The sequence below is a fragment of the Pavona decussata genome, unplaced genomic scaffold, assembly GCF_977016875.1.
Source record: "Pavona decussata unplaced genomic scaffold, jaPavDecu1.1 SCAFFOLD_8, whole genome shotgun sequence".
In the NCBI taxonomy this organism is placed as follows: domain Eukaryota; kingdom Metazoa; phylum Cnidaria; class Anthozoa; order Scleractinia; family Agariciidae; genus Pavona; species Pavona decussata.
The window spans coordinates 2,709,268-2,958,589 of record NW_028145431.1 but is presented as its reverse complement, the minus strand read 5'-3'; the positions used below and the strand labels follow the sequence as shown (position 1 = coordinate 2,958,589).

Here is a 249,322-nt window from a genome sequence, read left to right as displayed (position 1 = left end):
TGTCCCTGGTCCCTTGGGAGGCCTAAAAAGTGTCTCAGGGGACGTTTTTGGACACACTGATTCGATTGGAAGCTTTTAAAAGAATATTTGTATTTGGTCCAAAAATGGACTTTTTTCTAAGGGGTTAGTCCAGGCTTTTTGGTCAAAAATGGCCAAATTTTGAAGTCTGCATTTTTCACTTGTTTATGTCCCTAGGGATCTCAGAGTGTCACAAAACGCCCTTGGGAATCATTTTTAGGTGCAAATAACGCCCTGACAAAGAATTTTCTGCTTAACTCTCACCCTGCATGACTTCATCTTTTGTGGGCTATTTCTTTGTCCTTGGTCCCTTAGCAGGCCTAAAATGTGTCTCAGGGGACGTTTTTGGACACACTGATTCGATTGGAAGCTTTTGAAAGAATATTTGTATTTGGTCCAAAAATGGACTTTTTTCTAAGGGGTTAGTCCAGGCTTTTTGGTCAAGAATGGCCAAATTTTGAAGTCTGCATTTTTCACTTGTTTATGTCCCTAGGGATCTCAGAGTGTCACAAAACGCCCTTGGGAATCATTTTTAGGTGCAAATAACGCCCTGACAAAGAATTTTCTGCTTAACTCTCACCCTGCATGACTTCATCTTTTGTGGGCTATTTCTTTGTCCTTGGTCCCTTGGGAGGCCTAAAAAGTGTCTCAAGGGACGTTTTTGGCCACACTGATTCGATTAGAAGCTTTTAAAAGAATATTTGTATTTGGTTCAAAAATCGACTTTTTTCTAAGGGGTTAGTCCAGGATTTTTGGTCAAAAATGGCCAAATTTTGAAGTCTGCATTTTTCACTTGTTTATGTCCCTAGGGATCTCAGAGTGTCACAAAACGCCCTTGGTAATCATTTTTAGGTGCAAATAACGCCCTGACAAAGAATTTTCTGCTTAACTCTCACCCTGCATGACTTCATCTTTTGTGGGCTATTTCTTTGTCCCTGGTCCCTTGGGAGGCCTAAAAAGTGTCTCAGGGGACGTTTTTGGACACACTCATTCGATTGGAAGCTTTTAAAAGAATATTTGTATTTGGTCCAAAAATGGACTTTTTTCTAAGGGGTTAGTCCAGGCTTTTTGGTCAAAAATGGCCAAATTTTGAAGTCTGCATTTTTCACTTGTTTATGTCCCTAGGGATCTCAGAGTGTCACAAAACGCCCTTGGGAATCATTTTTAGGTGCAAATAACGCCCTGACAAAGAATTTTCTGCTTAACTCTCACCCTGCATGACTTCATCTTTTGTGGGCTATTTCTTTGTCCTTGGTCCCTTAGCAGGCCTAAAATGTGTCTCAGGGGACGTTTTTGGACACACTGATTCGATTGGAAGCTTTTAAAAGAATATTTGTATTTGGTCCAAAAATGGACTTTTTTCTAAGGGGTTAGTCCAGGCTTTTTGGTCAAAAATGGCCAAATTTTGAAGTCTGCATTTTTCACTTGTTTATGTCCCTAGGGATCTCAGAGTGTCACAAAACGCCCTTGGGAATCATTTTTAGGTGCAAATAACGCCCTGACAAAGAATTTTCTGCTTAACTCTCACCCTGCATGACTTCATCTTTTGTGGACTATTTCTTTGTCCTTGGTTCCTTGGGAGGCCTAAAAAGTGTCTCAGGGGACGTTTTTGGACACACTGATGCGATTGGAAGCTTTTAAAAGAATATTTGTATTTGGTCCAAAAATGGACTTTTTTCTAAGTCCAGGCTTTTTGGTCAAAAATGGCCAAATTTTGAAGTCTGCATTTTTCACTTGTTTATGTCCCTAGGGATCTCAGAGTGTCACAAAACGCCCTTGGGAATCATTTTTAGGTGCAAATAACGCCCTGACAAAGAATTTTCTGCTTAACTCTCACCCTGCATGACTTCATCTTTTGTGGGCTATTTCTTTGTCCTTGGTCCCTTGGGAGGCCTAAAAAGTGTCTCAAGGGACGTTTTTGGCCACACTGATTCGATTAGAAGCTTTTAAAAGAATATTTGTATTTGGTCCAAAAATCGACTTTTTTCTAAGGGGTTAGTCCAGGCTTTTTGGTCAAGAATGGCCAAATTTTGAAGTCTGCATTTTTTACTTGTTTATGTCCCTAGGGAGCTCAGAGTGTCACAAAACGCCCTTGGGAATCATTTTTAGGTGCAAATAACGCCCTGACAAAGAATTTTCTGCTTAACTCTCACCCTGCATGACTTCATCTTTTGTGGGCTATTTCTTTGTCCTTGGTCCCTTGGGAGGCCTAAAAAGTGTCTCAGGGGACGTTTTTGGACACACTGATTCGATTGGAAGCTTTTAAAAGAATATTTGTATTTGGTCCAAAAATGGACTTTTTTCTAAGTCCAGGCTTTTTGGTCAAAAATGGCCAAATTTTGAAGTCTGCATTTTTCACTTGTTTATGTCCCTAGGGATCTCATAGTGTCACAAAACGCCCTTGGGAATCATTTTTAGGTGCAAATAACGCCCTGACAAAGAATTTTCTGCTTAACTCTCACCCTGCATGACTTCATCTTTTGTAGGCTATTTCTTTGTCCCTGGTCCCTTGGAAGGCCTAGAAAGTGTCTCAGGGGACGTTTTTGGACACAATGATTCGATTGGAAGCTTTTAAAAGAATATTTGTATTTGGTCCAAAACTGGACTTTTTTCTAAGGGGTTAGTCCAGGCTTTTTGGTCAAAAATGGCCAAATTTTGAAGTCTGCATTTTTCACTTGTTTATGTCCCTAGGGATCTCATAGTGTCACAAAACGCCCTTGGGAATCATTTTTAGGTGCAAATAACGCCCTGACAAAGAATTTTCTGCTTAACTCTCACCCTGCATGACTTCATCTTTTGTAGGCTATTTCTTTGTCCCTGGTCCCTTGGAAGGCCTTGAAAGTGTTTCAGGGGACGTTTTTGGACACAATGATTCGATTGGAAGCTTTTAAAAGAATATTTGTATTTGGTCCAAAAATGGACTTTTTTCTAAAGGGTTAGTCCAGGCTTTTCTCTCAAAAGTGGCCAAATTTTGAAGTCTCCATTTTTCACTTGTTTATGTCCCTAGGGATCTCAGAGTGTCACAAAACGCCCTTGGGAATCATTTTTAGGTGCAAATAACGCCCTGACAAAGAATTTTCTGCTTAACTCTCACCATGCATGACTTCATCTTTTGTGGGCTATTTCTTTGTCCTTGGTTCCTTGGGAGGCCTAAAAAGTGTCTCAGGGAACGTTTTTGGACACACTGATTCGATTGGAAGCTTTTAAAAGAATATTTGTATTTGGTTTAAAGATCGACTTTTTTCTAAGGGGTTAGTCCAGGCTTTTTGGTCAAAAATGGCCAAATTTTGAAGTCTGCATTTTTCACTTGTTTATGTCGCTAGGGATCTCAGAGTGTCACAAAACGCCCTTGGGAATCATTTTTAGGTGCAAATAACGCCCTGACAAAGAATTTTCTGCTTAACTCTCACCCTGCATGACTTCATCTTTTGTGGGCTATTTCTTTGTCCTTGGTCCCTTGGGAGGCCTAAAAAGTGTGTCAGGGGACGTTTTTGGAAACACTGATTCGATTGGAAGCTTTTAAAAGAATATTTGTATTTGGTCAAAAAATCCACTTTTTTTTTTAAGGGGTTAGTCCAGGTTTTTTGGTCAAAAATGGCCAAATATTGAAGTCTGCATTTTTCACTTGTTTATGTCCCTAGGGATCTCAGAGTGTCACAAAACGCCCTTGGGAATCATTTTTAAGTGCAAATAACGCCCTGACAAAGAATTTTCTGCTTAACTCTCACCCTGCATGACTTCATCTTTTGTGGGCTATTTCTTTGTCCTTGGTCCCTTGGAAGGCCTAAAAAGTGTCTCAGGGGATGTTTTGGGACACACGGATTCGATTGGAAGCTTTTAAAAGAATATTTGTATTTGGTCCAAAAATCGACTTTTTTCTAAGGGGTTAGACCAGGCTTTTTGTTCAAAAATGGCCAAGTTGTGATGTGTGCATTTTTCACTTGTTTATGTCCCTAGGGATCTCAGAGTGTCACAAAACGCCCTTAGGAATAATTTTTAGGTGCAAATAACGCCCTGACAAAGAATTTTCTGCTTAACTCTCACCCTTCATAACTTCATCTTTTGTGGGCTATTTCTTTGTCCTTGGTCCCTTGGGAGGCCTAAAATGTGTCTCAGGGGACGTTTTTGGACACACTGATTCGATTGGACGCTTTTAAAAGAATATTTGTATTTGGTCCAAAAATCGACTCTTTTCTAAGGGGTTCGTCCAGGCTTTTTGGTCAAAAATGGCCAAATTTTGAAGTCTGCATTTTTCACTTGTTTATGTCGCTAGGGATCTCAGAGTGTCACAAAACGCCCTTGGGAATCATTTTTAGGTGCAAATAACGCCCTGACAAAGAATTTTCTGCTTAACTCTCACCCTGCATGACTTCATCTTTTGTGGGCTATTTCTTTGCCCCTGGTCCCTTGGGAGGCCTAAAAAGTGTCTCAGGGAACGTTTTTGGACACACTGATTCGATTGGAAGCTTTTAAAAGAATATTTGTATTTGGTCCAAAAATGGACTTTTTTCTAAGGGGTTAGTCCAGGCTTTTTGGTCAAAAATGGCTAAATTTTGAAGTCTGCATTTTTCAGTTGTTTATGTCCCTAGTGATCTCAGAGTGTCACAAAATGCCCTTGGGAATCATTTTTAGGTTCAAATAACGCCCTGACAAAGAATTTTCTGCTTAACTCTCACCCTGCATGACTTCATCTTTTGTGGGCTATTTCTTTGTCCTTGGTCCCTTGGGAGGCCTAAAAAGTGTCTCAAGGGACGTTTTTGGCCACACTGATTCGATTAGAAGCTTTTAAAAGAATATTTGTATTTGGTTCAAAAATCGACTTTTTTCTAAGGGGTTAGTCCAGGATTTTTGGTCAAAAATGGCCAAATTTTGAAGTCTGCATTTTTCACTTGTTTATGTCCCTAGGGATCTCAGAGTGTCACAAAACGCCCTTGGTAATCATTTTTAGGTGCAAATAACGCCCTGACAAAGAATTTTCTGCTTAACTCTCACCCTGCATGACTTCATCTTTTGTGGGCTATTTCTTTGTCCCTGGTCCCTTGGGAGGCCTAAAAAGTGTCTCAGGGGACGTTTTTGGACACACTCATTCGATTGGAAGCTTTTAAAAGAATATTTGTATTTGGTCCAAAAATGGACTTTTTTCTAAGGGGTTAGTCCAGGCTTTTTGGTCAAAAATGGCCAAATTTTGAAGTCTGCATTTTTCACTTGTTTATGTCCCTAGGGATCTCAGAGTGTCACAAAACGCCCTTGGGAATCATTTTTAGGTGCAAATAACGCCCTGACAAAGAATTTTCTGCTTAACCCTCACCCTGCATGACTTCATCTTTTGTGGGCTATTTCTTTGTCCTTGGTTCCTTGGGAGGCCTAAAAAGTGTCTCAGGGGACGTTTTTGGACACACTGATGCGATTGGAAGCTTTTAAAAGAATATTTGTATTTGGTCCAAAAATGGACTTTTTTCTAAGTCCAGGCTTTTTGGTCAAAAATGGCCAAATTTTGAAGTCTGCATTTTTCACTTGTTTATGTCCCTAGGGATCTCAGAGTGTCACAAAACGCCCTTGGGAATCATTTTTAGGTGCAAATAACGCCCTGACAAAGAATTTTCTGCTTAACTCTCACCCTGCATGACTTCATCTTTTGTGGGCTATTTCTTTGTCCTTGGTCCCTTGGGAGGCCTAAAAAGTGTCTCAAGGGACGTTTTTGGCCACACTGATTCGATTAGAAGCTTTTAAAAGAATATTTGTATTTGGTCCAAAAATCGACTTTTTTCTAAGGGGTTAGTCCAGGCTTTTTGGTCAAGAATGGCCAAATTTTGAAGTCTGCATTTTTTACTTGTTTATGTCCCTAGGGAGCTCAGAGTGTCACAAAACGCCCTTGGGAATCATTTTTAGGTGCAAATAACGCCCTGACAAAGAATTTTCTGCTTAACTCTCACCCTGCATGACTTCATCTTTTGTGGGCTATTTCTTTGTCCTTGGTCCCTTGGGAGGCCTAAAAAGTGTCTCAGGGGACGTTTTTGGACACACTGATTCGATTGGAAGCTTTTAAAAGAATATTTGTATTTGGTCCAAAAATGGACTTTTTTCTAAGTCCAGGCTTTTTGGTCAAAAATGGCCAAATTTTGAAGTCTGCATTTTTCACTTGTTTATGTCCCTAGGGATCTCATAGTGTCACAAAACGCCCTTGGGAATCATTTTTAGGTGCAAATAACGCCCTGACAAAGAATTTTCTGCTTAACTCTCACCCTGCATGACTTCATCTTTTGTAGGCTATTTCTTTGTCCCTGGTCCCTTGGAAGGCCTAGAAAGTGTCTCAGGGGACGTTTTTGGACACAATGATTCGATTGGAAGCTTTTAAAAGAATATTTGTATTTGGTCCAAAACTGGACTTTTTTCTAAGGGGTTAGTCCAGGCTTTTTGGTCAAAAATGGCCAAATTTTGAAGTCTGCATTTTTCACTTGTTTATGTCCCTAGGGATCTCATAGTGTCACAAAACGCCCTTGGGAATCATTTTTAGGTGCAAATAACGCCCTGACAAAGAATTTTCTGCTTAACTCTCACCCTGCATGACTTCATCTTTTGTAGGCTATTTCTTTGTCCCTGGTCCCTTGGAAGGCCTTGAAAGTGTTTCAGGGGACGTTTTTGGACACAATGATTCGATTGGAAGCTTTTAAAAGAATATTTGTATTTGGTCCAAAAATGGACTTTTTTCTAAAGGGTTAGTCCAGGCTTTTCTCTCAAAAGTGGCCAAATTTTGAAGTCTCCATTTTTCACTTGTTTATGTCCCTAGGGATCTCAGAGTGTCACAAAACGCCCTTGGGAATCATTTTTAGGTGCAAATAACGCCCTGACAAAGAATTTTCTGCTTAACTCTCACCATGCATGACTTCATCTTTTGTGGGCTATTTCTTTGTCCTTGGTTCCTTGGGAGGCCTAAAAAGTGTCTCAGGGAACGTTTTTGGACACACTGATTCGATTGGAAGCTTTTAAAAGAATATTTGTATTTGGTTTAAAGATCGACTTTTTTCTAAGGGGTTAGTCCAGGCTTTTTGGTCAAAAATGGCCAAATTTTGAAGTCTGCATTTTTCACTTGTTTATGTCGCTAGGGATCTCAGAGTGTCACAAAACGCCCTTGGGAATCATTTTTAGGTGCAAATAACGCCCTGACAAAGAATTTTCTGCTTAACTCTCACCCTGCATGACTTCATCTTTTGTGGGCTATTTCTTTGTCCTTGGTCCCTTGGGAGGCCTAAAAAGTGTGTCAGGGGACGTTTTTGGAAACACTGATTCGATTGGAAGCTTTTAAAAGAATATTTGTATTTGGTCAAAAAATCCACTTTTTTTTTTAAGGGGTTAGTCCAGGTTTTTTGGTCAAAAATGGCCAAATATTGAAGTCTGCATTTTTCACTTGTTTATGTCCCTAGGGATCTCAGAGTGTCACAAAACGCCCTTGGGAATCATTTTTAAGTGCAAATAACGCCCTGACAAAGAATTTTCTGCTTAACTCTCACCCTGCATGACTTCATCTTTTGTGGGCTATTTCTTTGTCCTTGGTCCCTTGGAAGGCCTAAAAAGTGTCTCAGGGGATGTTTTGGGACACACGGATTCGATTGGAAGCTTTTAAAAGAATATTTGTATTTGGTCCAAAAATCGACTTTTTTCTAAGGGGTTAGACCAGGCTTTTTGTTCAAAAATGGCCAAGTTGTGATGTGTGCATTTTTCACTTGTTTATGTCCCTAGGGATCTCAGAGTGTCACAAAACGCCCTTAGGAATAATTTTTAGGTGCAAATAACGCCCTGACAAAGAATTTTCTGCTTAACTCTCACCCTTCATAACTTCATCTTTTGTGGGCTATTTCTTTGTCCTTGGTCCCTTGGGAGGCCTAAAATGTGTCTCAGGGGACGTTTTTGGACACACTGATTCGATTGGACGCTTTTAAAAGAATATTTGTATTTGGTCCAAAAATCGACTCTTTTCTAAGGGGTTCGTCCAGGCTTTTTGGTCAAAAATGGCCAAATTTTGAAGTCTGCATTTTTCACTTGTTTATGTCGCTAGGGATCTCAGAGTGTCACAAAACGCCCTTGGGAATCATTTTTAGGTGCAAATAACGCCCTGACAAAGAATTTTCTGCTTAACTCTCACCCTGCATGACTTCATCTTTTGTGGGCTATTTCTTTGCCCCTGGTCCCTTGGGAGGCCTAAAAAGTGTCTCAGGGAACGTTTTTGGACACACTGATTCGATTGGAAGCTTTTAAAAGAATATTTGTATTTGGTCCAAAAATGGACTTTTTTCTAAGGGGTTAGTCCAGGCTTTTTGGTCAAAAATGGCTAAATTTTGAAGTCTGCATTTTTCAGTTGTTTATGTCCCTAGTGATCTCAGAGTGTCACAAAATGCCCTTGGGAATCATTTTTAGGTTCAAATAACGCCCTGACAAAGAATTTTCTGCTTAACTCTCACCCTGCATGACTTCATCTTTTGTGGGGTATTTCTTTGTCCCTGGTCCCTTGGGAGGCCTAAGAAGTGTCTCAGGGGACGTTTTTGGACACACTGATTCGATTGGAAGCTTTTAAAAGAATATTTGTATTTGGTCCAAAAATCGACTTTTTTCTAAGGGGTTAGTCCAGGCTTTTTGGTCAAAAATGGCCAAATTTTGAAGTCTGCATTTTTCACTTGTTTATGTCCCTAGGGATCTCAGAGTGTCACAAAACGCCCTTGGGAATCATTTTTAGGTGCAAATAACGCCCTGACAAAGAATTTTCTGCTTAACTCTCACCCTGCATGACTTCATCTTTTGTGGGCTATTTCTTTGTCCTTGGTTCCTTGGGAGGCCTAAAAAGTGTCTCAAGGGACGTTTTTGGACACACTGATTCGATTGGAAGCTTTTAAAAGAATATTTGTATTTGGTCCAAAAATCGACTTTTTTCTAAGGGGTTAGTCCAGGCTTTTTCGTCAACGATGGCCAAATTTTGAAGTCTGCATTTTTCACTTGTTTATGTCCCTAGGGATCTCAGAGTGTCACAAAACGCCCTTGGGAATCATTTTTAGGTGCAAATAACGCCCTGAGAAAGAATTTTCTGCTTAACTCTCACCCTGCATGACTTCATCTTTTGTGGGCTATTTCTTTGTCCTTGGTCCCTTGGGAGGCCTAAAAAGTGTCTCAGGGGACGTTTTTGGACACACTGATTCGATTGGAAGCTTTTAAAAGAATATTTGTATTTGGTCCAAAAATCGACTTTTTTCTAAGGGGTTAGTCCAGGCTTTTTGGTCAAAAATGGCTAAATTTTGAAGTCTGCATTTTTCACTTGGTTATGTCCCTAGGGATCTCAGAGTGTCACAAAACGCCCTTGGGAATCATTTTTAGGTGCAAATAACGCCCTGACAAAGAATTTTCTGCTTAACTCTCACCCTGCATGACTTCATCTTTTGTGGGCTATTTCTTTGTCCCTGGTCCCTTGGGAGGCCTAAAAAGTGTCTCAGGGGACGTTTTTGGACACACTGATTCGATTGGAAGCTTTTAAAAGAATATTTGTATTTGGTCCAGAAATCGACTTTTTTCTAAGGGGTTAGTCCAGGCTTTTTGGTCAAAAATGGCTAAATTTTGAAGTCTGCATTTTTCACTTGTTTATGTCCCTAGAGATCTCAAAGTGTCACAAAACGCCCTTGGGAATCATTTTTAGGTGCAAATAACGCCCTGACAAAGAATTTTCTGCTTAACTCTCACCCTGCATGACTTCATCTTTGTGGGCTATTTCTTTGTCCTTGGTCCCTTGGGAGGCCTAAAAAGTGTCTCAGGGTACGTTTTTGGACACACTGATTCGATTGGAAGCTTTTAAAAGAATATTTGTATTTGGTCCAAAAATCGACTTTTTTCTAAGGGGTTAGTCTGAGTTTATTTTCTTTTTGCCGTTCCAGAGCAACATTTTTTTTTAAGGAAAACGAAAAATTCTCGTTTTTTTGGTATCGAGGAAAGCTTAAAAACACACAATTTTTGGTTGCAATTTTTGTAATTCAAGATCTCTTTTTCAAACCAAAATTCCTGCATGAGAGCAGACCTTAATCTCATGACTAAGCATTTATTTCCCTTTTTTGCCTTTCACGCGTACAGCTGTTCGAACATGAGCCATTTGATTGGAGCTACTTTTTAAAACTTGTGATTTCCCCTTTGCCGTCCGAGTTGCATTCTGGGTAATTACCATACAACGGCGAAATGGAAGTCCCGCCATCTTAATTCTGTAGGTTTTTTTAAGTGTCGAGCCACCCGGTCGTACCGGCAAAATATCGCACACATTGTTTTCTTTGGAAGTCAAATCTCGCTCAAATTGCCTTGGTAGGTCCGAGAATCCACCCACAGAACGGCCAGAGAGACAACGTCACTCGTGGGCCACCATGACTCGATACGAACCCTTTTGGCGTCCCAGTCGCTATGAAATCATCTCTCACCTCTGGATTCGTTCAGAGGATTGCCTCTACTCTCCATTCTAGCTTTATGATGCCAGCCTGGGAGCTTCTGCAGCGGAAAATGGCTCGAAAGTACACTTATAAACCGACTACTTACTGATTAGAATGTGTTTGTGCTCGCGAGCAAAACAACAACGGTTGAAATAGATGACGTCACAAAAAAGCTTGAGTCCTCGGTATTGCAGAGCAGGGAACATTTTAAAGGAGATCTTCATATAGGACAACTAAATCCGTTTTGGTCATCTACATCGAGATAATTGTCCAGAAGACAGGGAGTCCAAGAAATTTGGCACTGAAAGGGTTAAGTCGTCGTTTTGTTTCTCCTATGTATTGTTTGTGGCAGCGGTTGCAGTGTACCATGTAAATAGCGTTTTTAGAGTTACAGTCTATATGATGAGTAATATGTCTAATATGAAAATTCTTTTTCGGGGCATTTTCTTCACTTGAAAATGATTCTCAGGGGAGTTCTACGACACGCCGAGATCCCTAGGGACATAAACAAGTGAAAAATGCCAACTTGTAAATTTGGTCATTTTTGGCCAAACATACAAGCTCAAGATCTTCGAATGGGAAACACATGAAACAACATGGTGTCGAGAAATCAACCATCGCGGACAATTTTTCAGTCCTCAAAAGGTGCCGGAATAAATTTTGCTGCCTTATTTATGAAATGTTGTTTATACAAGAGCTCAAACCATCTTTAAACGTGCAATCGGATTCGATTCGTGCGTAGGTATTCTACGAACATAATTGCATAAAAATCAAGCGCGCAGGAATGCTATCGAATGAGATTTCATTTATTCAAACTCAACTCTTTTAGCAACCCTGACATCAAACATTTTCTTCATTCTTGATAATGATGTTTGAAACGTCGAACAGTGTTACTTTTAATTTTTGTTATAAAATTAATAATCTATAGTATTATGATGAAAATTTGGCCAAAATCCATAGTCTATAGTATTATGATGAAAAGTAGATCCAAATCCATAGCGTATAGTATTAGGATGATAATTTGGCCAAAATCCATAGTTTAAAGTATTAGTATGGAAATTAAGTCAAAATCCACAGTTTATAACATTAGGATTGGCGAAATCTATATTCTATAGTACTTGGATTAAAATTAAGCTAAAATCCATAGTCTATAGTATTAGGATGCACATTAGGCCAAAATCCATAGTCTATATTATTTATAATGGTAATTGAACTGAGTGGAGTGCAATTTGGTCTGAAGTCATACGCGTGATTTTAAAATCGAACAAGCGCGCAGCGCGAGTTTGATTTGAAATCACAAGTATGATTTCAGACCAAAATTGCACGACACAAAGTTCAATTACCACTTTATTACACCTATTTTGAAATCATATAGTATCATTGTCAATATTAATATTCTATTTTTGTTACTCCATTTCCATTTCGATGGGCTAAGAAAGGATGCGATTTAGAGCAAAAAATGGTGCAATTTGGGAATAAATCGCACTGCTGAGAACCAATCAGATTGCAAGGGTCACCAGTGATTTCAAAATTGGTGTAATAAGTATGGAAATAAGGTAAAAATCCACAGTTTATAGCATTAGGATTGGCGAAATCTATATTCTATAGTACTTGGATTAAAATTAAGCTATTATCCATAGTCTGTAGTATTAGGATGCACATTAGGCCAAAATCCATAGTCTATATTATTAATAATGGTAATTGAACTGAGTGGAGTGCAATTTGGTCTGAAATCATACGCGTGATTTCAAAATCGAGCGAGGGCGCAGCGCGAGTTTGATTTGACATCGCAAGTATGATTTCAGACCAAAATTGCACAACACAAGTTCAATTACCACTTTATTACACCTATTTTGAAATCACAGAGTTTTATTGTCAATATTAATATTCTATTTTTGTCACTTCATTTCCATTTTGATGGGCTAAACAAAGGATGCGATTTAGAGCAAAAAATGGTGCAATTTGGGAATAAATCGCACTGCTGAGAACCAATCATGCAGATTGCAAGGATCACCAGTGATTTCAAAATGGGTGTAATAAGTATGGAAATTAGGCCAAACTCCATAGTCTATAGTATTAGGATGCAAATTAGGCCAAAATCAATGGTCTTTAGTATTAGAATGGAAATAAGGAGAAAATCGATGGTTTGAAATGCGTATAAAACGCGTTTGGAACGCGTACAAAAACGCGTTTTATACACGTTCAAAATTGGTTTGAAACGCGTTTCATTCGCGTTTCAAACGCGTTGAAATTGAACGCGTTTTAAACTTGTCTGGAAAGCTTTTAACGTGTAAAACGCGTGCTAAAACGCATCTGGAGCTCGATCTTAAAAGCGTTTGAAACACTAATTACGAAATGTTTAAGACGCATTTCAAAAGCGCTTCAACACGTCCTAAAGGCGTTATATGCGTTTAAATCGAGTTTTTACTTCACCCTAAACGTGTTTGATACCCGACGAAAACGCTCCTTGAACTTGTTTAATGTCCAAAACGCGAATTAAATACATACGAAAAGCGCCTGGAACAAGTCTGAAGGGTGTCCAAGACGCATTTGAAACGCGCGTTGCACGTATTTTATCCGTATTTTCAGCTGAGGTTTAAAACTCGTTTCAGACGTGTTTTGATTCGCGCTTTAACGCGTCCAGTAAAAATAGAAACCAAAATGAGCGGAAAAGCTATACCATTTTGGTAGATTTTGAACTGAAGCAAAAGACAGCAGTGGAAAATAACGGTATTTATTGAAAAGGTTTGTGGTTGGTCGTTGGAAACTCGAGCGCTATTCGTGAAATGACAACGAATCACGGGTGGAAGATGAGATATGCAAACCCGTGATCCAAGTCTAAGTTCTACGAATTTTACATCTTTGACCTGTGTGAAACGCAAACTATACGTATTTAAATTCACGTTACACGCATTTATCACGTTAAATGCGTTTGAAACGCTTGTAAGCGGCTGCGACCACCTTTTGGCCATCGCGATGAGGGCTCTCCTATTGTTATTTTTCCGTTTTAAGCGACCACCAATAATTCAATGCACGTAGTTGGCCTTGCTTTAGAAACGTTGATGAGAGATAAAGAGTCCGAAATCGAAGGATACAGCTGACGAAAACATTCAAACACATGTTTTATTATCGTCTTGAATCCTGTTGCCGCTACGCTAAGTGATTATTTTTGTATTGTGGTAATAGACCCTGGAAACCATAATCAATATGCAGTCAGTGTGGAGCGGATAAAATTAAAACTCCAAAAACTACCTCTTGTTGTTGACTCTGTGGACATTGGTCCACTGTCCATTACAGTGAGCGCTAGGCCTAGGGAATGAAGAGAGAGTGAGAGAGAAGGCATATGGCAGGAGCTAAGGGACCAGTTGCGACACTTGCGCAGTTTGATGGGTACCAGGAACTTGATTGTCCTTCGCCAAATCAAATGATCTATTTTACTCGTTGAAGCTCCATGGTCCAAAGCAACAGACGCTGTTACGCCGGAAGAGTGCAATGCTTACGCATAATGAAATGACAGACGCAAAATGTAATAAAGTATTCAACGCAAAATGTAAATATTTTTCTTACGCATAATGCAATAACGCAAAATGTAATAACTCTCGAATGTCACGTATGGTATTTCGAAATCAGTATCATAACTCAGTAACGTTCACCGATACGTACCTTGTAAATTGAATAACATGTGTACAGGTTTTGTTCTCAACTCTTAAAAGTTTCAGATCGGGGGACTGGTGCTCTACATGTACTACCGTATTTACTTACCGTGGCGCTTAAAAATAATTGTGCTTATGCTTGCGTTGTCCCGGTTTACAAGTATGACGCAACGACGCAAGCATAAGCACAAGCGCAAGAGCATGGAACGATTTCCATTCCCTTGTGTTTGTGCTTGAGTCGGTGTGTCGCACGTGTCAACCAGGGTGACGCAAGCACAAGGAAAGAAAACTCAAAAACTCGAAAAAACGGTGGCAAATTGTCAGCGTACATTCTAGTTATTTATTTATTTATTTATTCACCACGACATACAAACATAAAAAAGTTACAATGAATAACAGACTAGGATTGTACATAAGTTTAGAGTAAATAATAATAGCAAAAGAAGAAGTAAGAAGTGGCGAGGAGACCTCAAGAAACCCCCGGGCTTATACTGAGAGGTCTCCTCGGAGTTATGTTAGGACTTTAAGACCAGTAAAGACGTTGTATTGAGATTTTTTAACATACGGTGGTAAGACTATAAAGACATAACAGAGTCGGACGTTTCATGCAATTAACAGAAAAATTCGGGTTGTAATGCTCAGTAGAGACTTTAGCATTAATTTCATCTTCGACAAAATAGTTACTAGAAGTAGAACAGAATGAAAAGTTTCCGTCTGGGTCAAGTTGACTAGTATAAAAGTCGGAAGACTTCGATTGATCAGTTGGGTTAAATAAAAGACTATTTAAGCGTTCGGTGTCATAGTTTAAAGGTCCATGAGATAATTCGTATAAAACTGTGTTGAAAGAAGCATTGTCTAAGTGATTGAAAGGAAGAGATGACAGATCAGCATCGTTGTCATGCGTTGCCATTTGCAAAATGGCGGCAGCAAATTTTTATGCTTCTGCGCTTGCGTATGTAACCTTATGCTTATGCTTATCGCACGTGTAAACATCCTTGTACCTATGCTTGCATCGTCCCTGTAAACCGTTGTTTAACAATGTTGAGATCACGAGGCGAGGAAGGTTTTTAAAAACTGAAACATACAAACAAACTTAACTTACAAAATGTACAAACTGGAAAAACCAAACGGAAAAACAGAACACTTACATTGTTGTGCCGCATTTTGAGGAGATTTCGTAGTAGATATATCCTGCAGACTGCAGCAGTAAAACTGAAATGATCAACTGTGACTGCGCGAAGAGCGTCTCGTTGAAACTTCAACGCATAATGAACAGAAATATCGTTTTGAAAAACGTGACTTTCAAAATGCAAATTATTAAACTAAATTCCCGCGCAAAAGACCTTAGGGAATACTAATGAGAGCTGTATTATAACAAGGTGTTAAAACCCAACATTAAATGTGTGGACTTTTTGGTGCGGTGCTTATTCTACGGCGGCGCTTCGTAAAAAAAAAAGTGAAAACAATCATTTTTGTATAAAAGTAGCCTCCCACGCAGACGTCCTTTGGGGTTCGTCACACGTTTTCTGATAACTGATAAAACTACAGTTGAGATTTTATTATATGATTTTCTTGAGAGGAATTGTGCGATTTTAAAAAGGATAAAGCGTTTTCACGACAATTATCAGTGAAACTTCCAGTTTTTTTAAACGACAGGCTGTATTATGTGCAACACTTGTCACAAGCCTCAAACCTGCCTTGTATTCAAATAAACTTACGTTTCTGTCATACTGTTTGCTGATTTCTGACGGTTAAGGGGCCACTAAAGGACGGTGCCTACTATTGTTACTGCGCATACGTTCTGCGCATCGCAAGATACTCAGGTTTCCTATGGGTGGTGCCTACTAATACAGGAATATTTTTGCGCGGTTTAAAACTATACGGAGAAAGCAGAACTTGGCAAATGCTTTTGGTATCTCAAAAGAAAATTGGGGGTAACCATGCATTTTTCAGAGATAATTAAGCGTCAATTTAGGAAAAAATCCCATACATTGCTTTATATTTTGGCGCTTTTTAGAGATATTATTGCTTTATTATCTCTGAAAAATGCGTGGTTACCCCCAATTTTCTTTTTGGATTCCAATAGCCCTTGCTAAGATTTACTTTCCCCGCATTCTCACAAACCGAACAAAAATAGTTCGGTATTAGTAGGCACCGTCCTTAACAGTTCTCCGAGGGTGGCCGCTTAATAGGGGTTCAATTGTAGTATCACGCTGAAAATTAGGCAAAAAATCAGAGTTTATAGTATTAGGATAAAAATTAGGGCTAAAAACAGAGTGTATAGACCTTTGTCGCGTGGTGCCATGTTGAGTCTCAGAAGAATAGAAAGTTTTGTTTTTGCACCCAGACGCGAATTCAGTGCGAGGCTTGCCATTGAAAAAAAAAAAAGAAAGCTTTTTGTTCTTCTGAGACTCAACATGGCCCCGCTTAATAAGGGTCTATAGTATTATAATGAAAATTGGTCCAAAAACTATAGTGTATAGTATCAGGATGAACATTAGTCCAAAATCCATAGCGTGCAGTATTACAACAAAATTTAGGGCAAAAATCAGCATCATATCCAATGCATGCTCGTGGAATAATACGTAATTATGCTGCCCTGTTATCCTGTTATGCTATGTTGTGTTGTCATACTACGTTACACTGTTATGCTATGCTATGCTATGCTTCGCTATGTTGTGTTTTGTCTCGCTTCTCGCTGTGTGTGTTGGGGAGGGGAGGGGTTGAATAAAACCAGAGTGGGATGGTGACAATGCAAAAAAAGCGACAAAAAATCCACAAATCATGGAGAAAACCGATTTATTACTACTTTAGTTAAACTATAGATTAACAAGACATTTCTTACAGTGAACAGCAGCGCGACGAGTACCACAACCATCATTGTTTATACACCTCCAATTCTGAAGGTGGTGAATGACCCTTCATAAAATATCCCATCTCCCAAAATGGAAGGCCAATTTCATTGGTCTTACAGTATCAATTATTCTTTGCAAAGCAATCTCAAAGTCTCATTTTACTTGCAAGTCCGTGAAAGTCTACCCAGGTCCCAAACATGCTCTTTCTTCTTTCTCCTCAAACAAAATTAAACCCCGAAGTGGTGACACGGTTCCGCAGTAGTTGCCGCTGCTATGCAGCTCAATTCTGTTTGAGACGAAAGAAAATCTCTGGATACAGCATAGTAAAAGTTTTGGGTTCACAGAAAAGAATCTTAGTCTTGAATTTACCATCCACCACCCCCAAGTTTTGTCCCTTGGTATATAAACAACAGCAGAACACACAAACACCACAGACAACGATAGTCAAATTTCAGTTCCTTAACGGACGACAGGAAAGCCTAAGGCAAACATCATCCTACTGCCACATTACAGCTAGCCTAGTTCACGTTTTTAGGTTGAAAAGAACACTCTAGAACAGTAAATTCCCTATCATACAAATATATGCCTCTGAGCAGATGGACAAATGCCTTCTCAAAACAGCATCTGCCCAAAACACACACTGAGACTTGAGACAGACACTCCTTCAAGACTGACACCTCTCTAAGATGGACACCTACATGTAAGAAGGTACCTCCCCAAAATGGACAGTTTGAAGACAGATGCCTCTCTCAGACAGACACCTGCCAAGGAGATGGTCACTGACTAAGCTCAGTGGAACCTCAATTTAACGAACCTCTATGTAACAAAGTCCTTTGTATAATGAAGGATATTCTTCAGCACTGCCTTTTAAAATGTATGGAACAGAACCCTCAATATAAGGAACCAGTTTCCCTAGTCCTATGGCACTTCATTAAATCAAGGTTCCACTGTTCTTTGTTGCTACATCTCTTTCATGGACAGCAGTCTAAGCCCTGTAAGGTGACTCCATGCAGATCCATTTTTAGAGGGCGGGTCTAGAACTACTATATTAAACTGAACTAGCTCTAACATGGCAGAAGTATGATGTTATGGCTGTACGTCCTTGCTGGGAGAGTTTATTTCTTGCTGACCATGTACTTGATAAGGTCCACAACACGATGGCTGTAACCATACTCATTGTCATACCTACAAAACAATGCAAAGAAAGTAGTTTTATCTATTTATTTTTATTTTAGTTTTTCAGCTTTATTGGACCCACCCAAAAAATTTAATAACTAAAAAATAAATACAAGAACAAAACAGAAATAAGAGAAACAAAATAGGTGGTCCAAAGGGTATTGTACAAAACGGGACAACGAGACTGATGCAAGGCGCAACCCCTTAAACACCATTAAAACATATAAGATACATAAAAACATTAAAAAAAAATTTCTCAAGTTTAAGAACAGTGGCAAGGGTGGTCTCCTGCAGGAGACTATGTACAAGGCATGTCAATATCATACGTGGAGTCCAACAAAGTGGCATACATGACATGCAGAAAAGGCTGGAAAAATGTTCAGGGGAGGCTATGTTACACACAGTGTTCCAGAGTTTAACAATTCTTTGAAAATGTGAAGCCTGAAGAGTGGAGGTTCTGCAGCAAGCTGATTTCAGAATTGGAGATGGATTCAGGGAGCGAGACCGTCCATGTTACATAAGAGCAGAACATTGACCCTGAATTCTGCATCATCAACATATCATTTCTCCCAAAAACATCAATATCTTCTTACCCCAAGTACAAAAGCAGTCCAAAACTATGAAGTCTAACTTCACTTTTCAAACATTTTCATCACATTTTGTTTAATCACGCTGGTGCCACCTCTAGCTATTTTATCATTTTATCTGTAAAACCATCAGCGGTATATAGATGCTGTACAATTGAAAATGATCAAAGAGCATTGCATAGAGGGTCAGACAGTACGAATACAAACACTTTCATGACACAAGCCAGTGTGTCCTTCAAGGTTTTGACGGGATGTCAGTATCTTCATTCCCTCCATTAGCTTTTAACAGAAGTGACAAAAGAGTGGAATAGCCAAATGTTTTCACTTTCTATTAATGCAAAAAGATAGCTTTCCTTTAAAAGAACACTTTTCAGGTTCTGTAGAATTTTTGTGAGCTGACAAGTGATCAGCTTTTTAGTAAAGGACTTATCTTTGATAACCAGTCTTCACAGATCTTAGCAACCTCAAAATGTTTGTTTTGTTTTGTCTTGCACAGTTTGTCACTCAGCAAATAGCAGTTAACTCTACACATCTCCTTTCAATTTCTTCACAACATTAACTACTATGCATGTGGCATAACTAAAAAAGTTAAGAAGGAAATTAAACTCATCACGTCTTACCAAGAAACAACTTTAACAAAAGTTGGATTCAGTTGAATTCCAGCTTTAGCATCAAAGATTGTGGAATGAGTATCTCCAATGAAGTCAGTGGACACAACCTCATCTTCAGTGTACCCTAGGTATTTTCCCAACTCGGCAGACTCAGATGCCGCTTTCATAATAGCTTTGATTTCATCATATGTGGCCTGCAACAAAATGATAAATGCCATTTTAAAACACTTTCCACAGTTTGTTGAATACACATGTCAGGTTTGTTTTTAAGATTTGATAGTTAAGCCAGACTATGACAATTCATCATGACAAGACAAAAAACAATCACTGAAATAAAAAATAAATAAATAAAAGATAAAAAATAAACAAATTCAAAGGAGTGGTAAATCATAACCTCTTTTGTGATGCCACAGAAGAAAATTTTACAATTTTAAGAGTTGTTGAAATTTATTATCTAATGGGGAAATGACGAAGCTGATGGGCCAACCACCCAATTCCCACTAATTTTTGGTGATGGAAACACCTAAAAAAAGGTGTCCTATGCCCCCCTGGGATGAAGCGCATTACACAACAGCAAGGTAATTATCCCTTCAATTGCCTCCATGCCACATGACACATGGAAGAAACCATCAAATCCATGGACACACCTCTTTTTTCAGTCGGCAAGTGAGATCCACCACAGACACATCAGGAACAGGCACACGGAATGCCATGCCAGTTAGCTTGCCATTAAGTTCTGGGATGACCTTACCAACAGCTTTAGCAGCTCCAGTTGAAGCAGGGATTACATTCTGATGAGCTCCACGTCCATCGCGCCATTTCTGCACATACAGAAGAGACACGTAAAATTAAAAGCAGTGACAAGGCTATGAAAAAAAATATAAAAATTTGATTTTGTTTTCTCTACAGTGGCTGCAGGAGTTTACAATTTTCCAACAGGTGATTGCACAATTCCTCGATAATGCCAATTTTGGCCTAAAACATGAAAGAAATATGAGCAATATTACCAGCCCTGTACATTTTCTCATTTATTGTAATGGAGTTCTTTTCTTTGGTGATATTAAAAATTGACAGCAACTTAAAGCTTTTATTTCTATCTTTGAAGTTTCTTCAACAAATGAGTTTGTAACACGGCTTGTCTGCCACACGATTGCTTGATCAACAACTTTATTCACTAAAACAATTTACATTTATAAATTGAAAACAAAATTGAGGACTCACAGGCCGGCTCGAAGAAGAAGGGGGTGTTAAAATAACAGAACAAAAAAAAAATCAGGTAACTCAAGAAGCGATCACATGACGAACGATGATTGAAGACAGCTGGAAGATAGTAGCCACCATGCCTGTTCAGATCTACTTGTTCAGATCTACTTGTCATCCTCTAATGAACTATCATGGCCCCTTTACCTTTTGGCTATAATCTTCCAGTGCCCTTCAAACATAATTTGTCACTATGCCACATAGTCTGTCATTGGTTGTTTCCAATCAGGTAGCAAAATTAATTAAACAAGCTGTGAGGCTTCCATCAGTTGTTGAAGAAGCCTCTGAGATAGAATCAAAAGCATCAAATTGCGGTCAATTTAATTGTCAAAGAAAAGAATTCCATTACAATATGTTTATTCAGAGAAAGCAATCAACTTTGCTGCTAATATCTCATTAGTTTGTCACCAGGTACCATACAATGTACCTTGCCACTTGGTCCATCAACAGTCTTCTGCGTAGCAGTGTAGGCATGAATGGTCGTCATCAGAGCCTCCTCTATTCCAAATTTGTCATGCAGGACTTTGGCCACTGGCGCAAGGCAGTTGGTTGTGCAAGATGCATTGCTGTCAGTAATAAGATAAGGATACATTGTGTAAGAAACACAAACCTCAAGGAATTGGCACATCATGACATGCAGAATGTAATGGCTATGCATTAGCTGCACTTTTCCTCTTCAAACCACAGGCCAAGTAAACCCGAGTCTACCTTTCGAGTCAAGTCACCATACCTCCAAGCATCAAGAATGCTCCATCTCCGTAGTGCTTTAGAAAGAAACTCAGCCCATCTGCTTACCATCTGAAGTCTAAAAACGACTTCCTACTTAGATCCGTTTCTTTGCCCTCTTTCATCTATTCACATATTTCATTAAAGTAAAGGTTATTCTCTCCAGGTGCTCAGGTATTCCTCTCTCCTCAAAAACCAACATTCCCAAATTCCAATTCCATTCATCCATTAATCCATCAAAAGTAGTGACTTGACTTATTCCCTGCTACTACCAGTGGAGCATAGGTCCATGATCCACTAAATATATTGACATTTCAATGAAGTGATTTACATTGGAGTCTAGAAAAAAAAAAAGGATTAATTTGTCCTAAGTGGAAGCAATCCCAATTCCCCCTTAACTCAATATTATGATCTAAAGCATCATTTGACTGTACACTTACAAACGTACCTCACAACATGCATAGTAGCTGGATCATACTTGCTCTCATTCACTCCCATCACAAACATAGGAGCATCAGCTGAGGGAGCTGAAATGATTACTTTCTTGGCGCCGCCTGTCATGTGTGCACTGGCCTTTTCTGTTGTAGTAAATATACCTGTCGACTCAACAACATATTCAGCACCTGTGTCCTTCCATGGGATCTCAGCTGGGTTTTTTTTATCATAAACACTGATTGTCTTGCCATTAATGACCAGTTTTCCGTCCTTTGCCTCTACACTTCCTTTGAATCTACCGTGGGTGGAGTCATACTTGAACAGGTAAACCTGATTGAAAAGAATAGGAGAATACATATAAATAAAATGGGTTTATAGTGCCGCACCCAAGATAAAGTTCCCTGACCTCAAAAGAATCATGATTATTCCAATAAACTTGCGTAGATATGAAACCCCTGTAAAACACTGTAAAAACATAATATTTGTTACACTAGCTACCTGCCTGGATTAGTTTCTGCTGTATGCAGGCATATGCTCATGTAGTTTTCCAGGCACCTTAATTCATCAACAAATGAATGAAATAAATATAAGCTGTATCCACACTAAAATTATCGAGGGGATTCAATCATTACCCTGCATCATTATCACTGTCGCTCATTGTCATTATCATTGTGCAGCCTGGGCTACACAGAAATAATTATTAGAGCTGGCAACCAGCAAAACCTGCTGCATATGTCGAGTAAATTTGTCTAAATTTGTCACCTACCACATAGCATTCTAGTAAGACCCAGTTCAAACGTCGAACTTTACATGTGCCACACCAATTGCAAATGGGCAAGAGCTATTGTTTTTGCTAAATTTTTACATTAGGTTTGGGGCAAGTGACGTTTGATGTTTGAACCGGACATGGGAACTGAACGGCCTTTAGCCAATTACTTTGCAGTTTTTGCCATCTGTTCTGAATTTTTTTGAAACCTCTGGTTGCAGCATGACCATCTTCAAGAAATATTACTTGCATACATGTGGCTATCAAGCCATGATCTCAGCTAAAACGGTGCTCTGTACAGTCACCCCAGGGCAGTTTAGATTTAAACTATGCAAGTTATAATTTCACTTCACAATGATGCAAGCAATTCTTAATGATCCACCTGCAATTTTTGCTTTTAGTTTTTATTACAATTTAATGGCACAAATCGGTATATAACCAAATTAATTACTAGAAAAATTATACAACTACTGTTCCAATGATCTGAAAAATTAATCGTCCTTTTTCTTGAGATATACCAATAAAGTTGCTTCTTTCATTCTCCTTTTAACTTAGCTGATCTTACATTAATTCGCTCAAAGTGAAAGTCGGCAATAATTTAAAGCTTTATGACTTGGCAAAAATTGAACAAAGACCACTGGTGCAGAACAATATAATACGAGATGTTTAAAAAAGCAACGAATCGAACGCCAACTGAAAAATGATCTATCGATGAAAATATATGTTAATTTGCTGAATTTACTTTTATAGGAGAAAAAGTTTTAAAAACGAACAAAAAGCAGTAAAATATCCCTGAGCTTTTCTTACCATGTACTCGACATCGAGAAATGGATCGTTCACAGCGACCACTTCTACCTCTGGGTGTTCCTGCGCTGCACGCATAACAAGTCGTCCAATGCGACCAAATCTACGAGAAATAACACACTTCGACTGTTAAGAACAAACTTAAAGCGCTGGACAATCGAAAAAATCAAAACAGAACAGTAGACCTAATATCCCACCTAGCTTACCCGTTGATTCCGACTTTCGCCATCTTGAGTCAAGGTTTTGGGTGTTTTCCTTTTAAAAAATAAACAATTGAGCTTCAGATGGAAAATAAATTAAATTCAGGGAGAAAAGGACATATGATGAACGAAGTTTACCTAAATAGAGGTAGCAGAAACGACAATTTACCTACAACAGACGATGGAATGAGATTGCCACGTTCACTGTCAGAATGCAAGAAGCCCCGACCTGCTTGCAGCACGAGCATCAAGTACTGCTGGTACTGGAATCTGATTGGCTCAGCTGGAGTTCGTGCAACACGTGATCAAGAATCGTGAAGCGCAGCACGCCGTACGGAGCAGAAAAAAAATTGTACTGTCTTGTGTTCAAACAAATGTGACATGTCACGAACAACAAAATAGGTAGTGGACAAAGAAAGCATATGTTATTCCTCAGTTACGTTGGATGCTGTAAAACAGTTGCACCAATTTTCAGACATTTTGACCGAATGACTAGAAATCGGACAGATTCAAGGTCAGTCGAGGGCCACGTGGAAAGTTAGGAATGGACCTGGACTATGGACTGGAGTATGGACTAGCTCTCATATCCAAGTTAAAATTCCTCAAAATACTTTGAAAAATAGTTTTAATCCTTGTTCGGCCTGCATATCGAATTGCACACTCCGTTGTTAATTTGTTGCAGTTGGTTTACAGTGTAATTTTTGTTCCTTCCGATCTGCTGTTTGAAGTAAACAGAACATTTTACATTCACAGACAAAATGGGGTTAATCAGTCCAAAGAAGTCGTCAAGAAAGTTTTCGAGAGGACCGAGAGCCGCGTACAGTTTAACAACACGTTTGCCAACTGTTGTTACCACGTTCACACGCACCAACTTGTATTTTCCAAAACAAGTTTGCAAATTGCGTTCAGGTCGTGTGAACACGCCTATACCAGGAGCATCCTGCCTATACACAATAGCCTAACGTTTGCGCCATTCTCCAGCGACACAAGCAATTCATATTTACCGACTGATCAGTTTTAAACGATGAGTTTTTATTGGGTGGATACTTCTAAAAGTGAGTGCTGTTCAAGTGCCACCATAGGTTTTGTTGTTCAATTGTATCCAAAAATAACATCACTCTCTTTCTGTCCTTTACTGTTGCTTTCCCTGTCGTAATAGACCAATTTCGATATATTAAAATTCGTACTTGGTTACGAGGCTTACTAGGGGAATAAATCAAACAAATTCTTTGAGGTTTAGAGATGAATATATTTAATTTCTTTTGTTTTATTCCCCCAAGCCTCGTAGCCAAGCTAGAATTTTGATATATCGGAAATGGTCTATTTTTCATTCTCTTGTCTATTTTTCATTCTATGAACAATGAACGGGGAAATCGTTGGTTTGTTAGTCGCTGTGAGAGTTTGGGCCCGGTGCGAGTCTGACCATTGGTGAATTCAAAGTCAAGTGGTGTATCTTCGGCCACGGCGGCGTGATTAAGTGATTTTTTTATTATATTATTACCGCAGTGAACATGATTTAAGTGCATGTTAACAATCAGCCGTTAGAGAAGTTTCACTGAAGCAAGAGCTCACATGACGTCAGAGTACTTGCGCGCGAGCTTGAGTCAGTAACCGTTTTTGTTATGTCACAAGACATCTCTATGGCAACTGGAATGTTTATTCACATCACCCGCTTTGCGTGAAGACAGGACGATTGTTTGTGCGCAGAAAATCTTGTTTTATTTCGACAATTTGTGGCGAAATTTGATGTCCGTACTTAAAGGTAAAGCAATTTGTTTGTTGATACTATGATAGCCTGTGAACAGGCTCCCAAGTGGGGTCTAGGGCGAAGACAAAAATCGATACCGCGCTCCGCTCGCCCGGCTCGCCGATTTTTCTTTTCGCCCTATACCCCACTTGGGAGCCTGTTCACAGGCTAACACTATGATCTTTAAAAAACGGTGCTATGAATGAGAAATATGCGATTGACCGTTCATCTATCTTCTGTATAGTTTTTACTTACGTACAGGTGATACTGTGAACACTGAGGTGAATTTCGGTTCTACTTGACAGACGTTTAGGTTAATTTTAATCCTCTCTGTAATCTCAGTACAGTTTTTTCTTTACTTTTATATAGATTTAGTAGAAAAACAGCCGCACATTAATCGACAACTGCGCGCGTTTCTAAATTTTGTTGGTTTTTCTAAACGTCTTTGTTTGTTGCATCTCCAAGCTGTAAGTGAAGCTTCCGTTATGTTAAAACATGATTTTTCTCTCATAATATGTTTCAATGCAAAGGCCATGTTTCCTGGCCACCAAGGTTTAGGCAAGTTGCTATAAATTTTTTTTCATTTCGTTAGTCATGTTTGTTCTCCAATATTTTCCAATCATCACCATCGCTTTTTATGATCAATAGCTTATTTAAGAACTTCAGGAAGCATGTACTGCTCCATGGGTAGGGAGGGCGGGGGGAGAGAGTAACCTCTCGTAACGGATGGCACTACTACTTCCTATCAGAGTATTTCCCTCTGAGTTTTTCCTATTGAGTATGCATTATGGAGGAAAATGGCATTATGACAAAGAAGTTGTCTGACTTATAAGTAGCATCCCCTTGGCTAGAGCTATCTTCTTATTGGTCAGCCTCTCGTAAGGGGACACTTCCAACAAGAGTATTCTCTCTCTGAGTGTCCTCTAATGAGTATCCACTATGAAGGGAAATGAAGAAGGTGTCCACTTACGGAAGCATCCTCTTACGAGAGATGTCTCCTTATTAGAATACCTCTTTGCAGGGGACCGTTGTCATAAGAGTATTCACGGCGTCTGAGTGTCTGATAATGAGTATCCATTGTGGGCAACGTAAAGGTAATTTTGAGGAGGAAGGTGTCTACTTAAAGGGAACATCCTCTTACGAGAGGTATCTCCTTATTGGAATACCTCTTCGAAGGGAATCCTTCCTTTAAGAGTATTCACGTCTCAGTGACCTCTAATGAGTATGCATTGTGGAGGTATTTTGATGGTGTCCACTTCTAGGAAGCATTCTCTTACGACAGGAATTCCATTTTGGAAGTACCTCTCATAAGAGGACACTCCCTATAATAGTATTCCTCTCTGGGTTCCTTCCAATGAGTACGCATGCATTATGGAGGTAAATAGAATTTTGATGAAGGTGCCCACTTACATGAAACATCACCCTTTTGAGAGGTAAATGTTAATTCTTGGAACACCTCTATGCAGGGGACCCTTTGTATAAGAGTATTCCCCTCATGATGTCTCGTAATAGGTATCCACTACGGAGTTAAATGTCATTTTGATGAAGAAGGTGCCCACTTCTAGAAAGCATCCCCTTAGGACAGAAGTTCCGTTATTGGTACACCTCTCCTTAGAGGACCCTTGCTATAACAGTATTCCACTCTGGGTGTCGCCTATGAGTATGTATCATGGAGGAACTGAAATAACTAAATACTTTACTAATGACTCCTAAAAAAAATTTTTGAGTAATTTAAATTATAATAAAATTGATTCAACAAAAATTGCAACTTTTTATAAATTTGTATATGCCAGTATAATGAAGGTGTCCACTTACAGAAAATATCCTCTTAAAGCGCGTGTCCCTTCACTGGAGCACCCTCGAGAGGGGATCGGAGAGTATTCCGTCGTGAGTTCCTCCTAATGAGTCTGCGGTGCTCGCGGACCTTCATATACGTGTCATGAACATCTTGGCCATGTCTCGGATAGATTTCTTTGCGGTTACTTCGTTCATGATGTACACGAGACGTTCGATATCCCTTCCATATGGCCAGCACTCTAAACAAAAAGTCTGCTACAGAACTCCACTAAATTTTTTTTGGCGATCTGACTGGAAGTAGTGCAAATCAACAAACTATCTCACCGGCTGTATTTGTGGAAGCATGAAATTTGACGAACTATTTATTTCACAAAGCAAACCTCTGCAAATTCGGAACAGTTTGATTTCTCTAACGATGAAAAGAAAGAACGCTTTCAATATAAATATAAGTGTTACGTGTGTTGAACTTTTAAACTTGACGGCTTCATTTCGATGTACCGATAGTACACACGTCAACCTTAAGGCATGTTCACACGGGACCTGTTTCAAAATGAATCTATTCCAATAATTGGGCCAGATGAGCCTTTTGTTCACACGGCGCCCGCTACCCGTTCCCAATGCTGTCCGATTTTTGAGCCGTTACGATCGCAAATGGAACACACACGTTGTGAAACCCTAGGCCGGTTGGATTTGGAGGTTTGACAAACTTAACCCCAGTACGAGAATTAAGAAAAACAAAACAAAACACCGAACGGCATAAAAAAGTGAATGCCCATTCCTTTACTTATCACGATTCTTCCCTCAAATGGTGGAAGTATCAAAACGGAAAACAAGGTCATATAGAGAGCTGCTTTTTGAAAGCCACTCCTTAATTGCTTTCTGTGCTTGATTTACTGGCAGAAACAACCAACTTGCTCGGGCCGATTCAGTACCGGACGGATCTCGCGTGAGCAGAACAGAAGCTTATAAAAGCGTACACAGCCCCAGCCCGCACGGGATCCATTTGGAACTGGCCTGGTGTGAGCATATCCCACTCAACACCACCCATGCACGGGACAAGCTTTCACATAGACACAAACTCTTTATTTTGCTTCAACAAAGAGAGCTATTTACATTGGATATACTGTTTTTTAACCAGTTTTCTTCACTGCGACGCAGCAAATTCAGCGTTTAAAATTTCAGAGTGAATCCTACAACTGCCGCAGACCCCTTCTTTGAAGGCGGCATCCTGAACCCTTCACTTCCATTCCCACTGTCACCTTCATCAGCCTTGAAAACAAAGAAAACGTTGCTGTTAGACACGAAGCAAACGTCGAAATTCACGTGAGACGAACTAAATTGCAATTTGTGTCGACCCAAATGGGTAAAGCTCGACCATTGCGCCAAACGTCGAATATAATTTGTCGAAACAAACTCCGTCACAAATGTTTTGATATAGAGGCTAACATATGCATCATCATACACATTTTTAATTAAGTTCGATTCATGAAAAGATCGCCGTTTATCCCATAGTAGATCTTCACACGTTGTTCTGTCGCACTTTGTAATAATCATCGCACTTTGTAATACCTGTCGCACTTTGTAATAAAACTGTCACACTTTGTAATACCTGTCGCACTTTGTAATAACACTTGTCACACTTTGTAATAAAATAGCTATCGCACTTTGTAATAACAAGTTGTCGCATTTTGTAATAAATGAAGCTGTCGCACTTTGTAATAAGCTTTTAAATTACTTTTGAATACGACGTTCGGTGGAAAATAAGTGAATTAACTAGTCACCCAGGGCACAAATAAGTTCTTCTTTTATATTTTACTTTGCACACTAAACTGAGGGGATGAAAAAGAAACGCGTTGTCCTCCACGCTTCTCGCAATTGTTATTTGTCTTGATGTATCGTGACAGGAACACTTCCTCATCACGAGTAATGACTTTTAAAAAGCGGTTTTGCTAAGCCGCTCAATTGACTCGGTACTAGTCTAATTTACCGTGCAAATGACCCTATTGCATGTTCAATTTGTAAATGATAGCTTAATTCAGGTGTTAGAGAGGAAGAAACTGGAAAGTAACCTGTGATGATGCTCAGGACAGAAGGAGAGATTTGGTGTTCTCTTGCAAATCCTGGGCAAGATGTTTTCCTCTGCTCCCAACCAAGTGGTTACAGACATGCTAGTCTACTATGCGTGACCCACGCCTCAAAATGACCTCATCGATCCAGGGCAGGAGGCACTTGTACATCTCACACAATGGTCTCGACCAATGCTCGAAGGGAAAGGCTGTCACATTGCATCCATTCCACCCAAGTGGATCTTTTTGAAGGTTCTGGTCAGTGTTCAGTTCAAGAGGTAAGCATAGCTTGATCTATGGACCACCATTCTAACAAAGAAACCCGACAAAGGTGATCTCAAAGATGGACTCCACTCGCTTGAAATCGTATTGATTCTTCCTATCTCCGCTGCTCAGCAGGGAAAGGGCATAATCAGCCCAAAATAGAATAAAAAATGATTCACATTCCTCCCTTGGTGGAGAAACCCTTGAAGATCTCAAGGGAATTTCACTGGAGGGTCCATCAGTTCTGGATTTTGATCCAGAGGCAGCAGTGGAAAAATGAGTTTCTTCATACAAAAAGGCCACGAGGACCATTCCTCCAATCTTGAGGATATAATGCAGCAGATATTCAGAATATAGATAGAATCTATCCAGTATTTTATTTCTTGGCCCACACCTCACTGCAACTCCCATCTACTAATACCTCAGCACACACCAAGCGAAGAACAATCCAACTATAAATTCGATTATTTACCGTGCAGACCTATCGACCATTTACACTGCGTAGCGTGTATATTTCGAAGAACTGTGGTATTTGTCTTGTAATGGTGTCCAAGCTATCTCGACTTTTAGCCACGATTGTAGCACCTATTTAAAATCTTGTGACTACCCCCCCCCCTCCAAAAAAAAAAAACTCCTCATATAGAACAAGTAGCGAGTCACTTGAAGCCTCCGTCCCCCTTACTTACACTTGGACTCAACCCTCTCGGGCATCTTTTTATTTTTACCTGGAGTTATTTCCCCTCTGTTTAGTTACTACACTCCATCGTTGCTAAACAAGCTATGTGATCTCCAAAATAACAATTGCAAGAAGCGTGGAGTAAAACGCGTTAGTCCCCTCAGTTAAGTATGTAGAGTAAAATATCAAGGAAGAACGTATTTGTGCCCTGGGGGATTAGTTAAGTCATATTTTCTACCAAATATCCTATTCAAAGGAAATATGAAAGCTTATTACAAAGTGCGACAACTTGTTATTACAAAGTGCGACAGCTTCATTTATTACAAAGTGCGACAACTTGTTATTACAAAGTGCGACAGCCATTTTATTACAAAGTGTGACAAGTGTTATTACAAAGTGCGACAGGTATTACAAAGTGTGACAGTTTTATTACAAAGTGCGACAGGTATTACAAAGTGCGATGATTATTACAAAGTGCGACAACACACGTTCTATCCGTCTGAACGTGTTGGTCGATACAAATTGTGTCAAAGTTTAGTTCGTCTCATGTGAAATTCGACGTCTGAAGGTGGATTTCCAATGTCGCGTAAATTTTACGTGCGTACAGGCGTGAATTTAGCTGGCTTTACGCACGTAAATAAAATAAGAAGCGATGTATGAGCCGCGTGCGTAAACGTAAAAAGTTAAATGCTGTTCAATGCTGTTCAACATCGCTTCTTATTTTATTTACGTACGTAAAGCCAGCTAAATTCACGTCTGTACGCACGTAAAATTTACGCGACAGTGGAAATCCACCTTTAGCCGGGCGTTAGCTTTCACCGCAAAGTGCAAAACACCCCGCAGGTCCACAAAGCAACGGACACGTTTTTAAACGTTCGCATTTCCGCCGTCTCCCGGATGTGTTTTCAAAAGTTTGCGGTTTCGGGAGATATTCCTTTGGAGAGCGTATCATTTCAGGACATGTTACACTAGGTAACGATTCATGCCACTTGTGTCGCACCAAAATTGCGAGGCAAGTTGCAAGAAAAACTCCCTAGTGTAACAGCGCCTAAACGAGTTTATAGGCTTGTCTCGTCTCGTTTATTGATACCCGGAACCTACTTCTGTAACTCACCAGCTTGGCAAACATAGCTCCTCCCTGCGGGGCTTGAGGGCTGTGTTCCGCATCCTTTTTCTTGGGTCTCTTCATCATTTCGCTCTTGGCAGGCCATGTGGGAAACATTGACGGGTCCACTGGTAGGGGTGACTCCTATGGAACAACAAAACAAATGAATTAACGTGTGTAAATTCTTTATTTCTTTGAAAAAAAGGTTTTTAATGCGGAGCTTTCGCTTCTATTGCAGAAGCTCCATCAGCAGAAAGGGGAAGCAAAAACCATACCAACAAATTAACAAAGAACAGAAGCAAAAAACGTCTCACAATACAATTTGGTAATTTGGCCTCTTTAGTTTTCCTGGCCAGATCTCACAATATTTCCTTTCTTGACTAAGTAAATAGGAGTTCTAACCCCCCCCCCCCCCTTAACCCAAATCTTGAAGCCTGAAAATACATGAAAATAAGCCCTCCTCCGCCCTTTACCCTGGGCCCAGTTGTTCAAACTCCGATAAAGCTAATCCTGGATTAACCTGTACTTTGATTTGAGTTTATTTACTAATCAATAAAGATTTTTCGAAAAGATTTTTGTCCCTCAGTTTTGACCTAGACTTTTTCTTTGCCTTTAGCTTAAAATTTTCTTTCTATGATATTTTTAACAAGCAAAATGAAAACGTCGGTAAACTTTTAATCGGGGGTTAGCGTTAATCGGCTTTCTAACAACCTGGTCCAAGGGCTTAGTAGAGCTTTTATAGTGTGTCAAAATTGCAACCAAGAAAGAAGAAGAAAAGGAAATGAAAGAGAGGATACTTACAGAGAAATATTCATGCTTCAGTGCTTCTTCAGCTGTAATTCTCCGGCCAGGGTCAAATGTCAAAAACCTGAGAAAACGACCAAATATCAAAAGCTTGCTGAGTTTATAACTGTAATAAGAATAAGCTGTGCTATTTCGTCCGCTTCAATTGTGAGTTTGTCTGTAGCGTAGCGTTTTTTTTTTTTTGCGTCTGCGGTATTTTCACACTGTACGTTATATCTTACTTTGACAGTCTAATAACTGGAAGTTGGAACATTGGCTTTTGTAAACTGAGAAAAACTAAAAAGCCTTTGATATAAATCCTTGAATCCCACAAAGCAAATCCACATACATTGTGCGGCACTGTGTATTTTGATGCCTTGGCACACTTGTTGACAGTAGGTGACCTTACCACCGTGCCATCCTTGCACGCCAGAGGACAGTGACCAAACGCCGGATAAGGGACTTACCTGTTTAACAAATCAAAGCCCTTGTCTGTTAAATGAGCCCCAAACTTGTTTCTCAAGTTGTTGTATGGATATTCTGTGAACGTCATCTGAAAGAAAAGTGGTTAAATTTTTTTCAACAGCAGGTAGAGCACAAGGTTTAATGAAATAATTTGAAAAGCTGTGGCATTGTGGCTTCAGAGTCTGTCTTAGAACCAAGAGAAGGGGGACAGAGTAGGAGACCCCCAGTATAACCCTTGGGATATGTGAATTTCACTTAAGTTATTTTTAGACGTCGTGAAAACGGAAGTCTGTTTCCCGAGACGTCCGCAAACGTATCTAGACGCCTATAAATGCCACTTAGGAAAGCCACACTGAATATTCAACAGCCGCCATTACACAATGCGACGTTGGCACCCTCCGATGACTTCCCGTGACATCATACTAGAGACCTTTAGATTCTAATACGAGTACGAGTACGACTACGAGTTTCTCCAAAAAACAAAGAGTGCGCGCGCGTGAACCAGTGTCATTTTGGCGGGAAAACGAGTTAGCTGTCGTCATTTTACTACGAGTTTTTGTAGGAATCTCGTAGTGGCGAAAACGGGTCCTCAAAACGTAGGTGATCTCGTCTTTTTGGAAACACGAAAGGGCTTAACTATTATCATTCAAACCAACTGCGTTAAGTTCGTCGTTCGTAAAGAGTGAAATGAAACTTTCTGTGATATATCTGTTCTTAGTACTTCGCTAAAAACTCGAAGTCAGATCTCGTAGTCGTACTTGCACTCGTTCTAGAATGTAAAGGTCTCTACTGACCGTTTGTAGACGTCTCGCGAAACCGACTTCCGTTTAGACGATGTCTAAAAATAAATCAAGTGAAATTCACACATCCCAGCCAACGCCCCTGGTTTCCCTCTCTGTCCCCTTATTTTCTCTTGTTAGAACCCACTAGCATGCCCTCCTGGAGGAGTTACAATATCGCTACAATGCAGTTGCTTCAAGCTACCGAAACTAGGCTAGGCTGTAGTAATAGCTCATTGACTAAAAAAAGTCCTTCTTTCGGTATGGTTGCCAAATTAGGAGATGATCACACTGTCTTAATTTAGAAGAAGATTTAATTCAATAATTGCCAAGTTAAAAAAGTGCCTTGTTTTGGGTACAACAGATACAACTTTGCGCTGACAGAAATGTACATTGTGGCAGAGATGACTAACTTGTGGCGTAATGTGGGATTATCTAAGTGCTGGACAGGTATAAATGAGCTGGCTTCCTCAATCTGTTGGACTCGTCACAGAATTAAATAGTCATACCTTTTTGACTGCTGGAAGCTCAGAGTAAGATGGAGGTCCAGGCCAAATTTTATCACTCGGAGTGCCAAGTTCCTGAACAAAATAAAGAGATAAACATTTCCTTTTTCATCTATAAAATAATAAACATTTACAAGTACATGTACCATCTTGATTGAAAGACTGCTTCACAAAAACACCACAAGAATACAAATAAAATTATTTTCATGTATATGCACAATATTAAAATGTTACCTTAAATATTCTGTTGATTTGATCAATCTCTGATTTTCCAGGGAAAAGAGGCTTCATTGTCAACAATTCGGCAAATATGCATCCTACTGACCAGAGATCAATTGGAGTGGAGTATTCCTATAGACAAAATACCTTACTGTTAATCACACAACTATAATACGTGTAATCTAAAAGTTGTTTCTTTCAATTTGGAAAAAGCTTGGACTATCTAATGTGGCTCCATCTTTTCAATCAAAGCTACACGTACCGAGCAGTACTTTCCTGTGGTGCTGTTCATTATGCTGCACAGGGTGGTTCTAACTTTAGAGTTTGAAGATGAAATCCCAAAGTATGATCATTCAAGTGAAAGCTATTGAACAGTAGTTTCCTGTGGTGCTGTTTATTATGCTGTACAAAGTGATTCTAACTTTTGAATCTGCGGAGGAAATCCTAAAGTGTGACCATTGAAATGAAAGCTACTGAGCAATACTTTTCTGTGGTGTTGTTTATTATACTCTACAAGATGTTTCCAACATTTGAATTTGTGAGCCATGAAATTCTAAAGTGTGACCATTCAAATGAAAGCTACTGGGCACTACTTTCCTGTGGTGCTGTTTATTATGATGTGCATGGTGATTCTAACTTTTTGAGTCTGAGAATGACAGAGTGAATGTTCACATGAAAGCTACTGAGCAGTGCTTTCCTTTGTTACTGTTCATTACAATATGTTGTACATGGTGGCTCTACATTTTACATCGGTGAATGAAATCCTTAAGTGCAACCAAACAAATTGAAAGTTTTGAAGAAGTACTTTCCTGTTGTACTATTTATTATGCCCTAAAAGGAAGTGCTAACGTTTGAGTTGGTGGATCAAATCCTAAAGTGTCACAATTCAGATGTAAGTTACTGATTAGTACTTTCTTGTAGACAACATTGAGTCCGAGTGAAACTTAACAGCACACAATACCTTAGTGCCTAGTAACAGTTCAGGTGCTCTGTACCACAGGGTAACCACAATAGGGGTGTAGTTCTTTAGCGGCGAACCATACTCCCTTGCAAGTCCAAAATCACCAACCTAGATAAAAGATTATAAAAAAAATACCAAAATAATTTCCCATACTCAGAGCACAATAATTTAAAAGTTTAAAGTGGACTATTTCATTCGGCTCAACCGAACTTCATCAGCCATAATAAATAATGTGAATGTTAAGAAGGTGTCATGTTCATTTGGGTCTCAAGGAGGCTACACTAGTGTCACGGATGTTGGTTACAGTGTAATTCAAAGCCATTGTCTCTATTCAAAGAGGGTTTTTGTAACTGTAACTCAATTGCCTCCCTTTTGCGACCTTCGAACAAGTCGCTTTCCGTACTAAGAACGTTCGTTCTGCCGGAATCCACTGACTGTCCTGTGAATAGCTGAAGAATTCCTTGATATATGTTCCTTAACTCTAGTTTATAATAAAAGAGAAGTTTTGCCAACATAATTCTGACTTTGTCACATTGTTCGCAATGGATGTGGTACACTGTTCAGCACTTTTTTAGATTTTCTATTTTTTGTTTGGGTAAAAGATAGTCACAAGGAAGGTAAAGTTAAAACAATTGAGCCTTTGCAATTTAATTTTTACAGAATCTAACCTTAAGAATTCCCTTGTTGCTGAGGAGCAAGTTGGAGGCCTTCAAATCACGGTGAAGTATCCAGTTATCATGAAGATGAGACACAGCTCGTAGAAGTTGAATCATCAATGTTTTAATCTCACCTAGAAAAACAACAAAGTGCAACCCTTACTAAAAAATTAAAGGAACTTTGGAAATAATGGTCATCAAATTTAACTTATTATTAATAATGATGAAATTTGTATTTTTTTCCTCTTTCCAACCAACACAGTTACTCACAATCTTTCCCCACGACAGTGCTATCCGATCAACAAATTCTTCACACTATCCATGTCATAAATTTCAGTACACGCAATACTCATACACTGAGCTAAATTGTAGTGAGTAAGTCTGCAATTTCATGTGTTGACTTACCAATTCTAAATCCCTGAGTCATGTGCTCCATCAGAACTTTTAGATCATGTTCAACATAGTCCATAACAATGTAGATTTTATCCATGTTGCTGCCTACAACTATCTCCTGTAGAAGCAAATAGGTCAGTAATAAGAAGCACACAAAAGACTTTGATACAAACCGTGTCACATGGTACATGTACAAGATATGAAAAGAATCAAATTCAAATTTAGACCGACCCAAATTAATTAATACTGGCTGAATTGATTCAAATGCCAAACTTAATTCAGCCAAAATTAATTCACAGAAGCATATTATGTCTGAAGAAAACTGTGGATTTGGGTCAATTTATGTATTTGATTTGGCTCATGTGAGATAGGGAGTTGGAATCAAAGCCGGCCCTCAGTTGTTATTCCCGACTGAGCCAGGAGTGAACAACGGCTGAGCCAATCCAAATTAGATGGGCTGTTGCGAATTAATCCAGACCCTGTTCACATGAAATTAATAGCCCAATTTCGATATATTAAAATTCAGCCTGAAACAATAATATCACTTTGAGGCTCCAGGGAATAAATTGTAGAGTTTATACTGGTTTATTCCCCGAAGCCTTGCAGTGATGTTTATTGTTTCAGGCTAAATTTTAATATATGGAAGTTGGGTTATTCATTGAATTTGATTCAGCTTATGTGAAGTCAGCAAATAAATGTCAATGTCAACAGTGTCTGAACCTGTGGGGTTAAATAAGATATGTTAGCATACCTCAGTGACCGACTTTCGAGTAACGCGTAATCTGATTGGCTACACAGGTGCTGTCTATCGATCGATAGACAGCAGTTTATCTGAGCGCGTGCGATTTAGCATGCATCATTGCACAAATATATCAAAATTAATGAAATAAAAAGATTTTTTTGCTTGATAGATCGATCACTGAGGTATGCTAAAACAATTAGACGGCTCGCTCTTGGTTTCTATCGCCTTTGATAGTTGGGTGAACAGCCGATAGAAACCTCCAGCTCGCCGTCTAATTGTTAAATGTTACAAGGCTAAATTTGATGCTGAAGACAGTTAGGGCTTAAAGTGTTAGAGGGTATGGGGGATGAAGCTCCAGGCAGAGCCTCCCTGTATAAAACCCCTGGGTGCGTCCCAGTAGGATAGAAGGCAATAATAGCGAGTGACCTTACACCATCTGAGAACAAGGTTACTTGTAGGATACACTGTACACAGTAAACTTAACCTGGGAAGCACAATGCATGTGCACAGTTCACAGGACACCTACCCTTACTGTCACAATGTTTGGATGTTGTGCTTTAAGAAGCGTGTTTATTTCACGTAAAGATGTGATTGGAAAACCCTCTTTTTCCCTCTCCATCTTTAATTTCTTTAAAGCCACTATGTCACCTGAAAAATAAACAAAATTAATGGTATAAATTATCTTGTTGATTTTATTACAAGCCAGCCATGTGATATACATGCTCAGCAAATTTTAATAATTATAATTGAAGGGCTTGGTGGAAAAGAGGGGCCAGTGTAGGAGAAGATTTGATTTTTAATAAAAAAAAAAGAGTCCTTTAAGTAATGTTTAAAAAACGAGGAATGTTTTATCGGGTTTAAAACCACGAGGTGCAGCCAAGTGGTTTTAGACCCGATAAAACACGTGCTACTAGTTTTTTGAACAGTTTCAAAAACATTCCTGGAAAAGCGTGTGTCAATAGAGTTCATAACAATATGCTTTTGTGGACGTTGGAAATTAGCATACGAGAAAAACACTGCATACTAGTGAGGAGTGTTTTATCAGCTGATAAAACACCACATACTAATAAGGAGGAGGTTTATTGATACAAAGTCACTGCACGTGATGTATTATCGACCATTTGATAGGTCAATGGGCTTATGAATTATTAATTAGTTTTTGAAATAATTTATTGGCTTCTGACCCAGCTGCCTTGATTAGCATTGCAATTTGTGGGTCAGTACAATACAATATGTACATTGTTTTCTGTAAATAAATATATTGTTGTTGTTGATGTTGTTGTCACTTTGGTCATAAAAAACAAACAAACAGAAAGATGAGGGCATTCTAGTGGACAGGTACAGTTTCATTTCAAACAAACAGATGTCCAAGTCAACACATCCGTAAAGCTCAGTTCCAATATAAAGCAATATAATTCAAATTTCAACATCAAGTTGTGCACTTACAGTACATGAATGCCTCTCTGGCACTAAGTCCTTCAATGATTGTTCATAATCAAGTGCAATACAAACCTGTTCTCTTATCCTTGGCTCTGTAAACCACTCCATAGGTTCCCTCTTCAATCCTGTTCAGCCACTGGAACTCTTCAACATTCCTGCAGCCTCGGACCGCAGGATAATATGGTGGAAGCTTGGCCTCTTTTTCTTTCTCCTCTTCCTTTTCATCATCAGAATGTTGATCTTGTCTCATTTCAGAATCCAAATGTGCTGCTCCTTGTTCTTCCTCCACACTGCTTCCCTCACTATCAATATCAACAATTTCATTGGAGAACTGCCGCCTCTCCCGCTCAGTTAGGATCAAAGATGGTCCTTCATCTTTCTTTGGTTTACTGGCCAGTACATCTTCTTCACCAGCTCTGCTATCCTTGCTTGCTTTCTCCAACGCAGACGCCTTTTTCCTGCTCCCATGGCGGTCTTTTCGATCTTTGACTTTAATTTCTGTCCTCTTGGCTTCTTCAGGAGATTTTCGCTTAAAAGAATCCTTCCTGGAAGTCTTCCTTTGTCTGTCAACTTCCACTTCAGAATATTTGTCTCTTGAGCCAACCCTGTCTGATTTACTTTTAGCACTTTCCTTAGGGTTCGAAATTAACTTCTGCCTATTACGACCTTCCTTTTGTTGACCATCAACCTTATCATCAGACCGTCTTTTCTCTTGTGTTCTACCCTTGTTATCACTTCGGGAATAACTTCTTTCCATGTGACTTTGATATTTCACACTAATTTTCTCCTTGTCAGAAACCTTCCTTTCTCTTTCACCCCTGGCATCTGATGATTCCTGCTCCCTTCTTCTATGCGATCTTTCATCACGATGATGCCGCTCTGTTTTAGATCTCTGTTTGTATTTCTCATCCACTGGTTTCTGCTGTTTAAGCTGCTTTAACTCTGAATGCAAATCCTCAGATTCAAACTCGTCCTCTCTGCTTCCTTCAGCAGCTTGTACAGTCTTTTGCACCACTTTCTCTTTCACCTCATCCTGTTCACTTTCCTCTGAAGTTTCACTGTCGCTCTCCTCATCCCTTTCTTCTTCGCTGCTGTCTTCTTCTTCACTGGAACTTTCTTCATCATCTACCTTGCCCTTTACAATCACTTTTTCTTTTTCACTACGTTTAACCTCTGCTTCACTCGGCTGCTTGTTTTTAGTACTACTTTCCTTCCTCACTTCCTTGTCTTTGTTGCCATCATCATCATCACCATCATCATCATCATCGCTATCATCACTACTGCTTTCCTCACTGTCAGACTCTGAATCACTGCTCTCCTCTTTGTCGTCTCCTGTTTTGTTGACCTCTTTTTTTGCCCTCTTCGTAGCAGATGCTGTCTCGACATCATCGTCACTCTCTTCCTCATTACTCTCATCATCATCATCAATGCTGGATTCCTCTGTTTTTCCTTTTGCTAGATCAAGAAAAAAATACAAGGCAATGTTAATGCAGGTCACATGCAAGATTCTGGCAAATCCAAGCAAAATAGAAAATCTAAAATTTGAAATAGGTCAGTTATATTCTCAGCCTTTCACTTAAAACAATAACAAGGCACAACACTTAACTCGCTACTGTTTGAAGCATTTCATCAAAGACTATGCTAAGGAGAAATTTGATAATTACTGGGGATTTTCCAATATTTCAGTCAAAAACTTGTTGAGCCTACAGTACTTACATTGCACTAGAAATAACAATGAATTGGTCAATGGGCATTGTCTAACCACAAGGAGATGTCATTAAATAACATATTAGACAATTTTCTTGGTCCTAAAATTTTTGTTAAGGTTTGCCAGATGGAGCTGTTTATACGGATACTCATTCTTGTTCTAATGGTGTCTTGACTGTATTAAGCAGAAAAAAAAATTCAATGTCATTTCATATTGGTTTCATAGTTAGAATTTTCTTTACCCTCTTCTATTGGCTCTGTGTATTTAGCTTTCTTGTCACTATCACGATCCACAGGAGATGAATATTTTCCCTGCTTTCTGTCTTCAGAGTCAGTCAGATCACTGCCAATTTCTTCTCCTTTGGGTTTTTCACTAGTATCAGCAACTCTTGAAGATGAATATTTTCTTTGCTTGTCGCTCTTCCTACTTTCAGAATCTGACTGATCACTGCCAAAATCTCTTTCCATGTCACCTTTCTTGTTAGAAGATGAATACCTCGGTCGCTTGTCAGCCCTCTTGCTCTCGTTATCTGATGGATCACTCACAATCTCCCCTTCCTCCTCCTCTGTGGTCTTTCGGCCTCGTCTGACTCTCCCGGCAGGTTCATTGTCCTGTGATGGCTGACTTTTCACCTTATTTGGGGTGCCACTTGTGGAAGACACTAAGTAGTAAGTAGGCAAAAAACAGTCATGGAGTTCAGTTATATAAAAGGTTGATAGTTACTGCTACATGATTGCATCATCAAAAACATGTTAGATTAAATGGTAATTCAGTTCAAACCACCTCAAACTACAAAATGTCTTAGCACAATGCTCCAAACAAGTTTCAAATTTTGTAACTTGTCCACCCCAAAATTGGAGTTTCGCTAAAATGTGGCCCACGGCCCACGGCCCACCTCAAGGCCTACTGCCCAGCGGCCTGTGGCACACTTTACAGTTCACAGCCCCACAGCTCGCGGCCCACCTCAAAACCCATGGCCCAGCATTGTTGTTTACGTCCACTTCAAGGTGGTGGATACTACAAATCATACATTAATTTGAGCTACTTTTTTCCAACTTTTTTAACTTAGAAAAAGAAATGACCGAAAGAAGAGTCGAACAAAGAGTCCAAGCCGGAACCTTACCATGTGACTACCGATGACTGGCTGGCACAATCAACAATTCTTTGACTAGATATCCTAACCCCAAATATATACACTGACTGCAAGCTAAGCTAAATTAAACTAATCAGAGTGTTATTTTGCAAGTTACCAGTCTATCGTGGTAAGTATCTGCCATCTTGAAGTGAGCTTAAAAAAGGCCATGAATATTTGTGAAGTGGGCCACTGGGCCATGAGCTTTGAGGTGGGCTGCGGGCCGCTGGACCACGGGCCACCTTTTAGCAAAACCTCCCACAAATTGGTTGCGCACAGCAGTGATGAACACAGCACTTCCAAATAAGATTAGAATGATGAAGCAATAATTATAGCAGCAAATTCAGCAATGATAACAATAATAATAATAATAATAATAATAATAATAATAATAACAACAACAACAACACACATGATGGCAAATTGTATGATCACGATCCAGAGGACGGCAATGAATATAAAGTCTGGTGGGATTTTAAAGTACAAATGGACAGACAGCTAAATCATAACCACTTCGATATTGTAGTAGACAAGAAAAGCAGAGTACATTAAGTAATAGATGTGGCTTGCCCTGGTAATCACAGAGTTGCAGAGAAGGAGGATGAGAAAGTTGAGACTGAGATATACTGATCTGGCTATTGAAATCAAAACATTGTGTAAGATAAAATCAGTGAAGATAACCCCAGTGGTAATAGACCATTTCCGAGTTGCTTTTAACTTCAAGTGCAAAGTTTTTGTTATAAAAATTAGTTTTCATTCATATGCAATCAAAACTAATTTTCATATGAAAAGTTTTGCAATTAGCCACGCTTTCATAGTGAGGTTCACAGCAACTCGAAAATGGCCTATTGGAGCAGTAGGAACAGTGTTAACAATCTAAACAAGCACCTCAAACAAATTTGTTCCACCATTACAACGAAAACATTTCAGAAATCTGTGCTTCTTGGAAAAGCCTGAACTCTCAGGCATGTCGTCAGGATCTGAGGGTAACTTGTTTGTAGCCTGACCCAGTGGACAGAAGCTACAGGAACAATGCTGTGTAACAAGTGATGATGATGATGATGATGATGATGATGATGATGATGATGATGATGATGATGATGATTATCATTATGATTAATCATATTAATGATGACTTTCTTGCAATAGGCATATTTTCTTATATAAAAAAAAGTTTAAATACACATTACATCACTTACATGTACACGATTTTCGATTGATAGGATTTAAAATTAAAACTGTTATTTAAAATATACTATGCCGCATAACTAAAACTTGACATAGAAATAAGTATAATATTTCTCTTACTTGGGGACAAGCTTAATTCTTCGGGGCTGAGCTGGTAAATTATTTCGCTGCTACCTTCATGTGGAGATCCTTGTTTCGAGGAAGTTCTCGATTCACGTTTTCCCGAAGCAGCTGGGCTAGCTATCATTGAATTACCCTCCGATGTTTCATTTCTTTCTTCGTCGACTGCATCGTCCTTTTCAACACGTCTTCGCTTCTCCTGTAGAATTTCATCGAGAGTTTTTATTTTGAAATCGTCCGATTCATCAGGAGAACCCGATTCGATGCCAGGATCAATGCTTTCCGAGTCTGCGGGTCTTTTTCCATACCATTTGTGTGGATTTGCAGACATAGTAGGTAAAAGTTTTCAGAAAGATAAGATATCTTCAAAAATCTCTCTTCTTTGGTTTTATGCCAAGAAGGTTTTCGACGTTACATTCACTTTTCGAAAGTTCCGAGCTAAGAGCTAAAACGCCGCCATGATGTCTTCGATATCCCGTGTTTCCTTTCGGTTTCTACCGGGAGGACGCTGAGCCATCGAATATAGGTATGCAATGCGTCCAAACAGCCTGTAAAATTCCCTAACAAGATGCCTGCTATACTGGCATTACGCGAGATGCTGGGGCTGATTCATTTATTCCAACTGTATGCTTCGCCGATTGATAAAACTATCCTTGCTAATGGAATAGTTTGAGTCGCGACGATCGCGTTACGTTGTTTTCCGTGTGTTACGTGACTCAGACTATCAGCGGAAATTTGTCAAATTCCATTACGATAACGTAAGCTTCTCAATGACCTCTTTTCAGTCTCGCGTCGTGGTCTAAGACTGTCACACAAAGCACGATTCCTTCACTAAGAACTCACCAATTTCCACCGTTTTACGTGTCGGGTGCTTCTTAGAAGTTATTCTTTCGATTTGCCGCTCCAAAATGGTGAAATTTCCCTTTGAAAACGGCACACTTGAGTCCAGAACATGTTAAAACAATATGGCGCGACTTAATCCGTCTTTAATAAATATATCAAATGATGCATTGACGTCACACAGGTAGGGGTGAGTGGGTCCCCTCCCTCGCGATATAAGCGACAAGAATGGATTTTGATTGGCCTGCTTCTGTTGAAGACAATCAGAACAATACACCCCGAGTAGGAGAGGGGTGAGTTTAATGAATAAATTAATGTACCGATTTGTAGCTACGAGGAAGAAAAAAAAAAAAAAGAAAAAAAAAAAAAAAAAGAAATCGACCCGTTTTTAGACACGGTATGCCCCTTCAGGGCATCCCGCGTAAATAGCACGCTCAACCACAGGAGAGTTTAGTTCCTGGGACAAGTCCCTTGTAATATTTGCACAAGTTGAATGGTCGCAGGGGCTTGTTCCTTGAACAGTTCACACGAACGGGCAAGCATTGGGGGAAAAAGTTACATTCAAACCAATTTACATTTTTGGGACAAGTCATAGTGACCAACTTTTGGCCCCTTGTAACTACATTTATTTTTTGACGAAATTGGGTAGTTCACGACGAGAAAGTCCCCTGGAGTTAGTATGGTGGATAAAAGTGGGTGCGAAACACGCACGCGTGGAATCGCCTCTCGTGAGCAGGATTGCGTTCCCCAAACTCCCAAAAAGATATCGAACCCCCTCCGAAAAACTTTTTTACATGCACAAAATTAATTACCAAAGAAATCACTTTTGACTCTTTTGAAAGACAATTTTTAAGTTTCCCACGATTAAGAAGCACGTTGGGTTAGTTTGTACGAAAAACAACCGACAATCTGTAGAAAAGGGATTAGAAAATTACTTTGCGGTCCCGATAGCTCTTCGGAAGATTTGAGAAACGCACGCCAGGCGACACTCGACTCCTGCCGTCAAGTCTCCTAGTGGGTGGAGATGCTAGCGCGCAACACACGCGTGTTTCACACGCTTTATTACTCATGATCAACCAAAAGTGTGCGCGAACTGGTTGTACTTCTTAGCATCTGTGCCCAGTTTCATTTTCCATTTTCTTGCTTACTGCAAACTTTGCCTTCAAAGACCACTCGTGTTCGTACAACGAACAAACACGAAAAATACGGACTGTTTTGAAAGGCGAGCGATGAGCATATGTTTCTGAAAACTACCATGTACTCAGTACTCAGCAAAATGCTCTTTATTTCTTCCTAAAATAAATCCATGACGTTCGCCAGTTGTTAAATATACCAAGTAAATAAAATTACAATACTGGGAAACATTACTCAGTAGTGGCCCCAGCCTCATAAATGTACACTGTTAAAGGTTCCCATAGGGTTGTTATTAGTTTTAGTTTCATTCTTCATTGCCTGATGATTTTTTGCCGTGGATAAACAAAGTTATTGTTGTTGTATCAATACTTTTGAATGCCGTTCGACGGTTTTTATACTTTAATTTATTAACTACTATAATTATTTAGTGGTGTTAATTATTACTTTAAACGTACGACGTATGGCAGACTTTGAAGCGAACGTAGTTAAAGGGCCAGCGTCACCTATTTGCAGTGTTACTTTGAATGTGACGAAAACGTATTCGAATCGATGGAATTGTAAAATAATGGTTTAGTTTTGTTAGCAATAACCTTACTAGTGCATAGAAACCAGTATTAATTACGTTTTGTTGCGAACGGCTAGGATGGAAATGGATTACAACTTGAAAAAAATAGCCAATTTTTTCAAGTTCTTCCTTTATATTTCAGAGAAATCAGTAAAAACTGATTACAACTTGTTGTTCCTCGGACAAATCACTAAATTATTTTCCTCCCGGTGCTGTAAGAGCAATTTTATGTTAGAAAAAAGGTTTTTTGTCAAATGTTTGAGTAGTTTTAACCAAAATACCATAAAATTGCCGTGACAGTGACCCTTTAACAATACTATAGAGAGATTTAGAATTTCGTTTGAGGAAAACGGCAGAAATCACCACGTGACCGTATTTATCCGACATTTGCCACTATCTGTTTTCAGTTTCCAAGTAAAATTGAGTTGTTTTACGTTAGCATCAAAGGTCAGAATTATTTTGCACTATTCTCATCCATGTACTTTATTTTTTCAAGGAAACAAACGCGAATCTCATGTTCGCCGTTTGCAGTAAACGCGATTCTAAATCTAACTGGAAGATCGAATGGATCTTTGCTCGCTGGGTACGCAATCCAACGATAGTACGTACGTAGATTATTTATGGTTTTATTAAATTTTTAAATTATTTTTTAAATCTAATTTATACTTAAGATTTAACCGACTAAAATAGAATGTGGATGTAGAATAATTTGACGCCGTGTAGTTTATCAGACAATTTTTTTTTAAATATCTAAGTTTGCTTTATAAATATCTCAGTGCTTCTACAGACAAATACAACGAATTTTAAAAATGACTAAATTACAACGAGAAATTGTTTAACACTGTACCATTTATGTACGGTAATCGCTCTTTAAAAGCACGTCGTGGATCCAACAATACTACTGAACAAAACATGACGAAACATCTGACAGCTGTCACAGAGACAACGAAGCGTTGCTTGGAAACAGTTCACAGTTCAGTGTGTGCAGACTCCGCAGTTGCCATAGCAGCAATGTCTTCAGCTGATTCCGCAGTTGCCATAACAGCAATGTCTTCAGGCGATTGCATGGTTTCTTTCATTATCTCTTTATCCTCGGCCCAGGCTTTTTCATAATATATTCCTTAAGAGATAAAAAAAAAATAAATCAATAACTAAAAAAAACAAATCAATTTATTTAGCGCAGAGCACTAATTGGGGACACTTTCCAGGTCGAATTGGAATTTAGAAATGTATGTTTTTGAAGAGAGGGGAAAACCGGATTAGCCGTAGAAAATCCTCTTAGAGCAAGGATGAGAACCGACAACAAACTTGACCCACATATGACGCCGAGTCCGGGAATCAAACCTGCGGCGCATTGGTGGGAGGCGAGTCCTCTCACCACTACGCCATTCCTGCATGGCCCCAATTAAACAATCCAAAAAGTGACGCCAACAAAGTGATGAAGAAGTTTGAACGAACGAGAAACAAGCCAAAACAAACTACAGCCGAGCTTTTCTGCTGCTATCGCTAGTTCTCTCAAACTTCTAACTGTCAAACTGTCAAAATGTTTTCGATTTTCTTCAGAAACTGTTACCAAAGAAAATTTAATGTTCTACACCAATCAGAATGCTCTTAAAAAGCTATGCAACACATTCAACCAAGGAGAACACACTAACGAAGATAATGGATACGAAAGTTATTCGACAAAACTAATAAAAGCCCAAAAAGCAAGCAAGTTGGTGTATGACAAATTAGTTACAAAGAAAAGTGCCGCCCCTACTACAAGCCAGCAAAAATGGATCCAAGACTGCAACTTAGGTCAAAACGAAATAAAGTGGGGCGCGTCCTACCAACTAGCTCATAAAATCACAAAAAGCACAAAACTCGGGGAATTTCAATTTAAACTGTTGCACAGAAGAATGCCAACAAATGCTTTCTTAACTAAGATAAGAATAAAAGAAAACTCCAACTGCTCCTTTTGTAAAAAAGAATCAGAAAAACTCATACACCTTTTCTGGTCCTGCCCCAAAACGGCGCTCTTCTGGGAGAGCATAATAACGCGATTAAAACTTTGTCAAATTATTCCCGATAGCTACTCTACAGACATGACTGTTTCACTAGGCCTGAGATCAGACTCTTCTAAATTTCAACGCCAGATCAACTTCTGTTTTCTTATTGCCAGGCACTATATCTGGCTCTGCAAAACAAAAGAATCTATTCCTCTATTGCAAGGATTTCTCAAATACCTGAAGACAATTTACAACATACAAGTACAAGCAGAAGCAAACAATTTTCTACCCAAACAATGGTCATTCCTACACGATATCACGTAGAAACTATCGCTTCAACTATAGCGTTATTCCCAACGCCCCTGATATTCTCTATGTCCTTCATCCGTTAGCTTATCCTGCCTCATTAACGCCAAATATCTTGCAAACAAGTTTCTTCTGATGCGAAGGTGTGCTTAAATCATAAGAAGCTTAAAATGTTTGTAAATAGTAATTATTGTTAACAATGTAAGAAATAAGTATTGTCAGTATTGTAAGTATTGTATTTATTGTTAATAGTGTAAGCAGTGTTCAATATTGTAATTATGGTGTTATGTGAAGCAAATTTAAAAAAAGAAAAAAAAAAAATCAGAATGACGGTTATTTTAACGGGTCTTTTCAGCCAATTGGAATGGGGGTTATTAGTTGACATTGTTTCATCAGTAAGCCTCAGTCACCACATTTATAATTCAGTTTGGAGGGGAAAAAAATAAATACATAAGCCAAACTTGAAGCTTTAGAGTGCTATATCTTGTCTAGTACATACTTGCCTTTCTAGTACATACTTGATTTGTATCATCAAGACGTGTCTCCTGGGGCTACGATGGCATTCTAGAGGTCCCCTGATTCTTCATGCAGCTGACAGCTTACTAGCTTATGTAGTAAGCCTTTCCGTCGGGGTTTAACGCGTTTTTAACAGCGCAGATATTGAGACGTTTTTCTTTTTTCGCTCTCGTCCTAATTTCCGCGCGTTCAAACAGCAAAAACACACAAAACCAAACGGAAACGTTTCCTGTGCAGGCTAACAGCTTACCATCTTGATCCTTCTAAACTAATGCACAAAGACAATCTGAAACTACCCATCTCAAGAGGCCTCATCACGTATTGGTTCCCAAAACTGTCGCACAGTAGTTATGTACAGGGAAACAAAATTGGAGGAATGCATGCGTACACAAACCTGATTTATCGTCCTCTTTCGTTTTCAAGTACAGCTTCAGCACACCATCAAGGTGTTCTTTCATTTCTTCTTCTGTCACAAAGTCGGCATTTTTAGGTTGAAGCATGTTGAAAAGCTCTCTGGCTACCTTGGCTGAGCCACCAAAATCCTACAGAAGAAAGTTTGCACTGATTATCATGACTCCAAACCAAAGTTTCCATAACAGACAAAAATCAAGGGACAAAATGGTAAACCACTCAGAAAGTCTCAAAGCACAAAAGTCTTCAAACCAATATGTCAATGCTATAGCGTTTCAGTGGAGAGCTCTTATGCAACGTTCATAGTTTAATACTGTATACCGTTATCAATGGTTATATGTAAATAGTGCAAAACAATAAAAAATGTAATAAAAAATGTTATGAACTTTGATATTATTTTGATCTACAAACTGCTCTAATATTCAAGAAGACTTGGTACACATTCGAAAAAGCTATTATCCAAAGTTTTTAAGACCACCTTACCTCATAACGTGCTATCAAGTTTGGCAGGGTTAGTTTGCCATTTCCATCCACCAGCGCATCTTGGAAAACAGACCTGAAACATTCATTTTAAAGAAAGATTTCATTTACTGTAAGAAACCTGGTTTAACATTACACTTTTAGGTCAATGTAATGAAACTTGTTATCATGCCAGGTAGCCATCACTTTTTTTTTGCTGACATTACCTCACAGCATTCAAGTCAAATAAGGCAAACTCATATTCCTCAGTGTTAGCAGGATCTGCATCAATCACATTCGCCATTTGTTTAAGCTGTTCAAGAGTCAATGCTTGGATGTCCTCTTTGGATGCATAACCTTTGTTGTCCACATCTATTATTTTCAAGATCTACAAGAAAACAAACCAAATGAATACAAATTCATATAGCCTCCTACACAGACAGTCTTTGGGCCTGTCATGCATTCCTTCCCGCTAAACTGAATGCGTGACAAGCCCAGAGAATGTCTGCGTGGGAGTCTAAAATTCATACTGATTATTGCAATAACCTATTAATTGGAAACTCTTGTTTTGTTACTGGCTGCTGTTAATATAACACAAATAATTAATTTCAATTTTATTTTAAAGCATTTCACACAAATATCAAGATTTAAGATTTGTGTGCCATTTTGGACAGAAATGAATCGAGTGGCTTGACATAGCTTATTGTGAAACAACGTTTTGCGAACAAATTTTCCTTTGATAATGATGTATTATTCAGTAAGTGACACAGGCATACTTGGAAAAAAAATCTGAGTGCTCCTATCAGGAGTCAAAACTAAGACCTTCTGATTACTAGCTCGGATGCTCTACCACTGAGCTACAGGAGCCTCGTGGAAACTAAGGCCATTAAACTAGGTTCATGGGACAAACATCCTGCATACTGCTAGGATTGGAATCTCATGTGTGGCATATTCCATCACATTTATTCCAAATTTTCTCTTGTCCATCAAGCCCCTCATATTTTTTCTTTAGGAATTTCCAAATCCTCCCAGACGCTCCTTGCCTACTTCCCCAGCCTGAAAAGGTTAATAATGGAGGTGAAACAAGCTTAAGGATTCAACTGTCTTTGATGTAGTTAACTTACATTTTCTGCCATGTTTTTTCTTACATCTTCATGTTCCTCCATAGCTCCAGCCTGCAATAAATTAAACAGTGAAAATAGATGTTCCACCAAAATATCTTAGTTCATTCAAAAAACACAGGCCCATAATATTAACCCTGGGACCAGTTGTATAAAAGTTGATTAATGCTCTTCAGTCCTCTTTTAAAAAAATTAACTGAGCTTCTCATCTCGCTCAATAAAAAATGTATTTAAAAACCAATTTTAAGCTAGTAGAAAAGAAAAGTCTACCAGTAAGTGAAAACTGAGGGTCAAAAATCTTGGCTTTGAACAACTTTAACTCAGAGCCCTGGGGTGCACTTTTTTTGGGAGAATCCAAAAACAGATTTGTGATCTCAGATCATTTGGATCATGCCGCATCAAAGGAACCGACGAATCCACTCTGGACAAGGATTCATCGGTTCCTTTGATGCGGCATGATCCGAATGATCTGAGATCACAAATCCGTTTTCGGATTCTCCCAAAAAAAATGCACCCCGGTCATTTGGTCAAGTTTTTTTTATAAACACCAAAACTCAACCTAAAAGCTCAACATACGTCCTTTACACCCCCAGTCCTTCAATATTTGTTGTTATATATCTCCTTACTTCAGTGAGCACCATAAAAATTAGATCAGCATCCACACGCCCATCACGTGTGTGTTCCACCAAAGAAAGATACTCATCCCTGAAAGAAAAAAAATGTTGACAAATATGTTAAGCCTAAATCAGGAAAACTGTTAACACTAGAATTAGTTTTGGAATGTTAATTAATTTGTAGTAGGAAAAAGACCAATCGGTCATCAGATCAACAAATTGGAAACTGAAACATAAATAAAATATTATTGCTATGGTTTGTAGTTTTTTCTTGCTGTTGGTCACTTACAAAAAAAATAAATATCTTTATGGTACAGAGTTCATAGCTTTAATACCGTATGTTGATAATGATGATGATGCTGATGATGGTCTGGACAAATGGGAAACAGACAAGTCCGTTTTACATTATTTTGCTGGGAAATAGGATTGGATGTCACAGGTGATAACTTTAAGTGGGTCAAAGGATCTGCACCAACATGTCAATAGTACATACTTCATTTCAAAAGGATCCACGTTTCCCATAGTTTGGGGCCCATGCCCTGGGTAGGTCCACACCATGTTCACATCGGACAAGGGCGTGTACTCTAACTTGGCATTTTCACATCCTGCTGGGTCAAACTCTGTCAGTCGTGAAAACAGAACAGACACCGCCATATTCTTTGACCCAAAAGATCGCACTTGATGCCAGTAACCTGTCAACAGTGACACACAAGACATACGCACAGCTGTATGGTGAAGGAAACTGAAGTGATCTAAACTTATAATCTGAATGACTGTGGATTTCCTTAATACTTCCCTGTATGGGTCTTATTAAAGTGGTACTGTCATGGAGATTTCCCTTAAGTTTTGTAAAAACTATTCAAATATTTCACAAAGAACCATTTCTCTAACATGAAATTGCTCTTAAAGTACCAGGAGGAAAATATTAGTGATTTCTCTACAGAGGAAGAATGTTTAGTTATTTCTCTAAAACACACAGGAAAAACTTGAAAACTTAGCCATTTTTTTCAAGTTATAACTCATTTCCATCCTTGCTATCGACAGCCAAAGATTTACAATAATATTATTATTAATACTGGTTTTTGTCCACTAGTAGCCAGGGTAATATTTGAAGGGGTGCTTGGAAAAAGGCCCCAAGTGTCTTCTGGTAAATTGCTAGATTCTCCTTCCAAATTGCCTTGTATTCCCTAGTGAAACAAGGAGAATTTGACCATACATCAAAAGTCGCTTAGGGCCTTATTCCGTGCACCCCTTCAATCGTTAATAATAACAAAAGTGAAACATTATTTTAACATTTCCATTGATACATAATTACATGTTTTTTGGTCATTCAAAGTGATGCTTGAAAAAGGTGACACAGTGCCCCTTTAAGCAACACACAACAAGCTTACTGTAAGGTAAGAAGAGGCAATCCCCTGGAGTCATGTTCGCATACTGCCATCTCACTTCCTTGAACTTTGGGTACTTAATAAGATTCACACTTTGAACATCCAGCGTAGCAAATCCACCATAACCTTTGTCACCATCGGCAACTGGTATCTTAAAAAAATTAATCAGCAAAACAATGAAAAGATTGTTACATAAAGAGCTTTAGCTTGTCTTTCCCAGACACACATTTAAAATTCTATGTACCAAATTTTTAAGCAGGTTTCAGGGCAAGTTGAATAACTGAAGTCCATGTAGGAAGCAACCCTGGTGGTGGGGGGGAGGGGAGGGACGGGGTACTGCCCTATATTAGCTATAATTATTTATGGTAAGTGCAGTGCCAAAAGATATGATATTTGGACTGTTTTGGTCTGAAATAGAATATAGATTTTAACCATTTTGGTCTACAGCAATGGGTAGCTATGGATTCTAGAAACCAGGCCAGGTCTGAAAAAGAGTACAAGAAAATTACATGTTTTGGTCTGAAACTGGGCTAGACATGGATTTGACATTAGCATGATATCAACTGATATTTCGCATTTTTATATTGACATCGATATTGATATCATCATACTAGATTTAAATTGTAACATCGTGTTCATAGTGCCCAGGTTTTGAAAAAGTTGAGAAATTAATTGCATATTAGGTTATAAATGCTGTGATACACTTTTACAGTGAAGTATCAACAGCAGATGCAAACAGGAAAAACATTGATTTTATACAAGACAACACCAAAATACTTGAGATTACAAAAATTTTATAATAACTTTATTGAAAAAAATTTCCAACAACAACAACAAACAAAAAAACACCAGTATTTCTCACAAGCATTGATATTTTTCTGGGAAACTCCCGTATCGCTACATCTCGAAGAGGAGCTCGTCTCTGGGAAAGAAGAACCTAACGGTATTGATGCTCTCATGTCAACTACCGGTGTTTCTGGTAATGGTATTGACATTAGCTCAACATTAGTTTTGACATCACCTGTTCAGTAGTTTTTATTGGCAGTATGTTCGATGAGCTTACATGGCAATGGTTGGTGTGATCAAAAATCTGAATTCATTCCCATCGAAATGAACAAGTGGCAAATATTTGAATAGAGGTAATTACAATTAACGCCTTCTTTGAAATAGAGTTATTGGAACACAAAATCGAACAAAAGACCTGAGCCTTTCAAGTTGAAACAGGTTATAGAGAGATTAAATATTTATTTTTCTTGGTAAAACATTTGATTTTAAAGTTCTAGTTGAGTAGACAAAACAATAAAATAAAACAAAAACAACTAGCTAAGCTACTCACATTTTTCTCGTTGTCTGGGTGAATTAAAATCCAATCTTTCGTCCCATTTAACAAGCAATTGATAGCATTATCAGCGTCTTTATGTAACATGCTGCGGGTACCTCCGGAGCTTAGCCACAGATTCGCTTCTAAAATCCTCTCGCTGAATGTACCACACATCAAAAATGGCAAGACACTGACTTCTTTTGACAGCGGATCTGGCAGCTGGGAGACGGTGTAGGAATCTTTCTTTTGATAAGTTTCGAGAAAACTTCGAATCGTGTCGCGTCCAAGACCTCTTTCACCTACGGGGACATGGTCCTTTTCTCGCTTTGCTTCCAGTTTAACTTCCAATTCTCCGTACTTTTCTGTCAGATATTTATCCGTCCATAATTGAAAAGCAGGGAAATGCTTTGCTGCGCCTCGAAATACAACTGGTTTTCGAATGCTAGCATACTGATCCCAGAATTGTTCCGGAGAAGGAAGTTTATCTGAATCAATGATGTTCACATGGCCTTCGGAATCTCTGTGCTTACCCAGTTCCTCACCATGACCTCGAGGGAGGTCTTTGTGGTTCACAGAAGTACTTAGGCAGGGAGCTAATCGAACGACGAACAAAATAAACAGGTAGAACTTCGCGCCACGTACCATCATAACAAATCTGCAAAATTTTATGTTGTTGAATAATCATCGTTGTTAATTTGAACGCGAAGAACCTGGGTTTGAGCATAGAAACGAGGCAAGACAAGGAAATTAAAAAGTTCTTTGAGCTGTTTTGACTTTAATTCAGTAAATGCACAGACTGCGCACGTTTATGGGTTTTTTTATCCATCGTTTATCGGATTAGCTGCGAAGAGGACCCTGCTAGGGGGATTAACTTAACGGAGGGCGCAAAAAAGATCGAGGCGTGCGAGAGTGAAACAGGCCGATGCGAGAGAAAACTTTCCACTGCCCCGCTTTTTTTCCCATCGATCATTCTTATTGCCATTATCCCTCAACAGAGAGCCTGTAACAGGCTAGGCTAGGCATCTCATCGCTGAATAATAGGTGGTGTCAGTCAAGTTAGAGTCTGGCGGCATCGGAATGTAAACTGACTATCACAAAAGCTGGTCTTTCAGCGCATGTTAAACCACAAAGACCCCTTATCAGCATAAATAAATTATGTCTCTTTATTGCATTCCTTTGTATAGATATGGCGTTTAGAAATTTACCACGTTTGGGGTGAGCACCCATCGCGCTGGGAAGCAGTGGACGTTAAGATGTATTCACAACAAGCCTTTTTACTAATGATTTTTCGAGAAGTTTGTCATTTTGATGTAGTGTTGGCCTTTGCAGCAGTATCTTACACAGGCTATTACAGGCTCTCAAAAACGCGTTTTACTTTAAGGCGGGGGTACATCCGAATTTGAGTGAAATTTGAAGAGGTTTTAAGAATGAATAGAAGAAAGAAAATGATTTTTGGAACACTAACAGACAGTTGATACCCACGCAAGAGCACCCCGGGTTTCTAGTGGACTAACTTGGCATCCGTCTATTAATTATTTACTACAAATTCTAATTTTAAAACTTCACTAAATTTTCAATATTTCTTATTTCTCTTAATTTTACTACTCTTTTGAGAAAAACTATCTCCTCCCAAATATACCTAAAAATCACCCAAAAATTTACAAAACACCCCAAAACATTGATTTGTGTAATGAGCCTAGGGTTTTTGTATTGCTTGAAACGCGAACGAGATATTTCCGTTGAACTGATTTCAAGCGGCGTGAAAACGGCTTTCAGGTGTACCCCCGCCTTAAATTTCGCGCCGTCTTCTGAATTTAGTCGTTCGCCGGCGCGGCTCCACTATCTGGATTCCCTCTGACGAAGGGCTAACGCTCGAAACGTCAGCGCTTGAATCTTTCAACGGTGGTCAATTTACCTTATCTCTGTCGACTACCAAACATTCGTTTCCACTCTCCCACGGATACAGCCGCACTATCCGAAGCCTGGAGTTCTTCCCACGAAACTACTGAGAAATGTCTTTGTGTAGCTCAGTAGATACACAAAGAAAACAGTTTGAAACCATGAGCCCACCCGGATCAAATATTTGTTCAATTCCATTTACGAGAACTTTAAATTGGTCATTTCGCGGTTTTTGTGTTTGCTTTGCGAATGACATGAAATGGCTGAATAAATGTTTCACGAGTTACAGTACAATAGGCCATGAAGAACAAGAAAAAACATTGCGTCATACTTCGCTTTTTTAACAAACAGATTTGAACAAAGCGATTTGTTTAGTGGCCGGCGTTCTCTAAGAATTTCATGAAGTGATCACATGTCGAGCAAGATCACAGCAATCTGTACTTAATTATTTTTTCTTTCAAGGTCTATTAAGGTCTCGATCAACCCATTATATGTATTGTCTGCAGGAAGTTTAAAGTAATCTTATTGAAAACGCATACCAATAAACAAATTTTATTCATATCAGTCAGCCATACAATCACGTAAAAGATCTGTAACAAGATTGAAAGAGACCTTAAGATCATTGAACCTGATAAAATAGATTCAGCAAAACAAAAGTTGTGTTGCTGTTCGTTGTTTTTCCAACTCGGCCTCAAATTAAGGGAGAAATAAGAGGAAATCTATATGTTTGCTGTGATTTAAAATGTGATGAAAACTATCTGCAGCTGTTTTAGCTTAGTTTGTTACCACAAAAAGGAAACAGATTGATCTAGTCGACCTTGACAACCGGAACGACAGCTCTTGTCTAGCTGATCATAAATTGCCCCGAGAGGTTAAACTGAGATATGACGCACGGAGTGCGCGTATTTCAGCGCGTATCTTAATTGAGTATGTCTAAACTCGACGAAAACTGATTCAGACAGCGTATTCTGTACGTTCAAATCATGCTTCAATATCACGGAAAACCCGGAGATTTAAACTCGAATAAATACGTACGCTCATCAACCAGCTATCACAGAGGAACAGTCGCTTTGATTCCCCCGGAGAGGGAAAGACGAGCGCGGTCTTCTACTGAATCAGCATGTCAGCTAATGAGATCTAAAACACTGGTGCGCAGTGGAGAAAAGATACAGATTAACGTCAGTGGGAAAAGGTATCAGTTGACTTCCACACAGTTGCAGAAATTTCCTAAAAGTTTACTGAGCGATCCGAATAGACGACAGCATTACTACGATGCAGAGAACAAGGAAATATTCTTCGACAGGAATCGAACGGCGTTTGAATGCGTCTTCAACTTCTATATCACTCAAGGAAGGCTGGTTTTTCCCAAGAGAGCTTTATATGAGAGGCTTATAGCAGAGGAGTTGCATTTTTTCGGTGTCTATGACTACTTGAGTTCATACGACAAAAAATACAACTTGCCAGTTCCAAGAAGATTGCAGGGAAAGAAACATGCTATTCCAGGGAGGATTTATCAGAGGGTGATCTGGGAAATGTGCGAAATACCCGATTCAAGCAACTTGGCACGCATTTTAAATTTGTTTTCACTTCTCGTAACGATGTTTGTTGTCATACTGGCGTGCGTTGAAACTTTGCCAAGCATGAAAAGTTTCTGGAATTCTGCGGGACGGGACGTCTTTAACAATGCAACAAACTACAGCGTTTTTCAACCAAAACAGAACAACACGATCTCTTACAAGAGTGCAAATATCACAACTCATTTTATCATTAAAGCTGAACAATTTTGTATTCTCTGGTTCACAGTAGAGCTTGTAGTACGCTTCATGGTTGCTCCTGAAAAACGCAAGTTTTTACTGCGAGTTTTAAACATTATAGACATCGCAGCGATAATTCCTTTCTACGTCTCACTACTTGCATCAGGAAGTTACAGACTGCCTGTTTATATCCTCAAAATTCTACGCTTTTCGAGGATTTTCCAAATCTTGAAAATCTCACGTTTTTATTCAAAGATAAAAATTGTCGGTAAAACTGCCAAAGCTTGCATTCACGATCTCTGGACCATGATGTTTCTAACTTTGATCGGCACAGTGTTATTTGGCAGTACAGTGTATTACTGTGAACAGTGGGATAAAGATACTGTATTTCACAGCATCCCTGACGCGTGTTGGTGGGCTGTGGTAACGATAAGTACCTTGGGTTATGGCGATATGGTCCCTAAAACATTAGGTAAGTTGGCTTAGTCTTCCAGCCGTTTGCTTTCGGAGTTAATTTAGAATTTCCTCTACATAAATATTTGTCTTCGAACTCAAACTACTTCACAAACTTTCTGTTTTTAAATTTGTATTAATGACAAAAAGTGATTTTGCTGGAGTCCAACAGACCCTGTCAAGGCCTTCCTTATTCTTACTAATTTTCGCGCGTGCTTAATTTCGCGAAAATTCGGGAGCTGAATTTCGCGAGTATTAATTTTTGCGATTGTAAGAAAAATTAGAGCAAAGGCGTACTAAATTTCGCGATTTTTTGTTTTATGAGCTGCGGGTACTTGTCACAAAGAAATTAAGGAGTTACTTGAAGGGTACAAAGGTCTGGTTCAACTTGATCTAATTAACTACAAGGAGCCTGCAGAGGTTTTGGCCGAGTTACAAGCTGAAGTTAGCAGGGAATCGCAGGATGGTTGCTAGTTGAAAACAACAACGGAAAGATGTTTTCAAGGACAGAAAGTTACAGTTTTAGTTAAGAACAATTCACCACAAGGCCCGGTTAACTCACAGAAGATTTAAAATTCTTATCGTTTTGTTCATGAGATGGTATTAAAGTTCGCGTGTTTAAATTTCGCGCAATCTTTCTTTTCGCGCGAAAATTATAGAATAAGGGGGCTTTGCGTCACTTCGCGCTTGGCGCCGGTCCCACGTTTGCCCGGGATGTTTCCCGCGTTTGGCACAGGTTTCATGTTTTCCCGCGCTTGATGGTTGTACAGTTGTTTCATGAGGCCTGTAATGTACTCGGGAATGGTTTGACTTCAAGGCTTTGTATGAGAGAGAGAGGCTCCGGCTTTTAATTTATCCTTCCTTTCTTTCTTCGCAGCTGGCAAGATCGTGGGTGGAGTCTGCTCGATTTCAGGTGTAGTACTTATCACGCCACTGCTGCCAATCATTTACAACAAGTTTGACCGGTTCCAAAAACTGGAAGAAAACAAGACAGAAGCGCGATACCGGTATCGACCGAGTATCAAGCTGAAATGACTTCGTTTATCAGAAGAGGATAGGTTTCGGGAATTGTCTGGCAAAACCCGTTCTTCACTGCCAGGTATACCAGTGATGGTTTTCTACCTTTGATTTTCAAACCGGGCGCCCACTAAAAACGCATCGAGACGAAGCCCTTTCAGGAGACCGTTAGATTACTGATAAAACACTTTATTCATGACCCAACAATTTGCTGATTTTCTATTAGTCATTTCTTTTAAAACTATTTTACAAATGTGTTAGAGCAATTAAATAAGTTACAAAATCATCTCGATATTCTGGGTATTTCTACTTACTCAATCAGTTAAATAAAACTCTAACCAATGAATACAGGTGCCTCTTTCCCTTCCTGCCAAACGCTCGCAGCGGTATTTAGCAAAGGATGCGGCTGTATTCACACTATAAAAAACCAAGCTCCTCAAACTTCAATTTTTCAATTTTCTTGGTGTGATATCAAAAATTAATCGGTAGTAAGAATTGCTTTTGAAAGAAATCTAATGTGCAGGAGGAATTTCAGATTCTCGATGGCCATGCACTCAGAAAAAGTCTAAGAACACTGAAATTGGGAGGCTATTTCCATTTAGCCAAAATTTTCGGTTAGAAAGTTCTGGAAATTTCCGTGTCAAATGGAAAGGTTTTTTTTCCTTCGTTCCAAACTTGCGATCTCATTGGTAGAATAAAAAAAATAAGATGCGCCAAAAAGTTCAGGATTTCCACCGTTGAAATATCCTGTGACAAGAAGGTATTTTTTTCTCTATAATTGAAGTCATTAAAGAATGTTCAAGAAATTAAAAGATCTACAAAATAAATAGTCAAAACTATATTATTTAAATATCTAACATCTGAAAAAATCAACTCTTAAAATACAAACAATCTTAGCAAATAGAAATACGGTGAAAATAAATATCAAAATAAAACGAATCATTTCTTCAAAAGTTTTAAGGCCTCCATAGGAGGCAATTTGCGTTTTAGTACATTTCTTTCTGAGAGCAAATATTGGGAAGGGCAATCTTGGAGAACGAAGTTTTTTGGTCAGGAAAAGTGACAGCTGAATTACAACCAACCTCAATGTTAGCATAGCTGTACGTATGAAAGCTTTTTGATAAAAACTATGACAAAAGAAGCCGTGTAAAATTTCCTTGTCCTTAAGGAAACTAGAAGATAATGACATCTTTTCCTCATTTGACGATGTTGTAGTCGGTTTTGCAGAGAACAGCCAAGCAATGCGCCAAAACTAACAGCGCACGTGCAGAGCATGACACGCCCTCGTGTCCTCGTGTATGGTTTACTGATGTTACACGGGACAATTTATCACGACGACATTTAACGCAACATAGCGCGCGGACAACTTTTAACGCAACACGACACCATTACAGACTACTTCGTTAAAAGTTGTCGCACTGCGTTATACGATAACAATTTTTAATGCACCAAGTTTGCGCTAAAAATCGCCCCGTTTAATATCAGCTTGTGATTTTGATTATGAAGCTTTAGAAAACAAGATTTTACTCCAAGGACTAAGATTCGTTGTATTTCTGCATCCATAACCTGAAAATCTTCTTGGTTTTATATATCTGCCATTCTTTAAGCAAACGACGGTTGACCAGTGTCAACTGATACCAAGCCATAAAAACCTGTGGACACAATAAATTTAGGTTATCGGGGTACTCAGGTTTATAAGTGACCGGATATGCGTATGAGGTCAAATTTTTTGAGCCAAACAAGTTCTATTTGGCTGAAACTAGACCCCAAACGACCGTTTTTCCTCCGCACCTGTCACAACTTTGGGAAGACTCCAATCATTCCTTCACCGCGGGGAGTAAACTTTTTTTTTCTCAAAAGACGGGAACGCACAAAATGAAAGCCACATTGCTTCATAACGAAGAAAACGAAATATCGCAAGTTAAATTATCATGCGTGATTTAATAGCGCTGTAGCAGAAATCTCCTTGTCATTTGCATCTAATGCAATTGTTTGACATAAATTCGACACCTCTAGGGCACGCTTCAGTTTATCACCCGGAAAAAAAGTCCGTGCCAAAATTATTTTCCAACAAAACCGCCAGAAATTCCTCAGTTAAAAACGTGCCCATAGCGCCAGTTCCAATCCTTCCCCACCCCTCCCCCCCAAAAAAATGGCCCTCACACCTTCCTTTCACTAATATACCTGAGTACCCATCCTGGGTTAGACTGCAAGCAGTCGTACTTTTTCCCTCAGCTCATGCGCGCAAAGTGTGGGAAAATTATGCAAATTAGAAAAGTTAACGAGGGGGGATTGGGGAGAGGAAGGAAAAACTACGACTCTTTCTTCTTCCCTCCCTCTGCGCCCGCGAGCCGCTCGCTAGATCCATCGCGCGCTACAGAAATTAGGAAAAGAAATAGACTGCTATAGCGGTTTAATCCTGAGTTTAAACTAACAACTAATGTTAACATATTTTAGGAGATTTATCTCACCTCAGACAGCTGCTTCTTCTCCTCGTGTTTCATCATCATTTGAGAAACTCTCTTCCTTATCAACTGGTGACGCCACTTCGTCCAGAACTTCTCGTAGACACGACGATCAACCTAAACAAGAAAAAAGAAAAAAAATTCTTGTTCGAAAGGAAATACTACGTTTGGTTTGTACCTAATAATACATTGACATGAAGTGTTTTAAGTGGACATAGCTTTCAGCCGGTCAAGAAATTCGCGAGCTCGGCCAATAAACCATTTTAATAGTTATGAAAATTATACGCATTGCGGATGAAAGATTAGATAGAAGAAGATTCTCACAGTTATTTACACAACCAGACTGTTGCGAAAAAAAAAAAAAAAACCCTGAAAAAAATTCAGGCTTGAACGAGATTTGAACCCAAGATCTCTAACATGCCAGTGCAGTGCAGTGTTTGCAATGGAGGTTCTGACGGGAGAAGAAATTAATAAGTATTTGCATGTGAAAAAATTCTTCCTCTTAAGCCTAGCATATAATTTAGGTCCAGTTCAATAAGGAAGATACGAAAGCGATCTGTTTTTCGCAATCATACTTTCAACCAAAGCGGTTGTTACGTCCGCACCGACAATTTTAAAAGAAACGTGAAATACAAAGCACGGGATTCTCACCATTTCTGAGGCGATGGTGTTGAGCGAGATTCTCTTTTTCCACATAATGAAGTGCTTTTTCACAATCCTCTTCTCCTTTTCCTTGCTGTGTAACTCCAGTTTGACGTCATGTAGCCAGGCACGGAAGCATATTTTGCTGAAAAGGAAAAAAAAATCAAGCAAACAGTGATTTAAGGGAACTCCTTTGAATTTCCAACATTTTAACATATCTATTCACGAAGGAAGGTCTTGCCATGCAGTAATAGGCAAATGTTAAAGGAGTTTGAGAAAACAAGGAAATAGTACCTTGCGAATCACTTCCTTGAAATGCCCGATAAAGGCACAATTATTCTTGTCGCCACTGATAAATTGCAATATATACCATCGCCTAGGTCAATAATTGCTTATTTTTACTACGTCATTAAATAGTCCTAATCAAAAGGAGAACTGTAGTTCATATTTACCTCAGAGTTTTCTGGTAATGATCGTCGGCAATTTCTTCATGTTGCTGTAAGATAAAGCACAAACAAAAATCAACATCAAGACCGAGAGAAAATTAACCGTTTCAGCACGTGTCAAATAAGAAGAATATAAACGAAATAACGCTAGCGAGGTCTGAAATTGTACAGTTTAAGACATGGTTTTCCAAAAGTACTTGCTGTGCTCAGTTATTTTGTTACCAACAAGGAAATATACCCCGACCATTAAACCAATGACGGCACCATTCTCATAGCCAATCTGACCCAAGTGATTTTCCCGCAGTTTTCATAGGTTGCATGAGAAGCGGCAATTTCTATGTGAGTTCATTTCCACGGAGCAGAAACAACGACAATTTTCGTGGCAAGAAACTTTACCTTTTCCTTTTCTTTATCAGCCAGCTTTTGCTCTGTCTTTGCCTTCCACTCTGCGAAAAACTGCGGAAAAAAAAATTCAGTCTTAGGATTTATTCATCTCCAGTTTTACTTTTATGTTAAATTAATAGAAATCGAAATGTTAGATCGGTTTTCAGCTGCGTGTCGTAACACCAAAACCAAAGTAATTATTCTGGCCAATCACAGCAGACGTAAACAATGCAATGAACCAATCAGAATTCAAAGGAAATACATGCAACCGGCGCCAAGCGCGGGAAAACGCGTGGAGTGAGGCACGATGGAGCCTCTTCTTTGAGTTTTGCTTTATTCCATATTAAAAAAAGAAAAACCTTTTCCTCTTTAAGAAAAGCGGATAAACGAACAGCTTATGAAAACAGCAAGGACGAGTTGCATAAAACTTAACGGCGGGCGTAAATGCTATCGTCAGACGTTAAAATTCTGAATGTGACTGGCCTAAAGGTCTGGCGTTAGCAGTTACGCCCGACGTCAAATTTTATGCAACTCACCCCAGGTGCTCATAACAAATGCTCTTGAAAACATCGGATAAAACTACTCCCCAGCCAGCCCCTTCCCCCGGCACGTCCGATGTCAAAGAGTGTAGCCAGACACAAATTTCTCCTCCCTACCTTAGATGTGACTGTCTTATTACAGTGCTTCTCTGCTCGGCTCTTCAGTGTAAATTTTTTCCATTCTCTCAAGCATCCCTGTTTCACCCGCCTATTGTGATGCACCATCTGTCCGTCTATCAGGTTTTTCTGTTTACAAGCAAGTTTCAGTGCATCCCGCCACTCGTAGAACATGCGAGAAACCTGGCAAAGCGTAAAACGAGATTAGAAATCATCGCTAGAATTCCCAAAAATGCACCTTCTTTCAATGCAAAGAGACGACAATCCGTCATTGATTCTACCTTCTTGATCATCAGTTGATCTTGGAAAGATTTTATCGTCTTGCGTTCATCAATCCTTTTCCTGGCAACTTTCCGCCATTCCAACAGCGATCTAGAAAATGGAGAGTAAAACTCCGCTCGTTACAAAACAATTAAAAACATAAAATCGGGTACAAGATCCACAAAAATATCCAAACCAAAAACGAAGAGTTAAGTATCAACTGACCTCTTCAGCACGGTTTTGTCGTGCAGTTCTTTCGCTCTCTGCATCTGACGAGTTTTCTCTGTCCACTGGTGAAAGTACGAATGCACAAGTCGCCGGCAATGTTGTGTCTGCAGATCATCTGCCATCTCAGCCTGTTTCTTAACCTCTGTAAAAAGAGAAGCAACAAGACTGGCATTTAGAACAACTGAAATAATTAACCCTAGTCTACTAGTCACCAGTGTATAGTAACTCACTGTATGTGAAATGTTTCCAATGGAGGCCAGCTTCCCGCGTTCTTCTTAGCAGTATTTTCTGTGAAATCCAAGAACACGAACGATATATAAGAATACTTGCCTTAGTTTTATAAATTAGCAGTTAAAAAAATCGGTTTAAAAAAATCTTTAACGTACAATTTGTTCTATTAACCAATCAGAACAAACGTGTCGTTTTCCAGCCAACCAGAGAACAACAGTGACAAGCCGCATGTTTTCCCGCGCTGTCTGATTGGTTGAATTCATTATTTAAGTTTGTTATGATTGGTCGCATGTGTTTTCGCATGTAATAACATTAACTTGATTCTATGATAGCAGTTAATTAACTCTTAGCCATCCTACCTCTTGCAGCTTTTCAGTTCCTTTTTTCGTGTACAACGCAAACCACCATCTTTGGAAACACTACAAAATAAAGGAAAACTGAATTTAACAAACGACAACATAATAATCTAATCATAAGGGCCCAGTTGCTCGAAGCATGGTTAGCGCTAACCTGGGCTTAATACCATAACAACCTATAGGTTTTAATACCTCTTAACCAATGGTTAGCGCTAACCATGCTTCGAGCAACTCAGCCAAGATGTTTAGCAGACTGCAATTTGAAAGCAGTGCTCCTCGTTACAAGCAACTTACTATTAACAGTTAAAACAGCTTTGCGCCAGTGTAGTAATTCCTGAAAGTAGCATATTAGGAAATGTAATTCACAACTCGACAATTCAACATTGAGCCGGCTGTTGTATCCTCAGCCAGGCCTGGGTTGTTCAAAGAGTGGAAAACTTTTTCCAGTGAATAAGTCGCTATCCGGCAAATAAAATGTATTGGTTGGAGTACATTTTATCCACCGGATAACGATTTGTCCACTAGATAAAGTTGTACGCTCTTTGAACAACCGGGCCAACGCCAACCATTTTGAAAGAAATTAAATAATCTACCATTTCAGCTATTTAATAAGTTTGTTATTCCAATCTCCTTTTCGAGACACAATTTGAATAATCGCAATCATAACTTACGCGATTTATCTTTTTTACCAAGACAAGTACTCCCTGTTAATATTTATTTTCCGTACATTCCAGTAAATACTTCAACTCTTACGAATCACCTATTACAAAATTGAGCTATTTAACATTTCTTAACTGCAATTTTATTCCTTAATCCGGCCGCTATCGAGATTAACAATGGAAAAAGTAACCATGGCAATTTTACCTTCGTAACAAGCTTTTTCTGGTAAGATTTTTCCGCCTTACATCTGAGCATAAATTTCATCCATCTTACAAGGCAGCGATTCAACAATTCAGCGTCCTTCTTCTGTAGGTGTTCTTCCAAGACTTCCAAGTTCCTCAAGTTTCTCTCAAAACTCTCTTTCCAAGTTTTAAACGAACTCGATAACTGAGGAAAACGATTGGCAAGACACGATTATTTATTTAGTCGGAATAGAAGCAATAAAAATGAGATTCGTTCTGTTATAATCTAAATTATTTATTTATGAAAATGTGGTTTTTGAGGATGCAAATACTGAATCTTTTTTCTATAATTACAACTTTAATTAATTGAATGGGACACTCGACACATCTCTATTGTGTGGCAATCGTTTGCTTGTTTCTAAGAACCAATGAAAAATTTGTTTATAATTTGCACCTTACCGCCTTACGATACCATCACTTACTCTCATTTCCGAGGAAATTCAGTTACAAGTTTTTTAAACTAATATAATGTGAGAAAATGTCAACTATTTGGCCAGTTAGGATTCGTTCACACTAATCCCAAGATTTTAGATAAAGGAAATTTCGTGTTGGAAACGCAACCAAACGTTTTTCGTTCATATTAGCGTTCTCACATCGTTATCACCCTCCGGAAAAAATTTAAAACGGATTTTTTTTTTGTCCCCTTCCGTCCGCAGTAAAAAAAAAAAACGTCTTTCGTAAACAGCAATGACTTGATAACAAAAGACGTTAACGTTTTCGAAAAGGTTCTTTTTCCCTGTCCCCACGAGCCAAGGAAAACGACGTTATAGAAAAATCCTCTGTGGATAGCGTTTTTAAAAAGTTAGAATTTAGCGAAACAAAATGCTATTTTACTGTGGACGGTCGGCCAAAACGAAAAAAAAAAAAAAAATTTCTAGTTATTATTTATATTATTATTTCTAGCTATTCTAGTTTTGAACGGTGATTTTCCGAAATGGTTAACATTTCCGCCAAGGGAAATTCGAGATTGCCAGAAAATGACAGGCAATTTCCAGGAGGGACGGTCATTTATGAAAATGGACTATAGATACTTACATCCTGTAACTCGCAAGTCCGACTGGCGGAAACGCATTATTCGTTTATTAGAAAACCTTACTGAAGACAAGCTCTCATCATAATGTTAAACCCTGTTGTTCAGAGAAACACGTGAAGAGGACCTTTGGCGATGTTGTACGAGTCCACGGATTACTCCAAAATTTAGTTTACCTGAGGAGAAAAGTACGTACCAGCTCATGTGCCTTGTTTTGCTGTATTTCTTGTAAAACTCTTCGTCTTTCTACCCGACAGTGAACATACTGATGCAACCCAAGCAAAGTACTAGAGATAGAAAAATAAAAATGCACAAACAAAATTAAATGATTATTGAACACAATCAAACTTAAATCAGGTAAAGTGGAGGTAAAAGGAAATTTTAGACCAGCTTAAAGTAACAAAAATATTTGCAGATTTATGACTCGGTTTCATTAAACAGGACGACACAATCATTTCAAAAACAGAAAATTTTCCCAAAACAATTCCTCATTCAGAAACGTGAATGAGACGATATTTCTAGTAATCTCCTTAATCGGGACTTCTTCCAAAATCACGAGGCATCATCCTATGTTAGGAGCGCTTTCCAATTGTCAGAACTGGCCGGTCATACTGTAACTCAAACGCGTCATTTTGAAGGGATGGTACTGCAAATTTGTTTAAAATAATCTCTCAGAAAATGGTACGCGCTATTTTGAAGAAACACGAAGGATTAGGGTAAATTAATACATTCCGGCCGGCCAGTTGTGACAAATAGTTTGCGCCCCTATCCACCGTGTTCTCTCTCGTTACCTTCTCATCAGCTTCTCGTGAGCATGGTTCTTTGCTTTCTGTACTTTGTGAGCCTCTTGCACCCAGTAATCGAACATCCGCCGTAATAACTTCTTCTCGGCATCCTCAGCGATGTGCATTGCTCGTGTGTTCAACACCTTCGCTTCTATAACAATAACAAACATACAAAGCTTCATTCCGTTTCAGCGATCCAGGTGGTTCTCGGTATCGGCGATAGTATGAAGTAACTTGCTAGTGTATGAGAGCATTTCCGCGAAACTTAAGCAACGACGACCGCGACGGCAAAGAGAACTTCACAAAACAATGGTATTTACAGGTGATGTTAAAAGGGACAGCTTTTTATTAACGACGATTTTTAACACAAGAATGCGCGCTGACAATTTTATTAACGCAACAGTTTGTTGCAGAAAAGTGTTCCAAGTATTTGGAGACAGATCAAAATCTTGCAATGTGATGCTGTCACAAATTGTTTCGTTAAAAACTGTCCGCACTTTTGCTATGTTCCACGATGTTGCGTTAAAAACCATTCCGTGTAAACAGTCGATCTGCACGTGCGTTATAAATCCTGGCACATTTCTTTGCGGTCCTCTGGAAAAAAACGACATGAAATGACAAAATTTAAGGTTTTGTGGAAACCGTGAGCACACGACGGTGATATCTTCATTCTCTCTCATACCCTGAACGCAGCCTTTCGTGCTAATTCATTCCCCGGGTTCATTAATCAAGTTAAACCAGTTGGGATAATCACGAATTAGTTTAAATAACAATTTATTTTAAGCGACGTTTTCGTTGCCGTCGGCGCTGCTTAAGTTTCCTAATACCTATGTAGAAAGAGAATGTGGAGTATCTAATGTCCATTCTCAATAAATATTCCAGTTTGCACTTTTCTCTCGTATTTCACATCCTTTTTAGTCTCGCCGTGAATCACCCTATATTTCACTGAGTTGTTCCTGTCAAAAAAAAAAAGGAACGTGACCCTCCTTACTGAAATTGTTTCCTTGATTCGTACATCGAAAATCTTTAAGAAAGGACAAAACATCCGAGAAAATTACGGAGAAAAAAAATTCTCATTGCTTTCTCTGTACCTTCTGTAATGCTCTTCCAGGTATGGATAAGACGCCTTGTCTACGAAATACAAATAATAAAGGAAAAATAAAGATAGAAAAAGTTAGTAACACTAAAATAGGTTCTTTCCGCGCAAAGCATTTTCAACTACTCGTCTCTGTATTATTAAACTATCGCTGTGAAGATTTCCGCTACTTAATTTAAGGCCAGTATTCCTAAAATGTTGATAACTTCTGTCTTCGATACGTACACAGAAAAAACTACAGCGTAAAAATAAAAATCTTACGGTTTTTCTTGAGGTGTATTCGTCGTACCAACAAAGGAACATCTGACGGGTAAAATAAAAAATATCAGTTAGCAAAGACAAAAACAGAATAAATTTAATTTTGAACAGTATAAAACAATTTGCGCTGACTGAAATTAATTAAAAAAAGTAAATTCAGTCCAAAAACAATCAACAACGATCAATGACTTTGGCATGGAGTGCAGTTTTATTGCCTTTTTCGCTATAAAATGTCGCGATTAATGAATTCTTTCCCGCGTGAATTGTATGAAAGGCAAAATTTAATCGAAGTTTCGGAGTTTTGAACGAAACGACTAAAATAATATCCACCCCTTTCTTAAGATAAGAAGAGTCTGAGCAATCAAATTTAACGATAATTTATTAAAATTGTCACTTTTTCTTATAACAACTCCCAGGAAATTGAACATATTAATTAACGTCGTCCTCTTGTTGATTTTTAAAGGGGCAAGGTCATAAATATTTTAAAGCAATTTCAGCCAATCACATTCACAGCTATTCACATCCAAGGCTGTTTGCCTTCAGTCTTCACTTTTCTTCTCTTACCTTCTTTTGCACGGCTATCACGTGATATTTGTCGGCTCTGATTTCCAGGGTATAGTCACGCCACTCCTCAAAGCATTCCTGTAAAACATCGCGGTCGCGCTGCTGACTGTGAGCCCGCGATAACTCGGAGAGTGCATGAAGCTGCTGCCAGAATCGGAAGCTTCGAGCAAGCTGAGGGTGGAAGGATAATAAGTCAGACAGACAAATATCGGTACAGTCAGTCAGTCAGTCAGTCAGTCAGTCAGCCAGTCAGTCAGTCAGCCAATCAGTCAGCCAGTCAGCCAACCAACCAACCAACCAACCAGCCAGTCAGTCAGTCAGTCAGTCAGTCAGTCAGTCAGCCAGCCAGTCAGTCAGTCAGTCAGTCAGTCAGTCAGTCTGCCAGTCAGCCAGTCAGTCAGTCAGTCAGTCAGTCAGTCAGTCAGTCAGTCAGTCAGTCAGCCGGACAGACAGACAGCAGAAAATGTTTCTTACCAAATTTGCGGCGCAGTTGTTCCTGAATGTGTGCATTGCGCGTCTGTTCCTTGCCCTCTCGAGGGCTACGTCTTTCCAGCAGACAAAAACACTACGAAAAAGAAACGCAATAAAATCATGTGTCCCACCGAACAGCTTGTCTCTCTCCAGCATGAAGTCATTGTTGAAAATAAAAATAAACTAACACACAGGCAAGTGTGGTGAACTTTCGTTTAAGTGTTTTATTCAATGTTAGTTCACCTAAATGGATTGTTCGAGTTATCACACGAACTGAAAATGCTCGCGCAAGTTCGTCTAGACGAATTACCTTCTCTAGTATAGATTCAGCCATACCATTTAAGAGGAGGAACCGTAATGCTGTCAATCATTTTTTGTATCTTTATGTTGGTTTCCGTCTGCTCGACCAATTAAAAACTGAGTTGATCAGGAGAGCGAAAAAGTGTAATTAGCCATGCACGTGCGAGTGTTGGCTCATTAATTGGCACAACCAAAGTTTGAAAAAGACAAACAAACAAGTTGTCAGAAATAAATTTTAATTAAAAAAAGAAACTTCGTTGTAAATTGAAACATCTGCTAACGCAGATATTGTAACGCTTGGGACACTTCATACATGAAAACAACTTAAACTACCTTTTCATGATGTGCAGGTCGTGTGTTCTCTTTGCTAGTTGAAGCTGTTGCGCTCCACTCAGCCACTCGGTGAAAATCTCCCTCATAATCTTCAGCTCCACAGAGCGACGGAAAAGACGAGATTGCTTCCTTCGCGTGTTCATACCTTACACAACAGAGCAATTATATTCAGTTAGGATTATTTTTAACGTCGATCTTTTTCCATGGGTGATCAAACATCGCCGCCACTTTTGCGCGATTTTGGCGAGCTGTTAACTCCGCGAAAATAAAATCATTGTAGTAGGCAAAATACTTACCATTCGCCCAGGCATGCCAACCTCTGAGAACTTCCAACAGTTTATCAGTTTCTTTGATCTACAAAAATACGAACAACATGTTTTGTTATCCACTGCTTAAATATGGTCGAAAGAAAGATGAACGAAATCATGAAAGCAAAGGTCGGTAAATGATAAAGGGTTTACACACCTCAATAAACTCATCCACTAGGCTGATTGCTTGAAATCTCGACTGCCACTCCTTGAAGGCCTAATGTGAGCAAAACAAAAAAAGAAGATTAAAACGTTTAGAAAATTAACGCAATCCCTTTCACTCCAAGGGGTTTTCGGAACAACCACATTTTGAAGCAACAAATGGCATTTTCTGCTCGTCACTCAAACAAATTGTCTAAGGGCGTTTTCCATTTGTCTTAACTGGCCGGCCAGACCAGGCATTTCGTAAACGGAATGTACCGATTTGAAGGATAAGTTTTAAGCTAGTCCTTCGAATTTTTTCAAAATAGCGCGTACCATTTTCGGAGTGATTATTTTTCAAGATTTTGCAGCACCATCCCTTCAAAATGACGCATTCGATTTATAGACAGGCCGGCCAGACCGGCCTGTTCTGGCAAATGGTAAGCACTCTACGACGTGCTTTGCAGTATAGAAAATATGCGTTTCTTTTAATTAACGGCCGTTTCCCCTCAGTTTGCCTTAGAGCAAAATTTACAAGTTATAAACCATGGGCTGGATTTACGCTATCGTTGTCGGCCACTTCACTACAATATAAAAATCTTAATTCCCCGCAACTGCCATTCATGGATTTCTCTCCACAACAAACTTGGGCAACCATTTTCTTTCTCAGTTTTAATTCGACTTTTGCGCGATGTTAAAAAGTTTTCAACCCTCTTCAACTTTCAACAACGATTGCGTAATACTACGTCTCAGTTACTAACGATACCATGAAATTCACTATAATCAAAAATAATTCTCACAAAAGACCCCTATCCCTTTCTTACCATAGTTAGAAGTCGTTTCTCTCCAAACAGCACTACTTTTTTTCTGTTAGTGATTCGAGTGGAGGCTAAGACATGCCATGCCCCAAAACACCTGGAAAGAAAATAACCAAAACAGTGATCACCAATGAATCTTCTATTATCGTTATCTATATATCGCAAATAGTAGCAGTTGCAACTCCTATTTCTCCCAGAGGTAGTTGGAAGAGAGGGATTTACACGAACGTGCGCGGACTATAACGCGCGCGGGAGAAACGCGAAGCTCACTATGAGATCAACTCGTTGAGTTTCTGCGCATGAAACCCAATCTCTCCACAGCTGTATAATAACCTGATTTACCTGAACTTCGTGTCACTTTGAAAGGTTTTGCATTCGCAAAAATGTCACTGACACGCGAGACATTTCCCCGGAATTCAGTTTCCGATGACGTTTGAAATCGCCTGAGGACACGTGCTTCAACCTCATGCAAACGAGCGAGCGAACAAGGTTGCTGTATTTCCAGGATTTGGAGCGACAGATGGCATTTTCCCACGCCAAGCGTGTTCAACATCCCGATTGAATACAGCATCCTCGAGAGAGGAGAGCGGAACTAGTCGCAGCAATACTTGTTCAAAAGAACCAACAAGAGAACGAGCTTACTTTGGTAGGAGTCTCTCCATGTACAGCCGTTTCGCATCTTGACTTTTCCTGGTCATCTGAGCCCAGTGCGTGAAAGCTTGGCGCACAAATCTGGCGTTCAGCTTCTTCTGAATCGCTAAAGTGAAACCCTTGTCTTTTTCCGTTACTGTACGAGAATGAGAGAAAATAAGATTGTTAACGTCAAAAAAGCCTATCTTAGAAGAGTTCATTTTTCCTTAATTAGTTCTAATGTAAGGTGCAGATCCATGGTCCTTCGGGATCGACGGATGACTTAAATGGCCATGAAAATACTAAAATCTCATCCAGGGAAAAAACGCATATACACAACTATTGAGAAAGTGAAAAAAAAGGTGTTTCTACAGTTAGAAAAACATGTCCAGAGGCAGGGGAATTGGAGACAACGAGCATGGAAAGGGGTTTTCTAAAGGCAGTGTATAAAGGGGCCCGATAGTATACAATACCTGTCTTGACACAAGTTGAATAAATCGGTGGTGCACAAAAACGGAATTATTATTATTATTGTTATTATTTTTGTATAGGTTTTAACCCACTAAAACTGCTCATATGATAATTTCCTGTATCATTACTGGAACAAAAACCGTCGGTTTCCCTCCCACTGGTCGCGCCTGTACAGACTTCTGAGAAAAGAGGCAAGGCATTTTCAAGAGCAGTTAAAATGGAACCATGATACTCACCCATGGACTTCTGTTGCCATTGCCCAATAAGAGCTTGTAGCTTCTTCTTGGAAGAACACTGCAAACAAAAGAAACGCATTGGGATTAGACAGAACTCCTTGCGTAATACATTACGACACAACTAACATACCCGTCTCTTCCATTTCTGAAAGCCTCTCTTCAGCCGTGCGAGCCTGCGGTGTTTATCGGCCAGCATCTTCCTCTCCTCCTGGATCCGCTTTGTGTCCGCGTACTCGTGCCAGGCCAGCAAACATTTCAGACGGGAGGTGTCGAGCTGGGAACAGAAATGGACATACAACGAATAAACAAACAAACATTACTAATTAGTACATGACGATATGGATTGGTCAATTTTAAAAGAGTAAGAGCTGTTATTGTTTCTTCTGAAGTTGTTGTTATTGCATTTTTCCAATCTCGTAGTGCCACAAATGAGCCACGGCTGGTTGAATTTCGCGTTAACTCCGCAAACTTGGATTTCCTTTGCTGATGTATTAATTGCTTTGAAAATCACACGAATAAAGTATCATCTTTTCGCGTCTTAAACAATAATTACTCTGACCAATCACATTTGAATAGCAGTAAACAGCGCAATGAACCAATCAGCACTGGAAGCAAATGCGTCCAGCCGGCCCTAAGCGCGGGAAAACGCGTGTGGGCAAGTCACGACTGGTTTTGTTTTTCATTGGCTAAGAAAATGGCGCGAGTTTTTCTAACCAATCACAGAGCGTAGCAAAGCAAAACCAAAGCAAACGCGAAATTACTTCCAACACACAGTTAAAAACCACTCTTTCGTTCTTGTTTGCAGAGATTAATGCGCTAATATGTACATAGAGAGAACAGCATTGGCACATTCTTTGTGGTATCACGTTTTGCTTCATTAAACTCCCCAGGTTCCAAAAAATAAAACGCAATGAAGTGAATTAAAAATATAAAATTATTAACTATAAATAGGGCTACCCAGTGTTGCCTGGAAAGGACTTTTGTGTGAAGTTCCCTTCTCCATGTTGCCAAGGTCTTCACCATCAGTTTGTTGGTCTTGTTATTCGTGATATAATTCAGCAGCTCTCTCTGTAGTTTCCTCTGCCGTGTGTACTTCAGCCATGTCCTAAATGTCAAGCTAAGAGGCAGGTTTCTCCAGTGTAGGATGGTTTCTGTAGCCATTAATTCGCGATCCCGCATCTCACTCTGAGTGCTGCGGCCGGTAAACGACGTACCAGAAGCGGTGCTCATACGGTCATCCTGGGAAAAGATCAGCATTAAAATTCTCTTAACTGCTTTTCATACAATTTCTGTCATTAACCTTGGGAGAATTAATTTGGAGATAAATGCGTTTTCATGGAGGATGTTCGATTACTCTACAGTAAAGTTAATTGTCCATTTGTTTACTTGTTGCCAGCTCCTGGCGTGCAGGTGGTAGAATGCAAAGTAAGTATGGCGCGAGTGTTGTGAAGGGGAAAGAAAAAACATGACTCCGTGAAGGGAGCCCGCAATACTTTTTCCTCGCTGATCGCCTTGCCTATGTACGACTCCCCAAATGGTTTTCTCCACACTGAAGAAGGGTTATATACCCGAAACGTCTGAATTTCTTTCAAACCATTTTTGACACTTTTTGATAATTATTTTTATATCAATCCAATCCGAAAACATTTTCAAGTGTCACGCATCTCCAAGGAACTTTCCTTTCTACGTTCATTATTATCCCCAAATGAGGGCCTGGAAAAGGGGAAGACATATTAAAAATGATGCAATGTGCTTGACGTAAGTTTTCAGCAGTTCAACTAAAGTTAGCTTTGTTTTAGTTCTTGAGTTTTTATCTGTGGGTAACTCAAACAAGATTTGTTTGTGTAACAAAATAGCATCTTGATATTGAAGTTGACTCGAGGGGTGAAACAATGCGAATGTTTTCCCCTCCGATTTTCCGCGTTCTCCGACCATCTCTGGCATACTCCAACAGTCGTTGTTGCAAGGAAAAACAGGTATCTCTTTTTCATAGAAACTTCAAAGGCCCTCATTTTCTCAACTTGAATTTTTTAAACATCACAGGGAAAACGTACGATGTACCCACCCGACCCTGCTTCGTATCACATTCCTCCCCCTCCCCTCCCCCCTTACCTCATGGTCAGACTCGCTGCTTCCTGAATGAATTCCAGTATCATCCTCTGACTTCACAGGAGAGAAGTCTTGATACATGATGGGAGGGGTCGACGGCAGATGGCGCTCCGGACTGGGGGAGGGGGCGGGGCTTGTATGGTTTGAATTGAACACCAAAGGGGAGACGGGACGGGAGTCTCTAAGGATGGATATAGGAGAGATGGGTCGGGCGTTTGGGCTCCCTGGTCTCAACAGATGGTCTATCTGGTCAATTCTTCCTGGCAGCGAAGCAGTCTGAAAACAGAAAAAACAAATACGTTAAAAAATCGCCATTTCAAGAGTGACCAATGTAATTTTAGCAATACACTCGTTGCGGAAGAGTAGATGAAAACATCTTACATACATTTCCACTAAAACAATCTAAAGAAATGAAAAGGGGAGATGATTAAATCCTATACTGAAATAGCTGCGAACGGCTAGTGCCTATGGAAAACAAGAGTTAGTCGAAGGGGCGGCTCACCCTTCTCCACAGGTACAAGCCGTCCATACCCTTTTCAATTTTACTGACGGACGCAAAGCAAACGAATTCACACACATGCTGTAGTCATTAACCATAAAAATGCGTGGCAAAATCCCTCCAAATTCAACTTACATCGTCGTCCCTTTCCTTAGGTGGCAAGCCAAACGTGAATACACTCCCGGATCCTCTCCGAATGGAATTCCCATAACCCGAGGAGGTCAACGCTTCTGACATGGTGGGTGATTCGAGGGTCGACCCGAAGGTTGATCCGAGCGTTGAGCCGAAGGTGTGACGGAAAGGTGAGGCAACGAATGATCCAAACGATGAATCCAGACCAGACAAGGAAGTGGCAAAGTGCTGCATTTCCATTTGAAGAGTCTCTTTCGTAAATCTGAGCCAGGCTTTGAAAACCTTCCTGAGAAAGCCTTCTTTTCTTGATTGGGCGTGGTCTCTGAGTGATGAAGGCAAAAGTCAAAGAGCAAATGAGTCAAATTATTCACAGTGCCCTAGATTACTACATGTAGTTGAGTGTTTTCATTTGAATGGCAACACTTCAAGATTTCATCCACAGATTCAAAAGTTAGAACCACCTCACACAACGTGATAAACAGCGCCACACTGGAAAGTGTTGTCAAGTAACGTTTGAATAGTCACACTTTGCAACTTCATCCATAAACTCAAATGTTAAGTAATCCAAGAGTTAACTCAAAAAAAGAAATTCTTGTTAATTGTGATGCATTTCTTTCAATTTCAGTCTTGAAAACTTGACGATAAATCAAGAGATTTAACCTGCAGCGAGTGAAACAAAAGCCGAAAATGGCGTCTGTACTCGCAGGCTACGAGACATTCTGCCAAGCTTCACTACCAATATCAGCTATGTGAACAACGTTCAAGGAATTGAAATTTGTTTTAAAGAACAATTTTAAGCAAGTCCTATTCACCTTGCCCACTCCTCCACGCGGTAACTCCTGAGCCACACGGTCCAGGCCGCTCTCATAATCATCTTCTTGTAGAACTGGTCAGCAGTTTCTTGTTGCTGCAAGCGAACTTCTTTCTGTTGTTCAGCGGACGTTCTCCAAAATCTGAAAGACCACCTAACCAGCACTGCATTGCGCGCCTGAAGGCAATAACAAAGCAGACTGTCAAACTGATGGATTTTCCGGGCCCTTCTAACTAAACATGGTTCCATATTTCCATTAGGTCTACTATTTTATGTTTCAAGGCTTGAAAAGGGCACTTCGATGTTCAAGCCCCTGGGAATCGTGCCTCAATTACCTCTATGCTAATAAGGCACTTTACCTCTCGTCTCATTCGGTATTTCATTTCGTAACCGAAAGTGTACTTTTCAAACCTATCCCATTTGCGTATGACCATAAAGATCTCTGTTCGTAGGACACAGCAGCAAAATGAGTGCGCATGCTCCGCAGATTCGAGCGAGAATCGATTACGAATGCTCCACTTCAATCGCCAAATTCACAAGTGTTACCACAACATTTTTTTGTTGAATCACATATGCGATGGAGGAAGTTCGAAGCAACCTTTCCTGAAAGCGGCAACCTTATCTATTGTGATTTGGGCTTATCCCCGCGAAACGAAAACAAACAAAGGGAATTTGAAAAATGCCGCCATTTCGCCGCGTAAGATTGCTCACGCGTGACGAGTATGCGCACTCATTTTGCCGCTGTGTTCGTTCGTAGCACTATTTACCTCCTTCCCAGTCTCCTCAATCTTTTCCTCGGCCCTGGTTTCTACTTTCACTTTCCACGCACTGTAATACTTTTCCATCAGCTGGAATCTGCGCGCGCGTATTTTCAGCCTGTTGTGCCGCTGGTCCTTGACATAGGCTGTTAAAAATCAAAACCACGCGTAAATAAACACAGAAGGAACACTAAAACAGCTTTTGCTCTCTCTCCAAGTTCTAACTGGTTCGTGCGTAGGATTAAGCAAAAATCGCGAGGACAGCTCACACACACGAGCCTGGGGCTTCTAGCGTATCTCTATTTGTAATCAAACTTGTCTCAAACCCTTTTTAAGGCAGTGTTCGCATACCGAACCAACCCGAGCAAGAATTCGGACATTGATGCTATCTTCGAAAAATACAGTTAACTTTCCGCACATTGAACTTTAGTTAACTTTTAGGGGACTTCAACAGTATTCGTGTGTTCTTTGTTTTCGCTTTTGTCGAGCTCCTTAATTTGTTCAAAAAACTTATGCAACCCGGTACATGTAAAAGCTGTCCAAACGAATCAAAGCAAACTCACTTTTTCCAACCAATCACAGGCAAATTCAAAACCAAAGAGTTTTCCGTGCTAAGAACTTGTTGCATGTTTTCCCGCGCTAGGCGCTGGATGCCAATTTTCCCGCGCTTGACACCAGTTGCATATTTACCAGCGTTTCAATATGACATAGCATCACGTTTTTACTTCGAGTTCTGATCCAGTCATTGCACTATCTGCATTCGTTGCGACCAGTTTGGCATTGTTGTTGCCCCCCTCCCCAGCTAGTGTAAAGCAATTTATGACAAATCTGAAAAGGATTACAAGAATGCTGTACTCTTACTTCTCCAAGCTGTAAAAGCCCTCGATAATTTGCTCTCCAGCAATGTCTCTTTAGCTTCTCTTTCTTTTACGCACAGGTAGGCTCGATCTCTGCGGTGAAACGAAAAGCATAACAAATAAATGACTGAATGAATAAACCTCACACCATTAATAAAAAACTAGATGACCAGAACATCCTATATCCTTACCTCCAAAACAGAAAGTATTTGTCCAGTATTTTCTCAGTTGTTCTTGTCTTCTGGTCAACAATGTGCTTCTGTCGATGCACGTGTAGTCTCCATGCATCAAACACCCTGGAATGAACGACATATTGTATGATTCAGTGTTATATCCGCCTCGTCCTACGACATTATAAAAGTGAGCCTCAAGATCTCTCTTTCAGCCTACTGGCCCATTACTGGCTTCTACATCAAGAGGCGATTGGGGTGCCTCCCCCACTCCCTGTATGGGTGGCTAGACTATTCGCTGCTGGATTACACCCTCACCCCCCTCCCCCCCCCCCTCCCCGGCAATTTACTAATTTTTCCTAACAATTTTTCGAGTACTCATTTATACAGAGAAACGAAGCTCTGTTGAGGACATAAACAAGTCCCTTGAGACTTCACGCTGTTTAGGCCTTAAACATGCTTGACCATTCTAAACGCTCATGTGCAAAGATTACTCGGGCAGCGAAAGAAAGACAAGCAACGAAAGAAAAGAAAAACGAAAATACGTCAAGCGCACACTGTAAGATGTTGCCCGTATTTTATTTGTCTGTTCACAATAGTTCTTTCCTGAAGCATCCCTTTGACCTTCTCTCACCAGGGGTAAACATCTAGATGTAAAAACACCAAAAGCATACCTGGCCATTTCTTTTCTTTCTCTCCTGGCCACCATCGGTGAGATGATCTGTTGTTCTTGGTTCACAACTCTCCAAGCTTGAAGAACTCGTGCTTTGTAGTTACGCTTCAAAATGGCTCGTGCTCTCAACACCTTCTCGTTTTCAGCGTCTATCTTTCGTTTCTGTTGTCTCCATTTCTTGAACATTCCTGTGATCGCAAAATAAACGCATGTGTAATAGAAAATAGAGCGGTTTTCAATTGAGTGTCGAAAGTAATTTCGCGCTTGCTTTAATTTTGCATTGCTACGCTCTGTGATTGGTTAACAAAACTCGCGCCACTTTCTCAACCAATGAGAATCTAAACCAAAACCAATCGTGTTTTGGCCGCAAGCGTTTTCCCGCGCTTGGCGCCAGTTACATGTATTTGCTTCGAATGCTGATTGGCTCGTTGTGTTGTTTACATCTGTTGCGATTGGCCAGCGTAATTACTTTGGTTTTGGTTTTACGACACTCAATTGGAAACCACTCTAAAGAAAAACGCTTCTAAGTATCTAACAGAGATCCCAACTCAGGGAATGACCACGTAGCCATTCGTAACATTCACGCTTCCCTTTGTTAATTTGCAGTTTTCCCGCACGCGTAGTACATTTGCATAATTTTGGACTTTTAAAATTAATTGTGACCTAGGCTCTTAGGTCGAAACCTCTTTAAGTGTTTTTAAAAAACGTTTACTTTTAGCGTTTTTTAAGCCAGTACAAAACCTTCTTACGGAGTAATAGCAGTGTCTGAAAAAAAATCAGATCTTATCTCTTGCGCAATAGGAAAAGAAGACCTTTAGGATAAGAAATTCGAGCCACATTCTCGTGCAACTTGTCGCGTAACTAATTTTGTATTTAACAATTAGATTATGAGCTCGAGATTTCTATCGCGTGATAGCTGATGAGGGCTCAGCCCGAATCAGCTATCATGCATAGAAATCGAGAGCGAATAATCTAATTGTTTTAGTATAAATCTATTAGTCGTTCAAAATTAAACAAGTAAATTATCTATTTCCTCGTCGCAGACACTTCGAAAACGCGAGGAAGCGGCCGCCATTTTGTTGAAAACCGCTACTCACTTTCTATCGCAGAATAGATAGAGAGTAGCGTAGCCAATCAGAGAACGGCATTCGTGATAGAACACTGGTAGAGTTGTACTAATACAAGATAGAAATATACCTTTATTTCAGTACGGAATCTCTTCCAGAATTCACAAAGTGGCGATCATCTGTTACACGTATTGACTATTACGCCTCCGTACGCACCAAATTTTCATGTTGCAAAAAGGAGAAACGTCTTTTTTGTAAAGTGATAATTTTTTTCGCGCGAAGGTCGTAATACGCGCAACAAAAAATTCACAGCTTGTAACGCCACATTTGCCTTACGACAAGTTACAAAAAAAGTCACCCGCATTACTCGATCTTTAAACATTACAACATACTCTTCATCATCAACTGTTCCCAAATGCTGCGATTGTCAATCAATCTTTGCTCCAAGTATTTTCTCTTTAGCAGAATCTTCCACGCTTCGCAGGCTTTCCTGTTGATAAAAAAAATAATTAATTTTAAAAAAGCAACACTTAAAATATGACCGTGATGCTCAAACGAACCCCAGGCTTCCGCCATCGGGTTGGTTCAATTGGCCCGGGTACAAGACTGGATAGCGGGAAATCCCGGCGGGTTCACGTCCCGGCTGACCGTTAGCTGAAGTTGTTTCGCGGTTCTCCCGGGTTCATCTCCTCGGCCACTTTTATAATACAGCAAGATGGTCTGCCTCCCAGTAGACTTGCACCTTTAAAAGCTCTGTTTTCACTGGATCCTGATAACCTGCAGCCGCATTGCTTTTTAGCGCTGGGAGCATTGTTCTGTTGTTCGTTCTTCTGTCCTCTCGACCAACCATGTAAGATGTTGCAATCGGCGCAGGTCGCCCCCTGCCTCCAGCTACTTGAAAGTTTTAAGCTTTGCTTGAAGCATTTGTTTTTAATGTGGAATTATCGGCTTCACAAGCATCTTGTGCTGTATCACCAGCGACCAAGGGTAAACAAAGAACATTTTTTGCCTTTTTAAATTGCGTACGTTTGTGTTTATGGGAGTCACTGAGATTTTGCGGTATTTATATTTTAGCTCTCACCTTGTACAGCGCCGGGACCAGTTAGATCTCGCTTTCTTTCTGAAATTGACAACCTTCATTGCAAACAACCATCGATCCATCATCTTTCTTGACGCAAGGTGATTTTTCTTTTGAGTCAGTTGGAGCTCCTTGGTCCTGAGAACAAACAAATAAACTAGTAACAATCAAACATTAGGGAGTGCGTTCGATGATGTCGATCCCAGGCTCTCTCGTTTGTGATGTCATCCGCCCCTGCAAAATCTGCGGGGGATGCCAGATACGCGTCACAAGATTCATTCATTCACTGAATCCGGCAACGTTGTCCCATGCAATCTCGACTCCAATCTGTATTAGGAGTGCGTTCTTACTATACGTAGCGTAATATAAATAAATAAATAAATAAATAAATAAATAAATAAATAAATAAATAAATAAATAAATAAATAAAACTTGTCAGCACCTCAAAAATTCTTGACATAAGAAAAGCAAATATTATTAACCGCAGGAATTTGGAAAGGTATAACAACCTCTTAAGTTAACATCACAACGTGTAATAAAACAAAACATTAGAATGCTTATATATTTCCTGGGGGTGGGGGGGGGGGGTGGTTTCAACTTCTGTTTGTGTGCCGAAGAGGGGTGGAAAACTCCTCAATCGACCGCTGTGGGACTCAATACGGAATTAGCCATGCACAGTATCCACCCGACCTCATTACCTCATAAATTCTTAAGACTTCACCAACCATTGGTAAAACTAACCTGAGTGATTGCTTTATTCTCACATGTTGTCTCCAGTTATTAAACATGATGCTTGTGAGCATGCTTTCCAATGTTCCTACAAACATTTTCCTTCTTTCCGTCTGCTGTTTTGTATAATTGGACCATCTGTTAAAGAAACGACGCTTCTTTCCCTGAAATAAGATTGAAAATTAAAAGTCAAACAAGATAGATATGGTTTTACATTTCGGCGGCCGTTTTCATCGGATACGTGTGGACGGCAGGCAAAAAGGAAGAAAACTTAAGCGTTTGAAAACGGATACGTGTGAACAGGGAAATTTCTTTTAAAGTTGAAAAAAAAACCTTTGCGTTTTCAAACGGAAACTGATACTCGTGGACATGAAAATACGTTAACAAGCGTTACATGTAGACAGAGAAACTTTTTAAAACGGAAAAAAATCTTTTGCGTTTTCAAACGAAAGCGGATACGTGTGGACGGGTAAATACGATTAACAACGTTACAGTGTACGCGTGGACAGGGAAACTTTTTAAAACGGAAACTTTAGCGTTTTCAACCGAAAACGGAAAAGTATCGACGGTAGCACAATACAGTCCCGACTTTAATGCGCTTTTGTTATCGTCAAATTCAAGAAGTGAGCAAATGATAGCCACCTACCTTTTTGGCCAAAGCCTTGCAGAGGTGACGATGAATGACCTTTCTCTTGTATCGTAAGAACCACAATTTGAAAATCTTCCTGTATAACAGCGAAAGACAAACATTTGAGCTAGCAGAATGTGTATAGCGGTTAAAGGGTTTGTTTCAAGAGGTGGTATGAAAAATTTCAAACAGACTTGTAACCAAAACTTTATGATGTTTTTCCCACAAAAGTCCAATGAGTCACAGTAAGAACACTCAGAAGTTATCTCAACAGTAACATATGTGAAACATTGTCAAGCTCTTTCTTCCACTGAAATTCGGCCGAGCCTTGGTTAGCATGTGCACAGCCGCCCAAGCGTGTAGCTGTGCCGGCACAGGGTACCTTGCTTTACTGAAATAAGAAGGCGCATGAACGCAGGTTGCGATTTGGTATACTCCAAGACAAAAGAGGATTCTCATAAGAGCGTTTCAAAGGGCTTTTATTTGAAGCAACATTCAAAACTATTTAAAACGATTGGCAACACTCATTACGTTTATGAGGACAAAATTCAAAAGCACTGACATAGCAAACTTGCACACTGATCGGCTGCCTGACAGAACAGCTCACCTTTGCAATCCACCATTGTAACTCTTGTCGGCCCTTCGGGTCATCAGCCGGACTTGCCAGTGATGAAAAGCTTGTTTAACCAGTTTGTGACGGTGATATTCTTTACACATGCTCTGGAACCGCAGCCGAATAATCCTGTCAAATAAGGACGGTTAGTACATAGTTAAATTTGAGTCATTACATTCGAAGGTGTTGGTGGAAAAAGCGCGCAGAGGATAACTTTGGACAAAAACGCGGAAATTTTGTAAAAAAAATTCCGTTTTAGCATGTGGACCTATCTATATCAATTTGTTTTCAATCTAACGATAACGTTTCCATGAATTTCGCCACAGCAACGACCAGTACTCGACATAAATAAACGCCTAGTCCCGAAACGGGCGAAACAAAGTCCATTAAAACAGCATATTTCGAAAAAAAAAACTATTTTCTGCTTCTTCTCTCCCTTCTTCGTTCTCTTCTTCTGCTATATTCTTCAATACGCTTTTCATTAAAACGTTCACATGTGCTGTGCACGAGTGTTCTCCATTCAAGCCAGTTGTCTACAACTCTTCTCCAGTGATCAATAACGCCACCGCATTTGAGAGCACACTATCAGGTGTCTTTGTATCTCAAAAGTCTTGGGAACATTTTATTGATTTCTTAGCGCGCTTTCAAGAAACAAAACATTATAACATCAAACGTTTAATGCACGCTGAATAAGGCCAGGTTTCTATTCTGCTAAACAAGGTGGTTTGCTCCATTCAACGTTCAGGACATGACGAACCGCGCGCCATTTGCTGATTAATATACTGAAACTTTTTTTGGAGAAAGAAATAATATACATGTACACTGTACGATGTCTACTGACTTCAGAAGCTTGCCATGTATCACGACTTCAGAGCCGTAATTAGTAGCCAGTAGCAACTACAGTATACTAACGACTTACTTTGCATATTGTGTCCAGTTCTTCCAGCAATAGAAAGCTTTTACAACAATGCGTTTTCTGGAAAGGCAAAAATAAGAATGCGTAAATGACTCTCCAGGCTTCAAAAAGATTTCTTGTAACGTAAAAACAGTGGCTATTATCAAAATGTTCCTAAATATGAAGCCTTCAAAAAAACTGCGCAAAAACCACTTTACGGACGGACAGCCTGTCAAACCACTTCACTACCATGGATAAGGGCGTTACTTTCTATAAAAAAAATAACTGCGGTGCTGCGTCGGTGGGGAGTAGAAGCAAATGTTTGGTTTTATCAACAGAGTTGATAACTAAAGGTAAATTGGCCGCCGTAAAGAGATTCCAGTGCTGATGTTTCGAGGGTTAGCCCTTCTTTCTTGGCCAGAATGAATGTTCTGTCAGACATTTCCTCATCTGAAAACTCACTCCATCAGACCATGTTGTGTTATTAAAGCCAACGTTTTGCGGCGAGTTGCTTGGTGGTCATACAAAAGGATGTCCGCAGTAATTCTGTACTTACGAGGTTAAACTGTGCGCCGCAACAGCTCTCTGGGTGTTTTCTTTCCACACTGCAAACAACCTGGCTTGTAGGTGCTCTTCATAATGAACCCTGTCAAAAAGAAATATTCTTAGGGCAGTTTCCACTAAAACAAATTCCCAGAAATTCTATGAATCCGTTTTTCAACTTAACAGCAGCAGATCTCTTATGAAAATTCACATTTCTTCTAAATGCCGTATCTTCTGAAACAATTTTCAACTTTAAAGTCACGGTAACCGCGAATTCTGTTCGTTCTCACATTGCAATCAACTCCTTTTTCTTTCCTGTATGCTTGTGAATAGTTTTATCGCCCTGTTACAGGCATTTTGAACAGAAATGAGCCATGGCGATTAAGCAAAGATGTCTTGCAGCCTTTCAAAGGACTGATATAATCTTTATATCCATTTCAGAAGCATTCTATGATTTTATAGCAGCTTTGTACTAAAGCTTTAAATTGTTAGCGCATACCTGGCGACTTCCTTGAGCCGTGTTTTCACTACCCTCTGTGTAGCATACAGACGCCAGCTGTGCCAACTCTTTGTCAACAGTCCGATTCTGGTAAGAAAAAATAAACCTTGAAAATCAACTTTGATGTGATCGAACCTGTGAGAGCCGGCGTTTGAAAATGGACATGAGCGCGACCCTGAGAAAGATGACATTGAACTGCGGCTGTCCCAGTCTTCCAAAGAAAATAAATCTTCTCCAAAGATGCCCATAATGTTCTCAGAAGTTTCTAATACTAAAGTTTGACTAACAGGTTGAGTTCAGACTTCATTTATACTTCAGTTAAAGTCCTCTCTATTAGAAGAAATAGTCTTTCATTCTGTAAAACCATTCCGCAATGAAACATTTTCCGCCCAAAACTTCCTAGCTATTTTCGCTTTTATGTTTGTTCTCTGTCCAAATACCAAAGATTCGAATTCAAAGAATCAAAACGAATGAGATTTTTAATTACAAATTACGTATGATCAAAAATAAAAAGTTTCAAGAAAATCAGTACTGTTAGTTAGGTGCTGATGATTATCAAACCTTTCAAGAAGAACAGATTTATTTTTGTGAAAACACCTGTTGAATAATCGTTCATGTACTTTACTCCTATATGAGCTTTCAACAACTCTGTGCTATTTTATTATAAATTCCTACACTATTATATTATTGAACCATAAACATCAAATTAAACTTCACAAAAACAGTTATTTCTAATTGTTTTCTTCTCTTGGAAAATAACGTAGAATTGCACAAAAGCAGAATGCAAGTGTGCTTTGTAATGAAAGCGAAAACAAGCAAAAAAGAACTTTTCATGAGGAAATTCAGGTTTTACGTCAGATTTAGAAATACTAGCACTCAAAGGAAATGAAAACTCATTGAAAATTCATCGTTAATAAGTCGTCGGGTACATGTGCAATAAATATGTTGTTAAATGTATGACGTATAACATACTTAAAATGCAGTGATGCTACCCCATTCTTCTGTTCTGTTTCGTACTTCAGTTTCCATCTTTTGTAGTTCTTTGATAAAACATGTCTATCAGCCATGTCTTCCATCATTGCATCCCTACAACGAAACAGCCGTTTCTGTAGCACTTAATCAAGAGATTTAGAATCGCGTTTACGGCAAACGACAAACGTGAGATTCGCGTTTATGTTTTCTTGAAAAATTAGTACACAGATGAGAATAGTGCAAAATAATTCTGACCTTTGATGCTAACGCAAAACTTCTCAATTGTACTGAGAAACCGAGAACAGCGAGCGGCAATTGAAGGATAAACTTTGTCACGTGGTCATTTTTGCCGTTGGCCGTAAACGTAATTCTACATGTACATCTCTCTTATATCTTCAACATAATTTCAAATTTCAACCTCAAAAGGGATAAAGAGGGGGATTCCAGGATTCTTAAACACGAGTTTGAGATGCAATTATGCTCCGTGTTCTCACTCCTTCTCCCTCAGAGCGTTAACCTTTGATAAAGGCCGTTGTTTTCCTTGGCGAATAATATAAAGCTGTGCGTTTACCTGTCCTGGCCGACTTTAAACATGTGCCACTTGTCAAATGCTTCTCTGAGCCTCCCTGTCACCTTCGTCTGCACACATCTTTGCCACTGAATAAGAAACCAAATGAGTGTTCACAATTACCTTTCCAAAGGTGTGTCCGTCTACACGTACATGTATTCTTTATTGAGTGGCATGAAAACATACTTGTAAATGAAACATATGTATGTTACTTGCATGAATTTCCATACCTTAAGCCAATACTTTGCCATGACTCTTGCCCCAGCCCTGGTTTGCAGCTCAGCAATAGACTGCTTCTGTTGATTGACAGCAAATCTTAACGCCTGTAGCCCTTTCTGTAGCATCTGTTTTCTCTGCAGTTGATCAGCCTTTTCTTGCTGGGCGCTCCTAGCATTTCGCCAAGCTGCAAAACACTTCTGCTGCATTTCAGTTTGCCAGAAACTCACAGCACTTAAAGAAGAAAAGAAAAACAAAATAGTTTTGTTTGCTACTTTCTTACTAGTGTGGAATCATGGTAATAATTTGTTAAAAGAGACTCAATGATTTGATTCATGGATGTCCAGAGGATAGTGCTGTATTAACAAATCAGATTTGTTTAACAAGCCAGGGTCTCTCTCAACAGTCTGACAAATTTGAAATGAATTTTAGAAATGTTGGTTACTGAGGAGGGAAGAAAACTGAAATACAGTGCCTGGAGAAAACTCCTCAGAGAACAGACAAGAACCAACGACAGCTTCAACTCACACATGACATCAACTCTGTCATGTGAGGAAACTACTTGTAAAATTCTTTCCTTATTTAAGGACGGTGCCTACTTTTGTTACTGCGCATACGTTCTGCGCATCTCGAGATACTCAGGTTTCCTATGGGTTGTGCCTACTAATGCAGGGATATTTTGGCACGGTTTAAAACTATTCGGAGAAAGCAGAAATTAGCAAGTGCTTTTGGTATCCAAAAAGAAAATTTAGGGTAACCATGCATTTTTCAGAGATAATAAAGCTTCAATATGGAAAAAAAAGCCATACATTGCTTTGTATTTTACTGTTTTCTAGAATAACTGTTGCTTCATTATCTCTAAAAACTGCGTGGTTACCCCCAATTTTCTTTTTCTCTTTCAATAGCCCTTACTTAGATCTGATTTCCCCACATAGTCATAAACCACACAAAAATACTTCCTTATTAGTAGGTACTGTCCTTAAACAGAGATTACAGTGGTAGCTTATTGTCCTTGCCCTATACGTGTCTCTATCCCTCCTACATACAGTAAAATAAATATACCTTTGTAACTTGACTTCATCTTCCTGTTTGACCAGCCTCTTTAACCTTGCTTTTTGGTACCAGCGACGGAAGAGTCGACCCTTAAACAAATAAACAGAGGAATCGACGTCTGGATAGAACAAGTCAAGTCAACTTAACAGAGTTCAGATAACTGGTTGCTGGCCAGTGTTGCATGTATAAGGTTCATAATAATTATATTCAACAATGGATTATTGGCGATTACAGTTTATAATTAATTAATTAATTAATTACATGTAAACGTACCTTAATAAGTAAGTCCTGATAGGAATTTGGGCTGGATGTACGCGAGGTTTCCAGGAACTTCATGGCCCAAAGTGCAGAGGAAATTCTTTGTGAAGAGTCCACAGAAAATGAGTTTGTCAAGCTAAAATGGAACAGAGAGAATAATGATTTAAATAATTTAAAACATGTACACAAGACAAGACAAGAGTTTTTAAAAGTCAAACTGCTCCGCAATGTCCATCATCAGAATAGAATATACTGGACATTATAGAAAGGTGTTCATGATGGACAGGTGTCTATCAAATTTGTTTTTGCATGCCCCTGCCCCCAAAAAATAACATGCCAAGAAGTTCATATTCCAAGACTCTTTATAAACTGACATGAATTATTTAGAAATACATTAACTGACCGTGTATGATTGTGTACTGCTGTATGTATCCTTCACGATGGCAAATTAGAGTTAATGTCAGCTTAACTCTGAAGTTCACAAGAGTTTAAAGAAGCCAAACATGAGTAAGACCTTGAATGTGAGCAGATACCAGACTCTTTGAGAGGACACAAGGCGGTGAGATCCACAAAAGTTTTAAACTTGACCACTGAGCAACAGTTTAAACTCAATTCATTTGTCATTTCTGGGCAGGGCTCTTTAAAGGTTACCATTGACAAAATTTAGTGTAAACATAACATTACTTTTAATTTGTACAGGTTGTACCTTAGGTCTTGCAGCAGGCCTTGGCTGTGATCATCATAATCATCAAGTGGGTGTTCCTTTTTCCTTCTGCCATTGATTCTCTCAAACTTGGTCGGTGGTGAATTATCTGGACTGGAGTTCACACTTCCACTTGACAGCAACTCGTCAAGTGTAAGACTCGCATCTCTGCTAGCTCTCAAACTTCTACTAGGAGTATAGTTCACTTTACTGTTTGACTGACGCACAAACGGATCCCTCGTTGGTCCAAACGATGGTGCTGCACTGGAGCGCAATGTTCCACTTCCATCAAAGCCCTTTAAATTTACATTAGACTGCCTTGGAAATGAACCTGACAAATTTGATGCAAACAAGCTCTTCTCATCGAAAAGAGACAAAATCTGAACAGACCCTGTCTGTGAATCATGTTGATTTGGCAGTCTGTTAGTGTCTCTTGTGGGAGGGGAGGGTGGAAGGGGTGTCTCTCCTGTGTCAGAATATTTACTTTCTTCTGGCGTTTGTTGTAGTGGTTTCTGATCAAAGCTTCTTCTCATCTCCCAGTTTTGCGAACCAGACTCAAACAGGTTTTGCCCTATTCCTTCAGTCGTTACATTACTCTGCACTTTGCGTACCCTGGGTGTGGCAGAAGTGTTTCTTGTGGGACCACAATTCACATCCCCGTCGTCTTCATCACCAGGGGAGGTTGATTTGCAAACATCTTTCACAGACGTTGCAAATGACACTGATTTAGGTGAATGCTCTTTCTTGCTTTTTGTACTATCGTTGTGCTTTTCCTTCTTGTGAGAAAATACCAATGATCTTTGTGAAAATTTATCATGAACTGTTTCCTGCGAATCGGAATTCATGTGGCTTCTACTGGATGGAAAACTTCTCTTGAGTCTTTCCAAATAGCTGGTGTTTTCACTGCTCCCTGCAATACCATTTACACGACTTGCTGCTTCAGAAGACTTGTGCGCAGAAAGCTCAGATGAAACATCTACAGACGGGACTTTAATTTGAACCTGAGACAAGCTTGCGGCAGGACGATGGTATCCATTCTGTTGTGGTTCCTCAAAAATATCCCTTCCTCTTTGTTTGCTATTCAGCATCACATTTGACTGTCTATAGTATGAACTTCCATCAAACGTCTTACTAAACGAAACATTCACCCTATCCTGGGGTCTTTCAGTCGCTGTTCTACCATTGACTTGTTGAAATCCACTTCGTTCAGATATCTGATTGCTGTTAACTTGTGTGGAGCTTGCTGATGAACATGCTGGTAGTTGATTAGTTGAGTCTTCCATCACAGAACTGAATGGATTGGACACCTCAGTATCCAGGAATGCGTGAACATGATGGGCTGTAAAAATTGTGAAAGGTAGTGGTCTCATTAGTGTGCAATCACCAGCTGTTTTAAGTTACCACTTGCATCTTGTTGCTCGTAAGACATGACTCTCATCTTGAGAGACAAGAGTCCCACCTCACAAGAGTCACTGATGCAAAAATTTTGGAATTTATACTTACAAGCAAATTATCCTACAGCTGTAGGCTTCTATTTGAACTAAGTAACAACCTACATTGAATTTTGTCGATATTTTCACTTAATGTTTACAACAGGTGAAAGGCATATTGAATAAGAGGGTGTGTGCCCAAACAATTTCTATTTTGGCCTACAAATTGAAAGTCCAGCAAGAAACATAATCCCATATTCATTTTTTGACCTAAAAATTCGAATTCAAATAGTACAAACATGCAAGCTTATTACTATTTTCCCTAAAAACCAAGCTACTGGAGGACAGAGGCACAACAGGAATGAGCCAACCATTGACTCTTCTTTTGAGTGAATTGCCCAAGTTAAACAAGAGTCAAAAGCTCTTTTTTGTTTTTTTTGTTTTTTATAATAATATTCTCTAGCAATCATCTTCTAAAAGTGTTGTTATGGCAATTACCGGTAAGTCTATTTTCCTGTGGCCAATCAAATCAAAACTTTATATGAATGTGCCAAGGGCAGAAGCTTCACTTTTCATACAGTGTACTTCCCGCACTTTCATTGGTCAAATCCTAAAAAACAAGACAATATCGAGCGCCAGTGGTGTACAATAGAAATGTACATTTAACATACCTTCTGCAGTAGCATGATAAGGAGGTCGAGACACCATGTGCGATGGTATGATGAATTCTGCAGGATGAGCTGGTCTGGGAAAAGGTTCCTGGAAAACAGAAATCTGCTTTTATTAAGCCCAGAAGAGAATTCAAAAGCAGAAGCTGGATCTTTTTGGGGATCAAAATAAGGAGAAAGGGAAGAATGTTCAGGGAGAGAACACATGAAATTGTGGAGAGAAAAATGGGAGAAAACAGCATTGGAAGTAGGCCCACTAAATATCATGTCATGTCTGAATCACTCTGTGATTAGTACTCCCTAAAAAAAGTAGGTTCTTTTCTGTATTATTATTATATAATAATTATTATTATTGTTTTTATTATGATTATTATTATTGTCTTTATTATTATTATTATTATTATTATTATTATTATTATTATTATTTTATTATTATTAATGTAATTTTGGTATTAAAAGTGTCACACAAAAGACTAACAGTCATCTCTTACGATAAGTTAACTTGCTACAGTAGATGACTAAAAAATAATTAATAGTTCACTGACCTTCAAACTATCTGGCAAATCATAGAAGGAGAAGTCGGACCACTCCTCTTCAGAGCCCTCAAGGCTTGGAGCTTGGTGTGGCAAGACCTCGTCACTTGTTTGCAAGTCCCACTTTAAGCCTTGATGCCACGTTTCGTGTGGACAATCATCAACTGAACAGAAATGGGAAAAAAGTATTGGATTCTTTATCTTGGTATCACAAAAACCCAATATTAGTTTGAGTTCAAGTTCGAGTTAAGACAGGTCCAGAAGAAGCTTATCCCTTAAACATTTTACCCTTTGCTGGCCAAATAGGAAAGGCCATTGCTACAGCTCTGTTTCATACGGTCAGGAGCTGACCACACGCATCAGGCAACATTTATTAAAGTTGCTTAATGAGGGTGGTCAGCTCCTGATCATACGAAACAGAGCTGTAGCAATAAAACAGTGAATCACTTCTGAAGCCTGAACTATTTTTTTCTGATTGCATTCACTGCTCCTGTTAAGTTGCTCGCGCTCTTCAAAAATTGTTCTGCGCAAGGAAATTTATATTGTATGTATATATTATTCAACCTAATACAAGTTACTATTGTATTGGGTTGATTATGAACTCTGAAAAGACCAGCTCACTGTTGGTTTGATAACTCAGTTGGTAGAGCACTACTCTTGTATAGCAGAGGTCATGACTGTGAATCCTGTTTGTATATAAGCCTGTTTTTTTTTCAGCCTTTCTTGTTGCAATCACTTACATGCAAGTTGTGTACAATTTCATAAACTCTGATTTCCTTCTGTACAGTATAATTATCTAAAATAAAATAAAAAAACTGACCAATTGAAATTTTTAACTTCCAAACAGATAGCACACAATGTTGAAGTTTATATTTTGTTACAGAGTGAATCTAGAAATGGTAATACACAGTACTTTTGTAAACAGAAGAATAGTAACAAAGCCAACATTATTATTAATAATAATTATTATCTTTGCAAACAATTCAGTTTCAAAGTCATTTATTTTCTTCTACAGGTGTAAGTAAAGTTAATTAAAACTGTTCTCATTTTTTTTTAATTTCCACTATAAATGCTAAAAACATAATTATTATTGAATACTTATTTCATTATTTTTTAGGTCAAGAAAACAGGCTACCTTTTCTCCTTGACAAATCCAGTTTAGAGTTAAATCCATTCTACAAAATAAAACCACACAAATATTCTAAGCTTGCCATAATGAACAATTAAAAAAATTTAAGAACAAAATTAATAGCCAAAATAAATTACTGCTGTGCTATCTGCACACTGCATATAATGAAGGAACTATTAAAAAAAAAAAAAGGCAAAACTTGTCATTTAAAATATAAAGGCAGTACTGAGAATGATTGTTATTTGCATGAAAGACATTCAGGTGTTTTAAGTCACATCTGATTCCAAAAGAAGTTCTAATCAGACCACATTGTTTACAATGTGTTACCAAGGAAATGTACATGTAACAATCATAGATCTCTTGCTTATGAAAGGAACAGCTGGTATTTCACATAAAATTACATCTTCAGGGAACATTTTATAAAACTTTACACTGGCATGATTGTATAGTACAACAATACAAATGATCGAATGTCAAGGATTACCATAATTGTACGTTTTGTAAGACTCGCATCACGAAATGTACTAGACACAACACCAATTTCATGAATCACTGAGTTAATTGTATCACGCCACACGATCTTGGAATATAACTCACTTCAATACAATCTGACGTTACAATATCCTGCACGTGGCTAACAGTTCCTTGAGGCAAGGGAAACAATACAAAAACTTTTTTCTACTGTGCTTTTTATAATTATCTACAAAGTATACGTCCACGTAAGCAATCTTGAATAGTCAAAATATGTACTGTACATGGACATTTACCATTAAGTTTAGAAGTTTTTTTCTAGGAATTTCATAAAACAGGATCAAAACACCAAGGATAACAAGAGTTTGTTAAGAGACAGAGGAAATGCTACAAATGATTTCAAAAGTCAAACATTCCTCAGATATAATAACCTTGGAATAGCTGTTAGTTTTGAGGATTCTTTTTCAACACCAAACAAAAAGGTATTTGAAAGTATGAATGATTTCCACATTTTATCATTTCAGTACTTTGTCAAGTACTTTGTCCATGCTCAATTAAATGACACTGTATCAGCTACACAGAGTACTGTGGCCTGAGATAAACATGAACAAATTTACCAGATGCAGATTGATTCTTTCTGTCTCTTTACAGTACACAAAAACAATCAAAAACAATTTTTTGGGGGCCATTGACTTACCAATTCCTAATCATTTAAAAATCAGAACAGTCCACAACAATACGATGTATCGCAAATGATAATGTCCACATCACAAAGAAATAATGGAGACGATTTTAAGTCAATGCTATCTGCTTCATCACTAAAATCAGAGTAGAGACATCATTGATTGTAGCCTAGCAAAGGTAATTTGCAAGCCAAATTATCCTGAACAATACCTCTGATATTGACTATCCATTAACAACTTTGACAGCTTCCTGCAGGCTGTCACATGAGGGATATAGAAGACCAAAAAATTGTCACGTTTCACATCTGCTTCGAGCAAAATAATGCTTTAGCTTAACCCTAGTAAAACCTGCTCTTGTGTCAATTAAAATAACTAAAAAGGTCAAAAATTGTACTGGCTAATAAAGTCAATAACAGGGGTCTGGTCAGAGTAATTTTCTCAATTTGGGACCCCCATTGTCCGGTTCACAAATGGTTTTGTATAAATTAACTTTGTTTGTTTTTCAAAAATTCTTCAATCACCAATCAATACAAGCTCATGTGTCAGCTTGGTTACCGATGACATTTAAAAGCAAACAGGCTCCCATACAAATAAAGGTAGAAATTTACAAAATACTCACTGTGGATTGTACATCATACATGCCAACTTTTCACGAGACAATGTTTGCTTTTTGAAAAAAATATTTAAAAGCATAGAACCAGATTATTCAAATATTATGTAACTTACTGTACACACTTTCTAGCAAACTACACATGCAGTATAACAAACACCTGTATGCAAACTGTACATCCATCATACATGTATGTTGTGGTTTAAATCTTTTTTTTATTTTAAAGTTTAACAAGCCACCTTAATTCTTCTTCCCAATGCTTTTAATAATAATTAGTTCCAGATTATAGTACTGTAATGAATTTTTGACAAATGAAAAGCGAAAGTTAAACTGGTTAAAATATAAAAGTAATAATGTTATGAAAGGTGTTGGTCATGGTTTGAAATGGTAGCTTAAATGAATCATTTGTCTCACAATTGTGTCACATAGGTATGGATTGCAATGTTCAAATGCCAGTCGACACCATCGCCTGATGAAGACCAGCAGTATACAGTAGCAGTCAAAAGGTTACAATTTAGGTAAACCATTGGCTACAGTTGTATGTCAAAAGCACAGCCAAGGAGTTGATCTTGGGGCTACATGGGCCAAAACATATTATTTTACTCCACTTGCAGTCTGAGAGAACACGAGCTTGGGACTTCTGATTTCAAGTCTGGCACTCAAACTATTCAGCCATATCATGCTGCGTCCTTATACATTACATTTAAACCAGGCTTCAGAGGAACCTCATAAAATGCTACAAATATGGACAAGTATGCATTCAGAGGCATTTGAGAAACTGCATCACTAACTCTTGACATGTCTGGGCTACCTGTGATAATGGTTTACAACTTTATATATACAGTGTGCAGTACAGTACAGCTGCATATCGTAAAATTGCCAATAAATGCTCCTCTCCCGTCCTAAACATAAGCCCCCAAATTTAAAGGGACTGTTACACTAGACAATTTTTCTTGCAGCTTCCCTCACAATTTTATAATGACACAAATTGCATGAATCATTGCCTAGTGTAAAATATGCCTTAAAATGAACTATGTCTCGCAATTTTTTTATTGCGACAACTGTTGCAAAAAGTAGAAGTCAGTTCTACTTCAATCGTGTAACGGTGACTACAACAAGAACATTGTAAGACATCATTGTTACGCTACCCAACATTATTTTCGTACAACTCTTTGCAACAGTGCAACGAAATTGGGGAACAACTTGCAAGAAAAATTGCCTAATGTTACAGTGCCTCAAGAGGCTAATTTCCTTCTTATAATAATAATTATTATAAGAAGGAAATTAGCCTCTTGAGGCACTGTAACATTAGGCTTAATTATTAACTATGCCCTTTCAAATATCATAAACCCATGGATTGTTAGAGTCAGCTGTTTTATGCTGTTTGCTATGGACTCCAAGTTTTTATTGACAAACCCAACCAATTCTGGATTGCAAAATTCCTTTTGGTAATAAAAAAATTAAGAAATCCCCCATGCACGAAAAACGTCTTTTGAGTGAACTGAAGCACACAGCTTATATTCCGAACAATTTTTATGGTAGCATCAATACACAGTTTCAGTGACATTAAATATATAGCTACGAAAATTTGTCTCTAAATATGGAATAACAATATTATCAAATTCCACTGCAATAAAGTTTGTTACTCATAACAATAAATCAATTTCGAAAAATTAAATACAATTAGGTTAATAGACCGTTTATCTAAAATTACTCAAGATGAATAATTTCCGAGAAAAGATAAAAATCCGAAATTCAACATTGTTTCCTGGAAAAGCAAAATTTTGAATGAGATGTTATACAAATCGACCAAACAAAATATATTGCACCAAGTTAAATTTTCATAAATCAAGATCGATGGACAACCAGCCGTAACATTATACAGTATATTTGATAAGCTTTGCTGGTAAACATCTCGTTTCTGGGAGCTTTATACATGAAACTTACGTTACTAGTCATTATCAATACAAACGCGGTGAACACAACTTCTACAGAACTCTATCTCAACTGTTCGCGGATAATATTCAGAGTAGCTATTTGAGGAAGTGGACAATATTACGCTTTGATCGGCCGAGCGAATAAATTAACCTACATGTAAATAAGCTTCAATACTGGCTTCGATCAATTTACGAGACAAAAAAAAAACATCAATAAAGCTCTACAGCTAATATTTCCACTTTGAATATAAGTTCATAAACAATTTAAAACCGTTAACCTGTTTTAGATTAGCTTCTTGGTCAGGGGTAACAAAGTATAAATGATTCATGTTATTAAACCACATTTAATAACGCACGAGATGCGCTTGTTGACGGTGACAGGTCAAATATATATGAAAGAAGTTTACGTAAGCGAAGTTGAAATCGGAGTTCCTTCCTACAGATTTTCATGGCGGATTTGACTCACCTTAGATTGATGTCTTCTGTCTCGCTTCCGTCGATGTCCAGTACAGGTTTTTTCCATCGAAATACAGCCCCCGTCGATCACATCTTCACAGCGGATTCATCGGCATTCGCTTCGAAGAGGTATTCCTCGATCCTATTTTGGCGCAATTTGGAAGCCTGCCGCGTGTCGGATTTGAAGTTCTAGATCGTTGCTTCGTAATAAAACACTCATTTAAAACTAAATCCTATTCATTACGCTATTCAAAGCAGCTGCCTTCTTGATGCGTGGTTCAATAAAGGCCTGATGAAGAGACAATCACTGCACAACACAATGTGATCAGCCCAGCGTGAATCATGGCGTCTTTTGTTGGACAACAAAAGTTGGTGCCGAAATGAGACAATGGCGGGAAAATGTTGCTATGGTTTCGTACAATGAAGATTACCGGGGCGGAACAAATGACACCCTAATTTGTTACAGATTTATGAAAGCTTCAATTCCATTATTTTTCATAAGCCGATTGTATTAAATTCACGATGTAGACCGTGACCACTGAAACCTGACTGGACTCTATGATCGAAATTTTAAAAAGTCATTCATTGGCTTCCCGTGCGAAACAAATAGTGCGAAACGAACCCTTCGAAAGTCAACTTGATTCACAGACCAAGTCATTCGTGCCGACGGCTCTAAAAATTGCATTTGTTCTGACAAAAGAAAATGAATCTCCAGGTTATTCCTGAGCTGAAATCTTCGGGGTTTTGGGCTTCAGTTTTGACAATCTCCCTTTCCTGTGTAGAAAAGGTCCGCGTCCGCAAGATTAAAACACTCTGAGGTCCGGTTTATTTCGACTGGGTTTATCTTTTAAAGCAGACAATCCAGATTACTTTGCAATTGAACGTAAATAAAACCCTAACCTGACATACATAAGTTTTTTTTCTTATAAAAGGTAGAAATGCTAAATTGCTAAAATATATCAGATTCCTTAAGGTGTCACTGTGATAGTTGTGATCGACTTCGGAAATCTCTCTCATCTGGAGGAAAAAGTGATTAATGACATTTCACTTTTCTTCGTAAAAAAATAACCAAAAGCTTCAGACGGCCACACATTCACGAAGGAACGTGAAGTGCGCGACGACGAAATCGCACATGGGCTGTCATCACTAGACAGTAATTACTGAGGAATAAACGAAATATATATAACATTTACTATTCAAATCGGCATCCTTGTGGGATTTAATATTACTTCATTACAACTACGCATGCGCATTAAAAGCCTAAACAATGATTTGGCTCTCGCGGTAGAGCAGTTGTTCGATTTTCAAGGCAGTTGTTCGATTGTTCGAGCGACGAAGTTTCCAATCGAATGACTGTTATCACTGATGAATATGTTCAAACTAGCGAAGCTTTTACTAAAAAGAAACTAACTGGCAAAAGCGTAATAACGAAATAACTAATGAATAACATACTAAACTAAAATTGAAGTATGACAAAAAGAACTTTAAAGAATAGAGGGCTATGATCTTACGCCTGTTTTTAATTAACCCAAATGTGAACCAAACGCTGTCGAAATTTATAACTTTCAAAATTAAAGGATCCTATTCCCCCTATTTTTTTGTTAGATCTGTTCATTAGAATGTTAATTCTTTGGACAAACGCTTTTTACGAAGTTTCGATGATGGTTTTAACTTTGGCAACAGCAGTTGACAACAGTTGATACGAAATATTATTTTGTTTCGAGCTCGACCGTCGTCCACAAATTTCTGGTAAAAAATCGTTTTGAGGTCACTGTGGCCTTGGTTATTGAGGAAAAAGTACGATACGATTTTGGAGTACTAGTTCGAAGCACGCTTCGATGACTCTAACATAACACGGGTAGGCGTGCTATAGTTACAATCGTGGACAAAACTGAACGCAGCCGACAAAACACAATTCTTTACTATTGCTCCCCTCAGAATTCAGTTCTACAACAATAACTTCTCCCCCCCCCCCCCCCCCCTCCCCTTATACAATGTTGATTTGGAAAGAACTGATTGCCGGGAAACTGTTCGTGACCCACGAAACAACATTGAGTCGGGGGAGGGGGGCGGGGGAAATATGGTCGTTTAATTTGTTTGTTTACCAGTAAAACACTTGGAACATGTGGAAGGGTACGTTTTCTTAACAGTTTTTTTTCCACGATTGTAGAAATTTTGCATGTAAAGATTGGCTATGTTTTATCTCGGCCAGATCGATAACCCGGTTACCCGCCATCCGCTGTTAGCAGGCTCTAATCCGGGGTCTGTAGCATGAAGTAACTAGGAATATTGCTACTGCCCTTGGATGGGATGCTATTCTATCACAGGTTTACTTCGCCCGCCGGTAGCCATTCATACACCTGGGTGAAGAGAGACAGTGTGGAGCAAAGTTTCTTGTCCGCTAAGGAAACATCACAGAAATGCGGGGAGATCGAGCCACCGACCCTTCGATCAGTTCCGACCGTCCGATCGAAGGTCCAACGCTCTAAACCGTTGCACCTCCGCCCCTCCACAGATTCACGAAGGGGCCACAAATCTCTGAAAGCGCGAACTCATGAGGAGAGGCGCTCAAAATTTGCCATTGCGGGATTTTTCTATCCGCCACACTCTCGCTCAAGATTTTCCGTTACATGGCCGCGCAAGTTCGTACAACGTACCAACGCAAAAAGAGAAACTGAATATCAATGAAATTATCTATGTTTTGCAGTACAGGTCTCCATCTTGCGATATAAATGATACCAGGAGCCATAATCAGGAATCCTGACCATTTACACGTGTGCGCGCGTATGGCACAATTTTTTGGTACAACACATGGGGACAAGCCCAAAAACAAAATGGCATCTCGTTACGGTCTCCATCCCTGATTATGGCTCCTCATGATACGCGAAAACCAACGCCGTAAGCTATTTTGCAGGGTTTCTACGACTTAAAAAAATCATGCAGCTATATAACGCATCCAAACAGATCAAATTTTGTCAGCGTACACTCAAACATCCGCTTTTAAAGACCCCAAAATGGTCTTGGAAAACAGAAACGACCTTTGATGTTTTTTCTTAAATATTCTCGTTGAGTGCTCTCAAAAAGTGCTTGTTCAGTTTCCATGACTACAAAGCTTACTCATGGATCGAGTTTACATGTGACCGATAGAAATGAAACGTGCGTCTTTTGACTTTCGTTTCAAAAGTTCTTCTCTGAATAGTTATCGAAATTCAACTTGCTGGATATCGCAAAAATTTAGTTCCACGCGGCCAAAAAACCTCTGTACCTACAGACTGCAAAACCGTGAGATCAGAAAGTCGAAAAAAGTCGAAAAATTTTTTACTCCCTCAAAAAATTTCATGTCACACACGTTCGTGTGCCCTTTACAGTTAACAGTGTTATTCTATGTACTTTTGGGGACGGTTTTTTCAGACCTAACATTCGCATATCGCAGCTAGTTGTTAGCAAATGCGTGCTCCTTTTCGATCATTTTTGAATTTTTTATTAGTTTTTCGCAAGCCATGCTTCTCGATTGCCAGATTCAATTTACCGATTTACTCCCCCACCCCACCTCCTTGACCAATTTCCCTCGGGTCTCTTGAAAAAGAAATAGTCTGGGCTGCAATATTTTTTTTCTTGATGATCAAGCACTGGCGATTTTAGATCCAATTTTTATCTCCCAAGAGATTTTTGTCCCTGAAATCAAAAACATCGATGCTTGAGAGATTAAACCTCTGTCTTTTTTTTATGAAAAAGAAAAAAAAGGAAAAGAAAATCATCAAGGGAAGAAAAAATAAAAAGTAAACTGAAAATGTTCATTTTTAATCCTACTAACTAACGTTTTCTTTTACTACTAAATTTACAAAATTTCATGACAGTTATAAATTCACCTTTTATAGAATTTTTAAAAAGATATTTATTAAAACTAAATATATCCTTATAAGATGGGAAAAGTACAGAGCTGCCTCTTTCCCATATGTCTCTCCGTCAATTGTCCGGCGATCATGGCGCGCATGGTGTGGCGGGTAAGTTTTCATGTTTCGCGTCCTTCCCATCAAGCCGCGCGCCCCTGTTTTCCCGCTTTTCTACGAAATGTATCAATTGGCGTCTGGGAAAGAGGCAGGCTCTTGAGCCAATTGATAAAATACGATTGCTAGATAAATGTGTGCGCACGTACGATTGTTAACAGTCTTTGAGCAAATCTACAATGGAGAAAAAATCCGGGAAAATTACTCACTAAAAGTGATTACTATTTTTCCTCATAGAGGATTTTTTAAAAGTTTCCTAATTCGGATTTTAAATAACTAACACTTGACTATTTTAGGAATATATCATCTGTCCAAGGATTCATCTTCGGGAGTTCGGTAAAACCGTATTCGAAATTGAATTCAAAATTTTGTCTAATTTATAACGAACTTTGAAAACAGTAAGTGAAAACATGCTCAATTTTCATTTATGCTAAGTCAGACATCGATAATAATTAAAAATGTGATCATTGGATAATATAATTCCAGGGATTTGATTGGCTTAGAGGCCTTGGTATATCAGGTATTACACCATGCTTGAGAAATACCGATCATTGAATTGTTTTCTGGTTGTTCTTGCAAAGCGAAATTAGCAAGATCTAGCAATATTTCTCGGTTATTTTTAATAAAACAATTATTCAACTCGCCCTTGTTGGATATGGTATGATGAAAGCCAACCCTCGCGCGTGTAATAATTGTTAAATATACAGATTCTCCCGAAAGATGCAATGAATTCAAATCTGTTATCAAATATTTGATCATATTAGGAACTTCTTATGCGGTTGTTCGTGTAAAAGAAAAGTTAAAATATTAGAATTGTTCTCCATTGTATAAAAAAGTTTCATTGTAAAAGAAGTTTTCCAGAAAAGTGTTTAAAGGACTTTCTTCAGTTCTGCTGTATGTTACATTCTCTCCGTGATACAAACTTCGTATGTTCCAGGCATTAAAACCACGCCGACGTCACCACTCAAATCGGGAAGCGGTTTCTCAGGTGGATTTTCAACTTTGAACTGATGCAGGAGCCTCGAGGCTACAACAAACAGCTCGGTTTTGGCGAGGGACTCACCCAGGCAACCGCGCCTGCCAGCGCTGAAAGGCAGATAGCTGCGAACTCCAGCAGCAGAAAACTTGCCTTCTGAGTCCAGGAAACGTTCGGGTTTGAACACCTCTGGCTCGTCCCATTCATCAGTGTCATGGTGGATCGCCCAGATGTTTGTAATTAACATGGTGTCTTTCGGCACGTCGTACCCTCCCAGGGACGTATCACAAGTGGACTTGTGGGGGAGGGACAAAGGCACGATGGCGCGAATACGGAGCACTTCAGCAATGGTGGACTCCAGGAAAGGCAGGTTTCCGCGATCATTCAAGCAGGGCATGCGCCCACTACCGATGACGTCATCCAACTCAGCATGGACGCGCGCTTGGACGTCTGGGTAGGTAGCCATGTAGGCCATCAGCCATCGCAGGGTTGTAGACGTGGTCTCGAGGCCCGCGTTGAAAACATCGTTCATTGTCATTACGATATGGTCTTCACTTAACAGCTGGGTCACTTTGCCATCTTCCATCTGAGCTTCGTAGTGGGCTTTCAGCAGCGCATCGGTCAAGTCGTTGATCTCGAAGTTGTTATTAGCGTTGTCCTCTTCGAATCGCTGCTTGTGTTCACGGTATTTGGAATCTAAGATGTCGTCTCTGATGGCTCGCGACTCTCGGAGTCTTTTCATGTCTTTAAGAGGGAGAAAGCGCAACCAAGGTAGCAGGTCGAGAATGTTGTAGCTTCCAAACAGCCTGATGAACTCGTCGTTGTACTTCACTATCCGCAGAAATTCTTCATCATTGATTTCGTAGCTCTCGCCGTAAACGACAGCACATATCACGTTCAAGACTGCAAGCTGAATGTCTTCTTTAGGGTCGAAAGGTTTTCCTTTGCGTGCGGAGATTCGCTGGGACAGATGTTCCACTTCACTACAAATCAACCCTTCCAGGTGCTTCAATCCACTTCCGTACATGCGCAGTGCAGAGTGTGCGATCTTGCGCTGGAGGATCATGGTTTGAGTGAAGTCTGCGCAAATGATATCTTTGAGACCACGTGACAGGTAATCGGCGATGAAAGTGGCGGGCCTCCCCGAAAAATCATCCCTTCTGGTAAGCAAAGCCTCTCGCGCCAAATCAATGGAATTCACAACCACACAGCGCTGACCGCCGGGCAAGTAGAGCGTGTAGATCTTGCCAAACTCCTCTGCCATGTCCGTCATGGCCACGTGACCGGGTTTTCCCACTAACTGATGTAAATTGCCGATCAGTGGGTATGGAGAGGGGCCTGGTGCGAGATGTGTAGAGCGCTGTGCGCGTGCGCGTTGGATCGCCTGAAGTAAGATGGCGCAGATGAATGCGCAGGCAAGAACAAGTGTGGCTTCCAGGATCATCTTTGAAGAATCCTGCAAAGCAAAGATGGAAAATGATTAATACTTTCACACCCAAACGTAGGGTATTCAATGGCCATCAGTACCAAGTGTTGAAACAGTTCAGTTTAGAAGTTATCGTAAGGAGAAGGGAGCCAGTTCTTCGAGGAGCTGATTAATCATACAGGAGACTGTCTTTATTTACTGCCTGATCTGACATTTTCATACTTGAACGGCCGTAAGGTAAAGTTTTTTTGTGTTTTCTTTTGGTGGTGGGGGGGGGGGGGGAGGGGTTGGGGAGGAGGGAGGACTCAACTCAAGTTTGGATAAGGGTATTCCACCCTTGGCTAGTTGTATCCGCACCCACCCCCCGAGAAAAAAAACGTTTTCTCGGGGGATGGGTGCGGCTATCCTTTGGCTACTGCCATCCAAGCGATGAAATCCTGACCCCATTTATCACAAAAGAAATCCATCTTTTGTTTCTGTCTCTTCTTGACTTGAGTTAGAAAAAGACTCGTTGTATATTAAAAGTATTGCAACCGGATCCAAGGTTAGAGGTCAAGAAATAGGGAAAATATTATCTATGGACACTGTTATATAGTACTGGGCTGTCTATAACAATGTCGAGTGAAAAAATCCATGCCTTCAGTGTTTATTTTAGATCCGAGACGGCGCATTCTCGTAAAGGCCATATACAAGAGTCAGGATACAACCTATGAATCAGTGCTTTAGTGCTGTGCTTTTTTTTCTGGCGTGGCTGCCCGAGGGAACAAAAAACGCGAGAATGCCGCTCAGCTCAGAATCAGGTGACGCGTGATAAAATGGATTAATCGAGATTCAAGAAGAAAGGAAAAACAATGGCGCCTTGGCTTTGAATCACGGCGCGTGCACTTAGTTTTCGCGCGCTTTTTGGATCACTGCCCTTTTGTTCTAAAGCCGATTCAGCTAATAACTAGTAATCTACGACAAGTGCAGAGAATGAAGGTCCTGTCTGGTCCACGATTAATTAGTTAATAACCGAGGTTTTTATCTCGCGGTCATGGAAAAATATTATTTTGAGCTTTAGGTCAAGAAAAATCCAAGACAAGACAGAACGGTCCAAGGGCAAAGTTGTGTTTACTTTTTTTTTGGAAAAACCTTTACATGTATTGGAGTTAGAATGGAATCAAAGTTCACTCTCTATGGCCCTGTTGCACACCTTGGCTTCGATCCAGTTGGTTTTTAGCGAGTATCTGCCTGTTCTGCAGCTGATTGCTTTGATCTTACAATATAACTTGCAAGTATTGAAAAAATTTAGGGAACGTTTCGAGAATTAATTCAATTGTCTCAGTTTACAGCTTATAAACGTTCCGCAAAAATATCTTAGATATCTCCAGTTTATTATGCCCGGAAGGCAAAATGCTACAAAAGCTATCGCTTTATCAAAAGTTACCCGTTAAAAAATGAATCAAGATTTGACCTTAAAGTATTTTAGATCATTCAATTTTCTCTTAGTTGGATTTGTATCGGATTAAATGATTGGATTTCTTCACCCACTAGACGTAAAGGTCTAATTCTTAAATCTGTTGGCTGACCCTTTGGTGATCGTTTAAATGAAAGCGTTCAGTACGATTAATTTTCACTTCTCTCAAAACGTCAACTTTGGGGATCTCTTCCAATCTATGGCACTCTAGAACCGGCCCACTTAATTATAAGAGGAAAAGACAGCGAAACTAAAAAGGTTTAAATCAGGTTGTATTTGTTTTAGTCTCGACTTTAAACTGTTTAAACAAACATTGTTGTTTCGACTTAAAAACTAACATATAACAGCCTTCGGGTTTGTTCAGCTTTCAATCTGGGTTATAATTAAACTATGTTTGCAAAGGTGATACCCAAAATATTTTTATTGTCAATATAAGTATTTTCCCGGCATTTTAAAGGGAAGTCCCACTCGCTCAGTGACACTCACAAGATTTCGCAACTTCTATTTTGGTAACAAGAGGCTCATGTTATCTTTTAATCCATTTACTATCGGAATCCGTTTTTCAAAACTCAGCTGAGACTAAGCTCTTTAACCTGTACCTACATCAGTGCAAGGAAGTCGGCAAATTGTCCTCTTACGTAACTCAGCTATGCCAATCGAAGTGAAATAATGTCAGGCGACGTTCTGCAGTCGGCCTCAACTGAAATTCTCTTGGCGCTGTGGTTAGTCTAGATTGCGTTTAAAAGAAAACAATTCAGCGCTCAGCTAATCACCAAATAGCACCAGATAACCGATCGAATAGACACACAGGCAGTTCAAGGAGGATATATAACATCTTAATGCATACCTGAGAGTATTTGTCTCGAGTCTGAAACCTGGCCAATAAGCGGCGGCGTGTGAGGCTATGGCTATGATGGCTATTGAATATAGAGTGCACGCTAGTAAAAAAAATCTTGATGGGTTTTATACCATGTCAAACCGGCAATAAACCGAATTTAATCATAATTATCGAATGCTTTTAAATTTCGCCAATCAAGGGGTTTTGTCTTCGACTTGATGCCAGAGTTAAAATATTGTTTTAACGTGTTAAAATATTGCACACAGCTGGCTATCAGAACGGATGAAAAGTCGGGAAGATACTTGCATTGTTAAAAAGAAAATGAACGTTAACTCACAGCAAGTTTATGTGCAATGAAATATCACAAATAGGAGCTTTTTTAATGACAAGCAACAAAACGAAATTGCTGGTTCGTCTGGCCTTGACTTACTCAGTTAAATCGAATATCTAGGCTGAATTCTCGCATTTAATACCCAGAAGGAAAGACATACAAAAGTAGAAGACCACTCAAATAAATAAAATGCCCACCGTAGATAATTCTAAAAAACTGAGCGGGGTTGGAAAAGCTTAATAATGTTTTATAGTCTTTTCTCGAGCTTCTTAAGGCAACATCGTACTAACAGGCAACGAATACACGCGAATTTATCCACGAAATATTGAAATTTCGCTATGGTGATATAAATAGGTAGCCAGTCTACATCACGTAATGAAAAATAGTTTCACCAACACTACATATCAAAATCAAAATGTAATTTCTGAAGAGTGAACAAAAAAGCCCGGCGAGACGGAAGAACGGGCAAATATGGCAGTTCGTTACTAAAGAGCTGCTAATTGTAAACAGATAGATCAAGAGACTTAGCGCCGAACGCTTTTGTGATAGAGTTTAGCTAATTCCAATTCGAGTAGCTCATTCTCATAAATCATATGTAATACATATAAATATAAATATTGAAATAGCGATCAAAGGGGAAAAGAGTTCCCACGCATTCTGAGGTATTTATTAGGATCCAAATGTGGTCAGTTCTGAACAGAAAGCGATATTTCAATTCTGTACTATTTCTACCGAGAAGGGCGTTAACTCATGCAAAGTTTGCAGCAAGTGTGCAAGCCGACAAAATAGAGCTAAACTTTAATTTTCTTTGTTTGCAGTGCGCATTAGGTAGAGAACTTCAATCCTGTCGCGGTATGCTATCACCGAGAAAGAGGGGACTGAGAAGTGTGCGGAAATACATTGTAGAAACATGTTTGAGTAAAGTAAATATACAGTGAACAAAATACAGACATAGAAACAAAACTTGAAAAAATTCCAAAACACCCCTGAACAAAAAAATTTGGTGAGATGCTATTTAAGTAAATCGTACCTTCCTTGCAAGATGTATTTCTCGTTTCCTTCTCCTCTTCCAGTCCGTTCTCTAACCTGCGTACTCTTCGCTAGGAGACTGCCTACGGAGACCAAAGTACGTTCGGGGACCTTATATACCAATGCAGACAAGCCCTACGTGATGACAGCAAAGTTCTTTGCATGTTTACACGCGTATCACTTACGCGATTCGCGGTTAAAATTAGACGTATTACCTGCAGTGTAATTAAAAGTTTCCCGGATTCGGTCGCCTGTCGCTTCGGCATTATAAATGACGCTTTTGTTTCCCTCGCCCACGTTCAGGAGGCGAGGTAAATTGGGCCCCGAAATTGCACTTGAAATCGTAAAGTACAGATCTTAAAACTACACATTCATTCTTAAGATTGCACAATTAAAGTGTTAACATTGCTCACGTACCAGTTAACTGTAAGTGTAATCCGACCATACATGTTAAAATAGTTTTCTTTTGCAAGTCACGTTTTTGGCTTTCCACTCCAGGGGCTTTAAGGTCAAATGTATTACTAAGAAATTGCCCCCAAGACATTCGCACCGCTAAAACTGTTTTGTCTTTGTTTGTTTGCATCCATGGAAATCTCTTAGAGCCAATATTTGTTCTTCTTCCTTGTATTGCCTAGCAGCAGGGCCTTGTTGCTACTATAGGGATGAACGAGAGTTTTCTCATATCACAATCAACTTGCATTTTTTCAGTCAACAGACGAAAGGTAGAACGTTCGATTGAAGCCTTGTATGTTACTAGTCGTTGCACGAAGCTAGCTAACAACCAGTTAAAATGTCAGATCAAAGGTCTTCCCAAAACTAGGATATTCCGATACCTCAAAACCCACAAAAGTTCATACGTCAAAAAGTCTTTTGCTCAACACGATCAACCCAAGAATTTCCCGGGAGGTGATTAAAATAGCCTGAGTCACGATAAAAGGTCATCCCTGGAGTCACGTTATCTTGGAAAACGTAAACAGGACTCTACTTAATTTGGAACTCATTAACATGTGCAGCAGACCTTCGTAAGCGGCCAAAAGGGAAAAACAAGCGAACTAAGTCTGAAAATTATGCGGCGACGGCACGTACGACAGCTAAAGAAGATTCGTGGTTTTGAAAAACAAAATGTTTTGGTTTTTCGCGATCGTGCGGTGAGCGCGCGGAAATCCATCCTTTGAACGTAAAAGCTGGATTTCGTTTAAAAAAACACGGCACGTCGATCGTTTTCATGGAGAATTTAAGGTATTTCATTATGGGTGGCAAAAACGTGCCAGAATTCAATTTGCTCTGCTAACAAAAAGAGTTTAGTTCCACCACAAAGAATAACAAAAACAAGCCAAGATACCGTGAATTTAAGAAAATATATCAGAGTCACAACTAATAAAAATGTACCAGCTGCATCGTAAAATTAAGTCAATGGATATTCTAACGATATTCCTGAATTTATGAGCAAAACGTAATATTCTATTATTGAGCCAACAGACAGTCAATCTGAAACACTTCACCGCGTCTGGTACGAAATATCTTTTTCGAATTTTCTTTCGTCAATACGTGAGGCTTGATATTGTCACGGTTGCTAATTAAGGCGAGTTCACACGCAGAGTTATGTTGTTTTTGTGTAGTCTAGACAAAAAACGTTATCGAACTCTCAAAGGCCATTGAACAGCTTGGAAATTGAGAGCACGTAGTGGAAAGTGTATGTGGTTTTATTGTATGTTTTCCAATGGGATATAAATCTTTCTCTTAATATAGCGTGACCATTCATGCTAAGTAAGTTACAGCTCTGTTTTGACTCTGCTCGGCACAACATGGATCTATAAACTATCAAATTCGACCCCAATAAAAATCTTATATTTTCATCGCCGACCGATCCAATTTTTCTGAAAAAATAAAAATAAAAATAACAACAAATGAAGAAAAAAGTGTTTTTATTCATTGCCTGCACTGTTTCCTCAGATGCTAGAAATACGTTTTATTATTTGCCTAACATCTTAAAAGTCACGCCAACATCTAAGTGCTCTCATCCTTACATCTTCGAACATATTTTAAGTGCTACGGTTGCAAAACGCCAGTCACGGAGATGTTACACGCAAAATCTCATCTGGAATTCCGTTTATCATATTAATTTGCCCATATTTCTCTTCTCAACCAGCCTTCTTTCTCTCAAATCAGTTTTTAACTGAGCGCTACCGAGCCACTTTCGCAAGCAAGGGAGACTGAACTGCTATGCGAGTTCAGTGAAAAGCCAAGCTCTGAAGAATCCTTGAACCGTCTTGTACTGCTATCTGATGTTAAAGAGTCAAAGGAAGCTTTATTCAACAACTATTTTTGTTAATGTTGATTTAATTTTTCGGGTTAGGTTCCCAAAAAAAACTTGCAGGGGGTAAGTTGCGTGAAAAATTCTACAAATGTATACGGTAACAATAACAACGGAAAAAGAAAGGGAACTGATTATCAAAAGCCTAAAATGATCCACGGAAATGCAAAAAATAACAAATGATACAACTAAAATAAAAGTCAAAAATATGACGAAAACAACAACTTCTGCAAGTCAGTACAAGAATTACAGTCGTATGGATTTTGCGCAATATGACGAAACTTACATACAGTCAACTCTCTCAACGTAACGGTCAAATGCTTTGTTCAGTAACGCCGGGTCACCAACGAGACCAGCTTAAACGCAGCTACAAGATACGATTTGCAAAGGCGACGCAGTTGTTTAGAAAATTCGCTTTGCAATCGCGCGGGAAAGTTGCTCATGTCGCCACACGTTCTTCGCACGTGCGCGAGTTTGTTTGCCATGCCGGTTGGCGACTCAATGTTAGCTAATGTTTTTTCCGGCGAAAATCGCGTCGCCCGGCTCTACAAACAAAAAAAATCGTTCATGTAGCCGAGAGTTTATTGATAGAGGTACAAGACTCAAAGAGAGCTTTAATACTTAGTCATCACGACCGGGCAAACAAGTGAAATTGCTCGCAAGATAAAATACGATGAAAATAAACGAAAACACACTTATGTGGTATCAATCAAAATATGTTTTATTTACATAATTCTGTCAAACGCACGTACTTGCCCAAGGAAGCCACTTCTGAACTCGTCTGCGGACTGACCATCAAAGTCCCCAAAGTGGTAAATCAAAACAAGTTGGCAGTTGTCAGGAAGTGCTTTGTTCAAATGCACACGATTCAGAACCCTGGGAGCATAACATTTATTTCAAACTTTAACTGAAAGTTGATATGTAAGGGAGGGACGTATGGAGTAAAGTGTCAGAGATTGTCAACTGAGTAACTGATGAATAGAAAATAGGGGATGATGCCTTTGTCAGAACTCCCTTGCAATGATTAATCAGCTGAGAGAATCCAACCTTACCACTCACGTGAGGCGTTCAGTTCATGATTGGCAACCCGAATTGAAGCCAAGTGACATGGCTGCCGGTTATGAAAGTTTGGGTGCTTAGATCGAAACTCGCGCTAGGGCCATACATTGCCATATTAAGAGCTCAGAGAAAAAACAAATTGTATCGTCTTTCGTTTGATCAGTCTCTTTTCCATTTAAGGTTGCGCAGTTTTGTTGATCAACTAAATACGTCATGATCGTTTACTTTAACCGCTGTCCCGCAAACCTAACTAGGCAGACATAGAGATGACGCAGTTTTCAAGGTACACTGCTTGTGGTTTCAGAGTGTTACGGCTGAGCTGTTTGTACACAAGCTTTGCTTGTCAAATCAACATTTGACTAGTTGCGCACTCTTGTGTGTGTGGCCAGGAAACTTATCAAGGAAAACTCTTTCGTGTCAGGACCCAGCCTCAACTTCAGTAAGAGGGCCTTATTTACAACAAGTTGGAACGCATTCCAATTTTATTTGGAAAGGGGCTGAAAAGCGAACAAAACCACAGGAAGCGACTCCTTTACATTCAATAAGGAAACACCACTTCATAGTTTCAAGTGCCTTTGGCGCGTTGTTCTGTATCAGTCAATGCTATGAACAGATGGAACGAAATTTTTGTGGACATTTAGTGTGTGGGTACAAAGTTGCAAAGTGCCAAATTTGGCGATAATACACGTAGCTTTTCTTAAAGTTCTGTTACCGGCGCGGCAAAGAGATTCCTTCAATTTTGTCTTATGCTCTGGTGGTAATCCGACCCTGATTAACCCGCTGATTATGAGGAAAGCGCATTCGAACAAACTGGAAGAGACTTTTATCACACGGCGGCCATGTTGCGGTTTTGTTTTTGCACGGTAAGCCTCGCACTGAATTCGCGTCTGAGCGAGGCTTGCTCTGCGAAAACCCCCGAGACTCAACATGGCCACCGAGTGATAAGGGTCTATCCTTCGCTCCCAGGTTCATTTGCAATTGTATCTTTAAATTCAAATGTCATGTTGTCAAGCAGAAAGTTCGAAAATTAAGTATGAATTCGCGATCAATTTTCATTTCTTTGAATACTCAGGAACCAATAAATGAATACCGCTGAAAGGCGGATTTTTTTTTTTCTGGACTAAGAAAAAAGTGCTTTCTTCACCTGAATTCGACCAACTAGGACAACCTCAGAAATGTACAGAAAAGTACTATACAAACGAAGTTTCAAATTGTTAAACATCAGAACTGCAGAATTGATTAGTCGTCTAAATCTGGAACTGCGAAGTTATGATAACCTCTGACATCTTGTTCATTCAGGACCGAGAACAGCTAAAAATAACAGACAACATGAATTTTAATACGAAAGCAGTAGAGATATGAACGGTCTGCTTTTTCTCCTTTCTTGGCAATTTTTCAAACAAAGATATATTGTAGCTCGGAGAACATGCATCTATCAATAGCTCCATACCCGACAATGCTCTTTTTCTTTTTTTTCTTTTCGTCTACGTCTCAAATGGGTCAAAATCTTAACATTTCCTTGTCTGTTAGTCAATTGAATAATTTATACACAAAATCAACCAGAAAGCATTAATTCGTTCTCAAGTCACGAAACCTGTTTTCATGGCCTAATTCAGTCCTTTTGTACAATGCAATATACTGAAGCATTTTATTTTGTCTTCTCATGCTTAGAGTGCCTGAATGCTTTTTTTTGCAGGCCAGAGATTGAAACATCTCGAGAGACAAGGCCTTGCTGTAACAAAAGTGATTTATATATAGTGCTGAAGCTTTGTGTATAATTACTAAAATTGGAGTGATCGATCCTGCACTCTCAGTTTTAAGTTCAAACACAGTTTTCTCAATAAAAAGTGACATTCAAGTCGAAGGGCAAAATGGCAAAGAGGCGCTTAAGTTGTACATTTATAAAGTAAAAGATTGAAGCATGAAAATATACGGAAGATAATACACATGATGGTAACATTTTCAACCGCCTCAACTCTTAAAACATGAAAACAGCTCATTTTCAGTCTACACGTTTAGCCCGCAAAATTAGTCATCATGTTCTCAGGAAACAACTCGTTCTGACCAGTCTCTTAATTGCTCATTAAACAAAGCAGTTTTTCAATCACGTTTAAGAGGTGACCGTGTTAGAGCCCAATTAAACTGGCTCCAAATCGGTTAAACGTTTATAAAACGATCCTTCTCATTACGATTAAGGAGCGTCCCCTCCGTGGCTTGCACTGAAGAAATCTAGCATTATCTGACTTGCGTTCCCAAAATAAAAAGCTCATTCTTCGTTGTAAAGCGTAAATTAGAAATTTTAATGATAATTCTTAGCCAGTCTACGTTGTATATCTTACCTGACTATTCTCGACCTGTTGTTACTTGAAATTACTTTGACTCAACCGTCGATTCTAGACCACAGCTTCGGTGGAGAAGTTTGCAAACTCCCTCGTTGAAGACAAAATTAAACCCTTTTAACTTGGGTCCAACTTTGATGAACCTTTACACACCCTCGTATACGTCTATCCGAACACAGACGGCGACCACTTACTAAAATTAACACACCCTCATTGTGGCATTAGTGGCGCGTGAGCATGCAAGCGTGCTAAACACTTCACCTGACTGGCAGAGTTAAGAGTACACCCGTTTTATTAACGAGTTTATAGCTTACAGTTTTAAGGTCGATCTTCCTTGTTTCCATTCATATATCTTTTAGAGTATAGCTCTCAAGTATTGTTTAGGTAATAGCGGATCTTGGTCATCGATAATTCAGTTCTCCTTTGTTCACTCGTGAATGTATAACACCGACAAATTTGCGTGTTCCCCAGCCCACTCAACAATCATCCTTTGATATTGGATCACCAATTTGTTTACTGTTTTGGAAAGGCCCGCGTCGTTAACGTATTCTGCGTCTGCGACCATTACAAACTTGATTTGATCATTTTACTCAAATCGAGCCTCCTTGTTCAGCAAACTGGATGAACAACACTATGGGAATGTACTCCGCAGCTTTTTACCACTACCGGCAGAATGGTCACAGTTCATGAGTTTATCATCTACATTCTAAAATTAGAACAAGAAGGGCTGTACAGCTTAACAAAGTGCAACACCGGAAAATAATGTTTACGCAATAGCTTTCAGTTGACTAGGTGATTCTGACTTGGGAGTGAAAATTTTCCAATAAAACGTTCAGTTGGTTGTCACCTTTTTCCTAATGGTCAAAAGTTAGAAACTCCACCTGCCTGCTATTGTAATATAACGGGACAATAAATGCCACTTAAAGGAAGTCGTCCTCAATAGCTTTTATTTGAATGATCGCACTATGGCGTGATTTTATCACTGACACAGAAGTTAGGAGTACCTTGTACCTCATGTTATACCGATTTAAAGATATGAAAATACTGCTCCAAAGCTGTCATTTGAATGGTCACACTTTAGGGATTTTATCCACGAAATTGAAACCTTGAACTACGGGGGTGATGCAGAAATAAACAGGACCACAGGAAAGTACTGCTCAGAGGGTTTCAAGTGAATGGTCACAAATTTGAGATTTCTCCACAATCATTCCTCCTGTAGTTAGACACAACTTTACACGCAATAAACAATAAACGGTACCATGGCAAAGTTAACAATAAACAACAAACAGTAAACAGTATATCAAGTAAAATACTCCCAGGCTCAAAGTACCATCGATTGGCTGCGCTTCTTTCTCTTTTTGTGAGAAGGAAAGTATCATGTTCGCATGAAGGTCACTGGGATGACAATTTATATGGACTAAACGGTGAAAAACTGTACATGAGTTTAATCGTTAATTGGGCTTTGTTTTGAACTTCCATCCGTCTTGAGGAAACACTCAGCCTAACTCGGAAACTTGCGGATGCCGTTTTAATATACGCGGGTACAAACATGTCCGGCCAAACTAGGCGATGGAGCTGGCAACAATTCATTACGCCAAAACACTCATGGAAGGATCTAGAAGATCTAATACACACGTGTCGCTAGTCACTGCGGTTATGTACGTCGAAAGCCATTATTTCCCATTGTGTCCACTAAAAGGTTGTGGTTAGCGCAAATTGGGAAGGGAACACCACTACACGCCCACATACTCTCCTGTTCAAAATGAGGTTTGTCTTCGTGCACAACTACAATGCGGCAATTTCTTTGTAGTTTTGTACGCGTAGCAACTAATATGCACTTTTCATTTGAGCAGAAATGAAGGATATGTTAATTTTGCTGGAAAAAAGTAAGTTGTGAACGCTTAATTGATGTTAAATTAATTGCAAGCTTTTTGTAGACAGCTGACGTGCTTGCTACTTAGGTTAACCTTTCCGTTCCTTCATGTTTCACGGTTCGTGTAGTTCTTTTTCAACGAATTGCGTCCGTGCGGTCTGTAAAGTGTTGCTGTGTCATGCTTTGGTTGATTTGTGAACAATGCGGATGTTTACATCTCAATTTTTGTGGTTCTAATTTAATTGTTACTTAGTCCACAATACTTTTGGCAGTGTTTTTGTCATCAAGGTTCAATGTGAACATTTTCCAACGTGTTTTTCCGAGAAAAATATTCCAACGGTCGTGTTGTACTCCAAGGCCACGATCATTGAGGGGTGGAATCAGGCCAAACGCTTGAGGCATTTATCAAATTTTTTTCAATCAGATTGGTAGTCTTTTTAGCTATTTCTTAAGACCAGATGCATGTGTTGTTAGTCGCAGTTGACGGTGTTTTGCTAAATGATATCGCTTTACCGTTTTCAGGGAAGCATCGGGTCCTGGTTGAGGTAAAGTCGAAAACAAGTTTACAAGTACTGATCTTTAGTTAAGTAAGGCATTTAAAGCCCTGAAGTTTAAGCGGTGCAAGCTGCAGTTTAATACAGAGCAATCAAGAAGGAATTTGCCACCGTTTAACTGCATGGTGTCTCTACACTGCGCAACACAATATTAAATCCTTTTTTTCATCGTATTGTTGCCGAGTTTGGTGAGCTGTTAATTTACCTGATGGCAATCCGAAGTGAATCCGGTAGGATGGAACCACGGGTAAGCGGCTAGGAAAGTACTGCTCAGTGGCTCTCGAGTTTGAATTGTCACAATGACCATTTCCCCCCACACACTCCAAAGTTAACATCCCATTGTACCACCTACGTCATTTAAATCTCCATACAGAAAGTCAGTTGTACTTGGTGGTTTTGTGCACTTCAATGGCCACATTTTAGAGTTCCGCCAAGCACAGACTGAATGATTAGAAAACTAGTGACAACGCTGTACCTCTCCGTATTTATGATAAGCCACTCCATGAAATGAAAGTATTGCTCCATAGCTATCACTCATTTCAATGTTCACAATTAAGGATTCACACAAGATCTGTAGATTCTAAGATTTGAACTACCTTGAACGGTGTTAATAAACACTGCCGGCAGGAAGCAACATACGTTAGCTCGGGAACGTCGGTGAACATAATTTCATCCACTGATTTAGAATATATAACCAAATTGAACGGCTTTTCGAAGCATGCAGCTCCGCAGGTACAATAAATTTGAAAGGCCACACCTTAAGATCTTACCCACCAACACAAAATAGAACCATGATGTAATCACATCAAGGTTGACTCAAAGTTGAAGGTGATAAAAATGTTCCTCGAGCTCGTTGATCTGTCCGCTTCATCCCCCTGTAAACAACAGCTTCTTGGACATAGAATGAGGTTCTTTCGATTTAGGAAAGGCTTTAAAATCGAATGCTAAAGGCCATATAAGACATCGTTTAAATGCTCTTTCGATCGAGCTAAATGGATGACATTAATTTGAGCTTGGTGCCTCGACTCTTAAGCAAAGTAATTGCAATGAGATTTTGTGGTGCCGAACACAGTAAATTCATAAATTATATTATTTAGCTATATTTTAACACATCTTCTTTTGGATTCTTGCAACCACTGATTATAAAAGTTTTATTTGCAAAGCAGCTTGTTTTCCTTGTACTAAATTCGACACGTAAAACCTAAACGTTCCCGCGATATGTTCGTCCAGCTTGCATGGCAGTCGAGCATGGTTTGGCATGGGCAATTTTAATTAACAGCACGATCTCCTTAATTTACCGTCCATTAGATTAATGGAATCCTTTTGCTGAACTTCTGTATTGTAAATTTTTGGAGAATAATTGAATCGGACTCAGGGGGCCAATAATTATCATGTATTGAGAAGATACTCAATATCAGCGCAGCAGTTTTTAGACTTCATGACGCCATACTGGTCTTGTGCAGTCATACTGAAATGAGCTCTAAAACTTAAATAAAATATTGAGCAGATACTGTTGGGGCGGTTAGTGTTCATAAATATAATTCCGCATATGTTGAAAAAACTCTTCATATCTGACCCTGAAAAAAAATTGTTTCCAGCCCGGCTTGCGTCACACCAAAGTACCTTGAGCACCCAAAAGAGCTTACGGAGACAATAAATTTTTTGACAGATGGTTCCTTGTACAAAAAATACATTTAGAATCAGAGAACACGTTCGAAAATAAGAAAGTGTCCTCATAACCATTTCAGCACAATTTGTCCACCGATCGATATATTGTGCGCCAGAGTAATATCCTTGATTCATTATTCATATATTATTCTTCCATTCGTTGTTTGGTGAAAATTCCTAAATATAGAAAGATCAAACGACAAAGATGTTGAATTCGTTATGTCACGTGCAGGAGATGGGAACCGAACTCAAGACCTTCCCACCGGCGCGCTCTGGTCGGGATGTCCTTACTACTGCCGTGCTACGAAAGAGTCGTGCGGAGTTCGGGGCATCGAATCCGACTGGTGTATGAATTCGACTTCGTCGGCGACTCGGATGTTGCGTTAACAAGTCTCCTTCGCTCGCGGAATGTTGGATGCTAAATCTTTCAAATCTTATGGCCGAGATAAAAATTTTTCCCACCTTCTTTCTTTTCATGAAGAATTAATTGAAGTGTAGCACAGTTTTTAAGAAGAAAACTGTCTTCGTTTATGCTGAGGTTTCAGTAGTTTTGAGAGCAACAATCTTTGCCTTTATGTGACGCGTTTTAATTTTTACCTCGGAAAAGACATTTACAAGATTAGAAAAGCATTTTGGGGTTTACTTAAGTTTGTTACGGTAAAATGCAAGCTTTATGATAAGTTTGTTTTAAAAGAATCGAATGTTTAGAGATTAAAAAGTATTCTAACTCTGAATAGCCAAAAGCATAGTCACCGTATTGTCCAAGATTAATTCATTCGGGGTGGGAAGCCAATTAGCTTTGCACATTTTAAAGACTGATTGAGTACGGGTGGATTATTTTTAGTACCGGCATTTACGCACTTATCCCGCTACTGTGATGAATTAAAAACAATAACCGCTTCACATGAGCAAATGTGACCACCATACGCCTTTACCTATACCGCAAAGAAAAGAGCAACCTTAAAATTTGGTCCTTATACGATATGTGTTAGTAAAAGCGGGGATTAGAAAGCATCATCCAGGAAGCAGTATCCTTCTTGTCTCCGATAAATTCTCTCACAAGACGAAAACCAATTTGAATGTTTACAAAGATAAATAATTGCCGTAGGGTTCCTTAATAGGATGAAAAACAAAATTCTTTAGATACTTAAAATCGTCAGCATCGGTTCACGTGCTTAGTATGTAAGATTGAACACTGCTTCGAGCCGGTGAAGTTTTCGGACTATAGTGATAAATTGGACAAAACAATGCGAGTGTTATCATATATCTAAACTCCAGCTCTTTATACAGGGTATATGTCGCTTAGGCTGATGTCATGCACGATACACCAAAGTAAACGTATTGTTTTTAGCTAATGAGCAGTCACTTTATTGTATCTTAATTCATGGATGCAAAGCTCACGTGCGCTCCACGCACACTCACACACATATTCAAGCTAGAAAAGTAAATTCTGATCTGTACATTTTTGGTACTGATCCTTTTTCCTGAGTTCGGTAATCAAGAAAATTTTTAAACAACTGTTGAATAATTTACATGAATGTATTTCTGATGATTAGACAAAAATTCCCTCAGTTCCAAATTCCAGTTCCAAAGGTCACCGTTTGTTTCAAATTCATAAGTTATCTATTTTTGAATTAGTGATCGAAACGCCTGCATCAAGGATTAAACTTATGATCTTTTTTACATTAGCTTTGATCCCACCTGTTAATTTTAATCTTGTTATATGCTGAATGTAAAAGCACTTGTTTATATTACGATCATTGCACCTGTGACTAGCAGGAGAGCATAAGAGCTAATATACAAACTGCACCAATACCTGTCTTGCATTAAGCTTTTGATCTCATCATATCTTTGGAGTAAGCACGTTCCTAACATAGAGGAGATTTTAAAGAGCATCTGAGTATGCCCTTAAATTTAAATACTTTAATAAACGATAGCAAACTCGGAACATTGCACACGAAACAATCAATTAACGACTTTCGTCTCTTACGTAATTGCAGTCCAGCAGAACTAAAACTAATACAATGAACGTCAGAATTAGTTTTTTTTCCTGTGGGTTAAACTATAATACTTCTTCCCCTCCTAGGATTTAAGCAATATAATGCAATACTGATTCGCCTCATTATCTAACTGTCATGAAATACACACACACCCACACACAAAAAAAATCACACGATACAATACACTTTTCATGACGTAACTGCGAAAATTTATCAGTATTACTAAAGATATACTGAACGTCAGGAATAGTTATATTTTTCTCTGTGGGTTAAAATGCCAAAATGCGTCACAGGATTTTAGCAATATAATGCAATAGAAATTTGTTTCATCACTCCCTAAATCCAAAATAAGAACCAACCAATATTTAGCCGAACTTGATATTACTCAGTATTACCGATTTTAAGGTCATAAAACTTGTTAAGGTGACCATCATAGCTCTGTTTATTTAGTTTCTATATTTTAAGATTATCAATTTCCGCTTTTATATACAAAGTTTATAAACCTTCTTTGGGTTGGCTACGTGTGGGGCACATTACAATTTCCACGCTACATTAAGACAACTAATATGGGCAACATTTTCTTGCAACTTAAGCTTGTCGCGCAAAAAATTGTGTGTTGCAAGTTGCGATTCTTTGTTCCCTGTATTACGACCTACGCGTGCAACAAATTTTCATGTTACAGGAAGTAGAGGCTGTTTCTACTTTTTGCAATGGAATTTGTTGCGCGCGGAGGTGTTAATACAGGGAACAAACAATCGCAACTTGCAACGCAACAATTGTTGCGCGACAAGCTTAAGTTGCAAGAAACTGTTGCCCGTATTAGTTGGTCTTAAACGCCATTACATTGTTCGCGATCCGTACTTTAACAGTGCGCGAAAATTTCCTTTAAGGATCTTGTTTCTCTGTATTTTTAAATTTCGATTAAATTTTTGCCCCCTTTCCATCTTTTCCCCTTTCTAGATTGGGTGCTTGAGTGAAAGAGTGAAAATAGAACTGTTTGATCGTAAATTGTATTGGCTGAATTATTCTAAGTAGCACGTAGCCTTGATCAGCTCCAGACCGAACTTGAATCACGTAGTCCCTAGTTTAACACGAGAGTGTCATTAATATCATTTTGACAAAATGACTAAAATTAATTCATAATTGATGGGAATAATAAAAAATAAGCCGACGTTTCATCACGTAGTCACTAGTTCAACACGAAGAGTGTCTGCTCATTAATATCATTTTGACAAAATGTCTAAAATTCATAATTGATGGAAATAACACTAAAAAGAGAGAAAAAAAAAAGAACGAAAATAAGGATCCAAAAAAGCTTTGCTCAAATAAGGACCATAGACCCTCAAGTTAGTCAAAGTTCAGACATTTTAAAATAAGGTTTTTTATCAAATATTTGTGCCTACTTCGGTAACCACCAACGCAACACCACAGTTTTATTTAGAGGCTAACTCCTTTATCTAAAAATAATAATTTTTTGTTTTGTCTATGGTTTTAAAGAATATAGCCTTAGAATAGCAATGGTATTTTTGCTGTAGATAAGAATATTTAATAATGTTACTCGGCCTTCAGTGGTCTGATTTCTATTCTTCCGGCTCCAAAACAGACAGTGAAAACTTCGAAGTTAAACAGCTTACAAATAGAACCACCGTAAAAGATGCTCAATAGCCTGATTTCATTTATTGAACTTCCGCCGATTTCATCCACAATGAAATAAAAACCTAAAAAACAGATTGAACTGAATTGCCGGTGGAGCACCAATGTTACACTGACTTCTTAAAAAATGTGCTGAGTAACTAATTATCAATTAAGTGGTCACATTTGAAGATTTTACAATTCATGAATTGAAATTTTTTTAGCTTTTACATGTTCTATGAAAATCCCGCTATTGCCTTGTAAGATCCCTCTGGAGATGTCGGAATCCTATTAATGGTTGCTGTGTTTCTAGCGAAATCTTTTTTAGACTCTCACCGAACATCGACAGGAGGACATGTTTGTTTTACATGACTGCTTGAGTGAACCATTTCTGTAATCGTCTCTTGAAGCAGTTTTGGAACGTCTGCGCTAACGAGAAATATTTTGTTACGGTGAGGAAAATTATCAGGGTATCTGATTTCTTTGCTTGATCAGAACAGTACCCGGGAGCCAGAGGCTTTTTTAAAATTTTTCTTGCGAGGAGGGGCCTTGCCGCGAAAACGTGATGCGACGAAGCCCTTTTTCGCCGCGAACTGCCGCTCATGAAAGGAAAAACCTCTCTGGCACGCTAGGGTATTTTTGAAAATGAGAAAATTGAAATCGTGCGACCATTTAAAACATCTTAACGATTCTTTGAATTCTAGCAGACGTGACTCGGTTACTCCGTATATGACAGCCGCAAGAAAGGTAATTCTGTTTATGTATAATTTTCACCTTTGGAACGAAAACATTCATAAAATGACATGGTTATTTAGGCTGTGATAATCAGAAGCTTGTACGTGTTACCGCTTTGGGGTGAAATCGCATATGATGAAAAAAACAATCTTACCGCTATAACGGGTGATTCAGGCAGAAAACATAACTTAGAACTGAGGTCTAACACGACCAAAACAGGGGAAATAAAAGCTTTGTAATGATAAAAAGTACTGTATTTCTGGACGGGAAGTATTGAATCGTACACTGAGGCGGGGAAGGGGAAGTTGTAACACAAAAGTGAACTAGCATGTTTTGCATGAACTCATTCTCCCGGTTTTGAACGAGGTGAAATTCGAGTTTCATGCGGGCGGTGTTGTTTATTATACAGTACAACGTGGTTTTAACTTTTGACTTAAGAGATCGAAACTGACCAAACCTTCACTCACTATTCAAACTGGGACAGCTGTTGAGCCGGTTGAGTACTTTTCTGTGTCGCTGTTTGTTATGCTCTTTAATTATCAGTACAGTTTTGCTAAATAAATCTTTGCCCTCCCCCCACCACCTCCTCCCAGGCTAAATATAAGTAAGACCCCAAGGAACGCGGGGCACCGCAAACTGGCCTTGCCCCCACCCCCACGAGTATAGACTCTCCAGTTTGGTATTCATGAATTAAAACTTTTTTAGCTTTTCACATGTTCTATGAAAACTATTGCCTTGTAAGATCCCTCTGGAGATGTCCGAATCCTATTAGTGGTTGCTCTGTTTCTAGGGAAATCTTTTTAGGGACTCTAACCTAGAGAGGATGAAGGTACCTTCATCCTCTCTTGCTCTAACCGAACATCGACAGGAGGACATGTTTGTTTTACATGACTGCTTGAGTAAATCGTTCCTGCATGTAATCGTCTCTTGAAGCAGTTTTGGAAAGTCTGTGCTACTGGGAAATATTTTGTTACGGTAAGGAAAATTATCTGGGTATCTGATTTCTTTGCTTGATCAGAACAGTACCCGAAGCCAGAGGCTTTTTTTAAATTTTTCTTTGCGAGGAGGGGCCGTGCCGCGAAAACGGGATGCGACGAAGCCCGTTTTCACCGCGAACTGCCGCTCATGAAAGGAAAAACCTCTCTGGCACGCTAGGGTATTTTTAAAAATGAGTTTGGTAAGTTGCGATTCTTTGTTCCCTGTATTACCACCTTTGCGCGCAACAAATTTTTATGTTGCAGGAAGTAGAAGCTGTTCCTACTTTTTGTAACTGATGGAATTTGTTGCGCACGGAGGTGTTAATACAGGGAACAAACAATCGCAACTTGCAACGCAACAATTGTTGCGCGACAAGCTTAAGTTGCAAGAAACCGTTGCCCGTATTAGTTGAACTTAAACACCATTGCATTGTTCGCGATCCGTACTTTAACAGTGCGCGAAAATTTCCTTTAAGGATCTTGTTTCTCTGTATTTTTAAATTTCGATTAAATTTTTGCCCCCTTTTCCATCTTTTCCCGTTTCTAGATTGGGTGCTTGAGTGAAAGAGTGAAAATAGAACTGTTTGATCGTAAATTGTATTGGCTAAATTATTCTAGGCAGCACGTAGCCTTGATCAGCACCAGACCGAACTTGAATCACGTAGTCCCTAGTTTAACACGAGTGTCATTAATATCATTTTGACAAAATGACTAAAATTAATTCATAATTGATGGGAATAATAAAAAATAAGCCGACGTTTCATCACGTAGTCACTAGTTCAACACGAAGAGTGTCTGCTCATTAATATCATTTTGACAAAATGTCTAAAATTCATAATTGATGGAAATAATACTAAAAAGAGAGAAAAAAAAAGAACGAAAATAAGGATCCAAAAAAGCTTTGCTCAAATAAGGACCATAGACCCTCAAGTTAGTCAAAGTTCAGACATTTTAAAATAAGTTTTTTTTATCAAATATTTGTGCCTACTTCGGTAACCACCGACGCAACACCACAGTTTTATTTAGAGGCTAACCCCTTTATCTATAAATAATAACTTTTTGTTTTGTCTATGGTTTTAAAGAATATAGTCCTAGAGTAGCAATGGTATTTTCGCTGTAGATAAGAATATTTAATTATGTTACTCGGCCTTCAGTGGTCTGATTTCTATTCTTCCGGCACCGAAACAGACAGTGAAACCTTCATATTTAAACACCTTATAAATACTGTAGAACCACCGTAAAAGATGCTCAATAGCCTGATTTCATTTATTGAACTTTCGCCGATTTCATCCACAATTCGTAAATAATAACCTAAAAAACAGATTGAACTGAATTACCGGCTGTGGAGCATAATGTTGCACTGACTTCTCAGAAAATGTGCTGAGTAACTAATTATCAATTAAGTGGTCACGTTTGAAGATTTTACAATTCATGAATTAAAACTTTTTTAGCTTTTCACATGTTCTATGAAAACTATTGCCTTGTAAGATCTCTCTGGAGATGTCGGAATCCTATTAGTGGTTGCTGTGTTTCTAGCGAAATCTTTTTGGGATTCTAACCGAACATCGACAGGAGGACATGTTTGTTTTACATGACTGCTTGAGTAAATCATTCCTGTAATCGTCTCTTGAAGCAGTTTTGGAAAGTCTGTGCTACCGGGAAATATTTTGTTACGGCGAGGAAAATTATCTGGGTATCTGATTTCTTTGCTTGATCAGAACAGTACCTGGGAACCAGAGGCTTTTTTTAAATTTTTCTTTGCGAGGAGGGGCCGTGCCGCAAAAAACGTGATGCGACGAAGCCCGTTTTCGCCGCGAACTGCCGCTCATGAAAAGAAAAACCTCTCTGGCACGCTAGGGTATTTTTGAAAATGAGAAAATTGAAATCGTGCGACCATTTAAAACATCTTAACGATTCTTTGAATTCTAGCAGACGTGACTCGGTTACTCCGTATTTGACAGCCGCAAGGAAGTAATTCTGTTTATGTCTAATTTTCACCTTTAAAACGAAAACATTCATAAAATGACAAGGTCATTTAATAGGCTGTGATAATCAGAAGCTTGTACGTGTTACCGCTTTGGGGTGAAATCGCATATGATGAAAAAAAATCTTACCGCTATAACGGGTGATTCAGGTAGAAAAGCTAACTTAGAGCTGAGGTCTGACATAACAAAAACAGGGGAAAATAAAAAGGGCAACGTTGTAATGATAAAAAGTACTGTTTTTCTGGACGGGAAGTATTGAATCGTTTACTGAGGCGGGGAAGGGGAAGTTGTAACACAAAAGTGAACTAGCATGTTTTGCATGAACTCATTCTCCTGGTTTTGAACGAGGTGAAATTCGAGTTTCATGCGGGCGGTGTTGTTTATCATACAGTACAAGGTAGTTCTAACTTTTGACTTAAGAGATCGAAATACCGAACCTTCACTCACTATTCAAACTGGGAAAGCTGTTGCGCCGGGCGAGTACTTTTCCGCCTGTGTCGCTGTTTGTTATGCTCTTTAATTATCAGTACAGTTTTGCTAAATAAACCTTTGCCCTCCCCCCACCACCTCCTCCCGGGCTAAATATAAGTAAGACCCCAAGGAACGCGTGGCACCGCAAACTGGCCTTTCCCCCACCCCCACGAGTATAGACTCTCCAGTTTGGTATTCATAAATTAAAACTTTTTTAGCTTTTACATGTTCCATGAAAACTATCGCCTTGTAAGATCCCTCTGAAGATGTCGGAATCCTATTAGTGGTTGCTCTGTTTCTAGGGAAATCTTTTTAGGGACTCTAATATCCTCTCTTGCTCTAACCGAACATCGACAGGAGGACATGTTTGTTTTACATGACTGCTTGAGTAAATCGTTCCTGCATGTAATCGTCTGTTGAAGCAGTTTTGGAAAGTCTGTGCTACTGGGAAATATTTTGTTATGGTAAGGAAAATTATCAGGGTATCTGATTTCTTTGCTTGATCAGAACAGTACCCGGGAACCAGAGGCTTTTTTTAAATTTTTCTTTGCGAGGAGGGGCCGTGCCGCGAAAACGTGATGCAACGAACCCCGTTTTCGTCGCGAAATGCCGCTTATGAAAAGAAAAACCTCTCTGGCACGCTAGGGTATTTTTGAAAATGAGAAAATTGAAATCGTGCGACCATTTAAAACATCTTAACGATTCTTTGAATTCTAGCAGACGTGACTCGGTTACTCCGTATCTGACAGCCGCAAGAGAATAATTCTGTTTATGTCTAATTTTCACCTTTGGAACGAAAACATTCATAAAATGACATGGTTATTTAATAGGCTGTGATAACCAGAAGCTTGTACGTGTTACCGCTTTGGGGTGAAATCGCATATGATGAAAAAAACAATCTTACCTCTATAACGGGTGATTTAGGCAGAAAACGTAACTTAGTACTGAGGTCTAACATAACAAAAACAGGGAAAAATAAAAGGGCCAACGTTTTAATGAAACTATTTCTGGACGGGAAGTATTGAATCGTACACTGAGTCGGGGAAGGGGATTGGTTGTAACACAAAAGTGAACTAGCATGTTTTGCATGAACTCATTCTCCTGGTTTTGAAGGAGGTGAAATTCGAGTTTCATGCGGGCGGTGTTGTATATTATACAGTACAAGGTGGTTTTAACTTTTGACTTAAGAGATCGAAATACCAAACTACTGTTACTCACTATTCAAACAGGGAAAGCCGGAGCCGGGCGAGTACTTTTCTGTGTCGCTGTTTGTGATGCTCTTTAATTATCAGTAAAGTTTTGCTAAATAAATCTTTGCCCTCCCCCCACCACCTCCTCCCAGGCTAAATATAAGTAAGACCCCAAGGAACGCGTGGCACCGCAAACTGGCCTTGCCCCCACCCCCACGAGTATAGACTCTCCAGTTTGGTATTCGTGAATTAAAACTTTTTTAGCTTTTCACATGTTTTATGAAAACTATTGCCTTGTAAGATCCCTCTGGAGATGTTAGAATCCTATTAGTGGTTGCTCTGTTTCTAGGGAAATCTTTTTAGGGACTCTAACCTAGAGAGGATGAAGGTACCTTCATCCTCTCTTGCTCTAACCGAACATCGACAGGAGGACATGTTTGTTTTACATGACTGCTTGAGTAAATCGTTCCTGCATGTAATCGTCTCTTGAAGCAGTTTTGGAAAGTCTGTGCTACTGGGAAACATTTTGTTACGGTAAGGAAAATTATCTGGGTATCTGATTTCTTTGGTTGATCAGAACAGTACCCGGGAACCAGAGGCTTTTTTAAAATTTTTCTTTGCGAGGAGGGGCCGTGCCGCGAAAACGGGATGCGACGAAGCCCGTTTTCGCCGCGAACTACCGCCCATGAAAGGAAAAACCTCTCTGGCACGCTAGGGTATTTTTGAAAATGAGAAAATTGAAATCGTGCGACCATTTAAAACATCTTAACGATTCTTTAAATTCTAGCAGACGTGACTCGGTTACTCCGTATCTGAGAGCCGCAAGAAAAGAATTCTGTTTATGTCTAATTTTCACCTTTGGAACGAAAACATTAATAAAATGAATGGTATTGACAGAAGCTTGCACGTGTTACCGATTTGGGGTGAAATCGCATATGATGAAAAAAACAATCTTACTAGAACGGGTGATTCAGGCAGAAAACATAACTTAGCACTGAGGTCTAACATAACAAAAAGAGGGGAAAATAAAAGGGGCAATGTTGCAATGATAAAAAGTACTGTATTTCTGGACGGGAAGTATTGAATCCTACACTGAAGCGGGGAAGGGGAAGTTATAACACAAAATTGAAGTACCGTTTTGCATGAACACATTCTTCTGGTTTTGAACGAGGTGAAATTCGAGTTTCTTGCGGGCGGTGCTGTTTATTATGCTGTACTAGGTGGTTTAACTTTTGAGTCTGTGGACTGTAAATCCTAAAATAAACTCCGCATTCATCAACTGAAAGCTACTGAGCAGTACTTTCCTGTCGTACTGTCCAAGGTGGTTCTAACTTTTGACTCAAGGGATCGAAATACCAAACTGTTACTCACTATTCAAACTGGGAAAGCTGTTGAACCGGGCGAGTTCTTTTCTCTGTCGCTGTTTGTTATGCTCTTTATTTATCAGTATTTTGCTAAATAAATCTTTGAAGTTTTTCCTGTGTCAAAGTTGCGTTCCTGTCTCGTCTGAAAGGGTAAACTGAGGACTCAGTTCGTCTGGGTAAGTTTTTTTTTACGCGTATAGTATTGCAAAAAAAAAAAAAAAATTGCCATCACGTACGGGTGTACGGCACGTACACACCAATTCAAAATCTATTTTTCATGGTTTATGAGAATGCTATAAACAAAGTAACAAATGAGAATGTTTACAACTTGTTCTGCTCTCTTGTCTCCTGGAGGTCTTTCAATCTTGTTTTGGACATAGACAAAAGGTTATTTTTCGCAGCCCTTTTTGGTGTCTGTGTACAACTGTACTAGCTTCTAGAAAGATTCTTGACAGGTATAAATGTGCTAAAATTCTAATCATGCGGACAATTTTCTGGTCACAGTTTCAGACATACTGTTGTGTTTAGTGATAATTGAGCCAAAGATATTTTAAATCGTGTAGCCACTTAAAAAATGTTAACAATTCCATTACGTGACTTGTAATTCACTATTCATAGCCACAGCAAAGTAGTTTTGTTTCTCTCTGATTTTTCCGACGAAGCACGTACATACATCCAAAACTAACATGACTTTGCACTCACATGTTTCAATGGAATCGAGATAAAAAAAAAATGCGGTGCAATTCCGAATCTAAACGCCCCCCTCCCACCTCCGATGCAGCCTAGCTGCGTAACATTATCTGTGCGGTAAAAACAAAAAAAGGTTTAAAACCCTACAGCCTTGTTACGCAGGCTACCTCGAATATAAAAAAAAAATTAAGTCCCCGGCCACATCTCAGGGGATTTAAACCTTCCGATGAATCCTTCCGATAACAGTAGCAGTTCAAGTGGAGGGTACCGAGGCCCCGAGCACCCCCCTCCCCCCTTTATTGTTTTAGACCGAAATCGAGTTTTGTAAAGCCAAGGCGCCGAGATATTTCGTTTGATGAAAAGACGAAAGTTGAGCGATCGAGGTATAGATCCACCACTGGATGATAAGATCTCCCATATTGAAACCCATGGGTTCAGCTAACATTTCTAATTAATCTCACCTGCAAGTGCAATCTACAATATTTGTAATTTTAATTCATTCATTAGAGCGGTTTCCAAATGAATGTCGTAAAACCAAAACCAAAGTAATTACTGTGGCCAATCTCACCAGATGTAAACAACACAACGAGCCAATCAGAATTCGAAGCAAATGCATGTAACTGGCGCCAAGCGCGGGAAAACGCGTGCGAGCGAGGCACGATTGGTTTTGGTTTGGACTATCTCCACAATATTAGCCGCATTAGGAAGTTTTTAAGCCGAGAAACCACGGAGACCTTTTAAGGTCTCCGTGGTTTATTAAAATACACGCATTCGTCACTAGTCGCTTGGATTATTGCAATTCTCTGTTGTATGGGCTACCAAACAGCCTTGTTTATAAACTACAACGCCTACAGAATTCAGCGGCAAGACTAATTTTTAGAGCTCCTAGATACTGTCATATCACCCCATTATTAACTGAACTTCATTGGCTAAATATTAAACATAGAATTTATTTCAAAATAATTTTAATCACATATAAAGCTCTCCATGGCACCGCCCCAAAATATATACGGGACTTAATCACATTGAAGCCGAACTCCAGTTATGGTTTGAGATCCAATGATAACTATACGCTCAAACCACTGGCAGTTAAAACGCTGCCCACCCTCGGGGACCGAGCCTTCGCTACTGCGGCTCCTCGATTGTGGAATGGACTACCTCTAGAACTCAGGAAGGAACACAGTCTTAACATTTTTAAACGGAAACTTAAGACTCTCCTTTTTAAAAGAGCATATCTCGATTAGTCCTTTAGAATAACACTTATGCGATTTTAATTTTTAACAGAATTAGTTAGCATGATGTTTATGATCTAATTTTTATGCTTTTACAGTTTACTTTTTAACACTATATATATTGTTTAATTAATACCATTTGTAAAGCGCATTTGAAAACTTCAGTTGAATTTGCGCTTAAGAAATGATTATTATTATTATTATTATTCTCATTGGTTAAGAAAGTGGCGCGAATTTTTCTAACCAATCACAGAGCGCAGTAATGTAAAACCAAAGCAAACGCAAAATTACTTTCGACACTCAATTGAAAACCGCTCTATATTAGAAAGTTCTTTTTCACTATTTCATACATAACAGGTGAATCGAGCTTAGTTACAATCCCTCTATGACAAAACATATGTAGTTGTAGAAATGTCGGCGCACTATTACAGTGTTTTGTGCTTCCACTTTAGGCTATGTACACGTCGTATCGATTAAATATTCCCTCGGATCCGAACTCTTACAGTAACAATATCTACATGGTTATGCCTTATATTTACTGTCAAATCCAGCAGGGTGTTTAAACGAAACTGAAAGTTTCTGAGAACAGTTCGCGTCAAAAACGTGTGCTTCTTTTCTGGAGCAGGAGCAAAACTTGCACCAAAACGCGGTCCAAATAGCAGGTTTAGTATCAGCAGAAAACCTGCCCGTGTGAACACAGCCATAAAATACCTTACAAAGTTTTATACGCTCAGGCCTTGTAACCAAGGGTTTGGCGGGAAACAATGTTTGAGCTCGCAAAAGAAGTCCGTTGCACTGAGTCCGCCTGCGAACCTCTTGTCGACAGGTATGAACCACCCCTCCCTCGGTTAGGTGCTCTGTATGTTGACACGTGATCGTATCATGTTTAATCAATGTGTATTTGTTAATGATAAAAAAGGAACAGTACCCTGCATCAACATCTTGAAAAGTGTGCAGTTAAAATTCAAAACGGACCGCTTTTTAAACCTGAAAATAAGCGAACTCAGAAGCAAAGCAAACTAGAAAACGAAGCACACAAAGCTCGAAAAAGCATCATTGACCAAAAACTCGTAAAGGAAGCATCGAGGCCCCAAAGCTAAATCTGTCTAAATCTAGAAAATGAAACACTCGGAACTTAAAAACTGAACACTCGAAACGAATCATCAGCTATTAAAAAAAAATCAAAGAAAGAGCACTCGGCTGACTCAGACTTGAAAACCAAAGCGCCAAAACTCGACAAGAAAATACCCTTGAAGTTTTGGCCAGTCAGTGCTTGCCAGTCACGGATCGAAGTGTCATTATCGACTAAAATACCCAGGCTAATTAATACCCAAAACTGAATATAATCTGATATGATCAACAGCCCGAATGACCAATGAACGTTTCATTTTCGAGTCTCAGCTGCTTCGTTTTCGAGTATGTGATGTTCCTTTTCAAGTTTTTGGTGCTTCTCGTTTCGATCGTTAGTTGCTATAAAAGACCTTAGTTTTTACGAGCTACTATGTGGATTCTAGTTATTTGCGACTGCGACGATTTGTGAAGTGTGAGAGGTATCTTGGTAAGTACAAACATCTTCAAACCTTGTTGTGGTGTATGGCTTTTGTACAAATCGCCTTGGTGCTGATCTCAGCGTATGAAAGAGCAAAGAAAATGAGTTTATCTCTAGTTGACTGTCATGTAAATTTTACATGCACTGCGAAACAGAAACCTGAAGGAAGACATGGAATACTTGATTAGTTGGTTGGTGGCAAATCCTACTGTAACGCTAAACTATACTCGGCTCTAATGGCTACAGAATGCAACGTTAATGATAAAAACAAATATTTTTTCAGTAATATATAATTTCCTTTAATTCATTTAAATGTTTGATTTTAAAAAGGAAGCCCGCGTTTTCGACCAAAAATTTTATAAGTGTGATGACTTTTCAATTGATTCTGGGTCCTCATTTAAAACCCCGCCAAGTTATGCCCGTAGGTGTATCTTTCCGTGCCTTGTGATATCGAACTTCAAACAAACTACAAAAACTATTGTTTGGTTTTATCCTGAACATAGTTGAAAAAGAGATTCGAGTTGCTGACGTTTTGAGCGTTAGCCCTTCGTCAGCGCAATTCGCTCTGACGAAAGGCTAATGTTCGAAACGTCAGCAACTCGAATCTCTTTACTTTGGCCAATTTACCTTATCTACTCAGCTGATAACACCAAGCATTCGTTTCCACTCCCCACCGATTCGGCGCCACAATTTCTTCAGAAACTAGACATCCTTACCCAAAATATTGTTTGCGGCTTATTCTTTACATTGGAAGATAATTTTGAAAGTTCTTGTTCGGGTATACGCAGAAAGCAGAAAATCTTCCCTATGTACTCGTCTTTCTACTTTATTTTGTTTCATTTCCCTGGTCTTCCTTTCTTCTTTTTTGTCTGCTGCCGGGTTTGTGAAATTCATGTTTGGGCAAACTGGACATCTGTTTTTCACATAGACGTATTTGGTGGTTAAGCTGAATTTTTCTACCACCATGATTTTGAGGGTAAAAAATCCTTGCTTTTCGGGTGATAGCTTGAAGAAATTTGATTTGACTTTATTCATTGATTCGTTTGTTTTAAGACCTTTTCCTGCCTTACCAGCTAATTATCAAAAACAGCTCTCATCGCCCAAACTAATGACGTCACAATGGTGTAACTGGCTTATCCCCAAGGTGTGTAAAAATCTTCCCTTGACAATTTAAGGGTTACGAATGTTAATCTTCCTTTTCGTTTTTGTCTTTCGAAAATTCGTCTCCGGCACAGATGATCTTAACTAACATAAAACTTTAAATGATCAGTCTCCGGAGTACCTGAAAGGCCTATACTTAAGCCCTTCAGCACGGACTATGGACTTAGGAATAGTAATAACAAATTGGCTCTGCCTAAGCCTCGTACCGATTTTTTGAAACGTAGTTTCTGCTACAGTGGGGCACAAAAACCTTTCTTGCCGTTTGTCATCTAAATTCGTAAACTGTTAACGGAAACTTCGTAGGTGACACAGGCTTTTCTCCCACACTGAGGAAGTCAGTTGTATACCCGAAACGTTTGCCTTTTTTAACCTTTACTGACACTTTTCGATATTTGTTTTAATATCAGTCCTACCACATATTTAAATTCTTAGCTGAAGAAGCTCGTAGCAGCAAACGAAACGCCCTGAAAGGCAGTGTCAACTTTTAACCCTTTCGATTTTTACTTTTGCTTTCTTTCTCTGGTTTCTAGTTAAGATCGTCATGGACAACACAGTCGGAATTACGCGGACCGCCTTTAGTTGTGTATTCGTTGCCAGGTTTCTTCTGAACACAAGAAGAGTTAGACAAGCTCTTGAGTTGTGCCATGAATGTTTGATTCTCCTAAACAACCCAGCCATGGGAAAAGTAGTCGATTTATTTTACACAATTATTTACGCTGTGATGTTTGCGGCATATCACTTTCTTAACGAACACACAAGTAAGATAGAATGCGGTAGAAAACTTCTGGACTTTTTTCGTGGCCTTGGCTTAAGAGCACAAGAAGGCGAGATAGCCTTTCAACTGGCAGAATTATATCAACTTCAGGGTAAATATAAAGAAGCAAAAAGGTTTCATGAGAAAGTATTGAGCATCATGATAGAAACAGGCGACAGAAAGAGAGAAGCCTCGTGTTACAGAAATCTTGGCACTGTCTATGAATCTCTCGGTGAATATGGAAAAGATGAAGAATATCAAATGAAGGCACTTGCGATAACTAAAGAAATTGACGACAGAGGAGGAGAAGCCGCGTGTTATAGAAATCTGGGAGTTGTGTATCTTTCCCTTGGTAAATACGCAAAGGCCGAAGAATATGAAAAGAAAGCACTTGTGATGACAAAAAAATTTGGCGACAAACGAGAGGAAGCCGCGTGTTTTGAAAACCTTGGAAAAGTGTCTCTTTTTCTCGGTGAATATGCAAAGACAAAAGAATATCAAAAGAAAGCACTTGCCATAAGAAAAGAAATTGGTGACAAACAAGGAGAAGCCGCGAGTTATGGAAACCTTGGAAGTGTGTTTCAATCTCTCGGTGAATATGGAAAAGCTGAAGAATATCAAAAGAAAGCACTTGCGATAAGAAAAGAAATTGGGGACAAACGAGGAGAAGCCGCTAGTTATGGAAACCTTGGAGGTGTGTTTCGATCTCTCGGTGAATATGGAAAAGCTGAAGAATATCAAAAGAAAGCACTTGCAATAACAAAAGAAATTGGCGACAAACGAAAAGAAGCCACGAGTTATGGAAACCTGGGAACTGTGTATTATTGCCTCGGTCAATATGCAAAGGCTGAAGAACATGTTAACAATTCACTTGCAATAGTAAAAGAAATTGGCAACAAACAAGGAGAAGCCTTGTGTTATAGAAACCTGGGAAAAGTGTCTGAATCTCTCGGTAGATATGCTAAGGCTGAGGAATATAACAGGAATGCACTTGCGATAACAAAAGAAATTGGCGAGAAACAAGGAGAATCCGCTTGTTATTCAAACCTCGGAAGCGTGTTTCAATCTCTCGGTGAATATGGAAGGGCTAAAGAATATCACAGGCAAGCACTTGCGATAAGCAAAGAAATTGACGACAAAAATGGAGAAGCCACGTGTTATATAAACCTGGGACAAGTTTCTGTATCTCTCGGTGAATATGCTAAGGCTGAGGAATATCTAAACGACGCAATTACAATAAAAAGAGAAATTGGAGGAAAACTAGAAGAAGCCGCGTGTTTTAGAGACCTTGGAAGTGTGTTTGAATCTCTCGGTGAATACGGAAAAGCTGAAGAATATGAACGGAAAGCACTTGCGATAAGCAAAGAAATTGGCAACAAAGCATTAGAAGCCGGATGTTATGGAAACTTAGGAACTTTGTTTCGTTCTCTTGGTAGACATACTGAGGCTAAACAGTATCATGAAAAGGCACTTGCCATGTGCAGCGAGCTCAGTGAGATAGATGCAGAGGTTACGTTGCACCTTCAACTTGTATGGGACGCTATGTCAGAAGGAAATGTAGGTTCACAACATCAAATCGTTTCGAATCTATTTGCAAGCATTAACAAGAGCGAGAAAATGCGACGCCTTCTCGGGCCTAATGACCAATTTAAAATATCACTTTTAGAAAAGCACAGTTGTTGTTATAATTTACTCAGCTCTCTGCTTTGCTGCAGTGGAAGAGAGAAAGAAGCTGTTTGTATTCTAGAACTTGGACGAGGCAGAGCTCTGGCAGACTTAATCTCAGGTCAGCATTCGGCTCAACAAAAAATATCAGTCAATCCGCTGTCATGGCCTGATATTGAAAGGATCGTGAAGAAAGAAAGTGACTGTGTTTGTCTATACATTTCATATTTTTCTCAATATATGTTTTTGTGGGTCCTTAAAGGAAACAAACCACTTCTTTTTCGTGAAACTAACGTCAACGAATGTTTTGTGAATAAGGGATTGAAAAGAAGTACTCATCAAGTTTTTAGTGACGAATGCTTTAGAAGGTTTATTGTTCCCCCTGAAGAGCACTGCGAAGATCGATCACTTTCGTTTTTGAGAACCAGCGACGCTACTGGTGAGCAAGCCGAGGGAGAAAACTTGGCAGCTTACCGCCTAGTAGAAGAAGAGGAAGAGGAAAACCTGGAACCCCTTCCCACTCTAGCTGAGCGTTACAGAATGATCATCGCTCCTGTGACTGACTTTTTTGACCAATCTGAACTGGTGATTGTTCCTGATCGCGTCTTGTATAAAGTTCCATTTGCGGCTTTAGAGGATGAAAGTGGAAATTACTTATCTGAGACTTACAGGATCCGCATTGTTCCTTCTTTGACGACAATGGGGCTCATCCAGGACAGTCCAGCAGATTATCACAGTCAGACCGGAGTACTGATAGTGGGCGAGCCAGACGTTAGGGACGTGTATTACAAGGGATGCTTAGGGATTCTTTCGCGCTTGCCCTCTGCCAAAGAGGAAGCGAAGATGATTGGAACACTAATCGGAGCTGAGCCTTTGTTAGGGAAGGCAGCAACTAAGAAAGCGGTTCTTCAAAGCATACACTCTGTAAGTCTGATTCATTTTGCTGCTCATGGTGACGCCGAAAGAGGAGAAATTGCTCTTGCTCCTGAATATCCCATCAACGGGACTCCAACCGAGAAAGACTACCTGTTGACGATGGCTGACATTTCACAAGTCCGGCTGCGTGCAAAACTTGTAGTTCTCAGCTGTTGCCACAGCGCACAAGGACATGTTAAAGCTGAGGGAGTTGTTGGAATCGCTCGAGCTTTCTTAGGATCCGGTGCTCGCTCAGTGTTGGTGGCCTTATGGGCCATACCAGACAAAGCGACAAAGAAATTAATGAGTCGCTTCTATGAGCATCTTGTTCGTGGGGTGAGTGCCAGTGAATCTCTTCACCAGGCCATGAAGTGGATGAGAAACAACGGCTACTCTGATGTGAGGGACTGGGCGCCTTTCATGCTGATTGGAGATAACGTGACGTTTGATTTTGGAAAGTAAAGGTTAGTTTTACCATTGAATTATGCATGTTATTTTGGGCGCTGAATGAATTATTCAAGATAACTTTCCCATTCTGTTGGAAACGCTTATGGTTCTATGAAACGAGACCATTCTTATTACGATTTATGAACATTACGTTGCTAAAAATGGGATTGAAGCCAGTCTCTTCGCCAATAGCCAAACTGATCAATCTGTCCGACGTAACTGGACAGTCTTCTTCTCTCTGGGAGACCGCTAAGGTGACTGCGCTCCACAGGGCTGGTGGCTTGTCGGATGTTAATAAGAACCACCCAATCTCAGTTTTCCAGGTACTTTCAAAATCTATTCTAAGGCACGATATGTACACGATCAACTGTTTGAGTTTGTCGCTGTGATCTCACTGATATGCCAACAAATTGCGCACAGAGACAGCCCTAACACGTTAAATGGATTCTTCGTGTTCAACCTGGACAGGAATCGTGTTAATGGCTTAGTCCTGTGGTGGACTACAGGAAGGCGTTCGGTATAGTGAACCATGGTCGTCTTGTCAGCAAACCAGAGGTATACAGGATTGATCCTCACGTCCTTGTTTGGTTCAGGTCTTATCTCTCCAAACGGAAGCAAATCGTAGTATTTAAAAGTGTCATTCGTCACAACAAGGCGTATCTCAATGGCCTGCCATTACACATCAATTCGCAGTTGGATTTACCGTTCAGTTGCTGATGATACTACTTTTCTTGCGTCTGCTCACTACACCCATATATCCATGAGTTGAAGCAAAAGCTGTCAGAGGAAGTGTCTAATGTTAATGACTGGGCTCCCGCAAACAGGCTGCCACTGAACTCTACCAAGACCAGGACTATCTTAATTAGCGACAAGTGGCTTAAGAACTATTTTGAGCCCGAAGAAAGTGAACTTGATATTCAGCTAAATGGGTCTAAGTTAGAGTAGGTTAGATGATAAACTGAGTTTTGATAACCATGTTGAATCTTTAGCTAGAAAAATTTCGGAACGCTTTGGTGTACTAAATAATTAATTAAGATTAAGAGCTTTCTTCAGAAAGCCGAACGTGTCCTGTTTTGTATTCCGTTGTGTTTCATGGACGGCGTGCAACAAAGATAATGTTAACAACTGATTTGTAAACTTCAGAAGCGTTGTTCAAGGGTAACACTTGACGCCAAAAAACCTCGCCACTGCTTACTGGATATTGCTAATAAGCTTCACTTTTTAACATTTTTCGTGGACTCTGATGTTAACTAAAAGCGATGTACCTTAGCACATACGCGTACAGTTATTGAAGAGACACCAGCTTAGGCTAACTACGGTGAGAAACACAACCGGGTAACGCATGGGGGCCACCTAAACTTTGTTACTCCTAACTATGTAAGGGAAAGTGAGGCCGGCAGGACCTTTAATGTTAAGAAGTGTAAACTACGCTTTGGAACAGCCTTCCAGCTTGTTTAAAATCGCTTCAATCAGATACCAGCTTGAATAATCAAAATCAATTGCATTATAGATTTCGCTTATTTCAAATAAATTTTATCCTTTTTGGATCCTTTCAAGATGTAGAATTTTAAATTTGAAAGTAGTTGTTGAAGTTTTTGGTTAGCTTATACCATAGAATTTTATCTTGTTAAGTAATTATCAGTACTAAGACTTCATTCCTTATTGTATCGATTCTCTTTTTTGGTATCCGGCTATTTATATTTAGGGTAGCTATTAAATTAAGATGGTCGCAAGGTTAGAAGTACTATGTACTGTTTGATGTTGTCTTCTATAAATAAAGTTGATATGATTCATTTGATTGATTGATTGATTGATTGATTGATTGATTGACAGGATGAACGACAATTGAAAAAATAACACGTTCATCTGTTGCCGATCATTTTTCTTTTTTATCGATTTTTAACTCCAGAATACTCCCATGCATCTCAGAAAATTTTAGGGAGCCAAATCTTGTCTCTCGAATTTTCGCCTTGTCAACGGCATTTATCCCTCCGAAACAATTACAATTTGCAGTGTAACGAAAATTTGAGGTGAAATTTCATCAAAGAAACAGTTACTGTAGCGTTGCTTCACAATTAAATACGAAATTCTGAGGCAATTTAGGCTTTCCGAACAGATATTTACCGAATTAAGTGGCCCTGCCGAATTGATTTGCTGGAGATTCACTAGAAAGTCACAAGATCTAGTTCAGTTGCCGAATACATCTGGACATCGCCCTGGATCAGTATCCCCCGATGCTAATCGCAAAATTTGGTTCAGACGAATATAATTAAAACACACACAAAAAACGCCTGTCTTCAAAAATTAAGACAAATACGTGCGTAGTATTCGTAATTCAACACAGTATTTTAAACCTTTATGATAGACCATTTAGTTACAAACATAAAGTAACACAATTTACGCCGCATCAGTGGGACTTCTCCGAAAAACTCGGGCCCAGATCCCTTTGAGTTTCAAAAGTGGAGGCTTGGGTGATTTCGTGACAGACACTTGTGATATTGGCTTAGTGAACAACTGTAGTGCAAAGATCGAGTTCAGTGGAAATTAACATCAAAGGTACGTAACTACTACTTTTAATTTTTAGTGCATTCCATAATGTTACTAATGTGATTACTTATGGGGCAAACGCAATTTTGAGTTAGTGCTTGCAGGTTGTATTTGGCTAATTAAAACACATGAAATCACACCAATTACAATCGCACTTATTACGCACCCGATCAGTGAATAAAAGTGGTTAAGCAGACAATCGTACATTAAACTTTGCACAGCGAGTATTAATTGTTTACGTTCTTGGCCGTTTTTTAAATCTTCAGTCGATTAGTTCACGCGGTAGTTAGAATCCCGGACCAGGGTCAGAATCCTATTTCGGCAATTGGCTCGTTACCTGTCGTGTGTATTAAACTATTTATGCAGATTCGAGGTCGTTTGCTTCTATTACGTCATCGGTCAAGCAAAATAATTTCGCTAATACCAACAATCAGCTGAACATTAGATAGAGAACAACCGCACCTCACATTCGAATACTAAATTGCACTTGATCATGAGGAAATGCACTTGTCCACATTTTCTTTCAAAGTTTTCTGTATTTTCTTTTTCAATAGCACCCCAACAATACGTGACTATATCGATCTTTCTGTATTGTCACGCAAAGATGAATATAGTCATTTATATCATTTGTACCGTCGTGACCAGACGATTTAACTTGCAGCATACCCATTTTTTGTCGCTTTCGCCCCTGTAAAAGTGTTGTTTTTCATATTGCGTATACAGCTCGGGTGTAATGGATCAAGAACTAATCCCGAATCCCAGGAAATCAGCTGAGAAGGGGATCCAGACACGTGATTCTCTAGTATTCTTCTGGGGCTCGCTTAAATTAGTCTCAGCGGAAGAAGGGACTACTTTTTAAAACATCCATGAGAAAAACCCTGACTGACCTGATTGATTATTTTTCAAGTTGCAGGTTGTAGCAGAACCTTGTTGAGATGATTGTGGAGGCAGCCATATTGATTATTCTTCTTCTGTTAGGTTGGAGGGTGTTCCTCACCCCTTCACCAAAAAACCTCCCCCCGGGTCCCCGCCCCTTTCCTCTGATCGGTAACTTGACCCGGTTGGTGGGGAAACCGATCCACTTAGCTGTGACTGACCTCGCAAAGGAATATGGGAAGATCTATACACTGTATTTGCCAGGTGGCCAGCGGTGCATTTTAATCAATTCCATTGATGTGGCTCGCGAGGCTTTGCTTGCAAAGAAGGATGATTTTGCTGGAAGACCACGCACCTTCATTGGTGATTACCTAACACGAGAGGCCAAGGACATTTTCTTTGCAGATTTGTCACCAACCATGATATTGCAGCGGAAACTGGTCCATTCAGCACTGCGCATGTACGGAAGTAGATTGAAGCAACTGGAAGAGAAGGTGTGCGATGAAGTGGAAAAGTTGCTGGAGAGATTCTCTGCTCACCAGGGGAATGCAGTTGATCCAGAGCACGATATTGATCTAATGGTGTTGAACGTAATTTGCGCTGTTGTTTACGGACAACGTTATGAGCTTGAAGACGAAGAATTTAAGCGAATTATTAAATACAACAGTCATTTTGTTCGACTTTTCAAGGGGTTTAATATTCTAGAGATGCTTCCCTGGCTGCGACATTTTCCGATTGAGGAAGCAAGAATCCTTCGTGAAGCGAGAGAATTAAGAGATGAAGTCCTCGACACAAAATACAGCGAGCACAAGAAGAAATTTGACGACAACGAAGACAAAACGGAAATAAAGATCAACGATTTAACTGATGCGTTATTAAAGGCGTTTTATGACGCAAAAGAAGAGGATAGCAAAGTTTCGCAACTCCTCTCCGAAGATCACTTGGTCATGATAATGAACGACGTTTTCAACGCTGGCATCCAGTCCACGACAGGGACGTTGCTATGGCTACTGGCGTACATGGTGAATTACCCAGACTGCCAAGCACGCGTTCAGGCTGAAATCGATAACGTCATTGGCCGAAATCGTCAGCCTTGCCTTGAAGACCGAGGGAATCTTCCGTTTTTGGAATCCACAATTGCTGAAATACTTCGCATCGCGACAACGACTCCCCTGTCCATCCCCCACAAGTCAACACGACAAAGTACTCTGGGAGGGTATGACATACCGAAAGATACCATGATGATGACGAATTTGTGGGCGATCCACCATGACGCGGACGAATGGGAGTCACCGGACGTGTTCAATCCCCAGCGGTTTCTTGATGCCGAGGGAAATTTCTCCACCTCCGGTCCCAATGGTTATCGCAGCTATCTGCCGTTCAGCGCCGGTCGCCGAGTGTGCCTGGGAGAGTCTCTTGCCAAAACTGAGCTATTTTTAGTTTCTTCCAGGCTGCTGCATCGCTTCACGTTTGAGAAGGCACCAGGAAAACCGCTCCCCAATTTGACAGGCAAGGCAGGAGTCGTGTTGCTTCCTGTTTCCTATGAAATATGTATCAAGAACAGAATTTAATCAAACTCGTTTTTCCCAAGTTTTGAGGTACAAATAGTGCCCTTTTGCTGTTCAAATTGTAGCCATCCCAACCTTAAATTGCGAGAAAACATTGTAGTTAACGTATTTCCTAAGGACAGAGCCTTGACGCTTAATAAAGTTAATTATTTTTGAGAGCGGAATTTTCCAGTTTTTCTGGGAATTCGCTTTGAAATTCATTACATACACATTTTCGAATAAATTATTTAGCTACTCTTTTCTTCTAAAAACAATGAAGAAATAGCACAATACCCAGTTTGAATCGGTGACTGCCAACCTAGTTCCCAGGGCCTTTCCCCTTGTAAATTAAGAGGTTCGAGGGAGAGCTGGGGAGAGTAGTGAGAAACTCCTCTGTCTCCTTCCCAGTCTCTTTACCTTTTTGCTCGCTCCGCTCTCTTAGCCCTTCAGAAACGAACTTATACCAGGCTAATTATTTGCTTGCACAAGGTCTCGCCGTTCTTCTGCAGAATATTGTACACAAGTCATCATCCTGTCTGCCTGGTGTTTTTGCCAAATCATGCAGAACCAGGGTTCGTTATATTCCTTGCGGCATAAAATGATGGCGTAAAAGTTATGGATAAAGGGATATTAAAGCATCCAATTTTCTTTTCCCCAAATGCACCACACACACGTTTCCTTCATTTAAAGACGTTCAAATGCTTCGCAGTGTGGTAAAATAAAAACAGCAACGACAAAGGGCAGGGAGCGATAAAAGCCTGATGCTAACGTACAAAACAAGGGAGTCATTCATTTTGAAGTATAATATTCAGTAATAACTAAAACAGCGACTATATATGGATAAATCGTTTTTTTTTTTTTCACTAAAAATAAAGCGATGACAGAAACCGTATCCTATCGGGCTGCAACTATCAGCTGGATCGAAAAAAGAAAGACAGTTTGAAGGTCGTTTCCCAAGTCGACAAGTAATTTATAAGCTGTGGGTTTATGTAATTAACCACAAATAAAAATTAACTTAAGAGCCACCTTTAAACTTCAAAAGATATCTGAAAGCTTTTACGCCAAACAAGCCATATGTCGCATAGTCTATTAGATTAACAGGAAGCACTCTTGTCGTATTTTACATACTTTATTTGCGTATGCTAATTTTTCTCGCGTCTCGGTTATTTCGGAGACGTTTTTGAAGCTTGAATTATTTTTTTCCTGAGCTGATTGTTTGGCGATTTTTTCGACGAAACCAGCATCTTTCCGTTATTATGTACGGGAGTTTAGCCAACTGATTTTAATTCATCGTATAGAGACAAGTTTTAAGAATTCTAATCGTTTAAAAAAAGCTGGTTTGCCAAGGAAGAAATAAAACAGCTGAACGGCTATTATGGACGAAAGGTAAAGTTTAGAAGTCTTTTACTGTTAGTTTGACGAATGTTGATTTTATTTTACTTTATATTACAAATCTGTCTGTTCTATTGCCAGAAAACTCTGTACTGTTTGTTTCAAATGATCGGGTAATTTTTGTTATATTTCTTTACTTTACAACTGTCATTTCCATGAACAACTGTTTTTGTAAACCTTTTGACGCGAGTTGACTATTATATTCAAAACAACTTTTGAATAGGCAAACGGAGAAAAGTCCTGTTGAATTTGACCGTAGTACATCGTAAGCGGGTCTGTGATCTCGCTTTCTTTTATATTAGAGAAGAAAATACAATGGTTTATCGATGTATGGATTATTTATTCTTAAAGTTGCGAAGACGGAATTATGATTTTCTGCCGTTCTGCAGGCCTTTGTTATAAGTGGGGCGGAAGGAAAATTCAAAACAAGATGCTTATCTCAGAAACCCGAACACATATATTATGCTGGCAAACACATGTCTCAAAATATCAAACATGTTCAGTTCCTACTATATCGGTAAAATTTTTAGAGTTCAATTTTAATCATTGTTTTATTTTTCTTAAAGGCATAATTCACATGTCGTAATAACCATGGCGCAGTTAACTACGATCAGTCTCCGTTTTTGTTTCGCTTGGTAAAGCATTCCCCCGCAGGAAACGCTACGATTTTAGCGAGAAACCGATAAATAGGAGGAAATTTAAGCGCTGGTAAAATTGTATGGGCTTGATCGGGGGCATTTCATTCGCTTCACGGAATGCAATTCAAACTACAGATTAAGAATCGATTCGGCATTCCGTTCGATTGAAATTTCTTCATCTTGGTTGTTTGTTTGTTTGTTTGTTTGTTTTCTGGGCCAATTTATAGCAGTTCTTCTGCACAGGTTTGAATTACATTACATTCGTCATTAAATGTGACGGATAGATTGGGCTATTAAAAGTTATCATCAGAAGGCAAATAATAAACATAAGTGTTGGTAGCATGTCGCGTACTCCAGTGAATTAATAACCATGTTTGATAAGTCTGATAAGATTACAAGCTTCACAGTATTTTGTCTTGATCAAACCGTGGCCCCACTTTTCTTCCTTTTTTCAGCATTCCACACCCAAATGCGGAAATGATTACTGTTTAATAGGAAAAACAAACAAAAATTAAATGCCCGGCTCAATCCTGCGATGGACCAGCATCCCAGCATCCAAGAGAGAATAGTAATACTCTATTAGTACTGAACAAGAGTAAGAATTTGTAGTTAAGTTTATATATTGTACGTTGACAAGATACAAGATGCTCTGTCAACCATGCGAACTTCATTTTCAACACGTTAAAAGAGTGAAGTGAAAATGAAAAATTAACCAAACAATAACAGTTCTCTTGCAGCTGCAATTCCAAAATTGAGACAACCGAAACTGTTGTACATGTGAAAAGTCAGTAGAAATCGGTTCTACTCCATGCAATGGTGATGGCAACATAAACATTGCGAGACATTGGCTGACGCGAGTTTATTTTAGGGCAAATTACACTACGCAACGTTACGCGCAACTTGTGTTGCAACGGCGCAACAAAGTTGCGAGACAAATATCCTAGTGTAACAGTGCCTATAAGAACAAACATTTAAAAAATAGTGACCATGGCTCATTAAGGAAAGGTAACATGGCTAGAAAGAGGCTTCTTTTGAAAACTTTGTGTCCAACATGGTACAGTATTACTGTTACGTAGGTCACGGCCATGCGCGCTTTCCCTGTTTGAAAGATGCCGTTCGGATCAGCCGTTCAATTTCTGTTCTTTATTTTTGCCATCTGCATGTTGGACGTAAACAGGAAACAATGTTCGCTTTATATCTAAATCGTGATCATTGGATATTGCAATTCCAAAGTTTTGATTGGCTTAGCGGCCAAGGTACATGTGCCATTATACCATGGCCGAGAAAAAGCGACCATTAGATTGTCTTCTGGTTCCTGTTCTTGCAAAGCAAAAACATCAAGATACAGCAATATTTCTTCGCTTTTTAAAAAAAAATTACTCCACTCGCACTCATCGGAAATGAGATGATTATGATTATCTCATTTTTTTTATAATGGAAATTCTTTGTAGTATAATAAGCCAACTATCCTACTTTGAGTTTACTTTACACTAGTTCTGAACTAAAGGCGAAGGAAGACATTGATGGAAAAAGAACATACATGGAGAAGTGGCGGAGAAGATTGACTGAGACATACGAAGAAGGAAGTTTCAAAGAATGCTGCAGGTAAGCCACTGTTTCCTTTCGTGTCACTTTTGTATTTTTGGCGGTTTCCACATGGCCGTCGATTTACAAATTGAAAACCTCAAGAGTTGACTGACTAAACCAATTGGTAAAAAAATGTCATGAAACAGTGATTCAAATTATATTTCACGGCGAGGATAGCTTGATCGAGTGAGAAATTGCAAAATTCAGCTCAGCGGCCACTAACCTATTCAGATTAATGACTTAACAATTTTTGAACTAAAATTTCTTATTTGTTGCCCTTCAAGCGTTCTTCGTCACTCATTGGCTGAAATGCTGACAGGAGTCACGTGGCAGTTTGGGATCGTCGTCCTGGTCTTAATCGAAGTGATTATCAGCCTCGTTCTTATGCTGATCGAGTTCCACGTCATCAAAGGTGAATTCAATGTCTCTGTATCACGTTTAAAGCCCAGCATTGACTGTTTATGAAAAAGCCTTATCGTCCAAAGTTCTTTTATCGCGTCGAAGGAAAAACTTCTCGTGGTTTATAAGACTTAATTAAACGGTTTCAACATTTGACCAACATTCGTTCAACAAAAGTCAGTGAACGGAAGTTGGGCAAATGCTGAAATCGTTTAAACGGGTCTTTAGAGGTGTTTTTTTTTCTTTGCAATGACATATTGTTTTACCAGTTTATGACGCATCGATTAAAAAGCTAGCTCAATCATGATGCACTTTTTTCGTTGTCTTACAGATGAAACTCAAATAGCAAGAATCATTCTCCATTTTGTGAGCATTACTATCCTTGCTATCTTCGTTTTTGAGGTGAGTCTAAAGGACGTTTCTTTCACTCTACCGTTGCATATTGAAGTTTGAAGTTTATTTGCCTTTCTTTGTAATATATTTACAATTTATTGAGTGGTTAATTTATGGCGAGGTGACCTCTAGAAACCACCAGGCTTATAGTTGAGGCCACCTCGTACCTAAAAAATATATGCTTATATAGTTTGTGCAACAAGTGTGCGGCTTTGCCAATATTGGCTAATCACTCTTCTAGAATCATCAGATCCTCACCATTTTTCACATTTATTATAATACAGGTTAACATCTTAGGTACTTCTTCTCTGCGCGCCAAGATCCTTTGACAGAGAAGGAAAGGCAGGTTCTGTATTTCATTTGGTCAGGATGTTAATTTTCTTGATTTGACAATGTTTATTTTCAGGTTTTTCTTAAATTCTACGCAATGGGATGCGAGTATTTTCTCGAGGAAAAACTAGAGGTATCATCAACTACTTAAAGGGGAAGTATCACGTGAATTCGATGTCATTTCAGAACCCCAAAAATGTTTGTTTGTTAACTGAAACAAAAAATAATTGTCTAGTTTTGTTATAAATTATCACTCCAGTGCAATACAGCTGTTAATTGCTGCCTCTGGCCAGAGACAGAGTAGGTTAGAATGGATTGAAACTTGAAAAATGTTAGGCTAATGTTTTTCAAGTTCTCGCATTTTTTCCAAAATGAGCTAGAACAGATCACGAGTTGTTCCTTTCAAGAATTGAGTTGATCTCTTTCCTCTCGTTGTTCTAGAATTATTTTGTAGCTAAGTGAAGGTCATGTTTCAGCATTTTTAACAAAAGATACCAAAACCCCATGATACTTCCCCTTTAGCAGTAATCGTTCTAATAGTTTTTTTTTAATTTAGTAATTTATGTTTTTACCTTAACCATCATCTGACTCCACCCAAGATGTAATATGGACCGTAACCTCCGTCTCTCGCCATGATTAGGGACATTACAAAAACACGGCAACGAGAACGTCAAAAATAATGAGCTAAACAATGGCTCTGCCCGTGAACATTTCTTTGACGTCCTCTGCAAGACAACGACATGACCATGCAAATTCAAAGTTTTAAGGAGAACATGGGAGAACGGGAGAACTTAAAAACATTGACGTGAGCTCGGCGAACGAGAAGAGACTCGCCCGCTCGACTATTTAGAAAGGGGTTACTATAAGTTTATTTTAGTGATTGATTCATACTCCGACACTTCAAAAGATCATTAATGCTGAAAGAAACACTGTAACCTGAAACAAACGTAAAAAATGTGCATGTTAGTACATTAATGTTTTATTTCATTTTGCCGAAGGCCCATTTTGTTGATGCTGAAAGGAGGCGAACAGCGCACTCACTGAACCTCTCCGAAATCAAAGATTTAATTTATCACATAAACAGTTTCATCGCGCTAAAATAAATTTCCTTTTTCAGATATTTGATGCCGTTGTAGTCATAACAGCCTTTGCGATCGAAATACTGTTGAGGTAAATGAGCAACCTATATGTCTACCTACCTACCTACCTACCTACCTACCTACCTACCTACCTACCTACCTACCTACCTACCTACCTACCTACCTACCTACCTACCTACCTACCTACTTACCTACCTACCTACCTACCTACCTACCTACCTACCTACCTACCTACCTACCTACCTACCTACTTAGGCAGGTAGGTACCTTCCACTTGCCTGCCTGCACACCTACTCACTTATCGCTACCTAGCGAATCCACTTCCCCCTTGCAGATTTCAACACTATTTAACATACGAGTTAGTGTGTTGCGATTTTTCTTTCCAGTGTCATGCGCGCTAAGAAGGCATGGAAGGGCTTCGCTTTCATCATTGCTCTTCGACTTTGGAGAGTTTTCAGGCTTATCTTCCGTAAGTAACTAGCGAAATTTGTTAGTTCCTCTAGTTCAAACAGACCAAACACAACAAAGTTTGTTGTGTTTGGTCTGTTTGCAATTTCCCTCCTTTTAACTCTCGGCTCCAGGGCCTTGCAGGCTTGCGCAGGCGCTATAGGTAGCCAATCAAATGTTCTTCTTTGACGTCACTGTGCTCTGGTTGTTTGGCTTCCCAAGGCTGCATTGATTCGTTAAATTAAAGTTATGTTATCGGCGGAACCTAGAGAATTAATATGTTAACTATGTATGTTAATGGTATTCTTTATATAAATTCATTACTTCACAATCAAAAGAGAACATCAAATATCCAAACAGAATTCGACCATAACTTGTAAAAGACCCACACAAAGGGGCGAGTAAACTTGTCTTCCTGACGCTTATCCACCGCGGAGAACGTCGGGGAACTGTTATGGGAATTGTCCATGGTGTAACAGCGCTAAATTGGACAACGCGCAAAAAACAATAAAGAAATGACTGAAAACGGCAAAACATGCCCATCACCGACTGCATTTAGCTCATTTCTTCCAAGCTATCTGGTACCTAGCCTGCGAACGAACGCAGACGGATTTCGGCGGCGTGACACAAAAGCCGGAAACTCCGTCTATGTTCGCAGGATATCTGTCATCCTTGGGCCAGAAAAAATTATCAAACTTTTAGCTTCTCACTCTAGTTGTTTTTCTTTTTTTTTTTTGTTTTTTTTTTTAGTTTTATTCGCTTTCAAAGAGGAACTATACGAACTTATCGAGGACGCAGAAGATGGACCGAAACCAGAGGCACACAAAGAAACAGGAGAGAAAATCACTGAAAAGCCTGAAGAGAAACAGAAACAAAGTGAGAGCGAATGACAAGCGAGGCACTGCAAAATGATAAAAAAATGAAAACTTCGTGGGTCTTACATAAAATGTTGTACAGTTAAATAAAACTAACCATGGAACCGAACTTTAAAGCCGCACAATTGCGAAATTCAGAGTTACCAACCAGGACTCAGTTTTCCGTGCAGCAAGTGACCTGGTTCCTTTATAAGAAAGGTCTGTCTCCTTTTCTCTTGGGGACGAGAGCAAATCATTGCGTACGGACCTGAGAACCACTTCATGTCACGCAGGCGTGACGTCTCCGTGAACTGAATTTGCGATGTGCGTGACAATGGGTACGCTTGTAATGTAAGTGTTGCTAAATAAGTTAATTAAAAGGAAAGAGAAGCTGATTATGAAGGTTATTACATTCTTTGAATTCCCAGGAGGAGATTGTCAGGTCAGGATGAAGATTTTACTAAGGAACTAGGGGCTAATAATGATCGTTACGAATTTCCAACAATGCCGGTTTATTGAATTCGGGTTTCTGCATGAGCGTGAAATGACAAGTTCCCAGATTTTCAGTTACAAGTGTAAACGTTTTCTGATATTGGCCCTAGTACATCATACCGCATCTTCAAAACTTTTCCTCGCACCCACTCCGTGTTTTAATTTAAGTATTTTATTGCAAAACATGTAACTAACGTGCTGAACACAAACAAAAACGAACAAGCAAACGAAAACAAAACATACAACCACGGCGAAGAGCAAAACCTTTATATGTATTAATGCATTAGTGTAAAGTTTGAAATGCGTACAATAAAGAAAATTTGGCTACCACGTAATGTTTCCAGGCGTGCAATTTGGCCGCTCGGATAAAAATAAAATATTTGTTTCAAAATTAATTACATCCATTTTGAAATCACTGGTGATCCTTGCAATCTGATTGGTCCAAAATGGTGCAATTTATTTCCAAATTGCACCATTTTGGACTCTAAATCGCACCATTTTTTAATTCGATCTACAGTACTCGTATAAATGGAATTAAACTGGCAATATTGAACTTGAAGTTTGCACTGTTTTCGCTTTGTTTTTAAAGCTTAAATTTCCTAGAATTTTCTAAAATGTTTGTGCAATTTTTTTTTTCGGATTTTTTAAATAACATATTCTGGCTGGGGGAGGCTGAAATCTTTTATTTAGACACTTTTTTGGGCAATATTGGGGGATTTCAAAATGGATGTGATTAAGTGGTAATTGAACTTCGTGTCGTGCAATTTTGGTCTGAAATCATACTTGTAATTTCAAATCAAGCTCGCGCTGCGCGCTCGTTTGATTTTGAAATCACGCGTATGATTTCAGACCAAATTGCGCTCCACTCAGTTCAATTACCAATATTTATTACTTAGTAAATATTCCTCGTACAGAAATATTTATATTCTCATAATAAACGTTACAAGAAAAGAAATACATAAAGGAAAAATAATGTTTGGTTATGGTTCGAAATATTTGAACGTTTACTTTAAAATTAGGGCGTACTGTTTACAAATATGCACTGCAAATGACGAGCACAAAATGTTCAAAACAATTAACGACTCCAGGAATATTTCTCCTAAAGAAATAATTCTAGTCTCTAATTAAAATTTAAGTAAAGAATACAGGAAAAATAATGTTTGGTTGTGGCCCGAAATATTTCAGTGAGCGCTTAAAATTATACACAAGTCCAGCACAAAATGTTCAAAACAATTCATAACTCTGTGAATATTTCTCTTACAGAAATAATTCTAGTCTCTAAGTAAACGTTAACAAAACGAGAATACAGGAAAAATAATGTTTGGTTGTGGCCTGAAATATTTCACTGAGCGTGTTTACAAAACTTATGCACTGCGAATGGCGAATGAATAAATAGAGTAGCCCAACACAAAATTTTCAAAACAATTCATAACTCTATGAATATTTCTCTTACAGAAATAATTCTAGCCTCTAAGTAAACGTTAACAAAAGGAGAATACAGGAAAACCAATGTTCGAAATATTTCAGTGAGCGCTTAGAATTAAAGCGTGTTTACCAAACCTATGCGCTGCGAATAGCGAATGAATTAGAGAAGCCCAACACAAAATGTTCCAAACAACACATAAATCTGTGAATATTTCTCCTACAGAAATAATTCAAGTCTATAAGTAAACGTTAACAAAAGGAGAATACAGGAAAAATAATGTTTAGTTGTGGTCCGAAATATTTAAACGTTCACTGCGTGTTTACAAATGTGTCCTGCGAATGAATTACACAAGTCCAACACAAAACATAACTCTGTGAATAGCTCTGTGAATGTTCAAAATAAATTTATCCTCAGAATATTTGTCGTATGGCAACGATTTAAGTATTTGTGTATAATTTGAAGTATGTTTAAATATGGAAAATTACCGACAGTTCCCTGCAAAAATGCCTTTAATTTCTATGCGAGTTGCGAGTTGCTTACTCACCCAGCTCACCACATATTTGTTTTCAACTGACATTTCGCCTGTTTGTTTGTCGCTCTCGGGGTTCAAATTTACTTATTAGTCGCCTAGCTGCTTTCTCGACATATGTAGTTTAACAACATATTCAACAGCGGGAATGGACCAAAGGTAAAGCTTAGAAGTCTTGTTGCTTTTGCTGTTAGTTTAACGAATTTTGATTTGATTTTACTTTATATTACAAATCTGTCTGTTCTATTGCCAGAAAACTCTGTTCTGTTTGTTTCAAATGATCGGGTAATTTTTGCTATATTTCTTTACTTTACAACTGTCATTTCCACGAACAACCGTTTTTGTAAACCTTTTGACGCGAGTTGACTATCATATTCAAAACAACTTTTGAATAGGCAAACGGAGAAAAGTCCTGTTGAATTTGACTGTAGTACATCGTAAGCGGCTCTGTGATCTCGCTTTCTTTTGTATTAGAGAAGAAAATACAATGGTTTATCAATTTGAGGGATAATTTATTCTTAAAGGACCCTAGTCAGCCTCCGCCATTTTCGATGCCATCGAAATTATTGATATTGCATTGTTAAGCGAAATCTTAATGCTTTACTGTAAGTTGTGTTCCTGAAAGTATGTTTCATTATCTTTAGTAGTTTCACAGTGATTTCGTCCATTTCGACATGCTACGAATAAAATATAATAGCCAAACTCTCGCGTATAAACAAAAACAAAGGGGGCGCTTTAAAGTTTCGAACACGGAATTATAGTATTTTCTGCCGTTCTGCAGGCCTTTGTTATAACTGGGGCGGAAGGAAAATTCAAATCAAGATGCTTATAGCAGAAACTGAACTCATATATTATGCTGGCAAACACGCCTCAAAATATCAAACATGTTCAGTTCATACTATATACATAAACAAGGCATAATTCATAAGTCGTACGTAGTAACCATGGCGCAGTAATCTAATATATATTTAGCCAAGCCTAAAAGCGGAGCTCCACAATTCCTTTTGTAATAGCATTTATATACATGCTACTCTGCTTATTGAATGAACGTAATAACGTTACAAATTCTTCATCTTCTTATGAGTTATATATATCTTAAGTGCATATAAAGCAAACTTCTTACGCGTCAGCAGAAAATGTTTTAAGCCATAAGCTTTTGTTGTTGATCGTACAAGATCACATTGATAAATTCCGATGACGTTCGAGAGCATTAAACACTTGTGGATGAAAAAATTACGCTCTCTCTCAAATATTTCTCCTGTAGAAAGTATTAATGCGTTTGTGTAAAGTTTGAAATGCGTACAATAAAGAAAATTTGGCTACCACGTAATGTTTCCACGCGTGCAATTTGGCCGCTCGGATAAAAATAAAATATTTTTGTTTCAAAATTTATTACTTAGTAAATATTCCTCGTACAGAAATATTTATAGTCTCATAATAATCGTTACAAGAAAAGAAATAAAGGAAAAATGTTTGGTTATGGTTCGAAATATTTGAACGTTTACTTTAAAATTAGGGCGTACTGTTTACAAATATGCACTGCGAATGACGAGCACAAAATGTTCAAAACAATTAATGACTCTAGGAATATTTCTCCGAAAGAAATAATTCTAGTCCCTAATTAAAATTTAAGTAAAGAATACAGGAAAAATAATGTTTGGTTGTGGCCCGAAATATTTCAGTGAGCGCTTAAAATTATACACAGGTCCAGCACAAAATGTTCAAAACAATTCATAACTCTGTGAATATTTCTCTTACAGAAATAATTCTAGTCTCTAAGTAAACGTTAACAAAAGGAGAATACAGGAAAAATAATGTTTGGTTGTGGTCCGAAATATTTAAACGTTTACTGCGTGTTTACAAATGTGCCCTGCGAATGAATTACACAAGTCCAACACAAAACATAACTATGTGAATAGCTCTGTGAATGTTCAAAATAAATTTATGATCAGAATATTTGTCGTATGGCAACGATCTAAATATGGAAAATTACCGACAGTTCCCTGCAAAAATGCATTTAATTTCTATGCGACTTGCGAGTTGCTTATTCACCCAGCTCACCACATGTTTGTTTTCAACTGACATTTCGCCTGTTTGTTCGTCGCTCTCGGGGTTCAAATTTGCTTATTAGTCGCCTAGCTGCTTTCTCGACATATGTAGTTTGACAACATATTCAACAAATACAAGAAATCAGTGTCCTTGAAAATTCTCGTTTGTTTTCTAGAAGAAGTATAAAGCCATCCCACTTCCCGCCGAAAAAACGCGGGTTGCCGCACAGGTTGAGTGTGACATTTCACCGATGGCTTACATAGATAGGCGGACGTACGTACGTACGTACGTACGCCGGATGGACAGTGACGTCATAACGAAAATTTTTCGCATACATGGGTTTACCAAGATCTCTCATCAATGGGGCTCCGCGCGCCCGCCTCCGGCGTTCTAAACTCCGCTACGATCAGCCTCCATTTTGTTTCGCTTGGTAAAGCATTTCCCCGCAGGAAACGCTAAAATTTTAGCGAGAAACCGATAAATAGGGGGAAATTAAAGCGCTGGTAAAATTGTGTAGGCTTAATCGTGGGCATTTCAGTTGCGTCACGGAATGCAATTCAAACTACAGATTAAGAATCGATTCGGCATTCAGTTCGATTTGAAATTTGTTCATCTTAGTGGTTTGTGCGTTTTTCTGGGCCAATTTATAGCAGTTCTGACAAGTTCTTCTGCCAAGGTTTGATTTACATTACATTCGTCATCAAATGTGACGGATATATTGGGCTATTAAAAGTTATCATCGGGAGCCGAATAATAAACATAAGTGTTGGTAGCAATTAATAACCATGTTTGAAAAGTCTGATAAGATTACAAGCTTCACAGTATTTTGTCTTGATCAAACCGTGGCCCCACTTTGCTTCCTATTTTCAGCCCTCCACACCCAAGTGCAGAAATGGTTACTGTTTAATAGGAAAAACAAAAATTAAATGCCCGGCACAATACTGCGATGAACCAGCATCCCAACATCCAAGAGGAACAGTAATATTCTTTTAGTACTGAACAAGAGTAAGAATTTGTAGTTTAGTTTATATATTGTACGTTGACAAGATACAAGATGCTCTGTCAACCATGCCAAGTTCATTAACACGTTAAAAGAGTGAAGTGAGAATGAAAAATTAACCAAACAATAACAGTTTTTTGCAGCTGTAATTCCAAAATTGGGGCAACCGCAAACTATTGCGAAAAGTAGAAGTTGGCTGATGCGAGTTTATTTCAGGGCATGTTACACTAAGACGTACATTTTGTGCTGCAACGGCGTAACGAGGTTGCGAGACAAATATCCCAGTGTAACAGTGCCTATAAGAAAACCAATTAAAAAATAGTGACCATGGCTTGTTAATGAAAGGTATCATGGCTAGAAAGAGACTTCTTCGAAATCTTTCTGTCCTACATGGTACAGGATTACTGTTACGTAGATCACGGCCATGTGCACTTTCCCTGTTTGAAAAATGCCGTTCGGATCAGCCGTTCAATTTCTGCTCTTTATTTTTGCCATCTGCATGTTGGACGCAAACAGAATGTTCGCTTTATATCCAAAATGTGATCATTGGATATAGCAATTCCAAAGCTCTGATTGGCTTAGCGGCCAAGGTATGTGAACCATTATACCATGGCCGAGAAAAAGCGACCATTAGATTGTCTTCTGGTTCATGTTCTTGCAAAGCAAAAGTAGCAAGATACAGCAATGTTTCTTCGTTGTTTTTTATAAAAACAATTATTCCACTCGCGCTTGTTGGATATGAGATGATTATGATCATCTCATTTTTTTTTATAATGGAAATTCTTTGTAGTATAATAAGCAAACTATCCCACTTTGAGTTTACTTTGTACTAGTTCGGAACTAAAGGCGAAGGAAGACATTGATGGAAAAAGAACATACATGGAGAAGTGGCGGAGAAGATTGACTGAGACATACGAAGAAGGAAGTTTCAAAGAATGCTGCAGGTAAGCAGCTGTTTGCTTTAGCGTCTGACTTATGTATTTTTGGCGGTTCCACATGGCCGTCGATTTACAAATAGAAAACCTCAAGAGTTGACAGACTGAATCAATCGGTAAATGAATGCCATGAAACAGTGATTCAGAATATGTTTCACGGCGCGGATAGCTTGATCGAGTGAGAAATTGCAAAATTCAGCTCAGCGCCCCACTAGCCTATTCAGATTAATGACTTAACAATTTTTGAATAAAAATTTCTTATTTGTTGCCCTTCAAGCGTTCTTCGTCACTCATTGGCTGAAATGCTGACAGGAATCGCGTGGCAGCTTGGGATCGTCATCCTGATCTTAATCGCAGTGATTATCAGCCTCGTTCTTATGCTGATCGAGTTCCACGTCATCAAAGGTGAATTCAATGTCTCTGTATCATGTGATTCATATACAGTCAATTTAAAGTCCAGCATTGACTGTTTATGGAAAAGCCTTATCGTCCCACGTACTTTTATCGCGTCGAAGGAGAAACTTCTCGTGGTTTATAAGACTTAAACGGTTTTTACATTTGACCAACATCCGTTCAACAAAATTTGAACGGATGTTGGACAAATGCTGGACAAATAGAGTGTTCAAACGGCTTCAACACCATTCAACATTTTTGAGAACAAAGGAAATGTTGTATGGATGTTGAATGAAAGTTTAAACCGATTTAAATTTGATTCAACACGCTTTCAACATTTTTTACGCTTTCAACAATGTTGGACTACCTGTTTAAACACCCCCAACATTTGGTTCAACAAAGTGTTGAACGTATGTTGAACGAATGTTGAAATCGTTTCAACGGGCCTTAATGTCAGCTGATTTTCAATCTTTGCAATGACATATTGTTTTACCAGTTTATGACGCATCGATTGAAAAGCTAGCTCAATCATGATGCACTTTTTTCGTTGTCTTGCAGATGAAACTCACATAGCAAGAATCATTCTCCATTTTGTGAGCATAACTATCCTTGCCATCTTCGTTTTGGAGGTTAGTCTGAAGGAAGTTTCTTTAACTCTACCGTTGCACATTGGCTAATCCCTCTTCTAGAATCACCACAGCCTCACCATTTTTCACAGTTATTGCATGTATAACGATACAGGTTAACATCTTAAGTTCCTCTTCTCTGCGTGCCAGGATCTTTTGACAGAGAAAGAAAGGCTAGTGCTGTTTTTCACTTGGTCAGGATGTTAATTTTCTTGATTTGGCAATGTTTATTTTCAGGTTTTTCTTAAATTCTATGCAATGGGATGCGAGTATTTTCTCAAGGACAAACTGGAGGTAATCATAGCAACTACTCAACAGTAATCGTTCTTATACTTTTTTTTTTTTAAATTTAGTTATTTATGTTTTTACCTTAACCATCATCTGACTCCACCCAAGATGTAATATGGACCGTAACCTCCGTCTCTCGCCATGATTAGGGACATTACAAAAACACGGCAACGAGAGCGTCAAATATAATGAGCTAAACAATGGCTCTGTCCGTGCAAATTTCTTTGACGTCCTCTGCAAGACAACGACATGAAATGACCATGCAAATTCAAAGTTTTAAGGAGAACATGGGAGAACGGGAGAACTTAAAAGTTGACGTGAGCTCGGCGAACGAGAAGAGACTCGCCCACTCGACTATTTAGAAAGGGGTTACTATAAGTTTATTTTAGTGATTGATACATACTCCGACACTTTAAAAAATCATCAATGCTGAAAGGAACACAGTAACCTGAAACAAACGTAAACTGTGTGTTAGTAAATTATTTTTTTGTTTTATTTAATTTTTCCGAGGGCCCAGTCACGTTTTGTTGATGCTGAAAGGCGGCCAACAGCGCAATCACTGAACCTCTCTGAAATCGAAGACTTAATTTTTGATTTAAACAGTTTCATAACACTAAAATAAATTTTCTTTTCAGATATTTGATGCCGTTGTAGTCATAACAGCCTTTGCGATCGAAATACTGTTGAGGTAAATAAGCAACCTAACCACCTACCTACCTACCTACTTAGGCAGGTTGGTACCTTCCACTTGCTTGCCTGCATACCTACTTACTTATCGCTACCTACCGAATACACGGCCCCTTGCAGATTTCAACGCTATTTAACATGCGCATGTGTTGCGATTCTTCTTTCCAGTGTCATGCACGCTAAGGAGGCATGGAAGGGCTTCGCTTTCATCATTGCTCTTCGACTTTGGAGAGTTTTAAGGCTTATCGTCCGTAAGTAACTACCGAAATTTGTTAGTTCCTCAAGTTTTGTTGTGTTTGGTCTGTTTGCAGTTTCCCTCCTTTCAACTTCAGGGCCCTGCTAGCTTGATTGCGCAGGCGCAATAGGAAGCCAAATCACATGCTCTTCTTTGACGTCACTGTGCTCTGGTTGTTTGGCTTCCCAAGGCTGCATTGGTAGCATTGATTCGTTAAATTACAGTTATGTTATCGGGAACCTAGATAATTAATATGTTGACTATGTATGTTCACGGTATTTTTGTATCAATTCATTACTTCATATTCAAAAGAGAACATCAAATATCCAAACAGAATTCGATCATAACTTGTAAAAGACCCACACAATGGCGCGAGTAAACTTGTCTTCATGGCAGCAATCCACCGCCGAGAACGTCGCAGAACTGTTATGGGAATTGTCCATGGTGTAACAGCGCTAAATTGGACAACGCGCAAAAGATAAAAAAAAAAATGGCTGAAAACGGCACAAACATGCCCATCACCGATTGTGTTTAGCCAATTTCTTCCAAGCCATCTGGCGCTCTTTGGCTGGCCAGAAAAAAATTGTCAAACTTTAAGATTCTCACTTAAGTTGTTTTTCTTTGATTTTTTTTAGTTTTATTCGCTTTCAAAGGGGAACTATACGAACTTATCGAGGACGCGGAAGATGGCCCGAAACCAGAGGCACACAAAGAAGCAGGAGAGAAAATCACTGAAAAGCCTGAAGAGAAACAGAAACAAAGTGGGAGCGAGTGACAAGCGAGGCATTGCAAAATGATAAACAAAAGAAAACTTCGTGGGTCTTACATAAACTGTTGTACAGTTAAATAAAGCTAACCATGGAACCGAACTTTAGAGCCGCACAATTTCGTAATTTCAGAGTTACCAACCAGGACTCAGTTTTTTGCGTGCAGCAAGTGATTTGGTTTCCTTTATAAGAAGGGTCTGTCTCTTTTTCTCTTGTGGACGAGAGCAAATCATTGCGTAAGGACCTGAGAACCACTTCATGTCACGCAGGGGTGACGTCGTGCGTGAACTGAATTTGCGATGTGCGTGACAATGGGTACGCTTAATAATAATAATAATAATAATAATAATAATAATAATAATAATAATAATAATAATAATAATAATAATAATAATAATAATAATGATCATTATCATCATCATCATCATCATCATCATCATCAGTCAACTAAAGTTTTCAAATGCTCTTTACAAATGGAATTAATTAAACATATATAGTGTTAAAAAGTAAACTGTAAAGGCATAAAAATTAGATCATAAACATCATGCTAATTCTGTTAAAAATTAAAAATCGTATAAAAGTTATTCTAAAGGTTTCCGTTCAAAAATGTTTCCTTGTAATGTAAGTGTGCTAAATAAGTTAATTAAAAGGAAAGAGAAGCTGATTATGAAGTTTATTACATCCTCGAATTCCCAGGAGGAGATTGTCAGATCAGGATGAAGATTTTACTGGTGAAACCAGGGGCCAATAATAATCGTTACGAATTTCCAACAATGCCGGTTTATTGAAATTTGGTTTCTGCATGAGCGCGAAATGACAAGTTCCCAGATTTTCAGTTACAAGTGTAAACGTTTTCTGATATTGGCCGTAGTACATCGTCCCGCATCTTGAAAACTTTTCCTCGTGCCCACTGCGTGTTTTATTTTAAGTATTTTATTGCAAAACATGTAACTAACGTGCTAAACACAACCAAAAACGAACAAGCAAACGAAAACAAAAGATACAACCACGGGCAAGGAGCAAAACCTTTATATGTACAACAATCCTTTATTTGTCGATCACTGAAAATATATAAAATTGAAAATTGGATAACTATAACAATTCCATAATCTGCAGTATTTATCAAATGGATATAAAGAGCTATAAAAATGCTATCTAAGAATAATTCCAATTCACTTTTCCTTTCTTCCCTGCACAGCCTCTGCAAGGTAACACCACGAATGGCTCCACAGTTTTTTCATATTGTTTTAAAACATCTCACTTTCTTATGTTCTTATTGAAAAACGTAGCTACAAACATCTTTATTCAACCAATGACTGCACTGAGCGTGCAGTTGTGTTTAGATCGAGGAATGACAACTGATTTCTATATCACTAGTTTATGAAGGATGAGAGTTTCCAAAAATGTGAATCCACTCTCTCACCACTCGCACCACAGCCACTTCTAAGGCCCAGTTCAGACGCCGAACTTTTCATGAGCCGAACTTAATTAAAATCAAGGTCGGCCCAAATCACGAAAATCCCGCCTTTTGATTCAGACGCCGAACTTAATTTACTTGAAGCAAAACCAATCGAAATGTTAGCGGGTTTTTTTTTTTAATTTTTTTATTTCAAATACGTTATAATAATTTATGCATTAGGTTCGGCTCATGAAAAGTTCGACGTCTGAATCAAAGCCGTTCCAAAGCCGAAATTCCCGGCTGAGCCAGGCGGGAAGAACGGCTGAGCCGTTCCAAATTGAAACAGCCGTTCTCAACTGATTCAGACGCCGAAATTTAGATGTACTCAATTCGAGATATTAGGTTCGGCTCATAAAAAGTTCGGCGTCTGAAGTACCTTATGAATCTTTTTCAAATTGGCACCAAGTGCAGAGCCTCTCATTCACGTGCACATTGAATTGTTTTGGCACCAGGCCTAGTTTAATGAAACGGCTTAAGGCACAAATGTGTAATACTATTACACAACGGTACGCCTTTGAAGATCTTCAATTGCCTTGCACAGACAAGACATCTTATTGGTTGCAGTACACTAGAGGACAAGAATCAACCCCACACGTAGTTCAATAAAATCATTTGCCTACATGACTGACATCCGTGACTTTTTACTTCTTGCCTCTTCTTCTTGCCGCCGAGCGAGCCCGTGTTCTTGCCGTTAGCGTACTGTTTGCGCCTGGTGGTGGTGTGCTTGGTGCACCAAATGCAGGTCCCGATGCGGGTGATCCAAACGGACTTCCCACAATTCCAATGGAACCAGAAGCAAAGTTAAAGCCACCAGTGGGGGTGGGGGTGGCAGGTGTCGCCACAGGACCTGAGAGGATGAGGATATAATGTTTAGAAAAAGAAGCTTTCAAACAATGTCCAAAAGCTAGCCTGAGGCCCCAGTTGTTCAAAGAGCGGATAACTTTATCCACTGGATAAGTCACTATACAGCGATGCAAATGTACTCCAACTAACACTTTTGGCAAGCTTTCCACACAATCCCATACTTAGATTTGACATATGCTTCTACTCTAACCACAAATTATACCGCTATCGGGAAAATCTTGCACAAACTTTAATCTGCCGGATAGCGAATTATCCAGTGGATAAAATTATCCACTCTTTGAACAACTCTAAATTTTGGCCTTGTATTTCTCAAAAACTAAGCATAAACCAGCGAAAAAAATCTAACGGCCATGTTCTCTGACAAAATTGAAAGCCACAGAGAGGGTGGGATGCTTTCACCTGTGTAAGAATAAAAATAATAGTAGAGAGATTAAAAATAACATGTACAGCAAACAGCAGAAATACCATGCCACCATGTTTACCCTATATTTGCTGCTAAGCTTCTCAGTAAAATTGAGCTGTTTTGTGTAAGTATCAAAGGCCAGAATTTTGTCAAAAGAATTATTCTGCACTTTTGTCATCTATGTACTAAGTTTTTCAAGAAAACATTCATGGGAATCTCATGTTTGCCGTAAACACAATTCTTAATCTCTCTAATATCAAGTACATGCAATTTTCAAAGGGTTGCTTGAACTAGATGACAATGTCCCTTTAAAAATGGTGAGATTGCACCAAAGAAACATGTTACTACTGAATAAAGAGATACAGGGTATCAGCTGCTTACCAAATTGAAAGCCACCTGTTTTGTTGTCAGTTGCACTGAAATTAAAACCACCAGCAGCAGTTGAATTAGTAGCAGGAGAGCCGAAATTGAATCCACCAGTGGGGGCTGCAGCATTATGGGAAGGGGTGGCAACATTATTACCAAAACTACCAAAAGTTGGATTTGAAGAGGTTTGCCCAGCATTCACGGCAAAACTGAAAGACGATTTTGAGGCTTGGTTGGTACAGGTAGGTGCCCCAAAAGGACTCTGGGTAGCTGACTGGTTCAATTGGGCTCCAAATGTATTCTGAGTAGCTTGGGTTCCAAAAGGACTCTGGGTAGCTGACTGGTTCAGTTGTGCTCCAAAAGTATTCTGGGTACTTTGTTGAGATCCAAAAGCACTTTGTGCAGCATTTTTATTCAACTGAGAACCAAAACTGAGAGGTGCAGCCTGACTCCCAAAGGTGTTTTTGTCAGTTGTTTGATTAACCTGTGAACTAAACGTAAACTGGTTTTTAACAGCCCCTGGGTTAAATGCACTCTTCCCTCCAAAAGTGTTCTGGAAAGCTGGTTGGCTCTGTTGTGCTCCAAATGCATTCTGGGGTGGATTTGTGCCAAAGGTAGTCAGGGAAGGATTTTGGGACTGTGTTCCAAAAGTAGTTTGATTGAATGGACTTGGCTTGGAACTTTTGTCAAGTGAAGCTCCAAAAGTGCTATCGGTAGAAATGCCTCCTAACGTGGCTTGAGCTGGTTGAGTTGACCCTGGTGAAGGCTGCATGTTCGTAGATCCAAATGCACCTTTATTTTGTGTTGTTAAACTAAATGGGCTCTGTGTACTGTTATTACTTTGTCCAAATATACCTGATGAACTTGCGCTGGATGATGGTGTGCTTTGAGTAGTTTTTGCAAGGAAACTAAAAGGACTCTGCGTTACCGTTACGGTGTTACCTCCAAAGGCTGTCACATTTTGAGAAGTGCTTGGTGCCAAAGTCAAAGTATTTGGGTTATTAACAGATCCAGCCCCAAGGGAGCTTTGTGACACAGTCTTATTTAAGCTAAAACCACTCTGGGTTCCACCAGGTGCAGCAAAGTTGAACCCTCCAGGTACAGATGCTGCAGAACTATTTGTCACTCCTGACACAACTGACGAGGAAACTACGGGAAAACTAAATCCAACCTTTTGCGCAGAGCCCTGAGTTGTTGCCACTGAAGACCCTAAAGCTGATTGGCTAATATTTGCCCCAAACTGAACGCCACCTGCAGGTGTATTTTTATGAGCGGGATTTGACAATGAAGTTGATTGGTCAGTTTTTGCAGGCTTTGTAAAAGGGGAATTTCCAAATGGGGATGCTGAAGAAAACTGGAATCCAGCTGTTCCTAGATTTGTTGCAGTTGATGTCAGTGTTGCATTTCCTTGTAATGCTGTTGTGCTAGGATTTAACGAGTTGACAGCTCCTGACGTACACGAAGCAATAAGCAAGTTTCCCTGTTTTGTTGTAGAAACTGGTAATGTTGATGAGACAGTAGTTGCTGCCCCCTGAACACTACCCACATTTGCTAACAACCCTGACCCTAAAGCCTGCTTTGACTGCACCAAGGGCCCCAATGATGCTTGGGATTGTATAAAAGCAGAATTGCCTTGCGCTGTGCTACTGGTCTGAGTTACACTAGAGGCCAGGTTTCCCAGGGGTCCTGTGACTTGACGCAGCATTCCTGTGGCCAAAACTGGTGTAATGAGGCTTTGAGTGGTTGTCATGGTTACTGTTCCTACACTTGTCACAGCATGAGCAGCGGGAATTTTGAATAACGACGAAGAAGTGCAAGTAGCTGTACTAGCCGATGAAACTGCTGTTGTCCCTAATAACAGTAAGCAAAGGTGGTAAGCTAATGTTATAATTACTTTTTAGGGGACAGGAGGAAGCTTCATTTTGTAAATTCAAGGAAAATAAGGGCTCAAATTTGAAAAAAAAAAGTTCAACAGTCTTTATTTTACCTTTTTTTTTTGTAAATCCAGAAATTCATAAATATTACAGTCTAACCCAGAAAATCACCAACACTACAATTATGCCTTTTTGGGAAACAAAACCAGGATGCAAGATAATTATTAAAATGCAAACTCAGTATGTTACTTGTGACTTGGTCTTGAGTCTGATTGATCACAGAACAACAAACATAATTTTCAGAAATAACTCTAACCATTCATAGTTTTCTCAGACACACTGCAAGACCAGTGAAAATGAGACAAAAAAGATACAGTACACGTACAGCTGTACATTGCATAAAGAGTCCATTTAGTGACTAAAGTCTGACCAATTTCCAGCACACCTGACTTTGACGTTTCCTTTTCCTCCTCCTCCCCCTCCTCGTCATCATCATCATCTAGAAATTTCTTGACCCTTTCCCATGCTAGTTTACGGTCAATCTTCATCTGTTCTTGGTTAATTTTTCTGGTTACAGTTCTTCTTTGAGGCTATAAGCAATAAAATAAATATAAATACAGTGATGATAAAAATGATACAATAATATTATTGTATAGCACATCAGAAACACTGATTGATAGTGAACTGACAAAATAAAACATTTTTTATTTAACTCAATTATTCAATGTACTCCACATTTTCTCAGTGACTTTCACGACGCAGTCTTATGATTTAAGGGTTTGCCCTTCATCAGAGCAAATCAAGGAATTGTGCATTGTACAGTGTACAGTCGACTCCCGATAACTCGAATCTTCAAGGGAAATTGAAAAAGGTTCGAGTTGTTGGGAGTTCGAGTTATCGAGGGTAAAATTATATAGAAAATGGCCTGAAAGGAAAGGAAAATTGGTTCGAGTTAGCGCGAGGTTCGAGTTAGCGAGGGTTCGAGTTATCGGGAGTCGACTGTATGAGTTTATATAGTGAGCAGTGGAGCTACATGTATGCTATTGGTGGGAGTGTGTTAATGTGGAAAACATGATGGAATTAGTCAAACGGAAAGTGTTTGTTAATTCCATTGGGATTGAGAATGCGAATTGGAAGATGTATTTTGTTCTAAAGTTTTGCAGGTTTCATGGTAACACAGAAACCCGTAAAACTTTAGAACAAAAATTCATCTTCCAAACAGGCACTTTCATTCAACTAATAACAACACGCTTTTCATTCAACTAATAATTTTAATCTTGTTTTCCATGCTACCATGCTCTTCACAGTGGACATGTTACCTTTAGCTTTCAACTCTGTTGATAAACCAAACATTTGTTTCTACTCCCCAATGACACAACACCACAGTTTCTTTACATGTACAAACTAGCCCCCTTTTGATTTAAGGCCTCACTGGAGAATTTTGCAATGGGAAAATTTTTTTGGAGCGGGTCTGGCCTGTCATTGCTTACTACATAATTAATATCAAACACATAACAAGTTTACAGTATGGCAGACTGTTGTATTTTACCATATCTGATTCCTCATTTGACGCACAGTAAACAGGAACAGCTCGCCTTCTGGAGTCTTCTTTGGAAAGAAATCTTGGAACTGTAAATCTTTTCTGCAATCAAAAACAAACATTTCTGTGAACTGTGACATACATGTACACATACATGTATGCAAAAATATACCGGTAGTCAATGCTGTCTATTCAGTCTACTTATAATTCGATAGGTTTGAAACAGGTCCAAACCTACAGTGTAATTTTACTAGACTGTTCACAGTCCCCTACTTTACCATGAGATTTTCGAGACTCATATGCTTCGATTGAACTGCTGCCATTTTGGTTTGTAGCATTGAGTACAACTAGGGTAGAGTGTCTAAACTACCAAGGGGCCCCTAGTCAGGGTACATTGTGTGGGGGAGGAGGGGTGGAGAAAATATTTTTCCCGCCCCTCTCTCCCCCACTTCTGCCCTTTTCGGTAGTTTAAAAACTCTCCCCAGGTTGCGCTCCCCAGTACAAACCAACTTAGATGAAAGTAATTCGATTGAAGGGAACAAGTCTCGAAAATCCCATGGAAAAATAGAGGACTGTGAACAGTCTATAATGTTATTGGGGTGTAAAATTTATGTATGCCTAGTTTACAAAACACTTCCTTACCTTTCCTCCCACAGTGCTAGTATCCTTGCTCACAGGTGGCTGACTGTCACTGCCTTTGTTCTTAAAATCACCTGATTTCACTCCAGTGACATATGTTTGCTGGGGTTTATTGACATCAATGTCTTCAGTTTCCGAAGACGAGGAATTCTTGGTTGAAGATTCCTGGCTTTCAGCATCACTCATTTGTGTGTCTGTATCATGAGTAGGTTTTCTCACGTCATGAGCTGCAGAATCAGTTACATGTATCATGTGTGTACCTTCTCTTTCCACTGCTGTAGGCCTGTAGGAGAAAACTGGTTAATTTTTCCACTTTCCAGACAACTTCAGTATTGTTCTACGGGCTGGAACCTCTCTGGTGAACATAATTATAGTATATATGACAAGAATGGAAACTTAAGACATTAATATTATTATTAAAATATTATTTTACTTTGCAGGCTTATTGATGGTTTGTTAACCTTCAAGCCCCAGAAGTGTTGTATTTAAAGGAACATAGATATAGGAAGCCTATAGTTAATAAGCCCCCGGCTTCTATATAGGCTTCCTAGCCTTTAACACATTTAATATTGTAAATAGTCAAGTATGAATATTGTAATAGTAAGAATATTGTGTGTCGTCTATAATGTATTTATGTTGTATTTTTTTGTTAATGGCAAATAAATTGAATTGAATTGAAATTGAATTGAACATCGTCATGTACAGATTTACAGTGTTTGGTCAAAACCAAACCAATTTTTAAACAAAGCACCTGTGCTCAAACATGAAAGAGCATCTTATAGCTCTTTTTAAAATTATAGTTCCACTGACATCAACCAGGTGAAGGCAAATATCATCCATAAAGTACCTAATAAGCAAGAATCCAAACATTGAACATGAACAACTCCAAAATCAAGCCTTCAGTACAATGTTCAAGTAGCTCTTACTTACCTCTGATCTTCCTGGTCGTCTGCTGGAGAAGAGTTCTTGGCTTTTTTGGATTTGTTTTCTTCAGAGTCTTCTTCACTGCTGGTAGTATCCTGTTAAAATTAATTTTCCATACTGTAGTTGTTATTTATTCTAAAACTGAATTGACCAAAAATTGCCATGTCCCTGACGGACGGTTTTCCCACATAAAAAACCTACACAGGTTGCTAATTAGATCCCATTCTTACCAGTAAAAAACCAAAACAAATTTATTGATAAAAAATAACTATTATAATAAGTTCATCTTACATGCAATGAGTTTGTCTCAATGTTCCTTCTTTTCTGTACTACAAGTACAGGCTCTCCTGGTCTTTGATCTCGCCCATTCTCAGAGGAAACACTGCGTTCTATGACCTTGCTTCTCTTGCTGGATTTGTCTTCTGTCGATACTTCTTCGCTGACACGAATGGCTGCCCTCTTGAGGCCTCCAAAGAAAGATCTGTTCAGTCGACTGGAAACTTCATTTGTAGAATCAGCATTCTCACTGTTCACTGATTTAGTAACTCTCCTGTGAAGCAAGTACTGTACATGTAAAATGCCATGAATCATTCACATCCTCCAAACAAGCCTTCTTGCCTTGTTGGTTGTATCTGGGCATGACCATGTGCTATTGAAGTTAAGGAATTCAAGGAGCTTTCTAAGAGTTTTCCAGGAAAATGAAAGAAAATTTTCACAGCAACCTCAACCTCGTTAACAGTGTCTCTCCTTTTCCCATCCCACGGAGAAGAAGAGAGCCCCTGGGAATGAGGTTGCAGCAACTTTTATTTTGAACACTAATTAAAAACATTTTAGCTTAGCCATCATTAAAAGCACACAGCTTCACTCAAACGTCAGTTACATTAGCTCTCTTGAGCATCCAAGTCCATAATTATAGCCTTTCAACAGCGCCCGAAATTGCGCTTTCCTGGTCGCCAATGCGACTAAAAATTTTGCACTGGCGACCAGAATTTCACAACTAGTCGCCAGCGGTCGATTAGCTATTTCATGCCACGATCATTATTCAAACAATAACTTTGATTTTCAGCCAAATCGTTTAAAAATAAAATTCAAAGCCGCCCGCCAATTGGTTACTTACTTTTTACCTTTCCACTGCTTTTGAAGTATAAGACCGATTTTCCTGTTATTACAAATCTATCACAACGCTTCACAGCTCGAGCAGTGCGAAGCTTCGCCGCCATGTTTTGTGAACGAGAAATGCTGCACGGTTGTGGCCTGGTGCGAGCAACATGGCGATCCGTCGATCGTCTTGACAGAACGCGAAAGGAAAGATCGTTTACAGTTTTGAACATAGAGCAAAGAACCAACCGGCAGTTTTTTAATCGGGTAAATTTCTTCTCCACAAGGTAGAGACAAGAGAAGGTATAAAGTTGACATCTGGCAACCCAAAATTTTGGTTTGCGTTTCGCTTCGAAGCAAAATTTTATTAACACTTTTTTTTCTACTTTTTGGCGACCACATTTTTCCATATGGCGACTAAAAAAAAAAAAATCAGTCGCTACTTGGCGCCTGCCTAAAAAAGTTAATTTCGGACCCTGTTCAAGCTTCCAAATTTGACAATTCTTTGGTGTTACTGATACAACCAATTAAAATTCTTCCTGATAAAAGAGAAAAGCACCACCAGAAGATTAAAAAATAATTCACCTCTTTGTTGGTCTAAGTATAAGTTCAGGATCTTCATCGTCATCAACAGCAAAGCTTCTTTTTCTGCTTTCCTTGAGTGCAGAGAGGACTGACGCTCTACTACATGGATTCACGTAATCTGGTGTTGTTCTTTTCAAAGGGCTGTTAGATCTTAACATCAAGACATGATCAGTATTCAATTACATACATGTGTACACTGAATAAATATGCTAATGTTTTGTATTCATGTGGGGTTTAATTTCCTTATTTTAGAGCTTTATTAATGACTGGTAATAATACACATACATGTATCAAACATGATTAAGAGTGTGAATCTCTTTGTTTTCTCTTCGTGAATCATTACTGAGCTTGAGAAATGAAAATGAAACCCACAGAAAGAAAATGCAGGTCAAAGTGTGGAACACTTTCAATCCTAGTAATAATATTATCAACATACACATTCTCCTGACTGTTCTCCATATTTCTTAGGGTATTAGTTGGGAGAATTCATTTAAAAATCAAGATATTTTATCTTCAGTGATCATTTTCTTTACTCTCATGACTTGTTTGTTTGATCAAGCAGTGGGATTGTAAGGAGAAATTACATGCTGACTACTGTTGGGTTTGAAGGATTAATTTAATATTCAGTTGCAGGCTATAACACAAAATATACACAGTGATTGTGCATTTAGTGATAACACAATATTTTACATTTATAATTTTCTCTTTATTCCTGAGATTATAGTCCTACAGTATGTGTAAGTACATGGAACTTAGACAAAGATCAACATGTAAAAATTAAACTGATTAAAACAATTTTCAACCCCTATATACAGTCGACTCCTGAATAACTTGAGCCTTCAATTTAAATTGAAAAAAGTTCCTGTTATCAAGAGTTCGAGTTATCGAGGGTAAAATTATATAGCAAATGACCTGAAGGGAAAGCAAAATTGGTTTGAGTTAGAGGGAGGTTAGAGTTAGCGAGGGTTCGAGTTATCGGGAGTCGACTGAATATACAAATGGGAGGGTATTGGTTGGCTTGATAACTCAATTGTTAGAGCACTGCATCACCGCAAAGATCATGGCCTTGAATACCCATCAAGCCTGAATTTTCTCAAGCTTTTTTTGTAATTGCTTAAGTTGTACAAACATGTACAGCCTGTGCAGACTGTACTTCACTGCAATAGTCTGCCATTTATTAATTGTTTCATCCACCACTCAAATATGACATTTCAAATGAAATATCATATATATATGAAATGTCATATTTCACTTCCAGTTATTTTTCAAACCAACACAAAACCACAGCATATCTACAACAATGCACATACATGCACATACATGTACCATGTACATAAAGTTTATTTCGAATTTGAAGCACTGATGTCATGTTTAGTCACACCAAAGTACACGACTGTAGTTCTAAACATGTACATGTATGTACCTGACCATTCAGTTATGAAAATGGTGAACTTACAGAGTAAAGGTCTTGGTGACATCAGGTGAAGCAATCTTCACTGTTGAAGGTCTCTGCAATGCTGGGTTCAACAGGCTAAAGTGGTTTGATCTACGCCAATAAGCCACAGAGTTCCCTCTGGAGAGGTATGGTGTGCCAAGCTCTCCGCTATTATTCCATGTTTTTCTTGCTTGAAAAGGTGTAACTGTACTGAAAATTCAAGTTAAATAAAATACAGTTGACCCTCTTGTAGAGCTGTAAGTAACCAACCTTGGAGTCAGAAGAGGCCAAATAATCAGATCATATTTGTTGCTGAATGGAAATGTTTGTCGTAAAGGGAGAGGTAATTCAGGAAGTGTTTACTGTAATAATTAGGCTTCAATCTGTTTAAAAAATGCCATTCACTGCTCCATTCACACTGTTCTATGTTACTTTTCCATTTACAGTTATATTGTACAGTACCTGAGAGCAGAGTATCGTCAAAGGGGGCTGACTGTCATTACAAGGTAAGTATAGTAAACATGTTGTAACACAGAGTGTGGACCTTGTCTTGTAGTAGTTCATGCAATCTATCTTGCACTGAAAGTGTGTCGACAAGTTCCACAAAACATTTCACAGTTCACCTTGTATCAACTGAAATTATTGCAACTCAAGTTGCTATATGCTGCAGAAAGTAAAAATGATGTCTACTTTCTATGTAACTTGTCTCACAGCGCAACTTTTTATGCAACTTGTCTTGCAATGCAATTTTTATGTACCTTGGCTCGCAATGTCAGTTTCCACGCAACTTCTCTAATGCAATTCTCATGCAACTTGAATCACAATACAAGCTTTCATGCAGCTTGTCTTGCAATGCAAGTTTTCATGTAACTTGTCTAACAATGCAAGTTTCAAGCAACTTATCTTACAATGCTAGTTTTAGACCATTCCAAGACAAGTTGTACAATGTAACACTGCCTAAAGCATTATTAAGCTTAAATTAAGTTAACTCTTACCTCGTATTAAAATTTAGTCGTTTTGTCACTTCCGATAGTAATGGCATGGGCGATCTAAGTGTGAATTGACCTTTCGGCAAACCAGTAAACGGTAGATCTTGAAATTCTGGACGATCATTGGTCGTTTTTTCTTGAAATAAAGTCACATCTGGTTCATCATCCGCGGTTTCATGCCGAACATCTTCGTTTTGTTTCCTTCCGAAGTTGTACGCGTAGATCAGAAATGTGAATACGAGAAGTAGACTCCAGAACAGGCCGAAAAATGCCCATAAAATCAAAATAATCAAGCCAAGTACAGCTAAAACACGAATTTCGCTTTCTTTCAAAGCCATTTTACTCGAAAGAAAGTGGTGAAATTACCTTCTGCACTCGTTATTTCGATCGAACGTAAAGCCGCATTGCTTCTGACAGGAAAAATGTCGGACATGAAATCTTCACTGCGCATGGCATACTACAGGCGCCATTTTTTGAAACTTACCTCGATTTCATGATGGCATGTGTCTTCCTGTCTGGGGAGCCCAGCGTGGAGAACTGGGGATTGTGGAGTTTCATCGGTATAGCGATAATTGCCACGAGAAGATGAGTCGATACGTAAAGAAAAGAAAATATTTGGACTCAAATCATTCCAATGGGACATGAACAAAAAAAAACCAAACCAAGAGCATTATTTTCTTTTTTAATTTTTACGCAGCTTTTGAATTCAAAAGATCCCACGACACACAAAAAAAACTGTTCTGAAAATTTTTCGTTGCCGGAACTCTTGTAGCAGAGATGCACGTGCCAGACGTCACTTTACGGAGGGTCCCCCATACTGTTTTCGTGAAACATGATCGGGGGCTATCTTTTTCTCGTGAAACGTGATTTTTAAAAAGTTTTCATTCGAGATTCGTGATTGCCCCTCTCCAGACAATTTTTACGTGCACGTGAAAGCCGTTTTGGTATTAAGCGTGACACGTCACCGAACACGTGAACTATGTTGTATTGCGTGAATTAATTCAGAGCTCTTCAAAGTTATTTTAGCCGCTCTGTGCCGAATTGTTCAAAACCCGATTAAGCTAATCCTGGGTTAACGTAAACTTTAATTCGAGTTTAATTACTAATCAACAGAGGTCCTTCAAAGATTTTTGTCCCTCAGTTTTGACTGAGAGTTTTCTTTACCATTAGCGTCATTAGCTTAAAATCAGCTTTTAAAACCATTTTTAACGAGCACGATGAAAACCTCGGTTAACTTTTAATCGGCTTTCGAGTTGAACAACCCGATCCCTGGCGTATGGCCTGTATAATATAACTGACCTTGCGTCATCTGTTTTTGCGTGATGATATTTGACAGACAATTTAAAATTGGCTGATTGGGTCGAGACCCTACGTCATCTTTTTGGTCGCGTTATTCTTACGTGCTGTGAGAGTGTACGTCAGAAAACTGTTTGAACCACTAAATATAAGGTGGGTACCCTTCTTCTTGATATGTACAAAAGCCATCAAACAATAGGTGAAAGAATACAGTTCGAGATCCCTTCCTCTGATAGCTCAGATGAAAACCAATCGCTTGAGTCCTCTGCTACGGACCTTAGATTACTTTCAGATTACAATATCCTCCCAATTTTTCGGTGACATTCGCGGAAAACATTTCGAAGTTCCCGAGTTTTAATATCCTGCTGTACCGTAATTATTTCATGTTTCCCTGACAATTTTCCGAAAATCTCTCCAGATTCGCGGAGGAATTTCCTGTGAAACAGGCTCTTGATCTTGGACACCTAAGGGTTGCAATCCTCCTTGCGCGTAAATGTATTTATCGATGTTATATTTACAAGGGAATGTGTTTAATGTGCAGAATTGACTATGGATAGGCTATGGATAGCACACAATACCCGTCGACAATTCGACAAGGACATGCACATGAATGAAACGCTTTTTTCCCTACGATGTCTTCGGGCGACTTGCCAGCCTTAATATCAAACTGGCTGAAAAAGAGAGAAAAATACAGCCGACAGCGGTACCTCTGGACACTTTGCCGGAGCGTTGTACCATGACGATGCACCACGAGATTTCGGCCCGCGGTTCGCTTATGCCGGCTGGAGATGGTTCCGCGCTGCTTTCCGATACCTTGTCCTCGACAAGACAGTGAGGGAGAGAAAAGTCGGCCCCTAGACCATATGAGACAGATCCCTTTCGTTGGCACCTCAGTTCCACCTTACTGACTTAAACTGAGATTCAGCCATGTATATATATGACAATGTAGTCATTTTGTCTTCCATGTGGTACGTTTTGAGGTTTAAGCATGCGCACGGGCTAAAACAATATAATGACGGAAGGATGACTCGTGGTCAAACGACCTGTGGTCTTTTACCGTATTTCATTCTTACAATTTTTATTGCCTTTTTCCCGAAAACGATTGCTCCTTCAATGGATTGTTGACATTGCTAAGGGAATCAGCTGGTCGCTCGAAGAGCTCAGTGAAAGCCGTGTCTATTTTGCTGTTTTAGCTATTAATCAAAACCTACTACCGTGCCATGTAATGATTATGTGCCACGTTTCGACTCTTGATGTCTGGTGACGTCCGTCCTAACCCTGGACCGGTTTCTGCTTCGACTGCTGGCTAGATCAATTGCCTCGTGATGAATGCCAGAAGCTAAAAAAGTTATCACAAAGACAGCACAACAAACTGACAATCCGTTCGTTCCTTCGCTTCCAGGACCTGGTGTACGCTCCATGAGACATGGTTGAACCAAAATATCAGCGACTCTGAAATATTGCATTCTGGCTTTACAATATTTAGGAGAGATCGGTCTGATCGAGGCGGTGGTGGAGTTTTTATCGCAATCAAAACAGCCTCCTCCAAAGCTGTCAAAGAACTTAAATCTGAATGGGAAGCCGAGCTGCTATAGCTTGAGATCATTTGTGCCGAAATTTATTACTACGCTTAATTTTAAAAGAATTTTATTTTGTTTTTGGTGTAGGCCACTCAATGAAGACCCAAGTTGGATGGATGTATTCGATAATTTTCTGCATGAAGTTTGTGACCAGTTCCAAAATATGGTAATTTCGGGCGACTTTAATTTGCCAGAAATCCTCTGGGACTCCATTAACAGTGCATCGGGTGTTAACGAACTAGCCTTTATTGAAACCCTTCAAGACCACCTCTTGACACAACTCAATAAATACCCACTCGTGGCAACAACATACTTGATCTTGTGATCATGAGCGTGCCGAACCGTGTCAATGTAAACGACATATTGTCTCCAAAAGATACGGGGGGTTTTACAGACCATACTGTCATTATTTTCCAGTTTAACGCTTTTATAAAAGCCCATATAATACCCTGAGAATTGCCTACGATTATGCAAAAGGCGACTTTGAGGGTCTGCGTGCGGCTCTGTCAGCAATTAACCCTCTTCGATCAGAGCCAATGACGATATAAATACTGACTGGTGTGTATCAGCAATACGAAGTGAATACGAAGTGAATCAGCCATGCGTTCACATAAATTCTGTACCACTGTTATGATCTGTTATCCGAGAAGAACGAAATAAGTCAAACGTATAGAAGCACTATTTAACGTACTGTTGCTTCAGTTAAGCTCACCACAGCAAATATCCGAAGCGGCTAAAATCTTGCATGGTTAAAATTAGCGTTTTTGGTTATACAAGAAAGAACATACTCACCTGTACGCGTAACACTCACTTATGATTAATTAGCTTGGGAAGAAATTTAACACTTCAAGGTTTAAGGTAGGTATTAAAACTTTCGAGTCAATTAGACAAACCACACCTTTTTAACAATAAACTTCCTCCCGCAGGAAATTAATCACATCAAAAAGTTAGCAAATTACTTTATATCGTGTGCATTTAGCGCCTCTGTGCTCAAAGCAGGTCCTACATTAAAATGAAATACAACAGTATTGTAAATTGAATATAAACGTGTTGATTATTTGCTCTTGTCTGAAATTCCCGTATTTTTTTCAGCCAATTAATGAACAAAAGAGTAACACATTGCAGAAAGTTATTCTTAAAGAACTTTCATTTGGATGGTCACGTACATTTAAATCTAGAGAATCAAAACTGAAGTTAGATATAGAACCAACTTGTGCTGTGAACATAATATTAAAAAAAATACACCAAAGGAAAGCTGTACGACTTTCTCCGCATACTCAAAACTTAGAACAATCTTTTACTGCACTATAAACAGCTTCACAGAAAATTACCATACCCAATAGCTTTTATTTCAATACCGGTTACTCTTCAGGATTTCATCAGTACAGAATCACTTTGTACAGCATAATAAACAGCACCACAGGAGAGTACTGCTCAGTAGCTTTCATTTGAATGGTTACACTTAAATGTTCAATTAGAGACTCAAAAGTTAGTTCTACCTAGCAGAGCATAGGAAACCGAACACTACAGGGAAATACTGTTCAGTTGGGTTTTCATGCTTGTGAACAGGAGTCCCAAGTGGCGTTTGACCACACTCGGCTCGCCCCGATAACCGATTTCTCTCTTCGCCCCATACCCCCACATTTCACATCTGGGATTTCGCCCACAGACTCCAAAGTTAGAGCCGCATTAATTGATCTGACTAATTTTGACCTGAAATTTAACATGTACAGGGTGATTTTGTTTGAACCAAGAGAGCATGTTTTTTTTTTTTTTTTTCATCCTAACCAGCCGGTCCCGCATTTCTTACAGTGAATATATTGTGAAGGACAGTTTAAGTGATCAGTAGCTCAACCACTCAACCACGTACAATGCCTCCTTCAAATTAGGCCAAGATAATACAATAATTTGAAATAAATAAACATAGGCATTAAACTGTCAAATTCAATTAACTAGATGTAGCAATCGCACCTTTTGACACAACACTAAATTGAAACGATTAAATTAATAGAGTCACAAATGAAATAAATATCAAATAGATGTGATCGTTCCTTACACACACCACAAACTACAACTTTGTAATAAGGAGTATAGCCTACGCAGAAACCTTACCAAGCCGCCTTTTCAGAGGGAGAACTATTCATCTAGACTTATTCTCCAAGATGCTACCAAAGTTACTTCTTAGTTTCATTTTTCTTTCACTGCTTGCTGTTACTCTTTCTAACGTGATTCAACAACAAGAAACTTCAGATGTTCAGGCTGTGAGACTCAAGAGATCATGCTCAAGTCCCGGGAGAATTAACTGGGTGCGGTTTCGCCTTCGCCTTAATTGTAATGAAGCTCAAGCCCAAAGAGATACGGTAAGTTTGAGAGCAACAACGCGCCCTCAAATCCATCTTTATTTCAACGTTAATTTAAGAGTGATCAATGCCCTGCTCGAAGCTTTCAGGACAACTTAAACTTTTAAAATTTCCCGGAAGAGCATGTGCCTGGACCTCCACAGAATCTTATCGCAAAACGGTCACATTTTTTCCTGGACCCACGCCCACTGTCTGAAATTGACCAAATTAAGATCCAGGAATACCTTGACTTCCAGGATTGTTTTAAGCACAGAACGAACAATGACAAAATATATGCATGATGACTGAATTTCTTTTAAACAGATCAAAGAGGACGCTCAAACTGAAGATTTTAACACAAGAAGAGCCCTTCAAGATGCAGAACGTCAGCATCAGTACAAGAAGTAGAGATCACAAACACGTTCATCGATTAATCCTGAATATCGGGACAGAAGTTCATATCGGTTGCAGTTGTGTCAGTAAAACGTTTCTCAGCTTGTCTTGGATGGTAATGTTTCACGATTTCGGGAAATAAGTACTTGTAAATGAGTTAAGACGAAATGTATATGTATCACGGAGAATTGTTAAGGAACTTGGATGTTTTTCCTTTGCTGAATAAATGCGTAAACTGAGAAAACGAACTGTCAGTAGCCTGTTTCTTGGTGTAGCTCTTCTCTTAAAAGGCAGAGAACCATAATATTTTAGATATATGGGGTTTAGATAAAGTTTAGGGCATCTAGATCTTGTGAGTTTGCGGACAATTAGAGAGTTCACTTCGAAATGTTTTGAATTTTAAAGCCGTTTGGTTGGCGTTTTCATTTATTTCGATGTGAGCTTCTCGGAACAGTAACTTCAAACTAAGGCCGGTTTTTCACTTCACTCAAAAACCTCTTCTAAGTTTGATATCGACTTGTTCTTGATCCGCTGCTGATATCTCAGTTTCCGAGCCCACAGTTATCCCAACAGAGTGGAAATCAAAAAATAGATTCTTTGTTTATCCTCATTAATAAGCAATGAAAGCAACAGTCTTTGTTTCCTAGAGCTATTTCTATTTTGTAAAAGTAACAAGCTGCGAACCGTGCAACTCTGAGTTTTTTACTAGTTAAGCACATTCACGTTATTCAATGAACCCTTCTGGCGTGGTCGCTGAAACTTGAGTCTACTAGAAGCATGAGTCAAGTTCGAATTCAATTCGAACCCCCAGCTTACCTTATCAGCGATGAATCAAGTTGAGTAGTTCATTTGACTTTTAGTTTTTCTATTGGTGCATGATCAGTTTGCTGCTCCCAGACATTGACTCTCCGTATAACAACTTGGGTAGCTGGCGGAGAGTTCACGCGGTGTCAAAGTTTTGAAGGAGTGAAGTCACGCAAACGAGGGGTGAAGCCGCGAGGACAATGTACGCGGCTCTGTCAATTTTTCAATTTGGAAGGATTCTATGTTTGCTTACATACAAATGATGCATGAGAGACAAAATCCCCATAACATCAGTTACAACGTGACAGTATATTAGAAGAGAGGGGTTAGTTTATAAAGAAACTATGGTCCTGCGTCGATGTGGAGAGGAAATCAAACCAATGTCTAGTTCAGTTTATCGACAGAGTTGATAAGGTCAGTAATTTGGCCACCGTAAAGAGATTCGAGAGCTGACGTTTCGATTGTTAGCCCTTCGTCAGAACGAATTGGAAGGGCTATCAAGTCAGATTTCGCAGAGTATGTGTGCCATCTTGTTAAGGTCATACGACACTATCATTCTATTTGTATTATGAACCCATTCCCTCCGAAGTCAAAAACGTAAAGGCTTGCTTAAGTTGCTAGGGGAAAAGGTTTGTCGACGATTTCGGCTCTGAGGCTAAGTCTAACATGGAACAGTTGACTATTTATCAACTATTAAAAGTGACAAAAACTCCATCTGATCTCGACTCGAGCTCGACTCGTTTCGAATCGAACCGTGATTCGGGCTCGAATTTAACTCACATGCTACGAGCAGTATAAGTATATAATTCCAGCAACTTTAAGTCAGTTTAAGTGAACTAGAAATTTCGAAAGTTAAAGTAGATCTAGACACGTACTGAACTGTTCCGCGCCTTTTTAGATTATTTCTGACTGCAAAGGTTTTTTCAAAGAATATGGAAATTGCATTTACCATTCAGACAGAAAATGTCTCGAGAAACAATAGTTCGTTAACCGACGCTAAGGTGCACCTGTTTGAAATTTAAAAGACGAAATCAAGAAATTAAGGGCATAGCACATAGTTTGCTCGTATTTAAAGTAAAATTACGGAAGTGTTGATAATATGAGCACTTAAACAGAATGCAAAATTAAAGAACAATAACAAAGGAGAAGCCAAGAAGCTTTTCGATCTTTTTCACACCTTTTAAATTGGCAGCGTGCGTTTTGCGAATAAGCTTGTTTCTACGTTTAATAAAGTGTGAGAGATTTTCTTCGTGACATCTGCAAAGCCTCTTTGTGCGGTTTGAGAAGCGCAGCTATGATCATTTTTAAAATTAATATTACGATGAAACGCGGACGAAAGCCGGCGTTGACAAAAGAGTCAGCTTTCGTTGAGATGCGCCTTCATGTTTCATTAATCCTAATGGACTCTCGGGCCATAGACGCGTGCGGGCTCGCTCTTAAATGGAGCATCTCAGTATATATTCTTAGTAACACTCCGAAAAGCAAAAAGCCACATTTATATTAATCTAAAAAAATAATGTTTCACTTTTGTTTGAAGTTACTATACTATTTTTCTGAGACAGAATGAAAACGGATTTGCAACTTGGAAAAAATTACAATATTTTCAATTTCTTTCTTTAGTTGTTCAAAAAAATCTCTGAACTAAATTAGTTGATATCTTACTTTTACAACAGATGAAACTTATAGTTCTAATTTCAGCACAGTTTTGATCCTAAAAATTCGATCCTCGCGAAACATACCTGCTGTAACTTCGTGTCATGAGGTCGAATTTTTTTTTCTCCCGAGTAAGAAACAGCGAGAGTTTAAGGTGATTCCCTCGAAATAAAAGCTGTCGTAAAATTTTGTTCAAATTTTCGCTGCCTGTTCCCTAGAGATCATTGTACTCGAGAAAAAAATGATCCGTTCAATTTACCTCATAATTGTTTGTAATATAAACTTTCAAACATAAGTCCTTTTAATCAGTTCGGTTGCTATACCTGGTAGGAACTGGAATTACATAGATAGAGCAGAACTTCAAAAAATGTTATACAAATAATGCATGGAACATAAACAGCAATTAAAGATAAATTCCTAGGCCAGTAAGCACACTATGAAGCAATATTGACCCAAAATATTTCTTGCGCAAGTATTCTGAAGAGAACTATTTTATGCCCGGCCAAGGCAAACTCTCGTTTCAGTAGCGATAATTAACTCATTTTCCTGTCGTATTTTATTTTATTTTATTTTTCTAAAAAAAACTTTGAATATAAAAAAAGGACGATTGCTAAATTAAAATAAAGTGATAAAAAGATAGGTCACCGTGTTCGTTAAGGAGAAAGTAACCATTTATTAAATGACTGACCTTAGTATCAAGGAAAACCCGCCATGTTTTCATCGTGCGTGCACGCGTATGAACACGCAAATGACGCACGGAAATATGCGCAGAATAGGTGCGCAATACATTTAAATGGAATCACCGTAATTCTCGTCCCTTCTTACAACTTATTCTGCTTATGCTCATGTCATTGCTATCATCGGCGCACTCCGTCAAACGCGTTCTCACAGAGATTGAAGCCTCCTTCAGCTTCAGTTGATGGCCGATAAAACTAGATTCAACAGATGATTAATCGTGCTCGCACCTGATTAAACGTCAACGAGTAATTGTTGTTTGTTACGAACTTAATTGATTATATCTTCTTGTCTGCAGCAATCACTCTAAAATGTGTTCCAAGTCTCGTTCTAAAGAGCTGGTTTGTCAGAGTCACTTAATTAAGATGTAAGGAAAGTTCATTAAAGGCATGATGTTTATTGGCTTACTTTTTGAAAACATTTGGCGGTCGGGCGATAGGAAACGAAATGCATTCATTTAAGGATGGTGATTACTTTTGCTACTGCGCATGTGGGCTTGCGCATGTTGAGATGGTGTGAATCTCCGCCGGAGAACCTCATATGACTTTAAAGGAAAAATGCATACTAATTTTGCGCAGTTTTTGGCTATGTGAGAAAAGAAGATCTTATCAAAGGCCACTGAAAATTGAGGGCAACCACGCATTTTTTTCAGCCGAGATAATTAGGAAGCTTCAATTTGAAAAAAAAGCCATACATTGTTATGTATTTTAACGCGGCTTTTAAAATTATTGTTGCTTCATTTTCTCTGAAAATGCGTGGCTACCCTCAGCTGTCTTTGGGGATTCAAACAGCCCTTGCTTAGGACTGTTTTTCCCGCACCAATAAACCGCGCAAAAATCCCTCTATATTATGGAGGCACCGACCTCCTTATATAACTGAGGCTAGTATATTATAATTAATTTCTGGTCGTTCATTATTAGTGATCTTTTCAACTCATCCGATTGATTAAAAACCCAGTGAAATTGTCTATAGAGAAAGAAACAAAAGTTCGTGTCCTCAGTGAAACGTCAAGCACAATTTAGACATGAAAACCGATAAATAAATGCACGCCAAGGAAAAGGGCCAAATTGTGATCCTTGCACAATGGTGTACTAACCGAAACTAAAGAACTGTTTACGCATTTGATTCGGCTCGTGTGAAATACGATGTCTGAATCAAAGAGGTCCACAACCGTTTTTCACGGTTGAGCCAGGCGAGGAAAACGGCTGAGCCGATCCGAATTAGGTCGCCCGTTCTAAAGAGGTTCAGACGTCCTTCACATGAACTTTATTTATCAAATTCGATTCGGCTCATGTGAAGTATGGCGTGTGAACCGGCGGGCCTTAAAAAAAAATACAAAATATCCAACGTTAAAAGCTTCGTGATGAGCAAGAGTGACTAGACTCAACACAGGCATCTTAACAAAACTTTCGCAAATGATTCTAAATTTTGCCACAGCTGTGTGGACTGTTTAATTTGCGTCTGTTTCAACGCGTGAGACTATCGGCATAAGCGCGCCGTGATCAAAAATTGATTAACAATGTCCACCTGTTGATTCTTTTAAACTAAAACGCAGCTTTAATTTTGGCAGCGAATTTTTAAAATTAATAAGCGTCTAAGTCTGTCAGAAGCATTAAGGCATATATTGATGTGTGATGCGCTTTTAATAATTAAAGAAATTAAAGTAACTGGTTGAAAAAAGCTAGCTAGTATTAATTAATATGAGTAAAGAGGGCTCCCAGCTTAATTCGCGAGGTTTTGCGAGTCACGTATTTCTAGTTAATATTACGCGATGTGGCAGACTGGGCATTCATCCGTGACAAAGGCGAAAGAGTGATCATAAGACAGCCACTTTTTTTGTGACCCACACAAAGCTTAGTCCTTTCATTATATATCTAAAAATCCCGTTAATTCGACATACGTAGTCCACGTAGACAATGTTTATTCATATTGACTTTGGGAATTAAGGACCAAATAGATGTTAACTTCAAAGCAAACAAGTGAAGTAGACTTTTCTTAAAGTGTTATATAGCAATAATTTGCTTGTAAAAGGTTTTTTTTTAAGAGTTCTGTCAGAACGTGTTCGAATGTAAACGCAACAAGCAATTGTATCCGAACAGAACTTTGAGTTCATAATTATTTCTATTTCCACATTGGTTTGTTATTTTAAAAAAAAGGTAAGAGGGAGGTGATTGGTGAAAGAATTAAATTCGTCAACTGCCTTTTCAAACAAAGAAGCTTGATTAGTACCATATTGTCACTAAGGGCTTTTAAAGCTAACTTTTAATCAGCTGTCATATAAAAATGGAACTTAAACAGCTTTTCTATTTTAATACTTGATTTTTTTCATCGCGTTCAGACTGGAACTGGTAATAAACCAGGGAAAAGTATGTTTCAGATATATGTAGGAAATATAACAAGTCAGCCTGATTATAGTGCAATTACTGTATATAAAAATATAGTTTTTTATAGTTTTAAAAAGAAGTTAAGTCTACTCATAGGTTCATATATTAACCGCATATTTTGGATATAAACACCTGGGGCTTAGAAATTGAGATTAATCTTGAAATTGGTATATCCTTAAATGGTCTTAAAATTTTTACTTCCCCTCATAATGCCCAGATCCATTAACTGCTTTTGGCCTGTCAAATACTGTTAATTTTAAAACAGTACGTTGCATGCTGAATGTTAATTTTTCATTAACAGCATAATAACTTCGAAACAAACAATAAGCGATTAATTAAGCATCCTTATTGAGACGAAATGTGTTTTTTAGAAATTCGTTTCTAATTAATAAGTGGGACATGCGGTACTAAAACCAATATTACAAAGGACAAAGATTTTAATTTACATTGGTTTTCCTTTATTAGCTAGCGAGTGGATAAAAAGCCGAGACAAGGGAAATACTGGACAAGTCCGGCGGATTCAGTTAATGCTGCAGTATTTTGTAACATATCGTTTTTGCCATGTCTCTAAAAATCATTATTTTAGTAACTCTACTTGCAAGTCAGTTTGTTCTCAAGTCTATCCTGTGTTTAGACAAAGAAAGCAATGTTCTCCCAAAAGAAAATTCTAACTTACGACCCAGAGACAGTTTACCTTGTATCGTGGGCACACGGTACAGGACGCGGCGTTGCAGACCAGGCCGAAGGCGAGGTTTCATGAAAAGCAAACAGGTATTTATAAATAACAATGTATAAAGTAAAACTACCTGCTAATATAATGTTCAAGCGTTCAATGCCAATGTACCAATATGCCAATACATGTGGAAACATTTTCACCCGATGACCAGCGGCTTGGCCGAAGAAAGTTTGAGCCAGTTTGATATATTAAAACAATGTATAATAACTGTACGACGCAACATTTGTGACGACATATAACGGCGTGTTTGTAGGTGACTAAAAGAGCATGAAAGAAACAATGCTCGGATTTATGGTTTCCATGGCAGCAGCCTTTTAGTTTCATTTTCTTTCAAGGTTCTATTTCCTTTGTGTGGTCGCTATGTGCTGAGTGCTCGCTGGCCAATTATTTCGGCTGATAATCCTGTCGAATATTCAGTATATAAACGTACCCGTTCGGGCGGCTGGTATATCGGATGATTACACCCTAGGTCGAAAGGTTGTCCGAAAAATGGACAGTTGTCCAAAAAGCGAAGCTTCAAGGGCAACTGTGAAATCTTGAGGACAATCTTTAAGCCGAGGGCATTATTATTGTCCGATATACGAGCAAACGGGAAAAGGGTTTAGAGTTGTAGGTGTATAACCCTCCGATTAATTTCTGAAAAGCGCGCGCTTTTCTGTGGAAAAGACAAAACAGGTAGTGATTCCACGGCGTGTTGTATCCAAATGAATCAGGCAAGCTAACTATATAGTTTACTGGATTTTGTTAAACTGTGATTAGCTATAGGTTACAACATGTGGCCAAAATGAGGTATCATTTATAGACGTTTTTATGATATGTGTGAAAAAAATCCTATCATGCCTGATCAATTTGAACGGCGGCTCTCAGTCACGTGATTGATACTTCCTAAGCAGCGCACCCAGGAATTTCCGTCGTTAACAGCAGTAGTAGATAGGAATTAGGGGTTGAGGAACCGGGAGGAGGGGAGGGTGAGTTAAACAATAGCCGGGGTGGATGAGTAAACAATAGCCTAGAGGATGACATCATCAAAAACGATGACATCATAAGCTAAAAATAGAGAAACCGGGGGAAACTGGAGGATGAGTAAACAATAGCCTAGAGGATGATGTCATAAGTTAAAAATAGAGACAAGGGGTGTAATTTCCTCCCCTCCCGGAAGATAAAGTAATAAGCTAAAAATAGAGAAACCGGGAGGTTAGGGAGGTAGAACGTCACAATAGCCCCCCCGGGTTGAGATCATCAAAACGATCACATCATAGTTAAAAATAGTATAGTGACATCATTGGGGTGGAGGAGTATTTTGCTCTCATTATAAAACGATGATCTCATAGTTTAAAAATAGAATAGTCATAAAATAGTTATAAAACTTTCCTGCTATGAAGTAGGAAACACAAACTATAATGGCTTCCCAGCAGTTATTTACCATCAGTGAGTTTAAATCATTCGCTAAGCCTCGGTTGGTGGTTTGAAATTTTTTGCTCCACGGAAGATGAAAGCCCTTTGGCCTTTTGCAAGCCTACACTTGGGTAGTGTGAGGTCATTATTTTACCTGGCGTTCCTTTGGTGAATTTTTGAACGGTGTTGAAGTCATTCTCAAAGATAACCGGGAGTTAGGTTGTTCATTCATTTGTATACAGTAGTCTATTTTCATTGTCCGTAAGCGTATGAAAAAGCGTTTACTGCCAAGCACATTATTCACGAATTGTGAGTTTCAGTAATAATCATACATTTTCAGTGATTCTATTTTGGATGAATTTGATCGAGATTGTGATTTTGTTGGTTATAAAAGATGAAATCATACATCAGACATAGGACGCGTGTTTCGATTCACGCACCGTTACTTAAGCTCTTATGTTAATTAAGTTGAGCTTTGTCGAGGATTAAACAGTAAAAACAGTCTTTTGTTCTCTTTGTTTATCAAATTGCTCCGAATAAGAATATTATTACGGTTGATCGATTCCTGGCTGCTTAAATTAATTTGCATGTTATGTTTGGCGCGCACTGAAAAAATAAAACACTCTCAGAATTTACTGAAAATTCTTTATTTAAATCGTTCAACAATTCAAGTACAAAGCAAAGTTCTTATGACAGCGTTAATCATCTTTATCCTCGTCATCGCTAGGGGGATAGAATGTCATTTTTGATGTCCTTTCATCCTTGTGTGTGATTGCGCCACAATTTAATTAAAATTCATCCTCTTGAGAAGCCTTATATGGATGATTTCTGTGAGTTCGCCGGGATCTTCTTGAGGGACGGTCATCGTCATCCAGGTAGTTTTTAAACCGAATTCGAGGTGGTTTTTTTCTTTTCTGCGTAGGTGAGGGTACTGTGGGAGGGGGTGTTAAGATGGACGAGGGAAGTGACGCTTCCGCGGGCGTCGCTTGTGTTGCGATTGGTTCTTGGGCAGCGGTCGCCTGTATAAGCGTGGGAGTTTGGACAGCGGCCGCCTGTACAGTCACTGGTTCTTGATCTGGCATATGATTGCAAGAAATTTGTCTCTGTTCTTCAGAGTAGGGTGGATTTGATTCTTTGAGTCTGGAATTCAACTGTTGTTTAAACGTCAAATACTTGTTTTGCAGCTGCATGTAATGCTTTGCTCTTTCGTCATCTCCAAGGTCTGATCGTGAGAGAAGACCATCCATTGAATCTTGTAATTTCTTCATTACTGGAACTACTGGGGGAGTCATTACGTTCTGTTGTTTGAGGTACTGTAGTAGTTCCTGCGAGATATTGTCCGGTACTGCTACGTTATCAAATCGTTCTTCGCCAGGTAGAACGTTCGTTCGCAATCTACAGTTGTCTTGAGTGGTGGTTTTAAGGTCAACTAGGAGATAACCAAAGTGCCTCTGTACGGCCTGCTCATAGTGATTAATAAAGAAATCGGTGTGCCTGGGATACATTTGCTTAGCCAGGGTCAGCACTTGAAGTTTATCCCGGGGGTTCTTGAAAAGGACTAAGTAGTGACTGTTTAAGCTGATACTTCGACTGCCTTTTCCTTGATGAAATAAGTTCTGCACAATGTAAATTATGCTTAGGTTGCGATGATGGGATCCTCTTGTAAACAGGTTGACGATTCGCTTGTCTTCACCGGCATCAGCCATCTGATCATCGATCACCATTAAGTTGCGTTGGCGGATGTCAAAATAGGAGTCATGCTCTAGATTGGAAGGAATACCTCTGATAAATTCTATATTTGGCATTATTGCCATCAATTCTAGATAAGCGGGCTGCCACTGCGAATAACACCAAACAATCCTCTCTGGTGGTAGGTTGATTGCTCTTTGAGCCTGTTGCAACAAAGATTTTACCCAGACAGTCTTTCCTGATCCGGTCATCCCAGCAACTATACAAGTAAATGGATGTACAAATTGAAACCGCTGACACTTTTCTGGATAAAACGGCATAGCTCTGAAGGGAGTGAAACTCGGCGGTTCACTGTGTTTGCGGCTCATGTGTCTTCGCATACTATCTTTCCTTGAAAAATTCTCTTGACAAACAGAACAGGTCCAACTCATGTCTACTCTGTGGAAACTTGACGAGAACTGAGAAAACGATAAATGTTTTCAGATTTATATAGGCTTTAACCACACCCAAAAGACTATTGTTTACGCCCTCTCGCCACCACCACCACCGACACCACCACCTACACCAACACCACCACCACCACCGACACCACCACCACCTACACCACCACCAACACCACCACCACCTACACCACCACCAACACCACCACCAACACCACCACTAACACCACCACCACCACCACCGACACCACCACCACCACCGCCCCCACCTCCACCACCACGTTTCTATTGTTTTCCCTCCTCCTTATTTCTAGTGTTTTCCTTCTCCTCAAGTCTATTGCTTCCCCCACATCCTACACAATAAAAGGGGGAACTTACTTTCTTAAACTCATTCCATGATCATGTCTCGCGTTGTAAAGAACAACCGAGGTTTCCTTCAGCTCCTTTCTGATTGCCCTTCCAAGCAGCGTCAGTTTCTCTTGAGAACAGCTACTCCACAACAGTTGCATGCGTTATTGCAAGTTATTTATAATGTACTTACAGAAAACATACCAGTGTCTGAAGAAGTTAGGGCCTTCTTGCGTTCGCATAAGGATGCTCTTCTAAATCTTGTTCAGCGAAATGTTCCTTACAAGACAAAGAAACGCATCCTTGTGCAAGAAGGCAGTGGGTTTATACAAGAATTACTGACCCCTGCAATTAGTAGCTTGGGGTATCTTCTGTTATAAAAGAGACCGTGGATTCTGAATGTTGGTCATTTGTGTCTCTCTTTTAACGAGTGCTGGTCGATATGAAAAGAAAGATGGATTGGGATAAAGAGGAGGAAAGTGAAATGGAGGATTACTCAACCTCTGATGAGGAAAGTGACGAAGAAGAACCCCGGATAAAAGATGTCTTGAACAACCTTTCCAACGCCGTTTCCAGAAAGCACGCTTCTGAACTATCGCATAGTATGGCTACTTCTAAAAATATCTTGTTCTGGACACCTAGTGGACTGCTACTCCGAAACCAGCGCCCAATACCAGTAACAAACATCTCAGAGCTTGTCGAGTATGTGTTACTCCCTCATAACGAAGATGTCGCCAAACCGCGTGCACTCAATACTTTCCTAGATGGGCTGGCAGAACTCGGAGTGAATAAGCGACTGATCAAAAATAAAAAACTTCTAAGCGATTTGTTAGAAAAAGAAAGAGGATACCAGGATAAAGAGGACGAATCAGGTAATGAGGCTAATGATGAAAACTTGTCGGACAGCAGTGAAGAAGAGGAAACCAGTTCTAAAAATAGTCAATCCGAAGTATCTCATAACAGCGACCTGGAAAGTGATTGGGAAGAAGAGGCCGAGAATAGTAGCGACTCAGTTGAAAATTCAACGATAGTTCAGGCAAAAGTTCATGATCCTTGCCGACACTGCAACAGTTCACATGGATATGATACCGTAGTCATGAAATGTCCTAAGTGCTTTTGGGAAGATAACTGTAAAGTTTGCCCTATATGTGATCACAAGATTCGTCTTGAACGAAAGCACGCGAAAGAATCTCTCCGTCGATGTTATGATTGTGGCGCAATCACACACAAGGATGAAAGGACATCAAAAATGACATTCTATCCCCCTAGCGATGACGAGGATAAAGATGATTAACGCTGTCATAAGAACTTTGCTTTGTACTTGAATTGTTGAACGATTTAAATAAAGAATTTTCAGTAAATTCTGAGAGTGTTTTATTTTTTCAGTGCGCGCCAAACATAACATGCAAATTAATTTAAGCAGCCAGGAATCGATCAACCGTAATAATATTCTTATTCGGAGCAATTTGATAAACAAAGAGAACAAAAGACTGTTTTTACTGTTTAATCCTCGACAAAGCTCAACTTAATTAACATAATAGCTTAAGTAACGGTGCGTGAATCGAAACACGCGTCCTATGTCTGATGTATGATTTCATCTTTTATAACCAACAAAATCACAATCTCGATCAAATTCATCCAAAATAGAATCACTGAAAATGTATGATTATTACTGAAACTCACAATTCGTGAATAATGTGCTTGGCAGTAAACGCTTTTTCATACGCTTACGGACAATGAAAATAGACTACTGTATACAAATGAATGAACAACCTAACTCCCGGTTATCTTTGAGAATGACTTCAACACCGTTCAAAAATTCACCAAAGGAACGCCAGGTAAAATAATGACCTCACACTACCCAAGTGTAGGCTTGCAAAAGGCCAAAGGGCTTTCATCTTCCGTGGAGCAAAAAATTTCAAACCACCAACCGAGGCTTAGCGAATGATTTAAACTCACTGATGGTAAATAACTGCTGGGAAGCCATTATAGTTTGTGTTTCCTACTTCATAGCAGGAAAGTTTTATAACTATTTTATGACTATTCTATTTTTAAACTATGAGATCATCGTTTTATAATGAGAGCAAAATACTCCTCCACCCCAATGATGTCACTATACTATTTTTAACTATGATGTGATCGTTTTGATGATCTCAACCCGGGGGGGCTATTGTGACGTTCTACCTCCCTAACCTCCCGGTTTCTCTATTTTTAGCTTATTACTTTATCTTCCGGGAGGGGAGGAAATTACACCCCTTGTCTCTATTTTTAACTTATGACATCATCCTCTAGGCTATTGTTTACTCATCCTCCCGTTTCCCCCGGTTTCTCTATTTTTAGCTTATGATGTCATCGTTTTTGATGATGTCATCCTCTAGGCTATTGTTTACTCATCCACCCCGGCTATTGTTTAACTCACCCTCCCCTCCTCCCGGTTCCTGAACCCCTAATTCCTATCTACTAACAGCGTTTTACGGAACTTGTCACTTTGACTCTTTCAAAAGACTTCCTGAGTTAGATACTTGGTTGGCAGAAGTTGAGGCGGTGGTGGACACAGCGCCAAAATGAGTGCGCATGCTCCGCAGATTTGTGATTCAAGCGTGACTCGATTACGAATGCTCCACTTCAATCGCCAAATTCACACCTGTTACCACAATATTTTTTTTGTTGAATAAGATATGTGATGGAGGAGGTTCGAAAAAACCTCTCCAGAAAGCGACAACCTTATCTATTTTGATTTGGGCTTATCCCCGCGAAATGAGAACAAACAATGGGAATTTTAAAAACGCCGCCATTTTGCCGAGTAAGATTGTTCACGCGTGACGAGCATGCGCACTCATTTTGCCGCTGTGTTGCGGTGGCGGGGGAGGCGATGAGCATGCGCAAAAAACGGCTTTGAAGGACTGGATCAACTGAGGAAAAAGGCAGCAAACGTCTGGTGCATGCAGTGGTCATTGAAACAGTTTCTAGAAATGAATAAAGAAAGAGTTAATTTTATCTTTTGAAAGGTGACTTCTTTTTTCCTTTTTTTTTTTTTTTGGTGCGCAGGTCTAGGGGAGGTGGCATGCGGGGATGCGATTGGATAGGCAAATTTTACCCCCCCCCCCACCCCTAAGAAAAATGAACGGTCGCAAAGAACATAAAGAATTCTAGGTTCTCTTTGAAGGACTATTTTAAGTCCGTCTTGTTCGTAACAACCGAATAACTGAGCTTACAATATTAATGTTTTATTTTCAGGTCAACCAACAAGAGGATGAAGAAATTTCAAGCGACTTAAGCTGACCAACACATGGATGGCCAAAACTTCAAAGAAAATTAAATAATAAACAATAGGAATAATAAATAAATCACTCCTTAAAAATGTTGCAATCTGCCATGGCCAGGACAGACGGAAGAACTTCGCGAGGGAAGAAGCTTTGGATAATGATGCAGACGACATGTAACAACCTGAAACTGTGAACTTTGAAGTTTTATTCACCGCTGCTTGCTTCCATGACAGAAAGCTAGAGTGATATTATGTGAAAATAAGATTAAAAGTTTTGTTTGTAAAGTCAAAATACTGAGTAAGTTGTCCTGTCCTAACGGAGTTCATCAGCAATATGAGAATTTTTCGCACAAAATTGGGCGATCACCGTAATTAGAAATACTGAGTTTTTCTCCATACTACGGGAAAGAACGCATTTGACAAATGTAGCCTATTCCTAAACAGTATCTATAAAGGACTTGCGTCCAAAAAACGCTAACCTTGCTCCGCTATACGTCTCATAATTGCTTAACCGCCGGAAATTTCGTCTCGTCCTTCGTACACGAACCAATTAATATATTAACAGATTTAAATCCCGGCGACGGTCACTTAAACAAAAAGGCCAGTAACTGGTACAATGATTTCACTTTATTACGAAATGATTCCACTTTATTACGCCATGTGGCAAGCCTGGGCATTCACCCGTGACAAAGGCGAAAATGTGATCATAAGACAGCCACGTTTTTGTGACCCACACAAAGCTTAGTACTTTCATTATTACTCGGGCCGTGATGCCACGAGTTAAGTCCTTGGTCGCGTTTTTTTCTTTTTTTTTTTCTTTGCTTCGCGATTGTCCAAGAGATAACGCACAAGACTTCGTATATGACCACATGGCGTGTCACATACAGGATGGCGGATGTAAGACAAATGACTAAAAATAAGACTTTGGCATTTATAGAGAGAAGTATCTCGGAAATTCTTAATGACTACTTTAAATCATTTCTGTCCAGACTTGTAAATATCCGGACTTGAACAGCGATGACAGAAATTCCAAAACGTTTGCAAAAGTTTGCGTTTTAATACAACTGGTCGGCGATCACCTCAAAATTTGGTAGCTGATCAAAAGCGTAGAACACTTGAATGTGGCCTTCACGACATAGCCTGTGTGGTCAACGTCATCGGGGAAGGGGAGGGGAGGACCCCGAACTCCCTCATTTTTCTCGCTTCCCTAGCTCCCCCTCCCTTTCCCCGATGTATCCTGCAAGTCACTATTCTTTCGAATCAAAATGGCGTCGGCTGTGAAGCGTTCATGAACGGTTTCCCTTAGCGCAGAGAGGGTTCTGGAGTCGTTAGAACAAAAAGGTGGTGGCAATGATCTGATAGCACGTCGAGAGGCGGAGAAAGCGAAAACGTAAGGGTTAAAGCCCGTGAATTAAAACATCCGTATGAAGCACAAGAAGAACTACAAGCCGGAAGTCTTGCGAGAGCCGGAAGAGGCACGAAGGAAAAAGGAAAGAGCAACACAACGTAGCGCGGCAAATTTTCACCGCCACTGTTTCGCCTGCAGCCTTCCGCGACCCTTCCATAGCTTTGAGATGCCGCGCAAGAGTTTGCGAGAGAGCTACAAAGAAAGATCATGGTCGTTTCATTCGGACGCGAGTGGCAAGAGCGCGGATTCTGAGAGTGGCTGCGTACCAAGTTTCATGCGGAGGGCAGAAAAACCCACCTTCCTCAAATCTGTATTTAGCCCCATGCAGTTCAATTACTAATTACTGCCTGAGAGTATATCAGCGCAGAGGCGCGAGAGTTGGTACGCGGTACGGCATGCATCCATAATTAGAGCAAGAGGAGGTAGCTTGAACATGGTGCATTCGGTTTCGTCTGATTGGCAAATTAGTGAGGGTGACAGTTGTACAATGTTGTTCAAATCATGAACCTTTGGAAGGTTTGTCGCACAAGCAGCACGCGAATGAATTTAACTCCCGGCAAGATCATGTAGATGGAGGGCGTGGAAAACGCGAATGCGAAATTGAAACAGGAAATTATATGGAGGTCTTGCAGCTTTCTTCAGGATTTTCGCAAGATGCAGCAAAATGCTCAGAAAATTCAAAGAATTCAAAAGATTCGAATGCAGACCTCACCGCAAGCAACGCGAATGTTTCACAGCAGAAGAATGGTTATGTCGAATCGAACGATCGATCGCAAGTGCACGCTGAGGAAGAGGAGAAAAGAGATACAGTTTCTGACTTAGTGAACGCTTGGAATAATAGTACAGCAGAGGTGCTCGATGTTTAGGTGAATAGGATCCATTAACCCGTTTTAACTTTCAAAGGTCATTTTTAAGAAATGTTGAAATCCACGTTTGAGAAAACTGCTGCTCTTTAGCTTTTATTTTCAGTTAATGTCCGCCACAATTAGACTTAATTTTCCAATTTGTACTTTAGTATTAAAAGGTTTATAGATATGCAATCGGTGACGTGATAGCTATCGTGTCACACTTAGTCCTGCAATGACAATTTTCGTTTTTGATTCCTCCGCCGGAAAAATCCTGAACCTTCATGGGTTATCGCGCGGAGCATTTTTATTACGAAAAGTGAAGGAAGAAGAAGAAAAATTGGCGTGCCAAGGAATACATCACACATGAGAAATTATGCGAACGTACTTGCAATTTTGTCATCAGTTTTTGAATTTGTTTAAGAAGGAAACCGTTTTGTCAACAAAGTTCTTGAATTTGTGCCCTAGAGCTGACAGAGCTTTGTTTTACTAAATCATGTTTCATATCGTTGATACATCTGAGTAAAAGAATCTGAGCTAATGTTAATAAGTTGATTTTAGAGTGCTTATGTTAGTTTATGCTAAATTTAAAATATTTAAAAATTGTCAGTTGTATCCGAACAGAACTTTCTGTTAATATTTAATTCTATTTCCACGTTGGTTTCTTTCTTGAAAAAAAAAAATAATAATAGAAAGGTAGCAGGGAGATGATTGGTGAAAGATTTAAATTCGTCGACTGCCTAGTCGAACAAAGAAGCTTGATTAGCACCATATCATCACTAAGAGCTTTAAAAGCTAATATTTTTAATCAGTTATCATATAAAAATGGAACTTAAACAGCTTTTCGATTTTAATAAGTTTTTTTTTCATCGCGTTCAGACACGAACGGTAACAAACCAGGGAAAAGTATGTTTCAGATATATGTAGGAAATATAACCAAGTCAGCCTGATTATAGCGCAATTACTGTTTATAAAAATATAGTTTTTTTATAGTTTTTTTCACCGCATATTTTGGATATAAACACCTGGGGCTTAGACATTTAGATTAATCTTGAAATTGGTATATCCTTAAATGGTCCTAAAATTCTTACTTCCCCTCATAAGGCCCCAGATCCATTAACTACTTTTGGCCTGTCAAATGCTGTTAATCTAAAAACAATACGTTGCCGAATGTTAGTTTTTTATTAAAAGCATAATAACTTCGAAACTAACAATAAGATCAATTAAGCATCCTTAGTAAGGAGAATTGTGTTCTTTAGAAATTCGTTTCTAATTCACAAGTGTACATGCGGTACTAAAACGAATATTACTAAGGACAAAGATTTTAATTTAGATTTGTTTGCGCGACTAGATAAAAGCCAAGACAACAGGAGGAATACTGGACATGTAACATATATCATTTTTGCCATGTCTCTAAAAATCATTATTTTAGTAACTCTACTTGCAAGTCAGTTTGTTCTCAAGTCCATTTTGTGTTAAGGACGGTGCCTACTATTGTTACTGCGCATACGTTCTGCGCATCGCGAGATACTCGGGTTTCCTATGGGTGGTGCCTACTAATACAGGAATATTTTTGCAAGGGTTAAAACTATACGGAGAAAGCAGAACTTACCAAATGCCTTTGGTATCTCAAAAGAAAATCTGGGGTAACCATGCATTTTTCAGAGAAAATTAAGCTTCGATTTAGGAAAAAATCCCATACATTGCTTTACATTTTGGCGCTTTTTAGAGATATTGTTGCTTAATCATCTCTGAAAAATGCGTGGTGACCCCCAATTTTCTTTTTGGATTCCAATAGGCCTTGCTAAGGTCTGCTTTTCCCGCATAGTCATTAACCACACAAAAATACTTCGGTATTAGTAGGCACCGTCCTTAAGACGAAGAAAGCAATGTTCTCCCAAGAGAAAATTCAGAGACAGTTTACCTTGTATCGTGGTCACACGGCACCGGGCGTATCGTTGCAAACGAGGACCTCAAGGGCGAGGTTTCATAAAAAACAAACAGGGCCCAGTTGCTCGAAGCATAGTTAGCGCTAACCCGGGTTAAATACCATAACAACCTATAGGTTTTAATACCTCTTAACCAATGGTTAGCGCTAACCATGCTTCGAGCAACTCAGCCCAGGTATTTATGTAATAGATCAAACACGAGGAAGAGTGTTTCCTCCTATTTCCAAATACCGAGAAGTAGGTTGGAAAAACGAGGCGCAGCCGAGTTTTTTTTTAACCAACTTCGAGTTGTTTAGAAATAGGAGGAAACTCTCATTCGAGTGTTTGATACAGCTTCTCAAACTATTGATAATTCTTGGAAAAATTCGAAGCAAAAGTTCACCAAATCTTATGATAATTAAGACCACATTTCTAAACCTCCTTCACGGTAGTGATTTCCTTTGTTTTCTCTTCGTGAATTATTAATGAGTTTGAGAAAACAATGTATAAAGTAAAACTACCTGCTAAACTAGGTAATGTTTAGGCATTCAATGCCAATGTACCAATATGGCATGTGGAAACATTTTCACCCGATGACCACTGGCTTGGCAGAAGAAAGTTTAAGAGAGTTTAGAAGCCGGTATATTGAGAAAAACAATGTATAATAACTGTACAACGCAATATTTGTGACGACATATAACAGCGTGTTTGAAGGTGACTAAAAAAAAGTCTGAAAGAATCAGGGCTCGATCGGATTTATGGTTTCCATGGCACCAGCCCTTTTAGTTTCATTTTCTTTCAAGGTTCTATTTCCTTTGTGTGGTCGCTGGCCAATTATTTCGGCTGATAATCCTGCCGTATATTCAGTAAATAAACACGTTCGGGTGGCTGGTATATCGGAGGATTACACGCTAGGCCGAAAGGTTGTCCGCGAAAAATGGACAGAAAGCGAAGCTTTGAGGACAACTGTGAAATTTTGAGGAAAATTTCTAAGCCGAAGGCATCATTATCGTCCGATATACGAGCAAGCTGGAAAAGGGTTTATTTGTATAAGCCTCCGATTAATTTCTGAAAAGCGCGCGCTTTTTCAATTTGTGTAAAAGTCAAAACGTACAGCCAGTGATGGCCACGGCGTGTTACAGCAATATGAATGCAAACGAACTAGTTTGCTGGATTTTGTTAAAGTGTGATTGGTTGCACCAACTGAGACCTTTCTTTTTTGTTTGTTTTTCTCGTCAAAAAGTATCGGGTGGCTGTTAGCAAATCGGACGACTGTTATAGTACGATTTGTTTGTTTGCTTTTGACCACTATATTTTCTCTAATCTGAGTTGCATGCGTTGCGTGCATTGTGACCAAGCCTTTGTGTGGCCAAAATATTCAGCCGTTTTTGATCAGCGAGAAAAGAATCCTATCATCCCTGATCAACATGAACGGCGGCTCTCAGTCACGTGATTGGCACTACCTAAACAGCTCGTACCCACAAATTTCCGTCGTTAACATCGTTTTGCGGAAGTCAAGCTTCCTCTTTCAAAAGACGTCTTGTGGTGGATACCTGGTTGGAGAAAGTTGAGGTGGTGGTTGTGGGGAAGGGGGAGGGGCTGATCATCAAAAATTGGCTTCCAAGGACTGGGTCATCTACGCAAAAAGACAGCAGACTTCTGGTCCAGTGGTCAATGAAACAGTTTTCAGAAATGAATAAAGAAAGTAGGTTAATTTTACCTGTTAAAAAGTGACTTCTTTCTTCCCTTTTTGGTGCGGAGGCCTGGGGGAGGATGCGATTGGAAGGACAATTCCCCCCTCCCCCCCCACCCCCTTCCAGGAAAAGTGAACGATCGCAAAGGACATAAAGAATTCTGGATTCTCTTCGGAAGAACTCAGAATATTTTTAGTCTGTCTTGCTCGTGACAAATGAATAACCGAGCTTACAATATTAATGTTTTATTTTCAGGTCAATCAACAAGAGGATGAAGAAATGGATGGCCAAAACTTCATAGAAAATTAAACAATGAACAATAGGAATAATAAATCACTCCTTAAAAAAGGTACAATTTGCCAAAGCAAGGACAGACGGAAGAACTTCACGAGGGAAGTAACTTTGGATAATGATGCAGACGACATGTAAAAGTAATAACCTTGAACTGTGAACTTTGAAGTTTTGTTCACCGCTGCTTGCTTCCATGACAGAAAGCTAGAGTGATATTATGTGAAAATAAGATTAAAAGTTTTGTTTGTAAAGCCAAAATACTGAGTGAGTTCAGTGTCCTGTCCTAACGGAGTTCAACAGCAATATGAGAAAGTTTTCTCGCAAAATTGGGCGATCACCGTAATTAAAAATACTGAGTTTTCCTCGATACTACGGGAAAGAACGAATTTGACAAATGTAGCCTATTTTGTAAACAGTGTCTAAAGAACTTGCGACCAAACAACCTTTACCTTGCTCCGCTATACGTCTCATAATTGCTTAGCCGCCGGAAATTTCGTCTCGTCTTTCGTACACGAACCAATTAAATTTATTAAAGCCCGACGACTTAAACTCAGTTTGCCAATTCGGTCCAGACGGATAAATGCTATAATCTTTAGTGTATACGAAAAAAGACCATTAACTGGTATATCCCACTTTATTCTAAAATAATCAAATGTTTAATGCTGTTATCTAGCTTGTTGGCTAGCTTTCAAGATGCGATAGCACGCACAAGCCAACTGCCTTTCCTACTCAATGAGAGGCTAAAAGCTTCGGATAATTAGCTATAAGTACACCGCTGGCGATGGTAGCCGCCTGAGATAGATTGGAATATATTTCATTTTGGTTAGGAATGATAATCCTGTATACACCAGTGTATACAGACTGTTACACAGTGCATATTTTTCGTGTCAGCTCGTCTTACAAATACGCGGGTTCTTCGGACGGGAAATCTGACTTAGCGAGTAAAATGGAGATTCCGTGAGACCGTGGGAAACAATAGGGTTTCTCGCCCCTTAAAACGCCATAAAATACACGTTTTGGATTATTCGTGCCTCGCGAGTTTGCACTTTCGGCGATTCACGAATCCCTGCGTAAATTTCAAGCGAAAATACGGGGACGGTGTTGCAATCTAGCTTACCGCTTACAAACACTGAGAGATCGAAACGAAAGTAGAACAGGCCAGAAGAACGGTACAAAACCTTTGCGTTTCAGACAATTTGTAACGACTCCTGTAAGTTGTAAAACCAAGTTAAAGAAAGGCTTCTCTTTTGTGTTCTCGGAATCATAGACAAAAAGAAAGAATTAAAGTGGCCTTTGCTCTCTTCCGTTACCTCAAACGTTTAATTGACGTACAGCGTATTTTATCTCTCCTTTCCGTCAGCTCTATTACGAAGCGTGAATCTAACAGGTAGTTTGTTTGAATTGTGATTAGAGCTTTTGTCGATCCAAGTCAATTGAAAGGAAACCTGTTGGCAACCCAATTAACAGTAATTCCAATTAAAGTTAATCTTGATATGAATCTGATTACACAAAACAGCTGTGTGCAAATGAGCGTTTCAATTACGATTGAAAATATCCCTTAACAGGGCGAGAGAAAATACCGTGTGTCGAGCACTTCATGTCTAATCACGATCTATCTTAACAATTAATTAAAGCTTCTGGATAGAAATTTCCAAACTAAGCAGTATAAATAAAGATATTTTGAGGATAATATTTTCCTCCTAAATGGTCTAAATTTTGTTAATTAACCATCGCTGTTTTCGATCTTGGCTGAGGTCTACCGTGAACTTACTGGTAATTAATTTAAACGTTAGCAACTGTTCAATTAATTGTACAAGTCAGGAGCTTACCATGAACGATAAGCCATTTCCGGGCCGGGCCGTATTCTACGTTGAATACAGCTGAAAAGCCGGATCGGAAATCAATTTTGGACGCTACTAATCGATGAATTTATACAATAAACAGCCCTTCTCTTCGAAATGCGCCGGGCATTTTTATCCTTCATGGTACGCATAAATTTTTCTTTCTACTTTCAATACTTTCTTTCTGTTTTCAATTTTATGTTTGCCTTCATCTTACTTTTCTTTAAAGGCCTCGCCGTGTCCGCCCCCTTCAAAACAGCCCACAATTTTCGGAGGAAACAACTGACATTTCAGCCCACATCCTTCAAATAATTTTTGTTTTCTCGTCAAGCCTTTATCTCCAGCATCTTCCTTCTGAAATGAATTTTCCCGTCAAACAATGGTTTAAACTAACATCAGCGATTATAAGCCCCCCGTAAAACAATTCCCGTTATAAGCAACGCAAACAGATGTCAAACCGTGCTTTGTTCCACTATAAAGTCATGGCAGTGTTAGACGGCAGTGCAAAGTAACGGAGGTTTTTAAAACGCGCTGAAACAAAGGACATTGAATTGCCAATGAGACCTTCCTTACCTGCTTCAGAAGTCTTATAATAGATTGACGAAGATAAGATAACGGCGAAGAACACTGTCTTTGACTGAAACTGACGGCCCGGTAAAAAAGTATATAAAAGGCGTCCATCGAAAGCTTTGAATCGATTGATACTGAGAAATTCACTTCAACCGTCAAAGACTGAAGGCGTCATGTTGCAAAAGAATTTGATTTTCTTCTATTTCATTGTCGTTTTAGTCCTTGTACAGTGTAGCTGGTCTCTCAGTGAGAAGGAAAATAGTGTTTCACCAGAAATTTCTAAATCTCACGACTGGTCGAAACGCTCTCCGTGTATTGTTGGCACACGTTGGAGGACAAGGAGATGTGGACGTCGAGGAAGAGGACTCTCGAGCGCTGTTGAGGTAAATTAAAGGGGCTTGTATCATGGGCATTTCCTTTCTCTCTCTATCTCTCGTCAAAAATGTAATTTATTCTTAAGTCAGCCTCAAGACAACTACAAACTGAAAATTCCTTCAAACGAATTCCTTTCTTATTTATTTCATTAAAGAAATAAGGGAAGAACTAACTGGGCTCTTTAATGAAAATCGGCTTCTTTGTTTAGTGCGCCGAGATGTAGATGAGGGAGCTTAAGCAACGGCGACAGCAACGGCAACGACAACGCCGCAAAACAATAGCTGCAATAGGTTTAATGAGCAAAAAAATACCTCTGCACGTGCGTTTTACATTTTGGTACATTTCTTTGCCGTCCTCTGCAAAACAACAACGTTATATGACCACATTTAAGGTTTTGTGGAGAACGTCAACGGACGACTGTGAATTTTTCATTTTCTTTCTTAACTTGGACGCCACTCCTACCAATTTGGTTCCTGGATAGTTCGCCATTTTTGTAAAAGTTGAGCGAATTGAAATAATCGCGAAGTAGCACAAATGAAAAAAGTTATATTATCAGGTGACGTTTTTGTTGCCGTTGCCGTCGTCGTTGCTTAAGCTCCCTAACTCGGACAGCGTCTTTACGTCGCCTGCCAGATGACACGATCAGTCTTAAATGACACTGATATGAGACAAGGTATTGAGCACAGAAAGAACTTATTTTACAACAGTTTGAGCAGATGCCTAAACGAAATGTACGATGAGTAACAGTAACGTGGCCGCCGATAGACTGTTAACCAGGATCAATTAAGGCATACATACTTCGCTGTAGACTAGTATTGCATCAACATTTGTAGAAATGGGTAGTCTATTTCCAGTTTATGCCATACGAAACAAGAGATAATTTAGACTCGTTTGCTGTCGCCTCTTGTGATCGGAGTGGGTTATGGGAAGCCCAACCTTTTCCCTTAGGTCTCAGGGTATTGTGGGAAGCCAAATTCCCTATACAGAGCAGGCCTATTTTGTTCTCACGTCTCCCTAATTTCCACGCGCACGTCAGTTAAGACGCACAACTCTGCGATACTTTGTATTGCGCTAGTCTTCCTTATAGATTTCTACACTGTAGTTCACGACGAACAGCTTCTACACCGTAACCTACTATTTTTACTGACTTGCCTAAAGTTTTTATCTCAATTTGTTTACCGTGACACAGATTTCCGATGGGCCGATCACATCAGGAGAAGGATTGAACGACTTAAAATGACTTTACAACAGTGGGAAACTATTTTGCGCTCCTGAAATCATCACTATGTGCTGAAAACGTTACAATACCGAGTGGGAGCTGGGGATATGTTGACGGAATCAAGAAATACCATTACTGCTGAGATGTGAACATTACAGAAACTGATAAATATACTTTGTTTGTTTGACACTGAATGTCATTTTACTAGACGTGAAAATAAAATTAAAATAATTTCGTTGCAAGAAACTCTGTTCTGTGTTTGACTGACCCTGTCCAAACACCGTGCATTTAGTGCAGTTCGAAACTGCACTAAATGCCTAGGGAATTGGAGATTCTCGAACCGGGGAAGTGAGACGCACACTAAGTTTACATTCTGAGTGATTTCGACTCGTTCCTAGCCTCACTGTTTGATGCGTTCAGATGGAAGGGAGTAGCGTAAAGAAGATTACGAGGCGAATGTACAATAAAAGCGAGGAAACTAGAGAGAGTCTCTTTTCGTTTTTTCCCGTTCCTTAGTAATGAGTGCTTGCGCACAAGAGTCGAAAAGAGCCGGCATGCATGATTAATGATAGCGTACAAGATTTAGAGACTAACGAGAGCGAGGCTTGAACTTTCGTCTACACTCGTCAACTCCCGTCCACGCTCGGCAACACTCGTCCACTCTCGTCACCTTTCGCCCACTCTCCTCAACACTCTTTCAACAATCGTCATCTCTCCCCTCACACTTGGTGACTCTCATTCTCGTTTAACCTCGGGTTTTTCCGTCCATTTATTCTTGTTAATAACTGAAGATGATAACGACACGAAGATGTTGTCGTTGTAATTAATGTACAAAACTACAAGTTAATTTCCCTCTTATGTTTCGTGTCGGATAAGTAACAGGCTGTTTATCCCTTGACCTGGAGTGTTACACACTTTAGCCAAGTCGCTGTTGTCTTAATTCGATGCATATAAGAATGAGAATGACAAATGCATATAAGAATGAGGCATGACAAATTTTATAAATAATTAGTCTTTATTTACACTGAGTTGTAGTAATAAAGAGTAAACAATTTACTCTTTTTGAGCAGCAAAAAGTCGACACACAAAAATGATGAAATATTATGTTAATGATGATATATACCGATAAGGATTATACAAGAAATCGTTAGGAATCCAAACAGCAACTCCACTGACAAATTTTAAACTAAAACGAAAAGAAACTGAAACGAAGCCAAAAGTTAAAATAACGTGTTTAAAATAAGCCTCCTACGCAGACTTTAAAGAGACTGCATGACCAGTCCAAAGACGGTCTGCGTAGGAAGCATGTTTAAAATGTTAAAATGAATTTCAAATACGAAGAAACGGAAAAAAGAAAGCAAAAATTAAAAGACGCGACAAGAGTCTGAACACATTGTATTCGACTACACGAAGTCATCGCTCACTGAGATTTATGACGTCACATCTGTCAGATGGTGTGGTTGCAGTGGTCTGACGTCATTCTGTCTGCTCTCTAGATATCTGTTTCCGGTTTCATCCAATCGTCAGCGATGATACTGAGTAATTCATAAACAACAGGGCGCATGCGCTCAGGTGCAACCACTTTGTAGGACACATTCGATTGCTTCAGTGCTATGCAAATTCTACCAAGTTACGAAAAACTTGTTAGAAATTTTAGTTTCAAAACAAAAGGAAATTAAAGGAAAAAATGAAAATTACCAACCAAGTTATATCTTGTACACTGTACTTAAACTGAGAAAAAAATGGTAGTATTGTATTTACAGCCAAAACAAAAATAAAACGTAACGGTGATGGCACGATAGGAGGTTCATAAAAAATGAAATTTTTAAGGAATATAAAAGTGTTTTGCGGTTTGGTCAAGAAAAACAACAATGAATCTACCAAAACAGCCGAGACACAAGTTACCAAGGGTAACTTGAGTCTCATGCTAAAACAAAAATAAAACATAAAAGTGATGGCACGATAAGAGGTTCATAAAAAAATGAAAAGTTTATAACGTTTATAACTAGAAATTAAAGTAATTTGCAGTTTGGTAAAGGAAAACAACAACGACAGCGGCGAAACTACCAAAAGAGAGACACAAATTATAAATGGTAACAGCTTCAAGAAAAAAGAACACAAACAAATAGCAAAACCAAGCAATGAGAGCGAGAAAACAACAAACCACAAAAATGAAGGACATAGCAAAGCAACAAAAAAAAGCGAACCATAAAACGCAAAACATAACGAAATTGCAAAAGATAACCGAACAAATAAATAAATGAAAGCAAGTATAAAACAGGATAAAAAAGTAAAAACAAAACAAAAAAAACTCTGAAAAGAAAGCATTTAAATTGCAAAATGCAAGCACCTAAATTGCAAAAAGCAAGCGATTAAAATGCATAAATTGCAAAAAAGCAAGCATCTAAATGGCAGAGGCAAGCAATTAAATTGCAAAAAGCAAGCATCTAAATGGCAAAAAGCAAGCGATTAAATTGCAAAAAGCAAGCATCTAAATTACAAAAAGCAAGCCACTAAATTGCAAAAAGCAAGCGACTAAATTGCAAAAAAGCAAGCGACTAAATTGCAAAAAGCAAGCATCTAAATTGCAAAAAGCAAGCGACTAAACTGCAAAAGGCAAGCATCTAAATTGCAAAAAGCAAGCGACTAAATTGCAAAAAGCAAGCATATAAACTGCAAAAAAGCAAGCGACTAAATTGCAAAAAGCAAGCATCTAAATTGCAAAAAAGCAAGCATAAAAATTGCAAAAAGCAAGCATTAAAACTCCAAAAAAGCATAAAAATGCAAAAAGCAAGCGACTAAATTGCAAAAAGCAAGCATCTAAACTGCAAAAAAGCAAGCGATTAAATTGCAAAAAGCAAGCATCTAAATTGCAAAAAAGAAACATTTAAACTGCAAAAAAGCATAAAAATTGCAAAAAGCAAGCGACTAAATTGCAAAAAGCAAGCATCTAAACTGCAAAAAAGCAAGCATAAAAATTGCAAAAAGCAAGCATTTAAACTGCAAAAAAGCAAGCGTAAAATTGCAAAAGGCAAGCGACTAAACTGCAAAAAAGCATAAAAATTGCAAAAAGCAAGCTTTTAAACTACAAAAAAGCAAGCGATTAAATTCCATAAATTGCAAAAAGCAAGCGACTAAACTGAAAAAGCGGGCAACCAAAGTAAAAGAAAGAAAAAAGAAAAACCAAAAAACAAAAAAAACAAAACAAAAGCAAAAACAAAAACAAGCGCAAAAAGCACACTTACAGAAATAGAAAAAGCAAGCAACGAAATCGGCAACAAAAAATGCAGCCACAAGTACCACGACAAACATTTGAACACATAACAATCAGATTACTTTGAAGACAGATGGAACCACAAATTGTGAACAATGAAACGTATAGACACTGATAGCAAAGTAGTAGGTGTAACTGGCATTTGCTTCAAAAGTTCAAATTGATAAAAAAAATTCTTATGCGAAAAATAAAGATTGAGATACAAAACACAACGATATTAAAGGAGCGAAACTATGACTTGGTGGTGGAAACTAAGAAAGGTAAGAAAAACTGAGCTTGAAAGACAACGAATAATCGGACATAAAGATTGCAAGGTATAATCAGTAAGCAGATAGAATTTGCAAAGTATCACTGAATTCCAACGAATGCAGTCACGCAAAGCGGTGACACGAACGATTGCGTTACTGCCATTTGTGAACACCACTGTATCACCACATCTGAATGGATGAAAGAAGAGCCAGCCAATCAGATCACATGTACGGAATGACGTCACTGAACACCTGGCTACACCTTGTTCACGTAAGAAAGTGACGTCATCAGATCTTAATGATGTTTGTTCAAAAGCTGGTGGAGTTTTGACTTGTCACAAGTTCGGGTAAAAGAAAAATTCGGAGTCCCCGACGAAATAAAAAAGAAGAAGAAATGAATCTTAAAAATGAAATTATAATGAAAAATAATAAAAAAAGACGAAAACATATAATTGCCGTTTGGAATCCTCAAGACGAATAGTTTGACTCCAAATTCGTTTCAAGTACAGAAAAGTCAATATTTACGTTAATTTGAGTTTGGTTGAAAACGTTTAGCGGTAAAAAAGTCTCCTGAGAAAAAGTTAAAATATTTCACATTTTTGTTGAAAATTGATGAAAGATTTTGAGTACAATGTTTGTTTACAGCATTTGAAACTGTTTTGAATGCGATTTAAAGACTGAAAGGAATTAATTATTTTGTTCACAGCAGTTTCAGGTGTAATAAAAGAACAAGCTCAGCTGAAGAGCTGAATAATTCTATTTACAACTATTTACATTTATGTACAAAAATTAAATGACATCTGAATGTCATTTAGTAAATCTGGATGTGTTATTGATGAACACACACAAGGCTATTTACAAATATTTACAAGTAAACTGTAGAGCAGAATCTGAAAACAAGAGAAAAAAAAGAATATTTCAGCTTTAAACATAGAATGACTGAAATAAATTAAGTGAAGGTAACCTACGAATCTGCATAACGAACGTAAATAATTTCTTAAATTTTCTTTTACGTTTGCAGTCGTTTCACGACGGAGTACTGAAGCTAATTTTGAAAGTGTGTTGATTTTCCTAGGATGCTATTGGATAATTAAACATGAAAAAGACAAGTAGGAGTGTTGAAAAATTATCCCATCATTCCTGCAGTAGAAATATAACAAAGCAACTTGGATGAAAACACGTGAATGTTGATCTCGATTAGCTTACCTTAAATGATTTCTGTTCAACAGTTTTGTCTTTTGTTCACAAATGACAAGAGCAAGTCAAGAAGTCTGGCTTCTTGGGCTCTGTGATGAGCAGTTTTACGCCAATCTGAAAATACAACGTAACAAATCAAATCATCGTCCAGTCTGCAAAAGGTTTATCTCTTCATCCATAGTTAATTGAGGGACTGGTTAGGAAACCTTGCCATGACAACAATGGTGCTGCAATTTATGTCGGAAGGGCCACCACCCTGCACAATCCTTTGTTTTAACGTTCACACTACAGTTGAAAATCTTAACAAAAACGTTTCGATTGGTCAGTTGCTCAAATACAATCTAAATTCTATTGTTGTTTGTGCAGGGTCAAGGCCAAAAAGGCAAACAAAAACATATAACAAAGAAGTTTGTCAGGTTTCATAACCATTGCCTTTCATTAACTATGCTTCATCCTAGAAATATACAGAAGCCGTGTTGAACAATAAGGTAACTAAAGGTTTAAACGAGGTAGAAATGTTGAGATTTAAAATGATATCATACGCTTTACCTTCCAGCTTGAACATCAGTCTAAGTTCAGACCTCAAGATGTTACAGCACTGTTCAAAATCATCTTGTTTGTCACTAAAAAGACAAAGAAAACAAGAATGAGTGAGAATTAGTAGCTAGCATTAAATGTTCAACTGCTTCATCGTACTGAAATTCCATCTATCATTGCTAGTTTCCCAACATTGATTTTTCCAATATCTCATTTCATATTCTGTCGGTGATACTTATAATACTGTGGATTCGTCTGGAAAAGTACGCACGCGCAGTTCCTGCCTTAGGCTCCTTGCAATCATTCTGGGTCACTCAATGTATTTTCGCTTCTTGCTCGTTAAATTTGTCAGTGAGGTATGAACAACACGAAGACTTTCATCAATTCGATTGGAAACATGTCCCAGTTAACACTTACAGGATTTGAAGATTGCTTTTCCTCAAGGCAAGTTCTGCTCTGTAGTCATTCAAGCTAAGCCAGTCCTGCATTAAGCCATCTAGTTCCTCTTTACAATCTGAAAGATGGAAACAGAATCAGCATTACAGCAACAGCAAACACCATATTGTGCTGTTTTAGTATAGATGTTGCACAGACAGTAAACGATAAAATTTATGACAATCGTGATACTGACCTGTGATGTTCATGGCCTGTCGCATTTCCAGTTCAACTTTGAGAGTCACTTTGTCCAAGGAAACGATTTCTTCTTTCAAGAAATTGAGCTCTTCTGCCACATACGCAGACAGATCCGGGCAATGCTGGGACACTATTAAATAAAAATAAGATAAAATGAGGTCTGTGGACGGTGGCCTCTTGATTAGAAAACAACTTATGTGAAGACTGTCAAGACTGAAAGTCGGTAAATCTCAGAATGAGCCGTCTTATCAAGTTTGGGTGCTGACCTCTAATGGAAGGTCAGTTCCATGCGAGTACAAATACAAAACTGAGTGAAAAGCCAAATCTTTCTTAAAACAAACGCTGGAACGAAGATAAACGGGATCTCGGGCAGAATACTCTAAAACGTAGCTTAAAATTAATTTTCAATCACGAGATTTTAAGTAAGCAAAAGGTTGATTTAGATTTCCGTAATGATGTCGACTGTAAGCGGTTTTTGGATTTTGTTTTTACTAGCCGTAAATGACTTATAAAATCAACCGTTTATATCAGCGATTCTGGGCAAACGTCCAATTTGCTGTACCTTACATGATGCGGAAATATATAGCATCTTTATAAGTTTGACGGAAAGCGATTTATTCCACGATCTCAGTGCCTTCTTCACATAAAGCCAAATTCCTAAAGCTTCCACGAGGAAGAAGGGGGAGGCCGTGAAGGTCTTCAGAGCGATGCTCTGTGGAGTATTGTGAAAGAAGCAATTGTTAAGGTACGTGTCATTATCTCACCTTTATGAGGAACAGGCTTCAAGAGTTTGTTAAAGAAGCAGGCCAGTTTCTCTTTCTCCTTCTCTGTAGCAGCAGCTGCATCTGTTTCCGCTGTTTTAACTGTGTCTGTTGCTTCAGCCTTGCGCTGGTCGCTGGCTGAACCACCAGAGTCAACAGCACAACATTTGTCAGCCGCTAATGAGGCTGCACGCTCATCACCTCCTGAAGCACCATCGTCGACCTCTGTTTTAGAAATCACAGGCTTTTCTTTAAGCATAACTGTCACAGCGCTGAGGCCACCTGAGCTGATAGACGTCTCTTCACCAAGCTCCTGTTCTGTAGCGCTGGGCGCAGCGCCTTTCTTCATTTCAGGCTCCTTGCAGTCTTTGGAAGATGGTAAATCTGTTTTCTCGTCACGGCGCGCACCGAACGGATTCAATTTCTTGACGGCTTTCTTGATTCCACGTCGTTTTCTCCGGCGACCTATCGGTGAAGGAACTTTTTCCTCTACATCCACCTTCTCAGTAACCTTGGTTGTTCCTCCCTCACACACTTTCACTGGCGTTGTTTTGGATCGCGCCCCAGAATCTGATGTCAAAGGCCGTTCCTCTTCGCTGGAGGTGCTGGAAAGATTTAAGTCCTTGGGAAAACGCTTGGTCTTTCTCTTTTTTCTACTCTTACGCCGAGTAGACGCAGAAGTATCAACATTGCTTGATGTCTTTTGTTCGTTGTTATTCTTCAGAACTGACGAGCTTTTCAGCTCTTTGATATCGCATTCCTCAACCGGATGAGCTGTCGGTGCAGGAGTCCGGGGACTAGTTGTCGGGGGAAGCTTGGGTCGAGGTGGCGCTTTCTTCTTCTTGTTCACCTTTTTGGCTCCTCCATCTTCGTTCTTGGCATCAGCACCAGTTCCCTCGCCAGCGTGAACCTTCTCTGTCGCCTTTTTGGCGGAAGAGGCGGACTTTTCAGCGTTTCGCAAGATTTCTCTGATCATATCATCTTTGTTGCAACTAAGATTAAAAGCAAAAGAAAATTGGCATCAAAATTAAGGGACTGAGTAGTAAAATGTGAACTATATCTAAAGAAAATTATCTTCGGATAAGAAAGGAGGCAAATTATTCCAAGATAGACTGTTGAACTTCGCTACAATGGCTTGTCGTTTTACGAAAGTTTTACGTAAGGACTGGACTGTATAATGAATGATCAGTATACGCTTAATTCCTTATACTTCAGATCCTCACCTCTTTTAAACAAGCTCTCAAGACATACTTTTTTAAGATAGCTTTTAATTGACTTACTTATACATTTTTATGATAGCTTTTAACCGATTTATTAATTTGATCTTATTGCTGTTATGCGCATATGAAAATATTTCTATCGTATATGCGCAATATCAGTTTTATATTTATTATTATTATTACTTATGTATATGAAATCCTGGCACAAGTGCATGATATCCGCGGTATATTTTACTTAGCAAACCCTTGTGTATACTGATCATTACACGTACCCTATACTTCACACAACGTCCTTAGATTTCTCATATACCACTTCGTGTATACTACCGATAATTTCATGCAGCATGTGACCGTGTGACCGTTACGGGGAGATATTGCCAAGATTGTTCTGGCGTGTTCAGTTCATTCACTCAAATTCTGCGATAAAAATAGGGAGCTTAAGCACAGACGTTCGCGAGCCACAGAGGGCAACCGGAAGTCGAATGTTTCCTTTTTTGGCGCGTTTTTTCTCCTCACAACGGACGGGGAAAGCTCTTGTTGGACGTCTGTGGCTAGACGTTACAAACGTGATGGCGTCAAAACGCTCCAAATTCAACTTCCGGTTGCCGTCCGTGGCTTACGATCGTCTGTGCTTAAGCTCCCTATTTTTATCACAGAATTTGTGTGAATGAACTGCACAAGCCAGAACAATCTTGACAATATGGCCGTCATGGAGAGGTGGCCGCTAGCGAAGGCTCGACTTAATTTGTGCCACCAGGGAAGAAAATCCAGAAGTTCACTGAGGTAAAGAGGAAATGCTTGGCATGGCTGAAAAGTCCCGCATCATTTTGTCATCTATTTTACAATCATAATTTACTCACTAAGGGACGCCATCCTCCAACATCACAGATGTCAGTGTGAACTCCATGGATCCTGTTATGACGTTCTTATTGGCTGGTTTCAGGGTGACAGTGATTTCAAATGTCTTCTGTGTTTCACTGATGTAATCAGCAAGGTCAATAGAACCAGTGGCGATCACTTTGCGCTTTCCGCTTTCAGACTCCTGTAATGACATTAACACCAAACCAAAATGATCAAAAATCAAATGACTGAAAACGATAGAGCTTGTTTGGAGAAACCACGAATAGCAACACCGCTAAATTTGTGGGGTTTTTTTTTTCATGAATGTTCTTAACAAATTAAAAGTAAATAATGTAGAATATTCCCTTAAAAGTGAACTTACATTCTTGATAACAATATCCCAAGGGCGGTCTTCATATGTACCCTTTCTCTCGGGGTTCTAAAAACACAAGAACTTGTTTTCAGTTAAATGTGAGCTATGTAAACGTTATGTTTTCCACACAAATTACTTCATTACTTTTTTGCTTAATATCTGGCCAGTGTGCGTGCAACAATGTATCAATGATGTTGTTTAAAAAACTTGAATCAACTTTTGAAATAACTTTATCTTTGTATTGATAAATACTTTTTCTTTACAATTCATTTTACTGTTCTAAATAAGTTTTACTTAAAAAGGCTAAGATATCAAGTAAAATACAAGTTGTATTGAACGATATTCCTCTGTGGATTAAAATATGCATGAGATCAAACTTAGATCAATTTGACCAAAACACTTAACTTTTAAACTGAGAAGGTGTTGTTTGTTTCAATGTAAGCTTATATTAATAGCTCATTACTTACCACCAATTAAAACCATTGTTTTCTGCAAACATTTGGATTAATTAAAATTATACTTTTCCCACCGTTGCTATACAAATAATTAAGTTTCAGCGAATTTACCTGGTGAAGTGTTGGGGTCATTTTCACAGGATCTGGCTCAGGCCAAACGTGAATCCCACGGAAGGCATTATTCACTCCTGGTTGCCATGGGACGGGCTAAAAGCAAACAATCTTCTGGTTATGATTTAAACTACCTTGCGAGGATAAGTTTTTAGTTTCTCTACGTGAGAGCCAAAATTTATAAGATCGACAGCAGGTCCGGAGGCTGTTTTGCAAAATGCCGAACGCCGAAATCATAGAAGTCCCGAGTCAAATGTCTGCCATAACAACAAGTAAAAGTTGGTCTGAATCGATCGTTGCTTAACCTAAAATAGTACAGTGACGTTCTTACGCCTGAGTAATATCATTTGCTGCTTAACCGTGAGTGTTCAGTGTAGATGAACATCATATGCGAGCGGTGTTTGGCGTTTTAAAAAATACTGCTGCTCTCTGACTTAGATCGTCTGCTCGAGCCTGAACACGATCGATTTTGACGATTTCCTGAGCGAGGAATATATAAAGAAAAAATAAAAATAAAAGAAAGAAAAAGAACAGGGACAAGCTATTGACGACATACCTTAGTGCGACAGCTACTGTCGTTCTTTTCCCAAACGATAACAAGCTTGTGAGGATGCCTAATAAAAAAGAGTTTTGTTGAGAAATTAATTTTACAAGCTGCAAGCAAAAATGAAAATTCGAATTGAAAGTCTGTTGAACTTTGCTTAAATCCAAAATTCACGAAAAAGTACAGCTTATCATGAGCTAAAAATTTCTTTAAAATGTAAAAGCGGAAGAGTAATTTTCGCTGGTGAAGGCGCCAGTTTGTCTTGACTGTACTTCCATCCTCTGCGATGATGGAATAATATTTCAAACAAGTTGGTCCGCCATTGTGGATTTTGACTACCTTTGGGAATTCTGGGAACGGGTGACAAAGCTGAATAACATCCCTCCCCTCCCCTCCCTCGTGCATTTCTCGCCCTTGTCAGCTAAATTAAATAATTGCTAATTTTCTACATCTATTAGTACACTAATTTGAACTAGTTAGCCATGATTGCGGTTTTCTCGTATTTTGCAACTTATGAGAAGTGTCCAAATTTTGAGTAATTTAAATGAGATCCTAGGTTGCGCGGTTTTCAAAAGCTGTTTACGAAAGATATACGCGCGAAATTAAGAATTTTAAAAACTGAACAAACAACAGGGTAAATTACATCTCCAGGATAGGTGCTCTAGCTCTTAGAGATTTTTTGTTTTGTTGTAAATTAGCCGTTGATGACTGTAAAAAAAACTTTGAGCCTAAACAGAAGTCGTCCAAGTCAGCTAGTCAGCCAAAAACTCTAAACAACAAAAAAAAGGTTTTCTAACTTACCACACATCTTTCTGGCACTCCAAGGTTAGCGCCTCTACAGATGCAGTGATCTGGAATTCGCGTGCGTTGTTCTTGCTTCGCTTTATCTTTTTCAAGACGGAACTCATTTTTAAACTCTGAACGAAAACTTTTCTGACAAAGTTTAGTCTGTTCTGTTTACCTTGATTGTGATGTCATGTTGCCATGATAATTTGTTCCATTCTGAATGCGCGCGCGCTTAGTCCCCTTGCCGCCTCGCGTTATTCAGTCGTTTTCTTCGTTTGATTAAACATCAGGCTTTCTCTCACTAAAGTGTGACAAGCCCGTTTATTTTCTACAGATTCTTCTGGCCCTCTCTATAATGAGCATCGACACCTTCGCGCATGACCAGTGCTCAAGTCCTCTTTTCTCCGTTTCTCGCCCCAGTCTTACTCTTTATATCCACACTGTTTTGCTCCAAATGTTTTGTCAAAAGGCCACGTAACATTATCATCAAATAATCAATATCATTTTCGTTATTATTATCCAAAGAAGTTTTTCTTAGTTGCAGTCGAAATTTTTATCATCGAAACGCGCACGTTTAGCATGTCCAGTGAGAATCTGTGTGAGCGTCAACTAAAGAATTTAGCAGTGACTGCCGTTTTACATTATTACTGCCTTTTGGATCGTGAAAAAGAAGTTAAAATTATAAGAAAGGTTTGGATGTAAAGCGATACTACAAACGATTCAGAGAATACAAATTGCTGTAGTAAAGGATGATTATTCATCTCTGAATTGAAAATAAAAAATATTAAAAAAGTGACATATTATAGCAACGATCTTTTAAGCACAGTTGGGAACAGCGCTTTGATCATTCACTAAATTTTTCTCCTACATGTCAAACTAGTTCAAGTGTACGCTCGCTCCAAGCTCAGTTCTACACTAAAAACACCGACGTGGAATTAAATTCTTACTGCATAAGCTAAAACAGAGCCGGAACATGACTGTCTAAACTGTTTTGGGCTTATCCCCTGTTCGATGAAAGATATTTTAATATTTTAATTGGAAAGCAATTTGTTAAGGATGTCTTTGGCATTTTTCCCTCCTCTCCTCCTTCCTTCCCACGTTCTTTGTTTGTTCATTGTTCTGTTAGTGTGTTTGCTTGTTGTTATTGTTTTATTTTTTTGTTTACTTTTTTGTTTTTCATAATGACTTAGAAATGTTTTTATTGCACGTAAGTACGACGTACATTCAACATAGGAAGAGAATAAGTGATAGAAACGCTAGAAAATAATCAAGATTTAGCATAATGAAGTGAAAAGCGAAAGGAAGCCCCGGCGATATTGTTTAAGGCGTTTACAACTCTCCGTATTGCACACAGAATAATGGCGATTGCGCTGTAGTGGACGTATTTATACTTCTGTGGTCTTTCTAAAAAGTTTGTATAGAGCAAAAAGAATCCTTTTTTCCTCCCAATGCAATGGACATAATAACCGAGTATGGAATTTTCATTCCATCAGCGGACACGTGTGTTTATAATAGGCATAACTATTTTAAATTGGATGATGATTTGCGGTTAATAATTTTTCCGTTTTTTACCGGATCATGAGCCCTTTTGTTTCCTGATATAAGAAAGCCTGATTAACCCCAATAATGTAATCTTATAAGCTAATGTGCTTAAAGCAAGCGGGTTGGTGTTAAAGGGGAAGTCTTATGGGGTTTTTGACCTCTTTGTTAAAAATGGTGAAATAAGAACTTCACATAGCTACAAAACAATTTTAGAACAACGAGAGGAACGAAATTAAACAACTCGTACTCTGTTCTAGCGCATTTTGGAAACAAAAATACGAAAACTTGAAAAACATTAGCCAAACATTTTTCAAGTTTCAATCCATTTCAACCTACACTCTATCTCTGGCCAGAGGCACTAATTGATAGATTTATTGCACTGGGGTGATAATTTATAACAAAACAAGACAATTATTTGTTGTTTCTGTTGTCAGACAAACATTCTTGGGTTTTGAAATGACATCAAATTTTCGTGATATTTCCACTTTAATTCTATGTAGTAAGTTGGTAAGACTCTAAAAATCGAATAAAATACGAACTACCATGAGCTAAGATACATTTCATTCCACGATTCCATCCGCGAAACATGGGCACAAAACATTCACATCACGCCAGTAAATAGATGCTTTAGAATTTAAGCAATTTTGAAAGTTTAAACTTACGCAACAAAGCGTGAAAAAGGAAAAGAATTAATAGGGCGCGTGTTTTGGTGGCAAATCTTTGTATTATCCAAACAACCAATCAAACTTCTAAATAAGGAACATTCTCACAGCTTGGCTCAGGCTCGCACCAAATGCGGCCTTTTTCTGAGGCTTTTCTTAACCAGTTGTTTATACAACATTTATCAAATTAAAATCTGTAATGCTATTTAAACAGATAACGCTGAGCTAAACAACACATAACACACCCTGAAGGCCGGCCGGCGCAACATACCAGACTCATAAATTGTTGAAACAGAAAAAGATTCTTTCATTTGCGTTGACATGCCATCTAAGAAGATCCTTATACTTTATTTCTTGATCATCTTGTCTCTTAACGAATCATGCCAAGAGTTCTTCCACCAGGAAGACAACGTAGCTATTAACGACCAACAACTTTCACCAAGAATTGTTAACCTAATGCGCCCAAAACGAAGTCCTTGCATCGTTGGAACGCGTTGGCGGACTCGAAGATGTCGGCGACGGCGTAAGGGAAAACGAGCGGTGAAATTTCCAACGGTAAGTTTATGATCGCTTTTCGTCAAAATTAACGAACGTATAACAGTACTATCGCTTTACAAGGCAACATTAAAGTTGCGCAGTCCTTCTTCTCGGGACTACAAGAAACCCAGATGATCATAATTTACATACTTATGTAGTTATTTTTGTTGTTGTTGTTGTTTTATTTTAAATTAAAAACTGTCTTTCAAGTGTGCAGCTGTTTGGCATACAAGACGGATGTTATAGTAGGAAACAGAGAAAGGTCTCTTACATCTCTCTCACATTTCCTGTAGTCTTGGCAGAACGTTTTAGTAGTTTCGGAACTGATAGAAATTAATGTCAGCTGAGAAAACTTAATGCAGTAGTTTCACCGTTATTGCAAAGCAGTTGAAAGTTTTGATTCAAGGCAATTCAAAAAGGTGCAGTATTTTTCTTGGAAATCGAAGTTGCTCCAAATTAATAAGCTCTCTTTTGGCACAAAGACTAACTGGTTAGGGATATGTATTTAGTTTTTGAGTAAACGGCTACAAAAAAACAAGAGACTAGCTTATTACTTTTCTTTAAACGCAAGTAAAAGAGGAACCGACGCTGGAGGGATTTATTTTCTTGAGTAATGGTTCAGTTTTTCGTCAAATCGCTAGTGTCGGTGGCTTCCCTTTGAAGAAAAGAAATAAGCTCATTTCCGGTTTTTTTTTTTTTTAGAGTTTTGCTTAGAAACTACATACATCACAAAGTTGCTTCAATGGTAACCAGTCTGTCTCATCATTGACGCAAACCAATTTCGATTTCAAGGCTAAAAAGGCACTTAAGATAGTTTTTCACAAAACCCGTTCATTACAATCCAGTTTATCTGTTTGTTTATTTAAAGGGGAAGTATCATGGGATTTTCACCTCTTAAATGGTGAAATAACACATTCACTTAGCTACAACTGATAATTCTAGAACAGCGAGAGGAAAGAAGTCAACTCAATTCTTGGAAGGAACACTTCGCGATCTATTTTAGCGCATTTTGGAAATAAAAAGGCGAGAACCTGAAAAACGTTAGCCTTACATTTTCAGTCTAATTTCAATCGATTCGGACCTACTTTGTCTCTGACCAGAGGCACTAATTGGAGTCGCCAGTTTTATTTCACTGGGGTGATAGTTTATAACAACACTAGGCAATTGGTTTTGTTTTGTTTTTGTTAACTGAAAAACGATTAGGGGTTTTGAAATAACATCAAAACCGCGTGATACTTCCTCTTTCAGTTAATCATGCCAAAGTGGGAGGGCCGATCAACAATGTCACTAAATACCTGATGTGAAATTTTATTTCTGCAAAATATTTACAGCCTACAAGCTAAGCTTTATTGCGTTCTTAGCAAAAAAAAAAGTTTAAGTTAAGGCTTCGTCCCCACCCCGCCCACACTCGCCCTACAGTCCTTTTCCCCATTTGTTATGATATTTTAAAGGTGTTTTTATGTTTTCTCTCTTAAGGTCTTCTTTGCGACTGATAAGCTTTGAAACGGAGCTTGACGGACGGTAACCATGGAAACACGCATAATGACAGTTGAAGTCAAAGTAGACCTTCAAACAAAGGCCAAGGGAAGCAAGTGGCAACACACAATTAACATTTGTACTTCTTGGCGAGACTGACGGAAGTCAAACTGACAATCCGATTTGTATCGTGGAAGAAATCGAAGAAATCCTAGCCGAGAAATGCGGTTTGAAATTCCATGTAGTTGACGCAATGGCGAAATTATTGAACTGTAGACATAATTATATATTTTATTGGTAAATAGTATTTAGCGCAAAAAGAATTTCCAATGTTAAGCACAGTTGTAATTTATTTATACTGTTGTAAACACAACTCAAAACCTTGGTTGGTGGTCACTATAACACTTAATTGCCTTGTTTCCAACACAGCTGTTAGACGCGATCATTTTTTCAGTCCATTACAATGTTTGTGTTCTGTTCACACTGACAATAATGACTCAGCTCCAAAGAAAAGCGAAGTACACTAAACGACGTATTTTTTAACCACTTTCATAACAAGAAATTCGATCTAAAAAAAAAAAAATAAATACCGTAACATCTATTTTGAATCGTGTTGTTTTGACATGTTTTCGAAACGAGCTATTTCTGTAGTCTGTGGTTCTAGCTGTCTCACATGTTTTCGACACCTATGTGACAACTTTGAAAGACAAACAAATTTCTTGTTATTTACACATGGCATGCATCTACACCTGGTATCATCATCACATTCTCAGGTAAATTAAAGGACACAAAAAAGCGCCCTTCATGCAGCCTCATTAAGGCAGGGTGGCCTAATGAGATCATACATGGAGTGAGGGACGCCAGACTACTATTAATCTGGAGAGACAATGTGTACCAAAAAGGCCTCTATAACTAAATTGATTTGTATCACGGTAGTCACGCGTTCACATCGGCTGGGCCACATGTGTAAATAGCCAACACACCAGTTGGAATTTAGAAAAAACAAAGAATGTTTTTGTCATGTTATTTAACTAAGTTACTTTCTCTTATTCATAGTGTTCCCAATTAACAGTCATCTGTGTTAAATACATTGACACTTAAATTAAGTTATTAATCAATAAAACACATCAGGTATTCATTTAGCAAGTACACATTTGAACATTTAATCAATATTGAATTATTCACTGAAAACGCTTCTTAATTTTACAATGAGATCAACATTTAACGTAACTGTTGACTCCATACAAATGAAATCCTTCTAATTTCGCTTCAGTTCTAGGCAAAAATTTGAAGGATTTGCATGGAGTAATCGGAACATAACAGTGCTAATATGTTGGCAAATTGGTATTTTTCATCATGCTCTTTCAGAGTATCATAATAAATTCCATAATTTCAAAACTTCAAATATTTAAGATGTCACACTTTAGGACTCTATGGTGGTACAATAAAATACTTATTATTGACTGAGTAAGATTAAGCCAGACAATGATTACCATTGATTAACGGTTATGGCACATGGCCTGAGAGAAACATGGTCAAGATGTCACGGCTGAGAGCCATATATTCTTCCATCAAACTATCCAACTAAGAAAATAAAATGAAATGGCTACCGCTATAATGTTTACAAGAGTATAAATTAAATATATCATAATAAATTATTTTGGAAATTAAATGGCACTTAAAGTTAATAATTTTTTGAAAGCTGATGCTCGTTTGCCCAGCCAGATACATGCATTCTGGAAGTGCCTTGGAAATGGGTAACTAAAATCACCGCTAGGAAACTTGCAAATTTGCAAAAGTATTAACTAAAGGCACATCTCAAGTTTCACACAAGTGGGTGATTTTTGCCCATGCCCGAATGTTTTAGCAATCCTAACTCAACCTTGGGAACTGGTCATAATACGTTTTTTTCCGAAAAGGGCCTACCTAATGTCTGAAGCGGGGGTTATTGAACACACCACCTATCGCATGAACATTACGGACAAAAATTTTACTGGCTCACACAGAAATGTTTAGCTAGCAAGAGTCAGCATTGCAAGATAAAAAAGTTAAGTGAGGTTTGAATCTCACTGTCATTTTTTACTGCTGGGTAGAGGCGTGGCTATGCAATAAAGACACCATCTTTTGAGGTTGAGAAAGAAGGGTGCAGGCAGAGACACTCACATTTGTATTAGTGTTATCTTGCTGTAAAACTGTAACAAATATAAGTTTTATTTTATAGAAAAAATTTGTTGATTTTTCAGCAATAAAATATTGGTGGGATCCACTTTTTGTACAGGGGAGCTATTAAATAGTGCAAATGAATGTTGTGCCACTAGCACTACTGACCCAAATGATGGATCAGAGATCTCTCCCATCAAGATCTCTTCATCATTTATTCTATTAACTGCGTTCGACGGAAAAAGAATGCACTCCTAAAACAGATTGGAGTTGAGATTGTACAGGACAATGAATGAATAGATCTTGGGACGTGTATCTGGCATCCTCTGCAGATTTTGCAAGGGCAGATGACATCATCACCAACTTGGCAAAGGAGAAAGAGCCTGGGAGTGATATCATTGAACGCAGTCCCTAATCTTTGATTATTACTAGTAATAGAACTTAGGTATTGAAAAAAAGAAAAACTACATTTCCTGCAGCACCAAAATAATGACAAAAACACTTTTTTCTAAGGCCTTCCCACAAAAATGTTCTTGTTTCCCAATGTAGATTGACCCAATTTTTACAAAAAAGAAGGCATCTGTTTATGCCCAGGAACTCCAATCTGGATCTTGCACTATTAGGACTAAGACTACACATCCTCAAGGTGTAGTCCCAGAAATATCAACACCCACCCCTTTGTAGTCTGAATTCCAGCCACCTCCCAAGTCGTTCAGCCTCTTATTTGTGGATAACAGAGTAGACAGCTGAAATTTAGGCTAACCCCTTGGAAGGTCTTCGGAAATGCCTAGTATGAAAGTGTCTCAAAAGCCAACACTTGAAAAGGAAAGTATAAAAAAATTAGTGAATTTCCAGTTGGGTGGGACCTGCCCTAACCAAACGACCTTCCATGGAGAAGGGGTACAGAACTGATATTATTTTTATGGAATAATGCATTGTTCACACATTCGAAATTATATTAGAAGTTACTTATAATCTATTCTGTCATGGCAGGGGTTAACTTAAAGCCTTTCACAAAAGGTACACCAACAGATGGAACCTTCTTCTGATAGGCCAGATACTCATCACCAAAGAAATAAATAAGCGTGATTTCTTCATCGTGGATACGTTCATCAAAAAACTTCCATGAGGCCCAAATGTATGCCAAGAGGCAAATAGGATTTGCAAGAGTAACTTGAGTACCTGAAAGAGAAGCCAATTAATTATTTTATTAACCAATAATTATTAATAAATTTAAGGTTTGATTGAAATCCTCATGAACTTACCTACACTCCACCAAAACCATCCTGCATACCCTGGGTGCCGACAAACACTGTAAATTCCGTGAGTCACTAAAACATGATTCCTAGCCTTTCTGGTCTGGATAATGTGTGTGAAATTGGATTCCGCTGTTGTCATGGCAAGTTTACGGAGAGCTTCTCCTCCTATCATCATCACCAAGCCAATGAAGCTTAAAATAGAAACGCTCTTCATTCTTGGAAAAAGCCACAACTCTAGAGCAAACTCAACCCAACTTGTAACAGCAGCAATTTGATACTCTGGACTGTGATTAAGCAGAAATGAATCCAAACCTAACTTGTCTGGGCTATATATGGCAACCATTACATATTCAGAAAGATGAAAGAACGACAATGAAGCCAGATACCAGCCAAAATATTTCCACGTTGAGTCCCGTACACTAAGCAGCATGGCAATGCCAAAAACACAACCTGGTGAGCAGAATAAAAATCACAACAATCATGATCATCCAGCTCGTTAAACAACAATAACATTATAATAACAAACACATGCTTTGGAATCTATCAGTCAACAAGTTGTTGTTGATGTTGTTATAAATTATTTAAAATTATATTTTAATTTAAGGACAGTGCCCCCTGTTGCTACTGCGCATACATTCTGTGCATCTCAAGATGGTCCCAGAAAGTTGGGTTCCTTAGCGGCGGTGCCTGCTAACAAAGAGATATTTTGTGTGGTTTATTAAAGTATGCAGGAAAAGGGGCTCTTGGCAAGGGTTATTGTACCCTCTCACGCAGTCGTTTTTAGGGGATTCATACACCGCCGACCAGTTAGCTCAGTTGATTGAGCATAGGACTACCGTGAGGGAGGTCGTGGGTTCAAACCCCGGCCAGACCAACACTCAGCGTCTTTAAATAACTGAGGAGAAAGTGCTGCCTTTGTAATGACATCATAAGGACGATAAACCACCGTAGGCCCCATCTCACAACACTTCAATGTTCACAACCCTGCGGGACGTTAAAGAACCCAGACACTAATCGCAAAGAGTAGGGCATGGAGTTCTGGGTGTGCTGGTCTGGTCTTTGTGCTGTTTCATGGTTTCATGGGTTGGCTGGGTAGGATGAGGTTGCTAATGGACATATGCTGATGTAAACCACATTTGAATATATATACATGTATGAATAGAAAATGCGGTATATAAATGCATTACCATTACCATATTACCTCCTCCCCACAAACGCCTGCTTACTTAAGTGCCACATTCCTTTCCGCCGCTAAGCCAATCACAATGAACTTTCTAAAATCTGGAAGGTTGACCTTGACCTCAGAATGCCTCTAGCGGGAACAGTGAAAAACGTCACGGCGGAGACAGAACTTGACCGATCTTATGTGAACTTCCAGCATGGTGTGCCCTACGTTCAAAACTTCTCGTTAAAAATCCTATCAAGTGACTGCAATCAAAGAATTTGTGACGGGAAATAGCGATATTTTCGTCAATTTGCCGACTGGCTATGCAAAGTTGCTTTAATATTATTTTATCAAGCTTTGCCTTCAATCTTGTCGACCTTGTCAGTGTGGAGGAAACCGAAATATTACACGATATGTCAGTAAACTTTAAAGATTTTGCAGTTGAAACTCGCTTTGTTGTTGCAATGTGTTTGGGGGCATGTGCGACATTTTCCACCTGGCCCACAAGTTGATCGACTCTTTGTCGTTTAACTTTCTGTTTAATAGTCTTTAGTGGACTGATAAATACTGCAGATCTCCCCTTGATACCTTCTACATTCTTCTTTGCTTTCTCGAATCGAGTTAGTCCCTTGTAGCACTTCGTACAAACAAACAAATCTGCTCCAGAGTTTCCGCACCGGTGATATCTTCACCGACATTCAACTTGATCAGGCGGGGATCGGGAAGATCGATTACATTTTCCCGAAAATTTTGACTCTCCCAGCAGATAACGGCGTCAAAGCATCGCAAAAGAACCGCTTCTATTCACATTCGATATTTTTTTGGGCGTTTCAGCCACAACCAGCCATTCCAGAAGTGAAAAATATATTTTATTCCAGCAAAACTCCCGTATCTCTCAAGACTGTACCAGAGACTGTACAAAGCTTGCAGGAAATGGAAGCAGCCATTGTAACCAGCAATTTGACTTGATATCTTTAGACAATGCCTCGATGGCGATTGGCTAGGGTGCTTCGGGAGTTAAACAATGGGAAAGGAATGTGGTACTTGGGTAAGCAGGCGTTTGTGGGGAGGAGGTAATACAAGTCCCCTAAAAACGACTGCGTGGGAGGCTAGGGTTATTGTAGCCTATGAACGTAGACATACGTCCGGCTGTCGCTTCTCTCCTTTCGGCAGAGAGAAGCGACAGCCGGAAATACGTCTGCATTCACAGGCTGGGGTTGTTGGATCCAAAAAGAAAATTAGGGGAAACCACGCATTTTATCAGAGATAATTTAGCTTCAATTTGGGGAAAAATGCCACACATTGCTCTTTATTTAAACACCTCGATTCGAATTATTGTTGCTTAATTATCTCTGAAAAAATGAGTGGCTACCGCAATTACCTTTTTGGATTCCAATAACCCTTGCTAAGATCCGCTGCGCAAAAATGGCGTCCTTAAAACATCTTAATGAAGTGATTTGGATTTGCAAATATGCAGTACTTTACGTCTGGTTGCATTTGTGCACATCCAATTAACTGACACCTTTTTTCCGCCTGAGTATTTTTTTTTAGCAGTTACAAATAAGACTTAAAAATATTTTCGAACACCGTACTGACCTATCGCAGCAGCTCTCTTGGCGATGGAAGAATGTGGAACGAACCATGTTGCACACAAAGTCAAACCAACAATAGCGCCTCGTGCTCCAAAATCTGATATACCTGTCAGATGTCTATCTTGAAATAATGTCAAAACTAAAAGAATACAAGCGATAAAATACGCAATGGCCAATTTTCCCTCTAGAATCATCATACATTTGTTTCAACCGGCAAGGCACCTACACTTACTACTTGATGTAAGCACATTTTTTATGCCCTTTCACTCCACTTCTGCAAACCTCTAGTCAACTTGAGACCGCAACTTCAGGCGCAATTTGAGTGACATAAGTACGAATAAATACCCACAGAATGAGATGCATGCATAAAGGTATAGACCTTTCTGTGGAAGGGAATTTGTTTTATTTAATATTATTGTGAAAATGGGGTTAAACTCATAAAGACATCACAATATAGCTTACACGAAGTAGCGACCAGGTATTTTGATCGGAGAAAGGCTGAGTACTAGTTTATCGTAACTTTGATGAAAAAAGATGGCGGATGACGACAGAAATCGCAGAAAAGGACCCTCTGATCACGATGGAACATCAAACGTGCACGAAACATGTATTGGTATTTGGTCTAAAAGTACAAAGGGTCATCACGTTAACGAAGGCGAACAAGACAAGATCTGTAATGGGATCAGTGTTGTCAGAATTTACGGCAAAGTAAGGCTAGCCGGTTTTATGTACAATGTAATGTAATCCCTACGCACTACGCAATTCGTCTGACAGTCTTTTAACAGTTATCACACAAGGAAATTAGGATGTTAAGGACACTGTTTATGAGACTTGGGTCGTTCGTTAAAGGGGCAGTATCATGGGAGATCGATGGGAGATATCATGATTTTTGACCAAATTCACTAACTTTAAACTTTGAACACTGTGTTACTTACATGTAATTTCTCAATCGCTAATTTAAAGAAATATTACTAGTGATTCTAAGACGAAAGGTTGAACCAAAATATAGTACAACCGGCGATTTTTAGTGCGTTACAACAGCGAAATTTGAAAACGTCTGCCAGACGTTTTCAAATTTGAACCCCTCTCTATTTTGGTCATCTGTCGGCGAAAATATCCGTGGATAGTTTCTTTGCATTCTGATGGTCTTTTAATGGAATTTTGTCATTATATCTTGGCTGCTATCAACTGAATAGCGTTTTTCCGATTTTCAATGTGTTACTAAAAATAGCGTGATACTGTCCCTTTATCTAATAATCAGTATGGCTTATAGTTTTTCCCTTTCCTTTCTTGTTTCAACAAGAAAATTAACGATAATAGAACAGCATGACGTTTCATAAGCTTAAATAAATTGACAGCTAGTATAGTAAAGCAGGTGCTGATATCAATCAAGTTTATGCTATACTCGAGTGACACCTGCTGTTTGAAGCATCTGTTGCTCGATTAAGGTTATTTATAGGGAAGGAAGGTCGAATTTTTCTCAAATAAATTTTTTAGGTAATTGTTGAAACAAGAAAGGGATGCAAAGTTTCGTGAAAACAGCTGTAGAAATCTTAAAAAGAACGCGAGCTATCTGAAAAACAAAGTTTTGTAGGAAAAGCGGTGAGCGAGTGAAGGTGTCATAATCCAATTTATGTGGGACTGTGTTGAGATATTACGCGGCAAAATTTACCCGCAATCTCGAATTACCGGCAAATTTGCATATTTTTGTCTACATCGTGTTCATCGCATGTCACGGCGTTGTATGTAAAATTTTACTGTAAAACAGCGTTCCATTTTGGATTCAAGCATTGCGTAAAAGGTTGTTATGAAGAATGCGAAACTAGAAAAGTCGCTTTGGGTGACAGTTAAGAAAAAACCAGGCCCAAAGAAGGTCGAAAAATCATTTGACGAAGCCAAAAAACTTCCGCTGGTGGAGAGCGACAAGAGTTCTTGGTACAACCAGTCAGATTTTCTATAACTGCCTTGGCAGCAGAGAAATTCGAGGACGATAAAGCGGATGGTGGAGGGTCGAACATCAGTTCGGAGTCCGAAATCGAAGATGCCGGCGACAATCCAGCCACTTTCGCCTTTGTTGACCAGCTGAAATTAAGCAGCAAACCTCAGCGCGAAGCCTCATGTACTGATAGCGGTGAGAAGTGCGTGTCTAGTGTCATCTCCGCTGGGGCTGCCAGTTTCATGTTCTGCGTCTATCTGCCGTTTTCTTCTTTATTTTGGTTTCGCCGGTGGTTCTTTTGCGCCAGACTTATCTTTTCCCATAAAGAAATCGCTTTATAATATTACAGTAACACTAAATGCTCACAGAACTCTCCAGGGAATGCTTCTTTGTGTTTGATTGGCCGGCGGCGTGAGCGTGTTGACAAGTATTTTAATGAGGTGCGAAAACTTGGAAAATGTTTCAAGGTCGAAAACACGGCTTTTGTTTTTGCGCGAATTCCCCATCTTCAAATGAATTAATAGGGTATGTAGATTTGCCAGATTTTAACGAAATTTGGCCAAAATGGTCAGCAGATATTAATGCATCAAAGTGTGTCAGGCTTTTACGAAATTCAAAATATTTTTCCTGTGACGTGTTAACATCTGATGGGACTACAAAAATTTTCCATTGTCCATCTTTAGGATAGGTTTTCAAACATACCAATAGGAATAAAGAAAAAGCCTGACACACTTATTATCTCCTGATTGATATAATTTGTGCAGTCTGTTTGGTTGTGCGCCTTTACGTGAGAGTGGGTAATTCAGTTAAGTACACGTCGCTAGTATTGAGTTTGCAGGCCTCTGAGCACTTATGTATCCAACAAAATAAAAAAAACATTGATGTTTTCGCAAACTTCAATTTATCAGCTTTACAGTGATATATAGTTTTCCGTGGTTTTATCGAAAGCAGCGCGTGTACGCTAGATTTTCCTGAGGGCACTCGCGAAACATGGAAGTAAACCTTAAAGTTATGATACTGTGATGCCATCGCAAATTTCAAGACTTGGGTGCACTAATTGAGAACTAAAACTTAATGTGCCTCTCTGCACTCTGTTGCAGCCTTCAGATCCTAGTAAATTGAAGCTCAGTAAAATCAGAGGACTTCAGATTGTAATAACAATTGATGCAGGTATGTTTTTAATGAGATTTTATTATAATAATAATAATTATTAAATCACCAATCAAGTGAACTTTTTAAATGTTACATGATTCTAAAAATCAGTCAATCTTTATTTGCCCCATGACGCGGAAGTCATTGAACTAGCCTGGGGTGTGTATTAACTGGGAGATTTGTCATAGCATAGCATCCCCAAAAACATACCATGGGAGGGATTTGGATATTTTCTGAAAAAAGATTTATAATGCTTTTTGCTACTGTTAATGTCACTGACCAATTGAATATTATGCATTTCTTTTTAGAGCAAGCTCCACATCCACCTCCCAAACCTCATGATCACACATACATCTCTGTGGAAAGAGTGGATGCAGACAACAAGTATGCATCTAACCGGTACAATTTAAAAAGTTCCAAAGACTTTAGTATATTTGAATTTCTTCTTTTAATAATTATAAATTTTTTATCTGATATCGTGTTCATAACTTTTAGAAGATCCCCTCACCGAGGTGGTAATTTCTAGAAAACACAGTCAAGCAACCTACATGTACACAAAAGAGATGTTAATGCTCAAATTATTTTCTTTCCCCAAATACAAGACGGAACCAAGTCATACGAAGCAATGGTGGCTGTGAATGAAAGAAATTGTTTAAGGATCCATATCTCCTTTGTAAAGATCCCTTGTGATTTCTTGTTTATAAGCATTTTACTCAAAAATTAAATACACAACAAACTTTCTTACATGATAACCTGAGTCTCCAGTGTACTAAAATAGGGCTTATTTGGAGCAATGTAGATTGTAAGGCAAAAAAAAAAGCACTGATGTTTGTCTAGCAAAGGCTTAATAATCCATACTTTAATGCTGTTGTTCATCTTTTTTGTTTCCAATCAGAGAACAAAAGAGTGACGGGAGTGATGCAGAGTCTACAAAGGAACAAGTTCCGAACCTGACAAGGAGAGTGATGGATGTAATGATGATGAAGAAATCAAATATGGAGAGAAATGTTGAACATTACAAGAACAAGGGAGTCAAACTTACAGGTACGGGACATTTAGATCTGTTAGAATGTGTACATCAAGTTTCTTTTTTCAAGAAATGCTGGATCAGCTCTCTCTCTGAGGACAAGATTCCATTGTGGACCATATTGGACTCCTGATTCATGAATTTAATAATACAAGTTTATTTACCATCCTCGCTTGTGCAATTATTTAGCTCATAAAGCATTATCCATAAGAAAAATCTTTTTGCAACCAGCATGAAACACAAGAAAAAGAGCTATAATTCTATTGACTGCTTGACTGCTTCGTTCAGAGGTGCTTGCAGTGTCTTGTATGTTATAATCATTAAGTCAATAAATGTACAATTTGTATTTGAATTTTGTCCCCAAATTTAGAATGTAACTGACTTGACAATATTATTATATATTCCAGACAATTTTTTTGGAATAAAAAAATATTAAAAAATGTTTTAATTTTGTAAAAATTTGTTTAAGGCACTGTTAATAAAAAAAAATATGTGTGCTGTGTGCGCATGTAATTTTATTTAATCAAGCAGCAATAATTACAATAATTGTTATAACTAGAAGAACTTAGCACTACATCAAGTAGTTGTTTTGTTTGTTTGTTTGCTTGTTTCAGATATTTGGGATGCAGCATATAACACATGTTCAAAATGCTATGAAACAACAACAAGACTACTGTCATACTGTCACCCAGTTGAGAAAATTAACCAGGTAGGGAGAGTCATTTGGGATGCTTTCCATTAATTTGATAGCCAAAAATTCTAGTTTAACCTCTTAAAAATGCAAATGGTACACATGGATCAAACGGAAATTTTCCAGAACAAGCAGCTGACCTTTGGAGGCACTCCACTTTTCCCATTTCAACTGGTTTGAACAGAAATTACCATTCCATTTGCACAAAATAATTTAGATTATGTTGGATACTTGTACCATCATTGTGTCATCACATGTTTTGATCTATCAGTGAGATCGCAAGTGTAGAACAACTGGAAAAAAAGTCTTTCCATTTGACATGGAAAGTTTCTGTAATTTCCACCCAAAAATTTTGTCCGAATGGAAGGTGCCCTGGTGATCAGATTAATCACACGGAATGCCCTGGCCGTGTCTAGGTTTGGGTCAGGTATTTTTTTTTTCTTCGTCGTAGCCACAAATGTGCACATTAATTTATGCATTAAAATATGTCCTCCCCTAGAAGGGAAGTATTGTTCTGATTGTCTTTAACAGAAGCGGCCCAATCAAAATCTATTATTTAGGCACATATCACGAGAGAGGGGACCCTCTCATCCCTTTCTGTGTGACGTCAAATCATCATTTGATTTATTCATTAAACCTACGTTAAATTCTGCCCTCTCCCAGAAGGGATTTATTGTTCTGATTGTCTTGAACAAAAACAGCCCAATCATAATCCATTATTGGCGCGTATATCACGAGGGAGGGGACCCACTCATCTCTACCTGTGTGACATCAAAGTAAATCACCATTATTTTAGAAGGTTGTTTTCGTTCAATGGCGGCCACATGTATGAATGTTTAGACTCTGATCTGCCGTTTTCAGAAAGAAAACAAACGTTTTTCAAGCGGTAAATCAAAATAATAACTTCTAAGTAGTATTCGACAGTTTAAACGGCGGAAATTGGAAGAGTTCATAGCGAAGAAACAACGCTTTCACAAACAGATGAAATAATTCAACGCGGAGGAAACCAGACCAGTTCAAGTTGGGGTTATGACGTTATCGTAGAGTTATTTTCCGTATGATTCCCAGTAACACAACGACAAAAATATCACGCATTCTCTCTGAATTAAACCATTCAATTATTTCAATTGCGAAGGGAGGATGGTTTTTAAAAATTTGTGAAGTATACAATGGGGAATAAATGGGGCTACATTAAGCATTTCGTGTAAATGCCGATTAAGGGGATCTTGTTTTGTTATTTTCCTATGCCAGTGCATTCCTGAGATAATTGCAATAATAATGATAATAAAATCATTGTCATAATCAAAATAAATTATTTGTTTATTTGTTAATAGAGAAACTCTTTGTAAGTTTTTCATCTGGACTGCTCAGCTTTCATCTTGAAAATTAGAAGGGCAGCTACTGATCCAGACTCCACCTTGCAATGTTTCATGGAAAATACTGAGATTTTAACTTTTTGCTTTATCAACAGATGTATGGCTTTGTAGCAAATCGAATCAAGAATGCTGGAAAATGGACAGACGATAATGACAACAGACGAAATAAATGAGCTAATAAAATAATGTGGTTGCAATGCTCATAAACCCATTAACTAAATCTGTATTTTTATTTAATATAAATGGATTGTACACTACAACTATAAAGAAAATTGTGAGCACTAGAATTACATGTATTTAATGAATGATTATTGTGTTGGGAATTTCAAAGAGAAACCTGAATCAGATGCAACATAAATAAACCCCAAGCTGAGATCAGAAATTATGGACGTAATAATTATTTTTACTTGTGGTTTGTTCTTTTTTCACTTGTGATTTGATGTTGCATCTGATTTGTTGCAGAACAATCAACATTCCAGAAATGTTCATGGCTTTGTTAGTTGCACTGTGAAAGGATCGTCTTGATTAGCCCTTTATTTCCAGGAACAACTTGTGTATTCTCCTCAATGCTCTTCGCACATTTTTCCCAGCTGGCAGAGGTCTCTTTTCCGTTGTATTCGCTGGACTGATGGGCACAAGGAAAAGAGACCTCTGCCCTGGGTCAAAATGGACTTTGATTCAACCACATGCTCAACACAGTCCATTTCGACCCAGGGCAGAGGTCTCTTTTCCTTGCGCCCATCAGTTCAGCAAATACAATGGAAAAAAGGCCTCTGCTAGCAGGGAACACATTAAATTTTATCATACGTGGGATTATTTGTGTTTTCAAGGTGACCTCTTTATATAAGCCCAATGGTTTCTTGAGGTCTCCTTGTCATATCTTCACTGCTACTTTTATCTTAGATTTATGCACTTTATGGCAAGTAAAGACGATGATGATGATGTCGTGGTACTGAGAATTTGTTTGAACATCAAGACATTTTATCTTTGGTGATCTTTTCCTTTATTCTCATGTTCGACATGTTTGATTAACTAGTAATTTTATAAGGAGAAACTAGACGCTGAACACTGCTGGGGCCCAATCTAACTATTAAATAATTTATTAAATAAAGGGTTAACCAGTTATCTTTAAAAGTCACTGAGTTTATAATTAGTCAGGACCTTGTTTGTATAATATACTATTTTGTTGTGTGTCAAATAAAAATTGTTGGACTGATATTGCCTTGTGCCTGAACTCAAGATAATAGCGAGTTTACGCAACAGGAACGCTGATGTGGTGGGACGGCAAATTGTGCTTGTGTGACCAACATGACAGCCAAGTATTCATGACTCTAGATTGTAACAATTCTACCGCTCGTGGTTTTCAGGTTGTCACAGATGAGAGAACACCAGTTTTAGTCGAAAATCACCTAAAAATGTAAAGGTCCTAAGATGTTGGTCACACAGCGACATTTCACTGTCCCCTTTCCCTCAGCCCTCCTGTTGCGTAAGCTCACTAATACTGTCATGGGATGGGTGGATAGGGTAGAGAGAGGACTTCTCATGATCCTGTAATCAAACATTTTGGCTAAGATGAAAGTTAACTGAAATTTGAACAACTGACAAAGATTTCACTCAATAATATAGAGCACTAGTTGCAGACTTTTTTTTCCATTTTGTCCCCCAGACTTTGTCTTTATTTTCCATACTTTTTCCAGGTCTAGAATTTGAGTAGTCTCCAAATTTCCATATTTTTCACCGTACCAACCCTGAATCTCTAAAAAATTATAACCCCCTTGAGGAAACTATTTCAGTGTTCTCCCATTATTGCAGACACCCTTGGGACTGCGAGTTGGTGTCCATAAAAGGAATAGTCCGTAATAGCGGGAATTTATAAAATTTCAGTGAAATGTCTGTACTCCGTTTCTGCCCGGGATTAAGCTGCTGTCCAATTTATCAAGGTGTCCGCAAGGCGAGAGTTGACTGTACTTTTAGGAAACATGAATACACAAAAAGACTCCCTAAGTGAAACTGGACTTACTGAAGTCTTCAAAATTACACACCATCAAATCACTATTTTGAATGTATACTTTCCAGATTCTTTTTATTAAAGTTCACCTAGCTAGTGTTCTGGTCACATTATCAATTGATCATGTTTTTATAGGTTTGTGTTAGCTTTTACCAAAAATTCGTAAATATATATGGGTGAAGGTTATCACTTTTCCTCCATGTTGTAAAGTACACGTACAGCCAATTACCACAAACCTAGAATACCAGACTTCATTTTCTGCAATGTCCCACAGGATTTCTACAGTCTTGGTTAGCAAATGGAAACCGTTGAGTGAGCTTGAAATTTTGGAGAATATGGTTGAAACATCTTCACGTCTTGAAGAATCTTGGTTTGAAAATTAGGAACAATGGTTAGAAATGCTCAAGTAAAATAGATTCAGACATTATCTGTGGAAATATTTTGAGTTTTAGGACAGGAGTTTTGGCAATTGGCTATCATCATGCCCAGGATGTTCAGGAAAAAGCCAGGAAATTAACAAAGGGGTAATTCTTAGGAAATTAAAACACTGTTAAAAATATTACCAGAAAAGTGCAACATAACTTACCAGTAACTGAGCATGGAATACAAAAGTTATGCAATGGTTTCTTGTGGTATATTCCACCAATATCATGCATTTAAATAGGTAGGGTGTCAGTTTTTTTTCCTTTGGGGGGGGGGGGGGGGGGTTAAAGAGAATAGCAAAATCCAATACAAAATCGCCAACAACAACTGCAAAACAAGGCCTTGTTTAATACATTGCCAAGGTTCTAAAGTAAAAGGCATCTTCTTTTGCTGGACAAAATTATGTTCAACAATGAACTGTACGCATGTGACAAAAGAAACTAATAAACAGGTATATATTTTATCAGCCTGTCTAATGGTCCATTACATGTACAGCTACATTGTATATTCTGAAACAAGTTGCTCAAGTAGATGTACATGGCTCTATACAATGCTGAATGACTTAAACTCAAGGCAACAATCCAATGGAAACTGACCAACAAGATGCCATGAACACGAACTGGCTTGTAACTATAATATTATCTTTCGGCCACTAGAGAAATTCTGAAGAAACTACCTTCAGAGTTAATGCACTCCAAAAAAGGAGACAAGTTATGCATCATGTTACACACAGCTAACACAGTACTTTAATACTGTCCTTTATAAATTCTAGTTACATACTATATACATGTATTGAATTTAATAATTCTTGTAACTAAGGCCCAGTTCAGACGCCGAACTTTTCATGAGCCGAACTTAATTCAAATCAAGGTCGGCACAAATCACGAAAATCCTGCCTTTTGATTCAGACGCCGAACTTAATTAGCCGAACTTAATTTACTTGAAGCAAAACCAATCGAGATGTTGGCGTTTTTTTTTTTTTTTTATTTTCATTTTTTTATTTGAAATACGTTATAATAATTTATGCATTAAGTTCGGCTCATGAAAAGTTTGACGTCTGAATCAAAGCTGTTCCAAAGCCGAAATTCCCGGCTGAGCCGTTCCAAATTGAAACAGCCGTTCTCAACTGATTCAGACGCCAAACTTTCCATGTACTTAATTCGAGGCATTAGGTTCGGCTCATGAAAAGTTCGGCGTCTGAACCGGGCCTAAAACTATTTTGTCCACTGGACAATGTTGAAGAGCTACCAGCTAATTTACATTTTGCTAATAATTTGAAACTCTAGAAAACACTAAAAATTACAAACTATTCTAAACTGCAGGCATTTAAAATCTGGTTACAGTGTCTAAAGCTTAAAGTCAAAATACTTAATAAGTGCCAAATTTCTCCAGATTGTCTAATTTCTCCAGATTGTCTAATCAAATTTAAATGATTATTTTAAGTAATTCTTGACTTTTCTAATGAAACAAAAAAAAGAACAACATTCAAATACTATGAAGTTACAACTCATAATAATATTTTTAAATTTTGAAAGCATAGATATATTTTTCTCCACTGATTTTGTACCTTATAACAGACACAAAAACAAGGGTAAAAAAAGCCCCCCACCTGCACCCCAAACAACGAGTCACACATTATTACAGAAACAGTATGGCTAAAATGATGATTCCCAGTTTGCAAATTGTAATTTGCTGTATTTATAAAACATTCTTTTAGATAAACTGGCTTGGAAATCGTCTTTTGTAAAGTTTTACCATCTGTCAGCGCAGAAAACTGCCAATTTCTTGGTTCTGTTGCATTAAAATGTTCTCAGAATTCAAAATAGTTTTAACGGCTGTTCTATGATATTTGACGTCCACTAAAACACAACTTTATTGTAGTCTTTTGAAGGTGATAAGTTGCATGTCATTGGTAAGCGCTGTTTAAAAATTAATTTTATGCCACATGACATGAAGTGGTGTGAGTGGTGTGAAAAATACCACCTCGAGTCATGTGAGATAAATTCTCAACAAGATTCTGCCCAGGAATCGCAAGTTTTTAATGCTTTCAATTTATGTTTTTGGATCCTGGAAGCTAGATTTTTTTTTCTTAACTTCAAATGACAAGATCAGGGAACGCTTTCTTTTTTCTCAAAAGCTAACTTTTATTTGGCACTTAAAATGTTTTCCCCAGTTGTGTGCCACAGTAATTATGCTTCCACAATAATTATGTTTCCTTGATTGCGGATGCTTCAATCAGTACCTTAATTAAGGTTCAAGTTTCATTTATTTCACACTATTTACACAAAAGTAAAGTATTACAACAGATAATTACAAGATATAAAATTAAATACAGTACGTTAACCGTCCATGTTCGGGAGTAATTTGGCACATCAGTGGGATAGTATGGTGGTTTTAGATTACTCCTTGACATTTGTGCACTAAAAATGATACAGGTATGTCTACAAAATCCTATTTGAAAATTTACAAGCTCTACACCGGTAATAAGGTGTCATCTCCATCATCATCTGCCAGAGTGTCATCCATTGCCTAAGAGGAAAAACATTTAAGACATTTAGAAAATACTGTACTACTGACATTAAAATGACACATGACTGAAAAAACAAATCTTGTTTAGTTTGTTGCAATTTGATGGATGTGGAGAAGCTTGGAGTCTGTAATTCAAATTTAGAATAAATTTTTTAAAAACTCACTTTTATTTAAAAATTAATCATTTTAGTTAAATACACACTCAAACACGTGTAGTATCAATAATACTTCTCTTCCTTTAATCCAAGGCTACATGTACCATTGGGTTGTAATTTAAAGCACATATGCTTAATTCATATTCAAATTCCTGAGACATCAGTGCAAGCTCTCCTCCCCCCCTCCTCCCCAAGAGCTTGCTCGCAGGCTAGCAAATTTAGTGAACATTGTGAGTTCTTAGAAAGCAAATGACTAAGGCGCAACAGAGCTACACAGCCAGCTAGGAGTACAATTTTGTTTTCTTACCTCATATCTTGTTGGATGTGCCTTACAGCACCAACACATAAAATTACACTTGTCCTGCAAATAATACAAAAATTACTGCAATCCAAGCGATGTGAGGTATTCAGCTGGAAGCTGAGGATACAGCTGCTGTAGCTCCTTATATCCTTAACTTCACTTTACTAAAACAAAAAAGGATTACAGGGGAGTACTATTAATCAGTTTTGACCCACACTTGTAAGCGGTGCGTTCAATAAGAATTTTACAGTAACTGTCAAAAATTCTGCACATTGATTGGCTCATAGCTATAACTTGTCTATAACAGTATAGACAATAAAAATTAATGATGTCAGATGTAAGCGCACATGCTTTCTCAATGGAAAATAAAGCCAATTCTGCTCATACCCTTTCCATACATGTATTACTGTAAAAAAAAAACAAAAAAACAAATTAAAGGCAGTTTTCTATGGTCTATATATACTCTCACGGACCTTAAAATGGCACCATGGAATGTTCCAAACTTGGTAGTGACACCACTTAACTATGGCTTGTGGTTCCACTTGAGTTTTGAACATGTCATTTTACGGTCTTTAAGAGACCATACAAAACTGCCGTTGATTTGCTGGCCTGAATTATCAAAAATTCATCTGTATAATATATACAGTTTATTTGTACAAAACTGTAAAATGAAGAATTGCCAGCAGTTTGAACATTCTCGCATCACTTAACTCAAAATACTAAAAAAAGGTCATTCATTTAAAGCCCCCAATTTTCATTATATATTATTCTTGCACTAACAGCAAGTAACTTTCAATACCTTATGCTTACATTAACCTTATAATGCATATATAATTATGCTCAATATTAACCTCACAACTAGGTATTCGTTCCAACCCTCTAGCTCCAGCCAGATATCTCCGGTACAAGAAGCCAAGAAGCAACCAAGCTGTACCATTGACAATCAATCTATGAAAAAACGTGTGAACAATTACCCTGTCAGTTGTGTACAATGATCAATACAGAATTTAAACTATCAGGGCTGGAATTAGAAAAAAATTATAGCCTGACAATTTTTTAACTTTTTTTACCTAACTCTTTAAAGGCCCATGTTCACCCAATAGGCATTGCGCACGTTTATTATTGTTTACAAGCGCTTCTATTGTTTATTCCTGCGATCTGATTGGTTTACCAGAATATTTCTGCTGGGATGAAAGTCCTGGCGTATTCAAAATAAATCAGACCAGGTAAATCGGACTGGTTGATTTCGTTTCAGTCGCTCCGATTTATTTTAATCTCTGCACCTACAAGAAATGTTTACTTCCCAAAGCGCTCAAGTTCTTTGTACTCCTTTGTGTAAAATTCTTGGTGAACGAAAGACAAGGGTTTGGTTCGTTTTTCTACATTATATTCGTTCCTTTGAGCGACGCAGCGAAATTGTCCAACAGTTACAGCTGGCAGCCCTCAACATTAAATAATTTTTGTCCGAAGGTATTAATCCTATTGTTGTATCAGATAAACAGTAATCTTAAAGGGTTCTTTCGATTATTATTGAAGTTGACATGAAAAGCAATTAACAGTGCTGAACTCAATGTTAGCTCAGTTAATATCGCTTTCAAAATTACATATAGCGCCGACGGATCTGGACGTCTATCGTACTGTCATGAAATTATTCCTACCTTTGATGATATAGCAATGATATGCCATGAATGAATCTACAGCTTACCAAGTAAATGAGTATTTTAATTTATTTCCCAGCTGTGCCAATAGGAAAAAACGAAGGAACGCCACCTAGAAAACCATACAGTTTATTATATATCTTCGCAACACTGTTTACATGAAATTATAAAACTTACATGTTAAGGTCAGACATCCGTAGAAATCAGGAACATCGCTACAACAGATGTATGCAATTGGAGACAACAAATCCTCCCGCTTCTTTGTCTCAGAATAAAAGCTATGCAAAGAGTCTCTGAGAGGAATATATTCCTTCGGAATAACAACTGTACAACTGAATGTCAACGGCGAGATGTTACCGATGCGACCGACGATTTTCTGATTTTCCTTTCCTCACGAACACTGTTCTTGAAAATAATGAGCTTAATGAATGTGCATTACTTTCGCTATTTGGTGCTCGCTGGTAATTTTCTGAATTTTCAACTGTGCGAAATTCAGCTCGGCGCTGATGCCTCTTGGATAAACATGGGCCCAGTGATCAGCATCAAAGTTTTTCCTTGTCATATCAATGCTTATTCAACCCCTGAGGTCATGAGAATTAAGGATAATGATCACTCACTGTGAATTTTCTAAACATTTTAATATCTTCTCCCCAATACTTTTATAAGAAGAGTACAGGGACAAGACAGGAGTCAATTTGTTCTTTGATATTAGGGGTTAAAGGGTTAAATCTTGGTTAAGCACAAAGACTTTTCCTGTCTGCATCTATTTTAACTTTCCACATCAACCAGCTTGACAGTTAATTTACTTCCTGGACATTAAGACATCAGCTTAAGATTCTAACCATCAACTGAAGGTACTTGTCAGTTAGAACTTAGTACTAACAAAACATTTTAATATCTTATCCCCCAGTTAGGGATTTTAAGTCAAGTAAGCCAAGTCCCAAAACAAAACAACATTTATTTAATAATTTTATTGTAAATACTCACATGATAAGAATGATAGATACAAGACTCAGATGCTTGGCCTGCACTGATTTAGAGCAAGCAGCATCATTATTCAGTTGAAAAAGGTAGTAACATTCTATTGGATCATCAGTAGTCGATTTATTCCTGTATTCCTCAACAACTCTTATAGATCCCTGTGAAAATAGAAGTACATTGTATTTTCTTGTCTTTCGCAGCATGCAATTTATTTAATTAATTTTATTTGGTTGAGTTTTGTACATGTACGTGTCCTTACCTTTGCTCCAGTATGATCTCAAGGTTACCAATAATATGCATGGATGTCAGGCTAGTTACCATTCTAAAGATCTTTTTTTTTTCTTGTGGTGAAATACATAAATAAATTACTTTAGGAGTATTTTATAAATAAAAGAATATAAAAGCTATTATTATTGTTGCATGTGGAACAAGCACATGTAAAATAAGCATCCTTACCCTCTTCACGCCGGGATCACAAGTCACTAGCACCACAGCAAGTCTTTCTACGTTGTTACAGTGATGTTTATATGGCTCACCATGGAAATATTTAATCATTAGCCAATTACCTACGAGCATTGAATAAAAGAGCACAGTTACTCACTGTAATGATTCACATGTTTAAATGATAATTTTAATAATAATTAATTAAGCAAGGAGAAATCAACTACGTCCAACTTCTCCACAGAAGAGCTGGATTGGACAAGACTGTTAGCCGGTTCATGATGCAAAAACACAGAAACACAACAAAATGAAACTTGCTTGAGGAAGTCACTACACAGACTTAACCACCACAGATACACACATAAATTCTTGATTACTTACTTCCACCAGTAACATGGGCACCATAATATTTTCCTACTGTCACCCATGGTGTCCCTTCTGGCCATTGTTTGCCTAGCTGTTGTACTGCGGTGTCTTCCCTCGTTTCTTTCTGGCAGATTGCTATCTTATATTTATAATCATCATCATCTGTGTAATATATTCTGGGAGGAGGCATAAGACAGTGTAAACAGAAAAGAAGTAGTATAATAATTATTATAATATTTGCTTTTGCAGCCAGAACCAGAACTGTTGTAAAGTAAAAAATAAATCACTTTGTTTATAATGGTATTGACTTAGTGGAGTGCAATATTTTGGTGTGAAATCATATGCATCGGGTAATTTCAAGCGTGAGTGCGATTTGAAATCACAAGTATGATTTCAGACCAAAATTGATGGACTGTAAGAAGGATGCAGTTTAGAGCAAAAAAGTAAGTGTGATTTGTGAATAAATTGCACTGGTGTGAGCCAAGGACCACCAGTAATTTTAAAATGGGTGTAATAAAAGTGTGAATGTATTTAGCCCAGAACAATAATTATTATAATATTATAATTTATCATAATTATTGGAGACACTATCCAGATCAAATAAATACCCGCATCTCTCCTCAAAATTTCAATTTGCCTCTCGTTCAGGCAATTCAAATTAAAACAGAAGATTGCACCGCATGGAATGTACTCAGAGGCCAACAAGATTCTGTTTTAGAACTGCGGACTTTGGGCTTCAATTTTCATCACTTTTTCTTTTAGACCCTGTAACAGTTTAGCCTGGGATGACTGCTCTGACTTTCTTTATTTCTTTGGTGCTCCCATGCACAAAAGAAATGGATTCCTTTCGATCCACAATGTCCTTATCAACGCGGGAGAGATGAATCTCGATATCCGAGACCAACTCCAATAATTTTGAGATAGAGACATCACTCTCATCACTAACTTTAAGTGATTTTAACCATCTTTGGAATTGGCTTCAAAGACGTACTAGAAATTGAATTATTTAAGGATTTCGAGGGAGGTTTTTTTGATGACTCTGTCATCCTGATACCTGATGCTGAAAATGTTCATCTGAGCATACAGTCGAACCTCCCTTTGCGACCACCTCTCGTAAGCGACCACCTCTCATTGGCGAATACTTTTCCAAAATACCAAAAGTTTTCGAATCAAATCAGTATTAATAGTTGAAACCTCTCATAGGCGTCCACCTCTCGTAAGCGACCACCTCTCGTAATAATATTATTATTAGCGACCACTTTTAGAGATGATTGTTTATAATTTTAACCACTTGATGCACAATCTGCTGTAATCTCTCACAGGCGGAAATCGAAAAATGTGTCGCTGTAACATATTGGCTATATCACTACAGCAGACGGCGTAAATCTCACAGTTGAAGCTACCAGAAGTGTTTCCGGATACAGCTTAGCATTGAAACAATTTATTGATAAAATACATGTGCACTATACTTCACACTGAAATAAACTTTAATCAGATTGAATCTCTTGTAGGAAAAAACTCTCTTATCTTGTATCGTTCTTATCTTTTCGCTTATGTTCCGTTCCCTGAAAAATTTAGACGGCGCCAGCTGGAGTAATAAAAGAGTCAAGTTTCTTTCACAATAATTGTCTTAATTACTGTATAAAGTAATATCTGCGAGATTCAAACAATAATCACCATAGACCCTCAGATTTTTTGCCTAGAATAATTTTGGACCAGTCTTAATATACTTGTAGCTAAGAAAAGTTATCACTATGGGTTTCGATAAGCACTGGCAAAAGGCTTAGATCTCCGCAATAACCAATTTATGTTACAAATTGCCCGAAATTTAGACCCCCTGTGGTCTGACCTCTCGTAAGCAACCACCTCTCGTAAGCGACCATATATCCTTGATATTATGGATGGTCACTTGCGGGAGGTTCGACTATATCCCAGGGGGGGGAGGGGGGTACTCCCAAAAAAATTGGATAGGGGTGTGTGGCATGCTTCCCAAAACCCTAGCTTACCCTATTTATGACCAACATCTGCGATTTTCCCTACCCTTTTTATGACATGACCAAAAATTTGATACCCTACTTATGAACTGATGGTGTCTGGTCAACTTCAGTTTAAAAACCCCTGGAGCCCAGCGCGTGACCGGAGCGCGTGACAAGCCGAATTCAAGACTAGAGTGTGGAAAAATCGATACCCTATTTATTACCAAAGCGGCTGAAAAACCATACCCATATAAGGGAGTACCCCCCCCCCCCCCCGGACTGTATTTGCTATCACTGATCTATTTACCGTTCAACTCCCCGACAAACAACCCTTTTATACAATGCATACGCAACCTAGCACTTTCTGTGCATTAAAAGTAAAATATAAAGCTTAAGTTTAATTAAATCTAAACACGTTTGTTCTTACTCTTGGTTGGCGAGTTTCTGCACTCTGTCGTTCACATCGCTTGGGTCGCTTCCTTGATGCTTCGGGCAAGTAACTCCTCGAGTAGACTGTGAGGTTGGCTCAGAAAGCACAGAAGGCAAGAAAAGACTCAAACAGAGCAAGCAAGCTTTAAAAGAGGCTGTTAACAGATCCATAACTCGAAACTATTAATCGCCGCAGCAATTCATTTCCTCATGCCAGGCTACCAAGCTGTACAAAATTTGCCCCTAGTGGCTATGAGTAGGTCATGTAACTGTCACACCATTTCACGTGATCAGCGAAGAATGTCGCGAAATTTACAGATAAGCGGAAGAAGTTTTACACTACGTTTCGATGACTCCATGTCATTTGCAAGTGAAAAGAAAATGAAATTGACAACTTGATATAATTATACCTTGCAAGGCGATAAAACGTAAAATATGCATGTAAAGGTGACAAATTTAAATAAATAGTTTTGCGCGTATGGAGTCTGGTTGTGTGTTCAAGCATGGCCTTTTCTTCTTTATGAATAACATTTCATAAATCAGACAGTCCAGTTTTCCGTTGCACTTCTTTAAAACGGAAAGTTGTCGGTGGTCGCCGATGGTTTCCAGAGCGTGATCGTTCTTTAAGTGCTTGCCGATTGCCGCATAACGGTGTTCGTCAATACGTTGGTGTAAATGTCGGCTGGTGTAGCCGACATACACTGCATCACACAGATCCCATTTATAATTGTACACAACGCATTGTTGGCTAATTATAGGTGGTTTTGGCTCGCACATCTTGAGGTCTTCACATATTTTGCGACTCTTGGAACACAGGTTGAAGAGTGCGATCGATTTTGTTGCTTAGATCTGATAATTGTTTCTTCACTGCGTCAGCTGACTTTTGATCTTTGAAAAGGCAAAACTATTCGGTGAACAGTATTTTCGTTGGTGGACTGAGCTTGCACTTCAGGGTTTTCAGACCGCACTGAGGTGACAAAGTGACAGATAGTGGGCTTGATGAGGCTGTCGGGGTACTTGAGGTTAGTAAACATCACCGTGACGGATGATCGCATTCAGATTTAAAGGACTCCCAGGTGGATGACAGGTGGAACGCACGATTTAACATGGTCTTGAGTGGCAATTTCTTGTAACTTTTATATAAAAGATACAAGAAATCGCTGACTTTGACGCATTGTTAAAGGATAAGAAGTTTCGGTCAACAAAAACGTACAGATGTCTTGATATGCTTGAAAAGTTTGAAATGCACGAAGCCAACAGAAAACAACTGAGTCGCGTCTATCAAGCCATGTGTCATTCAAGGCGCACTGCGGGCAGCAGACGACTGACTAAAAGAGCCAATCACAGATTAGTTAAGAGTTAGCCAATAAAAAGTGCTAGTGGCCTTTTATCGAACCTTACCAGATCTCACAGCTCAGCACAAATTCGAAGGAGATCTGGGTACGAGAAAGAAATATATGATTTTTTTTAATATAATACGCATTAATGAATTAATTATTTTGAGGCACAGCGAAGGAGCATCCTTACGGCAGGGGAAGAGTCCACCTTGTAACATACTCATTGAGTCTAATCTTGTTCCATATTTCGTTTTATATTTTCCTTGTCTTTATTCTTTTCTTTTAATCAAACCGTAAACAAAACTAAGCACATGTCATTCCACAAGCCTCTTCAAAAGTTCAAAAGTGATGAATCCTCAAATGTTCACAGCAATTCACACATAAACTATTACTGAAACATCTTGCAAAATCCTTGCTGGGACATTTCGATGTTCAAGTAAAAAGCGACATAAGTCTGGTGCGTAGCGAATGGCCCGACCAAATGATTGAAGTTTGTAACTAACCAGAAGCGTATCACCTTCAAGGTTATGTGCTTTCTTTCGGTCAACCGTAAAACCTGCCATTCCAGAGGCTTCAGCTCAATTCCAGTTTGCAAAGCTTTAAGATTGCCGACTTATCATCCTGTTACTTTGTTCACATTTACTCCTCTGCATGCGCAGTTCCAATAAGAAGAGAAATTAGCCTGGCTTGCAGGAAGACGTGAAGAATAAAGCATAGACTGAGAATATTGTATATTCAAATTATTAAATTAAAAGTATTCGGGTTGGTAAGTTATTCATTGTGAATGCTGCTCGATTCGCAAAGCTACAAGGCACCAAGACCGAGTTTTTCGAAGCCCGATTAAGCTAATCCTGGGTCAACGTGAACTATAACTCAAGTTTCATTACTAATCAATAGGGATTTTTTAATGGGAGGGGGGGGGGGGGTTAAAGAGAATAGCGAAATCCAATACAATCTCGCCAACAACATCTGCAAAACAAGACCTTGTTTAATGAATTGCAAAGGGTCTCAAATAAAAGGCACCTTCTTTTGTTGGACTAAATTACACTCAACAATGAACTATACGTGACAAAAGAAATTAATAAACATGTATTTTATCAGTCTGTCCAATGGTCCAACACATGTACAACTGTATTCTGAAACAAGTTGCTCAAGTACTGCTGTAGATGTACACGTATACAATGCCGACGGACTTAAACTTAAGGCAACAATCCAATGGAAATTGACTAACAAGATGCCATGAACACGAACTATAATATGATATTGCAGAAATTCTGAAGAAACAACCTTCAGAGTTAATTTGCTCCAACAAAGGAGACAAGTTATACATCATGTTACACACAGCTAGCACTGTCCTTTATAAATTCCAGTTTCATACTATGCATATATTGATATAATTATTGTAACTAAAACTATTTTGTCCACTGGACAATGTTGAAGAGCTACCAGCTAAGTCAATACTATTACTATTGTCAGAATTCTTTTTTGGTACTCTTTCACAGTGCACCTGATAACTACACAAATCAATGAGAATGATGTATTATTCAAAGTGACACAGGCATACTCGGAAAAAAGGAAATCCGAGTGCTCCTATCAGGAGTCGAACCTAAGACCTACACAAATCAAGGTATTAGACGGCTACCTTCAGATTCTAGTACGACTATGACAATGGCACTTGACTGCAAGTTTTTAGCGAAGTACTAAGAAGAGATATATTCCAGAAAGCTTCAGTTTACTCTTTGAGAGAGACAAACTTAAACACAATAATTATTGTTTGGAATGATGATAGCTAAGTCCTTTAATTTGTGATTCCAAAAAGATGAGATCAACTACGTTTCCAGGACTTGTTTTTGTCACTACAATGTTCTCACAAAAACTTGTGGTTAACTGATGGTAAACTAAACTCTTTTTTCCTGCCAAAATGACACTGGTTTATACGCGCACACTCCTTCTCTAATGGAGAAACTTGTACTCATACCCTTACTTGAACTAGAATCTAAAGGTACCTTAAATAATTAATAGTTGTCTTAACCCCTGGTGAACTTTTCATTTATTCTAATGACTTACATGTAAATGTTTAAGCAGTGATACTGTAAGAAAAATATTGGATGCTGGTCCGTACTGTGCTTAGATGGTTATGTTACTGAATACAGAAGAGAATGCAAGAAGATGTTTCTATGCAGATCACCTTCTGTAAAACCTCTTTCTCAAAACAGAAACACCATACTTATGAAAAATGTTGAATAGTTCATAAAAAAGACATTCCAAAGTCCTGCTTGTTTCCCTTAAAGGGGCATTGTCACAATGATCTTGCTGCATTTTGGTCAAAACTGCTCTATTTGACAGATAACCATTTTTCTAAGATACAATTGCTGTTAGAGCGCCAGGGAGGAAATATTAGGAATTTCTCCAGGGAAAAACAAACTGTAAACAGTTTTTAGCGACTTCTCTAGTCATCCACAGCCAAACATAATACTAGTTTCTGTGCAGTAGTAGGGTTATTGTTAACAAAACTGAACCATTATTTTAACATTTCCACTGATTCAAATATGTTTTTTGGCTAAGTATTCAAAGTAACACAAAAAATGAGTGATACTGCCCCTTTTAAGTGTGTAACGCTTTAAACCCCAATAACAAACATTCAATCGCATCTATTCTTCACCCTTCTCCAAATAGTTAGAAATATGTATATTCTTATTCACTAATTTGGAGAATTTGTTTAAACATAAAGGACGGTGCCTACTTTTGTTACTTCGCATGTGTTCTGCGCATCTCAAGATACTTGGATTCCCTATGGGTGGTACCTACTAATACAGGGATATTTTTGCATGGTTTAAAACTATGTGGAGAAAGTAGAACTTTGCAAGTGCTCTTGGTTACCCCCAATTTTCTTTTTGGATTCTGATAGTCCTTGCTACAGTGTAAGATCTGCTTTTCCCCCATACTCATAACCCACGCAAAAATACTTTGGTATTAGTAGGCACTGTTCTTAAGATTATGTGATGATCATTTTCTCTATTCTCATAACCCAGCAATGATTGAAAAATGAGATTCTTGTCAGCACTGAGACTTAAAGGATAACAAAAGAGGCTTCTATGCTATTTGAAACTCTATATAAAACACTAAAAATTACAAACTATTCTAAACTGAAGGCATTTAAAATCTGGTGACAGTGTCCAAAGCTGAAAGTCCAAATACTTAAGTGCTTAATTTCTCCAGATTTTCTAATTTAAATGCTTATTTTAAGTAATTCTTGACTTTTCTTACTAACAAAACATAAAAAAGAACAACATTCAAATACTATGAAGTTACAACTCATAATTTTTAACGCATGCTTAGATATATTTTTCTCCACTGATTTAGTACCTTCCACTCCACATCGTGTTTTACGAAAGAAAGACACAAAGACAAGGGTAAAGCCCAACCCCCCCCCCCCCTTCCCTGCCCAATTACATGTGACCTACTGTCTTCAAAAGAGTTGGATAAAGTTACGTTTTTGAGGTTGTCAATTAAAGAAAAGCTGTTGAAATATTATTTTGAATTCTGACAAGATTCCAAAAAGGCAACCCAACAAAAAAGTAAGAATTTTACCTCACCGAGAGAGGGTAAACTTCATTTAAATTGGTTTCCAAGCCAGATCAAGGTAAAATAAAAGGTACTTTTGAATTAGAAATTTCAATTTTCACTGCATGTGATAATTTGCTCACTTGCACTTAAAATGTTTTCCCCAGTTGCGTGCCACAGAAATAATGCTTCCTCAATAATTATGTTTCCTTGATTGCGGGTGCTTCAATCAGTACCTTAATTAACTGTCCATGTTCGAGAGTGATTTGGCACATCAGTGGGATAGTATGAGGGTTTTAAATTACTCCTTGACATTAGGGCACTCCAAAGATACAGGTACATCCACAAAAACCTATTTTAAAATTTACAACCTCTACATTGGTAATAAGGTGTCATCTCTATCGTCATCTGCCAGAGCGTCATCCATTGTCTACGAGGAAAATTTTTTTAAAACATTTAGAAAATACTACCGACATTTAAATGACACATGACTATAAAAAACAAATCTAGTTTAGTTTGTTGCAATTTGATGGATGTGAAGAAGTTTGGAGACTGTAATAGACCCATTCGGCTAACCCAATTTTGTACCCAATTCAAATCCCCCGGGGTTAAGATTCTTTGTTTATCGCATTTGCATTATAATGTAGCATTCACATTTAAATGATATGGAAATACTTAGAACAAAACATTTTATGCCCAAAGGATTTGAATTGGGTATAACATTGCGTTAGCCGAATAGGTCTATACAAATGCAGAAATTATAAATTTTTAAAAACTCTCAATTTAAAAGTTAATAATTTTAGTTAAGACACACTAAAACATGTGTAGTATCAATGATACTTCTTTTCCTCTAATCCAAGGATACCATTGGGTTGTAATTTAAAGCACATATGCTTTCATATTCAAATTCCTGAGATATTGCTGCAAGCTCTCCTTCTTCCCCCCCCCCCCCTCCCCCAAAGAGCTTGCTCGCAGGGTAGCAAATTTAGTGCACATTGTGAGCTCTTAGTAAGCAAATGACTAAGGCACAACAGAGCTACACAGCCAGCTACACGAGTTCATTTGTCTTCTCACCTTGTATCTTGTTGGATGTGCCTCAGAGCACCGACACATAAAATTACACCCGTCCTGAAAATAATACAAAAATTAATGCGATCCAAGCGATGTGAGGTATTCAGCTGCAAGCCAAGGATAGCTCCTTATGTGCAAGAGATACATGTACAACATATCCTTAACTTCACTTTACCAAAACAAAAAGGATCACAGGAAAGTATTGTTTACAGGTTTTGATCCACACAAGTGGTACTTTCAATAAGAATTTTACAATAACTGTCAAAATTCCTGCACACTGATTGGCTCGTAGCTATTATCTATAACAGTACAGACAATAAAAATGATGTCAGATGTACAGTACATGTAACGCACACACGCTTTCTCAATAGAAAATAAGGTCAACTCCACTGTATATTTTCCATGTTATTGTCAAAAACAAATTGATGGCAGTTTTCTACAGTCTATACTCTGACGGACCTTAAAATAAGGCTATAAAATGTTCCAAACTAGGCAGTGAAACCACTCAACTGCGGGCTCATGGTTCCACTTGAGTTTTGAACATTTTTATGATGTCATTTTACAGTCTATAAGAGTACAGACCATAGAAAACTGCCATCGATTTGCTAATAAGCACTGGTAAGACTAATAAGACCATTCATACCACACTCTCAAAGACGCATGAAGACTTGAGTTGGGCTGTGTTAAAAAAAATTCCATCTGCATAATATTATCTAGTTCATAGGTACAAAAACTTCTCAGCACTTCCAACATTCTTGCATCACCTCACTCAAGATACTGAAAACAGTCATGCATTTAAAGCCCCCAATTTTCATATATTATTCTTGCACTAACAGCAAGTGACTTTCAATTCCTCATGCTTATATTAACCTCTCACTGATACAGTGTACTGCAGAACGTAACCATCCAAAACAAAAAACGACTTACAGCTTGCAAACTTCCACAGTCTCTCCAGAAATCATAATTAGGTATTTGTTCCAACCCTTTAGCGCCAGCCACATATCTCTGGTACAAGAAGCCAAGAAGCAAGTAAGCTGTACCAACAACAATCAATCTATGAAAAAAGTGTGTGAACAATTAACCAGTCAGTTATGTACAATGATCAATACAGATTTAAACTACAGTCAACTCCTGATAACTTGAACCCTTGCTAACTCATTTTCTATATAATTTTATCCTCGATAACTCGAACTCCCGATAACTCGAACCTTTTTCAATTTCCCTTGAAGGTTCGAGTTATCGGGAGTAGACTGTATCAGGGCTCGAAATAGAAAAAAATGATAGCTGGCCATTTTTTTAAACTTTTTTTAACTGTAAAAGCCCTACAGTGATCAGCATCAAATTTCTCCTTGTAGTATCAATGCTCATTCAACCCCTGAGGTCATGAGAATTAAGGATATGATCACTCACTGTGAATTTTTTTTAACATTTTAATAACTTCTCCGCGGTACTTTTATGAGAAGAGTACAGGGACAAGAAAAGAGAATTTGTTCTTTGATATTAGGGGTTAAAGGGTTAAATCTTGGTTAAGCACAAAGATTTTTTTCCTGTCTGCATCTATTTTAACTTTCCACATCAATCAAGGCTACATGTATCTCACTTGACAGTTAATTTACTTCCCAGACAAAGACATCAACTTAAGATTCTAACCATCAAGGTACTTGTCAGTTAGAACTTAGTACAAAACATTATGATATCTTATCCCCCAAGTTGGGGATAAGTATTTTAAGTCAAGTAAGCCAAGTCCCAAAACAAAATAACATAATAATTTTGTTGTAATACTCACATGATGAGCATGATTGATCCAGGACTCAGATGCTTGGCCTGCACTGAGCAAGCAGCATCATTATTTAATTCAAACAGATAGTAACATTCTAGTGGATCATCAGTAGTCGATTTATTCCTGTATTCCTCAACAACTCTTATAGATCCCTGTGAAAATAGAAAATAATACAGTGTATTTTCTCGTCTTTCAAAGCATGTAATAATTCATTAAATTGATTTTACTTGGTTGAGTTTGTGCGTGCCCTTACCTTTGCCCCAGTATGATCTCAAGGTTACCATATCCATCGATGTAGTTTACCATTCTAAAAACCTTTTTATTTCTTGAGGTCAAATACATAAATAAATTACTTTAGGAGTACAGTAGAACCCCGGTAACTCGAACGAGGATAACTCGAACTCCCACTCTAACTCGAACTGAGTCTCAATTCCCTGTAATTTGACCCAACTTTTCAGTCATTTTTACTCAGTTAACTCGAACTCGGATAACTCGAAAACCCCGCTAACCCAAACTAAATTTTGTTTCCCTTGATCAAAATTTGAATTTGAATTTCTGGTTCTTATAACTCGCCACGGATGCCCAGTGAGATATCCCATTAGTTTTTCTTATCGTGTGATCGAATTCTAACACTAGAACAAAGACTGGATGATGCAAAAGGGAACATAAATTGAGTGTATTAAATAAACTAAGTTACAGTCGCAGTATTGCATTGTCGTAAGAATGCATAATCATTACAGTTGTTACAAAATGTATTAGTTTCTCGTGAAACAAGTTTAATTTGCACTTTATTGTATACCGAAGTGCTGAAAATCAATAACTATTAATTATTAACCTGGAAAATTGAATATTTTAATCGACCCCGATAACTCGAAACCCCGCTAACTCGAACAGTTTTTCGTTCCCCTTCAGAGTTTGAGTTACCGGGGTTCTACTGCATTTATTTAAAAAAAGAATATAAAAGATAACTGTGCATGTGGAACAAGCACGTGTGAAATAAGCATCCTTACCCTCTTCACGCCAGGATCACAAGTGACTAGCACCACAGCAAGTCTTTCTACGTTGTTACAGTGATGTTTATATTGCTCACCATGGAAATATTTAATCATAAGCCAATCACCTGTGAACATTACATAAAAGAGCACAGTTACTCACTGTAATGATTCACATGTTTAAATAATAATTCTAATAATAATAAAGCAAGGAAAAATCAACAGCCTCCACCTCCTCCAAAGAAGAGATGGATTGGACAAGACTGTTAGCCGGTTCATGATGCAAAAACACAGAAACACAACAAAATGAAACTGTCTTGCTTGAGGAAGTCGCTACACAGACTTAACCACCACAGATACACACAGAGCATGTATAATGAGATTTGTTATATTATAACTTATTATTTCTGTTAGACATGAATTTGATTACTTACTTCCACCAGTAACATGGGCACCATTATATTTTCCTACTGTCACCCATGGTTTCCCTTCTGGCCAATTTTTGCCTAGCTGTTGTACTGCGGTGTCTTCCCTCCTGTCTTTCTGGCAGATTGCTATCTTATATTTATAATCATCATCATCTGTGTAATATATTCTGGGAAGAGGCATAAGACAGTGTAAACAGAAAAGAAGTAGCTATTATAATATTTGCTTTTGCAGCCAGAACCAGAACTGTTATAAAGTAAAAAATAAATCACTTTATTTGTAATGGTAACTGACTGAGTGGAGTGCAATTTGGTATGAAATCACCTGTATGCGTGATTTCAAGTGCAAGTTCGATTGGAAATCACAAGTATGATTTCAGACCAAAATTGCATGCAAACTTCAATTACCACTTTATTACACCTATTTTGAAATCACAACGTTTTTTAGTCAACATTAATATTTTATTTTTATTATTTCATTTTCATTTTGATGGACTAAAAACAAGGATGCGATTTAGAGCAAAAAATAGTGGGATTTGTGAATAAATTGCAGTGTTGTAAGCCAATCAGATTGCAAGGGTCACAAGTGATTTCAAAGTGGGTGTAATAACAGTGTGAATGTATTTAGTGCAGAACAATAATAATAATTATTGGAGACACTTTCCAGATCAAATTGGAATTTAGAAGTGTTGGTTTTTTAGGACTGTTCCAAAAATATGCCCATCTCTCCTCGAAAACAGAATAAGTGGTCTGCCCCTTGTTTGTATGGCTTCACTGAAAGACACCTTGGTGAGTTACAATTTTTTTTCTACCGTTGGCTGCCAAAAAATGTTGCAGTTTTATTAACCAGGGTTGTCACAAAGTTTTGAAATAGGCATTATTGTTGGAGTTGGCGGCTGATTTTGCAAGCCAAGATCATGATGTACACTGTAGACGGTGATTGTTGTCAGCTTCCAGCTACTTTTGACAACCCTTATTGACTGCAATGTTATTTGAATTTTAAATCTGGATGCCCAAGCAGATTTACAAGCTACCCACGACAAGGTTCATTTCAGAACTGATACCATAAATCCAGGTTCATACTCTTTCTCAGTCAGGAAATCTACAACAATGTTGATCAAGGACAGTATGTTTTGAAAATCTACACATTCAGTTCAACTAAATTCTGGTTTATAAGGACTTTCAAGCTCGTGTTAGAGCAAAGATGAACAAACCACTAGAATTATGGATGACTAAAAAAAGTTAAGCGTGACGAAATGAACGCAGCTTATTTGTAATATGCAATTCTATACTTGCTACATTTTGTACATTCTTAAAGTCCTAAAAATACGAATGACAGTTACTTGTACACGTCACAATAAACTTAACTCTTAATCAATATGCAGTTCTGTGTAAAGCTGACTTGCAGCGAATCCCACGATTTAATTTGACATTAATTATATATTATACAGTACAACGTTCATCTGAGCATTGCTTTCACTGATCTATTTACTGTTCAACTCCCCGATAAACAAGCCTTTTATACAATGCATACGCAACCTAGCACTTTCCGTGGATAAAAGTAAAATATAGAGCTTTAGCTTAATTAAATCTAAACACGTTTGCTCTTACTCTTGGTTGGCGAGTTTCTGCACTCTGTCGTTCACATCATTGGGGTCGCTTCCTTGATGCTTCGGGCAAGTAACTCCATTAGTAGACTGTGTGGTTGACTCAGAAAGCACAGAAGGCAAGAAAAGACTCAAACACAGCAAGCAAGCTTTAAAAACGACTGTTAACAGATCCATAACTCGAAACTAAAACGCCGCAGCAATCAACTAAAGTTCTGTTCCTCATGCCAGGCTACCAAGCTGTACAAAATTTGCCCCTAGTGGTTATGGGTAGGTCATGTGTTTGTCACACGATTCCACGTGATCAGCGAAGAATGTACAGAAGTCCAATATCATTCAAAATTACTGAAGGAGAAAATATGACGCATTGTTAAAGGGTAAGAAGTTTCGGTCAACAATAAAGTACAGTGGTTTTGATCTGCTTGGAAAGTTTGAAATGTGCGAAGCCAACAGAAAACAACTGCCTCGCGTCTATCAAGCCACGTGTCATTCAAGGCGCACTGCGGGCAGCAGACGACTGAAGAAAAGAGCCAATCACAGATTAGTTAAGAGTTAGCCAATAAAAAGTGCTAGTGGCCTTTTTTCGAACCTTACCATGTACAGATCTCACAGTTCAGCACAAATTCGAGGGAGATCTGGGTACGAGAATTAAAAAAGTATCATTTTTTAGAATAATGCGCATTAATTAATAATGGTAATTGAACTGAGTGGAGTGCAATTTGGTCTGAAATCATATGCGTGATTTAAGAATCGAACGAGCGCGCAGCGCGAGTTCGATTTGAAAACACAAGTATGATTTCAGACCAAAATTGCACGACGCAAAGTTCAATTAATTATTAATTAATTTATTTATTTATTACACCCATTTCGAAATCACTGGTGATCCTTGCAATCTGATTGGCTCTCAACAGTGTGATTTATTCACAAATCGCACCGTTTTTTGCTCTAAATCGCACCTTTTTTTTAGCCAATCAAAATGAAAATGAAATAATAATAACCAATCAAATTTCATGGCTTAGCTGCACTAACCAGTCAGATTGCAGAAAAATATAGGGCAAAAAAAGGTCATTTGTGGGAAATTTTGCAATTTCTGTTGTCCAAATTTCTCCTTTTCCAGATAAAAATGGATGAATTCAATATTGACAAACAAACTCTGTGATTTCAAAATGAGTGTAATAAAGTGGCAATTGAACTTTGTGTCGCGGTTTGTTTTTGTGAACTCAGGTGACGAATCGAAGTTATCGTTGATGATTTTAATGTGACGCTTTTGCTTGTGTGAACAGTTACTAAGGGACAGGTCGCCATATAAAAACAAGAGAAATATTACAACCCCAAAACAGACAAGACAAAATGATACTAAACATGCGCATGCTCCGGTGTGGTGTGCACACGCTGAAAAGAGCGGAATGTATTAGCCTCGAGGTGCCGGAAAGAAGGGGTGCTTACCATTTACATGGAAAACCCGGAAATTCGAGTTGGAAAATGAAATGGTGCGGATCATTCCATTTGGAGCACTTCTGAAATTATGGGCTCCTGGTCAAAGTGATGCATTTTTATTACTCCTTCTAGTATTTACAGCTGATGTTCATGCATTTTACATGTTATCCATTTCCTGTAAATTACTTCGTATTTGTGCCAAAAATTTCCGTCCGTGTGGTTTGCGTAAATGGTAGGTTAACCAAGAAATAAATGCAAACGACTTAACAAGAATGATAGCACCGGCGAAGGCAATAGACAGATTTAACATCGCGTTTACGCGAAACGGCAAACGTCACCTTGCCGTTTCACGTATAATAGCGTGAACCTTTTGACTTTAGCTAATTTGCGAGTTTCGATGAAACTGTTTTGCGACTCATGAAGAAAAGTGCGGTAAGGAGTGAGTTATGAAGGATTTTTAAACATGAAACTTAATTTGCCCCTAGTATGAGTTGCCAGAAAAAACTATTGGGGTACTTGTTTTCAACAAATAACTAGTTATTCGATGTATAAAATGCTTAAGTAGTTCTCACGTAGACGGCAAACTAAATAGCCTGTTTTCACATAGAAACGGCAACCGGCAAACGCGAAAAATGGCGGGGGGAAATCGTTGTCACGTGATCATTTTTGCCGTTCGCGTTTCACGTACACGAGATGCTAAATCTCTCTAATGTATTGCCACTGTTGCGCAAATTTTACTTGTGTGCTAATGTAAATTTGACTGGCTTTAGGTACTTAAATCAAATAGAATGCGATAAGTGAATGGCTAGCTTGTGTAAACGTAAAAAGTTGAGCGCTGTTCGATTTTTTACGTTCAAGAAGCGACTCACCATATCGCC

General features: G+C 38.7%; 14 protein-coding genes, 2 long non-coding RNA genes and 2 pseudogenes across 31 annotated transcripts; 7 read left to right on the top strand and 11 right to left on the bottom strand.

Moving 5' to 3' along the window:
• Window positions 1–16,901: 16,901 nt before the first annotated feature.
• Window positions 16,902–23,815, bottom strand: LOC146488954 (glyceraldehyde-3-phosphate dehydrogenase-like). Of its 2 annotated transcripts, none has more exons than XM_085115017.1 (8): window positions 23,709–23,815; window positions 23,546–23,594; window positions 23,343–23,442; window positions 21,783–22,099; window positions 21,036–21,174; window positions 19,996–20,169; window positions 19,358–19,542; window positions 16,902–18,159 (listed from the first exon to the last, which is right to left on the bottom strand). In XM_085115017.1, the coding sequence occupies exons 2-8, from the start codon at window positions 23,566–23,568 to the stop codon at window positions 18,090–18,092; spliced, it is 1,008 nt and encodes a 335-aa protein (XP_084971143.1). In that variant the 5' UTR covers window positions 23,569–23,594; window positions 23,709–23,815; the 3' UTR covers window positions 16,902–18,089. The 2 variants fall into 2 exon arrangements, with proteins under 2 accessions (XP_084971143.1, XP_084971152.1); XM_085115026.1 differs by lacking the exon at window positions 23,709–23,815 and adding an exon at window positions 23,678–23,697.
• A 4,336-nt stretch (window positions 23,816–28,151) lies between these two features.
• On the bottom strand, window positions 28,152–42,763 carry LOC146488953 (uncharacterized). Its single transcript, XM_085114929.1, has 13 exons — window positions 42,287–42,763; window positions 40,088–40,507; window positions 38,211–39,593; window positions 37,225–37,346; window positions 35,969–36,074; window positions 35,576–35,697; window positions 34,908–35,015; window positions 33,962–34,078; window positions 33,731–33,802; window positions 32,445–32,530; window positions 31,996–32,062; window positions 31,204–31,338; window positions 28,152–28,352 (listed from the first exon to the last, which is right to left on the bottom strand). The coding sequence occupies exons 1-13, from the start codon at window positions 42,615–42,617 to the stop codon at window positions 28,254–28,256; spliced, it is 3,168 nt and encodes a 1,055-aa protein (XP_084971055.1). The 5' UTR covers window positions 42,618–42,763; the 3' UTR covers window positions 28,152–28,253.
• A 1,631-nt stretch (window positions 42,764–44,394) lies between these two features.
• Window positions 44,395–53,643, bottom strand: LOC146488951 (uncharacterized). Its single transcript, XM_085114916.1, has 9 exons — window positions 52,965–53,643; window positions 51,632–51,779; window positions 50,734–50,932; window positions 50,253–50,331; window positions 49,630–49,680; window positions 48,733–48,893; window positions 48,530–48,602; window positions 48,030–48,177; window positions 44,395–45,945 (listed from the first exon to the last, which is right to left on the bottom strand). The coding sequence occupies exons 1-9, from the start codon at window positions 53,595–53,597 to the stop codon at window positions 45,794–45,796; spliced, it is 1,644 nt and encodes a 547-aa protein (XP_084971042.1). The 5' UTR covers window positions 53,598–53,643; the 3' UTR covers window positions 44,395–45,793.
• LOC146488952 (uncharacterized) lies at window positions 46,068–48,021 on the bottom strand. Its single transcript, XR_014865691.1, has 2 exons — window positions 47,451–48,021; window positions 46,068–46,435 (listed from the first exon to the last, which is right to left on the bottom strand). It is a non-coding gene; the product is annotated as an uncharacterized LOC146488952 (long non-coding RNA).
• A 1,921-nt stretch (window positions 53,644–55,564) lies between the features above and the next one.
• LOC146488950 (potassium voltage-gated channel subfamily A member 2-like) lies at window positions 55,565–58,418 on the top strand. Its single transcript, XM_085115004.1, has 2 exons — window positions 55,565–57,074; window positions 57,933–58,418. The coding sequence occupies exons 1-2, from the start codon at window positions 55,832–55,834 to the stop codon at window positions 58,088–58,090; spliced, it is 1,401 nt and encodes a 466-aa protein (XP_084971130.1). The 5' UTR covers window positions 55,565–55,831; the 3' UTR covers window positions 58,091–58,418.
• LOC146488949 (uncharacterized) lies at window positions 58,243–96,211 on the bottom strand. 4 transcript variants are annotated; one of them, XR_014865702.1, is made up of 51 exons: window positions 95,843–96,211; window positions 91,682–91,721; window positions 90,559–90,710; window positions 90,017–90,104; window positions 87,919–89,254; window positions 87,228–87,348; window positions 86,964–87,043; window positions 85,916–86,135; window positions 85,689–85,774; window positions 85,118–85,231; window positions 84,146–84,232; window positions 83,660–83,749; window positions 83,128–83,184; window positions 82,203–82,337; window positions 81,614–81,692; window positions 80,980–81,131; window positions 80,242–80,376; window positions 79,553–79,650; window positions 78,095–78,281; window positions 77,442–77,546; window positions 77,255–77,343; window positions 76,403–76,539; window positions 75,637–75,812; window positions 74,828–75,146; window positions 74,197–74,469; window positions 73,042–73,323; window positions 72,215–72,358; window positions 72,085–72,142; window positions 71,390–71,534; window positions 70,754–70,844; window positions 69,946–70,005; window positions 69,777–69,834; window positions 69,481–69,625; window positions 68,851–68,941; window positions 68,377–68,547; window positions 67,816–67,857; window positions 67,550–67,589; window positions 66,465–66,609; window positions 65,870–65,960; window positions 64,606–64,788; window positions 63,745–63,804; window positions 63,385–63,442; window positions 63,152–63,296; window positions 62,947–63,037; window positions 62,666–62,848; window positions 62,022–62,081; window positions 61,632–61,675; window positions 61,189–61,324; window positions 60,544–60,654; window positions 59,465–59,724; window positions 58,243–59,154 (listed from the first exon to the last, which is right to left on the bottom strand). XR_014865702.1 is itself a non-coding variant. In XM_085114940.1 (50 exons), exons 1-50 carry the CDS (start codon window positions 95,897–95,899, stop codon window positions 59,608–59,610), a joined length of 7,164 nt encoding a protein of 2,387 aa, XP_084971066.1. In that variant the 5' UTR covers window positions 95,900–96,211; the 3' UTR covers window positions 58,243–59,607. The 4 variants fall into 4 exon arrangements, 3 of the variants coding, with proteins under 3 accessions (XP_084971066.1, XP_084971076.1, XP_084971084.1); XM_085114940.1 differs by having other exon boundaries at window positions 58,243–59,724; XM_085114950.1 differs by lacking the exon at window positions 95,843–96,211 and adding an exon at window positions 92,844–93,197 and having other exon boundaries at window positions 58,243–59,724.
• Window positions 96,212–99,612: 3,401 nt separating this feature from the next.
• On the bottom strand, window positions 99,613–105,984 carry LOC146488948 (steroid 17-alpha-hydroxylase/17,20 lyase pseudogene; annotated as a pseudogene). The gene is made up of 2 exons (XR_014865714.1): window positions 105,897–105,984; window positions 99,613–102,271 (listed from the first exon to the last, which is right to left on the bottom strand). The product of XR_014865714.1 is annotated as a steroid 17-alpha-hydroxylase/17,20 lyase pseudogene (transcript).
• Window positions 102,419–134,876, top strand: LOC146488947 (uncharacterized). Of its 2 annotated transcripts, none has more exons than XM_085114979.1 (2): window positions 102,419–102,478; window positions 131,219–134,876. In XM_085114979.1, exon 2 carries the CDS (start codon window positions 131,230–131,232, stop codon window positions 134,482–134,484), a length of 3,255 nt encoding a protein of 1,084 aa, XP_084971105.1. In that variant the 5' UTR covers window positions 102,419–102,478; window positions 131,219–131,229; the 3' UTR covers window positions 134,485–134,876. The 2 variants fall into 2 exon arrangements, with proteins under 2 accessions (XP_084971105.1, XP_084971100.1); XM_085114974.1 differs by lacking the exon at window positions 102,419–102,478 and adding an exon at window positions 129,290–129,536.
• A 1,992-nt stretch (window positions 134,877–136,868) lies between these two features.
• On the top strand, window positions 136,869–139,624 carry LOC146488946 (steroid 17-alpha-hydroxylase/17,20 lyase pseudogene; annotated as a pseudogene). The gene is made up of 2 exons (XR_014865719.1): window positions 136,869–137,025; window positions 137,930–139,624. The product of XR_014865719.1 is annotated as a steroid 17-alpha-hydroxylase/17,20 lyase pseudogene (transcript).
• A 1,063-nt stretch (window positions 139,625–140,687) lies between these two features.
• On the top strand, window positions 140,688–147,464 carry LOC146488945 (voltage-gated hydrogen channel 1-like). Of its 2 annotated transcripts, XR_014865726.1 has the most exons (9): window positions 140,688–140,825; window positions 142,964–143,074; window positions 143,341–143,468; window positions 143,787–143,857; window positions 144,255–144,311; window positions 145,296–145,348; window positions 145,665–145,747; window positions 146,476–146,917; window positions 146,950–147,464. XR_014865726.1 is itself a non-coding variant. In XM_085115037.1 (8 exons), exons 1-8 carry the CDS (start codon window positions 140,815–140,817, stop codon window positions 146,613–146,615), a joined length of 654 nt encoding a protein of 217 aa, XP_084971163.1. In that variant the 5' UTR covers window positions 140,688–140,814; the 3' UTR covers window positions 146,616–147,464. The 2 variants fall into 2 exon arrangements, 1 of the variants encoding a protein (XP_084971163.1); XM_085115037.1 differs by having other exon boundaries at window positions 146,476–147,464.
• LOC146488944 (voltage-gated hydrogen channel 1-like) lies at window positions 140,713–156,137 on the top strand. Of its 2 annotated transcripts, none has more exons than XM_085115049.1 (8): window positions 140,713–140,825; window positions 152,909–153,019; window positions 153,288–153,415; window positions 153,962–154,032; window positions 154,267–154,323; window positions 154,953–155,005; window positions 155,173–155,255; window positions 155,875–156,137. In XM_085115049.1, exons 1-8 carry the CDS (start codon window positions 140,815–140,817, stop codon window positions 156,012–156,014), a joined length of 654 nt encoding a protein of 217 aa, XP_084971175.1. In that variant the 5' UTR covers window positions 140,713–140,814; the 3' UTR covers window positions 156,015–156,137. The 2 variants fall into 2 exon arrangements, with proteins under 2 accessions (XP_084971175.1, XP_084971173.1); XM_085115047.1 differs by lacking the exon at window positions 140,713–140,825 and adding an exon at window positions 148,035–149,185.
• Window positions 156,138–157,033: 896 nt separating this feature from the next.
• LOC146488943 (uncharacterized) lies at window positions 157,034–168,614 on the bottom strand. The gene is made up of 10 exons (XM_085114970.1): window positions 168,189–168,614; window positions 167,215–167,403; window positions 165,759–165,908; window positions 164,367–164,625; window positions 164,082–164,170; window positions 163,155–163,434; window positions 162,522–162,614; window positions 161,418–161,562; window positions 159,114–160,949; window positions 157,034–158,312 (listed from the first exon to the last, which is right to left on the bottom strand). The coding sequence occupies exons 1-10, from the start codon at window positions 168,518–168,520 to the stop codon at window positions 158,107–158,109; spliced, it is 3,579 nt and encodes a 1,192-aa protein (XP_084971096.1). The 5' UTR covers window positions 168,521–168,614; the 3' UTR covers window positions 157,034–158,106.
• Window positions 168,615–179,869: 11,255 nt separating this feature from the next.
• On the top strand, window positions 179,870–193,663 carry LOC146488942 (uncharacterized). Of its 2 annotated transcripts, none has more exons than XR_014865734.1 (2): window positions 179,870–180,137; window positions 193,370–193,663. It is a non-coding gene; the product is annotated as an uncharacterized LOC146488942 (long non-coding RNA). The 2 variants fall into 2 exon arrangements; XR_014865736.1 differs by lacking the exon at window positions 193,370–193,663 and adding an exon at window positions 187,212–187,531.
• A 6,843-nt stretch (window positions 193,664–200,506) lies between these two features.
• On the bottom strand, window positions 200,507–208,878 carry LOC146488941 (uncharacterized). 3 transcript variants are annotated; one of them, XM_085114831.1, is made up of 11 exons: window positions 208,405–208,878; window positions 207,616–207,673; window positions 207,060–207,155; window positions 206,503–206,559; window positions 206,141–206,322; window positions 204,064–205,052; window positions 203,298–203,429; window positions 203,084–203,180; window positions 202,679–202,752; window positions 202,139–202,243; window positions 200,507–201,822 (listed from the first exon to the last, which is right to left on the bottom strand). In XM_085114831.1, the coding sequence occupies exons 1-10, from the start codon at window positions 208,509–208,511 to the stop codon at window positions 202,155–202,157; spliced, it is 1,881 nt and encodes a 626-aa protein (XP_084970957.1). In that variant the 5' UTR covers window positions 208,512–208,878; the 3' UTR covers window positions 200,507–201,822; window positions 202,139–202,154. The 3 variants fall into 3 exon arrangements, with proteins under 3 accessions (XP_084970957.1, XP_084970964.1, XP_084970946.1); XM_085114838.1 differs by lacking the exon at window positions 208,405–208,878 and adding an exon at window positions 207,778–207,929; XM_085114820.1 differs by lacking the exon at window positions 208,405–208,878 and having other exon boundaries at window positions 207,616–208,138.
• A 4,877-nt stretch (window positions 208,879–213,755) lies between these two features.
• LOC146488940 (protein-S-isoprenylcysteine O-methyltransferase-like) lies at window positions 213,756–219,137 on the bottom strand. Its single transcript, XM_085114853.1, has 3 exons — window positions 218,787–219,137; window positions 216,032–216,475; window positions 213,756–215,948 (listed from the first exon to the last, which is right to left on the bottom strand). Exons 1-3 carry the CDS (start codon window positions 218,977–218,979, stop codon window positions 215,743–215,745), a joined length of 843 nt encoding a protein of 280 aa, XP_084970979.1. The 5' UTR covers window positions 218,980–219,137; the 3' UTR covers window positions 213,756–215,742.
• A 147-nt stretch (window positions 219,138–219,284) lies between these two features.
• Window positions 219,285–226,180, top strand: LOC146488939 (uncharacterized). Of its 3 annotated transcripts, XR_014865687.1 has the most exons (7): window positions 219,285–219,490; window positions 221,819–221,888; window positions 222,179–222,269; window positions 222,766–222,914; window positions 223,512–223,606; window positions 225,060–225,563; window positions 225,686–226,180. XR_014865687.1 is itself a non-coding variant. In XM_085114905.1 (6 exons), the coding sequence occupies exons 1-6, from the start codon at window positions 219,317–219,319 to the stop codon at window positions 225,135–225,137; spliced, it is 642 nt and encodes a 213-aa protein (XP_084971031.1). In that variant the 5' UTR covers window positions 219,285–219,316; the 3' UTR covers window positions 225,138–226,180. The 3 variants fall into 3 exon arrangements, 2 of the variants coding, with proteins under 2 accessions (XP_084971031.1, XP_084971020.1); XM_085114905.1 differs by having other exon boundaries at window positions 222,179–222,254; window positions 225,060–226,180; XM_085114894.1 differs by having other exon boundaries at window positions 225,060–226,180.
• Window positions 226,181–227,723: 1,543 nt separating this feature from the next.
• Window positions 227,724–236,443, bottom strand: LOC146488938 (cation-dependent mannose-6-phosphate receptor-like). 2 transcript variants are annotated; one of them, XR_014865685.1, is made up of 8 exons: window positions 236,230–236,443; window positions 233,842–234,002; window positions 233,476–233,585; window positions 233,026–233,177; window positions 231,232–231,328; window positions 230,387–230,440; window positions 228,604–229,924; window positions 227,724–228,209 (listed from the first exon to the last, which is right to left on the bottom strand). XR_014865685.1 is itself a non-coding variant. In XM_085114877.1 (7 exons), the coding sequence occupies exons 1-7, from the start codon at window positions 236,400–236,402 to the stop codon at window positions 229,868–229,870; spliced, it is 804 nt and encodes a 267-aa protein (XP_084971003.1). In that variant the 5' UTR covers window positions 236,403–236,443; the 3' UTR covers window positions 227,724–229,867. The 2 variants fall into 2 exon arrangements, 1 of the variants encoding a protein (XP_084971003.1); XM_085114877.1 differs by having other exon boundaries at window positions 227,724–229,924.
• A 2,095-nt stretch (window positions 236,444–238,538) lies between these two features.
• On the bottom strand, window positions 238,539–247,242 carry LOC146488937 (cation-dependent mannose-6-phosphate receptor-like). Its single transcript, XM_085114865.1, has 7 exons — window positions 247,012–247,242; window positions 245,410–245,570; window positions 244,994–245,103; window positions 243,990–244,135; window positions 243,131–243,257; window positions 242,207–242,260; window positions 238,539–241,562 (listed from the first exon to the last, which is right to left on the bottom strand). The coding sequence occupies exons 1-7, from the start codon at window positions 247,182–247,184 to the stop codon at window positions 241,506–241,508; spliced, it is 828 nt and encodes a 275-aa protein (XP_084970991.1). The 5' UTR covers window positions 247,185–247,242; the 3' UTR covers window positions 238,539–241,505.
• Window positions 247,243–249,322: the final 2,080 nt, after the last annotated feature.

What these genes read in the sequence shown, in the direction of transcription:
- LOC146488954 (XM_085115017.1), bottom strand. Translation starts at nt 23,568, where the DNA reads ATGGCGAAAGTCGGAATCAACGG. An exon ending in GCTACTATGCATGTTGTGAG is followed by an intron (nt 21,175 to 21,782) that starts GTACGTTTGTAA and finishes TATTACTGACAG; the next exon opens with CAATGCATCTTGCACAACCA. An exon ending in CTTGCCGACTGAAAAAAGAG is followed by an intron (nt 19,543 to 19,995) that starts GTGTGTCCATGG and finishes ATTTTGTTGCAG; the next exon opens with GCCACATATGATGAAATCAA.
- LOC146488953 (XM_085114929.1), bottom strand. Translation starts at nt 42,617, where the DNA reads ATGTCTGCAAATCCACACAAATGGTATGGAAAAAGACCCGCAGACTCG. An exon ending in GACTCAGGGATTTAGAATTG is followed by an intron (nt 35,698 to 35,968) that starts GTAAGTCAACAC and finishes TTGTTTTTCTAG; the next exon opens with GTGAGATTAAAACATTGATG. An exon ending in TGAAGCATGAATATTTCTCT is followed by an intron (nt 31,339 to 31,995) that starts GTAAGTATCCTC and finishes GTTGTTCCATAG; the next exon opens with GAGTCACCCCTACCAGTGGA.
- LOC146488951 (XM_085114916.1), bottom strand. Translation starts at nt 53,597, where the DNA reads ATGATGGTACGTGGCGCGAAGTTCTACCTGTTTATTTTGTTCGTCGTT. An exon ending in TTGCCTCTTCTTACCTTACA is followed by an intron (nt 50,933 to 51,631) that starts GTAAGCTTGTTG and finishes CACTGTTGACAG; the next exon opens with GTTACTGGCATCAAGTGCGA. An exon ending in TTTTTATGGTGCTCACTGAA is followed by an intron (nt 49,681 to 50,252) that starts GTAAGGAGATAT and finishes AATTTATTGCAG; the next exon opens with GCTGGAGCTATGGAGGAACA.
- LOC146488950 (XM_085115004.1), top strand. Translation starts at nt 55,832, where the DNA reads ATGCTTCAATATCACGGAAAACCCGGAGATTTAAACTCGAATAAATAC. An exon ending in TATGGTCCCTAAAACATTAG is followed by an intron (nt 57,075 to 57,932) that starts GTAAGTTGGCTT and finishes CTTTCTTCGCAG; the next exon opens with CTGGCAAGATCGTGGGTGGA.
- LOC146488949 (XM_085114940.1), bottom strand. Translation starts at nt 95,899, where the DNA reads ATGGAAAAAACCTGTACTGGACATCGACGGAAGCGAGACAGAAGACAT. An exon ending in ACAGAAGACATCAATCTAAG is followed by an intron (nt 91,722 to 95,842) that starts GTGAGTCAAATC and finishes TTTATTTTGTAG; the next exon opens with AATGGATTTAACTCTAAACT. An exon ending in GCGGCGCACAGTTTAACCTC is followed by an intron (nt 83,185 to 83,659) that starts GTAAGTACAGAA and finishes TTGCCTTTCCAG; the next exon opens with AAAACGCATTGTTGTAAAAG.
- LOC146488947 (XM_085114979.1), top strand. Translation starts at nt 131,230, where the DNA reads ATGGACAACACAGTCGGAATTACGCGGACCGCCTTTAGTTGTGTATTC.
- LOC146488944 (XM_085115049.1), top strand. An exon ending in AGTTTCAAAGAATGCTGCAG is followed by an intron (nt 153,020 to 153,287) that starts GTAAGCAGCTGT and finishes TTGCCCTTCAAG; the next exon opens with CGTTCTTCGTCACTCATTGG. An exon ending in GCGATCGAAATACTGTTGAG is followed by an intron (nt 155,006 to 155,172) that starts GTAAATAAGCAA and finishes TCTTCTTTCCAG; the next exon opens with TGTCATGCACGCTAAGGAGG.
- LOC146488945 (XM_085115037.1), top strand. An exon ending in CGAGTTCCACGTCATCAAAG is followed by an intron (nt 143,469 to 143,786) that starts GTGAATTCAATG and finishes GTTGTCTTACAG; the next exon opens with ATGAAACTCAAATAGCAAGA. An exon ending in TTGCTATCTTCGTTTTTGAG is followed by an intron (nt 143,858 to 144,254) that starts GTGAGTCTAAAG and finishes GTTTATTTTCAG; the next exon opens with GTTTTTCTTAAATTCTACGC.
- LOC146488943 (XM_085114970.1), bottom strand. Translation starts at nt 168,520, where the DNA reads ATGGCTTTGAAAGAAAGCGAAATTCGTGTTTTAGCTGTACTTGGCTTG. An exon ending in AAAGGAAACGTCAAAGTCAG is followed by an intron (nt 160,950 to 161,417) that starts GTGTGCTGGAAA and finishes TACTGTTATTAG; the next exon opens with GGACAACAGCAGTTTCATCG. An exon ending in AACAGGTGGCTTTCAATTTG is followed by an intron (nt 158,313 to 159,113) that starts GTAAGCAGCTGA and finishes TCATCCTCTCAG; the next exon opens with GTCCTGTGGCGACACCTGCC.
- LOC146488941 (XM_085114820.1), bottom strand. Translation starts at nt 208,008, where the DNA reads ATGCACGAGGGAGGGGAGGGGAGGGATGTTATTCAGCTTTGTCACCCG. An exon ending in GGGATATTGTTATCAAGAAT is followed by an intron (nt 206,323 to 206,502) that starts GTAAGTTCACTT and finishes ATGTCATTACAG; the next exon opens with GAGTCTGAAAGCGGAAAGCG. An exon ending in TTGGAGGATGGCGTCCCTTA is followed by an intron (nt 205,053 to 206,140) that starts GTGAGTAAATTA and finishes TTTTAATCTTAG; the next exon opens with TTGCAACAAAGATGATATGA.
- LOC146488940 (XM_085114853.1), bottom strand. Translation starts at nt 218,979, where the DNA reads ATGATGATTCTAGAGGGAAAATTGGCCATTGCGTATTTTATCGCTTGT. An exon ending in CAAGAGAGCTGCTGCGATAG is followed by an intron (nt 216,476 to 218,786) that starts GTCAGTACGGTG and finishes TCTGCTCACCAG; the next exon opens with GTTGTGTTTTTGGCATTGCC. An exon ending in ATGGTTTTGGTGGAGTGTAG is followed by an intron (nt 215,949 to 216,031) that starts GTAAGTTCATGA and finishes CTTCTCTTTCAG; the next exon opens with GTACTCAAGTTACTCTTGCA.
- LOC146488939 (XM_085114894.1), top strand. Translation starts at nt 219,317, where the DNA reads ATGGCGGATGACGACAGAAATCGCAGAAAAGGACCCTCTGATCACGAT. An exon ending in AACAAGTATGCATCTAACCG is followed by an intron (nt 222,270 to 222,765) that starts GTACAATTTAAA and finishes GTTTCCAATCAG; the next exon opens with AGAACAAAAGAGTGACGGGA. An exon ending in CAGTTGAGAAAATTAACCAG is followed by an intron (nt 223,607 to 225,059) that starts GTAGGGAGAGTC and finishes CTTTATCAACAG; the next exon opens with ATGTATGGCTTTGTAGCAAA.
- LOC146488938 (XM_085114877.1), bottom strand. Translation starts at nt 236,402, where the DNA reads ATGGATCTGTTAACAGCCTCTTTTAAAGCTTGCTTGCTCTGTTTGAGT. An exon ending in GTGATCCCGGCGTGAAGAGG is followed by an intron (nt 233,178 to 233,475) that starts GTAAGGATGCTT and finishes CTATTTTCACAG; the next exon opens with GGATCTATAAGAGTTGTTGA. An exon ending in GTATCTATCATTCTTATCAT is followed by an intron (nt 231,329 to 233,025) that starts GTGAGTATTTAC and finishes GTTTTTTCATAG; the next exon opens with ATTGATTGTCAATGGTACAG.
- LOC146488937 (XM_085114865.1), bottom strand. Translation starts at nt 247,184, where the DNA reads ATGGATCTGTTAACAGTCGTTTTTAAAGCTTGCTTGCTGTGTTTGAGT. An exon ending in CAGAAACTCGCCAACCAAGA is followed by an intron (nt 245,571 to 247,011) that starts GTAAGAGCAAAC and finishes GCCTCTTCCCAG; the next exon opens with AATATATTACACAGATGATG. An exon ending in ACTGTGGAAGTTTGCAAGCT is followed by an intron (nt 242,261 to 243,130) that starts GTAAGTCGTTTT and finishes TATTATTTTCAG; the next exon opens with GACGGGTGTAATTTTATGTG.